The following is a 288358-nucleotide window of genomic DNA, read 5'->3' on the forward strand; positions in this document are numbered from 1 at the left end:
TGCTTTCTTCCTTGTAAATTGCCTTTCCTTCTATCCTTAATAGAATTTATGTCTGCACTTCTCTGATCTACTGATAGCTGGTGGCAGTCCCAGAATTTCTATTCAAGGGGAGCATAGGGACAATGATCTGAATGGGGGACCAGAAGACTTTTTTCTGTAAGCTCTATTTGCATAGCAAATATACTGTTTTTTACTGACATTGCATATTTATTTTGGAGGGTGTTCTTGGATATAAGAGGGTGCTAAGGACTCCCAATCCACCCCACTGCTGAGAGTACATCTATTTTTAGCGTGGAGGCATTTGAAGTAAAGGAATAGGAAGACTTGATAAGAGAGGTTTGACTAGGTCTCTTTTCTATTGCTATTTATATGTGTAAAGCTATGCAGGTGAGAATTAACCAATATATTCTCACAAAAAAAAAATTGAAAGTTTGAAAAAGCAGAGTCAGTCAGGCATGGGAATAAGCACTAGACTTTATTTATTAGGTCTGGGGCCCAAAGAGATCAATATAGTCATAAGGAAAAGGGCAGCTTGACCAAAGAAGAGTCAGACTTGAGGCAACCAGTTTATCACACAACTATGTATTTATTTCAGCTACGGACAGAATATAAGATATGACCTCAAGGAACTTGCAACCTAATTGGGAAGACGAGAGAATGCCTACCAGATGATCATTTAAGCAGACTTGTGAAACTACTCTTGAGTGTTCACTGTTCCTGCTGGTTAGTCTCTTCACCTAATTAAGTAAGGAAAACAGAATGAAGGAAAAATGGATGGGTAGGAAAGGGGATGTGGTAAAAATATGAAGACTCTTAAGGCACGTGCTCCAAATTTAAAGTAATACATTCAGGTTTAAAGCTGGAGCCTGGGGCTAACATCTAACTGGGCCCTCTTATTTTGCGGAGGAGAAAACTGTAGCCTGTCTAGCAAAGTACCCCAACTGATAAGTGGCAGGACTAAACAGGAGCCAGGTCTCTGATTCCCAGTGTCCTTTCCGTCACAGTGCAGTGCCTTCGAAGGTGAGGTAGAGTGACTGGAGTCATGTTATGCCTGGGTCCATCCTGAAGTCTTACTTTACTCTTTAATGTTTAGATGATTTTTAGAATTATGTGATCACCTACAACAGTAATTTTGTTAGCACGACAGTTTTCATCAATCGCAATTTCTCGGTTACCAAAATAGACTCCATCAGTGCTGAAATTCCGAGTTCTCACCACAGGGAAAATTCAATGATTTAAACAACAGGCTAGAGAGTTGTGTGTTTAGCTTATGTTCCCCCATCCCTCCGCTTTCATATCTTCAACTGGCTGATGACTTACAATTGTATTTCTCTCATGTCCTCTTTTCCGAATCTCTGTTTCATATTTCAACCGCTGCATCTCTACCTGTTTTTCCTCCCATGACCTGGAACTCAACAGGAAGCCAGCTTCTCCCCCACACATCCCTATTTCTGTCAATGACACCATCCTTCTTCCAGTCATCCAGGTCTGACACTTGGGCATCATCTCTGACTCTTTCCTTCTTCTCTTCTACCTCCCCAGTTTCTGTGGCCTCTTCCTGAAACATGGCTCTCAATTCCATTCCTCCTTTTCGGGTTCCATTTTGTACACTCTTGCTCAGGTCCTCAGAATCCTATTACCACGTTGTGACAATATTGACCTCTCATGCTGCCTCCCAGTTTTGCTCTAGCAACACATCCTACAACCATGTGGGCTGCGCGCGCGCGCGCGCGCTCTCTCTCTCTCTCTCTCTCTCTAAATCACTGTTCAGACACAAACACCTATTTTAATGATTCTAGTTCTCCACAGTTCCCCAGTACCCATGGATAATAAACCCCAAACTCAAACCCCTGGATAATGCTGCCAGTACCTTTGCCACCTCGGCTCACTTTTCCTCTACAGAATCATCCTTCCCAATCAACAATCACTTTTCTTCCCAATACCTTTTACCACCTGTTGCTCACACGTGAAAAGGATTCTAGTCTTCTCATCTGAACTCAGTTTTGTTAAAGTCACCAACCAGGGCAGCAGACCATGACCCCTCCTCACAATTCCGTAGGTATTTACTTACGGTTCCATCACGGCAGCCTTCAGCCCTATCTCCTAGAAACATCTTTCCAGGTCTGTGCCCTTCCTTCCCAACTAGATAATTAACTCCTGCAAGGCATGAAGCAGCCTCCCATCTCTTTGTACTCCCAGCGCCTCTGACACAGTAAATATTTGTGGGAAAGGACTGACTTGACCATACAAGTGGGGTCAACTTGTTAAAATGAGGTGAAGCTACCGAGAGGTCCACAGGCACGCCTCCCTCTCCCCTCCACGCGCTGCAGGGCTAGTGCGCTCCCCGCTCAGCTCCTCCATCCGGGGCTGCGGAGGCTGCCGGGGCGGACGGAGCCCTCGAGGGTGCAGGCCCGGGAGGCCCGAGCGCTTCCCCTCGCCCCGCCGGCCCGCTAGTCTGAGCAGCGGCGCGGGCAGGGAGGCCCGGCCGTTCCGCGCTCGGAGGTAGGTGGTGCTGTTGTCGCGACTGTCTTCCTCATTGGCGCGGGGCGGAGAGGCGGAATGTTCAACTCCTGACTCGGGCGGAAGCGTGGGAGCCGCGCGGGCCGCCGTCCTCTCGACCCCCGGTCGCCGTCCCTGCCCTCGCCGCGCGCGGGCCTCGGCGCCCCCGGCTGCCGCTCGCGCCCGGCCCGGAAGCCAGGTAAGGGCCAGGCCGGAGGCCGCGGAGGGCGAGGTGGGTCGGAGGCCCCTCGCGCTCGCGAGTCTCCCGGCGTCTCGGGGCCGAGGCCCTGACGACCTGCGGGGCCCCGCTGGGCACCCTCCCCGACCCAGGGCCCTCCGGGCGGCTGCGGCCGGAGCGAGCGTTCCCGCCGCCCGCGGAGTTCCGCGCCGCGGCCCAGAGGGCCCAAAGTTCGGACCGGTCCCACGCAGAAGTTGGCGCCCGGAAGGGCGGGCGCCGCGTGTGGGGCTTTCTCGGCCCTGCGCTCGGCGCCGGCGTCGGGGGCCGCCGCTTCCCCTCGCCGAGCGCCCGGCCCCCCGCCGGCCAAGCCCGCGACCCCGGGGCCCGAGCGCCGGCTTCTCAGCGGGCGAGCCGGCACCTCTGGGAGGCGAAACCGAGTCTTCCAAATCAGGGCAGGGCGCGGGCCACTTCCCAGCCGAGGGCTGTGCTTGCGAGGAGAGACCACTAACTTCTGCTTTCCACCCGGCCCGGGCGGCTTCTTCCACCTCCAGCGGCCCTCCCCGGGACAGCGTGCGGCTCGCGCCGCCCGCACCCTCCAGCGGCCCTTTCTGCCACCGGCGAGGGTAGCCCCCACCCTACCCGGGTGTCCCTCGGCGACCCCCATGGCGTCCCCCGGTCCGCGGGCCCCGCGACCTGGCCCAGGCCGGCAGGGCAGCGCTGAGGCCGCCGCCACGCCTCGCTTGCTCCTGACAGCTTGCAGACCGACTTTGATACAGACCCGGCGAGATGGCTTCGAATTGCCTAAAAAACGGGGCAGCCCATTGTTAAGATTGCTGCAAATGTGCGTTTCTGATGCGCCTCGAGATCTCTCATAAGCACTGTTTATGGAGGACTTAATTAGTATTTTTGTTAATAACGAAAGCAACATCGTTTAGTGGCCCGCTCTGGATGATACTACAATAAGCAGCTCTCGATTAATAATGGTGTATTAGAATCGCCTCAGATGGTTGCTGAAGTATATTCCTGTTTTATCCCCGAACCTGTTTTACCGGGAGCCTTCTTGCTTTCCTGACCTCAGTTGAAGTGAGCAGTCAGGATTCAGTGGATCCCAACCCACAGTCACTTTTAAAGACAAAAATAAACAGGTGATTCAAGACAGTTAATGATTTCTTTGTAGTAGGCCTACATCTCCACAGTGAAATTTCATGTCGTTTTTCGATTTTCAAAAAAAAAGTATGTGACAGCTACATTTTAATTATGGTTTTGGCCTTTGTTTAAAGTTCCGGCTACAGTAGTGAGAGATTTGGGAGATTGCAAATGAACGTGAATTTGGTTTGTTTGGAAACAGTGAATTAAGGTAGAGGAAAAGGGTCTTCTAAAGCAACGTGTACTCTTAGTATTTCACAGCATAATTCCTACTATAACTTTTCTCGAGTTTTTTTTTTTTAACCTGGAAGATATTATTTAAATCAAAAGTCATAATGGTAATAATTCCATAGTAAATGACCACGGTGCAATGACAAGGGCCCTTGTCTAGGAAAGGAAAGATGATGGATCTCTTCTTACTCTTTTAGGGGACACGTAAGACACATTAAAGAGAGACAGAGAGAGAAATATCCAAATATTAAGTGGGAGGATTTGGATCTAAAAATGGATGGTCAAAGATCTTGGGAACTGAGGGACCTTCTTGCCAAATAAGGAAACTTGGCAAGCTGCTCTGTGTATTTTAAGTTAGCACAAGAGTGAGTGTTATTGGCAATATATTGGCTGAGTGCCTATCTGAAATGAGCAGTGAAACTGACTTTGACAGGGCTACCAAACTATAAACAGGAGTTATGAGGGGCGTGGAGTAAATAATCTAGTCAGAGAAAACATTGGCGAAATTACAATGACGTTTCATGAAAAGAGGTCAGACATAGAGTGAAGCTATTAGTGTGGAGTAAAAGAGAAAAATGGACAGTTTTTAGAAATTGTTAGATTCAAAGAAAAGAGAGGAGAGAATCAATGATTTTTTTCTTTTTAAGCCAGAAAAAGGTGTTTTGTGGTGATATAGTACCTCTTGGAATAAGATAGCCTTATATCTGGATCCAGAGATACTGAAAATAAAAATCAATTTGGATCATTTGTTTTCCATTTTATTCTACCCAGGACAGATTGACAGGGAGGGTGTCTTGTCTATCTAAATGTAATAGGAACAGCTAAGGCACCTTTTGGTCTTACTGCAGGGAAGATTTAGGCTACTTCTTTCGTGGCTATTAACCTTGCCCCACTACACACAAATAAGCAGAGTTCCAGCTGTGACCAGAAAACTGTACCTGTTAAGGAAAGAGAGCTATAAATGCTAGAGCTTAGATTGGTCTGACTGATACATGGGTGCTTTTGTGTCAGACCCTCCTACGGACAGCTGAAGCATCGATTATGCCCTAATAGCAGTTAAATAATCCCAACACTGTAGAAGGTTCTCTGAGAACAAAGCAGCCATGCTCTGCCACCCTAACCCCACATCACAATTGCTAATAGGAAATTAAAGCCTCAAATGGAACTTCAGGTGGATGACAAGCAATCTAGTGATTATTGTAATAAGCAAAGTGTTTAAAGAAAACAGATTAGAAGGAAGAGGCAGAATGATACAGTGAGAAAAAAAGACATATGGTAAAAAAAAAAAAAAAAAGATATGACTCTGAAGTCAGACCTGAGTTTGAATCCTAGTCATGTCGCTTGTAAGTTCAGCACTTGGCTTGGGCAACTTTCATACCCATCCTCAGTTTTGTCATGTGTACATTGGGCACAGTAATGCCTTCTTGCTGCACAGGCTTATGAGCACGTGGTAATGCTTGAACCAGAGCTTAAAACTTCAGCCACCATAACTGAATAGTAAGGAGTGTTTTCCACATTCTCAAATCAGACACAGAGCAGGCTGCTTGTCTCACCTATACCCAGGTAAGGCTTGCTCTTGGTAGCTGGCCCTGTTCCCAAATCATACTTCATGTGTATATGCAGGGCTGGGAGGTTTTCATAGATACTCCCCTGCTTTGAGTATAAGGATTTGAAAAGCAGCTTTGTGTACCTCTGTGTTTATGTATAACTTTGAGATTTTTTTATGAAAGAATCTGAAAGTTAATGCATTTAAATATCTATATGAAGAATTTGAAGAACTCGGGAGTTGTGTGACTAGGGGAAGGTTATGACCTAGAAAAGCTAAACCAAAATTACTTGGAACCATTCTTAAAGCTGGCTTTGAGCACAGTTTATCTTCAGGGACTAACCTCCTTCTGTCTGGACTTTGTATAGGAAAACCAAAAAGAGAAGGCAAGAATCATTATCTAAAAGGTCATGGAAAAAGTCTGCTTATGAGACTTTTTTTTTTTTTAACCAAAGTATCCTATTGTGGAGAAGAATGTATTTCTTCAGGGACCCGTAAATATCCCCGTAAATAAAACAAAGACTCCCATATAAGCAACCACTTTCTTAAAAATCTTGTATTTAATCTTAAAAACTCGTGTGAATTTTGCATTCTCTTCTGTACTTTTTGACTTTACTGAACAAACCAGTACAGGCATGTATAGTCCCTTAGATCTTAAGGTAAAATTGACTTGTAGGAACTGGATTTATTCATACACCTTCTGCACAGTGCTGGGTGCTCCATGTATGGGGGAGCGTGAGCCTGGTTCTGATAAATGAATGTGCGCCATTAAGCTCTGCAGCCCAGCCCACTGCATGGGGTAATGCAATTTCATTTTGCTGAGAAAAGAATAATAGTATATCATCATCCAAAGATTTTTTATTTTCTGTGGTTATACTGTGGCTTTCAGCATGAACAAAGCTTTTTGCCTTTGGAAGTGGAGGAGAGGGGAAAGAATAGTGGAAGGATAGAAATCTGGAATATGATGCTCACCTTTTCAACCTGTTTGGGAGGAGAAATTGAGGAGTATGGCCCAGTCATCTCCATTATTTCCATTACTGATGCTGATCACTGTTCCTTTACTTTGCCAGGGACTCTTAGGTTCATGACTGTATCCCTGAGAAAGAACACCATCCATACTTTGTAGTAGGTTGATTAGTCATAGCATACTCATAGGGTTGGAGTAGGTCTTAAAAACCATTCATGCTGTTCTAGCTGTTGCAAGAATCTCCTATTCCACATGGCCACCTCCCATTGAATACTCTCAGCGATAGGCAGCTCACTACTAGACAGAGTGGCATATTTTCTTATTAGGTAATTCTAATAACCAGGAATTCTCTCTGTAGTTTTTAGCTTTGTCTCTGGATCGATACATAATATAGGGTCTTCCATGGTCTTCTCTGGTTTTAGCAGTCCCCATTTGCTGTCATCTTATGTCGAGGTTACTAGGTTTTAACTGTCATATTTACCCTTCTCAGGGAACATTTGTTCCAGGTAATTAGTCCAAGATGGTACCTGTTTGTTAGCAGCTAGGGTAGTCAGATGCTTTCTATTTGACAGAAAATGGTGCAGCACAAGAAGCAGCACATTTGGGGATGGGTGAGCCTGCTGACTGAAGTAAGCCTGGTTTATTCTTGTTTTCTCCGCCACCTCCCCAAACATCTGTGAATTCCTCTTCCTGCCAACCCATGGAAATGTGCTGTCTCAATGCTCCTTTACTTCAGAGACTCTGGTCCAGCTTTCTTCTATGCCTCCAGTCGCTCAACACAACAAGCACCTCTGCCATGACCCATGTTATGGATTGTACCTACTCCACGTTGCCTAGTTGGGCTTCTATTTGAGCACAGACACATTTCCACACAGTATTTCTGTGCCATAAGTGCCCCTGTCTCCTACATTCCTGTTCCTCCAGTGTTTTGCCTCAAGTAACGACATTTCTGGCAAGGAAGTATGTCATGGAAGTCTATTTTCATTAATTGAAATATTAAAGTACAAGTAAGAATGTTTCATTTAACTAGCTCGTTTTTATTTTAACCTTTGCTCTAATTAGAGGGGTTTGTTACTTGTATGATGAAACATAGAGAAAAAAAATGAAACAATAGCTTTTGGATTCTTAAAGTCTGCTTCTTTCTGATATCCATGACTAAAGATCCTATTCACTGAATTCAACCAGTTCTTTACAGGATATGCTGTTTTCCAGTAGAAGCCTTGGAGGAAGGAAGGGATATCTATGGCAGACACAAGTACTAGTTGGTTCTATTTGCAACCTAGTCTCCTCCAGCGAGTCTTACAGATCTTTTTTGAGTGGTTTAAAAACAACAGTAGAACAGCAGTCCTGTTCAAGAATAGAATCTTAGAATCTTTGACCTTGCTCTTATGAACAAATACGCCAAACTCCAGCTTTCCCCATGCTTTGAAGATAAGACGTGTAGGAAAGAAATAGTTGTAGAACCATAATCCAAGTGGTATTGTTTTAATACACATGATGAAAAGCATATTTTTATTATTGTATTCACTAATCTGTGTTAAGGAGGCTGAAATAATACTAGCATAAATAAATATTAGAGCAACAAGGTTGGCAAAATAATTTGTCGAGAGCTGTTTTATAAAAGGGTTTTTTTTTCTGGTCAGATTTAGGTCATAATAAAATAGTTTTGTTTTTTTTTTTCTATACTGCGTCAAAAATAAACTTTTGTGAAGAAGGGAAAAAGGAAAATGTAAATTATGGATAGAAAAAGAGGAAGAATCTGAATTCAGAAATCACAGGTCCATATAAACCTAAAAGAAAAATCCAGAAAAAGTCCAAAGACCTATTTTCTAGTAAAGTTATTAGTCCTTTTATAAGGTGGGTTTAATTTTAAAAGAAGTTATGATTTGCAGGTATTTAATGAAGCTGGTTGTAGTTTCTTGAATCCATTTGACATGTAGTAGATAAGATTTAAAGGAAGACAGTGGCCACCATGGAAGTAGGTATACTCTAGAAATGTACCAAGTGAATGCTATCATTGAATTAATAGGTCCTAAAAACTCTGGTATCTTAAAAAGTGCCACACACACACACAAACAAAACAAAAAAACAAAAAACAAAAAAAACCCTATCATCTTTTAATAACTTAGTCTCATTATGAAAAAATAATTTAAAAGAAAATTATAATTACTTAATAAGATCTTGCAAAAATAGCCAAAACCAAAAGCAGCAAACAGAGCAGTGAGAAAGCATTAAAACATATGCAGATAAGAAGGATTCATGGACCAATAGTACATTTATCTATTAATCATTGCTCTGCAAAACTAATGAAGATGCAAAACAATTCTGAAAACACAGGGAGGAAAACTGAGGAAAGCATACCCAATGGTGAAAGCTGAAGGAGTAGATGACTAAATATTAAATATGGTAACAAGACTTATAAAGATAACTTGAGAACCATCATTTCCATGTATTGAGTATTGTGTACTAGGTGCTGGGCACTATGCCAGGCACTTTCATGGCATCTCTTACTCCCCAGCAACTATGCAGGATGGGTATTATTTCCAGTGAGAAAATGGAGGTCAGAGAGGTACAATGCCTGGGCCAAGGTCTAACAGCTAATAAGCTCAGATTCACTAATGGATCTAATTGGGGTGCTTCCCCTGGACCATGCTGCTTTTGTGTTGGAATAGTGGTATTTGGAAGTAAGACTCATTAAAGAAGTCAGGTAATACTCTGCAAACTTCATAATTTTGAGCTAGCAACTTGAAGACATTTGGTAACAGAACGGAAGAGATTTCAGATTTTTTATTTATTGGGTTGGAAATGTCATGGTCAGAAAATGTGATTGGTTCAAGGTTACCAAGAGCTAGAGGCAGAATTCAAACTCCTATCTATTTAATTCTAAATCTTGTTTTTTTAATGTTAGAACGTTAGTCTTTTTTGTTTTATTTTATTGTTTTTAATTCAGGACCAAAGTCCATTTTTTTTGGACTTGAAAGCTGAAAACTTTAAAGTCAAATAATACTCCACTTAAGGTTTTCTGCCTCCATATAGTTTCACTTTTAATAGTTCATTGATGGTGACACACACACACACACACACACACACATACACACATGTGTATATGTTTGCTTTCAGCGATTTAGTAGTTAAAAATCTTTTTTAAATTTCAATTTTTTTTGTTTTTTTTATTTTTTTATTTTTTTTTTTCATTTTTTTTTCAACCTTTTTTTTTTTAAATTTATTTTTGGGACAGAGAGAGACAGAGCATGAACGGGGGAGGGGCAGAGAGAGAGGGAGACACAGAATCGGAAACAGGCTCCAGGCTCTGAGCCATCAGCCCAGAGCCTGACGCGGGGCTCGAACTCACAGACCGCGAGATCGTGACCTGGCTGAAGTCGGATGCTTAACCGACTGCACCACTCAGGCGCCCCTTAAATTTCAATTTTAAGAAAATTTTTAAAAATTGAAAAGGTTTGTCTTACTATTCAAGTACTCAAACGATTGGACTCAACCATCACATTAGTGATTTTCAACATTTTCAGTACTATGACACCCTGTTATGCTCTGAGTTTTGTGCTGTCCCTGCTCTAACTTACCCATCAGTGCTGTGTGGTAGATACTTACTAATATTTAAAGCAGCTGTGAGAGTTTAGGAAACAAGTTAAAATGCTACCAAATTAGGACTGGGTATTGTTGTATGGAGAAAAATTGCCTTTCTTGTGTAAAAGCAATTATTTTAACATGGCGGGATATAAACCTTTGATTGGGTATACCATGTAAATACATTTATATAGATGACTCTTATTATTAAATTTATCTGTATTCACTGGAGAACACATCTGAAAAATTAGAATGTGATTTGATCAGGTAACAGTCTTCCCCAAGATGCTGTAAGTATGATTAATCAGCAACTCACATTTGCCATTCTTCTGATCATACGTTGATCCTCTTAGAATAATGATTTTAAATTAAAGGGAGTTAGCTCAAGGGGAAAAATAAATATACAGGTATCTTCTGCTTTTTGAAAATTTGCATTATACCACTTTGCTTTATGGAAGACCTATATTAGTACCTGTTTTTGCTAACAGAAAGAAATCTGAAGAGGATTTTCACTTTTAGGGAAAAAATGTGAAAAGGGAAAATTGCATTCAGCATTTGTTTTGCAGTGAGCTCTTGTAGAGGCAGCATGTACCCTGAGCTTCTCTCCCTGGAACCATGCTCAGCATCAAGCCGTCATAGCTTTGAACTGTGTTTGAGAGCATCTGTACTTTATTTTATCTTGATTTATTTTGTGCATCCATTAACAAGATGTGTCCTGAGGTATCAGAAAAGCCTTAAGAGGGGTTACTTTTTGGGTCTGGAAATGTTAAAAAATTTTCCACGTAAATTAATGGCAGTTTCTTTTTTGCTTTACAGCATTTTGGCTAACGAAAGATTTCATGGGAAGGCTGTACTTTTAGATAGCTGGGGAAACCTATACGTGGTCTGATACTCATATAGACGGCAATGGGAATCCCAATTAGGTTTTTCATCTCAGTCCATGATGTTTGCCAAGCTCGCTGGAATTAAAACCTGTGCTCCTATACCCCAGAATTGTTAGTCTCTTCCATAATAAGATGGGACTTAATTTTTTAGGGTCTCAGTAAAACATTCAAATAATTACATAGTCCCATTCATACAAAGCTCTTTTCCAAATGGCAGGATGTATCACAAAGTGAGTAACAGTGATTCTGGGGAAGAATATGATTAATTGCCTCATCTTGAGGAGTGAAGGTCCTGGAGAACTCTACTTCTCCTAGATCAACTTCCTCTGGCACTTTTAGATCAGTGTCAAATGTAACTGATCCTACCTCCGTTCATCCATATTCCCTGGACTTGCTCTGTACCTGAGGTTTAGATTTATTCATATTGATCTCATCCTGGTTCAGATCTCTAGGTTTGTTTTGAAAAGAATTTCCTTCCTTCTTTCTCCTCTTCTTTCTCCTTTGGACTCCTAGACACCTTATTCTGAAGTTCAAACATTTTATCCTCAGTTTCCCAAGCATCCCAGGCAGTAGTTTCCAAATTAGGATTTGCCTCATAATCCTCTGGGGGAACTTGTAAAAGCAACAGTTCTCAGATTTTAGTCTGATTGGAACCTTTCTAGCTGCAAAAGATAACAGAAGAATAGCCGGAAACTATTTATTCATTCATTTGTTCATTCAGCAATTTTTGAATAGAAAAAATTCAGTGCAATGTGCCTGGCTGTGTACTAGGTGCTTAAGAAGATCCAGATGTAAATGGAAATGGGTTTTGCCTTTAAGGGATTTATGGTCCCTTAAAGGTGGGAAGTAAGTGGGAAAGATGAATAGGTAAAGAAAGGTGCTAAGGCACAGAGGGAGAATTTAATTCTGCTCACGAGACTTGAAACAGATAGTTAGGGACAGGAATTTCCTGAGAAGAGAAAGACATTCAAAGCAGAAATCCCTTATGCAAAGGAATGGAGATGTGAGAGGGGTAGGAGTACCATGTAACTGCAAGGAGTTCCTCATGTGTGTAGTGAGAATGAGAAAACAAGAAGCAAAAGTAGCTATAAGTGGTAAAGGAATGACACAAGAAAATTTCCCAGAATTAAAAGACGAGAGTTCGCTGGGAGTACAGGCTGAGAGAGTTCACCGAATGTCCTACCAATGAATGAAAAAGATCCATTCCTAAATATGCCCTATTAATCTCGGGCATCCAGAAATGAATACAGGGTCCTAAAAGCTTCCAGAGAGAAGGTAATAGTGTGAAAAGGATTAGTTTACAGCCACATTAGAAATTAGAAGGCTGCGAAGTAATACTTTTAAAATTATAAGGAAAAGTATTTCCTACCTAAAATTGTAAACTCAGCCAGACTGCCAATGAAGACATTTTAAGACACACAGATTCTCAAAAAATTACATTCTGGGTACTCTATTAGGTTGCTAATGGGAGATACACACTGTCAAAACAGAGAAACCAGGGAATTCTAGGACAGGGGTTCTCACAGAGGAGAAGGTAAAGGAAATTTTAGGATGATCATGAAAGGAAGTCCCAGTCCAAGTCAGGCCTAGAGAACAACCATTCCAGCCAGATTGAATTGAGATGAAGAGTATAGGAGGAATGTCTTTAAGAAAAAAATAGAACAACCTCCCCCAAATTTACCTGATATTTTTATTTTATTGAGAGGAGTTTTGCCATTCTTGGGAGAGTTTAATGAGGTGAATAAGTGCTAAGTATATAAAAAGCTAAGCAAATAACAAAAACAGAGCAACTGATAACTCTAGGAGAAACAAAAAGTTGTCCAAGAAAGGAAAAGTCATTGAATCCTACAGAGCATTCCTAGGAATATTTACTTTGTCAGCCTACTATTGACTTAACTAGATGTTACAATATAGGTGGAAGCTGGGACGATTGGGCAAGTGTGACATATTTCTATGCAAAGAGGTGAAAGGGGTATATGAGAACTAAGTCCTTTTTTCCACAAGGAGAAGTTAATAGATAACATCTGAAATGGAACAATCAAGAAATAGCAATATGATCACACTTTTTAGAAATACAGAGGTAAATAGCAGAAGAAAATGCTAAAAGAGTTGAAATTAGTTCCCTCTGGAGAGAGAATAAGGTGTGGGGAGGGGTGGAGCGGGAGAGTTCTATTTTTTTATTACAAGCTTTGTAGTCCTATTTTATTTTTATACTTTGATAAAAATAAAAGCAATTAATAACAACATAGATGGACATAGCATCTGTAACGTGGAGGGAATCTTGCAAGTGGTGCTTTGCCTTTTATTGAACAAACTTCTTAGCTTGCATATTCTATGTACCTACCTTTGGCACATTCCTAAATTTTTTCCAAACTTTCTTCTTTTCTATGATTAACTGAATGTGAACTGAAACAAAAGTTAGTAAGGTGAATTGTTGACTTACATATGTATAGATTAAAGCTGGATGCTATGGGCTTCCCCCCAACCCACCCCTGTATTTTTGTGTAGACAGTAAGCTTTTAAACTTTAGGATAAATAAACAGTCCTCTCTCTTGCCTTCTCCCCAAAGTAGAGCAGAGTTTGACGTTATGTAAGAAATCAGCACTCTTGAGGTGTCTGGCTGGCTCAGTAGGTAGAGCATGTGACTCTTGATCTTGGGGTCGTGAGTTCAAGCACCACGTTGGGCTTAAAAAAAAAATCAGCATTCTTCAGTGACATGATGTTCCTAAAATGGGATTGCTAGTCAGCTGCACATTAAGATCTCTGAGCCGACTGTGGACATCACTCAGCAAAGCTTCAAGTTGTTTATGAAGAAATTTTGTCAATTTTATAGATACAAACTGTCCCCTCCACCTTTTTATTTTGAAAATAATCAACCCCCACAGAAAAATGGAAAGAATAGTGAAACACTCATATAACTTTTGCCTAGAATCACTAGTTCTTAACATTTTGTTACATTTGCTTCCTCTCTATGCTGGTGCCCTGTTTTTAGAGATTAAGGAGCAGGGGTTTGAACCATTTTAAATTAAGTTGTAGGTATAATGCTTAAATATGTCTCCCAGTAGATCTCCCAATAACAAGGACATCCTCCTACTGAACCAGAATACTATTATTATCCATGGATAAGATAATAATACCTAATATATAGTTAGTGTTCAATTTTCTCTAAAATCCCAATAATACTTTCTGTAGATTTTTTTTTATTCCAGAGTCCAGTGTTCATTCATTGCATTTAGTCATCATATGCTAGAAGTTTTCCTGCTTTTTTTTTTTAAGTCTCTCATGACTTTGACAGTTATGAAGATCCCAGACCAGTTGTTTCGTGTACATATGCATTTGTCTTTCTGCACCCTCACTGTGAGATTCTGGTAAGAATCTGTATACAAACTTTTGTTCTCCACCTGCTTTTTATGCAGGTTCAACATTTTAGTGCTTTATTTTCTTGTTTTCTTGTTTTGTTTGTATGTTTTTGTTTTGTTTTTCCTGGGAATCTGTGGTTTGGCATGTGGTGTAAAGAATGACCACTTACCCAGAGAATAGTAAAACTCCTTAGACTGCAGAAAATATCACCGTAATAATCTCTGGGAGAGGTAATCTGTTCCTCTGGAAACAACATAATATTTTTTTTTTTTTACACTCTTGGCAGAGGTTTTTGGATGACTTAATATTGTAATCAAGGGCAAATTTTCTTCTCTTTAATTAAGTCCTGCTACAGTATACAGTCCAGGGAGCCACTTGTGGAAAACACTTGGCCAGCTTTGCTATCCCCGAGCTGAACGCTTGCTTTTGGAATCTAAACACTGTATGTGTGTTCCCTCCACGGCATTTGGGCTCTCCTTGGGGGCAGGATGCTCCGTTGCGTAGGTGATGTATATTTCGTGTGAAGTGAGCACACCGTGGGAGAGCCGGCATACCTCACATGCCGGGAGAGCTATGCAAGTTTGCTGTGGAAAGCATGCTTCCTGTGTGTCAGGGCTCCCTCATAGACCTGGTGACACAGTAGCCTTTAGGCAGAGCTCCTCGGGATGTGCAGGAAGTGCTGCTACAGGTTTTGTCGGGGGAGAAATCTGAGCCATTGCTCTGTGAACAGCTGTGTTTCAGAGCCTGGACAAGTTGCTGTCAACTTTTGCATGGGCTGCCGGGGTAAGTGTTTTCATTTTGATTTGTTTATAGCCTTGTTGTCCTTGCTCCTGAGTCCTCAGGGTTCTTTCTGGAAGTTTCACAGTGCTTGTTACACATTACCTACAGCAGCATTCAGAGGATTTGTTCTAATATGTTTATAATCCAACTTTTCTTTGTCTCTGCAGGTTTTGTGGAAGTCTAATACTTCGTCATTATGAGATGTCGTCTCTCGGTACCTCCTTTGTGCAAATCAAATTTGATGACTTGCAGTTTTTTGAAAACTGCGGTGGAGGAAGTTTTGGGAGTGTATATCGAGCCAGATGGATATCCCAGGACAAGGAGGTGGCTGTAAAGAAGCTGCTCAAAATAGAGAAAGAGGTAAGGCCTTTCCCTGCTCTCAGAACTGGTGGCGATTGCGCTTATGTAAGCTTTTCCACCGAGTCAGAGGTCACAGGCTGCCGGGGACCTAGCGAGCGAGGCCTTTGGGGCCGATCCACGAGGCTGTTTCCCAGTTTCCATTCTGGGAGCCCCATAAATAGAAATCACGGCCGCATGTGCTTTAGGGTTGAGTTCTAGGGGTCATCTGCACGGAGAGTGTTTCCTTCCATGGCATGAAAGACCGAATGTTCTCTGAGCTCTCTTCGAGGGGAAGGTGAGGTTTCAGACCTTCCTTGGCTTCAGGCTTTTCTTTTCCCTAGGTCAGCCGAGAGGGGTCAGTAAAGAGTAATGTGTGAACATTTTATTCCCTTTTTATTTTGGGTTTCGTAAATCTGTGGTTATCAGGAGTTGTCTTTTAAAAACTAAAAAGCATTATTTTTCGACTGAAATATAAACAATACCAGCTTCTTGGATTTCACCTCTACTTGAAGCCAACAGTGATGGTTTTTGTTTAATGAAGAATTAACAGATGCTGGACAGAGAGATGTCTTCTTTGTAAAACCAGAAAAGGGTCTTGGCTTCCAGAGTCTGGGGCTTAACACTGGTCCTAGTGGGCCCTTCATCTTCCTTAGGAATATGACACAGCTTGGTCCCCATGTTCAGTTTGGTACCTGGAGGATGAAGCTAATTGTGGAGCTGACCTGCAGGCATGGCGTTGATAGCTTTTAACAGCTACCCTCTGGAGCTTGTTTTGGTCATTTCTATTTATGTCCTGTTTCGGTTAATTATTGTTTTTTTTTTTCAATGTCTTTTTTTAAAGTGAACTTTTCTATAAATACATTTTAATTTCCCCTGAATGATTTCTTTTTTTTTTTTTTCATTAACTGCTGTCAGTGAACCGTAGCAATTGATTAGAGAAGGAAACCCAAATGGCAGCACTTTGTGGCGTTTCCTCCCAGCAGTGCTGTGTGACTGTGTGATCGCCAGCTGAGTTTCCAATTGTTGAAGCCAGGTCAGAAGGACTAAGCTATTTCTGCCTTGGGGTACCTATAGGTTGTGGAAAGCATTAAGGAGCCCATATGTGCACAAAACGGGAGCATGCTTTGTGTAGAAAGTTTCCTCCCCCTCATTTCTTGATCAACACATTTTTCGTAGTAGCCAAATAGTAAAACCATGTCTTACTCTGGATGGAACCTAGCTTCGTTTATCTAGTGAACTCTTTAGTCCTTTATAGGTAAACATTATTGTACCCATTTTATAGCTGGAGAAATAGAGGTTTGAAAAACATAGTAAGCTTCCTCAGGAGGGGCAAATGAATTCCAGGAAATCAGACCCCCTGTTCTGTAGTTCTCAATTCCGAAACCTGTAGGTGACCAGGTTAGATGGAAAATAAACCAATTCCATCAAATTCATATTCAAAAAAGTATATAAGCATGCTAATATTTGTAAGCATTAGGTCATGCATGCTTAAGTGCAACAAGCATGTTCTTAAATGATTGTTGGATGCGACACTTTTTGAGTTATAGAACAGATTTTGACAGGAAAACAGTAATTGCTGTGTTCACTCCACACCTCCCCCCAACCCCATACATAGTGCCTTTGTTTTGTTTTGTTTTCTAATCTTTAAGAAAGCTAATAGAATGACCTAGGAAAGCACAGGGGTGAAAGCAGGAATTGGAAAATGCCAAGTCCTGCTCTCATGTAGGTATTTAACCTAAATGGTTATTCAGAAATTGAGTGGATTGTAGTAAATGGTAGGAGCATAACTCATAAATTTTAGGAAAAACACAAACTCAGTTTCAGCTTTGGGGCTTGGTTTAGCCAGTGATTGTCAGTGATAAAGAGACATGGTAAATTATTGCAAAGCATCCCTCCTTCTTGAATCAACAGGAGTTTAAGATGTAAAAAATTTTGGCTAGGGGTTGGGAGGTATTGGAAAGGAAGTATGCATTTCTTAGTTTGATTTTTGTTCTACTTTGTGAACTATGTATTGGCTTGCTGGCTGGGTGTTTTCTAAGTAAGATAAAAGCAATAAGCTCTAGATTTTTTTCCAATGTGTAGATTCAGTCTTCTGTTTCTTGGTCACCTTTTTGCCAAGAAGCAATGGGACATTTAATAATATGTTTGCAGCTCATTCACGTACCTCTTTAAGGTGACTTGATATCTGATGAAATATGTTATATGAACTTAGTGAAAGGTGGAGAAAATATTTATCAGACTCCCTTAACTTTGTTTATGTGAGGGGATAGAAGACCTTTGTTTTTGCTTTTTTTTGTAGACCTCTGATTTAGTGAGTATGTATTACTTTTATCTGCTTTAGTGAGTACATATTACTTTTTTAATTTAGAAGAAAAGAAAGAAAAATGGAATTTACTTAAAATCTAGGTAGTTCTTTAAAACTTAATTAAAAAAAAAACTTTTACACCTAGGGAAAAACTCCAAGAATAGTACCGTGAACTCTAGCTTATCCTTTCCCTAGAATCACCATTAATTAACATTTTTCAGCATTTGCTTTCTTTTTATACATCAAGTTGTATGTATTCCTATTTTATTGAACCATGAGAGTAAATTGTAGATGCCGTGTATATAACATCTGTATTTCAGCATCTCCCAAGAATGCAACCATAATACAACTATCAAATCAGAAAATTTAACATTGATGCAATAATATTACTTACCTCACAGTCTATATTCAGATTTTGTCAGTTGTCCCAGTAAGGGCTTTTTATGGCAATTTTTCAACCCAGGATCCAATCAGGATCACATATTGTGTTTAATTTGTATATCTGTTTAATTGAACAGTTTCTCTGCCTTCGTCTTTTAAACTTTGACATTTTTGAAGAGTATGGGATTGCTGGGTAGAATGGCCCTCATTTTGGGTTTATCTGATTTTCCCTTCCTTTTGCCTAGTTTAAGATAATGTAGTTTTGGTAGAAATATTTCATAGGTCATATGCCCTTGGCATATCTTAATGGGAGACTATGATGTCAGTTTGTCTTGTTATTGGTGATACTAATACTTTTGAACCTTTGATTAAGAAGGGTTTACCCAATTTCTCCATAGTAAAAATACCCTTTTCCGAAAACTCTTTGTAATTAATCATTAAGCTGTTGGAAGATACTCTGAGGCTATGTAAACATCTTCTTTCAACAAGTGTTACCCAATGCTTTTAGCATCTGTTGGCAATTCTTGTTTGAACCAGATGTTATTATGACAGTTACTATGTAGAAAGAAAAGTTCTAGCATAAATGAGAGCCTTCCTTTCTTTACTTATTCACCCATTCATTTGTTTATCGTTTCATTGTGGACTTACGGATTCTTTTTCAAATTGAAAATGTACCATTATATTACTATTGTTACTTTCAAGCTTAAATTGTCCCAATTGAGCAAGTAAGAGTCCCTTCAAGTTAGCTCCTTTGCCCTTTGGTATGTCTCCATCACTTTTTAGCATTTTTTTTTACTTCCTGGCACAAGATTTTCCAGGCTCATCTAGTTCCTACCTCATTCCTGGAATCATCCCTTTCTTCAAGAATCCCTGATCCAGGGTACCAGCATTGGGACTGTGATATTTAGAAACCAAGATTTGGATGCTGGTTTTGCATATTGTAGACTTTCTTTTAAAAAAGAGCCTTTATGGGGTGCCTGGATGGCTCTGTGGGTTAAGCCTCCGACTTCGGTTCAGGTCATGATCTCACGGTTTGTGAGTTCGAGCCCCGGGTAAGGCTCTGTGCTGACAGCTCAGAGCCTGGAGCCTGCTTCAGATTCTGTGTCTCCTTCTCTCTCTGCCCCTTTCCAGCTTGTGCTCTGTCTCTCTATATCTCTCAAAAAATAAATAAATGTAAAAAAAAAAAAGAGCCTTTGTTCTTTGGGAAAAAGAAGAGTTATAAACTTTACTTATGGAAGCATTTAATTCAAACGTTAGCCATGAGCTGTGATACACTCCTGTTAGGAGTGTAAATTGGTAAGCTTCTTGGAAAGAGATTAGCAAAATGCATCAAAATTTTTAAAATATTAACTTTCTTTGAGCCAGAAGTTTTACTTCTATGACTTCATCCTAAGGAGGTAGTCAGAGATATGCAGAGAGATGGCTACAATAGCTGCTCATCTCAGATGATTAATGGTGAAGAACTGGAAACAACCCAAGTGTTCTTTAACAGATTATCTTTTAAATTACGCTACATCTCTCACACACACACAAAGGCAAATATGGAAGGTGATGGATGTGTTACCTCCATTGTGTGAATCTTTTCACTGTGTGTACGTATAGTAAAATCATCATGTTTTATACTTTTAAAATATTACAATTTGTTGAGTATACCTCAATAAAGCTGAAAAAAGTATTCTACCTCTGTATAATAGAATTCCATTGCATTTGAGAGAATATTTAAAGAGCTGGGGAAATGCTCATTATATATTGCTAAGTGGTGAAAGCAAACTACAAAACATATATAGTAAGATCTTGGGTGTCTGCTTGGTGTCTGTATGGTGTTTTTATTTTACTTCCTTTGTTTTCCATATTTTTCAAAGATCTCACATTTTTCCCCAACATTTTATTATAAAAAATTCAAACATAAAGAAGGGTTGAAAGAATTTTCTAGTGAACATCTACATATCTACCATCTAGGGTCTCTGTCATTAATACAAATATTTTGTCACATGTATATTCAGCTGTGTATCTTTCTATCCATCAATCCATTTTGATGCATTTCAAAATAAGTTGTATGCATCAGTATCTTTCCCCTTAAATACTTTAGCATGCATATTATTACCAGAGTTCAGTATGTGTTTACTGTTTTGTTTTCTTTTAAGGTAAAATTTACATACAATGAAGTGCACAGATCACTCAGTTTTGACAAATGTGAACACCCTGTGAACCATATGTTTACTTTTATAATTGGAAAACACTCAAGAAAAAAATTCTAGCTCAGTTAATCTATGTCACTTTCTCAGGACGTTCAGGTGAATTGAGTTTTATAAAACTCTTCAGTATGTCACGGATTACTAATTTTCCAGCCTCAGTATGTGCCTCTGAAATGTTGAATGTTTACTTTTCCGTCACTTTTCTGTAGCAATGCCAAATAATTTTCCAATGGTAATTTAGCTTGTTTATGTTAGTTGCAGATTTACTTATTTTTGTTAAAAACGAGTTTTCAACAGGAAAAAGGTAATATCTTAGGGACATATACCAAAGGTAAGAAGAGATGCCTTTAGTGTATCTTTTTGGTAAATTCCATATGAGTTGAGATCAAACCATACTGCTTAGGCAGAAATCGAAGCAAGGAGTGGAGAGGGCAAGGAAAGACGTGGGTCAGTGTCCTCTTTCCAGCCACTGACCTCACACAGCAGGAGTTCATCAGCCTCCCAGTCCTCATAGAAAGGCTTAATCACAACAGCTTCATTTTGCTCTTGCAATGTATTTAATGATATGTTGAACCAGACATGTCTGCACATGGTATGTTTTTCTGTCTGAGAGATGGAAACCTGCAAGCGTTTGTGTTCCCTTGACATGTGTGGGTATCCAACTGATAGGAAGAAACCAGACTTCAGTATGAGATAGGGAACATGATTCCTCTTTGTTTCTGCAGAAGAATTGAAAGGAAGCAGAGTGCTCAAGAGCTAAAATATGAGGATTCACTTGCCTTGCCTTTTGCAAGGCACCACTCCCTTTATTTGAAAAAGAAAATATCCTACCAGATTTGTTAGAAATATTGAAAGCCAGGTAAATTCGAGTTTCAAAACTGTCTCACACTGTAAGTCTTTATAAATAAAGAGAGAAGATCAAAATGTCAAAATGGAGGGCAGAATTTGCTTGGGATTCTGCCCCTCCCCTGCTGGCAATCTCTGTCTCTCTCTCAAAATAAACACACCTGAAAAAAAAGGGAGGGGGGTCACAAGAACAGGAAATACCAATAAGCTTTTGTATAAAGGGGGAAATACCTACGTGAAATAGAAAATACAATCTTAAAATTGGCACAGAACTCAACGAAGAATAAAAGCTTTTATTATACAGACTTTATCAACGTGACAGCGTTTAGTGTTTCATGGAAGGCTAGCAAATATTATTATCACTTTATTAGCTCATGGGAGACCCTTTTTCCTCCTTGCAGTTCTATAGGTTTTTACTAACGAATTATTGGCATTTACTTTAACTGTAGGAATGTTGTTTTAGTATTACCCCCGTCTCTGAACACAATAGAGAGGAATAAAACTGCGTTTATTTTCTTTGTAAATCCTCTCATTATTTAAATACACTTATAGGACCAATGTAAGCAAGAATAGCTTGCATACGTGATACCTGCCGTTCAGTACTGGCATAGTTTCTTCAATGATTTGTCCACAATGGTGTTCAAGAACGGCGATACGGTATTTTTAAGTGTCAGGAGGGCAGACTTCACTATATTAGAGCTAACGTTCTAAGTTGCTACTTTCCAGTGCCCACACTCTCAGTGCCTAGCCTGTTTGTTATAGCATGTCGCCACTTCCCTAGTCTCCTCTGCTTCGCTCAGGAGGCCTGTCATGGCTCCGACTCACGACCCTAAAAGTTAAGACCTGAGCTGAGATCAAGAGTCAGACGCTTAGCTCCCTGAGCCACCCAGGCGCCCCATGTTTTCTTTAAATTTTTTTTCAATGTTTATTTATTTTTGACGAGAGAGAGAGAGAGAGAGAGAGAGAGAGAGAGAGAGAATGAGCGGGGGAGGGGCAGAGAGAGAGGGAGACACAGAATCTGAAGCAGGCTCCAGGCTCTGAGCTGTCAGCACAGAGCCCGACCCGGGGCTCGAACTCACAGACCGCGAGATCATGACCTGAGCCAAAGTCGGACGCTCAACCGACTGAACCACCCAGGCACCCCCCATGTCTTCTTTAAGACAACCCCGTGTACGGTTTTTTCTGTCACCAGTCAGAATTTACCGATTCTGGATTCTGTTCTTTTAGGCCAGTGGTTCTCAAGGTCTTGCCTTTGGACTAGAAGCATTAAGCATCACCTGGGAATTTGTTAGAAATGTAACTTCTTATGGGCCTCATGAGAGGGCTCATGTCCATCTTCTGAGTCAGAAACTCTGGTTTGTGGGGCCTGGCAGTCTGCTCTAACAAGCTTTTCAAATATTCCTGCCGCCCTCCAGAATCTGAGAACCATTGCTTGAGGTCATATCTAGCCAATCATATGTCACATGAGTTTGGTCAGTGTGTCAATTTTGGTTTGAAATTTTAGGTACCTTAACTGGTAGTGGTTGTTAGAGGCTTTTTAGACCCTTACATTTACCACGTTTGGGTGACCATGTGGGCACAGGCCCTGCTTGGCAGTGTCACTGAGCATCATGAGCTAAAGGCTGACTTGGGGAATGGCTCACATCTGTGAAACCTCAGGCATATGCCTTCAGACTCCAAATCTTCCCCCGCTCAGGTCCTCACCTGACTTTCCAGCCATGTCTTTCATGTTCTGACCTCGACTCCTGTCGCCTTTTTCCATTTTCTGTGACCGTGGTCCCTCTTTCCTTCAGCCGTAACACCTTTGTCCTCTCTGGCCGGGCAGATCCTGCCCATCCTTCAGATATAATTGCTTCCTTCTCTGTGAGACACTCTCAGGTCTTACAAGCATAATTTTTCTTTTTATTCTGAATTTATTAGTCAACACTGATACCATCGATTTGACTTGCGATGGTTATTGCCTTGTGTGTGACTTTGGTACACTGTAAACTATCGCCACGTAACTTCTCATGCCCGCGGGCCTCGTCTCCTCTTCTGAAAAGTGGAGCTAACAGCGGTACCTACATCACAGGCTTGTCAGGAAGAGTAATTGAGAGGACACATGTAAAATGTCCGGGAGAGGGCCTGGCACACAGGAAGACCCGGGTAACCGGCAACTATCAGGTGTATGTTTACAGTCATACTCTGAAGTCAGGATGGCAAATCGGCATCCTGTTTAGTGAAAACTCCAGTTTGTTAGTTCCTAGAACCTTATGTGGGAAAGGGGTCAGAGCCACGTTTTCAGTCTGCAGGAAAGAGCCACGGCAGGGCTCAGTGTGCACGTAGAAGGGCAAGGATGTGTGAGGTGTATTCCACATCCCTGTCGTGAGCTCTCTAAGGGCAAGGGCTGGCTTTACCTTTGTCGCCAATGCTGCCACCTTCCTGGCTGTCTTCATTGTACCAAGCACATCACCTCTGTGAACTAATCACTCGGTTAGGGGGCTTTCCATTACTGCCCTCCTCTTCTTCACACTCCCGTTATGCGATTATAACGTCCATTTGATAGGTCAGAAATTAAGGCTCAGAGAGGTTAAGTAACCTGGCTAATATAAACAGCACCCTTCCTTGCCTGCCTCACGACTCCCAGCCCTGCGGCTTGCTCACAGTAGTGTTTGGTTGGTAGTGTTGATGTTTGGTATCCTGATGCAGTAGACTTTCGTGTCATTCTCCTCCAGGAGGGATCTCCTGTATCAGTGCACCTGCAGTTTGTTCATTTACTCTCTTTGAGCTGTGAGAGAGGATGGAGCGGGCCTGTCTTTACTTACTGCTGATTGTGAGTTCACTTGGCTACATAGTGACAGAACTGTCCTTTTCTTCAGGGTAACTAATGTTTGATTTTTACAGGTACCCTTGCTTGTCTACCTGTTAGACTGGCATGCCATTTCCGCTTAAGAAATTTTAAACAATTCAGTGTGCCGTACTTTTACTTTGTGCTAGATCTAGAAATCATCACTTAGAGAATAAGCAGTTCACCTCATTTTATCTGATAATTAACGTAACCGCCATCATCCAGAAGTACGCACTGAGCAGCTCTCCGTTGCAGAGCTCCTTTCCTCGGGGCGGTTCTCTTCCTGGGAGCTTGTAATTTAAGATACCCCAAAGTGAATGGCTATAGAGAGACTTAAGAAATTAGGCACATATTGAACAAATGTATCAATGAAATGAGTAAGCATGTATCACTATACTTCTGAAGGCAATACAAATCTTATAGGAGAGGTAACCACAGGAATGGCTTCTCCTAGAACCAGGAGTTTAGAAAATCACCTGAATGATGAATAATGTTCTTATCATGGTATGTGACATGCGGTTACATTAAGACAAATATCACTCTTTGCTATTTTTCAGATTAACAATATGACCATAGAAATGTTTTGTTTGCAAGAGAAAGCCCTTATCCTTTTATTTTAGTTAAACAAATTTTAAATCCTTTCAAAACTTTGTTAGATTACATGTTTACTTGCACTTAGAAGTTATTTTTGTTTTGCCATGTGAGGAACATTATTGCAACTGTTATTTCAGCTTTTCATTAAAGTACTGATCTCAGTATATTAAGCAATAAACATTTCAGTTAGTTAATAATCAGTTAATTGATATCCAGCCATGTTCTAAATATTGTGCTGAAATCAAACCAATGAATGTATTCCAATAAAAATGTTATATCCTGACTGGTGTTATACAAAGCTAGGCTCTTGCTTCATAAAAATAGTTTGAAGCACAAACTGAATTTCTGAGAAATTCAAAGCTTAATACAAAGAGAAAAACTGAAAGATTGAAGGAGAGGAAGAGCTATCCATAAGTATTCCGGATAGTTTCAAAAGAGATATGATTGGCTGTCAGTCTTCAGAATAGAAGTATCTCACTTGGGTATTAAAAAGGTACCTAGATTTTTCTTCTCTGCTTTCCAGTGAAGACAGGAAGTCACATGAAATTATCCAAGATAGAGACCATTTTCTTAATTTTTCTCCCCCCTACTCAGGCTTAATTCCTGCTCCTAGTTAGGACATCCAGTTTCTGTTTGAATACTGCCTTTGGTGACATATGAGATGCAGGCTGTTCAATTTTGGAGCAGTTTAATTCTTAGAAAGTTCTTTATAATGTAACTTAAAGGCATTGCTGTTGGACTCTGGCTCTCAGAACAAATCTTACCCTCTTCTGTATGTCAGCTTCTTGATGAGCACAAGTTCTATATCGTATTGATGTTTATATTTCCTGAGCTTGCTATAAGCAATCAATAAGTGTATAGGGCATAAATAAACAGTAAACATGGTGATCACGCTTCAACTTTCTTCTTTTGTAAGATTTACAGAAAGGTTCTGCTATTCCTGAATCCACAGAAAAGAACACAGTTTGCCATTCCTAGTCTACTACATAGCCTTTCTTTCTTCATGTTTGGCTGACTTTTTGAGTTCTTAATAAATTCGTTTGTCTTTCAATGAAAGGTTCTGTTCTGTAACAGCTAGGAAGGATTTTCCTGGCCATGTTCTTACTTTTTTTTTTTTTTTTACATGTTTCCAAAAAAGGAATCCAAGATCCTTTTTCTTAGCTCTGCTAATATCAGATGTTCACTGATTGATGACCTGAGAAAAATTAAGGTGTCCTACATGAAATGAGACTGCCAGAATCTTAATGACTTGAAAATATGACTTTTATCCCTGTTGCTGTTCTTCAGAAAATAGTGCTTGGTAAAATTAGCTACTTAGAGCAGCTACACTGATAAGGAAGAAAATGTCTGGTGAGTGTTTGTGCAGGCTCTGTTAAAGAATGAGAGGACTCTATGCCTGCTCTGCTTTTAAAGAGAGGTAGTAAGCGATTAATGAATATAATCAGTTTAAATCACTAGGCTAAAAAAATTTTTTTAACATTTATTTTTGAGAGAGAACAGGAGCAGGAGAGGGGCAGAGACAGAGGGACACACAGAATCCGAAGCAGGCTCCAGGCTTTGAGCTGTCAGCACAGAGCCCGACGTGGGGCTCGAACTCACAGACCGCAAGATCGTGACCTGAGCCGAAGTCAGACGCTTAACTGACTGAGCCGCCTGGGTGCCCTTAACTCACTACATTTTTAAAACATGTAGAACTGTGCTTCCTTTAGTAGGAAACTGAATTGCCTTTGTTATTAGAACTATAGTTGTAGAGTCTATCTTAAGCAGTGGGTATTCATTTTTATATCATTGGATGGGTATTTTAAAAGACAGTACAAAGTTTAGTTGGCATCTAAACTGACTTTTCCTGAACTAATTCAACTGTGGACAAATCTTTAACGTTGTGAAAATGGATAGCTTCTTCCCTTCAAAAATCTCAGGACAATTTCATAACCACGAGTTAAGGCCCCTGTGTGTAATCTGCATTCTTCCTTGGGAAAAAGTTTATCCTCAGAAGAACCTGGGAACTGTCACTAAGGCCAGAGTACATGTCTCAGAACAAGAGGACATGTGGGAAACCCTGGTTCTAGATAGACTCACCTCAAGTACTGATCACCCCAAGAGCAGAATTTAGTAAGAGATCAAGAAATTAATATTAACTGGATATGGGGGTGTGGAATGTTAAAAAAATATATACTCTGCCTTGTGTTGAAAACAATTTAAGATTGTTAGGTAGAATAAGTATATTTTTCAGGTTCCAGGGATGACCCTATGAGCCCCCCAAATCTCCCTTTCCTAAATGTACAGTAAAGAAATAGAAGAAAATTGACATTTCTTGAGTTCCTGTTAATGTATGGCTGCTATTCTAAGCAGTTGGCATATTCTATTTAATCCTATTGCTAATGCCTCAAGTTTTAGTATTGCAATTTCACTCTTTAAGATAGTTTCCCTTAATAAAAATGCAAACAACACTGAGAAGGGTAACTCAACATGTTAGTAATACCTCAGAGTGAGTGACATATGTGTTGTTGGTGTTGTTGTTTTTCCCCTGAGCACATGGTTTTCTAGGTGAGGGATGTATAATTGTTGTTGTAAGAGACTGTGACCTGAACAGATTACTGGGAAATCTCCTTTTTGATATTCTGTCATCCAACAAATATTATTACATGCTAGGCACTATTTTAGATACTGGAGCCTTCTCAGTAATAAAATAGACAAAAATTCATGTCCTTTTAGAGCTTACCTTCAAATGTGGAAATAAAAAAAAATTAAATTGTATGTTAAAACATAAAGACACTCACCCCTTTTAAATATGGGCTGAATTTAGTGACTCACTTGCAAAGGCTGGAGTATAGGAAAGGGAAAACTAGTAACTTTAGGCTTTAGTAACTTTACAGTGGACGCCTGGCAGATACCATCTTAACCAAGCGATCTGGGTTGGCATCGCTAGCGATAAGCCACATCAGCACATGCACTCCCTGTGTGGTGTGATGAGAAAAGCACCTCATCTCTGCAGTCTTCTTCCCCAAAACCTGTAATCCCAGTCTAGTCATGAGGAATACCCCAGATAAGCCCAAGCTAATAGACATTCTACAAAATACTTGGCCCCTGCCTCTCAAGGCTATTAACAGAAAGTGTTGCAATCCAGAAGAGATTAAGGAGGCCTGGTCAGCAAACATGTGGTATCCTGAATTGGATTCTAGAACAGGGGGGAAAAAAAAAAGGCATTGGTAGAGAAAATGGTGAAATCCAAATAAAATCTGGAGTTGAGTTAAGCAATCATGTACCAGTGATGGTTTCTTGGCTTTGACAAATCTAAGTGGGCAGCATGTTAAAATTAGGGGAAACGAGGTGAGAGGAACGATCTGCATTGTCTGTTCAACTTCTCTGTAAAGCTGACATTATTCCAAAATTAATACTTTATATAAAAATACAAGGAACACCACAGAACAGAGTAAGGGAAATCAGGAGTGCCAGCGTGGGGTCAGTGTTGCAAATTAGGTTAGGCAGGGGAGGCCTCGTTGAGAAGGTGATACTGGGCAAAAACTTGAAGGAAGTGAAAACGGAGCCCCGTACTTATATGCAGGTGAGACTTTCAGCAGAGATGACAGGTGGGAGCATAGTTGCTGCATTGGAGACATAACAAGAAGGCCATTGTGGCTGGAGTGGTGTGGATGAGGGGAAGAGAAACAGGAAATGGGGCCAGAGAGGTAACAAGGCCAAATGGTATAGGGCCTGGTACGCAATTCTAAGAGCTTCTAATTTAAATTGGGAGGAAATGGTGAGCAATTGAATGCTTTGGGTTTGTGCAGTGAGATTATTTGATTTATGTTTTAATATGGCCACTCTGGATACTCTGTAAGAAAAGACCATAAGGGCAGAGGCGGGGGCAGAAAGACCAGAAAGGACTATAATCCAAATGAGAGGTTTTTGTGTCTGGGGCCAGGAAGGTTACAGTGCAGGCAGTAAGAAGTGGTTGCATTTGGGGTATATTTTAAAGATAGAGCTAACCAGACTTGCTCACCTATTGGACATGCTGTGTGAATGTGGAGTCCTGGGGATCTCAAAGGCTTTGCTCTTAGGAGATGGAGGGTGCGTTTGCCATCTTGTGAGATGGGGAACATCATGCATGGAACAGGTTTGTGAGAGTAGATTGGGAGTTCTTTTGTGGGGGGGGTGGGTCCAGAGAGAGAGTGTGTGTAGGCAAGGGGCAAAGGGGGAGAGAGAGTGACTGAGACTGAGACCGAAGCAGACTCCATGCCCAGTGTGGAGCCTGATGCAGGGCTTGAGATCATGACCATGAGATCGTGACCTGAGCCAAAATCAACAGTCAGATGCCTAACTGGGCCACCCAGGCACCCCAGGAGCTCATTTTTGATATAAGCAATGAAAAATTGGAATTAATCTAAAAAATACCATTTATAGTACAACAAAAATATGAAATAGTTGGAAACAACCCAAATATCCATCAACAGATGAATGGATAAACAAAATATTGTATATGGGTACAGTGGAATAGCATTCATCCCTTTAAAAAAGGAAGGAGATTCTGGAACACTTTACAACATGGATGAATCTTGAAAGCAGTATGCTAAGCAAAGGAAGCCAAATACAAAAAGACAAATATTGTATGATTTTGCTTCTGCGAGGTACCTAGAATAGGCCAATTCAGATGCAGAAAGTAGAATAGTGGTTACCAGGTGCCACGGGGAATAGGGAGTTTCATTGGTACAGAGTTTCTATTTGGGGTGTTGAACACATTCTGGAAATGAATAGTGATGGTTGTGCAACATGTGAATGCATTTAATGTCTCATACACTTAAAATGATATTTTATGGGGTGCCTGGGTGGCTGAGTCAGTTAAGTGTCTGGCTCTTGGTTTTGGCTCAGGTCATGATCTCACAGTGTGTGAGATTGAGCCCCATGTTGGGCTCTGGGCTGACAGTACGAAGCCTGCTTGGGATATTCTCTCTCTCTCTCTCTCTCTCTCTCTCTCTCTCTCTCTCTCTGCCTCTCCCCTGCTTGCATGTGTGCTCTCTCTCTCTCTCCCTCTATCTCTACAATAAATAAATTTTTAAAAAAATGATATTTTATGTACCACAACTAAAATATAGAGTTCTGTTTCTAAAGAACAATAAGAAATATTAAAGGATAAATTTAACAAAAGCACTGTGCAGGATCTTTACATTGAAAACTATAAAACACTGCTGAGAGAAATAAAAGAAGGCATTAGTAAGTGGAGAGATCTACTCTGTTCATAGATCAGATATATGCTATTAAGATGTCCATCCATTCTCCTGAAACTGATTTGTAGCTTCAATACAATCCCAATTATAACATCAGCCAATTTTTGGTAAAAATTAATCAGCAGACTGTAAAATCTATATGGAAATGAAAAGGATCTGGAGTAACCAAAACAGTTTTGAAAAAGAATGATGTTGGAGGACTTACATAATATACTACCTTATTTTGTTACTTACTGTAAAGTTACAGTTACCAAGATTGTGTGGTATTCCTGTTATAGATGGACCAGTGGAACAGAACACAGTCCAGAAATAGATCCATATTTGGTCAATAGAATTTTGATAAAGGTACCAGGACAGTTCAGTGAGGAAAGGATAATCTTGTCAACAAATGGTGCTGAATCAGTTAGTGTCCATATGCCAAAAACTGAGAGCCACTGGACTAAGGAAATGTAACAGGGCTATGAGCATTGATAATGGTGTGTGTTTTCATCAGCCATAGTCAGCTCAACAGGTACAGGAGTGGAGTAGACAGAGAATTGGGTTTTTTTCAGGGTTGTGGTTTTCCTGAGTATAATGAAGTGAAAGCACAAGAAGGGAGTTGAGGATGGATGCAAAGGAAGGGTTCTGTGATTTGCAAAGGAAATTTAAGTTAGGAAGGAAGGGAAGACCTCTGGGAAGGAAGTGGCACTGAAAAGGTGTAGGAACGGGTGACTATAGGTCACGGGACCATTGGAGCCCAGGTACTTAAACAGAGGAGCTGGAAATCTAGGAAGTGGGATGGATGGGTTTGGATTGTGGAGGGGTGCAGTTTAATGGTAATGCAGGGTCTAGGGTGTGACCAAAGGAATGTGTGGATGAGGTGTGGTGAAGGATTAGGTTATTGCAGGGGAGTTCAAGGACTTGAGAGGACAAGTGCCAGAGGCTCATTTATGTGCATGTGAACATTCCCACACTATGAGACAAGAATAGTAATTGGAGAAAATGACAGTGAGCCAGGAGCTAAAATCATCAAGAAATGAAGGGGAGCTGTTTGGAATTGTTGGTATATGTTGGCAACAATGAAGGATGATGGATGATGTGATCTAGTGACCTAAGGTCCAGCATTTAGGGCGGGGGAGAGCTGTCTGGAACTGATAATGAGGAGAGCATAAGGAGGTGAGCAAGGAGAACACTTTGCTCACCTCCAGACCTACTGGAGCAAATGCTTTGAGAGGGATTGGCTGCCATTGAGAGGCCCACAGAGAAGAGCCCAGGGTCTGTCAGAGAAAAGAAGGAAAGTTTAAGGAAGGGGTTCAGGATAGAGGGGGTCTGGCTGCTGGTGGGGCATGAGGGCACCGTGGAAGGGTTTTGGGAGCGGGAGAAAACTGGAAAATAGGGTCTAGCCGGAATATGTGCAGTCATATAGGGATTGGCACTTGGGAGATGGGGGATGGGCACCTGGGGCTTGGGTCGTCTTGTGGCAAAGACATAATCAGGGATCATGGGCACAGTGAGGTGAGTCCTGAAGTTCGTAGGTCGGAAAGTGGTGGCCAGGCTGTGGAGGTAGGAGGGAGTAGATGTTAGGGCTCCCCTGGCCTTCGGAATTGGGCATGAGAGACCTGGGAAGGAGTATATTGACTATGAAAATCTGGTTAGCAACAGAAGGGATTTTCTTTAATTTCAGGTTGTGTGATATGTGTTCTCTGGAATTTGTCAGTGGCTCTCTGAGGAGATAACTGATAACAAGGCCATTCTAGAGTAACCAGGAAAAACTTCTTTCCAGCAGCATGTGCTTAATGGGGAGTCAGTCCACTGGCTGAGATAGCAGTCAAAATGTTTACGAAGACTATAGAATGAATTTTCATTGGCATGTCTTAAACCAAGTCGTCTTTTGTTGAAGATGGAGGCATTAATCCTAGGAAGCTGGATAGCTACGTGTTTTAAGAGCCTGCACTCCAGAGTCAGACAGTGGAGATTCAAATCCTGGCCGCACTCCTCATTACTTAAGCAGATCTCAGTTTTCTCTTCTGTAAAATGTAGATAATAATAGGGCCTGCTTCACAAGGTTATGACGAGGGCCAGCCGAGGTCATCCATGTTGAGCACGCCTAGCTTGCTTCCCGGCACCTGGTCCGCTTCAGCATTCGTGACTGTTGCTATTACTGTTCGTTCGGCAGCTTACAGTCAGAACATACTCAGTGTTCATACTGTCCTCTGTGGCTCGCCGAACATATTTAAGCATAGTTTTCTTTTTTAAGAGCTGTGGACAACTTAGTTACTTACATTGCCTTACAGTATAATGTTTCCCAGACTTTTAAAATCCACATCTTCTGTGATGCTTTCTCATCCTGTTGTTTTTCATTTTCTTACGAGCCAACAATATTTTATCATTTACTTGATATATATTTGTGTTATTAAGTAGAATGTTTTAACTTAAAAAAAAAAACTATACTTTTTATACTTCCGCTTTCCCTGTCCTCCAAAAGCTGGTATCTTCCTCCCCACCCCCCCCCCCCCACACTGGAGAATCATTGTCACCTAGGGTCCTTATGATGGCATCATAGAACAATTTGGAGATATCTTCCCACACACAAGACCGGTAGAAGTGAAAAGAACTGATGGCACTTAGTGCTGGTGAGGGTATGGCATAATGGGCACCCTAGTCCCTTGGTATATGTTGGCAACAGTGAAGGATGATGGATGATGCAGGCTAATGACCTAACATTCCACCCTTGGCCTTTGGGGGGCAGGGGGCGCAGAGAGCTGTCTGGAACTGGTAATGAGGAGCAAGGTGGACACCTTGCTCACCTCCAGGCCGAGTGTAGCAGATGCTGAAAGAGACCACCTAGCTGCCGTTGGGAGGCCTACAGAGGAGAGCCCAGCTCCTGTCAGAGAAGGTGAGGCAAAGTTCAGAGAAGTTTAAACTTTCTGTGGACGTCCAAAGGGGAGAGCCTTCAGAGGGCAGTTTGAGAGAGTCTCAAAAGTCTTAAAATGTCATTTGACCCATCACCCTCACTTTTAAGAATTTGTTCTAAGGGAATAGTTGGAAAAATGCACGTGCAGATATATTCAGAGCTGTGTATGGCCATGAAAAATGGGAAACAGCATGTGCTTTTATTTATTTATTTATTTTTTATTTTTTATTTTTTCTAAATTTTTTTTTTCAACGTTTATTTTATTTTTGGGACAGAGAGAGACAGAGCATGAACAGGGGAGGGGCAGAGAGAGAGGGAGACACAGAATTGGAAACAGGCTCCAGGCTCCGAGCCATCAGCCCAGAGCCCGACGCGGGGCTCGAACTCACAGACCGCGAGATCGTGACCTGGCTGAAGTCGGACGCTTAACCGACTGCGCCACCCAGGCGCCCCCAGCATGTGCTTTTATAATTAAAAAAAAAAAAAAGCTGGGGCACCTGGGTGGCTCAGTTGGTTGAGTGTCCAGCTTTGGCTCAGGTCATGATCTCACAGTCCGTGAGTTCGAGCCCCACGTCGGGCTCTGTGCTGACAGCTTGGAACCTGGAGCCTGCTTCGGATTCTGTGTCTCCCTCTGTCTCTGCCCCTCCCCTGCTCATGCTCTGTCTCTCTCTGTCTCAAAAATAAATACAAACATTAAAAAAAAAAAAAAAGCTGACCAAATGCACGGAATCTTATAGCATGGAGACAGGGGAAATATCTTTATAATTGGTCTGTTCTGTACACAGGAGGCCTCTGTGTACTAAACTAAACCTCCTGTTTAGTGTTGAATCATGCACAGTACCTTGAAAGTTTACGCATATGTTTCCTTAATCCTTTTTTTTTAATGTTCATTTATTTTTGAGAGAGCATGAGCAGGGGAGGGGCAGAGAGAGAGGGGGACAGAGGATGCGATGCAGGGCTAGAACTCACGAACCATGAGATCGTGACCTGAGCCGAAGTCGGACTCTTAGCCGACTCAGCCACCCAGGCGCCCTTCATATGTTTTGAAATATTTTCTGCTTCACCTCTCCTAGAAGAATATCATTGATGACCCAGAATTTTAATCTCCTTATTTATCTTCCTTCCCCCACCCCGTCCCCAATTTCTTTGCTGTCCTGAAGCTCTGCATACATATGGTATAAAGTAAACATGGATTCTTCTTAAGAGTTTCTCGGTCTTACTTGATAGTTGGAGAAACACTGCAGACACTTTAAGTTAAATGTAATTTGCATTTATCTGGTCACTTGGTACTAGTGACCAGGAATACAAATAGAACGTTTGGTTACTAACCAGTAAGGCTTTAGAACTTTGCCTATATTTCTAGCTTGCTCCCGATCTGGTAATTATAAAGGGGAGAAATCTGTATTTGCTCTCTGGGTGCAAATGTGTAAAGAACAAGTAGCCCAGTACTTGGGTGGTATTAGAAATATGCCTTTCCCTTTATTATGGTGGATTTTCCCCCCCTCTTTTTGTTCTAGCAAACTCATAAAGGTTCTGGAATGTTTACCCACAGCCATTTGTCAGGATGAGTTAGGAAGAAATTTTCCTTTTTAAGAACTGTATATAAACAGAGAGAAACATTTCACACCTGTTTATCTTAGCGGGGCCTGCGGAAAGGGGGAGATAGGTTCTGCCTTAACTCTTCCATTGAGAGAGGAGTTTAGAAAAGAGGCAGAGTGTCCTGTGATCTCGTGAGCTTTGGATTAGAGCACTCAGAACCAAGTGGAGGGGCCCACCATTTGTGGCTACGCATGAAAACCTTTCCTAAATTTCTTATTTCTCTGTTTGAGCCCGTCTTTCGGCTCACCTAGCTGAATTGTCTATGTTCATAAGATGCTTCTATAATACATTTTCAGACATACATTTTAGGATTCAGAATTTTTTCCTTACTGAAAACTACCTTTCAGTTTTGGTCTCCATTTGTTACAAATCTCTCTCCTAGTATTTTAGGAAATCTTGTTGGAGGGTGGGGCATGATCTGTAGTGTCTCCTCTAAAGGAATGTTTGATGATCCTCTTTTAAGATACTGTTCATTCAATTTTGTAATAAGTAAGACCTAATAATAGCTTTTTAACTTTAAAAAGAGAGTCCTTTTTTATACAACTTCGAAATCAAAATAAAGTGGTGTCATCTCTGACTGATTCAGTTCATAAGCCGTGTGAGAAAATTAGTCTGTCTTTCCATTTGCTACAACCTCTCATCGCCGAGTCTCTTTCCTTACAACCATTTAGACCATTTTCTCTTGCAGATGTTCCAACCTTACTTGGTTTCAGTGCCTACCTTGGTTAATGACTCTGCCCCGTCTTTGCCCATCATCCTGAGTGAATTTGGTACCCACTTGAAGGCCCTCTGAGTCGGCTGCCCACTTCTGTCACTACTACCACTTTGTCTTTCAGCTCCACTTCCCTGCAGCCACTTATGGGTAAAACCTTCAACATCTCAACTTAGAACTACTCCCCCTTGAAAATAGCAAGCCTTAGCTTCCCCTCTCTGCCCGCAATTCGTCTTACCCAGTCTTCCAACAACCCTGCTTTTCTTCACCCTTATCATGACCTCCAGCCTGTATGCTTCAAATTCTTCTCCCACCCCCTTTTTAAATCTGTTTTTAAATGAAGGAGAGTTGACATAGAATATTACATTAGTCTCAGGTGTCCAGCATCGTCATTTCACATTTATATACGTTACAACATGCTCACCACAGTAAGTGTAGTTACCATCTGTCACCATACAAAGTTTTACCATATTATTGACTATATTCCCCTTTTTGGATTCAGTTGCCTCCAAGCTTGCATGTTTCCCACCACGTCCTTATTTCGGTGCTCACCTCTTAATCCTATTAAATCCCTTTCGTCTCATCTCCTTGACCTTCCACTCCTTGAAGACAAAGACAGTGGCTTTGTGTATCTGTGCATCACTTTGAACAGTGTGTATTTTTTTTTTAATTTTGTTAGTGTTTATTATTTTTGAGAGAGAGAGAGACAGAGTGTGAGCAGGGGAGGGACAGAGAGAGAGACACACACACTGAATCCGAAGCAGGCTCCAGGCTCTGAGCTGTCAGCATGGAGCCCGATGCGGGGCTTGAACCCATGAACTGCAAGATCATGACCTGAGCCGAACTCCGTCGCTTAACTGACGGAGCCACCCAGGTGCCCATTATTTTCTTAATATGCAAATGAATGTTAACATATCTGTTCACAGATTCAGGTCTAACAACTTCTGGCTGTGCCAAAAATTAATACACCTACCATCAGAGGACAAATATTTACAACACCGAGGAACCCAACTAATAGAATTGCAGGGTCTGTACTTTCAGGGCTGCAAACTCCAGAGTCCTCATACAGTAATCTAAGGGTGTGAGGTCGGCCAGACATCACACGGTGGGAGGTGCGGGAGCTGGGGAAGCGGAGAGGGTGGCCTCTGCGCTGTGTAGCTGCGTGCTAGTCTCTCAGGGTTGTCATTCAGAACATGGTCCAGATTGGTAGCTCATGGGGGCATCTGTCCTGCAGGTATGTTGTGTTTGGTCCGCACAGAAGTCTAATTTTTCAAAACTCATCATGAACGTGTAAAACTTAGATGATTTTACATGAAAATCCAGATTTCTGGCTTCCTTGAAAAAGAAGCAAACTGGATCTATGTTGTTGAGTGGTGACACTGTTGTTGACTTCAATGATGAGGGCAAGGCTCGTTTGGAAGTATCAGTTCTAAAAGATTAGTGAATTTCAGTACTATAATTTTATAACTGAATCATAATGAGATGCAATTTTCATTAGCATTTAATAATGCAACCAATAAAATAAAAGAATTGGTCTTTTAAAACTATCTGTGAAGGATAGCTGAAAGACTAAGGACTGTTAAGCTGAATCTTTTCAGAATGCCCCCCAAAAGAGTTCCTGATATGAAGTAGGGGTATGTTCTTGTAAACTTCTAAACTTCCTCGTTCATTTTTTTTCTTAATAAAACATACTGAAATTTATTCTTGGAATTTATGGTAGCACAGAAATTTTAAGCGCCAGTGCAAAAATGCAAAATGTAAAAACCAGGAGCTGAAATGTATGTTTCAGCAAGCAGCAGCTTTCTGCGAACTACAAACACCACGTCCACGTTTCCTGAATTCTTTCTGATGTGACAGCAGTATCTTCCTTTCACTTTATTCATTTTCCCAAACTACAGACACGGTGATTATTTTTATGTGGTAAAGGGTTAATGCAATGACTCTTTGTTCCAGGTCTATTGTGGTAATAAAAGAATGAGACAAATACCAAGAACAGTGATAATGAAAAATCACTCTTTTCCATTTTATTTTTCCACATAAAGCTCTCTCTTCTGTCCTCTGTTATCTCTGTGAAGAAAGCTACTCTAAAAAAGGAAATCTTTCTTTGAAAATTCTGGAATGATCAGACTGGGCATATTCCTCTTATTGATTTATTTTTACTGATTTTGCATCTATGATAGCAAAAGAAATAAAACACATAATGCTTTTTATACATAGAAGAATATTAACAGACATTTCCATTCCATTTAAAGGCTTCTCCTAACCACACATCCCTTTTAGAGTTTTCTTCAAAAATATAAGGAATGTTAAATGCACTGGTATATTTAATGTTTTGCTTAATCGAAGAGTTTTTTAAAAATGATGAAATTTGTAATAATAAAAAGATGAAATTTTATATGACTTGGTTGCTTGATGATTTACCCTTACATGAAAATAATACCAAGGCCTTTGAATCATCTATTTTGCTATTTATTTTCTTAATAAAATTTCACTTTTTAGATTATAACCTTAATACCCTTAATTATACAGAAAAATTGGTTAGTAATTTGCAAGATTATACAGTACAGAACAAATATTAGGATTAGTCTAGAGGAGTGCTCATCTAGGAAATGCATCCGAATGAGGCAAACTGACATAAATCATTTTAGACTACAGAAATTTTTATTAATCTCTTGTGGCATTTAATACTGAGACATTGTCCTCTTTTCCCCCTAAGGTATGTTAGAAAAACACCTAAGTTATATAAAGGTCTTCCCTGTTTAGCTAGAGCGATATACCTGCTGTTCGTCAAGGTAAAGACAGGGGAAGAGATGGCAGGTGCTTGGGAGAGTGGTAAATGGAGAGCTGTGACAAGAATACAGATCTAAGTCTCTGCAATGGCAGGGGACTTGTCTTAAGGGGTTTTCTGTTCTTACGCAATTATAATCAGAACATTTTGGACCTGAAAGCATATTATCTGAGGCCAGCTATTTTTGCTTCCATTGCTTTACAAATGGAGATACCTAGCCATTTAGTAGACCTTCAGATTAATTATGTTCCATCTCTTTTCTCTTTATAAGTCCACTTTCCTTGAAGTCAGAATATTTCTTAGTTTATTGTATTGTTTACATTTAAGGAGATAAAAATATTTCCTTAAATAGATGTACCTGAAAGAGTGAGATCTGAAGTTAGTAACCTAATGATCTAGTTGGGGGAGCAAGAACTAATCACACAGTTTTATGGACCTCTCAGTTTTTTGAAATGACTTCCAAATTCTTGGGTTTGTGGTGGGGAGAAAATTTAGACAAGCAGCAAGTAAAAGATGTAACATGTGAATATTTCATGTGTTGGTTACTGGGGTTGCCTATGCATCTAAATTTGATCCTTGTGGCCATGAACACTGAGGAGCCACAAGCATATGTGTATATACACAAACACACCCACACACTTCCCCCTAAGATTTTTACAAGACTCTGTTCTGGATCCAGCGATTTCATAGTGTAAAGTAGGGAATGGAGAATATATTTGACAAAGAGACTTGCTAGATTCCTTGAAGGAGAGAGAGCCCTTAATGGAAAGGCATGACTTAGAAGTTGGTAGTCATTATGCCAGTTCATCTCCATTGTTCGCATCTACATCATCATGGAATATGGGACTTGATTTCAAACTATCTTCTTTGATTCCAGAAATTACAACTTCCTGTCATTTAGTTGAAAACATTATCAAAATAGCGGTTTTAGAAGTAGTTGTAGAAGTGTGTAAGTTTTAAAAGTGTGCAGTTTGTACAGTTAGTAAATCCAGCCCAGTGGGGAATACCATGATAGAGGAGATGCGTCAGTACAGAACAGGACATTCTATCAGTCAGGATCCAGTAAAGAGACAGAAACCACACCTGTAATTTGAACAGTGAAAACTTAATACTAAAATTACTAACTAGCAAAAAGTCAACCACTATTAACTAGTAAAAGCCTCTAAAGAACACAGGAATAGTAAATACAGGGGTAGCTACCAGCTCTTAGGGGGAATACCCAAAGGAAGGAACAGCCTTAGAAGAGTCCTTCCCACCCCCACCCCGGGCTGAAACGTATACCTCATTGGAGAGCAGGTAGGTGTAGCCTATTGGATGATGGAGGGGCTTGCTGTGGTGTCACAGGCTGGAGCTGGGTGACAAGTAGCCATCTGCTGCAATTCTGAAATTCTCAGGGGTGCCATACGCTGGTGCTGTGTGTGTGGGAAGCCATCTGCTGGGGACCTGGTAGGCTGAAGGTGGCCCACAAGAATCTTAAAGCCGAGGTACTAATAAAACACTTGAGGGTGAGTAACATTGGATCTCACACTTACCACTGGCTACCACAACTACTGGGGAAAAAATCACACAGGAATCAGGAAGAGAAGTCTCCTCCTCTGCTGTGCCTTGCAGTGTCCCTTCAGTGTCCTTTATTGACACAGCCTAACGTTGCACCAGCTGGGAAAGGGAAAATGTTTGTAGGGTGTAGCTCTAGTATCACAAGGCAGAACAAAAAGCAATAGATATGGTGCTGAGAGGCAGCAGATTATCAGCTGGCACAATTCATGCCTTTGGCTACTCAGCTGCTATGTATGCCCTTTATACACACTTGAACTTCCATATAATTATGAAGCAACTATGCTTTTACCAGACAAGATCAGCTGTCCTTCGTATAAGTGAAGTTCTTACCATTCCCCAAAATAAGGAGACACAGGGTCCCAATGGTCATTGTATCCATTGCGTGCTTCATTAGTTTCTCCTCAAATTCCATCGTAGTGCCACTGAATACTTTATTACCTAAAATCGCAATCATAAAGTTAACCTCAAACACCTTGTCCATAAAATATGGAGGAAATAGTCATTTTTTCCAAAGAAGACATACAAATAAAAGATACATTTGTAAAAATACAAATACAGAAAATATGGTTTGTAAGGTACAAACTTTCAGTTGTAAGATAAATCCTTGAGACCGAATATACAACATGGCGATGATAGTTAATACTAATGTGAAATTTATTAAGAGTAGATCTCGAGACCTCTCATCACACATATGCAAAAGGTAACTATGTGAGGTGACAACTGTGTTAATTTGCATGATTGTGATAATTTCACAATGTGTATGTATAGCGAACCATCATGTTGTATATCTTAAATATATGCAATTTTTGTCAATCATACTTCAGTAAAGCTAAGAAAAAGATAAAATAAGGGGAAGAAAAAGAAGTAGTTGATATACACAAATAAGTGTATATATATTTATTTTTTTAGAGAGAGCATGCGAGTGGGGGAGAGAGGCAAAGGGAGAGAGAGAATCTTAAGCAGGTTCCAGGCTCCGGGTGGAGCCAGAGTTGGGGCTTGATCCCATGACCTTGGAATCGTGACCTGTGCCAAAATCAAGAGTTAGATGTTCAACTGACGGAGCCACCCAGGCACCCCATATATTTAGATATAGATATACAGATATCAGGCAAAGGGAAAATATGCAAATCTACTACCATTCTTATTTATAGTCCTCATTTCTGTAATTAGTCATTATCTCTGGCTTCCTTCTAACACTGCTCATTTTATATTTTATTTTCCCTGCAGCCAAAACCTCAGCTGGCTGGGAGTCTTTCCCTGCTGGAGTGACCTGAACTTTCATTCCGGAAGGTTCCAAATCTTCACTAGTCCTGCTTATTATTGGTTGTCCTAGTGTTTCATTAACTTTTATTCTTGGGCATAAAAGTACTAGGAATCACCGCATAGAATCTCCTGAGTTTCAGACATAGACTTCCTTGCCACCACTGTTTGGCAACAATCCAATTTTTCTTTGGTAATTAGGATCCATCTCTTTGGTCAATAGAGGAACCTCTTTTTTTTTTTTTTTTTTTTTTGCTTGTTGGTCCAGTGGCATACAAAGTGAAAATAGCCAAGTGATAGTATTGTATTTCAATTCACTGGAATCATTATTGTGTCCTCTGGTGGAAAAATTCCATCAGTGGGGGCTAAGACCTTCCAAACCAGCAGAGCTCAAAGTTGTTGGGATGGGGAGCAAATAATAATGACAGGAACCCATTGATTCCCAGATCCAGTGGCCTCTGATTCAAAGCATACATTTCATCCTCTAAATCAGAAATGCTTTTAGGATGTTGTCTCCCAACTCGACGATGTACCTGAGACGACCTAAGTGATTCCACCTTTCTGTTAGGCTAGCTGCTTCTGAATGAATGGGTATAAGGTGAGGCCAGTTAATCCTATGGGTTTGAGCCCATTGCTACACTTCCTTTGCCATGAAATGGTTTCTTCCATCAGAAACGATGGAATGTACTGAATGGAATAATGGTGAAGAAGGAATGCCATGGGGCAGCTGAGGAAGATTCTGTCAGAAACATTCCAGGTATTACTGCTGCTCAGCTCTGCTGAGGGAAGTCCGTGTATATGGGCCCACACGTGGGCTCCACTGCCGTCATCATGGCCACTTGAGCCAGCATTGTGGTGGCTGGGAAAGAGTCTGAATGACACCTATGGAAGAGAGAGAATTTTGTTCATGTGATTATTGAGTACCCCCTCTGCAGTGGATGCCCATTGATGAGCATTCATATGGGACAGTCTGTGCCCCATCTGAGAGGTCCATCCACATATTTCTTCCCCCAAATTCTTTGTCATCAGTCTTGCAGTCTTATTCCTTTCACGTCCCTGATTGTCCAGCCAAACTGTACACAGTCATCCATGAATTAGTGTAAATCCACACTTCTGGGCAGCTCTCATTCCAGATAGAGTGGGTCACTGAATGTACTGCCCAAGTTCTGCCTCCTGAGAGGATTTTCCTTAAAAGCTGTTCTTTGGGGATCACCCCTGACTGGGGCTGCAGACATCTAGTTTTAGTCAGTACTACCAATGTATGACACAGAACCATTTATAAATTGAGCTCATGTTTTTTCTTTCTCAGTCAACTTGTTATTGGGAACTTAGGATCAATTCAGAGCTAGTGTTTAGTCATCCCTGAAACCACTGGGTATTTCTTTTTCCCCAGTGTACTGTCCAGCTAGTAAATGGCGGCAGGTCCCTTTGATGGATTCTTGGAGGAAGACTTTCTTTTTTTTTTTTTTTTAATTTTTTTAACCTTTATTTTTTGAGAGACAGAAAGAGACAGAGAACGAGTGGGGGAGAGGCAGAGAGAGAGGGAGACACAGAATCTGAAGCAGGCTCCAGGCTCCGAGCTGTCAGCACAGAGCCCAACATGGGGCTCGAACTCACAAACTGTGAGACCATGACCTGAGCCAACGTCGGATGCTTAACCGACTGAGTCACCCAGGCGCCCCTAGGACTTTCTATACTTGTGGCCGAACTGCAGGGTTTTTCCTTAAGGAAACCTGGCCTTCCCTTCATCAAAGGGTTCTGGGTCTATAAACTGTCCTAGGCCTGGAAACTGGATATGGAGGTGGGACTCTGCCTGGTGGTGATTTAATGGCTACCAGATCTAGAATTTTCTTCTGTTTTATAGATCACATAATATTTTAATAGGTTCCATGCCGATTTCATTCCTAGGGATACCAAGATAAATTACTACCAGAGATTTCTCTGGGAAAAGCATTCTGACTATCAGTATGTCCCTGCTGCCTTTTGTGATAAATGCACCTTTATCAAGGTGCATTTAAATCTTGTCTTTGGCATTAAGTGCTGCCACTTGGGCTCTCTGCCACTCCTGTAATCCCTTCATCCCCTAGGAAACCAGAAAACCTTTCTCAGTGGCAGCATCTCCTATGGTCATACCTGGTCTACAAATGAGAATGGCACAGAGTTTTTCAGAGATGCTGTATTTCTTACTGATTTGTTTTTCAGTGTCTTAGTGGAAGGAGAATCTCTGGTCCTTCTCAGGAGATGTGGTTGGGATAGGTGGGTGGATATGCAGTTATAGGTGATAAATCCACTCCAACTTTCCTTTCTTCCTAAGGCTTTAGTTTCCTTTCTCCATATCATGCCAGGGAAGGTCTGGCATCCCAGCCTTATTACATGTAAGTAATAAGACTATCCCTGTGCTCAAGTTTCTGTCAACCAACTAAGTAAGCTTTTAAGACACTTGCGGCTTCATGAGCTAATACATTAATCTGGAATCTCTAAAAAAATGCATCCATGTCCATGAAATCAGCCTGATCTGTATATTCCCACCCTCTTCTAACACTTTTGGTATTTACTCCCCCACTCATTCCCTGGGCTTTTCTAATATGTATTAACAAAATCTTGCAGTTATTTTGGCTAAGTTATTTTCTTATTTTCTGTGTACCTGACCCCCTGGAGCATGTTAAGATTTGAGAATATGTGGTTATGGCAGATCTTGAGGGGAACGAGTGTCCCTTTGCAAAGTGTCCACTTCAGGTGAGGCTTTCCAGCAAAAGAAAGCTAGTCTCTTGAGACACAGGAGGGTAAGCTACTCCCAGAGGCAAGGGAGCCCCAGAAAGACTTTGAGGTTTGGAATTATCAGTTTCATCTTGAATCCAGGCAGATGTTTCCCTTTCCAAGTGTCTGGTTCCATTCTTCCCCAATCAGTATGCTAACTAACGTTCATGTGAGGAACTTGGTGAGGTTGTGAATTCAGCTCACGTTGTAATTCAGGAACACACACAATAAGTTTTGTTTTTGATTTCTGGAAATATTAGCCCTGCGGCTACAGTTAAAAAAGATTCTTTCAGGGGCACCTGCGTGGCTTAGTCAGTTAAGTGTCCGACTTAGGCTCAGGTCATGATCTCATGGCTCATGAGGTCAATCCCCACATCGGCCTCCGTGCTGACAACTCAGAGCCTGGAGCCTGCTTTGAGTTCTGTGTCTCCCTCTCTCTCTGGCCCTCCCCCACTCGCACTCTGTCTCGCTCTCAAAAATAAATAAACATTAAAAAATTAAAAAAATTCTTCTAGATTGGCTATGGAAGTTTTTGTGGTTCTTAGACCATGACTTGGGCTGAGGATTAAAGGACCTGAGTTTGTCATTTTCTTTTGGTAAAAATACCTCCTTGATCTCAAAAGAATCCGTCCCTCCCTACAATCCTTCTGTTCATCATTACTGCCATAATGGTCAAGGACAGCAGCAACCTTGACTTTCAGGCCTGGTTTCAGTTGGAATTTTCATGCACTGAATCATAGATGATAGCATGATTGATTTTGATGCCACTTTAGGCTGTGGATTACTAACCTCCCATTTCCCACTGACAGGAACCTGTGTCCTTCATTCTGGTGCAAACTCATGACCAAAATAATCCTAAAATCCTGTTTTTGAGGGTCCATAGCCTGGAACCACACCCAGTACCAATTCTATATTAGTCAGGAAAATTAGTATAGAGAATTATTAACTAGTAAAAGATGGCTAACTACTAAATGGGGTAAAAGAGACTCAGGAACACGGGAATAACGAATGCTCCTGCTCCCTGGAGTTGAGGGAGAGTGTTCAAGGAACAAACACACTTGGAAGAGTGTGCATCGCCCAGGCTGTGACTGAGACCCGTTGGACGGCCTGTATCTGTGAAAGGATGATGGCAGAGTTTACTGCCGCTCCGTGGGCTGGAATCGGTTTCCGAGAAGCTGCCTGTTGGGGTGCTGGGTTAAGTTTGATGTAGTACCATAGGTTCGAGTTGTTCCACAAGCAGCCACTCTCTGGGTTACCTGTGGGCCAGAGCTGGTGAACGTGGAGCCACCTACTTGGGTGCCAGTGGCCAGAGCTGACAGGCAGGAAGCTGCCCGCCAGGGTGTAACGTGCCAGAGCTCGTTCTCAAGAATCTTGCTGCTGGGGAGCCAGAGAAAACTGCTGCGGGCTGAGCACCCCTGGGTCTCCTGCACAGTGCTGTCAGCCATGCTGTCAGAGTGAGCACCCAGGAGCAGGAAAGAGAAGCGCCTTCCTCTGATTTGCCTTGCAGTGACCCTCCAGTGCCTGCATTAACAAAGCCTAAAATTACACCCGCTGACTCAGGAGAAACGTTTACAGGGGTTAGCTCTGGTGTTACAAAGGAAGGCAAAGTGTAGGTGCAGAACTGAGAGGGAGTCAGTTCATACCTGGCACATATTTATAAAGTACAGGATCATTTTGAGAAGAAATGGATAATACAGTTTTTTCTTCCTACGTTGAAAATCAATGGCCTAGTCATTGGATTATATATATTGTGTGGAAGTTGTGCGTGTTTCGTTCATGTTTAAATAGATCCCTTATAGAATCTCATATATGTTACCTCTTAAAAGAAAGCACTTTCTCAATAAATTCTTACCCATGTATTTCAGGCTTCAGATCATTAATATACTCATTAGTTCTGGGACTATAACTAAAGAACACACATTGTTTTATGGCTTTTTAGCTGGGTGAGAGCTCTCATCACAGTAAAACAAAGTTCTCAGATTGCTTTTGTAGTAGCCTCTGTTAGTTATGTTTTTCTGCCTAGAAGCCTCCACCTCACAGTTTGAAAATAGAAAAGAAAGTTAAATTTCAGAAATGTTAATTGAAAATAGAACCTTACATTATTGAATACACTCCTGTTTTTCGGTCTAAGACTAAAAATATCAGTGCACTGGAGAACAGAAGATGCATTTCACAGAGAGGGGTTTTCTCAAAAGGCTTTCTTTATTTCCTTTTAATTTTCTAAGTCGAGGGATGTATATTTTCAATTCCATTTCACAGTATGTTCTACAGTACCATGTATATATTATGTAATGCAGTGTACGTTATAAATGAGCTGAAAATTATACCACTAGAATGATTAAAAACACATGATTAAAGCAATATAATCAAGTTTCTTTATGGAACTTTAATATGTTTAATCTAAAGAATGAGACGTTGTCTCTACATGTATTCTAAAAGCGCTTTGTGTGACGTATTTGCCTCTGGCACTTCCATAGGATTTGTAGAAATGAGAGTATAGGGTTTTGGGTTTTGTACTATCTGGCTGGGGAAGGGAAAGAATGACCTGTAGGACAAGATAGAGATGATGCTCCGGGGTTCCAGTGGTGCCCAAAGTGACAGAGCCTGCTTCCTTACGAAGAGAGTATTCATTTCCTGTTTCTGCTGTCCAGAAGGAGAGTGAGCACCCCAATGGCAGAGTGCTCTCACAGACTCTACCTCGGACAGTGTGGGGGTTTATATTCAGATAGACAGCATTCACACGTTTAACTCTGATGCTGGCCACTACGGTGAGTAGGAGATTGGCGTTTTCTGGATTTTAGAAAATGAAATGGAGCCTGCAAGTAGCGTTCACTTATGTGACAGCCATGTGGTTTTGAAAGGGACATTTATTTTCTTGCCAAACCGCAATCCTATCTGGGTTGGTTTTGTGGTCCGCTCCGCCTCCCCCCCCCCCCCACCCCAACCAGCCCAGGAACAGGAAGTAGGGACTAGCATTGTGATCACTCCATAAACACCAGGATTTTGATTGCAAAACGAATAAAACAAGGAGTAAGAAAGCAAATTTCCATTGCAGAGGACCACCCAGTGGTCATTTCCCTCGGATTACATCAGTGAGCCTAAGAAAGAACGGAAAGGTGGATGGGTGGACATATGCTGATTCTAAACTCTCATTCTTGCATTCCATTTCTAACCTCATTTAAACATTCTATTCATAGTTAAATAATTTAATCATTTACTACTCTCTCACCCTTTCTTTCTTTTTTTCTTTCTTTCTTTCTTTCTGTTAAGTTTGTTTGTTATTTTTATTTTTTTAAGTAATCTCTGCACCCACTGTGGGGCTTCAACTCATGACCCGGAAATCAAGAGTTCAACACTCCACTCACCAGCCTAGTGCCCCACTCTTTTTTTTTTTAAGACTTGCTCTGCTGTTCAAAATGGGGGGGAGAAAAGAAAAATACTTTTGTAAACAATTTGTTTAGAAGTAGAAATTTTACTTTTCTGAGGATTCCATTAAAAAGGTGACCTTTAGAATTAGCATCTTTCAAATTTAGGACCCCAGCTGAAAATAAGCATGTTTATGTTTTGAAGAGTTTTTGATGGGGAAGAAAAATGATAAAAATTGATAGAAATAGGAGAAAAAGCTAAAATGTACACTTTCAGTAAACAAACCAGACCCTCTTTCTTGGGAAGCTTTTTAAAAAATTGCCTAATTCCTAAAAGAGATGGGGATGGGGAGGAAGGTTCTGACCCCAGAAATGTATATATTGATTAGGAATACAATGTTCATAAAATTTATCCTAAATTAGGGCAAAAGAAATAAGAGATGAAGTCAGAAGCCCCATAATTTGCACATAACAACTAGTATTCATACTTTCAATTCTTGATTAAGCGTTTCCCGTATGCCAGCGCTCTGTGTGCATGGTAAACCCCTAGTAAGTTAGGTGTTGTTAGCAATATGCAGGTAAAGAAGCAGAGAGAAGCGAACTTACATGCCCAGAGACACATAGTGAGGGGTAAATCTGTAATTTGAACCCGGACCGTCGTGGCCCCCGTATTCAACTGTACCTCTGTTAGCTGAAGCCTTCCCACACTTAGTTATACATTTATTTTTGACTCTAACAAGACAGGTACAATGAATTTTGTGGTGAAAAATTCATGAAAATTATTGACAGAACAAGAGAAAGTTTCCCCTGTAATACTAGGTTTGTCTCCCACTCCTGCTTGATGCCCTCCCCAGTATTTCTCCTGCTGGTTTTCTACTGGTAATTCTGGAGAAGCAGCCATGTGGGTTTGTGCATCTGCAAAAGATCTTGTGACAGAACAGCAGATGGAAAACATTGTGGTTACGTTGACTTTAATTGAAAGTTCCCACACTGTTCTTTGCATTATTTCTTCCCATAGTTATTTGGAAACCTTGTTTGAGATCATGATTTTAGAATATTATTGAGCTGATTCTTTCCTAAAAGTGCAAAATAATAGATGAATTCCTGCTCAAATAGAACTTCCTGTAACTTGCACTAAACTAGCATTTGTTTTATCTGTAATAATTTTAAAAGGAAAGATGGTCAACTGTTTGGACAATAAAATATGATTCAAGGAACTAAAAGACATTCTTCAGCTCAATTTTAGAAGTCTTAAACATTAAAAACAAAATTCTGGAAACACGTAACACTATGTCAATTACTGGTAATATTCCTGGAGTGTTTATGAGGCTAGGCTCATAGATGCCACGTTTCATGTCGTTCTGATCACAACCCTGTGAGGCTGGTCCTACCCTATCTCATCAAATCTAAGATGTTTCTGGTTGAAAATGAGCCATTATTAATTATATGCACCACCACAAAAGAAAAAAGGCTGGCCATGAAGGTTGTAAGGGGCTGCTTGTTGTAATACAACCTTAATGCTAGTGATCCCTGGAAAAATAAAGGTACATGTTAGAGTAAATGAAATCTAACGTTATTCCTAGTTTTACACATGACGAAACTGAGACACAGAGGATGAAATAAATTGTCTCAGATCACTAGGTGATGGGTGATGGTGCTGGGATTGGATCCCAGGTCTCTGACTGTGGGTTTATGTTCGTAACCATTACCATCGTGCTTTCACAGATGCTTTCATTAAAGGATTTGGAAGTATTTTGAGGTGAAAACGATGATCCCGATCCATATATATTGACACGGAAAAATGTCCATAGGATACCCCCCCCCTTTTTTTAAGAAAGCAGCCTATAGACAATATACAGTTGCTTAATAAAGAACTGTTTTGAGATGATATCCACTTAATTTCTGTCACTATGACACAAAAAAAGCACAAAAAAGTCATGAGACTACCTTAGTATTTCTGTGCTGTCATGGAGAAAGTGGCATTCACATTTTTATCCTAGATTCTGATAGGAGTCCCTTTACCATTCTGGTTCCCTGCTCTGTAAAATGATAGGGTTAAAAAATGGAATGGTGAGAATGATGAGAGTCTTTCCAGTTGCAAAATTTAAATACACCTGCTTGAGAGAGCAGAATTCCATATGACAGGAGAATATGCTGGATCCCATCCAAAGTGTGCTGGTTGGCCGAGAGGTGCCTGGTCAGGGTGTGATGGGGCTGGGATGGGTGGTGGGCACCTAGCTAGGAAAGTGCTCTGTGGGATGTGGGCTTTGCCCGTCCCAAACGGTCTTGTAGATGAAATGAGATTAGCGATGAGAGAGACGGGTAGTCAGGCTGATGATTGTTACTGCTACTGGAGTATCATTATAGCAGTAGAAAACAAAAACTTTTAACTGTACCAGAATTCAGAGTTTGACAAGATTTTAGAACCTACCAAAATTCTGTTGAAATGTGGCAATGACTAAAACAAAATGCTTTCACAGATTTTGACTGACTTTTTTTTTTTAAATTTTTTTAATGTTTTTATTTATTTTTGAGACAGAGAGAGATAATGAGCAGGGGAGGGGCAGAGAGAGGGGGAGACACAGAATCTGAAGCGGGCTCCAGGCTTGAGCTGTCAGCACAGCTCCCAACGTGGGGCTCGAACTCACAGAGTGTGAGATCATGACCTGAGCTGAAGTCGGATGCTCAACCGACTGAGCCACCCAGGCGCCCCAGATTTTGACTTTCTGTCAGCACCTTTGAAAACAGCGTGCATACAGTTTCTTGGGAATTATAATTACTTCACATGGTAGTGGCATTTGTGCAGAGTTTTTGTCTGCCTGGATGAAACCCTTGGCTGTGTCTTCTAACTTGCTGAAAATAGCAGAACCAGTGGCAGCCCAAAGATCTTAAATCATCCTTGTGCATACACTCATTTTGTTTTTTCTGCTCTGGCTTTTACTCGCTAGAGAGGATAATGCATTGTCTCCAGAGAATTCAGAGACTATCCTATTTGCCTTACAGAATATAAAGGAGATTAAGTAATACACACACATATAAAGTTACAAGTATAGTAATTGACATTAGGTGCTCCATTAAACAATGAAATGCCACAGTGTACCAGTTCTCCAGGACATGTTGCCATGGATACCCAGTGTGATGGAGATGGGGAAAGAGTTGCTTAGGAATTCAACAATTTCATTTTGAAGTGGAGTGAAAAATAAACCATCCAGAGATGGGAACCATTAAACCAGTCACATATACAAATAGCTGTTTTTAAAATTGTCAATGAAAAGGAAAACATGTTTCAAAATGAGTATCAATTAATGACCATAGCCAGGTAGCATTCATCATTTCAGCTAGGAAATGATGTGGCATTTAGATATTCTTAACAGAAGAAATGATTTTTAAATGTTTATTTATTTATTTAGAGAGAAATCATGTGCACACGAGTAGGGGAGGGGTAGAGAGAGAGAGAGAGAGAGAGAGAGAGAGAGAGAGCAACCCAAGAAGGCTCCATGCTGTCAGCACAGAGCCCCACATGGGGCTTGATCCCATGAACCACGAGATCATGACCTGAGCCAAAATCAACAGAGGCATAACTGAGCTCCCAGGTGCCCCAATAGAAGATATATTAATCAAAGATAAATAAAATTAAAAACTCAAGTGTAGAAGTGCAGAATGATGGCCGTAGGCCAGGAGGAGGCAAGTCCATCCGAGGGTCTGCTCCAACACGCTCAGTATTGTGGACCCTCTGGTTAACCTCTGGATTTATTGCAAAGCAACCATTTGGGAAAGAAGCAGGTTTTAATAATGAATAAGACTATGGAAGCAGTAGTAAGGGCGGCAGCTAACTGGTTTGGTGTAATTTCATGTCTTCCTCCGTGTCTGAGAGTAGTTTGCAACCAAGATTGTTTCTAATTCCTCTGTTTCCTGGAGATGGCCCAAGCTCACTCCCAACCAGTGGAGTTCACATCTCTAATCAAATGGGTTCCAAAACAGTCCTGAGGAAATGTTTCTGTTTTGTTGACAACAGAAAGATGTTTTTTTTTTTTTGGAATTGGTCCTCCCTTATCTCCATCTCTGCTTCTTTTAACTCATGTCATTATTATCTCTCCTTCCAGCATCTGGCTATTTTCCCTTTCTGATCCATCTTCCATATGGGCACCAAATTAAAAAAAGAGAGAGAGAGAGAGAGAGAGAGAAACAGATCTTGTCATTTCAGCTTCTTTCCCATTACCCATAGAATAAATTCTAACTCCTTAATGTGACATTAGGCCCTCTAAAAAAATTGAAACCCTCTCCTGCTACCTTCCCTTCCTTCAGGCTGTGTTTCAGCTTCAAGAGAGGACAGAACGTTCCTCGGATGAGCAGTGTGCCTTCCTGCCTCCAGCCACAGTGTTTCTCTACCGCTCCTAGGCTGTCAGGAGCCTGATGTCCTTAAAATACTCATCCTTAAAAGCTCTTCTGGCCCTCTTTCCTCCCCCCACAGTGGAGTTCAGTGTGCCCTCTGTGTTTTCATAGAACTCTGTTTACACCTCTACCATGGAGCCCTAGTCTTAGGTTGCTTTTCTAAGACGTTCCCCTTCCCTTGTCAGGATGTGGAGTGGAGTGGTTAGAAGTACCTACTCTGCATAGTGCAGCGGCTGGAAATACAGGCTTGGAAGTGGTTGCCCTGGATTTGAGTCTATCTGCTGTTCCACCTGCCGGCTTAGTGACCCAGGGCAAGTTACTTAACCACTAAGTCTCACTTTCTTCCTTTGCAAGCTGTAGAGAACATCAGTAGCTCTCACAGGCTTGTTAAAGGAGTTGAAAGAGAATGCACAGGGAGCATTTAGCACAGTGTCTAGCACATAGTAAGCATTAAACAAATGTTAGGAATATGCACTGTGTGTAACTTTTTCTCTCTTCCATTACCCAGCTCCCAGTGGCACTTTACATATAGTAGGCACTCAAAAACATTTATTGATTAAAAACTATGGCTCATTTCTATAGAGTCCTCAGTAAGTTTTTAGTAGGCAGGTAATGATACTATGTAAAATTTAGGGAACATTATTTTTGAATGCCTTGCCTAAATATTTGTGTATTTTAAGAGGGGAGAAGTATGGTGAAGAATACATATTTTATGTATTCTTATGTAACTTCTAAATTTCATTTTTAAAACATTTTAATGTTTGTTTATTTTGAGACAGAGTGAGTGGAGGGAGGATCAGAGAGAGTGGTGAGGGAGGACACACAGAATCCCAAGCAGGCTTTGCGCTCTCTGACGCAGGGCTCGATCCCACAGTTCATGAGAATTTTAGAAGACAGTATAATAGCAAAGCAATGTATACTTTTAGGAGTCCTTTGCGCATAGAGCTGATGTCATTGTTTTTATCCATGGTCATAAAAGTGGTATGACCCGAAAACAGATTGGGTAACATGTAGAAATATGGCATGCAATTGGGAAACTCCAAGTGGACGCTAACTTCCTGGAAGAAGCTCACTCATAATAACTGTAACAGAAGGGGCAAAGTGAAAGGGGAGGTGAGGCCAGAGTTTGATGTAGAGAATGAGGGTCAGTCAGGGACCGTATGTCTGTGATACTTGAGAAGTTTAAATATGATAATGATAAAGTAAAGAGACAAGTGAAAGCACATCTTCATAAAATTATAGAAGCTTAAAAGTTGAAAGGAGCCTCACAAGTCCAGTCTTCCTACTTTTGACTGCATATCACGGTGACCTGGTGGGCTTGTTAACATACACATAGCTTGGTCCTACTTCTGGGGGTTCAGGTTTCGCAATTCCGCAATAGAGCCAAGGCACCTGTGTGTGTGCGTGCATGTGTTTAAGAAACATTTACCCCTGATGTAGCAGGTCCATGGACTGGTGTTTAGGAACCACTGGTCTACTCTAACCAGAGATTCTAAGTATGGGGTTATTTTCTCCATCATCTGGTCATCCAGACGCTTGAAATACTGCTGATTATAGGAACCTTATAGTAAGACACCTTTTTTTTTTCTTTTGTATTGCTCTCTTTTAAAAACCTTAGTTGGTTTTAGTTAGAATTTGCTACCCTTTAACCCTGTCCATTGATTCCAGTGCTATCTGCTAGAGCCACATAAATTGGGTCTGATACATCCTCCTTCTGGCAGCCCTCAGGTATTTGGAGACTGCTATGATGCCCATTTGAAACCTTCTTTTATTTAGGCTGTAGTGCCCTCTCCATCCTTATTGTGTTGTGATTTCAACTTAGAGGCCATTTATTAAGGACTTAATATATACCAGAACTGTGCTGGGTTTTGGAGGACACACAGGTCCATCTTGCAATAGAACCGGGAGAGAGAAACTTACAGACAAACACTTTCCATACAGCGGCAGTGGATTGAAATGTGAGTTCTGGAGTCAGACCCGTGTTGGAATCCCTAGCTCAGCCACTTGACTAGCATAGTCTTTGTGCCCTATTTCCTCATATCTAAAGGAAGTAAGGGACACTAACAGGACCTACCTCAGAGAACCTGGTGTGGGGGGGGGGGTAGAATTAGACGTTTTCAATGCAATGCTTGGAATACGTTAAGCGCTCAATACGTTTTGGCTAAAAAATATGCTAAGGGTTTTAATAGTGATAGGAACAAGAAGGTGGATTACTATGTGGATGGCAAAGTTTATCTGGTACTGAAATAAAAATGAGATAAAGTTTCCATGCACAAATTAGGTGAATGTGTACACACTCTTACAAGTACTTAAAGAACACTTAATCCTTGTGGAATTAAATAATTTTACCCATGCCCTATTCAACACTTAATAATTTAGGTAGCACCTGACTCACTTAACATGATAGTGGGAAACATACTGACATGCTAAAAGGCACAATTAAGATCAAGAGCAGGAGACGAGTTCACATTACAGCAGTGAGCCAGTAGATGGGAATGAAACCACATAGACTCTGGAAGGCTGAGTGTGAGTAGATGATGAGGAAGATACGGCTTAACAGAAAGACATTTTGTATGTGGCTTATTATGAGTTAAAGCATGATATATTTGCCAGAGAAGCTAATGTGATTTTCAGACTGTGATAGGCGAAATGGAGGGTCCTGAGGAGTGGAGACTGTGCCCTGTTCTTCCCGTTTAAAGTTCTAGAGCTGCTTCTACTTGGGGCTCACACTGACCTGGACGTAGGGGGCAAGTCAGCTCACTTTCTAGAACTTAGTTTCTTCATCTCTAAAATGGGGGTAATTCCTGCTTAGTTATATTTCCCTTGAATTGTAAAGATCAAGTATAATGAATGCAAGTGGTGGTTTTGCCGCTTTAGAGAATTCTGTCACGTTTTATTCAAAACCCTTTATCTTTGATATGACTGACATCCCTAGTTTTTATTAACCATCCAGAATTGTAATTAACTGAAATTTAAATTAACTAAAATCTTAGAGATTATAGCACATACATTATTGTTCATCTTGCTTCACATTCAGTAGAAATATGGGCATCAGTGATTGGTAGATGGTGAATTATATTTTTGCCTCTTTTAGTTTGTATATTCACTGACAAACCTGACCAAGGTGCTTTCAAATAGGTTGAACTAAATACCTAACAGCATCAGTGCTAAGATGAGCTATAGCAAAAGCAGCATGAAACACCTCACTGAATAAGCCTGTGTTCTCCTTTTGGGAGAAAAGGATACTCCGGGAATATAGGAAAAGAACAGGATGGTAGTTTCTCTTACACTCTTTGCTGCTGGTGACTTGTGCTTTTTATTGGGGGTGGGGGGGGGGAGTGGAGGGAAAGGGTTCCTTTTTCCAGTTTTCTCTCTGTGTCCCTGTCTCTGTTTGTCTCTCTTTCTCTCTTATTCCACTGTTACAACAACAAAAATTCATAATATGGAGATAAAGATCCTGCAGATTACAGTTCTTTCTAATTATGTTTTAAACCCAAACATGAAAATCAGAATCCTTCTGCACGCAATATGACCGTTTTCCATCAGCCTTAAATTGGCATTTTGGATTGTGTCCTGTGTAACTACTGAAGAGCCTCAGTGGAGAAGGAAAAAGAGGGTGAGAAAGAAAGGAAGATTCTAAATGACAGTCTTTTGACTAGTGTAAGTTCAATCCCTAAAACAAAAAGCAAGATCTTTTTTTCCCCTAAATAATGTGCTCTCCAACTTCACCTCTTATCCTGAGAAACATGAAAGAGAAAGTAAAAGAGGTGACCCAAATCACAGAGTGCCTTTGATAGGAGAAATTCAGCTGTTTTGAACACTTACAATCAAAGGAAGTGGTTTCCCTAATTACATGAACTATGTGAAATCTCTCAGAATAGCTCTTCCACCCCAGGATTCCTTGCACTTTAGAAGTTTGCATAAAAGCTCACATGGAGAATCAGATGCAAAGTGTTTGATTCAGATTTTATTAGGCAGAAGAGTGCCCACATCCATCCTGCGGTTTGCCAGCTGCTTAGGCTAGGACCACTGTACCTGGTTTTGATGTGGATATCTTTCAGACCTGCAACATTAAGATCTTTGTTCTCTCCTCTTCTCGCAAGAGGCACCACTTTTCAGGAGCAGTAGCTATGAAAATATTCGGAAAATTGGTCTTCCCAATGTCTCTCTCATCCTAAAAAGGACCCATGGCTGTGTTTGTGCACTTTGCATGGGAAAATATGATTTCCTGTGTTTGTTGCTAGGGAGTATTAAACTGCCAGATTTTATTAAGCTCTTCATTACGTTTTTTAATATTTTATTTTATTTTATTTTTTTAAACGTTTATTTATTTTTGAGACAGAGAGAGACAGAGCATGAACGGGGGAGGGGCAGAGAGAGAGGGAGACACAGAATTGGAAGCAGGCTCCAGGCTCTGAGCCATCAGCCCAGAGCCCGATGCGGGGCTCGAACTCACGGACCGCGAGATCGTGACCTGAGCCGAAGTCGGACGCTTAACCGACTGAGCCACCCTGGTGCCCCCATTTTTTAATATTTTAAATGTAATTATGATTTACCATAAAATTCATGTGCAGAATTCCCCATTTACTATCAGAATCTAGAGTAGGAATCTGCCAAAACACTTGGCCTAAAGAATAATAGTGATTATGACGATATTAAATCTTTTGTATTTTGATAGTCACCTTGTTATTGAGGCACACAGTTTGGTGCAGGTGTATAAAGAAGAGAATTATAAATATCCTAAGTTCTCTGTTTGGGGAGACAGGCACAAGAAGACAGAAGCATCCATTTTAATTAAAATGTCAACTTGTGAAGATCTTTTTCTGGGTGACTAATTTCATGTGTAAGGGAGATTGTCTAGTAATCATATATAGCAGTAAGAAAGAATTGTGTGTGGGTTTTTTTTTTGTCTCTTTTCAGCGAACAAGTATGTTGCTATTACTGTATTTTATATTCTGTTGAAATTTTGTGGGTCCTAAGAAACTAACAGGAGTCCATGAGCAGAAACAGAAGGAAATTTTATTTTGTCTAGTGTTTAAAGTACAGTGGTGACTTAAATTGTAACCCACACAAAATTTTCTAATACTAGGACTGTTGGCTCTTGGGCAGCAAAGATTATGTAAAAATAAAGTGCTCTTCAATCAACCTACAAAAATTTTTTTAAACAATTACCCAGCCGTTTCTTTCTACTTTAACAGTCCTCATTTATTCCAGGTAAATTAATAAATATTTGTAATTTTAGAATATTTAAAATCTAAAAGTGTTCATGATTGAACTGTGAGACTTTTTCCTCTTCTGTGTGTTGTGAACTGATTATGGATGGGTCAAGATTTGGCTATTTTGTGTATAGTCATATCAATATAATAAGAGAAAGGGAATTTGAAAGGTGATGAAGGGTTGATACTGTGGTGGGTTTGCACCTACTTGTGAAAAGGTCTGTTATCTTAGAAATCTAATACAATACTCACACTGAAATTTTAATGGCTATTTTAGTTCAACAATCCCAAACTGCCATTTTAAAAATCAGTGATTTGAAGTGCAGCACGGTTATGTTGGGTAACAATAAATTCAGTTGCAGGGCCCAGGTCTTTGGTTTGCCAGTTTGGAGCTTTTGTCAGGAGCACGCTGTCAGGTTCCTACTGTGTATGTTAGATTTTAAATGACATTCAACTGCCTACTCTATGCTTGTCATAAGAAAGAAGGTTAAATATGCTTGAATGACAGGCATTTGATAACACTTTAGCATTAGCAGTAAAAGGTCATTTTGTTTTTCTTCTTCACAGTGTTTCCAGCAGTTAGGGAAATAGTACCACATAAATCAGAATGCAGCTTCTTGTTCTAGATCAAGATTGTATCTAAATCATCACAGATATTGAATTATATATCTCTTGTCAAAATTCTATAATCTCTCTAGAAAAATGAGTTCTATAGTCCTTACCTTAATGACTGGCTTAGATAACTCGTGTTAAGGTTTTAACCCAGTATCCCTTGCATTATCCTCAAATGATAATAGTATTCAGCTAGTGCCTTTACTATTTACAAAGCACTGCTACTTTTATCATTTCCTTTATAACTGATGGAACGGGATTAGTATGATTCCCAGATTATACTGGAGAAAACAGGACTTCATCTTGGGTTATCTGGCTCTGGACCCACAGCTTTTACCCTTGATGGAATCTTAGCTTTGGGAAAGACCTTTATCGACCATATTTCTGATGCCTGAATCTCCTGTGCAACATTTCTGCTACAAGGAAGCATTTAGCTTCTATTTGAATTCTGATTACTAATGATGGAGAACTCGTTAACCTCCTGGGACAATCCATTTCGTCTTTGGAAAACTGACTATCAGAACCCTCTTCTCCAGATTATTCTGAGTCTATACCATGTGCCAACAGTACATCTTTGGCCAAGCATGAAAGGAATAATGTAATACTGTAATGTGATTTTTAAAAAGAACGTTAAGATTATACTCAGGAAACTCTTACCAAGTGACATTTATTAAGTGTCTAATCATCCCCTAATTCTTACCTTATCGATAAGTACTATAACTCCACTTATTGTGGCTTTTTAGTTTTCCGTGAAATTTTTCAGGGTTTTTTTTTTTTCTTTTCAGAATCTCTTCCTAGTATTAAAAGTGACCAGGTCTTATGTAGAGGACTGTAATTTGGATATAGTATACTAATAATAGAAAAATAGATTCCTAAATATTATATGTTATTTGATACACTTCAGTATCATGCTTCTTTTTTAAATTTCCATTTTTATCTATTTGTTCACTGTTATCCTTACAACCAGATATTTCCACGTTATATTTTCCAAATTTTATTTTTATATTAAAAAATGAGCATGTTCATTCTAAAATAAAATCAAGCATTAGAGCAGTCCATAACATAAAGAAGTAAAACTTTTCTCCTCCTGGCAATCCTCTACTCTAAAACTTACCAGTTTATGAACAACTTTCCAGGTTGATATTTTTCTTTGCATTTATAACTATAATAATATTCCCCCCCTCATAAAATGGATCATATGAAAAGGGTAGCATGAGGGAAATATGTGATGGAACTGTCTGTATCTTGACTGTGGTGGTGATCACTTGAATATATGTATGTTAAAATCATCTAGAACTAAACACAAACACAAGTGCATATAAAACTGGTGAAATCTGAATAAGGTGTGTGGATTATATCAATGTCAGTTTCCTGATTATGATATTGTACTGCAGTTATGCAAGATACAAACTGGGTAAAGAATACATGGGATTTTACAGCTACATGTGAATCTATAGTTATCTCAAAAGGTTAAAAACTTGATCATGCCGTTATATGTATATACTGTTCTGAAACTTGGGTTTTTAAGTTAGTATGTTGAGGTACTATGTGAGTATAAATAGAGCTATCTCATTTCTTTTAATAGCATTTGTATTTTGTGTTTAATATTTATTTACCCTTACTTATTATAGTAAATTATATTTTTGACCAATGTATAATAAAAAATTACTAGACATGTGCAGAAATATGAATATGTTTCACTGGAAACTGTGAGATGACCTAGATGTTGTAATTAGCAGACAAAGACTTTAAGAAGCTTTTATTAACATGTTCAAGAACTTAAAGGAGAACATGGCTGTAAATAAAGAACAGAATGGGAAATTGAGCAGAAAGATGGAAACTAAAAATTCTAGACATGGAAAACTGCAGTCTTTGAAATGTAAATTTTATTAGATGGGGCTTAACAGCAGATTGAGGGAGGTAAAAGGAAGAATCAATATATAGGAAGACAGATTATTAGAATTTATCAAATCTGAAGAACACAAGAGAAAAAAGACTTAAAAAATTGAACACTCAGTAATATGAGGCAATATCAATCAGTCTAATACATATAATTGGAGTTCCAGAAGGAAAGGAGAGAGAGGATGGACAGAAAAAAAAATTGAAGAAATAATGACTTAAAATTTCCCAACTTTGATGTAAAACATATAGGTCCAAAAAGTTCATCAGATCCTAAGCAGGATAAATCATTTTGCCTACTTTCACCATTTGTGTTCAGTGTTGTACTGGACGTGTTAGAGCAGTAAGACAAGAAAAGCAAAAGGCTGTAAAGATTGGAAAGGAAGAAATAAATCTGCCTTTATTTGCAGATGAAACCATTATTTACATAAAAATCTTAAGTGTTCAAAACAACTATTAGAAGTGATGGATTAATTTAGTAAAGTACAGGAAACAAGTTGATTATATTTCTATGTACTTGGAGCAAGTAATTCAAAAGACAAAATTTAGAGAACAGTTATATTTACAAGCATCAATTTAAAAATACTGAAAGTAAATTTAATGGAAGGTAAGAAAAACTTCCATGCTAAAAACTACAAAACATTGCTGAGAAAAAGTTTACCTAAATAATGGAGAGAGAGATCATGCCCATGGATTGTAAGACACACTGTTGTTCAGATGGCACTTTTCCCTAAAAATTGGTTTGTACAAGAAGAACATCGTTGGAGGATTCACACTTCTTGATTTCAAGACTTACTGCAGAGGCCCAGTAATTGAGACAGTGCAGTATTGGTGCAGTCAGAAACGTAGATCAGTGCAGCAGAAGAATTTCAGATTCAGCCCCCCACATATTAAAGTCAGTTGAATTTTAATAAACATGCCAATGCAATTAAATGCAGAAAGGAAACTATTTTTAATAAATATTTCTGGAGTAGTAGGTATACATATTTAACAAACTTAACCATAACTCCTACTTTACACCATACACAAAAATTATTTCAAGATCCATTTGAAACCAAAATATAAAAGTTAAAACCCTAAAGCTTATATAAGAGAACAAGGAATATTTTACAGTCTTATGGTAGCCAAATATTTCTTAGATAAACCACAAAAAATGCTAATAATAAAAGTAAAAATTGATGACTAGAGCTTCATCAAATTTAAAATTTCTGTTCATAAAAACAACAGTTTAAAAAATAAAGAAGGCCACAGACTGGGAAAAATATTTATAATAGGTGTATCTCACAAAGGACTTACTTGTGTCCAGAATATTTTAAAACTCCTACAAATCAGTATTAAGAAGTTAAATAAGAAAATTTTTTTTTAACTCTTTTTTTTTTTTTTTTTTAATTTTTGGGACAGAGAGAGACAGAGCATGAACGGGGGAGGGGCAGAGAGAGAGGGAGACACAGAATCGGAAACAGGCTCCAGGCTCCGAGCCATCAGCCCAGAGCCTGACGTGGGGCTCGAACTCACGGACCGCGAGATCGTGACCTGGCTGATGTCGGACGCTTAACCGACTGCGCCACCCAGGCGCCCCAAATAAGAAAATTTTAAAATAGAAGATTTTAACAGTCATTCCACAGAAGATACACAGTTGACTCTTGAACAATAGGGGTCTGAATGCAGGCCCACTAATATGTGGATTTTTTTTTTTTTTTAATAAATTCAGTGCAGTACTGTAAATGTATTTTCTTTTATGATTTTCTCAGTAACATTTTCTTTTCTCTAGCTTTATTATAAGAATATAGTATATAATATACAAAATACGTGTTAATTGACAGGTTATGTCATCAGTAAGGCCTCCGGTCAACAGTAGGCTATTGGCAGTTAAGTTTTGGGAGGAATCAAAAGATTTTTGACTGCACAGGGGGTCAGTTTCCTGACCCCGGTGCTGTTCAAGGGTCGGCCATATGTGGATAATCAGCAAGTGCGTGTGAAAGTGCTCAGTAGTATTAGTCATTAGGGAAATGCAATGAAAACCACAGTGAGATCCATTTCACACCCACTAGAATAGCTGAATTTTTAAAACCAGCAACAACAATGTTGGTCAGAATGTGGATTAGCACCTTGTCATATTGTTGTTTAGGGGAGTGTCAAATGGTATCACCACTTTGGGGTGTTTTTTGCCTGTTTCTTCAAAAATTACCTACCCAAACGGGAACCCTCTTGCACTCTTGGTGGGAATGCAAACTGGTGCAACCACTCTGGAAAACAGTGTGGAGGTTCCTCAAAAAATTAAAAATAGACCTACCCTATGACCCAGCAATGGCACTGCTAGGAATTTACCCAAGCACCAATTTACCCAGCACCAAGGGGCACTTGTACCCCAATGTTTATAGCAGCACTTTCAACAATAGCCAAATTATGGAAAGAGCCTAAATGTCCATCAACTGATGAATGGATAAAGCAATTGTGGTTTGTATACACAATGGAGTACTACGTGGCAATGAGAAAGAATGAAATATGGCCTTTTGTAGCAACGTGGATGAAACTGGAGAGTGTTATGCTAAGTGAAATAAGTCATACAGAGAAAGACAGATACCATATGTTTTCAATCTTATGTGGATCCTGAGAAACTTAACAGAAGACCATGGGGGAGGGGAAAGAAAAAAAAAAGCTAGAGAGGGAGGGAGCCAAACCATAAGAGACTCTTAAAAACAGAATGAACTGAGGGTTGATGGGGGGGTGAGAGGGAGGGGAAAGTGGGTGATGGGCATTGAGGAGGGCATCTGTTGGGATGAGCACTGGGTGTTATATGGAAACCAATTTGACAATAAATTTCATTAAAAAAAATTAAATACCTACCCTATGATCTGGTAGTTCAACTTAGAGGTATTTACCCAAGTGGAATGAAAACATATGTTCAAAAAGACTAGTGTAAGAATATTTATAGTATCTTTATTCATAATAGCTCAAAATTGGGAATAACCCAAATGCTCATTAATAGGAAAATGGGTAAGCAATATTATATTGATAAAATAGAATTATAATTAGCAATAAAAAGAATGAACTACTGATAAATGCAACAACGTAGATGAATCTCAAAAACATAATGTTCAGTAAAAAATCATATATATGGTATGATTCCGTTGATGTGAATTTCAAGAAAAGGCAAAACTAATCTATGGTGCTAGAAAGCAGAACAGTGCCTATGAGGATGGTATTGATAAGACGGTACATGGAAAGATAGAAATAGTCTATTTCCTGATTGGGATGAAACACAAATGCCTACCTATATCAAAACTCTTTACATTATTCATTTAGGATCTGTTTATTTTATGATACATAAATTTTACCTTAGTTAAAAAATGAAGTTCAGTTTTTTTTTTTAAAAAGGAAAAGGAACAAGCCAACCAAATCTGTTGCCTTTTAAAGGGCTTCTCCCAAAGCATCAGTCGATAATTTCATATAAATAAATATGTGCATGTATATTCATATATGTAAAATTGAATATGAAATTAAATGTAATTCACATACCATATAATCCATGCATTTAAAGTGTACAATTAAATGGTTTTTAGTACTTTCACAGTGATGCATTCATCACCACAATCATTTATGAAGTATTTGCATCACCCCCAAAGGAAATCCATATCCCCTCGACTCCCCCACAACCCAGCCCTAAGCAACCACTAATCTTTCTTTTTCTATAGATTTGCCTTTTCTGGATATTTCATATGAATAGAATTATATAATTCTATTGTGACTGGCTTCTTTGATTTAGCATGTTTTTAGGGCTTATCCATATTACAGCATGTATCTACTTAAGTGGGTTCCTGGACCCAATTCCAGTGTAGGGAGGGTTTTTTCCCCCCACACACAACAAGCAATTCTTGGACACCAGTAGGGTATCCTACAGTTCAACTCAATTCTGAAATCAATCTACTTGGAGATAAGCATCAGCTAACACAGGTTAAGCCCAGGTTGTTACGGGTACTTCTGACTAACTGGCTGCAAGTTAGAAGTTTCCATGACCCCCTTCTTGGGTTCAGTTAGTTTGCTAGAACATCTAATAGAACTCAGAAAAACAGTTTTACTTACTGAATCATCTATTCATTATAGAAGGATATAATTCAGGAACAGCCAGATGGAAGAGATGCTTAAGGCAAGGCTGTGGGGAAGGGGTATGTCTTCCCTGCCCTCCTCAGGCGTGGGCTCTCCCAGCACCTTGATGTGTTCCCCAACCTGGAAGCTCTCGGAACCCTGTCCTTCTGTGTTTTTGTGGAGGCTTCATTACATAGGCATAATTGGTTAAATCATTGGCTACGGGGCGATTGAATCCCCCTCCAGCCCCTCTCCCCTCCCTGGGGGTCAGGGGGATGGGAGGGAAAGTTGTAACCCACTGATCAGTCACTTGGTCGGTTGTCCAGGCAACCAGCCCCCAGCCTTAGGTGCCTTCCAAAAGTCGCCTCATTAACATAACAAAAGACCACTTTTCTCCCTCATCAGTTAGGAAATTCCAAGGGTTTTAAGAGCACTATGCCAGAAATGGGGACAAAGACAAAACATATAGTTATTATAAATCATAGTATCACATACTTTATCCCTTTTTATTACTAAATAATATTCCATTGTATGGATATACCACATTTTATTTATCTGTTCATCAGATGATAGACATTTGAATTGTTTCTGCTTTCTGGCTATTAGGAATAATGCTCATTAATATGAACATTTATATACAGACATGTTTTTAATTTTCTTGCCATTATTCCTGGAGTAGAATTGGCTGAGTCACATGGTAACTCTGTTTATTGTTTGGGTAATTGTCAGACTGTTTTCCCAAGTGGCTGTACTGTTCTACATTCCTACTAGAAGGGTATAAAGCTCTAATTTCTGGAGAAATCTTTACCAACACTTGTTATTCTCACTGCTTTTTGTTATTATAGCCATCCTAGTGGATATGAAATGGAATTACATTGTGGTTTTGATTTGTGTTTTCCAGTAAATAATGGTGACGAGCATCTTTTCTTGTGCTTATTGGTCATTTGTATATCTTTTTTTGTTTACTGCTATTCAGATTCTTTACTTATTTTTAATTGGGTTATTTGTCTTTTTATTATTGAGTTGTGATAATTGTTTATATTCTAAATACATAAATACATAATATTCTATTCTAATATTTTAAATACATAAAGAATTTTTATATATTCTAAATACAAGTCCCTTATCAAATGTATAATTTACACATGTATTCTTTTTTTCTTTTAACGTTTATTTATTTTTGAGAGAGAGAGAGAAAGAGAGACAAAATGTGAGCAATGGAGGGGCAGAGAGAGAGGAGACACGGAATCTGAAGCAGGCTCCAGGCTCTGAGCTGTCAGCATCAAGCCCCACGAGGGGCTAACACTCATGAACCGTGAGATCATGACCTGAGCTAACGTCAGACGCTAAACTGACTGAGCCACCCAGGTGCCCCCACATGTATTCTTTCATCCTGTGAGGTTTCTTTTTTCATTTTCTTTGTGATATCTGTTGAAGCACCAATGTTTTTAATTTTTATAAAGTTCAATATATCCTTTCTTTTGTTGCTTGTGTTTTCAGTGTCATATCTTAGAAGGCTTTGCCTAACCCAGGGTCACAAAGATTTGCTCCTATATTTTCTTCTAAATGTTTTATAGTTTTAGCTCATTGTTTATGTTTATGATCCATTTTGAGTTAATTTTTGTGTATGGTTATGAGGAAGGGAGTCCAACTTTATTTTTTGTACATGAATCGTAACTTCTTATGTCTTTTAGCTAGAATTGCACTATATGGTCATGTTTAGTTACAAGCGGGTTGGGAGGTGACACTTTGGTTGGGGGCATTGCTACCTTAAACAAAATAAAATGCAAGCAGCAGATGCCACAGCATATGCTGTTTTTGCTTTTGACTCAAAATAGTATACCACCAAACTTCATGAGGCTCTGAAATATGAATTTGATCAAGAAGCATTCTATAACTGGCTTCAAAAAAGATATGAAGAAAAGTTTCTGGGGGCACCTGGGTAACTCAGTTGGTTAAGCTTTGGACTCTTGATTTTGGCTCAGCTCATGATCTCATGTTTCCTGATATCGAGCCCCATCTCAGGCTCTGTGCTGATAGCATGGAGCCTGCTTGGGGTTCTCTCTGTCTCCCTCTCTCTCTCTGCCTGTCCCCTGCTCATGCTCACTCACTCACTTGCTTGCTCTCTCTCTCAAAAAATATTAAAAAAAAAATGTTCTCTGAATTTTATTTGTTAATATGGTTTTCCTGAAGGTAATGCTGAAAGCTGAAAAGGATTGCTGTTTATTACAACCAAACAATTTACTTTACTCTTTCTTACACCTCCACTCAGCTATTTGTCCACCATACCTATCTCAGCCTTTCTCCCTTTTTTCTCTCTCTCCCCTCCCCTCCACCCACACATTGGAGTGTTTGTTTGCTAACGTTACATTATATTTAATGGGTTTGACATGCATACTGTTAAGTGAACGTGCTGGCCTCTGCACTAAAAAACAACCCAGTATTCTCCCTGTATGTTGGGTCATAGAAGCTTCTGAACACTTCTTGGTAAAATGGTATGCGGTGAGAGGCAAGATGTTTAGTCTCCTTCAGTACCAGCTCTGCTCTGCTCTAGAGCTTTTCCTTCCTTTTATTTTTCTAAAACAACTTGGAATTTATTCACAGTTTCCTGGTATCAGTAGGATGAGTTGTATGAGGAGCTTTCTCCCGGGCAAGTTTAACAAGTTCGGTGTGCTGAGGATGAAGGAAAGTATCACTTCCCTGCCTCCCGTTCACCATGGGTCATCATCTCTTACTTCCTAATGGTGTTTGGAAGCTGTGTGTAGACTGTTTAACAGGAAATGAGTAAGCATTTGTAACCTTGCTGGTTTCTATGGAATGGTGAAATGTCCCCTCTTGAATTTCATAGCTTCTTTGGTTGTGTTTCTCTGGGGTGCATGACTGATGTTTGATGATGAAACGAAGCCCAAGTGACTTCTGAGGTTCCGCCCATGCCTCTGCATTCACTCTGTCTCTTCTTGCCTGTCCTGCTCTTCTAGATTGAGCTGCTTGTGCTAACTCAGTTGGTTAGAGCGAGAGGTTTTTGAAGATTTGGTCAAGGGCTAACTCTATAAAGCTGACTTCCTAGAAAATAAAATCTGAAACGGTCGAGGAATTCTGAACCCTAAGCACCTGTTGAAGATGTGGAATTGATCACAGGGTAGATGGATAGGTCTAAATGTCTACCATGATAATGCTCATAACCAAGATTTGGAGATCAATACATTCCAGGCAGTTTTCTTGGTGCTTTACATGCATGGATTCATTTAATGCGTAACAGTAATAAATTATATTCTAATGCTCCTCCTCTTCATTTTACAAAGGGTTTTCACATGTATTTGATTCTTATTGAAACCCTGTGGTGTGCGGCCAGAAGAGAGTAGGGAGACATAACAACTGAATGTGAGGTGGCACCCTGGACTGGATCCCAGAACGCATGGAGGACATTGATGGAGAACCTGGTGAAGTCCAGACAAAGTCTGCTTAGTTAGTGGTAATGTACTATTACTAGTAACAGAAGGCGTCAAGTGAGGGAGGACTATCCATGGAGTCTCTTTTTCTCTTAATCGGAACCCAATCTAAAACACAGCTTTTCTCTGAATCTAAAAATCACTCCAGAATCCAAAGCTTATTAAAAAAAAAATTTTTTTTTAAGTTTTCATCAACCCCTATACCACAGATTTCTGCTGTTTGAAAGGCTGGGTAACTTGATGTGCTAGACATGGGGAAGTGGGGAAACCGGGCCCTGGAACCCCTGGCTTATATCCCCAGCTCAGTGCCTGTATTCATTGCTGCCTCAGTAAGAATATACTGCTTCCCATGTCATCCTCCCCGCAGATGATATCCTCATTTTACAACTGATAGATCATTACGATCTGTTCACTACTGGAGAAATAACTCAAAAATATGTCTGCCTTTGACTTCGAGCCAGGGGCCCTTCCATGTTTGAATGGAGAATGTAGTACATATTTTGGGGTTCATTATTAAACCAATACAACAGAAACCTCACTGGGATGAAGGGTGACAGGTGTTTGGGAAAAGAATGATGGTATCGTGTGGTCTTCTGTGACCTCTGACACAGAAACCTGAGGAGGGGCAGAAAATAGAAACACAAGCACTGCCCCATCAGATTCAGATTCAGGTTCATTCTGTAGGTGGAGCTAGTGAGGCTAGTGATGCCATCTAAGCCTCATTCCTTACCCTGGGAGTGGCAAAGAGAAGTGATGTTCCGTTTCTTTCAGCTCGGCACTTTATTTTTTAAAATAGTAGGGGACTGGGGCGCCTGGGTGGCTCAGTCGGTTAGGCGGCCGACTTCGGCTCAGGTCATGGTCTTGCGGTCCGTGAGTTCGAGCCCCGCGTCGGGCTCTTTGCTGACAGCTCAGAGCCTGGAGCCTGTTTCAGATTCTGTGTCTCCCTCTCTCTGACCCTCCCCCGTTCATGCTCTGTCTCTGTCTCAAAAATAAATAAGCGTTAAAAAAAATTTTTTTTTTTTAAAATAATAGGGAACTGTAAGAGTTTTGCCTTGAAGCTCTAACACCTTTGGTCGTCTTTCTATATTTTGGTCTTTGAAACAGAGGTTCTTCTACCAGGTGTGGTATGACTTGACGATGCAGGATGACATGTACCTTAACTCTTTTCCTGTGCTGTATTCACTGGACTCTCTGGTTCGTGCTCAGTGTCTTGCCCGGACCTGTGTTTTGGCCTCTTTCTTTTATTAGCTTCACTGTGCCGTTGCTGTCAGTCTTTGGATCTATTTGCCAGCAGTTCGTAGTTCCAGCTGGTGTTGTATATATCTGAGTTCAGTTCTGTGTATCCTTAAAAAAAAATTTTTTTTTTTTTTTTTTTTTTTGCTCACTCTAGGTACAATTCCTAGCGGCTAACATTTATTGAGGAAAACCGTGTGCCTAGCTTGTACTTTCCATGTAACTTGGGTCCTCACAGCCATTTTAAGTGGCTTCATTTTAATTTTACAGCTGAAGATCAAGCTCAGGGACATGGAGAGACTTGAAGGGCTGCACATACATGATACATGTATGTATAAATACATGCTCATACATGATAGAACTGGTATTCAGTCCCAGAGTTTTCTGACTCCAGAGTAACCAGGCTACCATTCAGCTTGCCCCAGAACCACCCTCTAGGTCAGAGGGTCTAAATCCTGGCTGCCTGTTAGACTCACCTCAGCTTCTAAGAAGCACCTATGCCTGGGCCCTACCCCATACCAATGAAATCAGATTTAAGTCAGAATGTTAGAGGTGAAAGGACTTTAGATCATTCATTTCTGTGCTTTTTACCTCCACATTTTGACATTTTATCAGTAGGTAAACTGAGACCCCTACTTGCACAGCTATCGGGTGTCAGAACCAAGACTAAAATGCCGATCTCGTGATTTGATTCTAGAGTTCTCTCCATACTCAGGTCAAATAAATATGTTAGAGTATTTACTGTGTACAAAGTCAGAGGCACAAGTGTAGTCATAGGTGAGTTTATTTATCCACATGTACTATCTAGAAATGTGTGTGCATGTTCATCTGTATACATGTGTAGGCGTGTACATCTATGTGATTTTGAGAATTAATATTCATTTGTAAGAGAGGCAGTATTGCATCATGGTTGAAATCATAGTCTTTCCAGCCAGACTGCCCGGTTTGAATCTTGGCTTAACTGCTTCTTAGCTATGTGCCCGTGGGCAGGTTACCCAAACTCTCTTCTTTGGTTTCTTAGAGATAAACTGGAGATAGCAATAGTACTTACTTCATGGATTAAATGAGTCAGTGGATCTAATGTGATGAGACGGTGTTGATACACAGGAAGCTTTCCATAAGTATTCGGTAGAGTAATGTATGTTTAAGGGTGTATTCAGCTTACAGCTTCTGGAACTCCATAGTTTTTGCATTCATTGACTAGAGAAGAATTATAATGGTGATAGTACTTATGTGATGTGGTTCATCTGTATGAAATCCCTTTCTCTCAGCCTTAAAGATGTTTGTGTAGCTTCCTGGATGCCCTTATCAGGGTCTACACACTCATGCTTTATAGTTCACGGTCTTCTGTCTTATGAAAAACATGCTGCTGTTCTAAAATATTTTCTTCTTTATCTCTGGGCCCACTATTAACATCTCAGCCATGTTTAGCTACGACTTTCTGTGTTTTGCTAAATGCCTCGGGCTGCCAGAAATGTTGCTCTGATGCAGGTTGGAATTGGCATCAGTCACCTCCAAGTTTATATTTATTTACATGCAAAACAATTCTTGTTTCTTGAGAATCATAAGTAGTTGATAAATAGTATTATAAAGAAAATCTTGAATTATTTTCTCTGGGACTTTTCATGATGAAGTCTTTTACATGAGAAAAGTTCCACCTAGAGAACTCAAAATATAAACTGACGCCTGTCCCTGATCCGTTGCACAACGCTGTCAACTGGCATAGAAGAATGGATCCATTTACAGTGTCCTTAAGTACCATTTATCAAATGCTTTTAGTGGAACTCTTTTTCTTCCTTTCTGCTCAGAAGTATTAAGGTATTAAGTAGAGTCACAGTCAGATTAAGGACAACAACTGATTCTTCAAGCAAAGAGAAAAATCAGAATTTGGAGTGAAGTGGTGTTTGGAAAGGAGATAAAAATCTGAGCTGCAATGGATATAGCAAGCCAGTTCAGTTCAGGAACACAGGAAGTTACATAAGTCAGCTCTAGTAATTTGAAATGATTAGAATGGGCGATCATGAAAAGTAGTTTCCTGCTAGAGGAGATCTTACGGCTCCCAAGGATATAGTGAAGGTACCTCCTGGGCACAGCTGCCCAAATAGACCCCTACTAAGGTAGCTTTTGTTTTATGTGTTCAGAAATTTCATCTTAAGAGTTCAGAGTGTAGTGGACTCAGGACGCTAAATCACTCTCACATATTTGACTGTGACTGAAGAATAAAATCAACTTGCTGATTTAAAAACTTTTCTATTTGTAGGTGAGTTATGTGGGAAACAAACTCACAAAGACCTTGCTTTGTGAGTATGGATTTAGAGCAGGAGGAGTTAGTAATGGGAATTGAATATATTCTAATACTACTACATTCTGCTGATAATCTGATTTATCTACCCTTCAACAGGAGGACCCTTCTCACTGGGGAAGTTATTATTCCTTAACCCCTTCCCTACATCTCTTCTCCCTGCCAGTGCTTATTATCTCTCTGTTTTCTGGGCCATTATGGCTGACCGTGTCTCACTATCACCAAATACACACGTGCATGTGCACATACACACACAGTACTCTATAAAATATCTTAATACTTTCAATGAAGTTATTTCCTGTCTTCCTGACCTAGAATGATCTTTCATTTTAGGGTCACTCGGCCTGTCACCAGTGTCACCCATTTAGATCAATCATTTCTCAGTTCCTAACAAAGCATCACCTGGTGTTAACCTGTCATTGGGAGCGATCAATCACAGGTGGGGTGACTATTTCTTGGAATATACCTCAAGGGATAACTTTATGAAGAGAACAGTTGGAACAGGTGACCTTTAAGTTCCACATGGTAGGAAATGAATAACTCTTTCACCTCTGTACACCTCACTGATTCTGAAAGGTCTCTTTGAGGTAACTAATATGTTTTTGTTCTGTTTTGTTTTGTTTTTGTTTTTACTTTATAAGAGTTGCTTCTAGTGAAATGCGACCTGAAAATCAGCTTGGCATATTGTCCTGTTGCTGTTAGCAATTCCATTACCTACTTCTCTTCTCCTGCGTATCTTGCACATTCCCAACCAAACAGAGGTGCTACTGCTGTTCCTCAGACTTGCTGCCCCATGCTGCCTCTCCACCAAATCTCTTGCTATGTCTTCTGCTTGGAAGGACAAGCCTTTCCTAGCTATTAATCCAAATCTAAACCATTATTCATGGTCTAGTTGAAGCTTTCTAGTACCCCTCACCTTCACCAAGTGTCCCCATGGATCCTCCATTGCACTTTATTCTTCTGGTGGTTGTGTTTCATCTTGTTATTATACACTTTTATTTTCCCTTTGATGTTGTGTAAGCCCTTGACAGTAGTGGCTTATTTATTTTCATTTGACTTACAATGCCTGTCCCATCCTTGTTTTCATTCGTACCCGGATATAGCACAAGTATAGAAACTAAAGATAATATCAGAATGTTAAGGGGAAGCATGGTTATATTGAACTTGAAAACTCAGAATAGAAACTGTGTAGGATATTTAAAAGAAAAGATCAGAATTCAGATATTAGGGAAATTTTAACAATAGAATAAAAATCCAGCCAAATATAATGGGATTTAAGGGGTGAATAGAAAGTGAAGAAAGAGAATTTAGGGTGAAGTATTATTTCAAGAAGTTTTGATGTTTAGGAATGTAGTCTGAGAAGAAGATGAGAGTCAAGGAAGATTGTTTCTTGGAGAGGTGAAACTCAAGCATTTTTTAAAACCTAGATGATCACTTAGAAAGAGATGAAAGATTCCAGAAAGGACATAATTGATGGTGCAGAATATCCTGAGGGAAGAAAGGGAGACATAAAGAACACAGGTGTCAGGGTAAGGTCTAGGGGAAAGGAAGGGTATCTTTTTCTCTGAGACAGAAAGGAAGACAGTAAGTGTAATGTAGGAAAGCGGAAGACAGCTCTGCCTGTTTCCCCAGTGTAAGAGTATTCCTAGTAATCTGAGGATGACAAGGGTTAGAACAGCAAAAGGATGTTAGACTTGGCTCAGGAATATTATTTATTTCTCAATATCGACATTGTCTATCTTCCCCCAGTAGACTGTAAACTCCATGAAGTCAAGGGTTTTGCTATCTTGTTCATCACTATTCTCAGCACCAAGAAATTGTACCTGGCACATAGACAATATGTGTTGGACGAATGGAGGATTAAAAGGGGAGTCAGTTGAAGATACTCAAAATCATTGCTGTCATCTTTTAGCTTTCAGTAAGTGTACAGACTGTAAATACACCATGTTAATTCTCTCAGGACATTTCTGTCATAAGAGCTTGTCTAAAAGCACTGAGAAGTATAGAAAGATAATTATTGGATTTCTCCATACTTAGAAATGGTAGGATGAGAATTAGAGCTCTATAGAGTGTGGGCAGTATTTGACCAAGGGGTGTAAAGTTGTGTGTAGTATCCTGAAGATCCTTTTATTAGACAGAATCTTGATCACAAATAGCATGGTACATACAGCATTGACTATTAGTTGTTTACCCAATATATATTCTCCTTGTCTTCCTTAGGATTCATGTGTTGTTAGATGTGCTCCTGCAGCATAAAACTATATTCTCCATCTTTCCTGAAAGTAAGATGAGATTTCTGAGAAAGCTCTTTATTTATTTTTTTTTATTAAAAAAAAAATTTTTTTTTCAACGTTTATTTATTTTTGGGGACAGAGAGAGACAGAGCATGAACGGGGGAGGGGCAGAGAGAGAGGGAGACACAGAATCAGAAACAGGCTCCAGGCTCTGAGCCATCAGCCCAGAGCCTGACATGGGGCTCGAACTCCCGGACCGCGAGATCGTGACCTGGCTGAAGTCAGACGCTTAACCGACTGTGCCACCCAGGTGCCCCTGAGAAAGCTCTTTAAAGGAGGCTGATGTAGGAGGAAACTCTTACGTGCTTCCCTCCCTCCTGCTTCCTGGAACATGAATGTAATGGCTTGGAACCCCAGTTTTATATTGTAACTATTAGGTGACCTTGAGGATGCAAGCCAGTGCTAATGATGGTAGAAGAGTATAGTTGTGCAGCAACCATATTGAGCTTCCTGCGGCCTTCTTATTTTGAGACAATATAAACTATCTTGTTTAAACTGTTATTTTGGATCTCCGTTTCTTTCAGGAGACCTCAGTTGGTTAGAAAGGAAAACGAAAGGAATTAAGGAAAAAGAGACCTCAATGGGTCAACGAAAAAGCAGATATTGGGAATCAGGATAAGATGTTGAGGTCAGAGAGGGGTTTCTAAGTTTGAGATGGGTGGGCAATGAAAAAGTCTAAGGGATGGTCATAGGTTGCTAAAGTAGAATGCTATTGAAGTCTCCTAGAGAAGAGAAAGTCAAAGAAACCGTTATTTCTATATGTAGATCGGTCAACAAGAGTTTGCCCTTCAATTAGACCAGTGTTTCTTTGAATTTGATTTCATGGGCCACCAAGGATCTATCTGTAGATCTGGAATCTTAAGGACTCTAATTTGAGATGCACTACTGAATATTATTATATGGCTTTCTTGCCAAAATTATTTAAAGCAACTAATAAAGATACAAATTGTGGGGCACCTGGTGGCTCAGTCAGTGGAGCGTGTCCCTCTTGATCTTGGGGCTGTGGGTTCGGGCCCCTAAGTGGGTGTAGAGATTACTTAAAAATAAGGTTTTAAAAAAATAAAGATACAAATTATAAGATTAAAAAATTTAAAAATATGAAAATGAGGGAGAGAACAAATATGGTGAGAAACAAAATTGAAGTGGGAAGGAAGCTAACACAAAAACACCCCCATGAGGTTCTCTGTATTGTTAGATGTGGGCAGCAAATTTGGATATAAGCTTTTCTAGCAGTCAGCTTGAAAAACGTAACATGACAGGTTGTTACAAAATCACAGGAGCAGTGGGATAAAAACAAGTCAGTTCAGGAAAATTAGAAATATTTCTTTTATTAAGCCTATTTTGCTTGAATTATAACTTTGCATGATTGGATTAAATAATAACATCAAATATTTTCTTTCAAACGGGAGGAGAATATAAAGACAGTTTTCGGGAGAGCCACAATAAACAAGTTGACACTATACCCCAACATCAGGGTAAAAAGTGAGTATGTTCAGTTGGGTGGCTCTGCCCAATGCCAATTATCTGTGTTTTCAGCATGACTGTCTTTGCATAGATATAGGTAAATAACCAAAAGACTGGAAAATAGGACACGTCAAGAAAATTGGTAAGAATTAGAATTGTTAGGCTTAGGGGAAACGATAATGTAAAAGATTAGCCTTCGGATGTTATCTTTCACTGCCTCTCCTGAGCACAAATCACTTAGATTTCAGCAAGAAGATTAGTAAAAAGAAAGGTTATCGTGGTTGGTGGTGATGGTTATTAGGAACGGGAGGCTCTTTTCATCAAACCTTGAGAGGAGAATGATCTTTTGCCTTTAATAGTGGAATTGCTTCAAGGTGGGGCTTGTAGTTGGGTACAGTGAAAGAAAAGACTGGAACACTGCAGATCCCTTCCATTCTTCAGAGTCTGAATCCAGATTATTTTTACTCTATATTTGTTAGGGTTTGATATTTTAAAAAAATCATCTGGCAGGTGTCACATACATGCCTTTGTCATTAAGTTGTTTTGAGTGTGCTGACAGAACCCAGAAATAGTCAAATCATTAATTTAGCTGAAGAATCCAGGTATTCAAGATACTGTCTAAGTGGAGTCTAAGGTATTAAAGGACTTTTCAGACCATTTTAAAATTAAATTTGTCTGAATTCTTCTAAATGATTTTGCAGATTTCCATAATAAATGTGGCAAACATTTCTCTTATGGGATGTAAATAATCAAACTCTGTTGCACTGTAGAGTAATATTATAAAGCACTTAACTAATCAGATTGTGAGAGTCGCTCAAAATTTCTAACCATGTAATTTTTGCATAGAGAGAGGGTACTTCATGCTGTGCAATTAACTGGTTTTATTAGCTATAAATTTGGTTGTTGCTAGCTGGCCTGACGGGCTAGTGCCTGTGGAGAATTGGATCTTGGTTTTTGACGTGTTACTGCATGGTCAAGTGTCAGGAAGGCATGGAAATTTGTAGTGGGGGCAGAGGCCCTAAGAGGGAGTCAGTGAAGAATTGTTTCTCACACCTCTGTAACTAAAGAGAGCTTTGAAATTGTCTAGGCCTGTTGTCGTTTTTGGATGTTCTATAAACTAACATTCCATTCTGTATTCAAATAAGGTTTATAAAGCAAAATGGGATGGTTTAGTGATTGTAAGTAGGGCTTTGATGTCAAACTACCTGTGTTAAAAAACCTGGCTTTGCCATTTATTGTGCCCTTGGGCAAATTTTAAAATTTCCTTGTGCCTAGATTTCTTCCCCTGTGTAAGGGCAATAGTAGTAGGCCCCAGGCTCATGATGTGCTGTGAGGATTTGAAGGTTCAGTCAACGTGACCTGCTTGGCCTGGCTCATAGTAGGCACTCAATAAATGGTAGCTCTTATTGTGGAGCTTATTTGTGTCTGCAAATTGGAATGTCTTTGAGAAAGGGCAGCTTACAATAAAAGATGTTTAGATGGGGGCACCTGGCTGGCTCATTTGGAAGACCATGCAACTCTTGATCTTGGGGTTGTGAGTTGGAGCCACATGTTGGGTATAGAGATTACTTAAATAAATAGATAAGTAAACTTAAAAAAAATATTTAGGTGAAAGGACTCCTATTTTTATTGGACTGCATTTTTTTTTTGGAGAGAGGGAGGAAATACATAAAAATATGTAAAATATATTAATTAAAAATATAAAAAATATATAGAGGTGTAAGATATCTAGATTCAAATTTTATTAGACTTTGACCCGGCTCCTGAAGTGAGCTTACACAAATCAAAGACCCAGTTTTCTTCACTCTTAAACACAATAAAATAGCAAACTTATTTGTGAGGGTCAAATAAGAAAAGAGTTTTGAAAATGTTAAAGTACTGTATTTAGGTAAAAACATGGAAATATTCTTACCTAAACATGGAAAATCACATATAATAAAATAAATGAAGCTAATTAAAACAAGCAGAATATGACAGGAGGATCACTGCTGGAAGAGATTTGAATTTGCTCAGAAGGTTGACTTGAGTCTGAGGATGAATTGATTATCAAGAAAGGGGATGTCAGAGAAAGGAATTAGCATTGGTTGGACACCTGGCATTTGCTGTGCACTGAGATAGGATTACTGTCCCCATCTTACCAATGAGGAGACTGAGGCCCAGACGGGTTAAATAACTTCCTCGTTTATAAGTGGCAGAGCCACTATTCATACTGAAGCCTGTTGGTCTCTAGAGGATGTCCTAATATGCTGTGGTTAATTCAGTTTATCAAATATTTATTGAGTACCCACTCTGTATAAAGCACTATTAATAATACATCAGGTTTTTTTTTTATAGAAATGGATAGAAATTTAAAGCATAAAGGAATTTGAAAGATAATTTTGTCGAGCAAAGTCATTTTCTAGGAAGAGAACAAGGCCCATGGTGACCAAGGCAGCTTTAGGGTCATCCATTTTGGAATTAGAATTTAAATTCCACTCACCTGTCCTGTGTTTGATGAGATTATATTGCTACTCAGTCTTTTAAAAGCCTAATCCTTCATTAGTTCATACTTCAAGGCTTATTCAAGGGCTTTCTTTGGAGGCAGGATGGGCGGGAGGAGGCTCTATGTAATTTTAGCACCAAGTGGTCTCTGTGACCGAGTTACACGGGGTGTTTTGTGGAAAGCAGGGTGCTTGTAAGTAGTTTTGTCACCCAAACCGAATGCAGATTGCTTACAATGTATTGGGCTTTTTCATGCCATCACAGTGACATTCTCTTGTGAGCATGAAGAATGTAAAATCTCTTAGCCGTTTTATGATTTGGGAAGATCTCTTAAATCCCTGCTCTTGAATCTTCATTATTTGTCTCATTCAGTTTTAGCTGCCTTTCCATCCTGCCAGGTTAGCCTGCCCTTAGTTGGGAATGTGTCCTTAGCTAGAGAGCCGCCTGATCCCTGGATAGGAGCCCAGGCTGCTGTCTTGAATGGTTGCACGTGGAGGCTGCTGCAACCTACTGGGAAAACCACCGGCTTCCCAGCACTGGTGATGTTTGTAATAAATCCCACATGGCTCCATCTTGGGGCCATGGCCAGTGGGTAGAATGATTCGCTTATTTTTTCTTCTTAGTGTTTCTATCCATGTTCCTTCCAGAGAGAAGTCTTTCTGATGTCAACATCATTAGAAATATAGGCTGTATGATATTATGGAACCTGAATTCATTTATCCTTTTTTATTTCCCTGAATACCTAATGGGCAGCGTTTGAACGAGAACCCACAGAACTGTGAGGGTTGCTGCTTGTCATGTGACTGTGTTATTGAATGGGACTCATTAAGCCTAAAGTGAGTCAGAGAGCTTGACCTGTGGGTGACACTCTGGCGATGAAGTATGGGATTGAAAATCATCTGAGCCTACTTTGTAAGTTGTTCTTGTGGCATAGCATTTTTAGGAGCAGAGGGGCTGGTTTTCCATCTTGCCAAACATAAAAGAAATCAAGCTTTTCTTTTAGGAAAATGCGCCTAGCCATGATACTCTTGGGGAAAAAATGCAATTAATTAAACAGCATTTTCTTGTTTTTGACCCTGGTTTTTGTGGTCTGATGCATGGAAATCCTTTGATTACTGAGATTGAGCGCTCTGCCTCCATTATCTTTATAATCAGAGCCTAAAGTAGAAGGGAAGTTCTTTCCACCTGTGTCTTGCCTGTAAGAGCTAGGTGTTTTGACCTTATAGACTTGTAAATACTGTTTTAGGACATTTTAACTCAAAAACTTTACTTTGTCCCTTACCTTCTGCTGCTAATAAGTACAATGGTTATGGGCCCTGCAGTGCTAAAGAAAAGAGTTATGCTGTACTGACTGGTGGCCGAGTCAAATCCATCCTGTTCATTAAGAGACCTGGCTGAATTGCTGTGGACTTTTATGACACTGGCCCAAGCTGGCTGCTTTAACGGATCACTAAAGACAGGGTGACTTATAAATAGCAAGCATTGATTTCTCATAGTTCTGGAGGCTAGGAAATCTGAAATCAAGATGTGTTAGCAGATTTGACTTCTGGTGAGTACCTGCTTCCTGGTTCATAGATGGCCATCTTGCTGTGTTCTCACATGGTGGAAGGGGAGAGGGCACTCTCTGGGTTCTCTTTTATAAGGGCACAGTCCCTTTCATGAGGGCTCTACCCTTATAACCTAATCATCTCCCAGAGGCCCCACCTTCAAATACCATGACACTGGGAATTAGACTTCAGCATATGAATTTCTGGGGGATACAAACATTCGGTCTATAGCAGGGAGCGTCTATACCACAGTGTTCAGGGAGAATAGTAGGTACGGAAAATGTGTGGACTTGACAAAAGGCTGGCTTACTTTCAGAGGTGATTTTGGAAATAGAGTCGATCCTTGAACATTTGGGGGTTAGAGATGCCAATCACCTTCCTCCCCAAGCACAGTCAGAAATCAGTGTATAGCTTTTGGCTCCCCCAAAGCTTACCTACTAAAAGCCTACTGTTCTCTGGAAATCTTACCAATAATGTCAACAGTTGACTTACACATATTTTGTATATGTATTATATATCATATTCTTACAATAAAGTAAGCTAGAGAAAAGAAAATGTTATTAAGAAAATCATAAAGAAGAGAAAATACATTTAGAGTCCTGGACTGTATTTATATATGTAAAAAAAATCTACCTATAAGTGGACCCGTACAGTTTAAAACTGGTCAACTGTATATGGTAAATGTATTGGGTATAATACGAGAAATGGAAGATTTAAGACTCAGCAAGGCTTTACATTCTCATTCTGAAAAAGTGCAATGTCAAAGCAAGGGCATGCATAGGGAATAACAAAGCAGGAAAGGACTCTCAAGGAAGTGTGTTCATGGGATTGCACTGGACTGCAGAACCTGCAAGAGGCTACGTACAAGCCTTCATTTTGAAAGTTTAAATCAACAATGAACTAGTGAGCATAAGTTTCAGATGGGGCTTTTGCTGTGGTTCTGTAACTGATTGTCATTCCTATGAAATAGTAGCCTTAGTAATAGCCCTTGTACATGTGAGAAAACAGTGCATCCTGAAGCAGATCTGCACCCTCTGGCATCTTACTCTTCCACGTTGCGGCTCAGAGTAAACATTTACTAATGTAGACTCTCCACAGCAGTCATTTCAACGCACCAAGTATCATTATTATCAGATACTATATGTTCTTCAGGTAAAATTGAATGCTGCTTATATATATAAACTATTCGACCTTTCTCATATGGTGTTATGCCAGACATTGTAGAGGATGAGCAATGTAGGAAAGGCTTCCCTAAGGGGCCACAGAAGCAGATGTAAACTGTGCGAGGAGATCATTTAATAAAAGTGCAGATACTGAGTAGGTTGAAATCAATCTAGATTTAGGTTTTCAGTACATACATCTGTGATCTCATGGCCTCTCTGAATCTGTGGCCTTTTTCAAGAATACCCTAGGTGAGGGGCGCCTGGGTGGCTCAGTGGGTTAAGCGTCTGACTTCGGCTCAGGTCATGACCTCACAGTTCGTGAATTCGAGTTCAAGCCCTGCGTCAGGCTCTGTGCTGACAGCTCGGAGCCTAGAGCCTGCTTTGGATTCTGCTCATGTTCTCTTTCTCTCTCTCAAAAATAAATAAACATTAAAAAATAAATTAAAGGGGCACCTGGGTGGCTCAGTCATTTAAGCATCTGACTTCAGCTCAGGTCATGATCTCAGGGTTCAAGCCCTGTATCGGGCTCTGGGCTGAAGAGCTCAGAGCCTGGAGCCTGCTTCGGATTCTGTGTGCCCCTCTCTCTCTGCCCCTCCCCCACTTGCATTTTGTCTTTCAAAAATAAATAAACATTTTAAAAAAATTAAAAAAAAAGTGAACACTGATTTGTTCCAGACCCATGTCAGGAGACATTCACAGCTTACAGGCTAACTACCTATTTTTTATATGTCTAGGGTAGTTCTAGGAAAGTAGGGAAAGAGTTTTACTTCTTCCTGATCCAGTCCTAGAGAAAATAAAAATTTCCATGCAAATAAATATTTTTATTTTATATTTTCTGGTCATATATATATTACACGCATATATTGCTTTTTTGTGATTAAAAAATTATATGAGCTCATTGTAAAAATTTTACAAATACCTAAAAAGTTAAAATTATTTATGAGTCTTTTTGCTACCTAGATATAACCATAATCAATATTTCATTTCTTCTCAGTCTCTCATATATATACAATTTCTGTTTTTATTTATTAAAAAATTTTTTTTTATGTTTATTTCTGAGACAGAGAGAGACAGAGCATGAGTGGGGGAGGGGCATAGAGAGAGGGAGACACAGAATCGGAAGCAGGCTCCAGGCTCTGAGCTGTCAGCACAGAACCCGACGCGGGGCTCAAACTCACAAACTGTGAGATCATGACCTGAGCCAAAGTCGGACGCTCAACCGACTGAGCCACCCAGGCACCCCAACAATTTCTGTTTTTAAAGAGCGTGGGATCATTTCCTATCTTCTTGAACTTTGAGGGAATATACTGATCCTGGATCATATTGGTGCTCTGGAGACAAAGCAGTCTTTGGAGAAAGTCTTTTGACTTTGATTTCTATAGCATTGATTTCTGCTCTAATCTTTATTATTTCCCATCTTCTCTTTGGGGTTTTATTTGCTGTTCTTTTTCCAGCTCTTTAAGGTATAAGGTTAGGTTGTATATCTGAGACCTTTCTTCCTTCTTTTTTTTTTAAATTTTTTAAAATATATTTTTTTTTTATTTTTGAGAGAGAAAGCACAAGTTGGGGAGGGGCAGAGAGAGAAGGAGACACGGAATCTGAACCAGGTTCCAGGCTCTGAGCTGTCAGCACAGAGCCCAATGCTGGGCTTGAACCCACAAACCACAAGATCATGACCTGAACCGAAGTTGGATGCTCAACTGACTGAGCCACCCAGGTGCTCTGACCTTTCTTCCTTCTTTAAGAAGGCCTGGATTACTATATACTTCCCTCTTATGGGGAGTATATAGCACTTTTGTTGCGTTCCAGAGGTTTTGCGCTGTGGTGTTGTCATTTTCATTGGCTTCCATGTACTTTTTAATTTCCTCTTTAACTTCTTGGTTAGCCCATTCATTCTTTAGTAGAATGTTCTTTTGTCTCCAAATATTTGTTATCTTTCCAAATTTTTTCTTGTGATTAATTTTGAATTTCATAGTGTGGTGGCTTGAAAATATGCACAGTATGATCTCAATCTTTTTGTACTTATTGAGGGCTGATTTATGTCTCCGTATGTGATCTATTCTGCAGAATGTTGCGTGTGCACTCCAGAAGAATGTGTATTCTGCTGCTTTAGGCTGAAATGTTCGGAATATATCTGTTAAGCCCATTTGATCCAATGTGTCATTCAAAGCCATTATTTCCGTGTTGATTTTCTGTTTAGATGATCTATTGCTGTAAATGGAGTGTTGAAGTCTCCACTATTACAGTATTTTTATCAATGAGTTTCTGTATGTTTGTGATTAATTGATTTATGTATTTAGGTGCTTTCACGTTTGGAGCATTAATGTTTATAGTTGTTAAATATTCTTGGTGGATAGACCCCTTAATTATGATATAATGCCCTTCTTCATCTCTTGTTACATCTTTATTTTTTTAGATTTTTTTTAATGTTTATTTTTTTTTTGAGAGAGACAGAGACAGAATGTGAGTGGGTTGTGGCAGAGAGAGAGGGAGACACAGAAGCAGAAGCAGGCTCTAGGCTCTGAGCTGTCAGCACAGAGCCCGACACGGGGCTCAAACTCACAAGCTGTGAGATCATGACCTGAGCCGAAGTTGGATGCTCAACTGATTGAGCCACCCAGGAGCCCCTACATCTTTATTTTAAAATCTAGATTTTCTGATATAAGTATGGCTACTCTGGCTTTCTTTTGGTGGCGATCAGCATGATAGGTTGTTCTTCATCCCCTACTTTCAATCTGAAGGTGTCTTTAGGTCTAAAATGAGTCTCTTGTAAACAGCATATAGATGGATCTTGTTTCCTTATCCATTCTGTTACCATATATCTTTTGATTGGAGTGTTTAGTACATGGACATTTAGAGTGAGTACTGAAAGATATGAACTTATTGCCATTGTGTGGCCTGTAGAGTTGGAGTTTCTGGTGATGGTCTCTGGTCCTTCTTAGTCTTTGTTGCTTTAGTCTTTTTTTTTCTTTCTTTCATCTTTTCTCCCCTCAGAGAGTACCCCTTAAAATTTCTTGCAGGGGTGGTTTAGTGGTCATGAACTCCTTTAGTTTTTGTTTGTCTGGGAAACTCTGTATCTTTCCTTCTATTTTGAATAACAGCCTTGCTGAATAAAGAATTCTCAGCTGCATATTTTTCTGATTCAGCATGTTGAATATATCCTGTCACTCCTTTCTGGCCTGCCAAGTTTCTGTGGATAGGTCTGCTGTGAACCTGATCTGTCTTCCCTTGTAAGTTAAGGACTTTTTTTCTCTTGCTGCTTTCATGATTCTTTCCTTGCCTGAGTATTTTGTGAATTTGACTATGATATGCCTTGTTGATGGTCGGTTTTTGTTGAATCTAATGGGAGTTCTCTGTGCTTCCTGGATTTTGATGTCTGTGCCTTTCTCCAGGTTAGGTAAGTTTTCTGCTATGAATTGCTCACATAAACCTTTTACCCCTTTTTCTCTCTCTTCATCTTCTGGGACTCCTCTCATTTGGATGTTATTCCTTTTTAATGAGTCACTGAGTGCTCTAATTCTTACATCGTGCTCTTTTGCCTTAATCTCCCTCTTTTTTCCTGCTTCATTGTTCTCCATAAGTTTGTTCTCTATATCGCTGATTCGCTGCTCTGCTTCATCTGTCCTTGCCGCCGTGGCATCCATTCTAGATTGCAGCTCAGTTATAGCATTTTTTATTTCATCCTGACTAGCTTTTACTTCTTTTATTTCTGCAGAAAGGGATTCTAATCTATTTTCAACCCCAGCTAGTATTCTTATTATCGTAATTCTAAATTCTGGTTCAGACATCTTGCTTGTATCTATGTTGATTAAGTCACTGGCTGTCATTTCTTCCTGTTCTTTCTTTTGGGGTGAATTCCTTCATTTCATCATTTTGGGGGAAGAAAATTAAAAAATTAAAACCAACACAAAAAAATCAAATAAAAGATGCTAGATTCTAGGTGTGTTTTGGTCTGGCTGTTGAAAGAAGCTTGGTAGAGAAAAAAAGGGAAAGAAAAGAAAAGGAAAATGTTTGAAAATTAAGAAAAAATGAATACAATAAAATAGACTAAAATGAAATGATTAAAGTAGAATAGAATTAAAAATTTACAAAAAATAAATATAGTAGAAAAAAACAATCTTTTTTAGAAGAACAGAAATAAAAATACTTTTTTTTCTCTTTTGGTATTCAAAAATAAAAAGAAAAAAAAAATGAATAGATGGACCAGTGAACAGAATGAAATACACATGAAATTACATCCAGTTTCCCCTAGAAGTTAAACTATGAAGCACTTTATAGTCTGTAAACTAAGTAAGCAGAGAGACATGTAGTGTTCCTCTAGAGCACAGTTGGATGGGGCTTGGTGTAACAGCTCCGTTCTCCATTAGATGGCGCTGCTTAGCTCACTGGGGTGGATTGTTGTGGTACATGTATGCCTGTATGCCTATGTTTGGGAGAGGTGAAAATGGTGTCACCCAGCTACCTGGTCTCTAGCATCAGAACTCTGTGCTCTCGGGGCACCTGGGTGGCTTGGTAGGTTAAGCATCTGAATTCAGCTCAGGTCATGATTTCACAGTTTGTGAGTTCAAGCCCCACACTGGGCTCTGTGCTGACAGCTCAGAGCCTGGAGCAAGCTTCTGATTCTGTGTCTCCTTCTCTCTCTCTCTGCCTCTCCACCACTCACACTCTGTCTCTCTCTCAAAAATAAATAAACATTTAAAAATTAAAAAAAAAAAGAACTCTGTGCTCTCACCAACCAGCAATCAAGCACCCCTCCTCTGTCTCAAGCTTTCATCCACTCCCCACTTATATGCTGTCTGCAACCAAGCTGTCAGCCTGCCAGGCAGTACCTCCCTCCTGAGTTTTATCTCAGATGGGGCTGTGTTTCCAAACCCCTCACTTCTGAGGGCCCTGTAGCTTTGACCTGCTCTCACCCTTTGAGAGGGTCTTGCGGAGCAATGGCTGGTGCCAGCCCACCCCCATGAACATTTGTGTGACTGCACTGCTGCAGATGTCCAGAGACTGCCAGCCTGCCCCAGAAAGTTTGTGGGATCGTGTAGCAGCAGCGTTTCAGGGATTGTGGTAAATCACTACACACATCTGGCACCAGGCTTCACTGCTCCCTAATGTTCTTATTCCAACACCAGAAAACGTGTTTGTTCTTTGGGGTCTTCTGGGACCTCTGCCTGTAGGAAAGCCACACAGCCTCTACCAAATGACTTCCCAGGGTAACCATCTCTCCCTGTGTGGCCCGAGGACCCCTTGGACCTCACTGTCTGCTCCTGAGGATTCACCCTTCCCATCAGAGCTCTGCCGGGTATCCAGCTGCAGAGTTTCAGACTCTGCACTCCCTTGTTTATAGAATCCTAATGGTATTTAAACCCTGCCCTTTCTCCTTTCTCCCTTTCTTGTTCAGTCCCTTATGGGTGTTTCCACTGTTTCTCTCCAGCTGCTTTTAGGAGGAATGCTTTTCCCATATTCTCCCTCTGTCTCCATCCTCTCTCTGCAAGCAAAGATAGCTCCCTGCCCTCTGAAGCTTCTCTCTTCCCCAGTTCATCTCTCCGTGCCATGTTCCTGCTGAGTTCTGTGACTCAAGTTATGCAGATTGTCATGTTAATCCTCAGATCAATTTTCTAGGTGTGCAAGATGGTTTGGTACTGATCTAGCTGCATTTCAAGGATGAGAGAAGCAGACAACTTCCATGCTGCTCCACCTTGTTGGCCCCACCTCCGAAAGCCTTTGACTTTGAATGCACAGTGTGAAGGACACTGCTTCCTTTGAATGATTGAATGAGCTACTTTGCTTTTTTTTTTTACTATCATACTTTGATGGATTCTCTGGAATCTTGGAATAGGTGAGGACCTCCGAGATCAGGTCCCTGGAATGTTTTAAATGTCACATGCACCAGAGGGCAAGAAGGAGCAGTTGACACGGACAGTAGACATATACCTTGGACTTTTTTATACCTACTGTCTTTGTTGTCAGTGTCACATCACAGGCAGAGAGAGGGACCCTGTGTGACACAGTCCTGCTGTTACATGGGGGGGTCATAGCTGTTGATAGCCAGGGAGAAAAACCTGTTCCTAAGGTGTAAATGGAGCCTGCCAGCCTACTGATGTGGGTCTTCATCAACTATTTCTTTCATTAGAGAGTGTTGTTTGTATAGATCAATAGAGTGGTGTCAGTATCTTTACTTTCTTTCAAAAAGGAAGTGAACTGACTTTTATTAATAACATGTCACATAAATACATAGAGACTGTATCAGTGGAATGTAAAAAATGTAAAACAGGCTTTAAAAACAGAATCTTTAAAGGTTTTATGACAGCTCTCAAATATTAAACATATTTAAATTTGGGATTAGGTTGAAAAACTTTTAGTTATAAGCCATGGGGATATAAAATACAGCATGGTGACTGCAGTTAATAATACTGTGTTGTATATTTGAAAGTTGCTAATGGAGTAGGTCTTAAGAGTTCTTATCACAAGAAAAAAGAACTTGTCACTGTGCTGGTGATGGATGTTAGACTTACTGTGACTAGTTTGCAGTGCATATAAATATTGAATCTTCATGTTTTATATCTGAAACTAATGTTATATGTCAATCATAACTCAATTTTTTTCAAGAAGGCAATTTTGCCAAAATAAAAATACGTTTTGAATCAAGGGAAAGGGATTGCTCTGAAGATGAAGCTATTAATTTAAAATGTTCTTTTAAGACTGTTAAAAGTACTTTAAAGGAAGAAAATTAAAACTTAAATTCCCTTAAATGTATTTAAATTATGATATTTAGCTAAATTTAATTTAAATTATGATACTTTACTTCTCTTAATCTCTCTGAATCAGCCATTTGGACCCTGTGTGTTAGTCAACTTCCGAAACCATGGCAGACTGAGCTAATGGCTGACTCATCTCCCCATATAAAGATATAGAAAGGCCAGTTAAATTAAAACTAACAGAATACCTCCTCCCCAGCTCTGTTAACAAACTACAACTCCTCTGTAACCCTTCCCATAAAGGAAGAAGAAGAAGGGAAGGGGCAAAGGAGGAAAGGGGGGAGGTAGAGGAAGAAATCAGCCAGCTGGAAACAGTAGGAACAGTCACATAGCTTACTGTAAGCGCAGATGGGTTCGGACATTTTTGTACTCCCATAAAGACGTTTTTATGGACAGACTGTGGCTACCTCACTTCTGTATCAGATTGGGACTCTTTGTTTTATGGAGTGTCTTTGAGCCAGAGGTAAAATTGTCTGTCACAGAGTTTCCTTACTTCCTTAAATCCTAATCTGGAAAACTGCTTCTTTACCTAAGGATATCTAGACCTTGAGCTGTGTAACTTTGAGATGATTACTCTGTGTGTGTACGTGTATGGGGGTACATATATGCATATAAATAGAAGATCATCATCTCTGCGGAAGTCTAGAATAGAATTATTCTAAACTTTTTTTTTATTGTGGTAAAATATACATAGCATGAAATTTGCTATTTTAGCCATATTTAAGTGTACAGTTCAGTGGCATTAGTTACATTCACAGTGTCGTACAAACATCACTACTGTCTGTTTCCAAATCTTTTCTTAACTCCAAGCAGAAACTCTACACATTAAACAGCATTAGTGTAACCTCTAACCTTCTTTCCTTATCTCTGAATTTTCCAATTCAAGATAGGTCATAAAAGCAGGATCATGCGATATTTGTTGTTTTATGTCTGGCAGATTCACTTAGCAGGATGTGTTCAAGGTTCATCTGTGTTGTAACATACATCAGAACTTAATCCCTTTTTATGGTTAAATTAATATTCCATTGTATTTATAAATCATGTTTTATTTATTCATCAGTTGATTGTATTTGGGTTGCTTCTACCTTTTGATTATTGTGAGTAATGCTGCAGTGAGCTTTGGCATACACATATTTGAGTTCCTAGAATGGCATTTTGCAAACTGAGAAATACATAGATTCTGTATGTAGAAATATTAGGTCATCTGTATTTCCAACATTGATTAAAATTATTATTTCAGGGTAACTTAAGTATACACAGAATAGGGGTGCCTGGGTGGCTCAGTCGGCTGAGCGTCTGACTTCAGCTCAGGTCATGATCTCACAGATCATGAGTTCAAGCCCCACATCAGGCTCTGTGCTGACAGCTCAGAGCCTGAAGCCTGCTTTGAGTTCTGTGTCTCCCTCTCTCTCTGCCCCTTTCCTGTTCATACACTTTCTCTCTCTCAAAAATAAATAAACATTAAAAAAATTTAAAAAAATATACATAAAATAACACTAAGAACTACTTGTGCTTTTTTAAAAAAAAAAAAAGTTTTTATTTTTAAGTAATCTCTATTCCCAACATGGGACTCAGACTCAAAACCCCAATGTCAAGAGTCACATGCTCTACTGACTGAGCCAGCCAGACACCCCAGAACTCCTTACACTTACAGCTCTTATAAAATCAAACCAATTTTCCAGTTAAGTAAAAATAAAACTATAAAATCAGTATAGCTAAAGTGAACAATTTTCATCAATTACATTTACTGAAAATAAATGGGTTTTGCTGATGTTGATAGTATAAAAAGATAAATTTTTTGGCACAATGGAACATTATTTTAGCCATCGTTATTATGTTTCCTTTATAACAGTGAGCTTGTTTTAGACCACTAATCCATTATTTTGATGGGCAGTCTATTTGCTAGAGTATTCCAGAATATAAATCTGGAAAACAACAATTTAAGGAGAAGTTTTTTTGTTACTACAACAGTTTCACCAATGAATGGTTGGCAAGCAGGTTCTTGTAAAGACAAATCCACAGAATACATCCACTTGATATCAGATACTGACTGCTACAGCACAGGTTTTATTTGGCTAATCCCACAGTTATTTCTGTTGGAACTTGCTTGAATTGGTAACTTCATATTACTTGACCTTCCTTTATTGTAAATACCACTTATTTATGTAGTCTGTGTTGATTATAAATAAATTCATTATCATAGAACTAGTATAGCACTCTAAAGTAGTAAAGTTGTTTTCATGATGTTAAATCAAATTCTTAGTTTATTAAATTAGAACCTAAGTCTTATAATGTGAAAATGTCTTTTACTTACTAATTATACCACAAGAATTTAGTTTTTGTTAACTAAAAAAAATTTAAATGAACATGATAGTGGCACACAAGATGGTCGTTAGTTGAACATTAGCATATCTTACCAGCACTTGATAAATTCTATTTCTCCAAGGCATCACTTGGCAATATCTTAAATGTAAACTTGAAAATTAGCTGGAACATTGAAAATGCCATGTAGTGCTGAATTATAAAATGATCATCCATGGATTTAGAATATACTTTTTTTTTTTAAGTAGGCTCTGCACCCAACATAGAGCTTGAACTCATGACCCTGAGATCAAGAGATCTTGAGATCGGTAATCAAATGCTTTAATGACTGAGCCAGCCAGGCACCCCTTAGAATATTCTTGTATTTATTCTTTCTTAATACAAACATTTTTGTAAAGATTTTATTTTTTTAAGTAAGCTCTACACTCAATGTGGGGCTCTACTTACAACCCCAAGATCAAGAGTCACATGCTCTAGCCACTGATCTAGCCAGGTATAAACATTTTTGATGGTCACAGAACTTAGATAGCCAAGAATATACCAAAACATACCAAAGGATAAACACTCCCGTATTTTGACAAATACTAGTCCAGACGTTAATGCTTTACTCACATTGAATTCTAATGCTTCACTTGGAAAGAGTTGATCTGCCTTAAAAATAGTGGGGGCTTAGGGGCACCTGAGTGGTTCAGTTGGTTGAGTGACTCTTGGTTTCAGCTCAGGTCTTGATCTCACAGTTCTGTGAGGTCAGGCCCCACATGGTTCTTTGTGCTGAGCACAGAGCCTGCTTAGGATTCTCTCCCTCTCTCTTCCTCTCTCTTCCTCTCTCTCCCTCCCTCTTTCCCTCCCTCTCTCCCTCTGTCTCTATTCCTCCCCTGTGCATGTGCTCTCTCTCTCAAAATAAATAAATAAACTTAAAAAAAAACATAAAGGGGCTTATGTTTTCCAAACTTCACATGAACTCTGTTTAATAACAAAGTTCATTTATTGTTTCTTTCTTTTTTAAAATGTTTATTTTTGAGAGAGAGAGAGAGAAACAGAGTGTGAGCAGGGGGAGGGGCAGAGAGAGAGGGAGACACAGAATCCGAAGCAGGCTCCAGGCTCTGAGCTGTCCACACAGAGCCCGACTCGGGGCTTGAACTCACAAACCGTGAGATCATGACCTGAGCTGAAGTTGGACACTTAACTGACTGAGCCACCCAGGAGCCCCTCATTTATTGTTTCTTAATAAGAAATAGGATTGCCATATAGATGAATAATTATCTTGCCCAATTAATGAATTTTCCTTCTATTTGGAAAACTAAACTATGAGAAGCAGGTTATTTGATGAACACAGAACCTCTGCACACAGTAGGCACTCAGTGTGAGAGAAATGCTTTGATAGCCCCCTTCAGCACCTGTATCACTGAAAGAAAAACATTGTCAAAGAAACCTTGATAAATGTCTCAACCAGTTGATAATAATTTTCCCTTCTCTTGATTCCATATTGACCTCATGGCAGCCCTTAAATTTCTCTTTTGTGCCTAGTTCTGATTTTAATGAAATCTCAATTCTTATCCTATGACAGAAATTTATAACAAGTAACACTAACTTACATTGTGCAGATTCCCAAAGGGGAGTCCTCTTTCTAGCCAACCCTTGTCCATTTTTCCTTAATTGCTTACGTTCTTTTTTATTTTTTTTAATGTTTGTTTTTCAAGAGAGTGAGACTGTGAGCAGGGAAGGGGCAGGGAGAGAGAGGGAGACACAGAATCCAAAGCAGGCTCTAGGCTCTGAGCTGTCAGCACAGAGCCCGATGTGGGGCTCAAACTCACAGACCATGAGATCATGACCTAAGCTGAAGCCAAATCGACTGCGCCACCCAGGTGCCCCAATTGATTGCTTACATTCTTGATGATACCCTTTCTGGAATGGGGAATTATAAATCTCCTATTTACTTACTGCCAATAACATGCTTTTCATTTAAAAATATTAAATGTTTTCGTACTTAAGTGATTTTATATCTAACTGTATTATAATTCCTGATTAGCAATATTTTATCTCCATAAAACTGGTAACTCCATGTGATTTAGTTAATTTAGAAAATGTTCTTCTACAGACATTAGCAGAAGTAGCTCTGTTTTTCATTAAGTTTAATAAATAAAATTTATTTTTTATGATGTCACTCTGCAGTACAGTTTGCTAATATTTAATACATTTCAAATGTAAAGTATGGCTTCCCTATCAAATCACTGCTGAAGGTCAGGAATCCACCCTTACATCCTTTACAGCACCTTGCTGCATATAGCAAAGAGCGATAGTACATTTGAACGATTAGATAATATAAATGGCTATTACTTGAATCTATTTCAGTAATAGTTAAGAAATCCTCCCTTAATTTTGTCATGATTCTTCACCCAGGCAATAGAAGTTCAGTCTTGAGTCTCTCAGAAGACGTGATGCAGAAAACACCCATTCAACTCTTAGGAAGAGGGCTTTCTGTAAATAAATATGGTATTTCGCCCCTTTGTCCTCCTCCTCCACTATCAGTCATGCTGGCCTGCTAGGGAGCAGTTCTGTTGTTGCCACTTCAACCCCATTTCCTTTTTACATTTTTAGGAAGTTTCAATAGAAATTCTTAAACTTGGGCACCTGGGTGGCTCAGTCGGTTAGGCGTCCAACTTAGGCTCAGGTCATGATCTCACGGTTCATGGGTTCGAGCTCCACGTCGGGCTCTGTGCTGACAACTCAGAGCCTAGAGCCTGCTTCAGATTCTGTCTCCCTCTTTCTCTGCCCCTCCCTCGCTCACACTCTGCGTGTGTGTGTGTGTGTGTGTGTGTGTTGTGTCTCTCTCACAAATAAAATAAACATTAAAACAAACTTTTTTTAAATCCTTAAACTTTCAAGACAACTGCTAAGACAGAGTTCTATCAGCATCCCATACTTGTTGAGCACACATATATCTTTGTAAATGTATGTTAAAGGAAATTGAATAGGAAACCTATTTTATGAGACTTTTATAAAGGTGAAATTTTATGTAACTTTGTATTTGATTTTTGTACAGGCAGAAATACTCAGTGTCCTCAGTCACAGAAACATCATCCAGTTTTATGGAGTAATTCTTGAACCTCCCAACTATGGTATCGTCACAGGTAGGCACGAATCATTTGACTTTTCTTTCCCCAATTACCTAGCTTTAGATTCCTTAATATGCTAAAATGCTTAATATTAGGTTCAGTCATGAATTGTGTGCTACTGTCAGATGTCACTTCTGTTGCTATAAAGCATTAATAAAACTGATTATATCAATATAATTAAGAATGGTGTTTCCACTTCTACCCATGTTTAATTGTGCTAATTATATCTGCGTAAATGCTATTTAAATGCACTCGCAGCTGCAATACCAATATTTAAAGGTGCCGTTTAACTAAAATTTCATTTAATTAGCTGAAATGAGCAATGTTTTTTGTAACTCCGTGACCTTTTACAAATTAAGATTTCTTGAGCTGTTCATGTTGTAATTCTTTGCAAGGTATTTTAATCCCTTTAGAGCATTCTTTCCTCAAGGTCTCTGACGTGAGAATAATATTTTTCAGGTTTGGTCATCTGGGTTGGTAATGACCTTGATCTAAATTATCACATTTGGAGCAGCAGTTTATAACTGATGGGAATACCCTTTCCAGAAAGGAGCACACAGAAAATGTTGCCATATAAAAACAAAGACCCATGTTTTTAATACTTTGTGCTCATATGTGTACAATCCAATAAGCAGCTTTAGGTCTATAATAAGTATAACATTCAATTTTATAATAAATGACTTTGGTCACGTTCTTTATCATGGCTGTTCTTTGATTAAAACAAAACCAACAAGAAACCTTAAAAGATTAACCCTGTCTTCTTCTGCTATAGTGGTAACACCTATAATTTTCTTTACAGAAAGTAATAACCAAAATAACCCTCAATAAAAAGGTTTGGATTCAGTACTTTCTTATAAACGCTCTCATCTAACACTTACAGTAACCCCACAAGATAGGTAAAGTAATTTCTATTTCATAAATTAGAAACTAAAACTCTAACTGAAGTACCTTTCCCAAGGTCATCCAGCTAGTGGTAGATCCACTAAATTTCTCAGATTGACCTTCTACAGAAGCGCCTCTTCTTAAATGCAGCCTGGGCTCTAGACGGCTCAGGGCACCAGTTCTTCCCATCCAAGGGATATGGTTCTGTAACTTCTGTCTTTGAGTAGCAAGCAGTTTAACAGGCTCTTACTCTGATAAATAGCATTTTTACCTAAGTTCTTACATGGAGGGAATTTTATCCCTATTTAGCTATATGTATTTAGGTCTATGCCTAAAATGGGGTAATGTGGCAGTTTCTGCTCTTTCCTATTAACCTGCATACCCAAGAATGAGTTACAGTGTTCGGGTGTAAACCACATTTAACTTACGTCATATTTCTGACTAAAGTTAAACCTCGTCCTGTCCCAGGTACCATATTGTTCCCCGCTCCCTAGTCCATCATATTTACTTTTAACTAGTTGGGTTTACCTTTAAAATCTGAATCCAGTTTTCTGTTCCTCGTTTGTGACTTAAATTATTCTTACCTAGCAGATGAAAGCATGGCGCTCCAAAGAGATTAGATTAGATACTATGCTAATACTATACTATTAGATACTATTAGATTAGAGATAGATTAGATACTGTGCTTCTTGTCTTGTACCCTTGACGTTTAATACTTTTGAGTGGAAGACATTAGCTTTAATGAACTCAGTGGACTATTTATGAAGTTTCGTAGCTTCTCGGGGTGAGGATGAGGAATAGAAAAAGGGACTTGAGTCATGGTGTGAATTCCTTTTTCCAAGAGTTTATTCTGAGTCCCAAGGAGGATGTGAAACACATTCATTGTTAGCCAGCATACTCACCTCGGGTCCTCTCATCCAAAAGAGGAAGAAAGGATCCAAGGAGTTGGATGAGTAAGTTTGATTTTATTTAGTTTTGTTTTTTTTTTAATGGACTAGCTGGTCCTTTATTTCATGCACCCCTCTAGCATCCCGTGCTCATACCTAGACCTGCCCCACATCTTTGGTTATAATTGATTAGCTCTTTTTAGGGGCGCCTGGGTGGCGCAGTCGGTTAAGTGTCCGACTTCAGCCAGGTCACGATCTCGCCGTCCGTGATTTCGAGCCCCGCGTCAGGCTCTGGGCTGATGGCTCAGAGCCTGGAGCCTGTTTCCGATTCTGTGTCTCCCTCTCTCTCTGCCCCTCCCCCGTTCATGCTCTGTCTCTCTCTGTCCCCAAAAAAATAAATAAACGTTGAAAAAAAAAATAATTGATTAGCTCTTTTTAGATCCATGTCTGTTTCTCTGTGGAGCCAGTAATAAGCAACTGTTAACATTAAACATTTCTTTAAAACCACACAAATTTCACAATTGTCAGGTAATAGTAAATTGTGTATTTGTGGCTCTTTTATTGACCTGTGAGGTTGATTATTAAAGACACTTCTTAGCCAAGTTTTGGTGTTTTAAAGTGTATTAATTTGATAAGATTATTTTTGTTTCTAGAAATACTAATTTTGCTTGTTTACAGGTATCCACCAAATAAATGTGAACTTCTCAAATGACCTGTAGCTTAAAGATCAAGCCATGTTCTGTGCGTGGGTAGCGGTCTATTTGCCAACTGAGCCTAGTTGGGGAGATCAGATGGGTTGGGGATGATAACAGCTATTCTGCCTCTTGAAATGAGCACAAATAAGTCTTAATATGGGGAGGTGAAGAGAGAACAGAGAGACAAACAGGCACATAGACCTTGATCATCCAGCTTAGCTGGCTCCCCCTCTTTTGAACTCTGTCAGATTTCTCAGATGTTGGGGTTCTGAGAGGGGAAACTTGAATCCATTCCACTTGAGTTTGTTAACAGAAAAGGTTGTTGCAGCAAGCAGCTGTTGTCACTCATACGGAGGACTTGAAAGAATGATTTGTCAGAGTGTTGGAATAGAATGGACACTGGTATTGGAATTGGGAGATGTGAGGTCTTGTCATGATTCTGCCAAAGCTGCATTGATGGATCTCTGATGATCTACGTCTCAGTTTTCTCCCATGTGAATGAAGGGACTAGAATAGATGATTTCTTGGTGGGAGTGTGTGTGTGTGTGTGTGTGTGTGTGTGTGTGTGTGTGTGTCCTGAAACTTTTCATCACAGACATAAAAAACCTGCTTATAGGGGGACGCGAGGAAGAATTCTAGAGGCAACTCCCACTTTATTTCCCTTGGAGGGGAAGTGGGCCTCTTTCCCCCAGACCTACAAAGAAATGGAGTGACTAAAACTCAGACTACAAAGTCAAAAGAAAAGATACAGTAATGGGTCACCTTTTCTTTGATCTTTGGAAACCTCTTAATTCTGTACTACTCCCATTCTTTTATTTTTGTTTTCTTGATAGGTATTTACACACATGCTTGATGATTCAGAGTGTAATGGTGAGATCACCCCTGGGGAGGAAGGTGGGATTGTTAGATACTAGGTCATGTAGTTCTTTTGTAGCCACATTGGAGAGGAAGCTGCACAAAGTACCTGGAGGCAGACTGGGTCCCAGGGCTCCAGGGGAAGGTGGTTGAGGGTTTCAGAGGCCTAGGGAATTAAATCTTTGTGTCTAGGGCTGCTGTCACCCCTTAAGTTTGTTACCGATTCTACATGAGCTCTTTTACTACTCGAAGAGAGGAGAGAGGAGGATACTAGTTCTACATGATTCTTCAACAGGCCCAAATTCTCATTAAACTCAACCATGGAAAACATATTAATTTTTTAGTGCCTGAGCTCACTTCCTTGAACTTGAACTTGATCTTGATTTATTTTAGGCACAGACACATCTAATTTGCATGCTTTGATATTGTGTTGGTCTCTTCTCATTAGCCAATTAGAAACAAATGTCATGTCTTGTTATAACAAATTCCAGACATTTACCTAAATTCGTTTGTTCTATTATAATCCAAACTAAGCTTGGTCTTGGTAATATTTTACTACAAAGAGATTTTGAGGTAATGGTGTTTGTTTTAACAAGACTGACTATATGTTTACATTTTTCAGAACCAGCTATCATTGCCATTAAAACTAAAAGGGAAAAATTACCTTAGAAATCAAAAGGAGGAGCTCTTGGGTGCCTTAGTTGGTTAAACGGCTGACTCTTGGTTTCTGCTCAGGTCATGATCCCAGAATCGTGGGATCAAGCCCCACATTAGGCTCCACACTGAGCGTGGAGACTGCTTGAGATTCTCTCTCTCTTTCCTTTTGCCCCTCTCCCCTGCTTGCATGCGTGCACTCTCTCAAATTAAAAAAAGAAAAAAAAATAAATAAAAAAGGAGATGTTTGCTTAATATGGTTCTTAATGATCTTTTTAAAAAAAAAGAATTAAAACAAATACTTTATACCAAAGTCTAATAAACTGTGTTCTAGGGAGAAGTGAAGTGGTTTATAAAGCATATAATCACATGTGTATTGGCGAGCCCTTAATTTCTAATGAGAAGACCAAAAGGATGAAAGAACTATGTCTTCTTACCCACATATTTAAAGATCACATTTTATATGAAATAATAGTGCTGCCTTTCTTGCACCCTCACATTCATGAAACAATTTCAATTATGTATCTTCTACATCCATGTTTGTTTCATTATCTGAATCCATTTTTCAAGTATCTTAGCCTGGTTTTCAGCGTACATCCCATTGGAGATGAAAATGCCTTTCTGTATGTCCCCTCCGCTCCCAGTTACTATACTTCACAGCAAGAGATTCTGCGTCACCAGCTGGGTATTCCACACTTTAACTCCATTCTAACATGATCTACCTGGAGATAGCGTCAGATACCACAGGTTAGGGTCAATCCCACAAGAGTGCCTTCCCTCCACAACAGATGCCATTTTCAAATTCAGGTTGTCACCTGTATTTCTGACCTCTGGCTATAAATAGGAGGTTCCTACTATGCCCTCCTTGGATTTGATTAAATACTGGAACTCAGGAAAAAAAGTTTACTTACTAGATTACTGATTTATTACAAAGGATATTAAAGGGTAAGAATGAAAAGTCAGATGAAGAGATACATAGAGTGAAGTCCAGAAGGGTTCTGAGTACAGGAGTTTCTGTCCCTTTGGAGTTTGGGGTGAGTCTTCCCAGAATGTGGATATGTTCCTCTCCACCCATCTGGAAGCTCTCTCAACCCCATCTTATTGGATTTTTATATAAGTTTTATTACACAGGCATGGTTGATTAAAGCACTGGCATTGGGGATGTTCAACCTCCAGCCCTGTCCCCTCTGCAGAGGTACATGTGTACTGGGGGGGGGGGGGGGGGAGGGATGGATTCTAGTCTCTTGGTTGGTTCTCCTGGCAAATAGCCTTTATCCTTAGGGGCTTTCCAAAAGTCACTTCATTAACATAAACTCAGATGTGGTGAAAAGGGGTTTGTTATGAATAACGAGACACTCTTTTTTTTTTTTAATTTTTTTGTTTTTTTGTTTTTTCAACGTTTATTTATTTTTGGGACAGAGAGAGACAGAGCATGAACAGGGGAGGGGCAGAGAGAGAGGGAGACACAGAATCGGAAACAGGCTCCAGGCTCTGAGCCATCAGCCCAGAGCCCGACGCGGGGCTCGAACTCCCGGACCGCGAGATCGTGACCTGGCTGAAGTCGGACGCTTAACCGACTGCGCCACCCAGGCGCCCCACGAGACACTCTTTTTACCTGGATGGCTCTGGAGCTATTTGAGGAACCAAGGACAAAGACCAAATATAACAAAAGATACTCCCATTACTCTTATTGCTTAGAAAATTCCATGGGTTTTTGGAGCTGTGTTTCAGAAACAGGAAGACGACAAATACATATATTTTTTTAACGGCTTTTTTTTTTAATGTTTATTTTTGAGAGAGAGAGAGCGCGCACGCAAGCGAATGCGCACAAGCACACAAGGGGGGGAGGGACAGAGAGAGAGGGAGACATAGAATCCAAAGCAGGCTCCAGGCTCTGAACTGTCAGCACAGAGCCCAACGTGGGGCTCGAACTTGTGAACCACGAGATCATGACCTGAGCCAAAATCGGATGCTTAACTGACTGAGCCACCCAGGCGCCCCAAGGAATAATTTTTTATGATAACATATATTTACTTGTGTGAATTAACTTTAGTTTCAAAGTATTGTTCCTACCTTATATCTTCACAAATTTTAAAAAGCCATTTGTTGATATTCTAGACGCTATCATTATGATATTGATACTTATTATAAATCATTAAAGTTGGAATGGGATAATTCTCAGCCTCCCAAAATAAGGCCCAGCCTTTCTCCAAATTGGCCTTTAATATAAAGTGGAATTTTCTGGGAGAGACTGCCAGCTACAAATGAATTAGGAAGTTAGCAAATCCTCTCCCCAAAAGCATCTGTGAATCTGGACAAAATTTTTGGCGCTCTGGAAATTGACCAAATTGACAACAATCTCAGAAGTGTTTATATTTGAAAAATTGCTGAATTTGGGACAATAATAGTGGGAATCAGTAGTACTCTAGCCTACAGTTGTTCTCGTTCTTCTTATCCCACCCCCACACCAGCACAAAGGGCACACAAAGGGCCGGCCATGAGGATTGGCAGCTTTTTTTTGCCACGGTGGAAGTGTGCTCACTAGATTGGAACATGGGTAATGCCTCCATCCCAGCAGCATTGTCAGTGATGGTCCTGGTGGCACATGAACAGGGAGGGCCCACAGCCCTACTAGCCTGAATAGAAGGTTGTGATTGGAGCAAATATATTCCTGAGTGAGGCCATACATATGCAGAAAAGAGACTGGGGAGGGCCCATGCTATATACATACTCCTAATGGGCTCTGAGCCTATGAAAATACAAAGAGGAGACAAAAAAGGTCTCGTGTACAGTAAAAGCTACAGTGAATTTTGAATGTCCTCCTACTTCTTACATACAGATCCATCAGCCCAAGGTATTTAAGCGTAATTTCTGTATAACCATCGTCTGATCATTAACCTGTGGAGATATATGACATTCCCTGTAAAAGGCCAAACTTAGAAATAAAAACAAGATAAAAAAAACAAAACCAACAAATAAGCATAGACATCACCAGAGGGCATACTGTAGGAAAGAAAGCTATCATAAATTTAACCCAAGCAAGTTAATAAACAAACATCAATAACAACTTTTAAGGGGGAAGTCAGAATCCAGAGTTGCTCCAGTACATCATCTAAACTGTCCAAATTTTAAGAAAAGTAACTAGACTTATAAAGAGACAGAAATATTTGATCTATATTCAGGAAGAAAGGCCATGAATGGAAGTAGTTTCTAAGTATCCTAAGATTTCGGATTTAACATACAAAGATTTCAAAGGATCAGTATGTTCAGAGAACTAAAGGAAACTATTTAAAGAATTAAAATTAAAACAGTGAATGAAACAACAAAGAATCTCATTAAGTAAATAGAATTTTTTTTAATAGGACCCCATGGAAAGTCTGGATTGAAAAGGACCATAATTAAAATGAAAAATAATGTAGAGTGACTGACTAGCACATTTGAGATAGCAAAGAAAAAAAATCAGTGAACTTAAAACTGGGCCAATAGAAACTGTCCAGTATGAAAAAGAGAAAAAATTTGTGTAAGGATGAACAGAACCTCAGAGACCTATGGACGACATCAGGTGGACTAATGTGTAATAGTAGCAGAAAGAGAAGAGGAGTAGAAAATGGAAAAAAACAGAAAAATAGTTGAAGAAATAATGGCCAGAAAAACTGAATTTGATAAAACACATTCACCTATGTACTGGAGAAGCTCAGTGAACTCTAAGTAGGATAGATTCAAAAGAACCCATACCTAACACAAACTAGATTGTTAAAGACAAAGTGAAACCCTTGGAAGTAGTAAATAAAAACAACTTCTCACCTCTGAGGGAATAACAATAAGATTAATGGCAACTTCTCATCTACAACAATAAAGGCCAGAAACAGTAGACATTTAAAATGCTGAAAGAAAAAATTACATCCAGCAAAAATTATCCTTTAAAAATGAAAACAAAGATGGGGCACCTGGGTGGCTCAGTCAGTTGAGTGTCCAACTTTGGCTCAGTTCATGATCTCATGGTTCGTGAGTTCGAGCCTCGCATCAGGCTCTGTGCTAACAGCTCAGAGCCTGGAGCCTACTTCTGCTTCTGTGTCTTCCTCTCTCTCTGCCCCTCCCCTGCTCACACTGTCTCTCTCTATCTCAAAAATAAATAAACATTTTAAAAAATAAGTAAAAAATAAAAATGAAAACAAAGCAAAGATGTGCTTGAATAAAGGATGAGAGAATTTGTTATTAGTTCTGCCGTACAAGAAATACTAAAAGAAGTCCTTCAGGCTAAAAGAAAATGACAACAGATAGTAATTCAAGGAGAAATAAAGGGCACTGGAAATGATAAATATGTGGGTTACTCTAAAACACTCCATGTGTGTATTTGTTCTTATTTCTTCTTGTAACATCCTTAAACACATAAAGTTGCATGAAGCAATAATTAAAAAATTATTTTTTTGCTGTTTTGCTTACTTAAAAAATATAGATATATTTTACAGTAATAGCATAAAAATGAGGGAGGGAATGGAGCTGTATTAGAGAACAGTTTATTTTACTAGAATTTAGTGTTGAAATAGGTTGTGCTAAATTAAGATGTATTTTATATTCCCTTTAGCTACCATGAAGAAAGTCCACTCGTGAAATATAGGAAAAAAATCAACTGAGGAATTAAATTATAAATAAAAAATATTAACATAGAAGAGGGCAGTAAAGGAAGAGAAGATGAGAAGGATGGGAGACATGTAAAAAAACAATATGGCAAAATCAAATCCAGCCATATCAATAATTACATTAAGTGTGAATGGTCTAAACTTTCTAGTCAAAAGACAGAGATTGTCAGACTGGATTTAAAAGAGCAAGATCCAACAATATGCTGTCTATAAGAGACACATTTTATTTTATTTTTTAATGTTTATTTGAAAGAGAGAGAAAGCATGAGCAGGGGTTGGTGCAGAGAGAGAGGGAGAGAGAAAATCCCAAGCAGGTTCTGCACTCAGCATGGGTCCCAATGCAGGGCTTGATCTCATGACCATGAGATCACAACCTGTGCCAAAATTGAGAGCTGGATGTTTGACTGAGCCACTCAGGCACCTCTACAAGAGACACATTTTAGATTCAAAGACACAGAAACGTTGAAAGTAAATGGATGGAAAAAGACCTATCATGCAAACACTAACCATGAGAGAATTGGAGTAACTACATTAATTTCAAACAAAATAGACTTAAGAGAAGAAATAGAGATGAATAGGGTCATTTCATAATGATAAAAGGATCATCCCACTAGAAAGATAGAGCACCTGAAATATACACACACCTAACAACAGGTCCACAAAGTACAAGAAGCAAAAACTGACAAAATGTAAAGGATAAATAGGCAATTCAGCAATATTTGATTTCACTACCCTACTCTCCGTAATTTATAGGACAGCTAGACGGAAAATAGCAAGGATCTAGAAGACTTGACAAACACTCTCCATCAATTCTATCTAAGTCACCATACATAGAACACACCACTTAACAAAAAATACACATTCTTTTTAAGTACATGTGGAACATTCTCCAGGATACAGCATAAGTGACGCTATGAAATAAATCTCGATACATCTAAAAGGATTGTAATAATGCAATTTATGTTCTCCACTACAGTAGAATTAAGTTAGAAATCAACACAAGAAAGAAATCTGAAAAAACCCCAAATATTTGGAAACTAAACAACACACTTCTAAATACTCAGTGAGTCAAAGAGGAAATCACAATGGACTTTAAGATATTTTGGACAGAGTAAATGAAAAATGCAACATAACAAAATCATAGGAGGCAGGTAAAGTAATACTTAGAGGGAAATTTATAGCTTTAAACACCTAAGTCAAAAAAAGCCCAAAATTGATCATCTAAATTTCAATCTTAAGAAACCACAAAAAAGAACCAAATAAACCCAAAATAAGCCAAAGAAAGGAAGTAATAAAGATGAGAGCAGAACATGATAAAATAGAAAACAGAAAAATAATAGAGTAGAATCAATGAAACTACAAATTTGGTCTTTGAAAAGATCAGTGAAACTGACAAACCAGTAGCTACATTGACCAAGAGAAAAGGGAGAATGTACATATTAGCAAAATCAGAAATGAAGGAGAGGATAGTACTATGGCCTCGACAGAAACTTGAAGTTGACCAACTTTATGTCAACAAATTTGGTAATTTATATATAATAAACAAATTCCTATAAAGATACAAGTTATGAAAATGGACTCAAGAGGAAACAGAAAATCTAAACAGACCTATAACAAAGAAATTAGAATTAGTAATTTAAAATGTTTCCATAAGGAAAAGCCCAAACCCAAATGATTTTAATGGTGTATTCTATCAAATGTTTATATAAAAAATAACACCAATCCTTCCCATACTGTTTCAGAAAATAGAGGAAGAAGGAACACTTACTAACTCATTCCGTAATGCCAGTATTATCCCAATACCAAAGCCAGACAAAAACACAATAAGAAAACTACAGATCAGTATCCCTCATGGACATAGATGCAAAAATTCTTTTATTTTTATTTTTATTTTTAAAACAAAATTTTTTTTTTCCAACGTTTTTTTTAATTTATTTTTGGGACAGAGAGAGACAGAGCATGAACGGGGGAGGGGCAGAGAGAGAGGGAGACACAGAATCGGAAACAGGCTCCAGGCTCCGAGCCATCAGCCCAGAGCCTGACGCGGGGCTCAAACTCACGGACCGCGAGATCGTGACCTGGCTGAAGTCGGACGCTCAACCGACTGCGCCACCCAGGCGCCCCTAAAAATTCTTAACTGCGTACAGAAGGTCCCCAACTTACAATGGTTCAAAGTTACAATTTTTTGACTTTACAGTGGTACAAAAGCAATATGTATTCAGCAGAAACAGTACTTCAGATTTTGAATTTTGATCTTTTCTTGAGCCAGTGGTATGTGGTACGGTACTCGGTTGTGATGCTGGGCAACAGTGGCAGTGAACCAGAGCTCAGATACACGATCACAAGGGTGAACAACCACTACACCTACAAGCATTCTTTGCCCATAAAACCATTCTGCATTTCACTTTCAGTACAGTATTCAATAAATTACATGAGATATTCAACTCTTTATTATAAAATAGGCTCTGCGTTAGATAATTTTGGCCAGCTATAGGGTAATCTAAGTGTTCTGAGCATGTTTAAGGTGAGCTAGGCTAAGCATTGATGTTTGGTAGGTTAGGTGTACTAAATGCATTTTCAGCTTAACCGTATTTTCAGTTTATGATGGGCTTATTGAGATGTAACCCCATTGTAAGTCAAGGAAGATCTGTATTAGCAAACTGAATCCAGCCACCTATAAAAAGAATTATATACCATTATATACCAAATGGAATTTATCCCCAAAATTCACAGTTGGTTTAACATGTGAAATCAATTAATGTAATTAATGCACAGTTTAACATCTGAAATCAATTAATATAAGGCAATTACGAAATTGAATGCTCTTTTCGTAAGACTGGGGACAGGGTAGTGAGGTTCCACTCTTGCCACATCTATTCAGCATTATACTGGAGGTTCTAGCCAGTACAATTAGATAAGAAAAATAAAAGGAGTCTATACTGGAAAAGAAGAAGTAAAAGTGTCTCATATGACATGATCCTGTGTGTAGAAAATCCCAAGGAATCCACAAAATCTACCAAAGCTCATAAGCAAGGTCACAAGGATCCAAGATTAATGTAAAAAAATCAGTTGTATTTCTATATATCGAGAATGAACAGTTTAAAAATGAAATTAAGAAACAATTTAATTCAGGGTGCCTGGCTGGCTCAGTTGGTTACAGCATACAACTCTTGATCTTGGGGTTGTAAGTTTGACCCCTATGTTGGGTGTAGAGATTGCTTAAAAATAAAATCTTAAAAAGAAAAAAGAAATAATTTCATTCACAGTATCAAAAAGAATAAAATAGTTGAGGATAAATTTAGTAAAGAAGTATAAGATTTTTACCATGAAAAGTATAAAATATTGCTGAGAGAAACTATAGATCTCAATAATATGGAGAAGAAATATTACATGTTCATAGTTTGGAAGACTCATTATTGTCAAGATGGCAATTCTCCCCCAAATTGATTTATTATGAAAAAATTTTTTTAATGTTTATTAATTTTTGAGAGAGAGAGCGTGAGCAGGGGAGGGGCAGAGAGAGAGGGAGACACAGAATCTGAAGCAGGCTCCAGGCTCTGAGCTGTCAGCACAGAGCCTGGCTAGAACTCAAGAACTGTGAGATCATGAGCTGAACCCAAAGTTGGACACTTAACCAACTGAGCCACCCACGTGCCCCCCAAATTGATTTTATGAATCCAAAAATGATTCATATCTAAATCCCAGCAATTTTTTTTAAATAAGACATTACAAGGTGATTCTAAAATTCACATAAGAAATGCAAAAGACCTAGAGTTTTAAAGAACTAAGGTTGAAGACTTAGACTATGTCATATCAATACTTACTATAAGTCTGTAGTAATCAGCAATATAGCACAAGAATAGGTGTAGTATCAGCACAAGGATAGGCATATAGCCAATACAAAATTAAGAATTTAGGGGAAAAAATCTTACATTGATTGTTAATTTATTTTCAACAAAGGTGCCAAGACAATGGGTAAAAGATAGTCTCTTCAGGACGCCTGGGTGGCTCAGTTGGTTAAGCGTCTGACTTCACCTCAGGTCATGATCTTGCGGTTTGTAAGTTCGAGCCCCACGTCGGACTCTGCTGACAGCTCAGAGCCTGGAGCCTGCTTTGGATTCTGTGTCTCCCTCTCTCTCTCTGCCCCTCCCTGCTCACGCTCTGTATCTCTCTCCTTCAAAAATAAACAAACATAAAAAAAAAAATTAAAGGTAGTCTTTTCAACAAATTGTGCCAGGACAGTTAGAAGTCCACATGCAAAAAAAATTATCTTAAATCCTCCCCTTAAACCACACACAAAAATGAACCCAAAATGGGTCATAGACCTAAGTGGAAGAGCTAAAACTGTAGAACTCTCAGAAGAAAAGCAGGAGAAAATCTATATACTTTTGGGTTAGGCAGAGTTCTGTGATATGAGACCAAAAGCACAATCCATAAAAGAGAAAAATGATATATTTGTCTTCATCAAAATTAAGAACTTTTGGTCTTTGAAAGATTTTGTTAAGGGAATGAAAAGACAAGTTACAGACTCAGAGAAGATGTTTAAAATCATAAATCTGATAAAGGACTTGCTTCCAGAATAAACAAGGGGCTCCTAAAATTCAATATTAATACACCTAATTTTAAAGCGGGAAAACTATTCAAATAGACATTTTGCCTAAGAACAAATACTAGGGGCTAATAGGCACTTGAAAAGACGTTCAGCTTTATTAGTCACTAGGAAGATGCAGTTAACAATATGAGATGCCACTGGAATTATATACTAAAATGGCTATAATTAAAAACACAGACAATACCAAGTGTTGACAAGGATGTGGAGAAACTGAAACCCTCATAGAGTGCTAGTGGGAGTATAAAATGATACAGCCTCTTTGGAAAGCAGTTTGATAGTTTCTTAAAAAGTTGAACATAAACTTACTATATACCCCAGCAATTCCTCTTCTAGGAATCTACCCAAGAGAAATGAAAACATATTTCCTTACAAAGGCATGTACACAAATGTTGATAGGACACTATTCATAATAGCCAAAAATCAGGAATAGCCCAAATATCTATTAACTGGTGAATGAATAAAAATAATTGTGGTAGATCCACTCAATGGATTGTTATTATTCAACAATAAAAAGGAATAGAGTACAGCATGAATGAGCCTCAGAATCATGTTAAGAGAAAAAAGTCAGACACAAAAGGCCACATGTTGTATGGTTCCATTTACATGAAATGTGCAGAAAGGGTATATTTGTAGAGCAAGAAATCAGACCGTATGTAGGGCTGGGGCCGAGAGCGGAGCTTAACTGCAAAGGGGCACAAGGGAGCCCCTTGGAATGGTGGAAAGGTTCTAACATTGGATTGGGTGGTGGTTGCCCAGCTCTGTCAATTTACCGAAAATCACCCAATTGTACACATACAGTAGGCGAACTTCATGGTAGGTAATTTATATCTCAAAGCCATTTTTATATCTCAAAGGTTTTTGTGTGTGTGCTTAAATTTTGAGGGCTCTTCTAAATCCTGATGCAACAGGGATTGATTTGTTTACCTTGTCACACAGATGCTCTTATGAATTTAATCTTCCTCTCTCTCTCTCTCATAAGAATGACAGTTGTTAAAAGAAATACCTACGTACACGCCTGCCTTTGTTTCAGATCCATTCTTCCGACACCTCTTTGTGTTTCTCAGCTCCATCCAAGTGGCGTTTGATTTCGGCCTCAGTTGAAGTTCTAGTATTCGTTCTGTCAGTGGTCTTGTCTTTGACAAATTTCTTTTCAGGATGGTATTAACTTTAAGAAACCTCAGCATGGAACGGTCCTTATGTGCTTTTAATGTCCTTTGTTAAATCCTTTCATGGGTACACAGTCTTATTTCTGAAATGCACCTGGATTTTAATTATATGCTTGTCTTTCCTTTGAAACTAGAATATGCTTCTCTGGGATCACTCTATGATTACATTAATAGTAACAGAAGTGAAGAGATGGACATGGATCACATTATGACCTGGGCCACTGATGTAGCCAAAGGTAATAAAGCTTCCTGTGTTCTCACAGAATTGGTGGGGCACGTTTTCCCATCTTGATGTGGTGACTTAAGGCAGAAGATTTGTTCTTCTGTGTCTTTAGATGTTGCTTTTTCAGACTAAAAGTACCAGGAGTTCTGCAACTTTCTGTACAGATATTTTCATTGTATTTCATATTTTAATTCAAGTGTAGTTATTTAACATACAGTGTTACATTCACTTCAGGTGTACAATATAGTGATTCAACAATTCTCTACATTACTCAGTGCTCATCAGGACAAGTGCACTCCTTAATCCTCTTCACCTGTTTCACCCATCATCCCCACCCCCCCAGCAGCCATCTTTTTGTTCTCTATAGTTAACAGTCAGGATTTTTGGTTTGTGTGTGTGTCTCTCTCTCCCTCCCTCCCTCCCTCCCTCCCTCTCCCTCCCTCTCTCCCTACCCCCCCCTCTTTTGTATAGATATTTTAAGTCCCTGCCTTTCCACTCCTGCATTCTTTTTCTCTCTTTACTTTATTTCTTTCCCTAAAACCAAGTCCTAACAAAATCCGTGGCTCCAGGGCAGCCATTTTTGCCACATTTTGTGACATTGTAATTGACCAGCTTGCTTGATCAACACATTAAATGGAAAGATCATAATTCTGTTGTTCTGCAAGACTCCACTCAGACTTAGTATCCAGAAAACGTGATTTATTGTGGGATTAGTTCTACTCATTTTGTGTACATAATAATATGCTAAAAATAGTAACCACTTTCAAAAAAAAAGTTTTATTTGTCCTGCCATGTGAAAGCAATTCAGATTTTATTTTATATTAATGTAAACTTGGAAGTCATCCTTGGAAATGAAATATTTTTAATACCCAAAACCCCTAAACAAGGTGCCCAGTTCTTTTTCCCTCATAAATTCCTGCATAGACTAATGCTTTCTAAAGCAATTTAAATTCCGTTTATTTTTATCTTTTCTTTTCCATTTTCCTAACTGAAGGTCTCTGAGTTTTATTTATAACTGTCAAAGTTGCTTTGGAAACAACTTAATCTAAATAATGAATGCTGATAGTTACACTTGTATTCTAGCAACCCCTAGAAAGTAAGGGTGTCCAGATTTTACCCAGGCACTTCACTTCTTTGCATCTCGCTAGTCTAAGCTCTATAAGCATCTCTTTACAAAGCAAATAAAAGGATATTTAGCACTCAGTAAGGAGAGCAACTCATACTTTGCTTTCACTGGGAAGTCACACAGTGACTTCCAAAAGTAATAGTCTTTCCTTTGGGGAATTATCTTGTCAGTTTTAAGTTTCATCAACACCTGCCAAATTCTTCAAATAGGGAAAGTGAAAAAAAAAAGTTTTTTTTTTAATTTCATGCAAAATGCTGCTGCTGAACCATACTTCATTACCTTATAAGAATAACAAGCTCTGTGTTTAGGATGGTGTGCCTAAGGCTTTGGCTATGTTAATTAACTTAATTGTGTATTCACGCATCAGGCATTTCAAAATCAGCCTTAAATTTTGGCATTCTTAAAGACATTTTCCTGTAACATCATAGTCACTCCTGTATGTGTCACTAGTACACGGGAACCGCCTGTTTGTAAGCAGGGTGGTGTGCTATTTCGGAGAACCACCGGAAGCATTGTGGAAACACGCTCACATAAATGTAAACGCATATACAGGCAGTCTCTGGCTTAAAGCACTTCACCTTACAGACATTTGCGTTTAGGGTGCTCAGCCAATTACACCCATGTTATTACTTAATGGCACTTAGGATGGATAGACAGCAAACAAATCAACTGACATCAGTCACTCCGCTTCCTGCTGTGCACGTGCCACTTAAGCTTCCCTGGCCCTCAGCCTGTGAACCTCTTCCCTCCGGCCCTTTCCCTGCACAGTCCTTGTCTGAGGGGCAAGTCCCTTGGCTCCAGATCAGCTCAGTCATCGCTGGGGTTTCTCAAGACGGCTGGCACTGGGTGTCAGAAGGACAAAGAAGAGAAAGAGCAGGGCTAATTAAGTAGTAGACTGGGACTCCAGGGACAGAGTAGGGATGGAGGGAATGAGTAGACGGGGACTGCATGCCAGACTGCAGAGTAATGACATCACGCTTTCATGGCTGGCGAATTGCTCTAAAAGGCAAGTTCTAACGTGTTTGGCCTCAGGTGAGAAGAATGAGGCAGAGAAGAAACTTGTTTATTTATAGTCCCAAGTAATGCTTAATATTTAAAATGGCCTATAAAAGGAAGAAGAAATCAGTGCTTTCAGAATGACTTCAGCTCTGTCTGGTAAAGCTCTGCACAGAACTTGGAGAGTGAAAGGAACCTTGATTTTTATTGATTCCGTTTCAAATCCAGCCATGTATCTTTCAGTTTGACCACGATCGAAGACATCGAAGCAACAAGATGTTGAGAAATCAAAGAATGAATAATTCTATTCAAATAAGAGTTGATTCATGCATTTTGAAGTAGGCATTGCTTAACATTACTGCTGACAGAATACCTCCTCAAAGCCAAAAAGCAAAAAAAAAAAAAAAAAAAAAAAAAAAAAAAAAAAAGCCTCTCTTCTCTCTGAGTGGGAAGGGAAATGGAGGGCGGACCAGCAAGTAGGTCTGAACTGCTGTAGGTCACTCACCAGTGTGTCAAGGGAACGATTAAAACAGGTGAACCTGGATCCAGTCTGGTAATGGTCCTCCCTGATTCCAAATCTCCCCCAGATGACACCAGTCACTTCTTTGGGAACCCAAGTCTTAAAACAGATGATGGCGTTTTTCAGCCTTCTTCATTGTCTGTCATAAAAATAAGGCAGAAGTATGGATGGCTCTGTAAAAACAAATTAAAGAGAATTTTATATGATTGTGATTACTGCTATGTTTATACACACTGAGTATCCTGTAAATGTATGTTATACATTATACACAAACAACTTATAATATTTTTTCTCAAAATATCTGCCATAAGGAAGAAAAGGCCTATATTTAAAGCTTTTGTGTTGTGTTTTGAAATCATTACTTGTCAGCAGGTATAAAAACTATCTAGCCCTGCCTCTAATTGTAATTAAACAGATTCTACCTGAATTTGGTTCTTGAAGCAAGACAGAGGTATGACATCCAGTCCTAAAAATGATTAAAAGTTATCCAAATGGTAGCTATTGAATTTTTAGTTTGTAATATGTAGAATGTCATGTTAGAAGAACACTCTCCTGTATTCTAGCTCTGTCTTGTGTGAGATCGCTTAAATTACTGAGACTTCTGTCACCCTGACTCCTTTCAGTAATATCTGTATAATGCAGGAGTCTAAATTTTTAAATTTTCTTTGTTCTTGCATGACTCTTCAATATTTAACAATCAGAATGATAGAAAAATAATAGATTACTTTAAAAATTAGCCTTAATAAAATTGAAATTTTCTATATACTCAGAACCAAAGCCTACTTATTATATGTAAATGGATAATTCATTAACAAAAGGAGCTTGTTTGATTGTGGTGGTGGGGAAGCTGTTTCATCCATTACTCAGAAGACAATTTGTGAAGAAAAGGGAAAGGAAATACTATATTTCAATAGAAAATGTTATCCTTTATTCTAAGAAGGTAGATAGTACATAAATACAGAAAAAGAGTCACTACCAAGAGGATAACTGTGAAGTATATATCTTTTAAAGTCTGATTTAAAACAGTAATGTATAATTTTTTATTCAAAATAGTAAAACTATACTTTTTATATATACATTCAGTTTACTGAAGTAACTTGATTTACATTCTAAATATGTTGGAGAGAATTTTGGAGTGCATTTAAATATAGATTATCCTGAAGATTCATCCTTGTAAAAAGAATAAAATATTTTGCAACTCCTGTAAGTTTCTGTATCTGAGGATCATAAAATCTTTTATCAACCACAACTAATGAATCAAACCAGTTCTCCCCACCCGTACCCCACCAGCACTCCCAGGGGCTTATTAGAGTGAGTACTGAGAAAATACATCAAGCTGCAGAAATCCAGATGAAAACTGAAAACCTGGGTCAGAACTTTGGCTGATTTAGAAGGCAACTGGTAGTGGAATACCTTAGTCATTGGAACGCTTCTTCCGGTTGTAACTGTGCTATTTTTGTGCAGACTCCAGAAAATTAAGGTTTCCTTATTAGGTATTGTAAGAAGCTGGCTTTACCCACAATCAAACTCCCGCTTCCAAGAGACTAAAGCACATAAACTTTCCTTAGCATACAAATTTTCCTAATGTAGATATACCCTGTCTCTATCAATCATGTAAGAACAGAACACATGAATTTAGTTTCTGCTGTTGAATCCTCTGCAAAAATATGACATACTGATGTTTGAAAATAGCTAATACTGATGCAGTGTTGAAAAATATTAATGGGCCTTTCTTCTTGTATGAAAAGGAATGCACTATTTACATATGGAGGCTCCTGTCAAAGTGATTCACAGAGATCTCAAGTCAAGAAATGGTAATGTAGCCATATGTTTTTATTTACCTATTTTATTATGAAATCCATGCACCTTGCTATAGAGATAGGCTCATGCTTTTCAGATCTTTTGTACCCTGATGTTTTAACCCGTCACTGATACCATGAAAATCTTTCCAGTGTTTGTAAATTTATTTTCTTTATTTTATTTTAAGAAGCTGCATAGTATTCCATTGTATGAATAGCACAGAATGTGGACATTTGGGGTTGTTTACATTTTTTTCTATGATAGAAAATGTTGAGCTTGATACTTCTCAGCAAAAATTTTCAACACATCCTTAATTATTTCCCTAGAATAATTTTCTAAAAGAGATGTTGCTGGAACAAAGCATGTAGTCATACACTTCTAGTCTTCTATTTTTAGATGGTTCTCTGTACTAGCAGTTTTGAGTTTTGTTCTTGTTACTTCTGAATTATTTGGTGTAAACTTTTGATGTTCGTCATATTACCTGGAGTAGTGCCCAAAAATGATCAACACATTTCAGAGTTTGGAAAGCAAAGGCTTTCTTTTTCTTCTTTTCTTCTGTACTCTTCAAAGGTTATTTATGATCCTATATTTTATAATTTAGAAAGTGAGTAGGGGTACCTGGATGGTTCAGCCGGTTGAGCATCAGACTCTTGATTTCAGCTGAGGTCATGATCCCAGGGTTGTGGGATGGAGCCCCATGTCGGGCTTTACATTCAATAAGGAGCTGCTTGAGATTCTCTCTCCCTCTGCCCCTCCCCGACTCTCTTTGAAAAATAAAAAAATAAATATAAAAAAAGAGAAAGTGAGCATTTAAAAATGACTGGCAGGATTAGACATTATTACCTTTAAGTAACAGAATGCTTCTTCTGTTACATCACTTGGAAGCTAATGGATAAAGGCAGGGAGTGGGATTATTCAGCTGGCCCACACCAGCTGAAGTAAACATTAGAGCTTGTTACTAAAAAGAAAAAATCTTGCTATCAATCCATTTGCATGCCTTAATTATTTACATGCTTTCCAAATGATTCTTCTAAGTAGGGAGAACTATTTAATTTTTTAAAATCTTTAAATCACTGTAGTTAAAATGGGTATATGCTACAAGGGCGATCCTTGCAATGGGTAGTTGGAGGAAGAGACAGACGCAGGGGATGGGCCAGATGCCCTTGTTGGGACTCCAGGACCGTGAGGGTTGTTGCGGTGGAAAAAGGGAAGTTCTTGGCAGCTGCCACTCAGCAGTAGTCCGGGTTGAACCCCAGGCTTGACCCTGACTGTTCTTTCCTTTGTCTAGGTCATCTCTTATCCTCTTATCCTTTGGCTCCTCACAGACAAACTTCCTAGAGCCAGGCACTTTTGAGAGGAGTTGGCTAACAGGAAGTTGTTAGGAAATCATTTCAATCCAGTAGGACATATCAGAGTCTTACACCCGTAGATTTTTAGTTCATGCTCAGAATTTCATGCTAACAAGTTATTTGACTTCTATTTTTTTTTTAAATCTGCTTTATCAGTATATCCTGAACGTATCATGAGATGACAGTGATTAAATTTTGGATTTGAAACTAATAACGGAGACTGTCCTGATTTTCACCAGTCACAATTTTTGCAGTCACTTGATGGGAAAACAACATACACATTGCAACAATATTGACCTAAGTTTTAGCAATTTTTTTCTGAAACAGGGAATAACAAGACTCTTTTATCTTCTATGTTATACCTTTTTATAATTTTGTTTTTTTTTTAATTAAGCACTTGCTAATCTTATGAGAAAAAAGTAATAGAGGTATTTTAAAGAGTAACTGAATGTGGCATTTAACTATATATATATGTATGTATATGTATATATATATGTATATGTATATGTGTGTATATATATATTTTTTAAACTTATAGCTTGTATATGATACCACATTTATCCTTAGGCTATCTCATGCAAAGAGTATTTTTCCCACTTATCAAGGTCATTAGTAACAGCTAGTAAGCATTGATCAGATACCATGTTGAGGGCTCTGTGTGGCTGACAAAAGAAATACCAGAACAGTTCTTCAAGGTCTGCCTTGGGCCTCCTTGCCTCTTATGCTCTTATTCACCCACTGCCATAAAAGTCCCATCTGTGTATTAATGCTCTTAACAGACCTCAGCCTCAGAATCACATGTCTGTCTGCTTTTTGGGAGTGGCTGCACAGATATGCGTATGACTCGAACATGTATTGTGTTCACGTTGATCTTTTCATCCCTCTACCCACTAAAAACTTATTCCCGCATTCCCTTTCTCTGTGAATGGCAGTACCAATTGCCTAACCTAGAAATGAGATAAAAAGGGACAGTTTGAGTGCAGAGCTCCTGTTGTAACCATTGTACTGTATTGCCTCTTTATTTGATTTCATCCTTGAGTCCTCCCTCCCCGCCCTGCGTCTCATCATGTAAGCCCAGCTGATTCTGCCTCCTAAATGTGCCTTGACTCGGTCCACGTCTCTCCTGTGGTATGCCGCAGCCTTTGTACAGGCATCCTACAACCGCTTGTGTGCGCAGTGATCTCCTTGCCTCCAGTTCTGTTCTCTCATATGCTCTCCCCTCTGCACATTTGACCATTTCAGTTCTCTGATTAAAATTGTTCAGTGGCCTTCCACGTCTCACAAAGACTCTTCCAGACCAGGCCCCTGCCTTCCAAAGCTGCGTGCCTTTCCCTCTGCTCCTGACCTTCTGCAAGGCTCTTTTTTCTAAGAATGTGCTTTCCCCCTGCGGCGCTCCTCTGTCTGCTTAATCCCAACTTGTTCTGCAGGTCTTCGTGTAAGCACCATTTCTTCCAAAAACTTCTCTCCGACTTCCTTAGACGTAGATACCCCTGCTCTTTGGTTCTGAGGCAATCTCTGTGTATCTCTCATCATAGAATTTATCCCACTTAATTATATACATTTTAAATTAAACATTTTAACTCCAGCATGATTAACATATGGTATTATATTAGTTTCAGGTGTCATCCCACTTGATTATAGATCATGGTTTCAGGGTCTCTCCCATTAGAGTTGTAAGCTCCACAGAAGCAGAGACAAGCCAGTCTTGCTCATCTTCCTCTTCCAGAACATAGTACGTGGCCTTGCCCATAGTAGGTGCTCGGCAAATATTTGTTAAGTGAATGAATGTGTGAAAGAGTGAATGAATGAATTTTGTCCCTGCCTATAAGAAAATTACTCTTCAGTTGAGAGCAAAAACTATATACCATGAAGTGATAGTGCTGATGCCTTCCTCAGTATCATGCTGGCAGTCTAGTGGCAGAACCCAAGTAAAAAGTTTGGTTCGCTCTACAACTATTAATGCATGCCCTGTTTACTGGACAGTATGACATTTGGTTTAAAGAAATGTTTTGAAAACCTTTAATCAGCAGCTCAAGGAATTCGTTTTTTGGTTTTGTTTTAATGTCAGCTTTTTGCAAAATCTTCAATGTAGTAAATACTTCAGTTTTACCTTTCACATGCCATATGGAAGATAGAAGTTTATGGCAGTTTTTTCTTTCAGTATAAGATGACTCAAATTAGATGATTATCATAATTTTTCTTTCTTTTTTTTTAGTTGTTATAGCTGCTGATGGGGTATTGAAGGTAGGACTGTTTCTTTTAATTTTCTTCAAAAGTATTTCTAAACTTCAGATGTAGGTTTTTGTGACTGATAATTCTTTTATTCATCAGTAGTAGAAGGTTGATACTTGTTTCTCTCTTCTCAGATATGCGATTTTGGTGCCTCTCGGTTCCATAACCATACAACACACATGTCCTTGGTTGGAACTTTCCCATGGATGGCCCCAGAAGTTATCCAGAGTCTCCCTGTGTCTGAAACTTGTGACACATATTCCTATGGTGTGGTGAGTTCATTTCTCATCTTCTGTTGCCCAAGGAAATACAAAAAGCAAACACCTACAGAGGGGGATACAGCAATTTAACACAGCTTTACGGCAGTGATGCTGTTTCCTGGTGGGATGCCTAGAGCAGTGGCCGATCCAGTCGTGGGGACGTTTCCTGTGATCACTTTTATTGTGTCCTGTGTTGAGAAGAAACCAGTGCTGCTTCCAAACAGCGAATTGGATGGACCCTGAAGTCACATCGGGCCTGACGCACTCCTGGGAAGAGTGCTGTCCTGGGCTGGACATGTGACTGTGCAATGTCTGTGTAAGTCAGTGGGAACGTGGGTCATTTGGAACGGGACTTCATTGTAATAAGTTACTCAGAACACACCAATAGATCTGCCACGTGATTTCATTAACAGGAGATGTTTGAATGTCAACTTTAAGCTGACTGGTGAGTTTCTGGAGAGTACAGAAGGAAAAGTATAGCTTTTAGCACATGGCCTTGCCCATGTCTGCTGTGAGTCTTATAAAGTAGCGTGAGTCTCTGAAACACGAATCGAAGGTATCGTGTAAAAGTCACAACTTAGCAGCACAGTTACGAGAATAGAATGTGGGGGTAGGGGATGCTCAGGGAATGGAGACCACAGGAAAGGATCCCTTAAGGAGCAGAAGCTTTTGGAGGAGGAGTTTTGAGGTGGATCATTCTTGAGGAATAAGCAGAGAGAAAGAAGTAAGTGCAATAGGGAGACCGGTGGGATGGGAGGCGAAGATGAGCAAGGTGATTCTTTGGTAGTAGAAGGAATTCATTTGTTGCTTGTTTTTGTTTTGTTTTGTTTTTAATTAATTTTATTTTGAGAGAGAAAGAGAGTGAGAGGGGCAGAGAGAGAAGGAGAAAGAGAATCCCAAGCAGACTCTGCGCTGTCAGCACAGAGCCCTACGTGGAGCTCAAACCCATGAACCGTGAGATCATGACCTGAGCCGAAGTTGGTCTCTCAACCAACTGTGCCACCCAGGCACACTCCTGTTGCCCCTTTTTAAAGAGAAGCTGTTTTTTAATCCCTAACAATACTGTGTATCTCTTAAAAAGTCTAAAATAGTATTTGTAACTCCTTCTCTTTGGGTCTCACCCCTAATTGTAGTGCCTTTATATTTATATTATTACTCTTAAAAGGACATTTTCATAATAAGAAAAGCAGCAGACTAATTTTGGCCCAAATCAACGTGGCTCTTCTTCCCAAACTTCTATGATTTCAATTGCGAGTGACAGCTGATGGCCCAGGAGGAGACCAGCATTGTCGAATGTATTCCTTTCGAGGCCACCAGTCTTTCGAGAGTCTTTCGAGGCCATCAGTCTCTAAATATTTACTGCTGGCTTCAGTACTTAAGTTTTGGGCTTGTTTTCATTGGTAAGCTTTTTCTAAATTATAATACATCTTATGTACACCACATTTATTTAATATAATAGAAATTAATTTTGTTGGCTATTGGAAAAAGTCTTTACAAGAATGAAATACATGTTTTTGGCAAAAGGCTAGAATTTTAAAGGCTGGAAGACAACAGTTGCTTCAGGCTAAATATCTCATTTCCTATAATTCTGGGTGTTTTTAAGGATGAAGGCTATAGGGGCCGCCTGGGTGGCTTAGTCAATGAGGCGTCTGACTTTGGCTCAGATCATGATCTCATGGCTCATGGGTTCAGGGCCCTGCATTGGCCTCTGTGCTGACAGAGTAGAACCTGGAGCCTGCTTTGGATTCTGTGTCTCCCTCTCTCTCTGCCCCACCCGTGCGTTTGCTTGTGCGCGCGCTCTCTCTCTCTCTCTCTCAAAAAGAAACATTAAAAGAAAAAAAACTAAAAAAAAAGGATGAAGGCTATAAACTATTATAGACAGTGACCAAATAAGTCTCACTGAAAGATGAGGAAAAAAACATAAGTTCCTAAAGACACTAGATTCTAAAACTGGTTCCCTGTGTCAAAAATTATTACATTCTGACCATCCTCCAAATCATCTGCTGGGGAGTCTGAAAATGAGGGAATTGGTTGCAATTTCAGACTTTTTGTGACCTCATTTTCTCTTAGGAAGTTCTGTTCCTTTGTTTTTAAGCAATAATGTATTTTTTTGGTGCGTCAGGCACTGTGCTAGGCACTAACATCGGGTAGTTTAAATTGTATTTCGCCAGTCTGTTGCTCATCTTGTGGAACAGGAGCCAGCAAACTTTTCCTGTAAAGCACCTGATAGTAAATATTTTAGACTTTAAGGGCCACTAATAATCTCTACTGTGTATACTTTTGGTTTTTTACAGCCTTTGACAAATGTTAAAAGCACTCTATGTTGTGCAGCAGGCCATGGTTCATTCACAGACTCCTCTGTGGAGCAGGAGGGAGGGGAAGGGGAGCACCACGGCTGGGATGGTTCGTAGAGAGTCATGTGTATACAGACATACACACACGTTTATGTGGTTATAGTTTTTAAATTCTTTTTGCACATTTATATGAACTGGAAGACTTTTGAGGCTCATTTTAACACTCCCCAAGCTCTTGTACAGCACTTTTACTTTTAAAATTCTCCCAAGTCTGGGACTTTCCCTATCTCAGAAATGTTTGCTCTGAAAGACAACTCTGAGTTACCTACAGAATGAATTTTTGGTTTCAGTATTATGAAACATTTATGAAAACAAATCTCACACCACCTCCCTCCAAAACCTTACAGTTGCCAGGGGCTTTTGTGTGAAATGCACCCACTGCGTTTCCTGAGCTGAGACAGAATCTCCGTTCCAGTAACCAAGAATCTGTTCATTTTCACACGCAAACTATCAACGATGGTGGTGACTTCTGTTTGCCGTGCTTAGGATTTTTTCCTGCATCTTTTTAAATCCCTTTCACTCATTCCTCATTGACCCCCTCATGTTACCCATAGTTTGAATCAACCTTTCTGAGTCTGCAAATGTTGTTTACTTTATTAAAAAGCTTTTCCTTCAGGTGATTGCTCACTGCTTTCTTAGTAGGTGGCCCTGAACATTTCTCTTGGCGAATAAGGGTTTCTGTGTACTTGTTTACAGATCCTTCCTTTGTTTTGTTCTGAGGAACTTAACAAATTGCTTAACAGATCATTCTATCAAGTAATTTATAGCATGCCTGATAGCCAGTCGCTGAACATTTCCAGTGTTGCTCTATATTTACACACCAGATGCTTCACCTTAGAACCCATGTGCCTCAGTCACATGCTGCTGAATATCCACTCTGCGTTCATGATAGAGACTTCTTTTGACTGGTGGAAACTAAAACAGTATCTTAGAGAGGTTTACTTGGAACTCTGGTTATCCTTACCCATAGCTTTATCAACAAAATTCCATTCAGAAAATTGCACATACACTAACTTAAGTATAAATGAGAATTCAAGATTTTATTTAATTCCAACCTATTCCCATTCTGTTCTTGATAAACACCATTTAGCGAAAGAAATAGTACAAGGCATGCTCTTCAGAGTTGTTTGCTTAAGCAATCATAGCATTTTTAAAAAATGAAGAAAACATTACATGGTCAAAGTAGGTATTACCTAAAAGAGCAGTAGCGAATGGTTGGTAAGGTAGGGGCATGTTGGTTTTAGAAGTTTGTAATGCATAGACTTTGAAAGAGAGACCTACCTAGGAAAGCAAGGTGGTTGGTTATTTAGAACTTTGGATCTCCTTTCAAAAATGAGTGAGTAGCTAGAACCACTTGTCATTGAAGTATCTCTTTGCATAGAACAGAATTCCCATAGCTCATTGAAAATCCATCCTGGTCATTGAGCCCCGACACACATACATACATAGCAGTCACATACAGATGAGTAAGACCATAATAAAAGAGTTGTCCTTTTTTGAAATCCACCTCAAAAAAAAACACAACTAATATGTTTTTGCTTTTCATGTTTCTATTTTTTTCAGACTTGCTATAATAACAGTCCCCAGTATCGTCCAAGTCCCTGGCCCTCCGCAGCTTGATAAACCTGTGTGGCTTCTTAGCACATGGCAACACTAACAGCCTGGTACAGCCTTAAAAATAAATGTGACACAAATCCCCGAAATGGATCTTGTGGTCCTTGCTTCTAAGCTGACAGACTCTGCTAGGCAGGCGATTGTTTCTCTCTCCATTTTACAAGAAAGGAGATTGTGCTACCCCCTTAGGGTGATTTCTCTTGAAGGACCAAACCAGAGGAGTGTGTAGTATGTTATCCACAAAAAAGAAAAGCCTGGAGGAAACCAAAAATCATTGAAAGAATAGCCTTCTGAGAACACAAGGCCTCGCCACTCTTTAGAAACAAAGCTCTCCTAATGACAATGCAGACAGGATTAGCTTCTCAGAAGCTTCTGAGCCAGAACCACTATTTGAAAATAGAGTGGCTTAAGAGGGAGCATCACTGCCTCACTTGTCTATGAGCCCCGTTCCAGAACCAACCTGGCTCAGGTAATGGCTTTCCATTGTTTGTAAAAGAAAAGGCAGGAAAAGTACACAGCCTTGTCCAAGTTTCTCTGCAAGCTGAAAATAGAAAATTTTCCTTGTGAGCACAATTTAAACGTGAGCACGTCTCAGTATAGAATGAGTTGGAAAGTATTTTTAAGGGGAAAGATCACAATAATGTTTGGCCTGCATCCCCATCACTGGTATTTTCAGGCATAGTTTAATATATTTTTAGACCTCCAAATGACTTCCTCCACAAAGGACTTTTTTGTGCCAAACGTCATTGTGTTTCATGTAGAAACAGCTGTTGTCCTATATCATACCACCTATGTTTTGATACACGCCTACACCTGGTGAATTAGTAACGGCATCGCGGCAGGTGCTGGTGCTGGACTTCACCTAAAGCGCCCAGCGGCTCCCGGTGCCCTGTCCAGATCCCACACGTGTGTGGCTGTCACAGGGACCCTCAGCTGCAGGAGCATGTCTGAGATACAGAGAGGGACTAAAATGAAACTCTTATGTTTCCAGTGTTAGAACTCTTGGAGAAATAGAACTCAGATCTTTGTAGATTTTGGCTATTTTCCAACTGAATATTTTGGAACAGAGAATGACAGAAATCTTTTCCTGTATTACTCCCAAGCTCTTGGTTTTGCATTTTACTTCATACAATGCAGTCAGCCTTCACGTGTGCGCCTGTGCAATGGGTTGTGCGTGCAGGCCACACTCAGAAAACGGGATGCAAGGCCACTTACCTCGACATTTGGGGTCTGGACCATTTGATTTATTTGAAGTCGATTCACTGTACTCTTTCTCCTGAAGAAGGGCCAAATCCTTCCATTTGCTTGCTGTTCATATCCCTTCCCCTCCACAACCCTAGCATCAGGGGAGTGGTAATTGCACTGAATGGAGGGGCTTCATTTCCTGCTCGTCTCCCTCCCCTGTGCAGGCGGGGTCCCAGGGGTGATTGCATACCTGTTCTGGTCTTCCTCAGCTTCCTTTACTTATAGTGCTTACTAGAATCATCCCCTTCCGGGATGCCCCTTACCTTTTCCTAATCACTTCTGTGACTCAAATAGAATTATTCAGCAGCTCTTCTAAAGAAGCACCTTACACACTTGATTAAAAGCCGAAAGAGGCTGCAGCGAATTTTTTTTCTCCCGCTTGAGCAGCATCTGCCGATTTCCCTGATTTTCCTGCTAATTATCTTCGTATTAGCCGGAGTTCATTTAACACGTTCTGATTCAAATATGACCGAGCGCTGGCTGAGGGAGCAGTGGATATAGAGGTAAAGGTTTGTAGGACCTGCTTGAATAGATGTCCTCAGTCAACGTTCTTATTTAGAAATGGCTTTTGTTTTGTTTTTAGGACAAGAGAAATCTAAATCAAAACCGAATTCATTTGCTTCTCACCTCTGCCATGGCTCCACACCTGCACTATGGCTCGTCACATTCTCTCTCATACTGCAGCCTTCTCTTCTCTAGAGTTATGTCAGGTTAAGAGCTTGACCTTTAGGGCAAGGCAGCAAGTGCCACTTGATAGCAGAGTGTCTTTGAGCAAGTTTAATTTAACTTTCTTAGGCCTTAGTTTCCTCATCTGTAAAATGAGGATAATATCTGTTCGATGGGGTTGATATTAATCACAGTAACATGTGTAAAGGGTTCAACAGACCATCTGGAACATAATCACTCAATAAGTGATAGTGGTGGTTGTGGTGATTTACGGGTAAAATTGTAATTGTGTTTGCACTTCACCAAATGTTGATAGACTGATTTTGATGCTCATTGGTATAGAGAAAGTCACCTGAATATAAAAATCTCCATTACTTAGTATTTTAAATGAAACCCAAAATATTGGCAGTTTTCAGCATTCCCAGCTTCAGTTTGCTTTCTTTGGGCATTCCAGTGCAGATTTATTAGTCATGCTGATCTCAAGGATTGTGGAGAGACGAACATACACATAAATTCACACACACACACACACACACACACACACACACACACTCAGCCTATACTTATGAACATAAAGTATTTATTACATTTTAGAATATATAATAAATGATGTTATAGGGGGAAGAAAATTAATACCTTAGACTGACTGACTTTGAGAGCGCTTTCTCCAAAAACACAAAATTTAAATGTTAGAGTTTTTGCAAGTACCTACTATTATGGGGTGAAGGGTTTAGCCAGTGATTCGGATTTAGAGCTCAATTTTTCTTTTATCAGACCATTACTGAACCTTTAAAACTACAGTTGAATTCCCAGTTATTATCTTACGGAGAAATTTATCGGCAATTGAAGGTGGAAAGAGTTTGACCAACAAAATGTAAAATCTAATTTGTGGGAATCTGTGAGAATTCTCATAACTTACAAGATAAATTATGTAGGCCCATTGGTTTCATAAAATTTTAAGTCTGGCTCTAAATGTTCTGATTTCTAGTTTTTTTTTTCTTTATAAAAATGAACAAAAAATGTATGTATATGTTTATATGTATATGTATATATACATATACACAAAATTGTGTGTGTATATATATATGTGTGTGTGTATATATATATATATATATGAATATATACATTTTGCACAAGTTTCTACAGGTGGGGTTGGTTTTTGTCTGGTAATTGGATACAGTTAAATGTTAGATAAAGTTTCAGTAAAACACCAAAAATATAAAGTACAAGAATAAAAATTCCATTTTCTTTTTGTTCCAGGTTCTCTGGGAGATGCTAACAAGGGAGGTCCCCTTTAAAGGTTTGGAAGGATTACAAGTAGCTTGGCTTGTAGTGGAAAAAAACGAGGTAAGACTACGATTCTCCATTCAGGTACATAGATCAGAAAACAGTATTGGGGTTTTGCAAAAGACTTTTTCATCTTCTTCAAATTGAAAGTAAGTTCACGCTTATGGAAAGATTAGCAGTAGGAGCTAACACAAAGGGTCAAAGTGATGTTATTCCTCATGAATGGACCCTTTACATCTAATTGTTGCAGCTTCACGTCGTGATGCTGTAGATCAAAAATTGTACAAGTACTGTACTAGTTTCTCAGTCTCAATTGTAAAACCTAGGGGTTTGTTCTTAGTGATGAAAGAAGCCATTGCGTCCAAGGTAGGGGAACAGTTTAACTCCATCTCCTGCGTTTAGGACATCTTTTTTACTGGCCGGGAGTTGATATATCTGTAAGAGACCTTCAGCTACTTCAACTTACCTCTCCCAGCAGGAGTCACTATAGTACAAGAAACTGTCGCTTAGATGAGAATTTCAAAAATAAAAGAAGAAAAAATAGTTTCAAAAAAGGGAAAAATTACAGTTTTGCCACCTACGTTGAACACTACATTGAAGATGAGCTCCTCACTGGAATTGGCGAGGCAGTGGCATAACTGTTCCCTTCTTCATGCAGAGCCTTTCCATTTCAAAAGAACTTCAGTGGCGTAAACACCGTTTGTGCTGTGTCCCCAGCCTCGCTTTTCTTCTTCCCACAAATTGAGGCTTTCAGTTAGTTGGACCTATGAGCCTACATCAGAGAACGTGGTACATTCATATCAAAGAGAGCAACTACATTTTGAAAGGTTTAAAATTGTGACTGAAATGCACAGGCATGGAAATCCTCAGCATAAGGATGAAGCATCCAATATCAAGGTACTAGGAGAACTTAGATCAAGTAATGGAAGCATGCAGTTGTCTTTGCAATGCAAAACAACCTTATTTCACAAACCTTCATTTCCAGACCTTATCTGTGCCCTCCACAGAAGGTAAGAGTGTAACCTTAGCATAAAATAATTTGCAAAAAGGTTGACTGTATAGAGATATTCCTTTTTTCATGCTTTAAAAGAATTGGATTGATTTGCTCCCCATGTGAGTGCAGGAACAGACTAGATTAACCAAAAAGCTGCTATTGACTAAGAGAAACCATGTTTCCATAGTTTAGATCACATAATCCAGCTACCTTATTAATTTGTCCTCCTGAGCTATTGAGAGCGGATGAAATGTTCATGATAGCTGAACTTGATGGGAGAGAGCTGCCAATTTAAGAAAAAGGAAAAGGAGTTATATTCAAGAACGTGTCTTGCTCAGTGTTTCACAGGAGCTGTTCTGTTTTAATTAAATGTCATGGTTATTCCTGGTGTGCTATTAAATCAGACCTGGTACATAGAATAACTGATATTTTCATGATAGGAGAACCCACTTGTTTCTGTTCAGTTTCTTTTGCCAGTGAGGTGATTAGATGTTTGGTTCTGGGGTTACAAATAAGAGGGAAGAAAATTATTGACCCAATGTTGACTTTGGAGCAGAACACTCCATGTAATTTATTTCCCTCTATGTTGTTCCAAGATAAGCTAGAGGAAAGTTTTTTAAAAGCCAACTGGGCCCTCCAAATATGTCTAAGAAAAACGAATTAATATTTAAAAATAGTACTTCATCTAAAGGATGGCAGAAGAGGTGTGAATCTGAAGCACTTTCAAAACATTGGAGTATCTCTCAAGGATTATTAAAGCTGTTGAGAAAAATGAATTTAGAAACTGCCTTTGGATAGCAGGCTTGAGGGCTGGGAATCACCCATAATCTTCAGAACCTCCCCACCCTGTACAGCAAAGAGGCTATCTCCCCCCTTTCCCTGAAGGATTCCCTAGAGTAGGTTGTACTGTTTTATCCATGGTGTACATGATGGCCAGCTAATAACTGACGGAGACTACTCAGATCCCTCCCATTCTGGACATAGAATAGCAAATTGAAAGACCCCCCCCCCCCATGGTGACACAAGTTTTCCCAACTTTCCACTGAACTTGAGGAAATTTGGGTATTATGAGGATATTTCTCTCTCTACTCTCATTCTACGTATTTATTTGTCAAAAATATGGCAGTTTAGCTGTAAATTCCATTGTCATCATTCGGGAAGGAGTCTTCATTTCATCTCATAAACGTAGACACTTATTACCAAAACAAATTCTACTGACATAACATTAAAATAATTGCCAAGTCTCAACTGGCAGTTTGTAGAGAACAAACTGAGGGTTGCTGGAGGAGGGGATGGGTTACACGGGTGATGGGTATTAAGGAGGGCGCTTGTTGTGATGAGCTCCAGGTGTTATGACGTAAGTGTTGAATCGCTAAATCCTATACCTGAAACTAATAGTACACTGTATGTTAACTACCTGGGACTTGACTTAAAGCTTGAAAAAAATTTGCCAAGGATTTATTTAATTTCATAATAAAATCGAGACTTTGATTTAAATGTAATTTCCAAAATCCTTTCAACTTCTAATTATTTTAATTCACTTATTTTTACTTTGGAATATCTTGGGTTCTTGAGTTGAAAAGAGCAAGCTGTATTTTTTTTCTTTAACAGGCCTCATTTAAGTAAAGAATGATGTGTTTAAACTTAGCGAGACACTTTAAATGTAAGCTACTCACGCTAGAATGCACCTATATTCAAATATTAGAATTGTCTTTTCTTTTTAACTTTTATTTTGAAATAATCATAGACTCACAGTAAGTTGCAAAAATATTAGAAGGGATTCTGTGTATCCTTCACCCAGCTTCTGCCACTGGTGAGATACAGGTGTAGGCCAATACCAAAACCAAAAAGTTGACATTGATACATTACTCTCAACTAGACTCTAGACCTTACTTAGTTTCACCATTTGGGACTGCTTTTTGGATCTGTAGGAAGATCAATACTTTCTAAAAATATCTGAAGGTCTTTGCTTCTAAGTGCTTAATAATGAAATAAGGCCTTCAAACAATTTTTCCTAATATTAAATCCTATTAAAACTAGATACATAAAGCACTGTTAAAGCAAACAGTGAATCCTTACAGAAGTCCTGAAAGTAGGAGGGTATTGCTAGTAAATTTCATAATTCTTCCAGACATGTATGTTTGCCTTTGTTATTTCCATAAAACTGAATTAGTGGTCATTCAGAATATTCTAGCAGGGTAATTTCTATCTTTACAAGTACTTAGATTCTTGTAAAATGTGTTTTGTTCTTAGTAGCAAAGCTACTATTCTTAATAGAAATCCTCAAAAAGCTTAATCCATTGTTGACTACACTTTAGAAAAAGATAAATTATTAAGAGTAATTTTTTTGCATCTTATGTAGAAAATGGTGCAAAAAGGAGTATGACCTTTAAAAAATGTCATGCATTTTGGGGTTATTTTAATTTAAATAGTGTTTGGGAAATATTTTAATTTAAATTTGAAACTTTTAAAATCTTACCGTTTTGAAGTGTTGCAAATCTATTGCTAATATTCTGGCCATTTCAGGATGTTTTAATGCAGTAGGAATACCCACAATTAGGTAATCAGGACTTAAATGCTTTGGGTTCCCTTTTAAAGTACTTTATATTTTTATTTTTTAAAGTACTTTTTAATGCACCAAAATAATCCCTTACATTAGCGCGTGAGTTTAGATTTAGTTGATATTTGACCATATCAGATAACTTAAAATAATTATATCTTATTTCATAATGTCTCAAGATTCAGTAGCTAAAAAGTTTTTCAGTGAGAAAAGATGACAGAAAATTAACATCCATATTCGTCCAGGTCACATTTCAGTTCTTAGAAAAAATGTGAGAAAGTTATATTGAAAATGTTACCTTTTATGAGAAATTTTTTTGCCATGGAGTGGATTCAGCTGAATAGTTGCAATCACTTCGTTTTTCTTAGTTGCTACTCCCAACCAGCCATCATATGTATGTGTGTGTATGTGTATGTGTATGTGTATGTGTATGTGTGTGTGTGTGTGTGTGTGTGTGTGTTTAAGTAAACACCCGATTTTCCTTTTGATTTTCATCAAAAGGTTTCCAGTAAAATAGGAGTACGGTTTACCATGTATTACAGTAAAATAAGAGTGCAGGTTACTACATCTCCTCTGTTCTATGTAATCAATTAAAAAGATGTTTAGCATACCTTTAACTTGGAGAGGGTTGTTTTGTTTAAAACTTGGTTATAAGGTTTTATTTTGGTTTATTTTGATTTTAAGGTTATCTGTAATTCTAAATATAGATCATCTGTTTTCCTGCCAGAATAACTCTTTTTCTAGTTTTATACACAACCTCCCCCAAATCCAAATAAATTCAGTTTAAGCTTTTTATTTACAAAACTTCTTCAGTAAACAATACTGTGAAATAAATCTCAGTACTTCTCAGTGCAGCAGTTCTCAACTCACACCCAGCGCTCTTTTGATAACAACCCTGTTAATGGTCCCTCTACTTCCCTGAAATGAAATTCAGAGGTAGTGCAACCTACCCATTATACACATTATATTTTAAAGTTAACATAATGCTCTAACTGTAATAAAGAAGAAATCGATGAAAAAGGTATTGCAGTGTATAAATGCACAGGCATGGCCACAAGAGAGGAGAGTTTGGAACAATTTTAGATGCTTGTCCCTGCGGGTAAATAGGATTCAAGAGCTACACATGCAGAGTCGAGCTGAATTCTATCAGTGATTCCAGCAGCATGAGCAATGCCGTTGCAGGTGATGTTTTCCAAACATCTCGGTAAGGTTATGAGTACTGCAAAGATCAATCTGCCCTTGATTTATCTTATTTAGTAGTTGCATTCTTAATTCATTGTATTTTAAAACTGCTCAAAAAAATGTGTTTATAAATCCAAGAGAGAGTCTGGGGTCAGAAAATGATAAACCTTGTTGTTTGCACCCAGAGCATCTGGAGTTTAGTGGAGTATGAGGGAGTACTTAATCAGGGATTTACAACACAGTGAAGGATGTCTAGTACTCTTGACCCATGCCAGGTGCAGCCCTCCAGTCTTTAAAACAAACAAAAAATGCCTCTGCAGATCTCTAGAGAGCCTCCAGGGACATCGCAAGTTCTAGAGAACCACTTGTATAAAATGTTGGAACGGGACTGATCCTCACATTATAATCTCTGTTGTGTCCAGTCCCTGCGGTTTACCCATAAGGGGTCATACATTCAGAATATCCTCTTTGGGGGCGCCTGGGTGGCTCAGTTGGTTGAGCGTCCGACTTCAGCTCAGGTCATGATCTCGCAGTCCGTGAGTTCGAGCCCCGCGTCGGGCTCTCTGCTGACAGCTCAGAGCCTGGAGCCTGTTTCGGATTCTGTGTCTCCCTCTCTCTGACCCTCCCCCGTTCATGGTGTGTCTCTCTCTGTCTCAAAAATAAATAAACGTTAAAAAAAAAAAAAGAAAAAGAAAAAACAGAATATCCTCTTTGCTGATGAGAAAAGGCACACTTCTTTAAAATTCTCTCTTTGATGGTCTCTGCAGAAGACGCTTTCAGAATTGTACACCTCCTGCCAGAGCCAAGCTGGTTGCCTGGCTGCCCGACCTGTCTGCAGATTTCGTAGTTGTCTATGAAAGAATGGTGATAGGTTTGTGGTTTTACAGTGTGTATTTCTGTTCCCCCTTGCCCCTGTCCTACTGTAGTTTCTTTTAGACTTGTGTCTAGGTTTTTTTGGATTTGTTGTGCTGAATCCAACTTCTCCATCCACTTGGATACCGTTTTGGAAGAAAAGTAGCATCAGTGTCTTTAGAGATTAGATATTATGAATCTAAACATAAATTCTTACTTGCCATGTATCAATCAATGGAAGTTTTAAAGTTAATGACTTATTTATGCTCTTAAATTAACTTTTATGACCTTTCAGTATTTGCTTACCTTAATGAGTCAATCCTTGTGTTGTTTTTCCTTTCTCTCTGGTAGAGATTAACCATTCCAAGCAGTTGCCCCAGAAGTTTTGCTGAGCTGTTACGTCAGTGTTGGGAAGCTGATGCCAAGGTACATAAATAAATATTCTTTTGGTCGTTGTTCAGAATTCTGAAATTTCACGTGTTTTCTTGGTTTTGAGTTTCTAAAACTTGGAGTAATAAGATTCATTACAAAGCAAGCTGAGTTGCTGCTTCTGTGAGTCCCGGATGGACTGTAAAGGCTTTCTGTTGATATCTGTTCATCTTGATCCTTAGAAACTCATTACTGGCTTTCTTACAGCATTCTGGCACTCTTGACTCAATGGAAAGAATTGCATTCCTTTGTTTTTAATCTCTAATAATAAGTATTGCACTTTCGTGTTATAAAAATGGCTAGCACACAGTGCTCATTATATGCCAGGCACTGCTCCAAGCACTTTATGCACATTTGCTCATTTGTTCCTTAGAATACCTCTATGAAATAGGTTGTGTTATGACACTCATTTTACAGATGAAGGGTCAAGGCACACAGAAGGTAAGTAATGCTCAAGGCCACAGGTTAGTACACGGTGAGACTGGAGAAGGAACCCAAGCAGTCTGAACCAAAGACCAGGCAAAAGTAGCACTTCTAGAGAAACTAGATTCGTGATGTTTTTTAAGCTATCACAATAGAGTTGGAGACATTCCAGAATGTAGACTTTCATGTGGTTATCACATTTGAGCATGAAGGCCCATTTCCTTTCCCTGCAAAGATCATTTTAAAAGACTCTCACATACATACGGAAATATTTATAGATAAAATGATAGGCGAGTCTTGGAGTTGCTTCAAAATAAAGTGAAAGGAAATAGATGGTGGTGTAGATTAAACAAGATTGGCCATAGATAATTTTTGAAGCCACGTGATAGGTATATGGAGGCTTGTTACGTTGTTCTGCGTTTGTGTATGTTTGTAATTTTTCATATTAAAAAGTTAGAAAGTAAAACAACGTCACAGAAGAGAAAGACTCAAGAGAGGAACTAATCTTATAGTTCGAATTTGCCCACTCTGTCACTGAAATCTATTGCGAACTGACTTTTTTAAACAGATCTAAGACTTAAGAATGGAATTTCTTCCTTAATTTAAACTCCGTTCCAATCTGGCCCAGGAAGAATGCATGATGGTAACACAGTCTGTTCTATAGCATGTGTTTCTCTAGCGGGAATAATGCATAAACCACCGGTAAGTCTGAGAAACATGTTCGTGTAACACAGAATTCATGCTGAGTCATACCTGTTACCTAGCACGTCATCCCACACCATCAAGTGAGAACAGCTCAACACCCCAAGTACAGTTTGCAGATCAGCAAGGGACACAGATCTGTGAGGCACCTCCGCCCACGTGCTCCCTCGTGGCTGGGTGGCCGTGCTTTGTCTTGGAGGAGTTTGTGGCTGGGTCTTCCCTGACTTGTACATGTCCCCTTGGCCCTGGTAACCAGCAACCTCAATCTTCGTTTTCACTCCTGTTCATCAAACTATCTTCATCCTTTTTAAAAGGAGAATCTTTTATTGACTTCATAATGTTTTTTATTAATGAATTTAGGGGTGCCTGAGTGGCTCAGTTGGTTGAGCGTCCAGCTTCGGCTCAGGTCATGATCTCATGGTTTGTGAGTTCGAGCCCCGTGTCAGGCTCTGTGCTGACAGCTCAGAGCCCGGAGCCTGCTTCGGATTCTGTCTCCTTCTCTCTCTGCCCCTCCCCAATTGTGCTCTCTCTGTCTCTCAAAAATAAAAAATGTAAAACCAAAAAAAAAAAAAAAAATTAAAAAAAAAGAATTTAACATTTTAAAAATTCTGTTAGTATTTTTATTTACTATGATTGTTTTTATTAGTATTCTGTGACAAAGCTGTATAGGTTTGGAATGGTCTGCCCCGCCTCTGTTCACAGAATATGGGGTTTTGAAGCACTAAGAGAAATGTCTGCACTTTGCAGCTAATCCAGTAGAAAATATAAGCAGCTATTTGCAAGTTTGCTCTAGAACATATATATATATTTAATGCTATCATACCACCTTTTCCATACGCTACCAGTTACATGTCCATTATGGCATATCTAGTCATTTTGGTGGTATTTTTCTGATACTTAAAAATTTTACCTGAAATTATTTGCATTGAATTCGATTAACACAACTAAATCTCTGTAACTGCAATTATATCTCAGTATGCAAAGCAGGTTTTGAATTTCTTAATCGGAAGCTCCGTACTTCAGTAATTAAAATTCTAAGAATATACAGTTTGGTGCGTTAATGAAATGGTAGTGTAAATACCTAACACAGGAAGGACATCAGGCCTGGTGAAGCCATCAAGTTGGCATGTCTTTAACATGTAGCCAGCTTACCCTTCTTTGGCACGAGAGGAGTCTTGTATTCTAGCCAGGTGGAGTATAAAGTTTAAGACTGATTTTTATTTCCTACATTCAAGGCATTTTATTCTGATACAACTAATACATTCCTTCTGTATTTCATTGTACATCCAGCTGCGGCCCATGCTTCCAGCTCTCATGGTTGATCTCCAGCCATACCTTCCACACGTCCCTTCCCTGGGCGTGCCCTCCTGTTTTCTTTCTTCCTTTGATTACTTCAACATCAAGCCCTCCCTGACTATTCTGTTTACTGCAGCCCATACTTGGTACTCCTGTTCCTAAACCACAATCTGGGCTAAGGCCTTACCTTTTGCTGTTGTGTTTTTTAAAATCTCTTTTCTGTCTAAATGGACTGCTGTCTCTTTGAGGGCACGGTGCTACCTTTGGCACCTTCCACACATTTAGTAAGTGGGTGCCCAACGTGTTAACTCAAGTAGCCAGACCAAGGCACATTTTAGTTCTCTGGCTAGAAGTCTGTAGCAATTCAGCCAGAAGTTGATGCCACTCCTGTGCACATATATAGAGCCATGACTGGTTACAAATCTTTCCTTTTTTTCCCAGCCTTTATGCTTTAAAGACATAGATAAAAAAAATATTCAGCTCACCTGTAGAAAAATGTTCTTTTGCAATGAGGAGGCGAAAGAGAATACAAGAGAAAGCTATTTGGTAAATGTCAAGTCATGCCAATGGCTTACACCAGGTGCTCAAAGTAGTTTATCAAAGAAAAAAAGAAGTAAAGGTGGGTAGTTTCCAGTTCTAAACTGGCATTTCTAAATAAGAAAAGAATAAAGCCCGGAGTTTGATAGGAATATCTTACTCTCGTGTGATAAAACATATCGAAAGGTTTAAGAGCCTTGCCCCTGATTTAGTAACTTGCTTCCCGTGTGACACTGGGCAATCCATATTCTTCTGAGATTTTCCTTATCTACAAAATGGAGATAATAAATAATGTATATAAATGCTTAATAAATGGCCCTAGGTGTAATTTTTTTAATGTAAGCAAAACCTACGTGAATACTAAAGGGAACGTAGGCCTGGGCCAAATACTGTATTCTGCAATCAGAATATCTATAAACCATCATCACCACAAAATTCTATATTGTTGTTGTTTTTCAAACGTTCACTTTGATAATTTCCATCTAATTGTGTATTCTACCTATAAAATTAAGGTTTTTCTAGGGGTACTTGTCACCTAATTACAAAAGAGTTTTACTTTATTTCAAGAATGATTAAATGTAGGGAAAAATATTCTTAGCCTCTCACTGCTTTTCCATGCAAAATGAAAATCCTGTATTATATAATTAGTTCCTGTGCAAACAATTAAAACATTTTTCCTTTTACAGCCTGACACGTGGTAGGAGAAATTAAAATAGGAATAAAGTTAAGACCGTATTTTTCAAATTTCCTACTTAAGGCATTTTCTTCTTTGCTTATTACAAGGCTTACTGTGTATCAGCAACACTTAGCTACTTAGGCCCTCTTCTTACACACACACATACAGGCACACACGCCCTTAGAAGAATACAATGAAGGCAGAATTCAGAATGAATAGCCCAGTTTTATATTCCTGAGAAGTGGAAAAATGGTCTTTCTTAAGGTAGGAAGCACTCAAGTCCTAAGAGCAAGCCACCTCAACGTTGTTCCTTCTTGTTTTTGTGCTCCTAAATTAAAATGCATGTTTTAATTGCTGCAACTGTAATTTGCTCAGAAATGGTATAATTATGAGGCATGATGAAGACAGAATGTGCATCATCCTTTTGTTATCTTTCTCCATTTTTGTTTTAACCTTTTGTCTCAGCCTTGGCTAGAGTCTAAGGCAACAGACAAGTGTGGTTACCGCTAAAGAAATGCGCCGAACCGCCACTTTTTCAATTCCTAGTAAACTGTGCGTTAGAGCTTCCCGCTTCCCAAACTAGTTATGATGTGGAGTCAACACTGCAGACAATGAAGTCATAATGACTTTAAAATGGGGGACTTCTTCTATCAGCAAGTGGTTGAGGAAATTTTAGTATTCTAACAGAGGAAGTAGATTCTCCCCCAACATTGTAAGAATGTTCAAACATACAGAAAAGTTGATTGAGTTTTATGGCGAACACTGGTAGACCCAGACTCCACCATTACCTTTTCCTAAACTTGCTGTATCACAAAGATTTTTAAAGGATTTAACTTTTCCCTTTTAGGACTCCTTCATCCTACCCAAAAGAGAATTCGTACTTTCCGTACCTGGAGAAAAACTGTAATTATTCCAGCCTTAGGCCACATGATAGAAAAATGACGAGACTATTCTTATAATTTATTGAAAATAAGGAATATGGTTCCCTTAAACCTGAGTAGTCAGACAGTCGTAATAACTAAGTCAGGACATGGCATGCTATTTTATTTTGTTATGGTATGTCAAGCTTATTGTTTTGCTTGTGGATTTTCTCTTAAAGACCTACTTTTTTAAGTCCCAACAAGTTTATTATTTTCTCTTTTTCAGAAACGGCCATCTTTCAAGCAAATCATTTCAATTCTGGAGTCCATGTCAAATGATACTAGCCTTCCTGACCAGTGTAACTCATTCCTGCACAACAAGGCAGAGTGGAGGTAGGTAAGCCTTGCACCAAGTCATGGCCTCTGGCTTTAAAAGATGGGCCTCTGGCTTTAAAAGATCGGGTCCAGCTCCACTGAAGAAGAAAACCAGTGAACTTGATGACACTCTAGAGTTTTGTTTCTTATGTTAAAATTTTTGGGAGATCTAGTAAGTCCTCCATTGCATACGTCTAAGTATTTGGAAAGACTATTAAAATCATATCTCCTGAGACCGAAGACAGTTACCAGACATTTCTCTGTACCATACACTCTGTATTAGGAAGTCTTGGCATCTGTCCAGTGAGAAATAAAAATATTATTTGCCTAGGAGTTTGCAGAGTACTGGATCTGTTGATGGAGGAGGTAGGGAGACTATAAAAACACTTTTAAAAGAAAACTATTGATGTTATGAATCCTACTAAATTTTGTCAAGTGGAAAGCAAACTTAATAATGAGAGAATTGTAATGTGTGAGTGGAAGGAGCAAGCCCAGGATGAGACAGTTGAGCCAGGTCACGTGCTGCAGTTATATAAATAGCATGTTTGGGAGCTGACATTATTCCTCCCTGACTCAGCAGAGATTTAAGTAACTTGTCTCTGCTCCTGATAGCCTTGGCGGTAACGTGACGCCTTACGCCACCTGCTGATGCCCAATGAATACTGCATGCACCTTGGAAACATCGAGTTGTTCACTCCTGTTCTTAGACGTTTCCTTGGGCTTTCTGTATGATTGTTTTACAGTAACCTTGTTGGTTTTTATTCTTTTGAAATCTCTATCTGAGGCCAGTGAGTTAAATCAGTTTTTATTTAGGGAAACAAAAGTCATACTCTCTGCTCGAATGTAGGTATGAGGGGGTTTCGTTCTGGACTTAAATAATTAACAAAACATGTTAAGTTAATACTTGTTTCCTACAGTAAGAGACCAGCACAAATTAATCAGATCACTCTTGTTTCAAATCCGTGTAAGGGATTACTCTAGTATAAAGGTCAACGCTGCACAAGACTCAGGAGACCCTTTGCACTCTGACCTCAGCAGCCTTACCATAAGAGCATAGTTCTGCCTCTTAACTTCTGGCTTTTAGTCCCTCAGTAGATGCATACTTCTTCCTTGTTCAGAGTCCTTGCAAATGCAGTTTCTTCTATATAAAACTCGTCCCTTTCGGCAGCATACCACCCTTGACACCCACATCCAGCTTGGCTCCTAGTCATCATTTAGATAGCAGCTGAAATAACGTGTATTTAAGGAAGTGTTTCTGACCCTAGATCAGATGAGGTTCTACTTTATGTGCCCTGAGAGCATCTCCTTTAGAACCTCTACTGCTATTGGAATTAATAAGTAATTCTGTAGTTTGCTGTTTTATCTGTACCTCTCTGGCTGAAATGTGAAAGGATCAGATAATCTCTTTTGTTCATTACTATACCTACAGCACCTAGAATGGGACTTGAACACAGCAGTTGCTCGATAAATATTTGGGGAGGGAAACACCATGGTGGTAGCAACAGTAAAAGACATTATGATATCATACAAGAGAATATAAATACGTAAGCTGATTTATTGACAGGTGTGTTTCTTACACTCACTCATTCACATACTCCAGAACCTCTGCCGAGGCAAGGCGCTCTTGTGTTGTGCCATGGTGATGAGCAGAACAGCCCTAGTGCATATGGAGTAGGGGGTCTAGCGTTGAACTACTGACTATAGATGCACAAGCAACTTATTACTACTTTGATAAGAATTATGACAGAGAATTACTGGACATCTGAGAGTATGCAAGCATGAAATCTAGTCTGACGAAATAATAAAAGGATTTCCTGAGGAGATGCTGTTTGATCTGTTATCCAAAAGACTAGTAGGATTTTGAAATTAGTGTATTATAATAGCCTTGAGATACGATACTAAAACTATGCCAACAACATCAGAAAATAGGGGGACAGTTGGTAAATTTTCTATAGAAAAATGTAAAAACCTCCTTTTGGCAAAAGCAGTGCCCACCGTAAACTTCCAGGACAAATGCCACACTGCCGTAACTTCTTTCCCCCTAGATGGTAGCTTGGCAGTTCTGGAAGTTTTTGGTCTCAGGACTCCATTACACTCTGAAAAATTATTGAGGACTACAAAGAGCTTCAGTTGCAGGGAGTTAGATCTGTCAGTATTTACCACATTCAGAATTAGAACTGAGAAAAAATTTATGTAGCTCTTGATTCATTTAAGTAACAATAAATCCTGTCTCTGCGCTCAGCCTGCGGCACTGGCACATATCGTGAAGCCTCTGGAAGGGTCTGTGCACTTGTGAGAGAATGAGAAAAGGCACGTCATGTCTTAATGTTGTTCTGAAAACCACTTTAATCTCTTCGATCCTTTGAAAAGCTCCCACGGGCCCCCAGATCACACTTGGAAGACTACGGTGGTAGACAGAGTTACTGCCTTTAAAATAACATTTTAATTATATCATTCTAAAGGACATGAAAGGCATGTCACAAAAGGAGAACTCAAATGGCCAATAAACATATGAAAATATTTAACCTCACGTACAATCAAGCAACTATAAGGGAACATAATTCATTTGCCAGATTGGCAAAAATCTACATCATGAAAATATCCAGCGTAATAAACTTTCTAGTACATTGCTGGTGAAACTACTACCTTTTTGGAGGACAGTCTGGCAGTATAGATCGGCTGCCTCCACCACTACCACTCCATTCCTGAGGAAATGAAAGGCTATACAAGAATGTACAGATACACACTTATCACAGCGTCATTTAGAATTGTAAATTAGAAAGGGCATAAGGTGCAATAGATTTTTGGTTTTTGTGATTTTTATGGTTTTAACAACTGATGCTATCTCCATATACAGAATAGATGGAGCCATTTATGATAATACAGATCTGATAAATGACTTACAAATAGAGGCTAGGGTCCAGTATGATTAGAATGATTGCATTTTTTGTACTATAAACATTTATGTTTAGATGGTACGTGTACCTAAAAGTATCAAAAGGTCAGTGACACCAGTGGATAATTAAATTTGGGGAGAGTGTTTTCTATTTGGATAGCTTTATTTTCTACAAACCTGGATGGTTGAATAATAAATTTTTTTAAATGTCTGAAGATGAAAAGATGAGGGAAATAACATTGGTAATACATTAATGTGTTTTAGTAAAAAGCAAGCAGTTGCTTAGCTGGCTTCCTCCCTGGCTCTCTTTGAGAAACCAGTTGATTCTGAGAGCTGGTGAGAGAATATGTTTCTTTACCTGAACCCTTAAACCAGTCTAAGAAGTAGCAGGGCTGTTTTATCTGAACGTGGCAATTGGTTAAAACCAGAGGGTATAATACTAGAGTAACAACACACACAACTGCCATTTATTATATTCTCACCAGATGCTCGTACTTTATCTGGATTATCTTTTTTAATCCATACGGCAATCCCGACTTCTGTCACAGAGCAAAATGAGATGGATGGACATGTTAGGTCACCTGCCCAAGATTACACTAAGAGCCAGTACCAGAACCCACGTGGTCTGGTCCCACAGGCCTGCTGTGGTACACGCTCTGCGCAGTGCTGCTCCCGGACCGTGGCCGGCGCCATACCATCCGGTCATGACCATGCAGAGTTCGCTTGATTCCTTTGAGCAAAGAGAAATACGAGAGCGTGATTGTTCTAGGTTATGATCAAGGCAAAAACATCCCACTCTGTCCCACATACCAAAAAGAATCAAATGCTTTGTCACATCATCTGGATATTTCAAAGGGCAACACATTCAGACTGTCCTCTTTCTCCTCACTTTTGTCTTGTGTCTGAAACCACATGACTGCTGTTGAAAGCATGTGTAGGACATCTTGTGTTTCTGGGAAATGCTTGTTTTGTGGTAGAGCTTCCTTACACATAGACCAGATGAAACATTCTGTTTTAGAAAATTAAATGATTTTTATTACAATTCTAAATTTTATATTTATTTTTTAGTTTTGTTTTTTGAGAGAGAGAGAGAGACTAGGGGAGGGGCAGACAGAGAGGGAGAGAGAGACAGAGAGGGAGAGAGAGAATCTTAGGCAGGCTGTACACCCAGCACGGAGACTGATGCAGGACTCTATCTCACAACCATGAGATCATGACCTGAGCCGAAATCAGGAGCTGAACACTAAACCGAATGAGCTGTCCAGTTGCCCCTTAAAATTCTTTTTAAAGCTAGGTTATTTAAAACCATATAAACTATGTTCTTTCCAGGGTGCCTGGGTGGCTCAGTCGGTTAAGCATATGACCCTGGCGCAGGTCATGATCTCGCAATTTGTGGGTTTGAGCCACACGTCGGGCTCTGTGCGGACAACTCAGAGCCTGGAGCCTGCTTCAGATTCTGTGTCTCCCTCTCTGTCTCTCTAAACATTAAAAAAAAATTTTTAAGTGAACTATGTTCTTTCTTTTGATCTAATAGATGATAGGAAAGAAATCTACAGTCAGATATTTCCTTGTTCGTATCTTCAGCTTGTTTCTCCTACTATTGATTTATTAGCAATAACAGCCATGATCATTAAGAACAGGAAATGTGTCACCCTGTTGCTCATGTTTGCAATTTTCATTGCCCCACATAACTGCCTTGTAATCGGCACTGAGTGAGCTGTGTGGCGCTGTGAGGCATGTTCAGATCTGTGTCTCTTGGCGGAATACTTTGCTGATTGTATTCCTCCCTTGTGATTAGAATACCCCTCCGTGGCACACCTTGTTAAAAACAAGAAACGGGTATCTGGGTTGGTTAAGCGTCTGACTTCAGCTCAGGTCATGATCTCAAGGTTTGTGAATTCGAGCCCCACGTTGGGCTCTGTGCTGATAGCTCTGAGCCTGGAGCCTGCTTTGGATTCTGTGTCTCCCTCTCTCTCTGCCCCTTCCTCGCTCGCTCTCTCAAAAATAAACATTAAAATAAATAAAAACAAAAAACAGGGGCACCTGGGTGGCTCAGTGGGTTAGGCATCTGAGAATTTCAGCTCAGGTCATGATCTCACAGTTCATGGGTTTGAGCCCCAATGGGGCTCCGTGCTAACAGTGTGGAGCCTCCTTAGGATTCTCTGTCTCCTCCCTCTCTGCTCCGGCCCTGTTAGCACTCTCTCAAAAATACATAAACACATTAAAAACAATAAAACCAAAAAACAGATAAGGAAATTTAATCTTTGCAAAGATGATGAGCCATGTCATCATCTGGATATTAGCACAAATCCTTTAATATATAACACTAATATTCATATTATTTACTTACCATCATATATATAATATAGCTATTTTTACAAATTGACCTTGAAAAGATAATTACATTTCACTGCCTATTTTTGGCATGTGAAAAATTGATACTAGTGGAAGTCAACCTTAATTGGATTTGGGTTAAGAGAAAAACCATCATTTTCATCAACTAAAACACTTAAACTTTTAAAAACACCTATGTTTATAGAATAAGAAGGTTATATACATACATCAACAGATGCACTCAATGCAAAAGAATCCATTAACAACACGGGGAGCGGGGTCGTTGCGTCCCTCATGGTACATAACTTCCCACACTCCCTGCAGAAGCGGGGCGCCTGGGGCAGGGAGTAGTGTTGGGAAGTGCTGAGCCTGAGGAGCCGGGTTGAGGAAGCAGATTTTACTCAGTGTTTGTTTTTCTGTGTCACAGCTTCCAGCTTACTTAACCATTGGTCTGTTTTCCAGAAGGTCTCAAACTCACAGTTGGCTCCCAGAGCTGAAACTTGAGATGAACCCTTGCCTAAATTACAAGTGAAATTGAACGTGCTGGCCGCTTACCCCTGACCAGAGTATCCGTGCGATCATTCTCTCGGGCAGGGGTGTGGTGTGGCCTGCTGGAGGCACTGCACAGACAGAAGCCCAGCTCCCCCCACCACCTGCCACAGAGTGCCCCCCTCTCGGCTGCCTCCTCTCCTCACCCTCTGACCCCTTCAGTTCCCCAAGATGGCTCACTTTCACTTTCTTTGTTATAAAAGTTTAACCTAAGGTTTCCCACATTGATTTTTTTCCCTCAAATCTCCATTTGAAAAATAAACACACACTTATTTATGAATGGGCATAATCTTTTTGTCAGAAACATCAGGGATAAAATGTGGACTTGATGATAGTGATAATTCTGAAAGATTGCTGATTTTGGTGCCTTTCTTCAGGTAGTGTGACTGTTCTTATGTTCTATAATTTTCAAATGACACCAATAAGAGGAATGGAGTGTCGACGGCAGGTGCTTTTACACTAACTTGCTAACTCCCTGGCTCTGAGGTTCTTTTCAGACAACCAGAGAAGTCCAGTGTTGGACCCAAATCCAGACCCACCTCAGTAGCTGTTCCCTGTCTTAGATGTTGCCAAATAATACCTAGGACTTTTTTTTTTTTTTAATGTTTGTTTATTTATTTTGAAGAGAGAGAGAGAGAGAGAGAGAGAGAATGAATCCCAACCAGACTCCATGCTGTGGCAGCACTTACCAGCTAATAACCAGTCAGCTGTCTCCAGGCCTTTCAGAAACTCAAGGGAAGGAACTTCCAGCTCTCAGAGCACAGTGACAGGCCTGAAGGAAGAAAACGGCTTGTACTGAGCCATGTCATCAACAGTTCATTTTCTACAAAGGTTTCTATAACTGGACATATTCTAAGTAGTGAGGTTGATTGGCCTATAGAGACTAAGGAGGGAACTTTAAAAAAAATTATTAGACTTCAAAAGAATCCTAGAGTTCATCTGATCCACACTTGTCGGATTATAAAAATTACCTGGGTTTTGAAAAAAATTTTTTAATGTTTATTTAGTTTTGAGAGAGAGAGAGACAGAACGTGAGTGGGGGAGGAGCAGAGAGAGAGGGAGACACAGAATCCAAAGCAGGGTCCAGGCTCTGAGCTGTCAGCACAGAGCCCAACGCGGGGCTAGAACCCGCGAACTGTGAGACCATGACCTGAGCCGAAGTTGGACGCTTAACCGACTGAGCCACCCAGGAGCCCCGGGTCTTTTATTAAATAATGGAAATTCCTAGTCCCTACCCAGCCCTACTGAATCATAAGCTCTGAGGAAGGGTCCTAGGAATCTGTATTTTGTTGTGTATTTATTTGTTTTTTAAAAAGCTGCCCAGGTAGTTATTAGGATCAGGCAGTCTGGGGAACCCTGGTATAAGATAATCATCACCCCCTACAACTGAGAAAACTAGGTCAGATTAATCAACTGATTGAGTTACCCAGTCAGGGAATTAGGCTAACCTGAATTCACCAGGGACAGGATGTTGATCACCCAACCTGAACATCATTTTCCCCGTCTCTATATATGGGATTAGTACCGGTTTCTTGGGGCTGTTATGAGAATAAGATGAGACATTGTGTAATAGTGCTTTCTAAACTATAAAGGGCTAGTTTAATGTCAGCATTCATTAAACAGCTAAACCAGGACACCAGCTCCATAGCTTAGGCTCTACTCTCGTGGGTCTTCAGTACTTTGTTAGGAAGTATTTTGAGCTGATTTTTCCAGACTAGAAACTACCTATAGATTTTTAAGGATGTGACAGATTTCTTATTCTCTGATAGTTTCCTGTTTGGTTTAGAAGCACAAGTTTTGCCAGACTCACAGAAATAAAGGATCAGATTTATGGTTACCAGAGTTGGTGGTGGGGGCAAATAGGAGGAAGGTGACCAAAAGGTATAAACTTATACTGGGTGCCTCCGTCCGTTAAAGGTCCGACTCTTGGTTTCCACTCAGGTCATACCTTACAAGTTCCTCAGTTCTTGGGATTCTCTCTCTCCCTCTCTCTCTGCCCCTCCCCCCACTTGCTTATGCACGCTCTCTCTCAAAATAAAAAAGATATAAACTTCTAGTTACAAGATAAATAAGTCCAAGGACTATAATGTGCAACATGATGACTACAGTCTAATGTATCATATGTATGAAAGTTGTTTAGAGAGTACATCTGGAGAGTTCTCATCACAAGAAAATTTTTTTTCTTTTTTTGCTTTCTCTATATGAGATGATGGATGCTAACTAAATTTATAGTGGGCATCATTTCACAGTATGTGTAAGTCAAACTATTATGCAGTACACTGTAAACTTACACAGTGATATATGTCAATGATATCTCAATAAAACTGGCAAAAATCACAGTCTTGTATTCAGCCTTTCATTTTAGCCTTTTAAGTTTATTTTTGAGACAGAGTGTGAGCAAGGGAGGGGCAGGGTAAGCGGGGTTGGGGGAGAGAACCCCAAGCAGACTCTGCACCGTCAGTGGAGAGCCCTACGTGAGGCTGGATCTCACCACCATGCGATCTTGACCTGAGCCAAAATCAAGAGTCAGAGTCTTAACGACTGTGCCACCCAGGCACCCCAGCCTTTCACTTTCATTACACATTCTGATGGGCCACTAAGCATTTAATAACTCTTGAGCAAAGCTGAGACTTAAACCAGTCATCCCTGTGCAGGTGCGAAATTGAGGCAACTCTTGAGAGGCTGAAGAAACTAGAACGGGACCTCAGCTGTAAAGAGCAAGAGCTGAAAGAGCGGGAAAGACGTCTGAGGATGTGGGAGCAAAAGCTGACGGAGCAGTCCAACACCCCGGTGAGTGCTCCCCATGGGTGACTCGGCCCCCAGCTTAGAAGAGGCAGCATGGCGGCCCTCCCCTCCCCCACGGCCACCTCCCTCACTTCCTGCCTTATGCCTGCACGGTGAAGGGCCTGCGTTTACACTCAAGTAGCGCTCGGATCTCATTTCAATTAACAAAATGCCAGAAATTTAAAAGAAAAGCTTAGCCTATTTCTGGCCCTTTCTCTAAGTACTGTTATTCTGTCAGCGTGTTTGTATATTAGAATTACAAAAATAAAATGCAGTGTATTTTCGCACCATCTGTTAGATCCCCAGAACACGTGCCTAACGGCTGATTAACTCCATAGAGCCCATCAGGAATTAATAAGCGGAACGCCGAGGCAGCTCGCTGTCCAAGAGTCTCCATGTGGCAGAACTTAAGCAAGTTTTCCTTCTAAAAGAGAACAAACTTGGTGACATATCAACGACCAGCATTAATATTCCTTGCTCCATTTAGTGTTACAATCACTGCAGCAAAAGATTGGAAAAAGATGTCCCTTGTGACAAGCCTCTAATATTTACTACTTAAGAACTACCTTGTTTTTTTCCCAAGCTTTTTATTTAGAGGAAGATAAAAATTCTTCATAAGGATTTCACTATTTCTGTATTTAGCTTATACTTATATATTGACATGATATATTAAAGTCTAACCAAATTTCAGGATTCTTCCCTATTTTGAATGGTTTATCATTTCAGGAATTTAGTAGATCATTGGCTTTTTTGGTTTTTTTAATGGGTAAAATTTGTCCACTTTATATATTTTTTTCTACCGTTTATTCATTTTTTGATAGAGACAGAGAGTGAGTGGGGTGGGACAGAGAGAGAGGGAGACAGAATCTGAAGCAAGCTCCAGGCTCTGAACTAACATCACAGAGCCTGACGCAGGGCTCGAACTCATGGACCATGAGATCATGACCTGAGCTGAAGTCGGACGCTTAACCGACTGAGCCACCCACGTGCCCCAATATTTGTCCACTTTGAAAACCAAGTAATGGTAAGATTAAAAGTAAAATTATGTATTTTAAATTCATTTTTGATAGTTGCTGCAGTAATTATACCCAAAAAATACTTACATGCTCTTCACTTGGTGATCTTCAAAAAGCTTTCCTATTTTTAAAAGCCTTAATCGCCATTAAGCAGCCAGTGCCCAGTTGCAGAGTATCTTCCAATGTCTAAAGAATAACATAGTTTGCCTCCTTTTCTGGTTTATGTGGAAAAGCAACCTGATATCCAAAAAAGGGAAATACAATGAAGTTAAGTATTTATTATCAGATTTAACTTTTTCCAAAATGACTCTGGCCATCCACAGACTTCCAAAGCAAGAACTGAATTGCTATACATAAGACTGCCATGGGACATTAAAAAGGTACTACATTTTGTAAGTTCATTTGGCTCTCAAGAGGGAAGTCGAGTCTGGTTGAATTGGTATCAACAGGCGGACTCAGAAAGCATCACCCTAAGGGTCTGCTGGGAGCATGGCTTCTCCCAGAGCTGAGGAGAGGCAGACACATGGCTGTCTTCTGAAGGCTGAGAGGCGGGTTTTTTTTTAAAGTACATTGAAATCTTAAGCTATAAAGCACTGCATGGCTTGACTCTTTCTAAATGTAGCATTGTAAGAAAAAACTTTAAACTACCTGTTACAGTATGCTTTAGAAGCTTTCTTTGGTTTATCGGCATTAGTTTTGCTAAGAAATCATGGGCTGCCTTGCACACATTATTGCTATTAGTAACATAGTTGTGTAATAAATAATGAAACAGTAGGAGTGCTCAGTAGGTTGTATGCTTGCGTTTTAACTCCAGAAAACTTTCTGTAAAGGAACCGCTCTGAAGGCTACCATCTAACAATGGACAGCATGAAGCATGATCTCAGAGTTTCTTCTTTTTTTTTTTTTTTTACCTATGAGGGCTAAGTTTTCTTTCTTACAGTACTTGCTTTTAATGTCTCTTCTGCTTAGAGCTCATATTTCTGAAGGAAAGAAAGTTTGTGCTCAGGTATTTTCTAAGTGGGTATTTTCTTTTATCCTCACATCAGTTTCTAGTTGACTTTAAATGAGGTTTCTGAGAGAAAGATGAAATAAACCTTTTAAAAAGGAAGTGGCTGGAGGTTTAGGTTTTCTGTCTGTAGCCTCATCTTAATTATAAAAGTTTAACATTTATGTAACTTCATAAAAACTAGTATTATTGGATTTGTTTCAAGGAGGGACACCATTTACTTTCCTGAAATTAAAACATTAGTTGAAGATATTTGGGAAGAGGAATTCTCCCATACAGAAATACAGACAGTGTTTGTTTTTTAATTATTGTTGCAGCTTGATGTAAAAATTTGATTTCTCTTAAACATCAAAGCTTATTTGAGAGACATCTGTTGAGAAGGCGAGGACAAAGCTCTCTAAAGAGAATCTAACAATTGAAAACAAATTTGAGAAGCTGCAAAGTTTGGCTGCAAGGAAAATAATATCCTGTTTCCAGTGTTAAAGGATCTAACACAATTTTTTCCTTCTTTATAACTGTATTTTTTAGCTGAAGCATGTGAAGTTCTTATTGATGTAACAACTCTGGAAATCTTTTCCTAATAGAGTAAGATATTTTTTAAAAGCCCAACTCCAGGGGGCGCCTGGTTGGCTCAGTCAGTAGAGCATCTGACTCTTGATCTCAGGGTCGTGAGTTTGAGCCCCGTGTAGGGTGTAGAGATTACTTAAAAAAATAAAACTTAAAAAAAAAGAACCTCAACTCCAACTTCAGTTTAAAAATTAGGAAACTGGCCCTAAAAACCATATTTATACCCAGGATGTAAAGGTCATCCCATGTTATTTGTGCACTATTTATCATAAATTTACCCATATTTGAACACCACCAAAAATATAAGCCTTAATTTGCTTATTTGTCAAAAGAAGAGGCAGTAACACTTTTCAGATCCTGACAGACTCCTGAAATGAATAAGACCAGCATTTATGGGAATAGGTTAGTTGTTGAAAATCATGATGTAAGGTAGAAAATAGAGGTCTACCACTGTGAGAGGGGGAATTCCTAGAAAAAAGAGTTCTACTACAAGAAGGGCACTTAGAGAATAGAGCAAAAGGTAACAGTCTAAATTAGTACTAATTTTCTCTCCCCCAGATTTTCATATGTATTTATGTCCTTAAGTATTAGAGACAGATCTAGAATTTGTTCACTAAGTGAATTAATTATTTCATAAGTCAAGTAACTAGGTTTCTATCTGGTTGTAATAAATAATAAGCGGAAACTACTGAATCCTAGACTCCTTTTTAATTTAGAGTCAGATGGTAATCTAGATAGAAAGGAGATTAATGGCCCAGATTTCTGTAGAAGGGTATTGACTACTGAACTGTCTTTATGCTTCCTCTGAACTTGACCCTTTGGTACAAGGTTCCTTCATTTTTTACTTGAGATTTAATCTCTACTTAATTTCTTTTTAATTTAATATTTAACGTTTCTGTGTGAAAGTGAAATTGGAAAAAATTGAGAGAGATCCTAAAAACTGTTTTAAGCGAAATGAGGGCTTAAAACTTGCAACTTCCTTCCCATTTGAAATCTGGCCTGCTGTGGCGCTCTGCAAACTTTTGGTTGTGGTTTACTCTGTCATTTATAAATTATGGCAAGTATGCTGGAGCCAAACCTGCCATTAAATACGTTTTTACAGGATCCCCTACATTCGTTTATTTCACTAATCATTTACCTTCTGTGCAGCACCCACTAATTTTGTGGTATCTGTTTCCTTTATTTAAATTGGTCCTAATTTCTCTTTTTGCTTCTGTCCTTTCTTCCCTCACGATAGCTTCTCTTGCCTCTTGCTGCAAGAATGTCTGAGGAGTCTTACTTTGAATCTAAGACAGAGGAGTCAAACAGTGCAGAGATGTCATGTCAGATCACAGCAACAAGTAACGGGGAGGGCCATGGCATGAACCAAAGTCTGCAGGCCATGATGCTGATGGGCTTTGGGGATATCTTCTCAATGAACAAAGCAGGAGCTGTGCTGCATTCTGGGATGCAGATAAACATGCAAGCCAAGCAGAATTCTTCCAAAACCACATCTAAGAGGAGGGGGAAGAAGGTCAACATGGCCCTGGGGTTCAGTGATTTTGACTTGTCAGAAGGTGACGATGATGATGATGATGATGATGACGGTGATGAGGAGGATAATGACATGGATAATAATAGTGAATGAAAGCAGACAGCAAAGTAAGAAAATTGAAAATGTTCGGCAAACCAAAAGAAACTTGCTACTCAGTCTGTACGAAAACCAATAAGGAGGTAGAAAAGTAAGCACGGAATTTTTAAGCCAATCACATTTCTATGACAGTCATTTCTTTAATGATTTTACTTTTTTTTTTCCTGCTTACAGAAAAATGGGGGTGTGGGGGAGGGTTAAGCCAGAAAGGTATATTTAATGAGTCAGCAAATGTGGTGCCTGATTATAGAAATTTGTGACTCTATTATACAATATAGTATTTTTCACAACTAATTATATTCTGGCTTTTTTTTTTCAAGCAAATACTTTATACTTTGATTTGATTTCATTTATTTAATTGCTTAAGAAAACTTACATTTTGAAAAAGCACTCTTAACTCCTAATTCTTCTTAGACACTGATTTTCTTGTAACACACTACATTTCTTTTTCTTCTGGCAATATGCTGTGCTGTCAGAAATAATTGAGAGTGACTACAAAATCCAACAATAAAAAAATTGAGATGAAAGGCGGCGATCACAAATACTTCAGAAATACCTAAATGCCAAGAATTTTCAATACTTAATAGCACAACTACTCACAGTAAAACCTGAGAGATGTTCTTAATAGTATACTGGAAGAAGAAATACTCTAATTTGAAACCAACAGCAGATGTTGCAGGCTTTCATGCCAGTGCTAGCCCTGGAAGCTTCTGAACAACACACGATCATCTGAGGCGTAGTTTATAAAAGAAGGGTATGGTCTTAAAGGGAAACTTACAGGCAGGGCAGCTCAAGTGCTAATACAGACCTGCTCTGCGCTGCCGGTAAGGATATACGCATGTTCTTTTTCCACAGGGGCATGATCATTCTGGGTTCTAAATATATGCAGAGATGTTTTAAAGAGGGAACTAAATATATAAAGGGAAGAGCGAAGGTAAATTATATCTACTGAGACAGACGTGGAGGATGAAGGGTCCTTTTTAATTCAGATCCAGCCTCCCAGAGTGTTTTGGGTTTTTTTTTTTTTTTTTTGACCTGGATTGAGCCACACTGGTGATAAATGGAAGTGAAAACCTGGTTCTCCAGAGAGAGGTTCTCAGGATGTTATCACATTTGTCAAAGCTATAAAACACTGTTTGAAAAAAACAAAACAAACTACAAAACATTTGTAGTCCTTATATATACAAGAAAGGCAAAAGAATAAAAACTTTTTTCAGCCTATTTTGGAAAGAAGGGCCATTCATTTGACTATTAAACTAAAACACTTTTGGTAGTTCTTTTTATGGGGAATTTAAGAAAGGATATCATCATAGATATTATCTAATACTATTTCCAAGTATACTCAGTCAGGAAAAGTCTCTGGAAATTTGAAGCATGACAGGCTTCTAATCCCTATTAACAGCTGAAAAATACCACAAAATGATCAGTACACTGTGCCAGCTTTATTTGGAGAAAAATAACTATTAAAATGTCCTGGGGTGTGAAATGCAGAACAGTCTATATGCCATGGTGATAAAGAGAAGGATCTGTAGTCAAATTATGATTCAAAACTGCCGTGTAATCTGTTAGAAATTATTTAACCTGCGTATCTGTCTGCTCATTTTTGCCATGGGAATGGTAACAGTACCCACTTCGAAGGATTGCTGAAGGGATTAAATGAAATAATACATGTAAAGCACTTAACACAGAACCAGGCCCATGGGAAGTGGTCAGTTAACTTTAGCAAGTCTTCATTATGCCAGTGAAAAATAAGTGGTTACAGTAACCTGGAAAACTAAACTATCAACTTCAAGTAATACTTATTGAGTAGTAGGCGATGAAAGTTAAAGTAAACAGCTTTCGGGAAAGATGAAGAAAGCATTCTTAGAACATAAACTATATAAACAAATTTAACCTGGTGTTCTTTGAAGACTACGTACCTGAGGGGTTTGCAGGCCCTGCTACCACCCATAGACTAAGTAAAAACAGAACAAATAGGTAAGTCTTTCCCCTGGGAGATGGGTTCCCTCCATACCCAATCCAGTACACCTTCTGTCTATGCAGCCATTCACAGATGCACACTACACCGTGCTGCCGGCAAACAGGCACAAACCTCAACAGGTGTCCTGTCCGTGCGCAGACGTAAGAGGAGCACTCCTTGACTCAAGCTGAGCCCCTCAAGCTGAACATCTGGGAGCCAAGCAGAGGGGTGGTTTTCAACTCTTGACTTCCCAGCATGCCCTGGGGGCACTGTAGTCCAGCAACCTGGAGGAGAGAATCAAGGAGAGAGTAGTTAAAATTTTTTTTTAATGTTTATTTATTTTTGAGAGAGAGAGAGACAGAATGCGAGTAGGTTGGGGGAGAGAGAGAGAGGGAGACACAGAATCCGAAGCAGGCTCCAGACTCCGAGCTGTCAGCACAGAGCCCGACGTGGGACTCGAACTCACAAGCTGTGAGATCATGACCTGAGCTGAAGTCGGACGCTCAACCGACTGAGCCACCCAGGTGCCCCAAGTAGGAAGTAGTTTAAAAGCCTCTTGCACATCTTTCTAGAGAAAGATAAAGTCATTCATTCCACAGATATTCATTGAGCCCCTTCTCTGTGCCAGGGACTGTTCCAGGGACCAGCTAGAGGGAGACCCTGGTGCTCATGGAGCACACCTGCTAGTGAGCAGAGATCCTGACAGTAAACAAAACAAGTGGGTTCTATAGTACGTAAACACTTGTTAAGTGCATGCTGAAAAACGGAGCAGGGAAAGAAGATGACACACGCGGAGGAATGTTGTGGGTTTTCAAGTGTGGTCGGACAAGGCCTCGCTGATCAGGGAATGTCTGTGGGCTAATTTTGAGATCTGCGCACTTTATGTAAGAATGTAAACCCTGCCTCTCATTCAAGAATCCTCATCAACAAATTTAGAACATATAAACAGAACGAAACTGACATTTTTTTCTTAATTTACATATAAATCTATCGTAATTATACATAAAGTTTCGGTGCACTAATAGAAGCAGCCAAACAGGGCTAGAAGAGAAAGGTAATAGGACTCTACTCAGACCTAGGGGTTACCGTTAATTAGGGAATATCTCCCTGATCTCTCCACTGCTGTCATCTTCCTCACCAGTATTCAGGGATTTAGGGTACAGCAGAATTGAAAACTTCAGTGATAAGCTTGAAATTGTTCTCCACCTGGAATTGTATTTTATTATAGGTAATTATCATACAGCATTACTTTATGTTTCAGATAAGTCCCTTTCTAGGGTTTTGAACATCCCTAAAGTCTAAATCCTATAAACAAAATTTTAAAGTGGTCTCACTCTATCTGTGAAGATTATTTAGAAGACTTTAGACTCTTATTACTTTTCAAAGGAACTGTTTATTATGCACATTTCCTAATGATGTTAATTGTACAGCTTCTAATTCACTTTTCAAATCAGTTTTTCAAATGGCAAATTGTTGATGTTGGATTTATTTCCAATTACTTGACTTACAAAAGTGTATACTTATAAAGAAACACTAAGAAATTTAAAGATTCACAATAATAATTGAAACTCTAAATTGTCATAATTTTCAGTCCTACAACTGAAAATATAATTACTCTTTTTCATCTCTTTTTCTATATTCATAAAGTTGACGATCTAGAATTTGATGACTCTCTACCAGCCATTCTCGTCTTGGGCACCTAATGATGTTTGGGGGGGGGGGGGGCTGGAGATTATTTTTGGTTGTCACAGTGACTGGGGTGTATTTAATGCCCAGTGCCAAAAATGGTAACATCCTGCATGCCAGGGACAGTCCCACCCAATAAAGAATTCCATTTACCAATAGCATTGTCCCTTTCCCCTTTAAGAAACTTGCTAAACCTGGCAGTTTTACAGTTCTGTATCAAATTTTTCTCCCTCAAACAAAATTGCTCAAGTCAAAAGATGCATTTCCAAAATTACAACTACTATACAATCTATAGTTTATAGGTTTGTGGCATTTATCTTAAATCCTCCCTTGTGGAAATGGTTTCTTTCCCCTTAAGAATGCTGGTGGAAACTTTATCTGGGGTGGGGGTTGGTGTCACTCTGTTACACTAATTCCAAAATAAGTAAAAAAGGAAAACATCACTGAGGGAGCTATAGTTCTTCAAAGCAGCCAGGTTAATTTAAAAGGGCTGTGTGTGTGTGTGTGTGTGTGTGTTAAGTAAAATCACATTTTAATATTTTACATTAATAACCAATGGGAAGAGTTGAAGGCACATAGGACACTTGTTTTGGATCCTCTGGAAATGTTGAGGGCCAGTTTTTAGCCAGTGATGTTTAACATGCAGCAAATCTGTTCGATTTTAACACCAGCTGAGTTAATTCAAAATTGATTCCCATTAAAATCAAGGAATCAGACGTAAGATTTGGGAGAGATCCAGAATGACTTCTCCTAGAACTATGATGTACATAACTATTTTTCAGAGTTTTCATTGGAGTAGTAAGAATTTCATGAAAGATCATTTTAAAAGCTATTCTGAGTTAAATATTGAGACTTTTTTGGTTTTTGACACGCTAGACTTGTTGCAGCATTTGAAAACTAGCACATTCTCACTCTACCACATATGAGAGAGCATAATTTTTCTATAATCAGGCACCTTTTGCTGCTTTTGAGTAAGACTGTTTTCCTGTTTAGACTTTAAGCGTTGCCAGAAAGAACAATCTGTTCTGTTCTTTCGATTGTGGCCCAGCCTGATAGCTGTAGCATTTCTGTGATGAAAAAGGAGCGTGTACCAGGAAATCTGAAGGGCTAGCTAGCCATGTTCGTTTATGCTTCAACTATCAGTTGCACACTGTTGCCTATGAGGAGCTTTCTGGCATGTGATTAGTGACTTTAAAACTAGTGTTTCAAGCACCTACATTAATTATTTTATGTTGTGTGCAGAACAGTTTAACTTTTAATGTCAGATACAATACACTGCACATATTGCTTTTGCACTTTTAGAAATTTTGTACTAAATAATAGGAAATATTTATATTCTTTGAGTGTGAGCTTTGAATAGATGGCATTATCACTTTTTTTTTTAACAAAACCTTTTTCTCAACTATTCTGTTGCAATGTTATTCTGAGCAAATCCTATGCCAAATATCTTGTATAATGTTTGTATGGGAGATTACATATCACTCGTGTGTGGTAAGACTACTCAGTTATTGATTTCATAGTTGGAATTTGATATTCCAGCACAAGTCCACAATGTATTCAGAAATCCAAGTTGGTGTCATACATTTCATTTTGATGTGAACTTTTCTTTGCTTTTTTCTTTGTTTTAAGACTCCATTTTGCAATAAACGTTTTGACAGTAAATCCCTTTGTTATGTGTTGCTGTGTATATCAGATCTTTGTTAGACGGGATTTCCCAACATCCTTGGAAGGAATCACGGTCACACGCATGCACATGAATGTGAGCTTTTCTCTCCTGAAATCAGTTGAGTGTAAATAATGAATTTGTAAAGTGATGGGGCAGTCACGAGGTGGATTTTTTCTTATCCTCAAAAGAACAAAAGGCTTAGAACTCATGCTACAACAGATACACTGACATGCTAAGAAGGTACAGAAAGCATAAAGGAAATGGTAAACCACTATGTGGCTAGCGATCATTAACTCTTACCCCCATCTTGCCAAATTCAAACCGTCTTGAAGCAGTGTCTGGCTCCAGCCTTCCTATCACTGATCTCTGCAAGCCTTGTGCAAGAATCCTGCCAGAGTGATTATCAAACTGAATCTATGCCTTTCCCTTGGCGTCCTCTTGACGAGCCACTCTAGGAGGGCAAGAGAACTCTTCCCCTCTCCTTTTGACCTTAAAACCAAATATGATGGGTTTTGATTAGTTGTTTCATTTACAACCTTTATTCAAGAAATACTTAACGATTTTGCTTAGCACATTTGGGAATTGTATAAAAATCAAACCACCACATATCCCCCCACTCCCTATAGAGGCCAACCTTGATGCAGGGAGAGAGTTCTGTAAAGTCAGTCTGTTGTTCCTTGAACTCATCAAAAAAGTTCCTTATTTCACATTTGTTTCCGTGATGGGAAAAGGGAATGACATGTTCCTGCAGCTGTATTCAGCTGCCCCATGAACAAATAAAATGTCATGTATATTCTTTGGTCAAATTCAGTTTTAGATTTTTCTTCCTCAAGTCATTTTCCTTTCTGCATTACTGAAGCAGGTGAGTGCATGTGAAGATTCCTACCTATATCCAGTATCTCAGAGGAGGAGAGGGGCAATCCTGAGGGAACTGGGGTACATGGGGGGTAGCAGAGTATATACAGACCGGTCGTGATTTATGCCCTTACAACTCAGCTAGAACACTCAAACTGTACACAATCAAATATATTGTAACTTGTGGGTTTACAACAAAAATTCTGATTGGCTCCCTAGAGATTTTTAATCCTTGCCAGAGAGAATTTAGGCATTTTAAGCAAAGATGTTAAGCATTTCCCCTTTATCCTCCAATATACACACGCTGCATCCAGTGCTCCAGTAAGGCAAACATGCCATGCCCCCCTTCCCTACTGTCCCCAACACCAGTGCCAGTGTCTGGCCTTCCTGCTTCTCCTCAGGTAGAATCACATCTCTGTTCTTTGTGCCCTAGAGTACACAGCTCAAGCCACCATGACTTCCATCCCCATCTTGGTCTATGAAACCCTCCCTTTTCCCTGGTATACCTGCACACATTGAATTCTCTATCAGAGGATTCAGCATTTTAGTAAATGTACCTTGCAGCTGTGTTCATTCAACAAAATGGTTCAACAAAGATTTACCAAGTATTGCACGCCAGGCACTCTGCTAGGCACTGAGTGAGCCAACATGAAGGTAGCCCTAAACTCCTTCATCTATAATCTGTATCTGTTTCACCCCCAATTAAATTAAAAGCTCCTTAAAGGGAGGAGCATACCTTTCCTAGTATGGTTTTGAGCATGTGAGTTCAAAATATTTGCAGATTAGAAACTCACCCACCTTCCGATTTTTACACTAATAGTAAAAGCAACCAGATTCAACTTTGTTTTTCAATTCATTCACAAAAAAAAAAAAAAAAAATGTTATTTGTAACAAAGGTTGAAAGGCACTGCCATGTTACCTTACAAGCAATCCCACCATGCTGGCAAGTTAAGTTAGTTAAAGCTAAAGGGTATGGCAAACTCTAATTCAAGACACAGGACACAATTTTTTTTTCAAATTATGTAGGCGTTTATCATTTAGTCTATTGCCATGGGCATATACTGAAGCAAGTAGCTCTTTGGCTTTGAAAATGATGCAGGCCAAAGTCCTTTTGCAAAGTCTTTCATGTCTACATCTGAAAAGGAGAGAGGTTAGTGGTTTTCATTAGAGCAAACTCTGCAATGTGGGTTTCTTGGGACGACAGTTCCAGTTTCACCCTTCCTTCTTCATCCACGGATCCTAATATTTCCTTTTAAAAATATAATGCAAGTGAGTCATTTGGCTAACCACTTAGAAATTCTCCTGTAAGCAGCAGCATATATGGATGCCTGGCTGGCTCAGTTCGTAAAGCAGGCAATTCCTAATCTTGGGATTTTGAATTCAAGCCCCACATTGGGTGTAGATATTACTTTAAAAAAATAAAGTCTTTTCATCTTGGTAAACTACCCCAACAGTGTGAAGTTAGAATTCCATCAGGGTGATGCCAGGTTCCATTTGAAATTTATTTGCAACCTGCTTGGGCACAGAAGCCATTGTCTCCACAAACACTGGTGTGGTTGAACTGACAGTTAATGTGTTGTGACCTGGAGTTCACCGTTAAAAGGGTCACCCAAGCAAAGTCCTGGAGTTTATTTGGTTATTAATATGATTGTTGGCACATCCTATGCAATATATCTAAATTGAATTATGGTATCAGATAAAATTATAGATGGGATTAAAGCTTGTGTATCGTCCATTATCATGTGTAATCAATAAACGATTTAATATTCTCTTGAAAAAAATTTAAAAAATAAAAAAAAAAAGTAGCAGCAGCAGCATAAAGGTCATCTGATTACCAAAGTGTTGCTTCAGAATTTTCATGAACAATCCGATGATCCTCATGCTGAGTGGGAATTCCAAGGGAGGCTCTGGTATCTGGCAAATGTCAGAAGCTCCTGGACTGTCAAACCCTATTGTGGGAGGGAAGTCCACTCTTGGTGTGCCAAGTACCGAGAGAGGACAGTCTCAAGATCTACAGCCCCTGCTGCAACAGCTCACCAAGTGCAATGAATTGTTACTGACAAGCTGGTGCCTGGGATTGGCTTCTGTGGGTAAACGCTTGGAGCGATGAGAAATTCCCCTCAAGGTCAGGAGAACTGCTTGCCATTCAACCTAACCTGCCAAGGAAGAAACCAAGCCAGAGCAGCGGCCGAAAGCTAAAATAGGGGAGACAAGAGATGAGCCAAAAAGACAATGATAATATTACTTTTGTTTTTCACTGCATTCGTATTTCCCATGCAGCTGCTGCCTTCCTTTGAGATTGGCTCATGGACTGAAGATGACGTGGTAAGCGGCTTCTGTTAATGCCTCCTTTGACCTGGGCAGGTATTTCAGACATTGGTCCACAAGTTACAGATGCAGCTGGAGGGGTCGGGGCCTTAAGAAAATCTAACTAGGAGAAGTTGACAAATTCCTTGTTTTTCTATTTTTAATGCAGTAATGATTTAAAATAAGGCCTCAAGAGCAAGGCAAGTATCTCTTCAAATCTTACAAGAGGATTCCACCTCCCTATTTGCTCTGAAAGGTATTCCAGAATACTATAATGAATACCAATGGCAAAGTTAAAGGAGTGATCCAGGATACCAAATGAACAAACGTGAAAACAGTTTGATCTTAAGTTTTCCTAAAACACCAGGGATGGACTGGAACCACAGTGGAGAAAGATCTGGGAAAGGCAGCTCTAGACTGGGATTCCGCTGAACTGGGTTTCCTTCCTACCTTAGGCCTGTTTGAAAGTGACAGGTGCATCTGTCCTCTGGCCTTTCCCAGGAAGAATGGATGCAAGCTCCCAGACATCCTCTGCAGCTGCAGCCAGAGGAGGAGGACAGATTACTTAAGTCCAGAGGAAGTTCTATACCTTACACTTGGGTAGAGACCCTAAGGAACAATCCTTCTTAGCCTGTTGCGTCTCTGTATTTGCTTCTTTAGTGCAAAGTCTGGAGAATTCTTGATCAGAGACCTCAGGGGCTTATACTTGTCCAGGTCCATTTTATAGGCTCAAGTCCCATTAAATGAAAAAGAAAAACAGCTGTAATGCCAGCCTTAGCAAGCCCTCACCCCAGAGAACAGACCAGATGCCACAGTGTACAAATTCACTGCTAGAAACTCTTAGGAAGGTCTGTTTACCTACCTCAACCTGGTTTCTGGACTGGGGCATTTTCCTCCCTGCCCACCATGCTCTGGTGAAGTAAAATTGCTTTCAACATTAGCTAACCTCTTTGGCTTCTATAGGGTGAGGAAACTTGGCACCACTTGCCTCTACTTCTTCCCATTCACTGGGCCTCGTTGTTGGTAAAGTTCCCACCAGCCCGGATTGTTAACAAGGAAAAAGAACTTAGGATCTATTCATGGGTCTGGATATAATCCCTTTATCCCCAGCTGGAAAGTTGGCCCATCTCATTTGAGAAGAAATTTTTTAAAAAGCACTGAGCTCTAACAGTTATTTTTAGTCTTTGCTCTGAGGTCGAGTGGTTTTCAAGCCATGTAAATAAAATCCCAGGGTCAAGGGCCCCCCAGAGAATTGCTGGGACTGGGTCTGGCCTCCCTTCTATGTGAGAGGCTACCAGTAAACACGTGCCAAGTGATATTCAAGGACGGAGGGTCACTGGGTCCAACTTCATTCTATACAGGAAGCTCTGTGCTTTAACTTGTCTTGGGCCACAGAGCTACTTCCTGACCAGGCCTAAGACATAGCATATTCTGCCCACTTCTCTGTCCACTGCCGTGTGGTCCCTGCTCCCCATACAATTCCTGGGTAAACCAGTACCCCTCAGTAGCTCCGGGGATGACCAGCACATAAAGAGAAAAGTCATTATAAGTTAAGAACCTTCTTGAAGGCTTTTTTTAAATCTCCCAAATAAAAAGCAAAACCCACATTTCCTCAAGTATCCCAAGATGTCCACAGGGAGGGGTATCTCCAATTTGAGAGCTTGATGTTTTAAATCCATAAAGAGAATGTCTTTCATTTTACCTTGGTGGTTGAGCCAAAACTTACATTGCAAAACTACAGATATTTTAATCTATCGAAAAGTGTGTTTTACTGTGAAGTCAGGCCACTGACCGTGTGTGAATCTTCAAATCCATATGTGTCCTCTCTTTCACAGTATTTTTGGGTTCAGCAGCTCGTCAGAAAAGGCAAGTAGAATAACTTACCTTCTTAATTCATGCAGTTAACTTTGCTCAGGGCATGGTTTCATCTCATTTTGTTCTGCCTTCTAATCCCTTCCTTCAGGGGACTCTTCCGAAGAGATGAGCATATATGCAAGCTTGTTTAAGGAAAACAACATTACAGGAAAGCGACTGCTTCTTCTGGAGGAAGAAGACTTGAAGGACATGGGCATTGTCTCCAAGGGGCACATCATCCACCTGAAGGTACCTCAGAGAGGGAGGACAGTTGGTTGACAATCTTTACTGAGCACCTACTATGTAGCAGACCTTGTGTCATGTCAGAGGCTGAGGATACACACGCGAGTGCAATCGGCTGTTACGGTGCTGACATACTCCCATACCAGCTGATAATTAGCCTCTGCTCCCATGGGACCCCCACTCCCTCCTCATAATCCAACCCAGCACAGCAGAAGTCACCTAGATACACTTGAATATCACTCCATGCCCTCAGGAAGTCCCCAGTTCAGTGGAGAAGACAGGGATTGATCATGCAATCGTGATAAAAAGACAGCTGTAGGAAATGCCACAAAGGAGAAGTGAGGTTGAGATGAGGAAAGTCTTTTGCAAAGAAGTTGTGAAGGAGCTGAGAGCCTAAAGACAAGCAGGTGTGAACCAGGGGAAGGGGATACAGGGGAGGAGGTGTTCTGAAAGGGAAGGCACCGCCAGTGGCAAGGCTGTGGTGTGAGAGGCAGCTTAGTGGGCCGGGAGGCCCTGGAAACGTGTTTGTCCGGTGCCTGCAGACCCGCCGTCCACCCGGGGAGACAGCTGGTGATTCCCTTAAAGGCCAGAGAGGCTGGCTGCCCATTAGGAATCCCTAAGGATGCTGGGCCTGTGCAGAGTGAAAGCTAAGCCACTGTAGTACCTAACCTCACGGGAATGTGTGTTCAGTTTGCAGGGTTTGTAATTTTGACCCGGAACGGACACACCACGTGTGTATTCTAATCCTTCATTTTCTCAGGAAATCCTAACATGTCCCCCAGACTGAAGTCTTGAACACTTTAAAAGCTAAACCTGTTATTGGTGCTGTTGCTTTTCTTTTCTTTTCTTTTTTTGGTAGTTTAGCAACCAGATCTGTTTGTCTTGTTTTTTAGTTACCCAAACCAAGTAATTGCTGGCATCTGTGTGGATGCTGTTACTAGAGGCGTGTTTCAAGAGAGATTTTAGGATAAAATCAGTTTGTTCCCCGGACCTTCTCAACCCCATTGTGGGTGGATGGAGGGGTGGGCATAGGTTAGAAAGAAGAGAAGTCAAAGAAGGAAAGGTAGAAAAAGCAGTTTCCTAGCCAAACCCTATCTCACAAAGTCTCTACTAACACGTCAACTGCTTTTCCCTTTACTTCAGTTAAAGCCACCAGTGTGGCTTTTTCCTAAGGAAATCCCCTCTGAGGTCCAAAGAGAACCCATCTACTTCCGTTCGGCGAGCCCTGGGCCCATGCAAGGACTGTCCTTACAGCCCGAGCACCTGTTGGATGATGGCTTAGCCTTAACCTCACCATCTTCTCCCTCTGAGAATAGGGCAGGAAACCTCATTCATAAACATACATCTCAGAGGCTGGCAAGTAATTTAATCTCGACCTCTGGGTGTGGGCACATCCATCCTGAAAAGCTAAGCTGGCTCAGATGGGCTGCGATGGGAAAAATTATTTTCTCTAGTGCAGAGAAGTTTCAAGTTTCCAACAGAGCAATGTGGTAAATCCTGTCCTATTTGGCAGATGACAAGTAAGATGCTCCGACCTCCCTTTCCCTCTTCTGTCTTTGAAAAAGGACCAACATTCCTTAAGGAGCTGTCAGGAGGAAAGAGGGTGGCAAGCTTTAAATCACAGAGCAATAGTGATTTAAATACCCCCGAGTGGGCCTAAGAGACAGTGCCCCCTCCATGCTGGTTGGTATCATTAGGGCAAGCAACGTCCAAACTTATTATTGTTCAACAAATTCAGTGAATGCCTACTACCTGCAAGATTGGGCCTGTGCAGATACGAAGAAGAATCCTGCCCTTGAGGAGTGTACGCCCCAGAGAAGAGAAAACATGTACATACAACTTCTCATGATAAAGAGTCTTGGCAGTTGGGAGGAAAGGAACCATTCACTGCCTCTGCTTGGGAGGGGCTGTGGGCGGTGGCGGGGAGGGGGGGGGTCGGCCAGCGGGAAAACTTCATGGAGTGGGGAGGGTCCCCAAGCTGGATCTTGAAGAAGGACAGAATTTGGAATGCACACAGGCGCAGGAAAGGCAAGAACATGAATTTAGACAGAATAAGGAGTTCAGAGAGAAGGAAACAGGAGAGAACAGAAAAAAACTGGTTCACTACAAGGAACAATAGGTGGCTGTGTCTGGTGGAAGCCTCGTGCCGCAGAGGGTGGAAGGGAGGTGAGGCCAGACCCTGGACAGTTCATGCAGGTGTTTTCCTTCATGCAGGTGTTTCATGGCTTCTGTGCAGTGGCTTCAGGCCAGTTCATGGCTTCAGGCCAGCTGCAGGGAGTATTCGAAGTTTTGAGAACTGACATGTTGAAAACTTTGCTTCTGGAAGTTGTGAAGTAGATTAGAAAGGAGAGGCTAGGTTTGGAAAGACCAGTTCAGAGGTTATGATACAAAGTAAGAAGGCCTAGCTAAGTGTCACGAAAACGTGAATAGAGACGGGAAGGATTCCACAGGTAACAGATCTATTTGCAGGTTCAAGAAGGAAAACTAGTGAACACACGCCGTGACATAGCATAACCGCAAAACCATCCCGCAGAATGAAAGAAGCCAGACCCAAAGGGTCACCTAGTGTATGATTCCATTTACATGAAATATCCAGAAGATAGGTAAATCCACCTTACAGAAAATGGATTCGTGGCTGTCAGGGGCTGGGAATGTCAGGAGTGACTGCTACTAGGCACAGGGTCCCCAAATGTTTCGGAACCAGACAGAGGTACTAGCTGCACAATGCTCCGAAGGTACTAAATGCTGCTGATTCAGCACTTTAAAATGGTTAATTTCATGACAGTGAATTTCACCTCAATAAATAAATAAAAAGAAGGAAAGCACAGTGGCATGTACACGCCTGACCACAAACAGTCTTCCAGTGGGGAAGCTTTCTCTATTTGACGGACAATGGGCCTTCAAGAAGGATGCATGTGGCAAGGAGACGTCCTAGGAGCCTAGGCAGAAGGAAAAGAGGAATGCCCACCCAGGAAGTAGGAAAAGGAGGAGAGAATGGTGTTACAGAAGCCAAAGGTTAAAAAGCTTTATAAAAACAGAGTCTAATGCTGCACAGAAGCCATGAAACACCTGCATGAAGGGAAAGCCCTCACTGGAGGCAGCTGGTTGGGGTGGGGTCAGTGCAATGTCCTCTGCTCATGAAGCAGAGTATCTGCCCTGAGCTCCAAAACAGAGAGCAGACCAGTATCGGGGGGGACCCAAGACTCCCCTGAAACTCATGGATGAGAATGCATATGTGCATAAAGACAGTTCCCAGAGAGGTGAGTCTCAAAAGTCAGTCGGTCCACCTAACTGCCAAAGCCACAGCTAGGTTACTGGCCACTCACGGGAGACTCAGCCAACACGTGACACTCTTAACTCAGCCGGGTTGTGGGTATTTCTGACAAATAAGCTTGTATGATAGAGAAGGATTAAGAGAAAAGGATGATGGAGGCTTGTTCTGGGAGGTCCTGCAAACATTTGTGGGGATATGAGGACAAATAATGCTTTGAGCTGGGCCTCTGGGGATAGGACACCAGGTGAATACCTCCAGACTAAAGGAGCCTTCCTGGTACTTGTCAGGCATGTTACACACACACACACACACACACACACACACACACACACACACACAATGAGAATGTGCCCTCCATTCTCTGCTGTCACCAAGGAAAGCACAATCATCTCTGTGTACTTTCTCAAAGAGACTCTCAACCCTTAAATGGTAGGTCATGAAACTAAACAGTCTTTCTACCTACCCCTCTGCCACTTCGTTGTCCCTTTAAACCTGTCTGAGCATCCTTCTTCCCTGTGCCTGGAAGCCTTCACGTGGAGGGGCCGTGCGGAGGGAATGGGGCTGAACATCCGTAAGTGTTCATTACATTGTCAAGTGTCAACAGCTTTCATTTCACTTTGAAAAATGCATCTAATTTTTCTCACATTGGCACTTTCTTACTCTCTACGTGATACGTTCTGTTCACAGAAAAGCTGGATTATACCTGAGGAGTATAAAAAAAAATAATTTAAATGGTTGCCCTATCCTTCAAGAGTTCTTTGTGCTTCAGTGGGGGCAGGGGGAGCATTGGACACATACCCATAGTAAAGCCCTTACCATGCAATAAACCCTTAGTGAGATTTCAGCCTTAATGAAAGTCTCTGGTGATATATTCATGTTCTTTGTTGTTTTTCCCACAGTTACTCAGGGTGACAACTGCATTCTGCACACTACAACATTAACTTGTCGCCAGTATACTCTACCAGTGTTTGAAGAATGGTTTTATTTACTGTGTACTCTTAACATCTTTAAAATATCTGCCTGTTCCATTAAATAATTATGAACTGCCTAGAATACTCTGAACAGCTTTATTCTCAATAGATGTTGGATATTAACATCCCCAAGATATTTTATGGGCTACATAAAGAATGCCTTTATATGTGCACAGTAATTTAAATCCTCTCTTGGCACTATTGGATCATTAATAAAGTCATGTTTTTTTGTTTTTGTTTTTGCTTTTACAGTCAGCCATTGAGAAATTAACTCATGATTACCTAAACTTATTTCACTTCCCACCACTGATTAAGGTAAGTAAGGTGTTTTTCTCACCGAGAATGGGCTACTTTATTGATGTATGCACCTGCTACATCCACACCTAAATTTGCCAATGTCGGGAATTGTTGTTTGAAGCAAACTTTAATTATTGTCTAACAAAAGGCCCTTTGAGTGAAGCTTAGGATGTGCATAAATTCAACATGCTTGATTCCTACAAGTTGAAATATTAACAGTGTATTCATGATAAGAACAACACATGTCACCTTAGTGACTCAGGGATGTTAAATACTAGCATTGTAGATTAGTACAATGGCCTCCCACCTGTCTCCAGAAACCTTTGTCCAGCACATAAGTCCCTAAAGGAATTCACATAGTAGGGCTCTGGATTATCTATCACTTGCATTGGGTGCAGGGGGTAGGAGATGTCTTGTTTGAATAACGTATTATATTTGACTTATTATTTTGAATCCAGTCTACAAGTATATGGCACATGTTTTTATACAGTATGTGTTTGCAATTAATACACAGAGCTCTTCTCATTCACTAACTATGGTTTTCCACCTCTAAACTCCAGAAGGTTCATTTTGTTTCTTTTCTTGGCCCTTCACCTTCATCTGTTCTAGCAAGTACACAGTTCTTCTTTGGGAATTGCTTGCAAATATCTTGAGTGTTAAGAACTCTCAGAGTAAAGTCTCATAGTGCATCTCCAGGTGCTAAGTGCATTGCTAGAGTAAAACTGTACAATGCAAGATGCATTGTGAAACATGTAAGACAGTGACATTCAATTTGTAGTGCATGAGATAAGTCATGTGGATGTTCTCAAAGGCTTAAGATGTCATTTCTCTTGCTTTAAAGAATTGTCATTTGTAGCTTGATCCAAATTATCAAACATTAAACAATAGGTTAGCATGGAAACACTAGTACTGAGAAATCATCTCTTCTATATGAAATTAAAAAAAAGACACTACATACTATTTAGAGTAAATAGTGCTTGGTTTTCTGTTTTAGGACTCAGTAGATGAACCTAAAGAAAATGAGGAAAAAATCGTGAACCTTGAACTTGTTTTTGGTTTTCACTTGAAACCAGGAACTGGCCCACAGGTAAATCACATATTAAGTCTTTTGGATAAATTTCGATCTAATTTACTATTTTTCTCTCTTGGAACTCTGTGATTTCATACACCTCCCCCCCCCCCCATCCCCAACCAGCAGGTAACTCAATTATAAGTAAAGTATATGGGCTTTAAAAAATAGAATTTACTTGAAAGGCTGCCAGGGGCACCTGGGTGGCTCAGTCAGTTAAACGTTCATGGGGCGCCCGGGTGGCGCAGTCGGTTAAGCGTCCGACTTCAGCCAGGTCACGATCTCGCAGTCTGTGAGTTCGAGCCCCGCGTCAGGCTCTGGGCTGATGGCTCAGAGCCTGGAGCCTGTTTCCGATTCTGTGTCTCCCTCTCTCTCTGCCCCTCCCCCGTTCATGCTCTGTCTCTCTCTGTCCCAAAAATAAATAAACGTTGAAAAAAAAAAAAAAAACGTTCCAACTTCAGGTCAGGGCATGATCTCACAGTTCGTGAGTTTGAGCCCCACATCAACTCACTTGCTGTCAGCACAGAGCCCACTTCCAGTCTTCTGTCCCCCTCTCTGCCCCTCCCCCACTCTTTCTCTCCCTTTCCCTCTCTCTCAAAACTAAACATTAAAAAAAATAAAAAGAAAAAAAGAAAGAAACAAAAAGAAAGGCTGCCAGCCACCTATGTAATCCAGTCTTGGAATCTTACTCTCTTGTTCAGCTGAAGAGTCCTGTGTGAGACTACCCAAACCCTCAGGGAAACTCACAGCAAAGCATTGGGGGGCGGTGGGGAGGATGCCAAAGTGACAGTTGATGCTGTTGGGCCTCGAGCATCTCATCTTCTTGTTTCTGTTTTGTAACACTGAGAGTAAAACAACACCGAGAGTAGAACTGTAGGCAATATGGAAACCCAAAGTATCAGCTCTAAATAGGGCAGAAGGGCATTTGACCAACACTTATTCAATCAGGCTTTCGCTATATGTTAATTTTAGAGTGTGGCAAAATTACTTGACCCAGGGGGCATATGAACTGGAATCACAACAAGTTTGTGTTACTTTGGATTACCATAGATAGGCAGTAATGATAACTTATATTAATGGAACACATATTGTGTTCCAGGCACACAGTACTGAGACATAAATGCTACTTCCCCCTATTTTACAAGTGAGGAAACTGGGGCTCTGAAAAGGTTAACTAACTTACCCAAGGGTTACCTGACTAGCAAGCAGAGAGATGAGGCTTTGAATGCAGGCCTCTCTGATCCCAGAATGAAGCTCTTACTTACGGCACCGTTTGTACCTTTCTTTGGAGGCAGCAGCTAAGAGACCTTGTGAATATAGCTCCTTACAACCCATAGCCAGTTGCTCTGGGAGTGCTAGCCTAGGCTCAGCTAGCCCACTGGCCTGTCCCTAATTATGCTGTGCATACCCCAGGCCAGTCCTGAAACCAGTGTTTGGGAGTGACTGGAAATGGTTTTGAGGGGGTAAACACTTCAAAAGATACACTTTCTGGACTCCTGACAGTGTCCTGCCTGCACCACTACAGCTGTATCGGTGCTTTTGCTGAATGGAAATCTTTATCTCCCTGGTTTTGCCATAGAAGCTGGTTGAGTTAAAAAAAAAAAAAAAAAAAAAAAAAAAAAAAAAGCAGCAGCAGCAGCAGCAGCTGGTTGAGTGAAAGGTTTCTCATATACGAGCACTTTCCCTTCTTCCTGTGATGGGTCATGGTCTAGTCATTCCTGTTGTTAGAAGCAGCTACAGAAAGTGGGGCAGCAAGATCCTCTCTACAACAACAACCAGGCACCCTTCTAGCCCTGGGATTCTGTGGCCGTGGGCACTCCCAAGTCCATGTGATGGTAAACAAATCACATGTTTTAATTTGCTCTCTTTGATGTCCTCGACTCCATGGCACTTAGTACTCTTTGTTTAAACCATCGTATGGCTTGTAGGTGGTGAAAGAAGAGGGAAGAATGTTTTTTGAGAGAGACTTGTCAAATTTAGTCTCAACCAAGAAAATAACTTGCAACTAACAAAGAAATGACTTGTTAATATGGAAAACTAAAAAATATCTTCTGTAAACATTTGCAAGGTATAAAGGATACTGGAGACCAAATACAGTGGTTTCGTTTTGTCCACGGTTGTGTAGCCTTCTCAAGCCGTAGGTTTTCACGAGGCCTAAAGTCACTGCAGCTTTTGACAGCCTATTGATCCTTGATCATGCCTACAGCCATAATTTCAATACATTTACACCATGCATTCAGCAGACGTTTACTGAGGACCTGGCTCTCTGCTAGAAGGTCAGAATACAAAATCAAAAAGTACAGTCCCTGGCTTGCAAGGAACCCATTGCTGATTGGAAGAAATAGACAAGATCAGTGAATGGTTTTAGTACAGAATGACTCCTTTTTTTTTTTTAACAACATCAAGCACATCATTCAATGGAAGCACACTGGCTGCACATTGAAAGCAGATGCATAGAGGGGTCAGAGAGGATCTTAAGGTCTTTTTGGTAGAAGTGATGCTTCAACTAAAAATTTAAAACCATTAGGAATTATTAGGCAGGGAGAAGACATGAAAGGCAAAAGGCATAGCTAGCATCTGCAAAAGATGTATGAAGTATGAAGCCAGGAAGACACAGGGAGCTCTTCTTTAGGCTAATTTCTGTGGGACTGCACAACTCACTTTAAGCATCACTGCCTCTGGGACTTAGCACGAAGCAGGGGGACGAGTGTGGTGAGAGTTAGGCCATAATAGTGGCTGGTGACCAGAAAAAGAACGATGTTAGGTGCTAAACTAAGGAGTTTGAAAAGTTTTAAGCAGGGAGTAGATAGGATCAGATTTATGTTTTTAAAAGATCTCTCAGGGGCACCTGGCTGGCTCAGTTAGAGCATGCGACTCTTGATCTTGGAGTTGTGAGTCCAAGCCTCATGTTGTGTGTAGAGATTACCTAAAAATAAAATATAAAAAAAATTTTTTTAAAAAAAAAAATTTTTTTTTCAACGTTTATTTATTTTTGGGACAGAGAGAGACAGAGCATGAACGGGGGAGGGGCAGAGAGAGAGGGAGACACAGAATCGGAAACAGGCTCCAGGCTCTGAGCCACCAGCCCAGAGCCTGACGCGGGGCTCGAACTCACAGACTGCGAGATCATGACCTGGTTGAAGTCGGACGCTTAACCGACTGCGCCACCCAGGCGCCCCTAAAAAAAATTTTTTTAAGTAAATAAATAAAATATCTCTAAAAAGCACAGGGGAGGGTCAACCGGAAAGAGACCAGGCTAAAGTGAGAAAGACCCATTAGCGGGCAATGCAGACAACCAGGTTAAAGGGAACAAGGAGAGGAGGCTATGGCAGTGCCATGGAAGCGCCAGGAGTCCAAGGACCTCGAGACGGAACTGCTCAGACTGGGTCACCAGCTGGAAATGGTGTAGGGATGGGAGAGGAGCCAGGATATTGCCAGGTTTCTAGTGTGGGCAGCTGGGCAGATGATGTTATAACATAACAGATGAAAAAGTGAAATGTACAATGTGGATGTCATGCCATGGTGCTAAAAGTATAAAGAAGTGACTGGCAGGCTCCGTGCTGAGTGTGGAGCCTGCTTAAGATTCTCTCTCTGTCCCTCTACCCCTCTCTCCAGCTCAGGTGCTCTCTCTCTCTCTAAAATTAAAAAAAAAATTTTTTTTAATTAAAAAAAGGACTGGAATGGATGAGGTTAACCAGGAAAAGCTTTTTTGGAAGGGGTGAGTTTTAAAGCAAGGTTTGAAGAGGTCCATGGTCATTTGCAAATAACTTCCTGAATATAATGTTTAAAGCTTCTACTTAGTACTTTGTTCTAAAGAGCTAAGTTATTTCATAAATGTCATCTCATTTATCCCCTTGGCATTTCTGTGAGATGCTTAAGGTATAATATTGTCATCACTGATCAGGAAACAGAGAGCAAGAGGAAGTGTGTGACCAGCCTTAGATGGGGCGAGGACAGAGCTGAGACTGGAAATTCCATCTTTATCATTACCTTCTTATTAAACATGTGCCAGCTCACATACCTGTCCCAGGAGATTTAAGCCATCTGTAAATTTTCATAAAATAATCCTAGAATAAATCACTGTCCAGTTCTAAACTACCCAGTTATGCCAGCCTATACCCTAGCATTATGAAACATTTCCCCCAAATATTTGAAATTCCAATTCCCCACATGAAAACTGACCTTGACCTTGACCTTATTGCCTTAACCTTTAAAGGTGGAACCCAAGAAAAAAGGACATCCTCAAAATCCCAACTGAGTTCTCATAAACCCATCATCACAGAAACGGTGAAGCCTTTCCGTGACTAGAATAAGTTCCTAGAGGACACTGATGCTCTGCAAGTTGTCTCCAAACCGGGCTTTGCATATCAGGGAGATCTGCTTGACCATTTCACCTTTCCTTTTACAAACAAAATGAAAGATGTGTTCTAATTACAATTACAACCTCCGGGAATAATACAGGACAGTGACCTTATGATGAAATAGCAGCTCCCTTTTCCCATCACATCTGAAAGGGACCACCAGTTCCACAACCACTTAAAATTAGTACGTTGCTTCAGTACCTGCCCTGCCAGGAGAAAACGGTGAAAATATGACCTTATCCACAAGTAACAAATACATGTAGAGGAAAAGCCTTTCATCGTAAGACCGGTCAACCTTTTGTTTTAAGAATTCAGATGCAATGCTGGTTTTTAGCCTCATTTTACAACCAGATGGATTCTGGCACAAAAGTGAGGTTGACTTGCTCAACTGAGGAAAGCCATTCACGTCTGAGCGCCTATATGCCTGCTATTGTGGCCAGGGGCCACTGCATGACGCCTTGCTGTGATGTGTCTTTACTGCCTCGCCCTCTGGATAAGCAGGACCTCAGCAGACCAAAGCCCCATGCACATTTACAGGATTCTCACACAAATGAAGTATGCTTTTCTTCTTTCCTTTTCGAGGCAAACTGGCAGGGAAGATAGGATTGGACCAAAGGCTTCGCTGGCCATTTAAATTAACAAAATCTGAGAATGGGGTTTACCCATGTATTTTACCTGCTTCTAACAAGTAAATTATTAAATAATGCTATATATTGAGGCAAACTTGAACTTGAAATTATGACAGTAGAATTGGCAGAAATTGGGTCTTTCTCAGCTCAAAGTTTTCCTGTGCTCAGATTTGAAATGCTTGTAATAATTATTTCATACCTTTGCCAGACACTGTGGTAAGTGCTCTGCAAACATTCTCCTCACATAATTGTTATAAGCCACCATCACAGTGAGCACTATCCCTGTATCATCTCCAAGAGAAACTGAGGAAGGAAGAGGTAAAGTTCCTTACCCAGAATCCCCACCTATTTAGGGGCAGATCTAGTCCAAGGACTCAACCACTGTGTCATACTGCCCCTTTCTAGAAAGTACCATCATCCCTAAAATACATATATTGGTAATAAAAAGATAATTTGGGGGGGGTCACTTAATAGTAAATTACCATCTTTTGTTTTGTGTGGGAAATGCCTTGTTTTGTAATCTTAAGGCCTTCCACTTGGCACAAAAGGAAAAAGGTTTCTGGAATCTCAGATAGCTTCATGCACCGCCCCCCCCCCCCCCACCCAGGGTGGCAACCACCCTTTCTTTCACTAAAATATTCAGCTCCATAGAGTTTATTATTATATCTCATATAAACTTGCCAGTCAGGAATATTGATTCTCAAATTGCCAAGGAATAAACTATCAAATCACCCAGCAGTTTTCTCACCAAGAAACTTTCTGAGACTGTGTCATAAAAATTTAAAATCAGGGTTATGAAGGAATTATCTGGGGAGCCCATGCTTTCCTTGCGTGTACTGGACAGTCACAGACGTGGTCCCTGGAGTCCCTACCCCCACCCCCTCCCCTCCACATGGAAACCTGTGGGTCTAAGTTGATGACCCACAGCACTCAGGGGAGAAGCCCGGGAAACACCACCCTGTCTCTGCCAGCACCCTGGCTACGCGGACCCCAAAATAGACACAGGCTTCTGGCCTCCTGTACCTCCTACATCTGATTTCCTTTTGAGCAGTATTCTGATGGAGCAAGTGAATAAGGAAGACAAAATAAAGAGGAACACAATTTTGAAGGTCTAGACGCAGAGTAACAGCCCCCATCAGAGTCCAAGGCTTCTTCCGTTCACCCTGCCCCCGCCCCTTCTTGCGTGCGTCACGGGTAACACGGGGACCCCTTCTTCCACACCTTACCAGAAGCAATTCAGTCAAGAGTTCTGCTTCTCTGTTCATCCTCTCTAGGTTAGAAACACTGCTTGTTACAAATACTTCCCACCTACTATTGTGCTGTTAGGTCTTTATTATTGGATCACTTATAAAATGTTGCATTTAATAAACAATTGAATCTCCAGGCCCTTTCTCAGAGCATTGTAAATATCAAAAACTGTCAAATGGGGCTTTTTTTCCTATTGTGTAATTTTTATAAATGGATAAATAAAGTAACAGAGCACAAAGAAAAGGATTTTGTAAGGAAGAAAAAAAAAACCCCAACACTTTTTGTAAATTTCAGAACAGCTAAAAGCAATGCTTTACTTTGATATATCTTGCATTTATTAAAAATGCAGTGTAAAGAAGCTTATTTCCTATGATCAACTCTTTCTTAGGGGATAAACATATGCACACACACATGTCCGTGTGCCTAAGTATATGGGCTTGTAGTGGCAGGGTTCTGTAAGAAATACAACTTTTAATTGACAGCCAGGGAGCAAATGCAGCTTAGAATATGACTGCATGAACTTGCTGCATATTTCTAATCACAGTGGGGCTACACTTCATCACACAGGTCAAGCAGCTGCTTACAGGCCCAGAGCAGAGCTGCTAAGCACATACTTGCTGATAGATGGATAATCACATGTAGAAACGGCACACCAGAAAATGTCTAACAATGGGAGAAAATGGCCCTGACTTGTAGTGTTTGTGGATCTCCATGGTATAAATATTTTCACCACGGCCAATTACCGATCTGATGTCTCTGAACTTGAAGTTGGGAAGAGGTGTGAGCAACCAGCTTGTGAGGGCGGCTCCAGCACACCACTGGATCCCTCGTGGCCTTCTTCATCAAGACCCTGAATTCCTTTTAAGATAGTGAATGGCAAGGAAGTACACGTGATAAAACATAGGTATGACTGCACGACAAATACATATAGCTGGTTTCCAGCTATAATAATATGTGTAGTTAGCTCACAGAGAGCTCTAGTTTCCCACCGAATCCATAGATGGCTCAGATCTCCTTGGGTTGCCATTGGCTCATACAGATACACTGACTCTATTATAGGACTTCAAAAATTAGGATTTGAGTTTGTAGAGAGTAGGAATATACTACTTATGGAAACAGAAACAAAATTTAAATTTGTGATGGTCTTTTAAAAATATTTGAATAGCCACAGTTGTTGACTCCATTGATGACAGGACATCTTTGCTTTCGAAGGTTTTCCAAAGCCACTGAAAGAAGGAAGACTGTGATAACTCAAAATGACTTGTGTTTTCTGAACAAAAAACTAGGTCTTGAGAATAATCAATTATAATAGGGACTGATTATTTGAAATGAAATTAAAAGCACTGCATTGGAAAAGCAAAGATGTACGACAACCATCTCAATCCCGTACGTCAGGATCTGGGCTGAGAACAGCTCAAATGGTAAACAATGCCTACCAACCAGGTCAGTGGTTTTTCTTCAAAGGTCATTAATTTTTGGCATCATCTCTGAAGTCACGGCAAGGGAGGGGAATTTAGTAGTCAGAAGAGCTGTTTTTATATTTTGAGTGTCCTGGGTAAAAGTCAATTTGCAGCCCATTTGTTAGCGTTTAAAAAAGCTTATAAGCAGTAATTAGGTAAGCTAGAACACCTTCTATGTTGTTCAAGAAATTCAGTCTTGAGAATAGATTCTGAGTTATTCAAAATCAATAGCAAGACTTACTCTTTTTTTTCCAAGGTGAATACCCAGCACCTTCCAATTTTAAAAAGAGTTTAAAAAAAATGAAAAAGTCCTTTCCAAACATGTCAACTAACATCTGAACCATTTCAGGTAGTGTGTAATGCATCATATGAGAGTACGTCTCACTTGATTTCTTTTACTTTATTTTAACTTCATCCCTAAAGTCCTTTTTTCATACATAACTGGAATAACAGCCCCCCAAAAGGCAATATAACAACCTTATCTCTACTGGTGTCTAGCTGGCACCAATCTGCCCTGACCTTAGACACAAGCCATTGTTAAGGGTATAACGCATTTACATATTTTGCAATAAAACATCAGTTATTTGCATTACTGTGTCAAGTTTTATTTGATTCTTTCACCTAAAAATGACTCATTTTCCTTTCTTGTATTTTAAAAACCAACTACTCTAAGCTTGTTTGAGAATAATCAAAAATTGCCCATTTAGCTAGAAGTCATTTTCTTTTCAAAAGGCAAATGTTATTTAATCTTTCAGCTGTTCATTGTGCCATCATAAATACTTTCTTTTCAGCACAGTTGTGGGGACTGAAATGAGCCCACTAATTGCCTCCCATTTCGACTGACATGTGGTGGTTTAGTGGAAAGAGAACACAGCAGGGAGAAGGAAATAGGAGGCTGAGAAAATGAGAGCTAATTATTTTCACTGCCTCATGTCAGGCTCTGTGTCAGCCTTGTTTTTACAAACTGGAAGGTTTAGCACTAAATAAAACAAACTGGCGTCATGTTTTTATATACTGGCAGTGTCATGGAAGCAGCTGCACATCTCAAAGACAATATAATGCCTGCGTTCGCATGGACACCATCTGACAGACACTGTGAGCCACGGCTAATGAGGACATCACAGTGGTGCCAAGTGAAAGGTGCTGAATTATGTATGATTCTTCATCAGTACAGCAATAGTCCTGTACATCATTATGAGACATTGTTTTGCTGAAGAGATTAAAACATTCTTAGTTCCAGACCCTGCAACCTATACGCGCTGAAAGAGGTTATTAATGGAATTTTTAGGGAGAGTTTCTTGTGGATTTCTTTTTGGTTGAAAAACAAATCTCGCGGGACAAAGCCGTGATGGGTCATGACACCGTATAGATAAAGAAGAGAAGCAAATTAACCATACTTGCATTATCTTCTTTTTAAAGGCAGCATAATAAAATAGAGAGTAGCGGGGTTATACATAATGATAAATAACCCAGGTGCTATCATGGGATGTTCCACTCTCCTGCCTTTAAAACAGCAGGTTTCAGCAGCTGAGCTAGATAATAGCAACGCATGTAAAGAAGCCTTCGGAGGCCTAAATCATCAACATCTTACTACTTTTAATACCAGCATGACCAACATTTCTACCGCATTTTTATTTCATCTTGCATTACTTCTTACATTTTCCAACAGGCACCTGCTAAGAGACTGTTTCCCTTCCCCCCCCCCGCCCCTCCCTTCTTGAATCTTAAAAAGTTTATTTCAACCTCTGTTTTATATTTTAAAACGTTTCCTCAGTACAGGCCTTTTTAAGGTGGAGAGGCCTCTTTGCTAGAATCCTGAGCAATCGCTGGTGGTTTCACTTTTTCTCCTCCCTGGGGGAAGGGGGTAAGACGGAGACGGGATTTTAAAACTCAGTGTCTTTACCATTAGACGGGGCATGCCCAGGAACTAAATTGTGGCCCCGGCGCAGCTAAGTGCACTTGCCGCAAATCGCTACATTTTCTGAGTCTCAGTCTACCCGTCTGTAAAGTGGAGACATGGCTGTCAACAACAGGGTAAGGCTGGAAGGGTTAAATAACACGGACAAATCTCAACAACATTATACCAAGTGAAAGAAGCCAAACATAGACAAGTACATAGTGTAAAGTTCCAATTTTGCCAGGTTCTAGAGCAGGCAAAATTAATCTATGGTGAGAGAAATGAGAAGAGTGCACACCTCCCCTTGTGTCCCTGCCAGGCAGGGACAGGAGACTTTCTAGGGTTGTGGGAATATCTGGCTTGTGGGGGTGGTTACACTGGTATGTACACAGGTCAAAATTCACTGAACTGTGCACTTAAAAATCGGTTCATTTTACTGTTTGCAACGTATATATTTCAATTAAAAAAAAAAATCTACCAAAAATGTTTTTATCTGTAACCTTCAGGTAGAAGTGATCTGTAGAAGGCTGAAAGCCTAATGTGGGGTCTGTTTCCTTCCGAAATGTCCTGAATAATCTTGTTCCTAGAGTCTCTCTGACTTACCTACACTGTTCACATTTGCAATAATATTTGAGTGGGGGGGGGGGAGGGAGGGAGGGAGGGAGGGAGAGAGGGAGAGAGGGAAATACCGTTGTCTCTGAACTGCCCAGAACTTGAAACAATATTTAAAGTTAATTTCTGTGCTATCTTCAATCCCTTTTTCTACTCGTAAAATTTACCTCTATATGGATCATTTCTTTGTACTCCCTCCCTCCCATCTTTTTTTTTTTTTTTTTTTTTTTTTGGTGGGAGGGAGAAGGGATGTCTATGTTTGGAATCACTTGTTCTAGCTTGGAACTCCAAAGAATTTTAAACAGCTTGCAAAGAATGTAATAGTGATTTCTCACAAAGAGATACTTAATCTAGCATTAACTGAGTGTTGTTTGGGGTTTTATCTTCACAGTGTTAAGAGTTTCTGTTTTACTTGGCCAGTAATCTTAATTCAGAAAATTTTTTAACATAATTGGCAATACAGAAGCAGTTCAGATGGAATGCTTTCTCCTCCTCCATTAACCACACACTTGATTCTAAAATTATCCAGGTATTTCAGCAGCTGCCCAGATAAATAGTACATATCCTGGGCACCCAACGGAGCTGTCTTTTCATCAGTTTCCAATGCAAAAACTCCCCTCTTCCCAACAAAATTCCATTCATTTCTTGTAGATTTGCATGGAGAGGCAGATGATCCAATTAGTGGAAAGGTTTGGATTACCATTTTTTGTTATTCAAAGCCAAGAACATCCCAGGGCCCAGTACTGCTCCTGTGCCAGTGCCTTTTTCCTACTGGTTAGTAAGAGCATTCCCTAGAAATGTGCATCAAGATACAAATTTGAAGAGTGAGACTGTGGGAATCTGGTCATGGAACAGAAATCCACAGTAGTCAGGACCGGTCCCCATGATCTGCTTGTGCAACTAGATGGGAGCGGGTTTTTTCTGGTTTGAAAAGTGGAAGTCATGCCGGGCCACAAAGCCTAAGCCAGGGCTGGCGGAAAGTGTTTGTGATTCCAAATACTGGCCAGAGAAATCAAGAAGAGGAGCATAAAGACAGTGGACTGGCACCATATGCACTTTTAACAAGGATCTTTGTCAATAATGGAGGGAACATAGGCTATGCTGGACTTATTAGAGACTCCGTATTTCAGTTTCTGCCATGGAGACTTATAAAGAAATTCACCAACATAATCTTGACTGTTTGTTGACTCTGGAAGATGGAACTCCCCTGCACTGTAATTCTTACTTCTGTTTAACCCACAACAAGGAAAAGTTCCAGATTCAGAAAAGACTGAGGATTTGGAGACCTGCTCCTCATAGCACCAAGAGACTACCTTAGATCAGTTCCGAACTCCATCTCCTTCTGTCTGTGAGATCTTGGTCAGATTTCCCCATCTCTCTATGCTTCAGTTTCCTCATCAAGATAAGGCTCTCAGGCTGTCAATCCCATTTCATAGCCACCGTCCTCCAGACATCCGATGGTTCCTATTGGTAGGGTCGCATTAGGACCTGCTGAAGCAGGAAGGGGCAGAATTGGTGTTCTATAATCCATCTATGTGAGAAGATACAAGTTTATTCCTTCTGTTTATTTCATAAGACCAGTCATTGTTACGGTGCCACTGTCTACATCTTTTTTTTTTTTTCCCCAACACTGATACCAGACTTTGGTGCCCTCTGGGTGCCCAAGTAAGATGCTCTGACCGCACCTGCCTACTCTGGCCAGAGCCCTTGTCTAAACACTCTGTACTTTCTCGCTTGTCAAAGCTTACTCAACTTCTGGCCCATTCCCTTAGATCGCTGCTAGATGGTGGGGTGGCTAGTCTAATAAACTAATTGGAGCTGTGTTGGTGACTAATGTTGGTAATGATAATTACAATTGCTCCTTTCCAAGCTCCTTATTTGGCTCTGGCACTGTGCTGGGCACTTTATTTACATTATCTCATTTAATCCTCATTCAACATACTTGTGAATAGAAACACCAAGGTCCAAACAGGTTATATAAGTTGGCTAAGGTTGGGGGGAAAGTGACAGAAATGGAATTCAAGCTCCGGGAGCTGGACTTTCAGCTGTCATCTTTCATCTCATTCCCTGCTACTCCCCCAGTCATGGCTTAATGTATACTCTTTTTCTATATTATTTCTATCTTAATCATCACCATCAACCCTTTAAACCAAATGAGTAACAGTGCCATTTCAGACTGCCAGGGGTGAAATGGTTTTGGGAAAGAAGTCCTTTCGGGCCCCCAAAGGCTCTCAGAATACAGAGCTGTCTGCTTTTGATTTCTGCCTGTCAGGACTGCGAGTTGTTCACAAGACGTCCAAAGTGACTCTTGAATGTTTCCGATTCATAAATCAATACCCACATTTCTGTCACTAACATCAAGCCCAAATCAATAGTTCACCCTGGTAAAAGTGAATGGCTTTTACATCTGAGCCCACATTCCCACTACCTGGTCCCTACCACTACCAAGAAACTGAAAAGGCAGCAATTTTGCACGTAAGATCCTATATTAGGCTCATAAATATGTTGTTACTTTTAGCGATGTTCTTGATGATTTAATTCATGTTACTGCTATGAAAACCTTTTCAGTGATCGATTGGTCAAGAACTCATCACATGGCATCCTGTCTTTGTTGGGTCCTGTAGAATTCAATACTTTGTTTAAATCCTGGTAGTTGCGAGCAATGCAATTCATTGACAACTTAATGACTCGCTGTGTAGCAAAAATGCAGAGAATACCTGCGGGTAATAGGAAACTGAGCAGAATTTAAAGAATTCCATGACTTGATTTGAGGGTTACTTTTCTTAACTAGGCAACAGTGAAATCACAGATGCCCCCCCCCCCAAAAAAAAACCTAGAATTATGTCAGGGCACTGACAGATTAAGTTAATAATTGAAGTGAACACTGCATATTTTCTTTCCCACCCAGGTTTGTAATTTAATGACATGGATAATGCCCCCCTTGTCTTACAGTGCCTTTGAGTATAGTTTTATTGCTTCTGTCTCTATCTTTTATGGTTCAGGCAAAAGCCTTTCTTTCAGATAAGAGAAAGAATTTGAAAAGTAAAAAGGTCTATAACCCTATTATGGGGACCCTTGTTTTTCCAAGTTGGACTCTGGGGAACAGGGAAGCAGTTGCTGCAGGAGAGGACCTGCGGCCACTTGCTTTTTCAGTTGTATTAGCAAAATCTTCCCTGGTCCTGCCCCCACTTGCCTGTTGTCAATAGCTGGTCCCATTGTGGAGCTCTGAGAACCGCCCAGTGAGTACATCCTGCCACCTCTCCCAATTGCCCTTCCCTATTGGCAGCTTCTCCAACTCTGGAGCCAGGTGGCCTTGTGCTATTATAATCCCACCTCTACCACTTAATGGCCAGGAGACCCTAGGAAAATTCCTTTATTTACCTGAGCCTCATTTTTCTCACCTAATGGGAAAATAAACCTAACTTGCAGGGTTACTGTGGATCTCAAACAAAAATAGCACAAAGTACCCAGCAGCATGCCTGGAGCAGATTAAGCACACCAACAATGTGAGTTCCCACCTGTCAGCAACCCCTTCTCAACAGAGAGCTCCTCTGAGCGCGTGCACAGGCCGGTCTATGGCAGGCCTGAGGTCAAGGAGAGTTCTCAGGCTGTGAGGTGGGAGAGCCGAGGGCCTCGGGCATTTACACAGCCTGAGGTCTTTCACCTGTGATTTGGCTAACTTCGTTCCAAAACTGGACAGGCAAAAGAAACAGAACTAAGTCACCTCATCTTTCCTAAGGCTTTTTATTCCAGCCACTGCTTGAGGAGGCTCTTGCCATGTCAGAGAAGTGCAGTCATGACTTCAAATAGTCATTATGCTGCCCAGTTACCTCAGGGCTCCCGCTGCCCAGGGAGCAGCCCCAAAACGGAGAAATACTGAGAGATCTGTCCATTCTGAGTGACTGATCTGACTTCTGTTAACCGAAAACTGGGTTTTCACATTACTGAATAGACCTTTTCCTTCACTAATTGGCTCTCCATCTTGTGAATGTGGTTCGGCAAAGAGGGTGACTCCCCTCAGGCACGTGCCCTGCTTGGTTGTGCAATTTATCTAGAAGTTTTCCTAAAACAAAGGGCTCCCCCAGCTTTCTGCTGAAGCCAACAGGTTTTCAACAGCCTCTTTGTTAGTGCTTTTCCATAATAATTTTGTCTGAGCTTGCTCAGGAGACATTCCAGGTCTACTCCTATGAGAGCATTTTCTAGTTTCAGCATGTAAGGTGCTCACTACATTATCCTTAACCTCTCAGAATCCTTCATTCTTCAAGTAACGTAAAAGAGAAGGTGAATTTATGGTTCAGGGGTCAAATTTGGTGCAAAGACATGGCGTATTTCTCCTTTTCATTGCACACACAGTGTTTATCTGCCAACATTTTTATTATTATTCATACAGCCAAGTTAAAAAAAATATTTATAATGAATCCTCCCCTACCCGCTAAATGCAACCATTAGCATTTTATTCTACTTGCCTTATCACATAGATGTCCATCTATCACTGTAGCCATATACCAATCTTCATTTTTTTGATGCAAGTCAAAGTTATTTGCAGACACCAATACACTTCCTCTTAAATATCTCAGTACGCTAGAGTTCAAGAAGAAATGCACACATCTTAAGTATACATTCGCTGAATTTTGACAAATGCATATGCCTATATGACTCAAACCCCTGTGAACAGCGTATTAGCCCCCCATAAAGTCTCACCATGCCCCTTACCAGTCAATCCCCATCTGCAGAACCAACCTTTTCTGAAATTTTTCCACTGCAGATTGGTTTTATCTGTTCTAGAATGTCACATAAACGGAATCCTTAGTATGTTTTTTTTTTTTTTGTATAAGACTTCTTTCACTCACTGTAATGGTTCTGAGATTTTATCCATCTTGTTGCATGTGTCAATGATCTGCTCCTTTTGTGTTGCTGAGTATCATTCCATTCTGCGAATATATGACACTTAACTCATTCTCCTAATGAACACTTGGCCTATTTCTAGGGAGCTTTTAGTTTTGTTTTTTTGGGTTTTTTGTTTTTTGGCTATTATGATAAAGCTACTCAGAGCAACACTGTACAAGTCTTTTTTCATTTCTCTCGGGTAAATACCTAGGAGTTGAATTTCTGAGTCATCAAATAGATGTATGTTTATACATATGGATATATGTTTATAATAAATTGCCAAACCCTTCCCCAGAGCGACTGTACCATTTACACTTCCACCAGCAATCCAGTAGCTCAAAATCCTGGCCAACATTGGATGTTATCCATCTTAGCCATTTGGTGGGCATATAGTGGTATCTCATTGTGGGGACATTTTAATTTACATCCCTGGTGACTAATGATATAGAGCCCTTTTTCATTACATGGTGGTTTTACTGAAAATTTAATTAACGTGACATCATTTTTAAAAATCGAGAGGTTTCACATAAGAATCCAGATATCCAGCTTTTTGGGAAACATTAAAGGACCTAGCAAGACTGAGGTCATATTCCCACATGGGGACAAGCAACAGAAGCTGAGTAATGGCTGTCCCTTTAGGGCAGCTGCCCTTTAGACCCCCAGAGTCCTAACCCTCCTGTAACTCCCCAACACATGAGCCAGTTATCAGTTGCCATACATCACATTTGCAGGGTTCCCTCTGTTAAGAGGAAAGTGAGCTATTTCTTGAGCCCATATTATTATCAACACTGGCAAAGTGAAAGTTAAATCAAAAGGGCCTTGTATTTCAAAATGGGAAGTCCACATTTCTTTGTACGAATAAAAAAATATTCCTACAACGTTTAATATGTAAATTAAATGGGTCTATTTTGAAAGATGACAATTTAGGGCTCTATAATGAAACTGCCTGGCTTTACTCATTTTCATTATTAAATGCCTGGTCCCTTTAGGATTTTGAGTTTGCAACTCCTATAACAATAGAACATTTACATTGATAAATTATGTCTCAAGACTGCACTAACTGGGGGTTGTTTAAATATATAAAGAGATCTAATTTCATGTCCTTTTTTCAAAAAAGGAAAAAAAATTACCTCAATATTTCATTCAGGAAACTTCATGTGTTATAAAACATTGGGACTAGAAAAATTGTTTCACTCTCTGAAATTCTATAATTTTGCTTTTAATTCTAGGATTGTAAGTGGAAAATGTATATGGAGATGGATGGGGATGAAATTGCAATAACCTACATCAAAGATGTGACATTCAACACTAACCTACCTGATGCAGAGATTTTAAAGATGACAAAGGTAGGGTTCTATTTACGGCTTAAAAGCTTTCTTGAATTCACAGATATCAAACAAAGACATTAAAATCCCCCAGCAGTGTGCTTTTGTGCTTGTAGATGTTCACGTCAGCTCAGCCTCAAGCTGCCTGTTGAAAGGCACATTTTATTTAGCCGATTGAGATCATAATAGTTTTTTGTTAAAATTCCACTTAGGCTGTGTGAACTAAAAAGTACTACAAGAAAGTGTCGTTTAAATTTTTTTTGTATTTTCTTCTCTATTTCTTTATGCTTACTCTGTCATTTGTTAAAGGAAAGAAAATGCCAATGGTGAAAATATTTACCTCAAATTTGAGGTCATTTTTTAAACTTTGAAAAACTTGTGCGGAGGAAGGCTTTCTTGGAGGACTGAGGTGAGGTTATTCAGGAGGCACCTGCTGATGTCTTCATAGCTTCCTTGAGTTCACACCTCCGGCCAGAGAACACCTCACTACTTCAGGGTCAGTGGTAGAAGCATACCCTTTACAACACAAAAGACAGATGGAGAGAAATGCTTAGCTTCTCCTCAAAATGGAAAAAAATTCAGTTCTGTCCCAATAAATCTGAAAAAATACATTTGAGACTTCAACAGGAGCAAGTCAACAACTTGGGTGAATAACCATGCTATCCATCAGACCATCACTTGAAACTTCACATAAGCCACTCTTTAGTACGTGATGAACTGTGTATTTGGTTACAGTGAAGAAAGTGGGGTGGGTAGCAGAGAAGAACCTGGGTACAAACACAAGTGGGGAAGCGAAGAGTCTTCAAAGTCACAGCATTAGACTTGCAAATGTGTTCCCTTCCCAGGCATAAGATTGCTAAACATCCAAGTCCTTTTAATTTACAAGTGTATTCATCAAGTCGATTGATTTGATATTCATTGTTGGAATCTTCTGAGTAACTGGGAGTCATTTCAATGGTGTTATTTATCTGTAAAGGTTATGATCTGGTTTTAACTTTCCTTTATTTTGTTGGGACATGATGTTTTGATGTCTTAAAGGCTGGACAGATCCTTGCTCCTTCCCCCCAACCTATGCCATTTAGAAGCAAGATCCAAGTCCTTGTCTGCTAACAGAAGGAAGCCACTCACAGCAAAAATGACAGGGTACAGGTCTAAAGCCAAATACAGGTGTTTCTGGTATAATGCCACATATGCACTCCCAAAGAACCACATCTTGTACAAAATCACACACAACATTAACTGGGGGCTATAGGAAAAACAGGATTGGGGGAGACCATTCAAAATCTGTAGAACTTTTAACATCAACAGAATCATAACAATACTAATTAAAAAAAGAGAAAAGGAAAAAAAAAACCTAGTTAAATCTCTACCACATGTGCTTTGTACTCATCTCAAGGCCAGTCATTTGTAGCCTTAAGTATAGAATGAAGGGGTGGAGGGTGGTTAAAAGAGTGGAGATTCACTTATAATAAAAACCATTTTCATCAAAATTAAAATGGGATCCAAGGTGTCAGGGTGAAAAAGTTTCCCTCTGCCCTTCTAAGTTCTTGGGCTGGTCTAATAATTAAATTAACATAAGACAGATTAACAGGAGAAGAATTTAATTTTGTACATACAGGAGCCCCAAAGATGTGAGACTTACGGGCAAGTCAGGAAGCTGAGGCTAATATATGCTGTCCTCAGCTAAGGAATGAGCCAGGGGCCTGGGGCTTCAAAGACGGGAAGGCAATTCACAGGAAGATAACAAGAGCAGATGTTTGGTAGTTAGAAGCTTGCCCTGCCATGCAGATAGGTCTTTCAGATAAAAAAAAAAAAAAAAAGTATCTCTGATAAAAGCTCTCTTTCTGGGCCAGGTGCCCTATCTAAATTCTTTCAGGCAGTTATGGGAGAGGTAAAAGTTTTTCTTGAGTCTTCTGGGTTTTGATGGTCTTCAGCTAAAAATACAATACACCTGCCAAAGTGCTATGTTTTGGGGTGACATAGTCTCCTGGTGAAAGGCATAGGCTTCTTCATTAATCCTTTCATTTAATACTGTGGGGAAATGTTGCCACAAAGCAGCCTTTGCATGCACAGCCTTGCTGGATAGCCTGATACAGTGAAAAGCAGAGTAGTTGTTGAAACTACTAACCCAGCCATTGCTTGCATTCAAAGAAGGCACTTCTGAGTCTGTATCGTTAAGTCTTTCTCTTAATTATCAGAAAGCTTTCTACTGATGCTTCAAAATATTAGCATGAATAATGAATGACCTAATGATAGGGTTGAGTAGTATATCAGAAAAGAGAAGATCGTGGGACTAAGACTAGATGTTCACAATTACAGAAAAAGAGGTCTTATGAAAACTAACATCCAAGACATTAGCACGTTGTGAGTAATCACACGGGAACCAACACCATGACTTTCATGATAATCTGACATTATACCCTATTTGCCAATTGCATATGGCACAGCTGGCCTCAAAGATCCATGCCATAGTAGGGCAGGCACTAGACCATCCTAACTTTTGTTTTTCAGCCCCCCTTTGTAATGGAGAAGTGGAATGTAGGAATAATGGAAAATCAGACTGTAGAATGCACTGTCACATATGAGGTAAGCTTGGGGTTGGGCAAGGGCGGGATGCTGGTGGCTTTACCATCAGTTTCTTAGTAGGAATTTATTAGTTCCCTCAACAGTGCTTAAAATTGGAGGAGAAATTATTTAACCAACATGAATATGGGAAGATTAACATAATTACTCTAACAAAATGTTGGTAAGGAAAGAGAACAGGATATTCTTGCCTAGGTAAAGATTGAGACAGTAATATATCCATTCATCAGCTAATGACTGAACATCTACATGCTGTGTAACATGTTAGGTACTGGGGTTATACCAAACAGTGACCAAACCAAAGCTCTGCCTTCTTAGTGCTTAGAGTTTAGGGGTAGATCAGCGATTCTTCACAAGGACAGAGAACAACTTCTACTGTCACCTGGTGGGGAGAGAGGTCTATTCTCAAAAACAGATTCCATATATTTTATATATGGATAAATAGAAAAACTGACACTTTAAAAAATATGCTACTAAGATTAAAATTCACATATTTAGCAAATACCTGACAGTTACTCTTCTATGATTAGGGCAGACTAAATCTATACTCTCTCTTGAGGTTCCAATGAGAGGAGATCGATAATAAATAGGTAAGCAATAAGCAGAGAGTGATAAGTGGTAACCAGAAAATAGTGAGACTTGGGCCATGAGACTGGGTGGTTAGTTAGGGAAGGCCTCTCCTCTGAGGAGGAGGCAGCAAGAAAGAGCACAGGAGAGTCAAGGCCAAGCTCCTGAGGCACAGAGGACAATGACAAAGCTCCCGAAAGGGGCAGGCTGGATCACAGAGGTTCGTGGGGCCACAGTGAGGAGTTTGGATTTACTATAAACACAATTGGAAGCCAATGGGGTGTTTTAAGCAGTCTATTGCTTAAAATAATCTAATTATGTTTTTAAAATCAACAATATCTTCGGGTGCCTGGGTAGCTTAGTCGGTTAAGCGGCCAACTTTGGCTCAGGTCATGATCTCATGCTCTGTAGGTTCAAGCCTGCATCGGGCTCTGTGATGATGTCTCAGAGCCTGGAGCTGCTTTGGATTCTGTGTCTCCCTCTCTCTCTGCCCTAACCCCACTCACACTCTGTCTCTTGGTCAAAAATTAATAAGCATTTAAGTCTTTTTTTAAAAAATCAGCAATATCCACATGGCTGGTGGAACATAATGCTTTACAAGGTAGAGAAACCCTGCAGGAACAGGGGGGAGGGGAAGAAGTAGACCCCAGAGTCTCATGACACATGGAGATATTATATTAATATGCATCTGCCATCAAAAGGACATGCATTTCATTCATTCATTTTATTATTCATTCAGGAAACATTTGGTAAGGATCCACCAAGACCCAGGCACTATAACAGGAGTTTACACCTGTTTTATCCCATTAACGTTGTATAAATACTGAGAGATAGGCAGCATTAACTTTCATAGGGAAAACAGGCTCAGAGAGATAGAACGAGGTCCCGAGGTCTGGGGTGGTCGGTGGAGTCACACCCAGGCTCTCAGACTATAAACAGTTTCCACTATTCCTCAGCTGTCCTACCTGTTCCCTTACCAGCAGTAAGATGAGGGAAGTCAGCCTGTAAATGGACTCCATGCACTGCTGCATTGTGATGGTCTTCTGAGCCACCAGATTGGCTCTGATTCAGCATTGGAAATCCATACCCTGGCTAGTCCACTTATCCAGGGTGATCTGATGCCGGAAGCCAATGAGTATTACAATAGTTCCTTATCCTCACCAGCCAGGGAGCACAGCTTGTCAGGGATGAGGTGCCTGAGAAATAGCATTAACTGTCAAAGTGCTGCTGGTAGGACATAAAACCTAAATAAGAACAGTTGATTGGTCCTGAGAAACATGGAATCTAGACTGTTGTGGAACCTGTTGACCAGCCCCCACTATGCAGGAGAGCCTTCTTTTTAGTAACTTTTCTTCTCCTCTCTCCTTCCTCTTCCTCCTTCTCCTTATACTCTGTGATGATGTGCTACTTGTGTCTGTAATTGTCACTGCAGGGTTTTTTAAACATATTTTCATAACCATATCAAAGTCTGAGAGGCTCCTGAACCTGATTTGTGACACCCGGTGATGAAGGGTTTCAGGATGAGAAGGTGGTGTGTCTTGATCTGGTATCTTCTCCTTTTTCTAGTCCTTATTTTTACCTCCCTACCCAGTCTCACTTTTCTATCTGTTACCCTGCACCCTCCATGGGGATAATTATCCACCAGACTGCCCACACCCACTCAGTTACCCTGCTGATCAAAGGCAGTCGTGGGCAAAACAGGGGTCAGATTTTTATGTATTCAAATCTGTCTTCAAGTACTCTAAACAGAAGAAATTGTTTTTCAGTCCTTAGTAAGCAAAAAGGTAAGTTGAGATTCGCCAGATAGAATAAATTCTGGGAGATGACAACGACATTTTGAACTACTATAATCCACTAAGGAATAAAGTGGTCAGAACTTTCCTTTTAGGAGCCCCTGGGTTGGCTCAGTTAAGCACCTGACTCTTGATTTCGGTTCAGGTTATGATCTCTGGGTTGTAGGATCAAGCCCCACATTGGGCTCTGGGCTGAGACAATGGAGCCTACTTGAGATTCTCTCTCTCCTCTCTCTCTGCCTGTCCCCTGCTCTTGTGCATGCACACGTGTGCTCTCTCAAAATAAATTAAAAACAAACAAAACACTTTCCTTTTAATCAGATTACCATATTTAGGCAGGCTGTTATTTCACCTAATGCATTATGATAATAGTGTTCTCAGGAGTTAAATGGGAGTGACATAATAACTTGAGTTCTTTTCTTCCTGTTTTATAACCACCAGCATGTCGTTGTTTCTCTCTCTCTCTCTTTTTTTTTTTTTTTTTACAGAGTGATGTTAGAGCTCCAAAGAGCACTAAACATGTCCACTCAATTCAGTGGAGTAGAATGAAACCTCAGGATGAAGTGAAAGCCGTTCAGCTTGCCATTCAGACACTACTCCCCAACTTAGAGGGCAGCTCTAGAAGCAGGTCTGACTCAAGTAAGTTAGAGATGTGTGCTAGACTAGATTCCAAAACCTTAAATATCAATTTCTCATACCAGGGATAAGTGCCAGTCTGGTAACAGACAATATAAGACTTCCTTCTTCTATTTTTAGAATATTGGTCTTATACACATACTATATGAACAGTAGTGTTTATGGGCTTATAAATATTAGCATATTACAATAAATTTCAGTATTTGGATAACTATGATAAAGACGAAAATTAATAATTCTGTTATACTGGTAAATAAGTATATGTCTATTTATACACTGACATATTTCGTTTCCCAAATCATAGACAGATATTAATCTTCCGTGTCCCGCAAACATTCCTATGAAACCAATGCGATTACTGGGGCAATTTCTTGTGTCCTGAACACCACCGATACATCAAAGCATAAGAATGACAGGGGAAGGGTAGGAGGAAGGGAGGAAGAGAGGGGAATAATAAAGGTAAGGGAGGACAGAGAAAGAGAAAACATGAAATGCATATAACGGACAGTAGTGACAGTAATTACAGATGCTACACTGAAACAATTTAGAAATTACACAGGGGAAGCCTGGCTGCCTTGCTGTTAAATTGGTCATTATTTGGTAGATTCAGGGAAGAGGTCCTGACCTTCACCTTCACAGATGTCTAGAAATTCTAATACAACCCAGAGTTAGGCTCTGGGGGACTGCAACAAGCTAACAGATGCATGGAAGTTGGGTGCATAAACCCCCATGCAATTCACTTTTTACCAGGAGAAATATACCTGCCCAGCGAACCAGAAATACATGTTTCCTGATCAGTGCATTATTTTTCCTGGTAAGAAAACATACCTGAAAAGCCATATCAGAAGGTTCTTTGATGGCATGGAAATAAAGTACCCCGATGACTGCTGTCACTGAGTTACGAGAACCTAGCTAACCGTCCTCTACTCTCAGGACTAGCTTACCAACTGGACCAGATCTTTCCATACGTCGGCCAGCTGGGGGGGGGGGGGGGGGGGCAGTTGGTTTGGTTTTTTTCTTTCACAATGAATCATGACAAGACATTCTGGCCACCATGACTGAACTGGAGTGTTCACGAAGCCTTCTCGGCTACACACATATTTTCAAACCTCTCTTAGGTCAAGCTGTTTCTACACACCACTAACCCAGGTAATGGGTGTTGATTCTCACTAGTGGCCCCTACCTGGAGCATGGCATTTCTAAGTTCTTTTATTTGGTAATCCAACAATCTCTTCTTGCATGCCTACTATCACTTTTAAAAGGACTTCTTACTATAATAATTTTCCCCTCCCAAATAATTAATATTTACTGGCCACATTTTACTTCTATAAGGGCTTTCATTGCTACGATTCTATTTGATCCCTACAACACTCCTGTGCAATCTGTGGGCGTCTTCTCTCTCCACTTCTGCTATATTTTTCCCTTTTACTAAAAGCTGGTTTTCTGTTTCCCCAGCCACAGGACTCATAATAGCTGCCAACTACCTCCAAGTTTTACATGGTTCAAATCCCACCACTTTGAGAATCACCAAATACTTCAACAGTCCCAATTCTAGATTTCCTGGAGGAAGACTGTTGCTGTTTTTTCCAAGCATTCTCTTCTGGACCAATTAACTCTATCAGCAGGAGGAGGTGGTGGTGGGTAGCATAGCCCAGTGGGGGACGCAGGTGGTGAGGACATCCTGTGCAGTGAACTGTAGCCATATGGGTGGAAACAGGGGAGAGACATTCCCCAAAGAGGACAATAAGCAGATGTCTGACAAGTGTCCTGTACCTCTCTGATATCTAAATCTTTTGGGAGAAAGCAAATTATTTCTCTAAGAGAGTTAGGAAACGTCAATACCCTTCAATCTCCCAGTAGAATGGCTTTGGATAAACCTTTCCCTCTATTATTAACTGGAGAGGTTGTGGGATAAAAGCAGAGAGTGACCCCCCGCCCCCCCATGGCTCACTTCAGTTTTAGCTAGTTTGCCTCCCCTTCCTTCTTCCTTGTATTTCTTTTTCGCTTTTGCTGTGAAAACTCAGAGGACACCACCTGGACCAGTTAGGATATATTTTTTAGCTGCAAGTAACAGAAAATCCAACTTCAACTGTCTTCCTCCCAAATGGACCAAAGTGCAGTCCCAGGAACAGTAGCCTCAGGATCAATGGGAACTTGTTAGAAATGCAAATTCTCAAGCCCAACCCCAGACCTGATGAATCAAAAACTGGGAGGAGGGACCAGCAACCTTGGCATGCAAAAGCTCTGAAACACGGGTTTCGGCTGTAATAAAACAGTTATCTTCTGGACTGAAGAATTCCAGAAGGCAGCTGGGCTCAGGTCCAGTGAGAGAAGCTGGCTCACTCATGTTGAGGACCAGGAACAAACCTCTCCTTCCTTCCGCTCTGCCATCTTAGTATGTGCCTTTGCCTACCGCCTAGCTCTGCCACATTTACTGTCGCTACACAAAGATACGGCAACGTGCAGAGGCCACAAAAGGCCGATGCCTTCCCTGCTCTCCTGTCCAGGGGTGAGAAAGACCTGCCTACACGCTGCCAGCAGACCACCTCTCAAGTTGCCTCGGCCAGAACTGAGCAACTTGTCCAGTCCTAAACATGATATCACTGCATCTGGCTCAGGCCAATCAAAGTCTGCCACTAGAGCCAGAATGTGGTCAGCGTCCCCCACTGTGCATGGCTCCAGCAGGGGGTTGGATGCAGGACAAAATGAGGGCTCTGTCAGAAGCTAAAATTTCAGAGAAATCAAGGGGAAGGCAAGAAGGCACTGCGGTTGCGTGAAGCTGTGAGGAGTGTCTGGACACAGCAGGTCAACCCGTGCAGGGCAGTGAGGGAGGCTGCTTGCTGGGAGTCAGGAGTGAGCGGGCTTCTATTCCTCTCCAGAACTCATGGCAAGAACAGCCCAGGGAGGACTACAGGGAACTCAAGAATGTGGGCAATATGGTTCAGGCCCTGGGGGAGGCAGAAAAGACCCAAGGAGGGAGGCACTTACTTATTCACTGAAATAGAGCTTACCAAATGGTTCCTGTTAATTCACCATTTTCTTTTACCTTAACTTCTCTTCCTGTTTGCTGTGAGGCTTCATTTTTCATGGATTAAAAACAAAAACAAAAAAACCATTTCTTATTCCTGGGCCTCAGAATCTCTCCTCTGGAGATGTGAACAGTCTTTCTTCCAAGCAATCCCTAGCTGTCTCAACTGGCTGGAACCCAATTTCTTTTGTCTGCACTGAGGGTTCTTGAGGATTTAAAAGTGCCTGGTGGCAAAAAGCCTTTCATTTACTGAACATGCCCTTACCATCCAAAACACACCAAGAGCAATCTCTAGAAGTGACAACATGGCTAAGTGGGAAAAAGATGGGTTTTAGATGCAGAAAGACCTGGATTAGCTGAGTGACCTTGGGCAAGTTACCTAGCCTCCCAAGCTGCAGTCTCCTTGTTTACAGAATAAGATTATTAGTACTTACCTGAGAAGATTATTGAGAGGATTAAATAAGGTCATGTAATTAAAGCCTATGGAACAATGCCAAGCATATAACATATACTCAGTAAGTACAATCACCCTTATTTTTTAAAAAGTGTTTCTAATAATAAAGGAATGTCCTTATACCTAGCCTAGAACTTCTCTGAATGGTAAAGATTGAAGCATCCAAACAGGCTTGAATTATCTCAAGGCAGTCTTATGAATCAGACCTGCAGCTTACAGTGGCTTAAAAGATGCTCACTTCCATTTCCTCTGCAGGTGCTGATCGCCAGTGGCTGGATACTCTGAGGATGCGGCAGATTGCATCCGATACTTCTTTACAACGTTCTCAGAGCAATCCTATTCTGGGGTCACAGTTCTTCCCATATTTCAATGACCAGGATTCCTATGCTGCTGCCGTAAGGCGGACCCAGGTGCCCATTAAGTATCAACAGATTACACCTATAAACCAATCCAGAAGCTCCTCTCCTACTCAGTATGGACTGACCAAAAACTTCTCTTCTCTGCATCTCAACTCCAGGGACAGTGGCTTTTCCAGTCTTCCAAGTGACAACTCTTTAGAGAGGGGTCGGTACTCAGAGAGAAGCAAAAACAAATATGATCGTGGTAGTGCATCACTCAATTCTTCTCCTAGGGGAAGGTACAGTGGGAAAAGTCAGCATTCCACTCCTTCAAGAGAAAGATATTCTGGAAAATTCTACGGGGTTTCTCAGTCAGCACTCAATACTCACCAGTCGCCTGACTTTAAGAGAAGTCCAAATGACTGCCACCGGTCCAGGACCATACCGGGGATGCCTCTGCACACAGAAACAGACTCAAGAGCCAGTGAAGAGGAGAGCAGAGTCAGCGAAGGAGGATGGACAAAAGTGGAATACCGAAAGAAACCTCACAGGCCCTCTCCTGCCAAGACTAACAGGGAAAGAGCCAGAGGAAACTACCGGGGAAGGAGAAACTTTTGATGAACTGAACTAGAGAAGTTTTCTTAAGCAGGTTTTTTTTTTCCTTTTCTTTTTTTCTTTTTTAAGATGTAATGGATTTTGATAATACCTTCAGACAGAATTAACAAAAAGACAACTTTTCCAATTTTGGATTTAGGAAATGCCTTCTAATTGAGACTACAGCCAAACCACAGCTAAAATGATGGATGTTGGCTGCCAAGGATGATAACTAGACTTCAACATAACTATACATACCTGCATCCCCACACCCCAAATTAACATTTTGACAGGAGGGGATATGCCACCTCATTTCCCTAACCACCGCCATTCTGGTTAGCAGGGCCTGGGCTAGGGTGAGGTTCAGTGGGGCATTTGTCTTGGGTGCAAAAGGGGGTACCAGGAAGCTTGGTAATCAAGATACATAACATTCTAATGCAATATTTAAATAAATGAAAATTAATGCAAAAATTCTGTGATAAACAAATCAAAATTCTACATAAATATAGGATCAGTATTACTGATTTTCCCTCTTGTCTTAGACCCCGGTATGGCTTGGTAAGGCACTGTTACTGTAGATCCTATTTTAAAACTTTGATATTTTGTTCATCATGAATTTTTGCATTAATTTAAAAAATACTGCATTAAAATATCATTTACCTTGATTACTGAGATGTTGGGAGTTTTTGGTTGTTTTTCTTGAGGCCTCCTTAAATTTTGTGCCCTAGGGAAGGGCCTCACTTGCCTTACCCGCATCCTGACACTGCTGGTTCGTATTTATTTTAGTAAGGTATTTGGATTCTTATCCTGGTCAGAGCTGAAGTAATTTGGCTTGTCATTTTTAGACAATAAAAGAGGTTATTGAACTTAATCTTGATTATGATGCATATCTCCTTCATTAAGACTCATCTGAAACCAAAGATCTAAACTGCCTAGGAGATTTGTGGTTACTGCTTTTCCAAAGCTCCCAGGGACTGCTTTTGAATATTATTTTCTACATTTTACTAAAGGAGAAGCAAAGAGGGAAAAAAAAGTCCATAAAGACCCCCTGGAATGTCAGAAATCTAAAATCTGAAAGAAAACAGACACAGAGTGGGATAATAACGTCACAAGCCACAAGCCAAAGAAATTTAAAATTACCAACATCTTTAACACAAGCCAGTAAATGCCATCCTTGCAGCAAGAAAGCTCTAAGCAGCTGGGGGAAAAGAGGTAACCGGTACAGGTGGGAGGAAACTGCCTGCCGTTTAGGACAGGAATCGTGAGATCCAACTTAGGAAATTCTTCATTGTTTACAATTCAGAAAGTCAGGAGGAAATAAACTTTTATGTCAAATAAATAAATGTTACATTCCAATACATTCTGAGATTCTGTTCAACATTCACTAACCCTGAATATCCAGTGTCCTTTGCCTGCACAGGATTCTCAGTGCTCTGTAGAAATTCAAATGCCACACTGGTACTTCTATGGGGTTGAGTTCTCTCTTAATAGAAACCAGTCATCAAGTACATGCTTATATTCCCAGAGAAGCGGATCTGCTCTAACACAGTGCCTGGGGCCTGGTGGAGGAAACCATTTTTGGGAGGCAATAAAGTCAAGGTTATAGGAAATGACCTTTATTTACAAGGGAAGCTGTGACCTAAACGCTGATGCAACAATTCAATTTTGTAAGTTGTATTGTTTGCCACCTGCATTTATAAGCAAAAGCAATGGAGAATGGTAAAATCAGAGAGCAAGGTGTTCTTTTCCATCATGGATAACCAACATCTCTAAGGTTGTAAGCTCCACTGTGATCTTTTCTCACAAATCTGATAGCTACTACAGTCTGTTTTCAATTATTTTCCCCAGGCCCTTGAGTTTAAATTTAAAGAAAAATGGACTAATAGAAAGTATGCTACCTTAATGGCATGCTGCTTCCAAATAAGCAATAAATTTCTCTGATGAGAATTTTTGGGTAAGTGGCTAAACACAGAACAGAGTCTTAACTAAGTCAGTCTGAAAGGAACACAAAGTATGGCTTTAATTACTAACCAAAATGGGCATTTTGAAGAATTATTTAAGACTCTAGTTTAAAAAGTGTTACACAAATGATTGCTTGTTACAGTCTATTTTCTCTACTTCTTGCTTTCCTGGGCTATGGGTTAGAGAATCCAGGCTGGTAGTGAAATGACTTAATGACCTCAGCCCTATTTAGTGTAGTAGCCGATTGCAAATTGGTTATTCCAAGAGCACACAAAACTGACCACTTTGTAATACCTCTTGGAAAAAATACTTGTTAGCATCAATGCTCCCAGTCAAAACGAAAACAAGAATATCTAGAATCTGATTCTTGGTTGTAAAGAAATAATAAGAGTTGGATGTTCTTTCTTTCTTTTCTTTCTTTCTTTCTTTTTTTTCTAATGATGCTTATTCACCAAGAGTTGCTTGCCAGGTTGAAAGATGAAATAAGAACAGAGCAAGGATTAATAGAATTTTTTTTCCATCCAACTAAATCAGTTGCCAACAATGAGAAATTATAGAACTTACAAGAAGCTGAATTTAAAAAAAAAAAAAAGGATATTTTAAGAGAAAAAATTCCAGTAGAAACAAATTAAGAAAATACATCTTGAGTTGGGCATCTCTAAATGTGGCGATTTAGTGGTCATTAAGGAGGCTTTTGACAGGATCTGGAACTGCTGAATCTATGTCGGTTGCTACCATACAGGTAGTCATTATTCTAGGCTCGGCCCAAACAAAGCAAGATATTTTGCTCTCTGCAAAGTCACTGAATTAGCAATTCTATAGAAATAGTCTGAATAATCAAATAATCCCAAATCTGTAAAGGAAAACTGGAGATTATTTATCAGGGACTAACTTTAGAAATAAATATAAACTAACAATTGTTTTCAACCAATTAATAATGAATATAGTTCATAAGAATAATAACAATTAAACTGCAGTATTTAAAACTATTCACAGTGAAATTGAGAATGGTAAAATCTAACCTGGGAAGATTAGATTAAGAAACAATTGCCACAAAAGAATACCCACAGTGGCACAAGTGATAACTGGTAAAACTTCAACAAAACAACTTTTGATATATAAAACCTTCAATGTAAAATTTAAATTGAAAAGAACCGATCCCGTGGGTAAAAACTGATACAACAAAAAATTTAATATAAAAATGAGAGGCGGGGCACCTGGGTGGGTCAGTCGGTTAAGCGTCCGGGAATGATCTCGTTATTCCCGAGTTCGAGCCCTGTATCAGGCTCTGCGCTGACAGCTCAAAGCCTGGAGCCTATTCCAGATTTTGTGTCTCCCTCTCTCTCTCTCTGCCCCTCCCCTCCTTGCACTCTCTCTCTCTCTCTCTCTCTCTCTCTCTCAAAAATAAAAAAAAAAGGGGGCAATTTTATTATGTTGGATAGAAAATCAGGAAATTAAATTGACAATGACCTTCACTTCATGCAATTCTTTCTTGAAAAAAAAATCTTAATAATAATATAGTTTTGATAAAAATATTTCATCCATATAGAGTCAGATGTCCTAGGGAAATCAAAATGTCCAGTAGTACAAAGTAGCAGAGCCAGAACATCCTGGACACAGCTCTGGGCATTCTGACTTCACGGAGATTTTTCCATTAGAGAAGTACCAGCTACTTTATAAGTACATTCTCCATAATCTATCAATTTGCCTCAACAAGCTGGTACAGACACGGCATGCTTCCAAAATTTTGGCTCTCAGAAACTGCTCAGTTATAGGATGTCACGATTTGGTTGTGCCAACTTGTTCAGGACATAGCATTACTGAAATTTTAAATTATAGACACTGTACTCAGGAGGCTTATAAAATCTCTTGCCACCACCGGATCTGAGAGGCTCTAGGTAGGCCAGGATGCCCTGGGGAAGTCAGAGCATAAGCCCTGGGCTTACCTCTATTTGCTATTACTGAAACTGGTTTCTAAGATTCCAGAGGTGGAAGAAATGCCAGATCCACGGTCAAACTTGTCCAGACTTCAGCGGAGCCGGCACCAGTGACTTTTTACTCAATTGCCCTTTTCCTTTGACGAATGAGCTTACCAAATAATGCATGGCCAAATCAAGAGGGTTAAAGAATGAAGAAGACTCATGCCCTCATAGTTCATTCATGCAAAACCAAAATCAAGATGAACTCTCCAGAACTAACGATCCATATCCTCAACAGTCCCCCAGGCGTCCAGATCCTTCCCTTACCACTAGAGAAATCCCACTCAGGCCTCAAGATCCAGGGGACATCCTGCTTCTCCCTCCACATTTCCAACAATTTTCCCCATTCGGTACTCCTCTTGCAGGCCTTTCATCACTCACTCCCTAGCACCACTACTCAACCCTTCAAACCCACTTCCCCAAAGGTCCTCCGTGAGAACAGTGCAGGGATGCCCAAGAATGTGTCAACAGGAAAGCAAGACTAACCTCTGAGATGTCATCAGTGGAATGGCCACAAATGCTGCAATATCTCCCAGATCTGAAGAACATGTTTGCAAATCAGACTGGAAGTATGAGGCAATCCAAAGACAGCATGAACCTTTTAGAGGTGGAGGGAGGGTCAGGGTATAGGTTTGGAGACAAGTTTGGAGACAACCAGGGGTGGTCAATCTTGGAAACCCAAGATGAGGTGACCCACAAAGTAAAAGGTTAGCCATACTATCCACGCCAGGCCTTCATGCTGGGCACAATCTGTGCAGTCATGCACGGAGACCCCTTAAGGAGGACAATACTGTCCAGCAGAACCCCTTCCAAACAGACATGAGAATCCACTCAGTTGGGGAAATATGAACCTGCTGTGGAGACGGCCATATGGTCCCGTTCTTCTGTATCCCCATTTGCCTCTCCCCACGGCAATCAAACACCATGCTCTAACCACACTGAATTGCTGCCGTGTTCCTTCTGGTCTTCAAAACTGGTAATCCCTCCATCCAGCTTCCTTGGCACTGTGTGGCTAGGTCATCCTTCGGCTCTCTGCTAAGACATCACTGCCTCCAGGACACCTTCCAAGATCCCCAGGCCTGGGTAAGGCCTTCCTTCCCTCATGAGAACCTTTTGGTTACTCAATCATATGTATTCCCCATTGTTATAATTGTCCCCAAATTTGGTTATAGAGTTGGTTGTCCTACTAGGCTATCAGATCTCTGAAGGCAAGGGACCGTGCCTATCTTGATGACCAGTGTATCCCACAATAGTTGGTACTCAGTCTATTTGCTGAATGAATACATTAATTAATGAGCCTAGCAAACCAAAAAATCATCTAAATTCTTGCTCTAAGCTTCTCATTAAGTGACCTTACCAAGAGTCTCCAATCCACTTTAGAGTTGCATTTCTAGTGTTAAAATACTTGCCATTCTGACTTTATACATCAGCCTTTTGTGAGCTTTGCCAATGGGAGCTGGCCCCTGAGAACTCAGAGGCACTGATTAAATTTGGGGCTTATCACTGACAGCAAATTGTGGCTAAGTCAAGTCCCCCAGGGAAAAGTCAGACCATTTTTCCCAAGAAACAGCTCTTTGTATCATAGTGAACTGTATGATTTTCCACTTTGAATCTCTAGAGTATAGCACTGTAAACACAGGCTCTCAATAAATGCTTGTCACAGGAATAAAAGAGAATAGAAATACTATGTGTGTTCAAGACATTCACATATAGACATTGTCTTTTTAGACACTTATAGTCTCACTATAAGGCTTTCCTTTCCAGAAGCCCAAAGTTCTTTTTAATGACTAGCAACTGTTTCTAATCCTAGTGCCCTCCCCAGTGCAGCTGTGACTGCTCCTAAAAGTACATAAAGCTTTACTGAAAGTCTGACCTGGCAGTTTTCCTTTCTCATACCCAAAGGTACCAGGCACATTCCTGAGCCAGATGATTCCTGCTCTGGCTGAGCCTGGGGGAGGCTTGACGTTGGTGCAGGGACAATTCAAGATCTGTCAGCTGGTTGTGGCTGATTATCAAGATGTCCAAACTGGCTCCTTGCTATGTGTAAGCAATTTAATTTTGTGCCTAATTTTAATCTGCAGTGTACTGTATGTCTACATCTGCTGTGTTAAAGCATTCATTAGCATTTAAAGGGGGAGCTGATGGTATTGATCACTCCTATTAAAACCAAAAACTGTCATTTGGCAGTAACTGATGAGCATTCTCTTCAACCACTGAAGTCACAGCCGAAGTTGATGTACTCAAAACACTGGCAGAAATGGAAAATGCAATACTAAAGCAGGGATACCAAAGTGGCATCTGTTATAAGCATCTATGGTTTGCCACCACCCACCCAGTCCCCAGCTTCCCAGATTATGAGCTGCTCCACGACAGGAAACTGCATTTTTTCCTGAATTTCACCACCTGGTACAGTGCCTGGCACACAATAGGTTCTCAATAAAGTTTTTAATGAGTGAATAAATTAAGGAATGATGGTGAAATAACCAGTGCATGTTATAAAAACATTCTATATCAACAACTATATTGTTCACACAGGCATTGCAACAGCTATGTATTGCTATGGAGTAAATCATCACAAAACATTTAGTGGCTTAAAATAAGAATAAACATTTGTTATCTCACATAGTTTCTGTAGTTCAGGAATTCAAGAATGGTTTAGCTGGCTGATTCTGGCTTGGGTTTCTGATGAAGTGTTAGTCAAGATGTTCACTGGGGCTACCTTCATCTGAAGGCTTGACTGGGGCTGGAGGGTCTGCTGCCCAGACGGTTCTCTCAGGTGGTGCTGAATGCTGGCAGGAGGCCTCAGTCCCTTCTCGTGTGTATATTTTCACATATGCAAGTATCCTCGTGACATGGTGGCTAGATTCCCCCAGAGAAACAGAATCAAGAAAGTGAAAACCACAATGTCTTTTGTGACAGCCTCAGAAATCACACACGGTCACTTCCCATCCTATCTTACTGTTCACACAGGGTAGCCCTATCAGTATGGGAGGGGACAACCCAAGGGTGTGAATACCAGGTAAGAGTCTCTGAGTCACCTCGTAGCTGGCTCCCACAGGCACTAGAAAAATCACTGTACTCCCCAATTGTGGTTTGCCACCTCCTCTGAGCTTTGCCTTTTCTGCCTCTTTTACATTTTCCCACAATCTAAATTTCAAACCCGAGCTACTTCAACTGAGTGTTAGAGCAGGAAGGCATCATTAAGACCGTCTCCAGAAGTTCAGTACCCTCACTTTACAGATGAAGAAATCAAAGCCCATAGGAGTGACGCACCTGCTCAGCACCTCGGCCTGCTACAGGCCAAGGCGGAGCTCAAGGCCACCCCATTGCAGCTCTCCTTTACACTGTCCTCATGGAAGCCCGTGCTTCGCAAAATGTTTAATCATACGTAAAACTGGTGTTGCTGAGGTCTGGCAGCTAGAGGTTAACACTTATTTTATTTTGGTACAGTTGGGCTTTCTTAAGTCTCCATAGAAACCGGGAGAGTCTTTGTGGATTAGTAGCTATGACTAAATGCTTCTTAAAAACATCAAGGCAATTACATTTCCTCTGTCATCAGGCCTTGTGTTGGTTTCCTCTGGTGCTTTAGAGGGAGCATTTGTTTTCTGGAACAAGTATTTTTAATAAAGTCTGCAGAGTACATTTTAATGCTCAATTTGGTCAAGCAAACATTTGCTGAGGTCCCACTGTATGTCAGGCATTGGCCCTCCCTTCTCTGTGAGTTCCATTATAAATTCAGAAACACATCTCAGAGGTAGGGGGAATTTCCTACAGACTAAATAAGAAACTTGGAAAGAAAAAGATGGAAGTATAAAATGGAAAAGAGATCATTTATCCTGCAGGACAGGAATAATTCCCCACTTTGCCAGTTCTTTCACCCCACGGCCTCCCCTTTCTCTGACTCTCCACATTTTATCTTTGCCTGGGGCACCTGCGCCTCTGAATTTTTGAGTTCTCAGGACTTAGCTTACCTAATTATTCTTTGTCTTTTTCTTTAAAAAAAAAAAATCTAAAAAATCACTAGTTCTGCATTTAATATAAAACACTCAATAATGACCTATCCTTAAATTTGAGCCATCTTATTTTATCAAAGAATCAAAATGAGTTTACTAAAATGAGAGCTCCCGTGCCAGATGGCCAATTTTCAGAAATCCCATACTTCTGACCAACACAGATGAAGTTCCAGGCAAACTCAAAGGAAAATAACACCATCTCCTTGTTTTACTGAGGTCTCGTTATAAGAAACAGAGTCACATTCTAGCTAGACACAATTAAATTTATTTTCATGTAATATAAAATATATCACAGAAGAAATAATTATGATTAGACTTAACGTTTATTGACTAATCACTATGTGCCCAGGCTGGTACTAAGCCCTCCCTCATTAATCTTCCTAATCAAGCCTAGGAGGTAGAGTCTATCATGATCTCCATTTTACAGTTGAGGAAACTGAGGCATAGAGAGGTTAGCTATTTGCCAAAGGTAATTCAAGAAGTGGCATTGCAACAGGGTAAGACCCCACAAAGATTGGTGCTGGAGGAGGGCTGCTCAGAATTCAAGGTGTCTCTAAGGGCCTGTGGTCACTGGAACCTTGCCCCGACACTCTACAATTAATGTGACTCAGCTTCAGCTACCCCCACTTGGCTGCTGCTTTCCATGCCACCAACATCTGATGTTTGCTGCTCTCCTGTATTTCAGTCTGCACCAACAAGCTTCCCATTGCTGATGCCCCCTCATGAACTTTCAGCTATAGTTCCTAACTTTAACTGGTAAATTCCATCCATATTCCTTGTTTCAAAGTCCCCAGAAGAGAGAGAACAGCTTGGCCCAGCTCATGTTTTTGAGACAGACGAAAGAAGTCACTGGTTGCTCTGCTCAGCAGACCCCAGGTTGCCTGGGTGCCCTCCCTGGTCCTGTGGCCTACGAACAAGGCCATCCAGGATGTAAGGTCTATAACCATAATAACTTCTCTTAGAACAGGGTATAGGCATACTTTCCAGCACACTTTTATCCTCTACTATCTAATCTATACAGTGTACTAGAAGGGCATATTCCAACTAATTGGCTGAATTTAATAAGTATTTTTATGTGGCATTTATAAACTATACCAAGAAAACTGCAAATAAAAATTTCTGCTTTGTAAACAAGGCTGGACTGTGAGTAGGAAAAATACACTCCTCTCTCCTTTACTCTCCCATGACTACTGCACTCATAAAACTTCTGACACTAGATACGTGGGGCTTTTTGCCCATACTGAACAATTCTGCAAATCCAGCTGGGTGTCCTACAATTTAACTCAATTCTGACACTATCTCCCTGCAGATCCCACAGGTTAAGGGCTCAGCCCACAAAATTGCTTCCTCCACTTCGGATGCCAATCACAAGTCCACATTGTCACCTGTGCTTCTGACCAGCTATAAATCAGAGGTTCCCAGGCTGCATCCTTGGGTTCAGTAATTTGCGAGAGCAACCACTGAACACAGGAAAACAGCTTTACTTATTATTCACCAGCTTATTAAAAAAGGATATGATAAAGAATACAGATGAACATCCAAATAGAAGAGATGTGTAGAACAAGGTATGTGGGAAGGGGCACCCAGCTTCCATGCCCTCTTTGGGTGCACCACCCTCCCAGCACATCCATCTGTTCACCAACCCACCAAGTTCTCCAAACCCCATACCATTAGGATTTTTATGGAGGCTTGATTATGCAGGCGTGCGTGATCAATTACTAGCTCCATTTCCAGCCCTTTTCTCCTCTCTGGAAAATGAGTGATGGGGCTGAAAATTCCAAGTTCTAATCAAGACGTGGTCTTTCTTGTGACCAGCCCCCCATCCAGGAGCCCACCAAGAGTCTCCTCATTAGAACAGACATTCCTATTACCCAGTAAATTGCAAGGGATTTAGGAGCCTAGTGTCAGGAACCAGAGTCAAAACAAAATATTAGAACAAAAGATGCTCCTATGTGCTCTTCTCACTTAGGAAATTACAAGGGTTTTAGGAGCTCTGTTCCAGCAATCAGGGTCAGACACCAATATATATTTTCTATTATTTCACAGATTGGATAACTTTATATACCAAAGTGTAATCAATTCAAACCAATATTTAATTGAGCATGTACTAAAAGTAACATCAAGGACAAACTTCCTAAGAGTAGGAATAGAGTTTTAGGATTTGAGGGGTAGGAAAGACAACACATGTCCCCCAAACTGGGGTCAGATATATTGTAAAGGACACACGTTCTTTAAGAAATCCTAACTTTTGTGTTTTTAGTCTAATAATAATCTAAGAAATATAGGAGCAGATTTGGGATCATCTGCACAGACTCCTCAAATCTATGTACTGTCATGCAATTTTGGTGTTTGGGTCTGTGTTTTTCTTAATGCCAAACAGCATCAACATTCATTTTGGTGAGCAAACCATAAAGGGAAACCTAATGACACACATGAGCCACATTTATGCCAAAATGCACTGTATGCAGCAGTTTGATTTCCCGGTGGTTTGAACAGAGAAAAATGGAGACAGGATTGAGGTACTGAAGGCACTACATTCATGACGGAACCAGCAACTTTACTTCAAAAACTATCATTCTTTATACCCAGTTAATGGTGTCAAGTTTGATTTTTAGCTTATAAATTAGATTGCGTTGTACAGCTGAATGACAATTACTGAATAATGCAAGGAGTTTATGCTTTCTCAGGTGGTGGTGTTATTTAAGTACCATTATCACCAAAATAATTTATTAAATTTAATAATTCTTCTTTTCCTTTTAATAATTTAATAGTAATTTAGTTTTTAGAATTTCATTAATTCTTTTCTTTTTTAAAAATGTTTATTTATTTATTCATTTAAGTAATCTCTACACCCAACGTGGGGCTGGAATTCACGGCCCTGAGATCAAGAGTAGCATGCTCTTCCAACTGAGCCAGCTAGGCCCCCTAATTCTTTTTTTTTTTTTTTTAATGTTTATTTCTGAGAGAGAGAGACAGACAGAGAGTGTGACTGGGGGGACGGCAGAAAGAGAGGGAGACACGGAATCCAAAGCAGGCAGGGCTTGAACTCACATACTGTAAGATCATGACCTGAGCTGAAATCAGATGCTTAACTGTCTGAGCAAGCCAGGTGCACCCCCCCCCCCAAATTCTTTTACTTTTAAAAGAAGACCATATATTTCCTAAAGTCTGAGGAACACTGATTTAGGTTAACTAATTTTCAGATGAAAGGCACAGGCACAAGGCCCTGAAATATAAAGAAACCTGTGAGCTACTTAAGATAGGGACTGTGACTTACTCATCCCAAGAGCCCAGAACTTAGATCCTCCATACACTGTTACTAAACTCGAGTGCCCAGGACCACAGCAAGATGGTGACAGAGGCAAGGCTAGCTTCTTACACCTATCTTCTTTCCTAGACTCCACCCCCTCCTTCCTTCCCTCCCCTGGCCCCAGGAGGCTTGTCAGTCCTTGCCTAGCTGGGTCACCTAAGTGTGACTTTTTAAAAACTGTAAATATATTTGACGCTAATGATGAGGGAGCATGGGGCAAGCTGAGGGCAAAGTACAGGCTAACAGCACTCCCCACCTCCCCCAGGCGGGATATGTGTGATATTCCTCGGACACTCCTGGCTGTCCAAGATCAGGGGAAAGGAAAGAAAGCAAATGGTTGGCTGATAGAGATCACAGCCATGCAGGACAGGAGTCTCCTTCAGTTTATGGATAACTTAGTAAACTGCAAGAGAAAGGCAATTTTACCCATAGCCTAATCTCCAGAAACCTACAGACGCTGTTTCCTGGAGCCCTAAATATCACCCTCATCAAGATGGAAAGGGGTTTAAACGCTTGCCATGGTGGCATGGGAAACTAAGGCAAATGAAAAATTAAATGCCCTTATTGCCGACAGCCCATTGACGAGTCCTTGAAACAGGCAGAGTAACCTCCTTCCAGGAGCTCAGCTGAAAGATGGTGACACTTTGCTAGGGGCAAAAAGGAATCTTGGACTAACATTATCCTACCCTCCTAGGACCCTGTAAGACTACTTTAACATATAAAAATTCCTTTGGAAACTTCCTTTATCTCAATTCCCCCAACATATATGCTGGCAATTACACTCCAAGATTATGGCCCCCTGATACACATCTGAAGGGTCTCATGACTGAGGTTTTAACTAAGTGGTAATAAATGGTGTTTTCCTAACAACAGCTAGCCCCTGAAAGTCCTAGAAACCTTGCTTCCAAAATACCTCAAAGACTTACTCTATCCCTAAGCCCCTCCCAACCTCAGGGTATATAACGAGTTACTCATCACAACCCCAGTGCAGCTCTTTCTCCCCACGAGTCCTGGCCCCGTGTTTTAATCAAATCACCTTGGGGCGCCTGGGTGGGGAAGTCGGTTAAGCGTCCGACTTCAGCCAGGTCACGATCTCGCGGTCCGGGAGTTCGAGCCCCGCGTCGGGCTCTGGACTGATGGCTCAGAGCTTGGAGCCTGTTTCCGATTCTGTGTCTCCCTCTCTCTCTGCCCCTCCCCCGTTCATGCTCTGTCTCTGTCCCAAAAATAAATAAACGTTGAAAAAAAAATTTAAAAAAAAATCACCTTTTTGCACCAAAGATGTTCTTTTTTTTTTTTTCCACCTTTTTGCACCAAAGAATTCTTTCTTGGCCGTCAGCTCCGGACCACGCCACCATCACCCCCTAAAACTCATCAATACTGTCTTCCATTAGTTTTCCAATGTCCTTTTCCGGCCTTTTTTCTCTCTCCCATTCTCAGTAGTTGCAATAATTGAAACTACAATTCAACTATAGCTTACTCTGTGCCCAGTGCCTTGCAAACATTACCTAGTTTAACATTTAATTAGACTTCTCAAATCTTAAATTGTCTTCAGTTTTACCTTTTTTGTTTGTTTGTTTTAGCTTAGCAGCTTTTCAAGATGAATGGTTACTGAGTGTTCTTAAAGGCTGGCACTTTGAACCTGAATCAGGCTACTGTGTCTACTGAATTAATGATACTTGTCTATTGAATTAATGATACTTGCCCAGTCATTATCTTAAGAGGTTTTTGTTGTCTTTAAAGAGGGATGATTCATTTTGCTTGGGACAGAATGGTGCTCAATAAAAGGCAGTTCACATGCAAGCGGAAACCTCGGTATGTTATGTGTTCTGCTGTGAGCTGCTTTCCTTAGCCAGGTTTCCTGAAAGAAAACACCCCTCCTCTTCTTCTCTCAATCCATCATTTTTCATAGACAGGGTTCCCAAACAAGACAGGAAAAGTACCAAATGTAACACTGTTCTTCCTTTACGCAGTGCTTTACAGCTACCCCACACACGGCAGGCTCCATAGCCAGGGATACCACTGTGTTGAAAACCCTTATCTCGGGGCGCCTGGGTGGCGCAGTCGGTTAAGCGTCCGACTTCAGCCAGGTCACGATCTCGCGGCCCGTGAGTTCGAGCCCCGGGTCGGGCTCTGGGCTGATGGCTCGGAGCCTGGAGCCTGTTTCTGATTCTGTGTCTCTCTCTCTCTCTGCCCCTCCCCCGTTCATGCTCTGTCTCTCTCTGTCCCAAAAATAAATAAACGTTGAAAAAAAAAAATTAAAAAAAAAAAAAAAAGAAAACCCTTATCTCTGTTCTACAGATGTGGAAAGATTTTCCTGGGGGTATTAAAAATATCTAGAGTGTTATCCAAATTGGAAGAAGAACTTAAGTTTAGTCTTTAATTCAAATCATTGTGGTCCCATTTACAACACTGTCATTACAAGACTGAGTCCAGTGATAGCTACAGAAAAAAAACCAGAATGAACGCTGTAAGGGAGGAAAAAGTTTTCCTCCTCCCTCTTATGGTCTCTGGTTGGGTCTGCAAGTTAAACCGACAAAAACGGATTAATAGGAGAAAAGTGTACAATTTATGATAACAGAAAAATTTCCCCCTTTAACTTTGTATCTTAAAGAGAATTTCTCAGGAGATAGCTATTCCCATCCCCACTGTGAATCTGTTACATGGGACTGATATCTCAAACTTTGTTAACAAGTTCTTTTTGTTAACAAATTATACTAAAGTCTAGACATATCTGACAGATTTCTTCTGCAGTTCCTGTAGGGGAGAAACTCTTTTCTTCCCTTCTAGTTTCTTTGGCTAGTCTAATAATTAAATTCACATTAGCCAGGTTGACAAGAGAAAAAAATTTAACTTCGTATGTACAAGAATCCCAAAGACATGAGGCTCCCAGGCAGGCAATCAAGGTTGATTTCCCATTCTGAGCTAAGGAAGAGGGGATAGGGGTCTAGGACTTCAAAGGGAAAGAAGACAATTCACAGGAAGAAGGGAAGAGCAGATATTGGGTAAACAAATGTTCCAGGTGTAGATCAGTCTTTCTAATGTAAAAAGTCATCCCTGGTAATAACTTCTGCTGGTTAAGTCCCCCTATCTAAATTCTCATAGGTAGTTAAGGGAGAGGGAAAAGAAACAAAACAAAACAAAACAAAACAAAACAAAAAGCCACCCTTTCCTGAGTCTGTTAGGTCTTGATTGTCTCCAGCTCAAAATAATCCACAGGGCAAAACAGCACATTTTGGGGTCACGTATCCTGCTCCCTCTCATTCCCTAGTATTGATGATATCAAGATTGAAAAGAATGACTTACCATTGATTCTGGTTTAAAAACAAATTATCAAGAACACAATTGCCTACAAAATAAGGCAATGCTTATCAACACACACTCCTGAGTTTGCTGATTGCGGCATGTGAAAAACAACAGGAGGCTGTTAACAGGCAAGGGAAGGAATGAATCCCAGCACTTCAGCACTTTACAGGCTTGACCTTTAACACGGGGCAAATCTGTGAATTTGCCAAAGTCAAGCTGGGTTGAGGGTAAGAAGGTTGTAGGACCCACTACTGGAAGTACTGGCTCATTTACCAAAGCAAACAGAACTGAAAAGACCAACGCCAAACAAAATGAAGCTCTCTGGCTTTTTTTAAAGATCATTCCAAATATATATTTTTTCTCCTTACTGAAGGGTAGCCCAATGTGCCATTGCAAAACAAGCTTCTTTAGTGTAAAGATGATTTTGAGCTAATTATTTTTTAGAAACTGCAAATGCAGGAGAAGCTCCTTTTGTAAAGGGTATCTACATTTATAAAGGAAATTTACATTAGAAAGGGGGCCTCTACCTGGAAGAGAGCTATTACCACAGAACTTTTTCACCTGAGGGACTTAACCTGCCTGGCAGGACAATCTTTGTTTACAAAACATCCCTCTTCTCATCTTCCCCCCAATTGCTTCTCCCTTTGAAGCCTCAGCCCCTAAACTTGTGTTTAGCTCAATTGCTGGTCACCTTTTGAAACTCATATTTTCATAGAACATTCCAGATTGAATGTTATCATTCTCCTGTTAATCTGTCTTGTATTACTGGCGGGGGGGTGGGGGGGTGGGGGGGTGGACAGGGAATCTTGACCAAGAACTCAGAAGGGTAAAGAGAAAATTATTTTTCCTTCCCAATTCACCTTGGAAGCAAAGCTCTTAGCCCTTGTTTTAAGATAACTACAAAATAAGAATAGATAAGCATCTGTAATAAAGATCTTTAAAAGATAAAAGGGTATAATGTAAAGTGTTCAATTCACACCTGGCTCCCACCATGGGCTCAATAAATTAGAGCTATAATCATTGTTGTTGTTAGTATTTTCTTACATCTTAAAACTCAAATTAAAATGGTCAGGCCTGGGGTGCCTGGGTGGCTCAGTCCACGAAGTGCTCAACTCTTGACTTCAGCTCAGGTCAGGATCTCATGACTAATGGCATCAAGCCCCTAGATGGCTCCACACTGACAGCACCAAGCCTGCTTGGGATTCTCTCTCTTTCTCTCTGCCCCCCCCCCAACCCCACTCTTGATCTCACATGCTCTTTCTCTCAAGATAAATAAATAAACTTTAAACAAAGGGTCAGGGGCAGCTGGGTGGCTCAGATGGTTGAGTGTCTGACTTCGGCTCAGGTCATGATCTCGTGGTTCCTGAGTTGGAGCCCCACACAGGGCTCTCTGCTGACAGCCTGTGAGCACAGAGCCCACTTGAATCCTCTGTCCCCCTCTCTCAGCCCCTCCCCCACTTGCACTCTCTCAAAAAAAGAAATGGCCAGGCCTGAGATAAAAACAGTAACATTCTACTCCAGCTATTGCCCAGGTGAGCACCGACACACCTATTTTAGTCTGTTAATCTTTGCTTAAACCATTGTCACCAGCCCTTTGTTTTGTTTTGATATCACTTTAAGGATGCTGGTTAGTGGTGAATCAAATTTTAAACTCCTTAAAATTTTACAATCCAGTCGCCTTTTCCCCCAGAAGAAATATACCTGTTGCCTCCAAGCTTTGGCTGTTTCAAGGATTGTACATCAGGAGCTTGTTTGTACAAGTTTTATATTCCTAAACACTTAATACCATGGCAGCTTGGTAAATCGCAAAATTCTATGTTTTTTTTTTAACGTTTGTTTTTTTCAATATATGAAATTTATTGTCAAATTGGTTTCCATACAACATCCAGCGCTCATCCCAAAAGGTGCCCTCCTCAATACCCATCACCCACCCTCCTCTCCCTCCCACCCCCCATCAACCCTCAGTTTGTTCTCAGTTTTTTTTTTTATTAAAAAAAATTTTTTTTTTCAACATTTATTTATTTTTGGGACAGAGAGAGACAGAGCATGAACGGGGGAGGGGCAGAGAGAGAGGGAGACACAGAATCGGAAACAGGCTCCAGGCTCTGAGCCATCAGCCCAGAGCCTGATGCGGGGCTCGAACTCACGGGCCGCGAGATCGTGACCTGGCTGAAGTCGGCCGCTTAACCGACTGCGCCACCCAGGCGCCCCTGTTCTCAGTTTTTTAAGAGTCTCTTATGCTTTGGCTCTCTCCCACTCTAACCTCTTTTTTTTTTTTTCCTTCCCCTCCCCCATGGGTTTCTGTTAAGTTTTTCAGGATCCACATAAGAGTGAAAACATGATATCTGTCTTTCTCTGTATGGCTTATTTCACTTAGCATAACACTCTCCAGTTCCATCCATGTTGCTACAAAGGGCCATATTTCATTCTTTCTCATTGCCATGTCATAGTACTCCATTGTGTATATAAACCACAATTTCTTTATCCATTCATCAGTTGATGGACATTCAGGCTCTTTCCATAATTTGGTTATTGTTGAGAGTGCTGCTATAAACATTGGGGTACAAGTGCCCCTATGCATCAGTACTCCTGTATCCCTTGGGTAAATTCCTAGCAGTGCTATTGCTGGGTCATAGGGTAGGTCTATACGTTTATTTATTTTTGAGAAACAGAGAGAGACAGAGAACGAGCAGGGGAGGAACAGAGAGAGAGGGAGACACAGAATCCGAAGCAGGCTCCAGGCTCCGAGCTGTCAGCACAGAGCCTGACGCGGGGCTCGAACCCATGAACCATGAGATCATGACCTGAGCCGAAGTCAGTTGCCTAACCGACTGAGCCACCCAGGTGCCCCGCAAAATTCTGTATGTTTTTACTGGCCCCCAAGATTCCAATCTGGTATTATTGCACAAAAAAGTCAAATTTCTTTTTTTTTTTTAATGTTTATTTATTTTGAGAGAGAGTGAGTGAGAGAGAGCGTGGGAGAGGCAGAAAGGGAAAGAGAGAGAATCTCGAGTAGGCTCCATGCTGTCAGCACAGAGCTTAATGCAGGGCTCAAACTCAGGAATCATGAGATCATGACCTGAGCTGAAATCAAGAGTCAGATACTCGACCAACTAAGCCACCCAGGCACCCCAAAAAGTCAAGTTTAAAAGTGTGTGTGTGTGTGTGTGTGTGTGTGTGTGTGTGTGTGTGTGGCAGGGGGGGAGGGGGAGGGAGAGAGAGGAAAGAGAGAAAACAAAGTCTGGAAAGACAGAAGATAAAATATTTCTCTCTCAGTGGTGGGATAGCAGGTACTTTGTACTTTCACCCTGTTTTGCTTATTTTCTTAGTACTTCAAAAATGAGGGTGAATTACTTGTATCTTTATTAGTTAAAAATGTACTTATATAAACACTGTAATTGAATATATTTTTTAAAAAATTTTTAATGTTTATTTTTGTGAGAGAGAGAGAGAGAGAGAGAGAGAGAGAGAGAGAGAGGCAGATTGCAAGTGGGTAAGGGGCAGAGAGAGAGGGAGACATAGAATCTGAAGCAGGCTCCAGGCTGTGAGCTGTCAGCACAGAGCCCCACGTGGGGCTTGAACCCATGAACTGTGAGATCATGACCTGAGCTAAAGTTGGTCACTTAACCAACTGAGCCACTCAGGTGCCCCTGTAATTGAATATCTTTAGATAACCCTACTAGGGAGAGCTTTCTATCTCCTCAGCCCAATGGGTCCTTTTTGTATCTCACTAGGCTCTGAAGGAGTCATACCAGTTATCCATGGTATGCTTAGTTTGCTGCCTATACCCCCAATTCCAGCCAGACATTTTCAAAAGGTAACCAACGAACAGTACAAATCAATACTATTGCTACTGAAAAGATCGAGTTCTTGCTCTATCGGATGTGAGCTAACAACTTCATCTTTGGGATTGAGACAGCCCTAAATTTTAATCTGTCATTTAGGAGCTTTATCATTTTGGACACATGTTCCCAATCCAGAAAATGGGTACATGAATCCTGACTTCACAGGAGAGTTTTGAATATTAGGGATGAGTATACAACCCCAAAGTGCCTGGCAAAAGCCAGCCTTCAAAATACAGTAGCTATGCTTATGATTCTTCTCCGTAGGTATGACAGCAAGTGGTCCTTTCTGTTTCCACCTCCCACCCCCGCTAAGTATGAACATCTCCAAAGGCAGGACCTCCAACACAGGTTTGCCAGCGAAAGGGAACCAGCCTGCACTCATTTGCTGTTGAAGTGATGAAGACGCATATACCTCTTCAGACAATACTATTTTATTTATCTATATGTGTTACATATAGATATCCAAAATCTGTATTTAGGTCGGCTGTTTATACTGATCTAGCAGCTGATTAAGTGACTACCAGATCGTATATGTTACTGCTAATCCAGAACAATGAAGCTTTTGTCCTGCTTACCCTTCTAATTTATTAACCACCTGTATTCTTAAAGACCTTCTTCTTCTTCTCTAAATAATTAAGTTGATAAAATGCTTTGTGGACAGGGTTCATTTTCAGATTCAGTGTCTCTGAATCTCTTTTTAATTTTTCTTTTTTTTTTTTTAAGTTTATTTATTTGTTTTGAGAGAGAGAGAGCAGGGGAGGGTCAGAGAGAGACAGAGAGAGACAATCTCAAGCAGGTTCTGCTATGTCAGCTCAGAGCCCAATTCGGGGCTTGATCTAATGAACCAAGAGATCATGACCTGATGAAAATCAAGAGTCAGATGCTTAACTGACTGAGCCACCCTTGCAAGGTGGCCCCTTTTAATCCTTTTGAGAATTATCTTCTAAGTCTGTGTCTCTAAAATTGTCAAGGCTACAGCCGGAAGTCTCAGACTGCCCCAGCTCAGATTCCAACTCTCCATTTCAAACCATGTGATAAATTACTTATCCCCACTGTGTTTCAGATTCCTCCACAGTATAAGATAATCATAGCACCTATTCTGTCTCATAAGGTAACGTGCTTAGAACAGGGAGAGCCCAGCATACAGTAAGTAGCAATTATTATATGTGATCAATATTATAAAGGTGAAATCTACTCCATGAATATCTGCAACTCCATCAGAATGGCAAACTGCCTACCTGCAGGATTCTCTTTCAAATGATAACCATTGTTGGAAAACCATTAAATGTGCATACAATTGTCATAGCAAAGAGAAAATGACACACATAGTCTCTAAAGTAATTTCTGCATGATGGATGTTACTGGAAGTTGAGTGGCAGAACATTATTCACTCCCATGGAGAAACCTGGTTTGGGGGTTTCCAATAAACTACAGTAATAACTAGTTGGCTCTGCCCCCAGTCAAGTTCAGTCATCTCAGATGTGTTTGAATGCTGAGTCGCTTATTGTTTGTTTAATCCTCGGTTTCCTCTTCTTTATTCCGGCCTCCCCCAGCAGATGTCCCCACGCATATGGGAGTGCTTGGGGAAGACCAGCAGCAGCATACCCCACAAGGGGACACATCAAAACTATCCCCAGACCATTATCCAGAAACTTGCTGAGCTGATTGAAGGGCACAAAGTTTCTCAGGCATTCTTTGTTCCTTCCTCCCCACTGTGTGCAATCACTCAAAACAAGGATCTCTGTGAGCGCCAGCACCAGCAACGATTCTGTCACCGGTTTAAGCAATTCTGCAGAGGATCAAATCTCTGCCTTTTAAGCCTGTGTTTTCCACAAACCCAATTCCCAAAGATGGTGAAGATGTGCTTCAAAGATATTCATTTGAATTTTTACTTCCATGGTGAAATGCCCTCTGATTTAATTACTATTATTACTCTGAGCCAGAAAAGACACATTATTTGGCAATTGAGAGGGAAAAACCTGAGCCAGAAAGACCTCCTGACATTTTATATCAATAAATTAGAAAGAAATAACCAGGCTCTCCTGAAAAAGATGGAGATCAGCAGAAATATTTTGTGATGGGCTTCATGTGACGTGGAAGTAGTTCTAATTCTTTATTCTAATAAACTTCCAGAGCTCCAGGAATCACATTGTTGGGTGTGACAGGTTGGAGGTCATGTAGGAGTTTATACATGTCTACAGTTAATAACAGTCTGTGGAGATTATATTTAACCACATGTAAACAGCTGGTGTGGAATCGGCCCACTGTTCGACCCAGCTGGAAAGCACCAGAGTGGTTAAGCTAAAGACTGCAGGGGCAGCACAATATCCACCAGCTCTCTGCTAGAGGAGATTACCAGGGCAGGTAATACCTCCCAAGTGATTTTCTGGCCTTCCATGAGTATCCAGGCTCACAAAGAGTTTGATTCTCCTTTCTCAAAATTCCTATACTACTTGCAGTCTGATGTTCACACTCTATCACTTGATTTTAATAGAGACTAGGCAATAAAGAGTTAAAATAGTCTAATTGTTTCTGTAGATTGGTCTTTTCTCACTACAAAGCTCTCCTCATCAGGGTCACAGATAATATCCTTTGAACATCCAACAACTCCGCAACAATCACCTAGCACAGACTAGGTGATCCTCTCAACTCAACTGGATAAAAACACCACTGTTCAAATGTCACACGAGCTCAGCCTACGCCTTCTTCCCACGGCAAACAAAACACGTGCTTCATAAAACAAAATACGTTTTAAAAAATCACGTTTTACTTTTTTTTTAATGTTTATTTATTTTTGAAAGAGCACATGAGCAGGGGAGGGGCAGAGAGAGAGGGAGATACAGAATCCTAAACAGGCTTCAGGCTCTGAGCTGTCAGCACAGAGTCCAACAGAGAGCTTGAACTCCCAGATCATGAGAGCCCAAGTCAGAAGCGTAACTCACTGAACCACCCAGGCACCCCTAAAATTTTTTTTTAGTAATCTCTACACCCAATGTGGGGCTTGAACTCATGACCCCAAGATTAAGAGTAAGGAGCTCTATCAACAGAGCCAGCCAGATGCCCCAAAACAAAATACATTAAAATACTTAGGTATAATGGTAGAAAGATTTATTAGCCAGGTCATATGGTTTACAACACCAGCGCTGCAAACTATGTGATCTTGGGCAAACCACTTACCCTCTCTGTGCTATAATCATTAATCCAATTAGTCACTTGATAGGTCTTTAATTATCATTTGATTTGTGTAGAATGTTGTGCTAGAAAGGGATACAAAGGTAAATAAGGCTTCCTCAAGTCTATCTTCTGACACTTATATTAAAGTTTTCATTTCTGTGATATTTTATTTTGAAAGCTCTCTCTTCTTAGTCTCTGAGTATTCCCTCTTTACAGCACTCTGTCCTAATATCTTCTCATCCCTTTGAGAATATTAGTGTAATCTTTTTCTTTTAATGTTTATTTTTCCATGTAGAGTCTCTGTTTTCGCCAAGTTTCCTCTATTTTTTGTTAGATTTCTGTCTGTATCATATCATGTGCTTTCCTCCAAAGTCATCTTTTAGAGTGAGGATGAAAAGCTGACAGGAAGCTCTGAACACTTTTCAGTGTAGCCTATAAACTGTGTTCTCACTATAGGGCAGTGGCTTTCTGAATATTTTGACCAGATTCCCAGACTGCTGGGAAGATGATGGAGTAGGAGGACCTTAAGCTCACTTCGTCCCATGGACACTACTAGATAACACTCACATCAGTGTACATAACCCAGGCAACGATCCAAAGATGGGCAGAAAAACTCCACAAGCAAATGGAAAGAAGAGGCTACATGAAAACGGTAGGAAGGGCAAACACATGGTGGGGAGCTGAAAGATAGCAAGGCTGTCCATGGGAGGGAGGAACTGTGGGTAGGGAGAGAGGAGAGAAATAGATGATCACACCAGGAAAGATGAATCCCCATAATATTTGGCATTAAAGACCAGAAGGGCCAAATTTTGTGAGTTCTTACAACCATGAGATGTAAACCTGGAATTTTATTATTTTTTTTAATGTTTGTTTATTTTTGAGAGAGAGAAAGAGAGTATGAGTGGGGGAGGGGCAGAGAGAGAGAGAGAGGGAGACAGAATCCGAAGCAGGCTCCAGGATCCAAGCTGTCAGCACAGAGCCCGACATGGGGCTCGAACTCACAAACCGTGAAATCATGACCCGAGCTGAAGTCGGACACTTAACCGACTGAGCCACCCAGGTGCCTCGTAAACCTGGAATTTTAAAAATCAGTGGGCTCAGCTCTGGGAGAGCTGGGAAGGCAAGAGGGAATTGGGTCCCCACCCTTACAGAGAGCACAACAGTCCAAAAAGATATAGCATACAAGATGGAGTTAGAAAAATGCCTGGGATATATGGTAGGGAGAGTTATTTACTAATCTCAGAGCATGTGGAGGGACTGAGATGTATGAGGAAGATAGGAGCTGGGAGGCACCACTTCCCTCCCACACACCCAAGCATAAAAACATGGCCATCTGTGCGAGCCAGTGCTGTGCCTACATACAATACCTAACATCCTTACATCAAGCCCTGCCCTTGGGCATCATGGATCTACGCTTTCCAGTCAGGCTTGTCTCAGTCCCATTGCTGTGGGTCTCCTTCCCAGAAGACCATGGCAAGCCTTGCTAACACATCACCTCCAGACCCAGGGGCTTTGTGGGGCCTTGGTCCTGACAGCAGCAGGTCCCCTCTCGCAAAGGATTGGTGCACAAACCTTACTAAAACTGCCTGCTCCACCCCCACGTGTTTCTTGTATACGCCCCCTCCAATACTCTCTTGGATGAAGCCCATTCAAAACGAGGACACAAGTCTGGCAGTGTGCAAGCAACCCAGACAGGGGCCAGCACCACTCCAAAGTGACTCTTGCCCCGGGAAGAGGGAAAAATAACCACACATACCACTCATACTGCAAGCCCAGCACTGGGCTGGAGGCACAGATCTAGTTTGATTGCAGGGCCTGCCCACCAATGAAAGTTTCTTAGGAGACAACACAGGAAAAGCACCCTGCAGTTTGGTGGTACTGCACCTGACAAACACCAAGTCAGACTCAACTCAAGCCCAAGACAGCCTCAGACTTGTCCAGGAACACCACAGGGACAAAACCCTGCCTACATCAGGCAAAGAGAGTGTCTGTACACAACTGGACTGAAGGAAAAAGCAGCTCAGCCACAACAGCAAGGTGTATGCAACACACAAGAGACACCACTGAAGCATGCAGTGCTGGTAAATAGGGGACACTGCACTGTAGGGCACTACAGGACCTCTTCTTCATGTAAGAGACATAGCTGACGTTCCTAACACACAGAAACAGATACAGACAGACAAAATGAGGAGACCGAGGAATATATTCCAAATGAAAAAAGAGGAAAAAACCACAGCAAGTGACCTAAGCAAAACAGAAGTAATATATGCCTGATTGATAGACAATTTAAAGTAATGATCATAAAGATATTCACTGAATTTGAGAAAAGAGTAGAGGACATCAGTGAGACCTTTAAAAAAGAGATATGGAAAAAAACAGAGATTAAGAACACAATAAGTGAAAATAAAAATACACCAGGTGGAATAAGTAGCAGACTAGAGCAAGCCAAAGAACAAATCAGTGACCCAGATGATGAAATAATACAATCAAGCTGAGCAGTGAGATAAAAAATTATGCAAAGTGGGAATAGACTTAGGGAATTCAGTGGCACTATCAAGTGTAATAACATTCACATTATAGGGATCCCAGAAGGAAAAGAGAAAGAATGGGAGATAGAAAATTTATTTGAAGAAATAACTGAAAACTTGACAAATCTGAAGAAAGGAAGAGAAATTCAGATCCAGGGGGCACAGAGATCCCCCAACAAAATCAACTGAGGAGGTCCACACCAAGACACATAGTAATTAGAATAGCAAAAAGTAGTGATAAAGAGAAAATATTTAAAGCAGCAAAAGAAAACAATTACATACAAAGGAAACCTCATAAGGCTATCAACTGAGTTTTCAACAGAAACTTTAGAGGCCAGAAGGGAGTGGCATGATATTTTCAAAGTTCTGAAAGGAAAAATCTATCTTTAAGAATACTTTATCCAGCAAGGCTACCATTCAGGGAAAAAGAGGAGAGATAAAAAGTTTCCCAAACAAAGGCTAAAGGAATTCATGACCACTAACCAGCCTTATAAGAAATGTTACAGGGGATTCTTTGAGTGGAAAGGAGGGGCCATAAGTAAGTGCAATAAAAGAAGCACAAAAGCTGTAAAATTAAGTCTATTTTTAAAAATCAGTCAAGGGACTCACAAAATAAAAGAATGTAAAGTATGACACCAAATCTCTAAAATGGGGTGTAAAGAATGGGTTCAAGCTTAAGAACCCATCAACTTAATATAGACTGCTATATGCAGATGTTATATACAATCCTAGTAATTAGCAGAAACCAAAAACCAGTAACAGATATGAAAAAAAGAGAGAAAGAGAGAGGAAGGAATCCAATTATCTCACTAAAGAAAGCCAAGTTATCTTAAGGGAGCAAGGGAAGAAACAGAAGAACTACAAATACAACCATAAAAGAAGTAACATTTAAAATAATAAAATACATAAAATAATAAATACATAATAAATAATAAATAAATAAATACATATCTATCAATAATTATTTTGAATGTAAATGTACTAAATGCTCCCATCAAAAGACACATGATGACAGAATGGATAAAAAAAACCAAGACCCATTTATATGCTACCTACAAGAGACTCATTTCAGACCTAAAGACACATGCAGAAAGTAAGTAAAGGGATGGAGAATATTTATCATGCAAATGGGTGTGAAAAGAAAGCTAGGGTAGCAATACTTATATGAGACAAAACAGACTTTAAAACAAGACTGTAAAAGACTTAAAAACAAGAGACAAAAAAGGATACCATATAATCATAATGGGGACAATCCAACAGGAAGATATAACAATTGTAAATATTTACGCATTCAATGCAAGATGACCCAAAAGCATAAAGCAGCTAATAATAAACATAAAGAAATTAATTGATGGTAATACAATAATAGTAGGGGACCTTAATAGCCCACTTACATCAATGGGCATATCATCCAAACAGAAAACCCAAAAGGAAACACTGGCTTTGAATGACATATTGGACCAGATGGATTTAAAAGATATATTCAGAACATTCCATCTGAAAACAACAGAATACACATTCTTTGCAAGTGCACATGAAACATTCTCCAGAACAGATCACATATTAGGCCAAAAAACAAATTTCAACAAATTCAAAAAGATCAAAGTCACATCATACATCTTTTCTGACCACAATGGTATGAAACTAGAAATGACTAACAAGAAAAAATCTGAAGAGATGACAACTACATGGAAGTTAAATAACATGCTACTAAACAATGAATGATTCAACCAAGAAATCAAAGAAAAAAATCAATACATGAAGACATATAAAAATGAAAACACAACAGTCCAAAATCTTTGGCATGCAGCAAAAGCGATTTTAAGAAAGCAATTTATAGCAACACAGTCCTAGCTCAAGATCCAAGACAAATCACAAATAAAGAATTAAACGTACACCTAGAGGAACCAGAAAAAAGAAGAATAAAAACTCAAACCAGCAATAAAAAGGAAATAATAATAAAGACTAGACCAGAAATAAGCGATATGTAAACTAAAACAAAACAAAACCAGAACAGATAAATGAAACCATGAACTGGTCCTTTGAAAAGATCACACTAAAAATAATAATAAATCACCATGACTCATAAACCTCTAGCTAGACTCATCAAAAAAAGAAAGAAAAGAAAAAAAAGGAGCAAGGACTCAAATAAACAAAATCACAAATTAAAGATGAGAAAGAACCACAGAAATACAACCATCAGAGAATATTATGAAAAACTATATGCTAATAAGTTGGACACCTAGAAGAAATGGATAATTCCTAGACACATATATCTTCCCCCAAAACTGAAGAAACAGAAAATTTGAACAGACTGATTACCAGCAATGAAACTGAATCAGTAATCAAAAAATGCCTCACAGGGGCACCTGGGTACCTCAGTTGGTTAAGTGTCTTGACTTCAGCTCAGGTCATGATCTTACCGTTCATGAGTTTGAGCCCTGTGTCGGGCTCTGTGCTGACAGCTCAGAGCCTGGAGCCTGCTTTGGGTACTGTGTCTCTCTGTCTCTCTGTCACTCCCCTGTCTGTGCTCACTCGCTCTCAAAAAACAAATAAACAAAAAAAAATTTTTATAATGCCCCACAAAGTCCAGGACCAAATGACTACACAGGTGAATTCTGAAAAACACTTATAGAAGAGTTCATACCTAATCTTCTCAAACTATTCCAAAAAGAAGATGAAGAGGAAGGAAAGCTTCCAAATTCATTCTATGGGGCCAGCATTACCATGGTAATAAAACCAGATAAAGACACTATAAAATAAGAGAACTACAGGCCAATATCTCTGATGAACATAGATGCAAAAATCCTAAACAAAATATTAGCAAAGCAACATAAAAAAAATTAATTCCCCATGATCCAGTGGGATTTATTTTCAGGTTGCAAGGGTGGGTCAATATTTGAATTCAATCACCATGATACATCATATCAATAAGACAAAGGATAAAAACCATATGATTATGTCAATAGACGCAGAAAAAGCATTTGACAAAGTACAACATCCATCCATGACAAAAACTCACAACAAAGTAGGCTCAGAGACAACATACCTTATCATAATAAAAGCCATATATGAAAAATCCACAGCTAGCATTACAGACAGTGGGGAGAAACTGAGAGCTTTTCCCCTAAAGTCAGGAACAAGACAAGGACATCCACTCTCAACAATTTATTCAACAAAGTACTAGAAGTCTTAGCCACAGCAATCAGACAAGAAAAAGGAATAAAAGGCATCCAAATCAGTAAGAAAGAAATTAAACTTTCACTATGTGCAGATGACAGGATACTATATAGAGAAAACCTGAAAGACTCCACCAAAAAGCTACTAGAACTGATGAATGAAAAAAAAAAGGAACAAAAAAAGAACTGATGATTGGATTCAGTAAGAAGAAATCTATTATACTTCTATACCCTAATAATGAAGCAGCAGAAAGAGAAATTAAGAAAGCAGTCCCATTTACCATTGCACCAAAAATAATAAAACACCTAGGAATAAACTCAACCAAGGAGGTGAATGGCCTGTCCTCAAAACTATAAAACACTGACGAAAGAAACTGAAGATGGCACAAACAAATGGAATGACATTCCATGCTCACGGATGGCAAGGACAAAGGTTGTTGGAATGTCCATATCATCCAAAGCAATCTACAGATTTAATGCAATCCCTATCAAAATACCAACAGCATTTTTCACAGAACTAGAACAAACAAACCTAAAATTTGTATGGAACTACAAAAGCATAAATAGCCAAACCAAAAAAGAAAAACAGAGCTGGAGGTATCACAGTTCCAGATTTTGAGATATACTGTATCTAAACTGTAGTAATCAAAACTATAGTAATCAAAACACTATGGTACTGGCACCAAAAAAGACACATAGATTGATGGAATAGAAAGCCTAGAAATAAACCTAAGATTGTATGGTCAATTTATCTTCAACAAAGGAGGCAGGAATATGCAATGGGAAAAAGACAGTGTCTTCAACAAATGGTGCTGGGAAAACTGGACAGCTCCATGCAAAAGAATGAACCTGGACCACTTTCTTACACCATATATAAAAATAAACCTAAAATGAATTAGAGACCTAAATGTGAGACCTGAAACCATAAGAATCCTACAGGAGAAGACAGGCAGTAACTTCTCGGATGTCGGCCATAGCAACCTTTCTAGATAGGTCTCTGAGGCAGGGGAAACAAAAGTAAAAATAAACTATTGGGACTACATTAAAATAAAAAGCTTCTGCACAATGAAGGAAACCACAAAGTTAAAAGAAAACCTACTGAGTGGGAGAAGATATTTGCAAATGACATATCTGATAAAGGGCTGGCATCCAAAATATATAAAGAACTCATACGACTCAACAGCCAAAACCCAATAATCCAATTAAAAAATGGGCAAAAGATACGAGCAGATATTTCTCTAAAGAAGACATATAGATGGCCAAGATGTACATGAAAAGATGCTCACCATCACTCATCATTAGGGAAATGCAAATCAAAACCACAGTGAGATATCACCTCACACCTGTCAGAATGGCTAACATCAAAAACACAAGAAACAACAAGTGCTGATGAGGATATGGAGAAAGAGGAACCCTCATAGGCTGTTGCTGGTGAAGCCAATGTATAAAGTTTTTTTAAGGAGGTTCCTTAAAAAATTAAAAATAGAAGTGCCATATGATCCAGTAATCACATTACTGAATATTTACCCAAAGAATACAAAAATCATAATTTGAAGGGTTATATATACATCCTGTGTTTATTGGAGCATTATTTACAATAGCCAAATTATGGAACCAGCCCCAGTGTCCATGGATAGATGAATGAATAAAGAAGATATGGGGGGTGTGTGTGTGTGTACACATATATATAACAGAACATTATTGAGCCATAAAAAAGAATGAAATCTTGCCATCTGCAACACCATGGATGGATATGGAAAATAGAATGCTAACTAAAATAAGTCAGTGAGAGAAAGGCAAATACCATGATTTCACTCATGTGTGGAATTTAAAAAACAAAACAAACAATGGAATTAAAATAAGAGACAAACCAAAAATCAGACTCTTAGCTATGGAAAACAAAGAGATGGTTACCAGAGGGGAGGTGGGGATGGGTGAAATAGGAGAAGGGGATTAAGAGTACACTTATCTTGATGGGCACTAAGTAACATGAAATTGTTGAATCGCTATATCGTACATTTGAAACTAATATAACACTGTATGTTAAGTATACTGGAATTAAAAGAAATTAAATTCTTAAAAAAGTATGTTGACCGAGTAAACAGTAAGAAATGCAGTCTACATAATAACTCTGTGTATGTGCATGTGTGTGTCTTAAAGAAAATTTTCATAATCCATTTTCACAATACTTTATTAATACTTTCTTTTATTGCATGTGATATGTTCTCATATTTTTTCTAATTTATAAACACAGCCAACTGAATTGATTTCATGATATAGTAATGCATCCCCATAATTGAAAAGCACTTGTAGAGGTGATCTTACTGGGCTGTTTTTGGGGGGAATCTTTGGTCAGACCTTCTGTCTTAGACCTGCCAGGTAAGTACCCAGAAGATACTTTTCCTTTTTCCTAGGGAAAAAGAGCTTTCATGGAAAGTTCAGAGGTGGCCAGATGTCTAGGAGCAAATAGGGGTAGAAGATGGGGGCCTCCATCTTCGAGATGTGAACTATCAATAATCACCTGTTTGTAGGTGTAGAGTTCCCCTCATTTCAGATGCCTTTTATGTTTACCCTTTAGAGACAAGAAATACCCAGTCTTGGGGCAGTACCTGGGGCTCTACATTCTCCTTACATCGAATTTTAGCCATTCCTCCCCTTTGTGGTTCACCTGTACCTTTTTTTTTTTCCACCTGTACCCTTATTTAGAAGGATATACAATATTGCCAATTCCTGACTATTGGGAATTCTATCCCAGAAATGGCATTCCTATTTCTTGGTATTCCTCACTGCTGGTTAAGGAACCCATTTTCTCAAGTTGGTTACCATTCTACCCTCTCTTTTCCACCTTCTAAAATATTGTTTCTTTCATCTATTCTCCTAACCTCTTTGATCTTGTGGTTTTCTGTTTTAAAAACAACCAACAAAGGACACCCCTGTTACTGTGGGTTTAGTGGGGTATGGGAGGGAGCATAGCTAATTGTTAGTATTAAAATCAACATTTTAAGCCAGGCTTCATTACAACATATTTCCTTAAAATTTTTTAAAATATAAGAATCATTTCCCTATGATTAAAAACTTAGTATCATTTTAATATTCCTTTGTCCTTTCTTAACAATTTTCCCATCACGGACAATGAGCTTGTTTCCAAATTATAAATAATACTTCCCAATTATAACAATATTTCCCAATTATAAATAATACTGTAATGAACATCTTTGTATATAAAACAATGTTCTCATTTTAGATTATTTCCTTGAAGTAAATTCCCACAAGGGGAAGTATTATGTGAAAAATAAGAGAATGCTGATAGATGAAAAAACAAGCAAATACTCTGAAGAGGTCTAAACCCATGGTCCTCAAACTCTACTTGCCTTAGAGTAGCCTGGAGGACATGACAGCCTGCTGGGCCCATCCCTAGAGTGAACGATTCAGTAGGTCTGGGGTGGGCTGATGATACATGCATTTTTAATAAGTTCCAAGACCTGTGCTAAAGCTATAGTCACACCAGGGGAACACTGATCTAAACCACAGAGAAAAATAGTCTTGAACAACAGGAGGGAAATTAAGACTAAATGAGACTACAGCAGTGTTTGTTAGGCAGAACCCAGTCAAGAGATTGCATCTTTATTTTCAACTGAAACAGGAGGTAGAATTCTAAGCCAAAAAAGGAGGTAAGTGTAGTGTGAGTAAGTGTGATGAAAGGGATGAATGGTTTGGGTTAGCCTCAGTGGATTTTAATGAAGGAACTGATATGGAGCCCTATAGAGCATTAACCAGCGGCACTAAGAATCCATCTTAAACTAGACATCATAAATTCAGGACACTACTAGTCCTCCCATCAAATGAGGTTTTACAACAGTGCTCAGCTGTTAATGCTCAGTGCTCAGACAAGGCCTATAGGGTGGGTAGGGAAGGAGCTGACACTAGTGGTGAGCGAGAAACTGAAGCAATGGGCCATGAGGTCTAGGCTTGAGAGGAAAGGTCTAAGCATGCAGACCACCATGCCAGAAGGCAAGAAAAGGAAAAGCTATCAAAGGGATGGCCATTTTGGTAAAATACAAAGAAGGCCTTGGGCAAGTAAACACATAAGCAAGCAAGAGAAGGAATAGGAGATAGTTCTTGAGTCATGCCATTAGGTTGACCATTCTACAAATGGAGCTGTTCTGAGGTGTGAGAAGAATCTGAGGGACCATTAGAGTCAGATCGAGGGTCTAGAGGTAAGTTGATGATAGATGGGTCATTTGCATGGCACTAAAGTTCCTGAGGATAACAACAAATCCTGGGTTACCCAGAGGTTGGTAAATGAGAGCTGTGGAAATGAATAGTGGAATTAAAGGCAGGGGTGGTGGGAACCTCAAAAGTCTTTGGCATCAAAGCTGGAAACTAGTAAACTGAAATCAGCCATCAAGAGCTAGGAGAATTCGTATACGATTTTCTTGTTCATGGTAGGTGAAGGATGGGAAGCTAATGGATGTCATCTGGAGCCCTGGAAATGGCCAGTGAGGGGCCAAACCTGTCAGAAGTTACAGGTGCTGAGTGTGGCACTAAGATTCATTTCTATAAGAGCTAGAGGGTAATGAGAGTTCTCATAGAAAAGCCTGAGACCCACAGGGTTGTTTTTGGTACACAAGAAACCTAGACATCTCTCAACCAGGATCAAGGCTCACAAGGACAATGTTGATGCATTTTGTGACCATTAATTCTTTCTTTCATATCAAGCCAGAGTTGAGTGGTTACTGTTCTCCCCTACTTCCCCAGGATGTTACAGGCAATCACTACCAATCCATTAGTTTGTACTAAAAAGTGAAGCTCCCTTGCCATCCTTGTTGTAGACAACGGGAATACTAAGTCCTTATTCTCAAGGATCTCAGTGACTGGGGTAAGGACAGTCTAGGATATGAAATGGTCTTGATGGGAGCTCAAAAAAGGGAGCATGTTGGGGCACCTGGGTGGCTGGGTCAGTTAAGCATCCAAATCTTGGTTTTGGCTCAGGTCATGATCTCACATTTTCCTGAGTTCAAGCCCAGCATCGGGCTCCGTGCAGGTAGTGCGAAGCCTGCCTGGGATCCTCTCTCCCCCTCTCTCTTGCCCTTTCCCCACTCAAACTGTCTCTGTATCTCTAAAAATATATAAATTAAAAAAAAAAAATAGTACTCCTATGTACTGTATCATAAGAAAGAAAGAAAGAAAGAAAGAAAGAAAGAAAGAAAGAAAGAAAGAAAGAAAGAAAGGAAGGAAGGAACACCTAAGTTTAAAAAGATAGAAAATGGGGTGCCTGGGTGGCGCAGTCGGTTAAGCGTCCGACTTCAGCCAGGTCACAATCTCACGGTCCGGGAGTTCGAGCCCCGCGTCAGGCTCTGGGCTGATGGCTCAGAGCCTGGAGCCTGTTTCTGATTCTGTGTCTCCCTCTCTCTCTGCCCCTCCCCCATTCATGCTCTGTCTCTCTCTGTCCCAAAAATAAATAAACGTTGAAAAAAAAAATTAAAAAAAAAAAGATAGAAAATGACTAAATGACTATTCTTTTATGAGGCAAATTCTTTGAGACAGGTATTTCCTAGGAAGTCAGTCCTCAAAATTCAAATAAACCACTTAAGACAAAGTAAAGCTATTTCTCATTGGCTACTATTTCTGGCCTACTTTCTAGGAAAAAGGGAGTTACCCTTAAAGGGAGTTAGGCCAAGTGAAGGGAGGAGGGGGCCAAGGGGAGGTATTCCATGCTGGGCTCTAGTCTATTACATCACAAAGACTGGAGCCTTTGCAAATTCCAGGGCAGCCCAGCTGGTAAGGAGAGAGGGTATAAACAAATATACTGCTCTTGGGTTTCATTCATCCTCACTCGGCCTCTGGAATTATCAGCCTTTTATTTTTTTCTACAAAAAAATTTTTTTAATGTTTATTTACTTTTGAGACAGAGAGAGCATGTGCATGCAAGTTGGGGAGGGGGAGAGAACAGAACGGGAGACAAAGGATTCAAGGTAGGCTCCATGCTGACAGCAAAGAGCCTCATATGAGGCTCAAACTCCTGAACCGTGATATCACCACCTGAGCCGAAGTCCGATGCTCAACGGCCTGAAGTCAGTTACGCCTCTGACTTCCGCTCAGGTCATGATCTCACAATCTGAGCTCAAGCCCCATGTGGGGCTATGTACGGACAACTCAGAGCCCGGAGCCTGCTTTGGATCCTGTGTCTTCCTCCCTCTCTGCCCCTCCCCCGCTCACACTGTCTTTCTCTTTCAAAAATAAATAAAACTTAAAAAAACTTTTTTTAAATAAAGAAAAAGACACCATATCTCGAAAGACTTGGCCCAAAAAGGGGTGAGTAGGGAAACAATAAAAGAGGCAGGAATACCGTATATGATCGACCCCCAGAGTGTGTGTAGACAGAGCACAGGAGAGCACCTAGACCAAAACCCTCAAGAACATTTTTAGGGTGGACGGAGTTAGTGAAACCTGCTGAGGAAACAGGAAGGTTACCTATAGAGGTGGGCCTGCATGGGTTCCTGGGGAAATATGACTCATCCCATAGCCAGTGCTGGGAAAAGCAAAACAGACCACCAAGTGATAGAACAGATGGTGGATGGTGAGGTTTTAAGAAGAAATAGGGAACATCTGAGTCACTGGAGAGACCAGAGAAATAAAGACCAATAAGTAACAAGGCTGGATTGAAATTACTGATTTTTTTGTCAGGAGAGCCATTGAGGAATTGCAAATTGGGGAGCTCTATGGTTGTGTGTGTATAAAGAACAGTAGCTGGCCAAGACGAAGCTAGGTGGATGGGTGGGGGTGGGATAGGAGGCAGGGAGATGATTCAGTCTCTCCACATAGGTCCTTCATTCTTTGTCTATCATTTTCTCTATTCCTCTACCTCTAGGAAGGCCTAGGCCAGAGACTTACTTTTCTTCCTAGGCTGTGGGGGTTGATTCCTCCTTTTTACAGTGGTGAGAAATCAAAGTGACAAGCCTAGCCTCATTCACACTAAGAGAAAAGAAGCCTTGCTAGATTTTAACCAAAAGGAGACTAGGAATGTTGGAAGTACTATAACCAAGAAACTCTCCACTGGCTTTCCTGGCATCTGCAGGATTGATTCATTGAATCAATTGATTCATTGAACATTTACTATATGCCAGTGTAGTGGGGAGGAAATTTCCCTCTACCTTTGTAATTCCTTGGTTGAGACTACCTGGTCATAAAAAGATTAATGGGGGGAAAAAAACTAAGTTAATTACATCCATACTTACAGGAGCCCCACAAAGATATGAGACAGAAAAAAGTGACCACATTTGTAAAGAATTGACAAGACAAAAGGGTTTAGGCTAGGGGTAGTAAAATGGTGAAGAAACAACAAGGTTTGTTTATACAGCATCTTGGCCCTAAATTCCCCGAGGAAGTCTTCTACTCTCCTAGTACAGGGAGGGCACCTTTCACATGGGAGATTTATCTCCTGCTTTCAGGGGGCCAAAGGAGGTTCAGAGTGTCCTCCTTGCACCAGCTGATTCTCAAATGACTTTAATACACCAAGATGGCATATTTGGGGTAACATATTCTGAATCTCTTCACCATCCATGGTACTAAGATGAGAGCCATGAACAAGACAGGGTCTTTGCTCTCCTATAGTTACATTCTAGGCAGGGTGTGTGTGTGTTTTGGGAGTAGAGGGTGAAACAAGACTATAATCAAATAACCACGAAAACTTCAGATTTTGAGAGGAGCTGCAAGGAAAAGAAATAGGGATAATAAAATAAATAGGGTCCTATCATAGTACTGAATAGGGCTGGGGCACCTGTGTGGCTCAGTTGGTTAAGCATCCAACTCCTGATTTCGGCTCAGGTCATGATCTCACAGTTTGTGAGTTTAAGACCTGAGACTGGGCTCTGTGCTATCAGAGCTTGGGATTTTCTCCCCCTCTACCTGTCCATACCTGCCCCCTCCTCACACATGCTCACTCTCGCTCTCCCTCAAAATAAACTTTAAAAAAAGAAAAGGGCTTAGGGGAGGCCTCCCTGAATGTAAAAGAAGTCCTGGGAAGGTGACATTTGAAGATACTTGGAGGAATCAGAGTACAAAGATCATTTCACAGTCAGAATAGCATGTGCAAAAGCCTTGAGGTGGTTATGAGTCTGAGGTTCTTGTGGGAGAATCACACAGAGCAAGGCAGTTGGTCACTAGTATAGGATAAGGTGGAGGAGGCAGAGGCTAGAGCATGTAAGATCTGGAGCAGTAGAAAGCTAATGAAGGACTTTTTATACAGAAAAATGACATAATCCAAGTCACTTTTCTAAAACAAAAAACAAAACAAAAAACAGCTGTGGCTCCTGTGTAGATATAATTTAGGAAGTCACAGGAGTATCCAGAAAGATAATGGTGGTTTAGACTAGAATGATGGCAGTGGAGATGGAGAATGGTGGATAGATGGGGGATAGATTTGTGGAAGTAGAATCTACAGTGTTTGGTGAGATTCAATGTGAGAAATAAGGGGTAGAGAGGAATCAAGAATAATGCTTGGATTCTATTCTAGCTAGAGCAACTAGGTAGATGATAATGGCATTTACTGAGGTGGAAAAATCTGGAGATGAATGGATTTTGAGGAGGGAACCAAGGGATCCATTCTCATGTTTTTTATATTCAAAATGACATCAAACAGCTAATTTCATATAGGAGTGTGGAGATCAGATGAAAAGTCTTTGCTGGAGATATGGTATCAGGAGTTATAGGACATAATGACTCCATTGCTCATGGGTTGAGATAATTTGTTCCTCAAAACAACCTAATCAAGTCACAGCTTTGCTAAATTTAAGAGCATGTCATCCCTCATGACATCTTTCGGTTAATCCTCACATTCCAAAGGCAATCACTGTTCTGATTTCTACTGCCCATTTCATTTTGGCTGTTCTAGTATTCTACTTTCATTATAATTCAATTCAAAATATTTTTCCCTTCTGATTTGACTCATGGATAATACTTAGATGTGTGCTGTTTAATTTCTGAATATTTGAGGCTTCCTGGATAACATTAATGTCTAATGTAATTCTCTTGTGGTCAGCAAACATACTACGTATAATTGCGATTTCTTTAAAAATTTAGGTGGGTATAAAGATGACTTCAGGGGCGCCTGGGTGGCGCAGTCAGTTAAGTGTCTGACTTCAGCCAGGTCGCGATCTCGCAGTCCGTGAGTTCGAGCCCCGCGTCAGGCTCTGGGCTGATGGCTCAGAGCCTGGAGCCTGTTTCCGATTCTGTGTCTCCCTCTCTCTCTGCCCCTCCCCCGTTCATGCTCTGTCTCTGTCCCAAAAATAAATAAACGTTGAAAAAAAAAATTAAAAAAAAAATTTAGATACTATTTCATGATCTAGAATAAGATCTATCTTGATGAATGTTCCATTTGCACTTGAAAAGAATATGTATTCTGCTACTCTACAGTTGCTGGATGAAATATTTTATGTCAATTAAATAATTAAGTTGCTTAATGGTGTTTTTCAAATTCTTCATATCCTGGGTGTGTGTGTGTGTGTGTGTGTGTGTGTGTGTGTTGGGCCTAATTCTGTCAATTTTTTGAAATTTATTTTGAGAAAGAATGTGAATGGGAGAGGTGCAGAGAGAAAAGAGGGAGAGAAAGAATCCCAAGCAGGCTCCCTGCTGTTAGCGCAGAGCCTGATGCAGAGCTTGATCTTATGAACGGTGAGATTGTGACCTGAGCTGAAATCAAAAGTTGGGTGCGTAACCTATTGAGCCACCCAGGCACCCCAATTCTGTCCATTTTTGAGGTACGGAAGTTAAAATATCCTATAGGATTATGAATTTCTTTAGTTTTCTCTAAGTTTTGTCAATTTTTTTTTTTTTTGAAGTTTGTTATTAGGTTTGTATACATTTAGTGTTGATAGGTCTTCCTGGTGAAATAATCCCTTTATCATTATAAAATATTCTTATTTCTGGTAAAACATTTTGTTGTGAAGTCTCATTTGCCTCATAATAGCCATTCTTCAAGTATGTCTTCTTTTTTTAGTGTTTATTTTAAAACTTCAGGCCTACTCTTTCCTTTTTTCTTTTCTTAAGTTTATTTATTTTAGGGAGAGCGTGCACACGCACAAGCACCCCAGGGAGGGACACACAGAGGGGGAGAGAATCCCAAGCAGGCTCCAAATGGGGGCTCGATCAGCACAGAGCCCAAATGGGGGCTCGATCACACAAACCATGAGATCATGACCTGGGCCAAAATCAAGAGTTGGACACTTAACTGACTGAGCCATCCAGGCCCCACAAGTGAGTCTCTTTTAGATAGCACACAGTTAGATATTCTTTTTAAAATTCAGTCTGGCAATCCCAGCCTCTTAATTGGTGTGTTAGGTTCATTCACATTTGATGTAATTATTGATATGTTTAATTCAGTTCTATTTTGCTGTTTGTTTTCTATCTGTCTGAACTATTTTTTATTTTTCTATTTCTCCTTTCCATTCTTCTGTTTGGTAAATCAATATGTTTTTTTAGTACTCAATGTCTTAGTTCCTCTATTAGCTTTTTAGATCTGACACCTCAAGCCAGTAAAGACTGTAGATCTCTGTTTGAATTCTAGTAGCCCTGTGCTGCACAGACATGGAAATATCTGAATAAATGTAGATTTCCTCTACTGTTTGTAGTGCCCTTCTTTTAGGTCTTGAAGGTCCCCCTTCAGTTTCTGCCTGCTTTGAGGCCCTCTCTAGAGTCTTCAAATATTGTTTGGTTATGCTTTGTCCAGAGTTTATACTTGTGATCTCTGGGAAAGTTATTTTCATACTAGCTATTCTGCCATTATCAACACCAGAACTCGCAGGTCTCTCCCTTTGTTTTTTTAAACTACTCTACTTTCGAGTCAGGCTCTGGGCTGATGGCTCGGAGCCTGGAGCCTGTTTCAGATTCTGTGTCTCCCTCTCTCTCTGCCCCTCCCCCGTTCATGCTCTGTCTCTCTCTGTCCCAAAAATAAATAAATGTTGAAAAAAAAAGAATAAACTACTCTACTTTTTATTTTTTTAAGTTTATTTTGAGAGACAGAGAAAGTGAGTGGGGGAGGGAGAGAGAGAGGAAGAAAGAGGGAGAGGGGGAATCCCAAGCAGACTCTGTGCTGTCAGCATGGAGCCTGCAGCAGGGTTCAAATCAAGAGTTGAAGGGAGGGACGCCTGGGTTGCTCAGTTGGTTAAGCATCCAACTTTGGCTTAGGTCATAATCTCACAGTTCATGAGTTCGAGCCCCACATCAGGCTCTCTGCTATCAGCTCAGAGCCCACGTTGTATCCTCTCTTTCTCTGCCCATCCCCCTCGAGTGTGTTCTCTCTCAAAAAATAAACAAACATAAAAAAAAAAAAAAGAGTTGGACACTTAACCCACTGAGCCACCCAGGTGCCCTCAATTCTGTTAATCCTTTAAAAATCCTTATTATATAAAGGAGATAGCCTTTGGTTTTATCCAAAATAGAACATGTCTCAGGCTTTAGAGGACAATAACATCTAATTAGAATTTAATAATCATGTTTTGTATGTTATCTATCATTTTACTGATGGATAATTATACTGTTTTTGCAATTGTAGCTATGATTTCAAGTTTTATACAAGCGAAAATGTGAGTCGATGTACAGAAAACTAAAAAAAACTAACAGTATCAGGGTTACACAGTTATGGCAAAACGTGAAGACAACAGTGCTGGAATGACTGAAGTAAGGAAAATACTGTTCACTAACATACTTCCTCTGACCATGAGACAGTGGTGAATGACAGTTACAGTTAGGAAGAAAAGTCAGGACCGGAAACAGAGATTAGAGAATTCAAAGGCTTAAGGCCCTCAGTCCAGTGCCATTGTTAAAATCAGGTTTTATAGCTTTACTGTAAAAGGTTGTTGAGAATACAGCCATTCAAGAGGCTCTATCTTTGGTTCCCTGAGATGTTTTTATCCTTATAGGTTGTTAAATTTTGTAAGAATCAGTATAACATGTTCAATTCCACTTCTGACTTATGTGTTTTTTATTTGATTTTTGCTTTCTATTTCCAACCATTGTCGAGGTAGCTTTAAAATATCTTTATAAGTTCATTTGTTTGAATGTCTCTGATGAAACTTCAATTTCAGAAATATCTATTGTTGCCTTTCTTTTTTTTCTACATTGATCTTGATCCTGAGGAGAGTTATAAAATTTTCTTTTAAGTCATATGATTCTAGTCCTGGATCAGGTCAATATCACCTGAAAAGTAACACTTTTGTTATCCAAAGAATATAAAGAAAATAAACCCCTAGGGAGATGGCATTGACTAGAGATTAGAAGAGGCTGTCAGGATGATAATCCAATTTAATCAGCTATCCTCTTTCTAAACTCTGCTACCAGTACTTTCTACTTTGGCTTTTCAGGGGTTAGTATGACAACTTGGTGCTAATATTTATTTATATAATGAAGGCACAGTTTTGTTTTCTTAAGAAAGTAGGTTTTCATCAGTCCACTATGTAGTAGCTGGTTCTTTCATCTATTTTGGATGATGGGACTAAAGAAAAAATTTCCAACAATTCTGTTAAGGGCCTAGCATCATGAACATGTGTCCTACCATTTTTTCTTGCTGGTAGTATGCTAAAGTTGAATTACTCTAAGACACAGATTTTAGAATACTTAAATACTTTTGATGAGAAGCCAGTGGTCATTTGTATTGTATTCTCATGTATGTATTTGTAAAAACTGTTTTTAAGATTTTTCTCTTTATCATTGGTCTTCAGAAAATTTACTAAAGATATCACAGATGTGGCTTTCTTTGTATTCATCCTATTGGGATTCGTTGAGCTTCTTGAATCTGTAAATTTGGGAAAGTCTCAGCTATTATTATTCCTTCAAATGTTTTTCTGTATCATTCTCTCTCTGCTTTCCTTCTAGGACTCCAATTAACTCATATATTAGGATTTTTTACATTGCCTGTACATCACTAAGTCCCTGTTCCAATCTTTTCCTTTATTCTCTCTATTTTTTTTCTGTTCTTCAAACTGAATAATTCCTAATCATCTATCTTCATGTGCACTTATTCTTACATCATCTCTAATCTTCTGTTAAGTCCATCCATTAGACACTTTATTCAGGTTATTTTCCAGCTCTAGAATTTCCATCTGGGTTTCTTTTTTAAATATTTTCGATTTCTCTGTTGATATCTCTTATTTATTGATTACAAGATATCTTCCTTTATGTCTCCGAGCATAGTTAGAATAGCTGTTTTACAATCTTTGCTAACTTCAAAATCTGGGAAATCTTGAAGTCAGTCTGCACTGAATACTTGAGTTATGTTTTCTTTCTTTTTTTCCCTATATCTAGTTAATTTTGGATTTTACTCAAGACATTATTAATAATCACTGTAGAAACTCTGGATTCTATTCTATTCTTTCAAAGAGTCCTGATTGTTTAACAGAAAGTTAACTAGGCCTGCTTCAAACTTCAAATTCAAACTCCTCTGCAGCAGGCAGCAACAGAAATCTGTTTAGTTCTTTTAGCCATGGACATACTTCTTGGATCTGTCTCACACATGTATGTATGGTTTGGGAATCAGGAAAGATTTGGGCAGAATTTATGTGCAGATTTTGAGATTATCCCTTTATGATTCCCTTCTTTCTGAGATTCTCACTCAGTTTCCAGCTGCTGTGGCCACTTTAAACTCTGGTTCTTCAAGCCAGTAACATTGCAGTTTTCTATTGGCTTTTTAGCCTACTTGTCTGGTGCCAACTACGGACTACCTTCGGGTGAAAAGTCATAAAAATGGGAAATTCACACTAAGGTAGTCCCTTCTTCCAACTCTTTAGTTCCTGACTGCTTTTGGTCACTCTCTCTTGTGTCTTCAGGCAACTCATTTTTATATTTTATCCAAGAGTGTTGGTGTTATAGGAGTTTCTACACCATTATTGGAGTAAAACTTAATACTTTTCTTAAGATATCTGTCTCTCAAAAAAAATTAATTGCACTGCCTTAGGGACAGTACCTTTAGACTTTTACTTTATAGATAGATAATTGTTCAGTATACTTTATGCTTATCAGCTTTAAGTTTCTTTATTTTGAGAGAGAGCAAGAGAATGAGTGACCGGTGGGGAGAGGCAGAGAGTCAGGACAGAGAGAATCCCAAGCACTCTGTGCACAGAGCCTGCCACAGGGCTTGATCTCACAACTGTGAGATCATGACCTGAGCCGAAATCAAGAGTTGAACACTTAACCAACTGATCCACCCAGGTGCCCCTAACAGCTTTATTTTTAAATCAAATTTCTGACTTTTGAGATAACTGTAGATTCAAACACAGTTATAAAAAATAAGAGACCCCATGTACCCATTATCCAGCATCCCCCACAATGGTAACTTCTTAAAAACTATAGTACAATATAACAACCAGGATAAAATCAAGATTCAGAACATTTCTATCACCACAAAGATTCCTCATGTTGCCTTTTTATAGCCATGCTTACTTCTCTTTTGCCCTCATCCTCTCCTTAATCCCTGGCAAACACTAATCTGTTCTCCATTTCTATGGTTTTGTCACTTCAAGAATGTATATAAATCAGAGACCTGGCTGGCTCATTTGGCAGAGCATGCAACTCTTGATCTTGGGGTCATGAGTTTGAGCCCCACGTTGGGGGTAGATATTGTTTTAAAAAAATGTATAAAAACGGAATCATTCAGCAGGTAATCTTTTGGGATTTTTTTCCCAGTTTTTCACTAACTATTATGAATAAAGTTGCTATGGAAATTTATGTAGGTTTTCATGTGAACATAAATTTTCGTTTCTTTGGAATAAATGCCCAGGAGTGCAAATGCTGGAACATATGATACTTGCATATTTTGTTTAAGAGACTGCCAAATTGTTTTCCAGACTGGCTGGGTCCCTTTAGATCCCCTCTAGCAACATATGAGTGATCCAGTTTCTCTCCCTCTTCACCATCATTTGGTGGGATCACTGTTTTTTATTTTAACCATTCTGGTAGGTGTATAGTGATAATGTGGTTTTAATTTGCATTTCCCTAATAACTAATGATATCAAACATCATTTCATGTGCTTAATTATCATATATATACTGGTTTTCTGTGGAATGTCTCTTTGTGTGTTTTGTGTACATTAAGTTGGATTATTTTATTGCTGAGTGTTGAAAGTTCCTTATATATTTCAGATACTAATTCTTTCTCAGTTATGCAGTTTATAAATATTTTCTCCCAAATTATCTTAATTAAGCTTATCTTAATTCTTTATTTTTTAATTTTTTTAATGTTTACTTATTTTTGAGACAGAGAGACAGAGCATGAGCAGGAAAGGGGCAGAGAGAGAGCGAGACACAGAATCTGAAACAGGCTCCAGGCTCTGAGCTGTCAGCACAGAGCCCAACCTGGGGCTTGAACTCACGAACCATGAGATCATGACCTGAGCCAAAGTCGAATGCCATGCAAATGCCCCTTATCTTAACTCTTTAAATGTTTGCTAGAATCTCTTTGGGGCCTGGATATGTCTTTTCTGAGAATTTTAAAATTACACATTCCATTTCATTAACAGTTATAGGATATTCAAATGATCTATTCCACATTGGGTGAACAACAGTTTATTCGGCCTTAAAAATAATGAAATTTTGATTCAAGTTTCATTCACGTAGTATGTAAGTATTCTGTTAAGTGTTATATAAGCCAGACACAAAGGACAAATACTGTAGGATTCCACATGTATGAAGTAGCTAGAATAGGCAAATTCATAGAGACAGAAAGTAGAACAGAGGTGGCTGGGGTAAGGAACTATTATTTAATGGTTGGAGCAAGGAGGAGAACCATATTTCCACCCCACTCTCTCCTAGATTTCCAGAGGAGAAGAAATTACTGTTGTAAATATGAGTTATAAATAGTTCACAAAGTCATAATTCACAGCTCCCTTTTGCTATAACAGTGTTTAAAAATAATTTTTAAATAAAAATAAATTTTACTAACAATGGCACATAATCTTTTTTTTTTTTTTCAACGTTTATTTATTTTTGGGACAGAGAGAGACAGAGCATGAACGGGGGAGGGGCAGAGAGAGAGGGAGACACAGAATCGGAAACAGGCTCCAGGCTCTGAGCCATCAGCCCAGAGCCCGACGCGGGGCTCAAACTCCCGGACCGCGAGATCATGACCTGGCTGAAGTCGGACGCTTAACCGACTGCGCCACCCAGGCGCCCCTGGCACATAATCTTTATACCCACAAACCTATACTCATTTCATGGGCCATCAAAAAGAAATTAAAAAGAAAACATCCAGAATTGTCAACCTGGCCTAGGTATACAGAAACCCAGCAATGGGAGAAATGGTATCCCCATTCCTTGGTGAGTGTTACTTAGTGTAAAAGGAAATGACTCTAACAGAACATGCAGGCTAAGTCAGGTATCTCCTGGAACACTTACGGAGTTTTGGTACAAACAAATATTTTGGAATGGCACACAAATTCCACTCTAATGGTCTATAGATGGTTCTGGTAAAACTCATCTCTCCTGGGTTGTAACTCAGAATGGCCTACTCCCTTCGGAATTTAATGAAAGAACTGTAAAAACTGGAAGAAGGCTTTTGTTGTTTCAAAAAGATCAACATCTGCAACCACATGCATCACCAAATATCTGCATTAGTGATTGAAGAGATGATGGGGCAATGTGAGTTGCAACAGCAAGGTACTTTGCTGATTAGGACCACCAGGCAATGGAGTAGAAAAGAGCACTGAGGGTGCAACAGGGGTGATTTAATGGCAACCAAGAATATCATAGGAGCCTTATGGGCTAGGATTTAATGAAAAGCTTAAGTTTGGATTGTATCCTGAAGGCAATGGGGTTTTGAGCAAAGGAACAATATAACAAAAATGCATTTCAGAAAAATCACTCTGGCAGTAGGATGAAGAATTTACAAGAAGGGGGGCAAAGAAGTTGGATGTTGAAAAAAACAGGAACCTATTCTAGCCATCTAGACAAGAAATAATGAGGGGCTAAGTTAATATTGTTCAGGTAGAATTGGAGGGGTAAGCATAAAACTGGATATAAAAGATATTTAGGAGAGCATAGAAAGCAAGAATATAAGCAGTGAAGACTATAAAATGACAGAATTGATAAAGAGATTTAGAGTGCTATCATTAAAGAAAGAGACTATCATAGTGTCAAAAATAAGACAATGAACTACATTCATAAGTATATAAGTTTGTACATACATTTGAAAAACTGGAAACTAAAAACTAAAACTAAAAACCATGATTCCAAGAACAGATATCATAAATAAAAGTACACTGGTCTCCAGTTGGAATTATATAATTATTATAGGGATAACAAAGTTTAAGGAAGACTTCACATATGGAGCACCTGGGTGGCTCAGTTAGTTAAGCATCAAACTCTTGATTTTGGTTCAGGTCATGATCTTACGGTCATGAGACTGAGCCCTGCATCAGGCTCTGTGCTGACAACACAGAGCCTGCTTAGGATTCTCTCTCCCTTTCTCTCTGTTCCTCCTCTACTTGCACACATGCTCTCTTCTCTCTCTCAAAATGAATAAGATTTGTAAAAAGACCTCACATACAAAACAACCATAAAACAACAAAATGACACAAAGTGTATGCCCATCAGTAATTACGTTTCTTACCAATAATTATTTTGAATGCAAATGGACTAAATGCTCCAATCAAAAGAAATAGGGTGACAGAATGGATAAAAGTAACTCTCATCTATATGCTTTCTACAAGAGACTCACTTCAGACCAAAGACACATGCAAACAAAGTGAAGGGATGGAGAAGCATTTATCGTGCAAATGGATGTGAGAAGAAATTCTGGGTAACAATACTTACATCAGACAAAATAGATTTTAAAACAAAGACTATGACAAGACAAAGAAGGACACAATATAATCATAAAGGGAAAAATACAAGAAGATATAACAATTGGAAATATTTATACGTCCAACACAGAACCACCCAAATACACAATGCAGTTAATAGTAAACATAAAGGAAGTATTCGATAGTAATACAATAAGTAGATGACTCTAACATCAATGAACATATCATCATCCAAATATAAAATCAACAAGGAAACAGTGGCTTCGAATGACACACTGAACCAGATACAGCAAACAGATATATTCAAAAGGTTCCACCCTAAAACAGCAAAACACACATTCTTTTCTGAAAGTGTACATGGAATATTCTCCAGAAGAGATCACATATTAAGCCAGAAAACAAGTCTCAACAAATTAAAAAAGATAAAAGCCATACAATGAACTTTTTAAAATGTTATTTATTTTTGAGAGAGCAAGTGAGTGGGGGACAAAGGATCCAAAATGGGCTCTGTGTTGACAGCAGAGTGCCCAATGCAGGGCTCGAACTCACAAATCCATGAGATCATGTGAGATGAAATCAAGAGTTGGAGGCTTAACAGACTTAGCCACCCAGGTACCCCACAATGCATCTTTTCTGACCACAACTCTATGAAACTAGAAATAACCACAAGGAAAACTCTGGAAAGAGCTCAAACAACTGGAGGTTAAATAACATGCTACTGAACAATGAATCGGTAAACCAAGAAACCAAAGAGAAAATCGAAAAATATATCGACACATGGGAGTGCCTTGCTGGCTCAGTTGGTAAAGCATGTGGCTCTTGATATCAGAGTCATGAGTTCAAACCCCATGTTGGGTATAGAGGTTGCTTAAAAATATATAGAGAGAGAAAAATGAAAATGAAAGCACAGCAGTCCAAAATTTTTGGGATGTAGCAAAAGCAATCCTAAGAGGGAAGTTTATAGCAATACAGGCCTACCTCAAGAAGCAAGAAAAAATATTAACCTAGCCTTACACCTAAAGCAGTTAGAAAAGAATAAACAAAACCCAAACCAGTAGAAGAAAGGAAATAAGATTAGAGCAGAAATAAACAACACAGAAATTAAAAAAATAATACAACAGATCAATGAAACCAGGAACTGGTTCCCTGAAAAGATCACGAAAGTTGATAAGCTTCTAGCTAGACTCATGAGAGAGAGAGAGAGAGAGAGAGAAGAGATTCAAACAAAATCAGAAATTAAAGAGGAGAAATAACTAATGTTACAGACATACAAATGATTGCAAGAGAATATTATGAAAAATTATATTCCAACAAACTGGAAACCTACAAGAAATGAATAAGTTCCTAGAAACATATATCCTCCCAAAACTGAAGAAACAGAAAATTTGAACAGACTGATTACCAGCAATGAATCTGAATCAGTAATCAAAAACCTCCTAACAAACAGAAGTCCAGAAACTGATGGCTTCACAGATGAATTCTACCAAACATTTAAAGAAAAGTTAATACCTATTCTTTTCAAACTACTGCAAAAAAATAGAAGAGGAAGGAAGGCTTCCAAATTCATTCTATATGAGGCCAACATTACCCTGGTACCAAAACCAGATAAAGACACTACAAAAAAAGAATTTTAGGTCAATATCTCTGATGAACATAGATGCAAAAATCCTAAACAAAATATTAGCAAAGCAAAGCAAATCAAACAAGACATTAAAAAAATAATTCGCCATGATCCAGTGGGATTTATTTTCAGGTTGCAAGGGTGGGTCAATATTTGAATTCAATCACCATGATACATCATATCAATAAGACAAAGGATAAAAACCATATGGTTATGTCAATAGATGCAGAAAAAGCATTTGACAAAGTACAACATCCATCCATGACAAAAACTCACAACAAAGTAGGCTCAGAGACAACATACCTTATCATAATAAAAGCCATATATGAAAAATCCACAGCTAACATCACAGACAGTGGGGAGAAACTGAGAGCTTTTCCCCTAAAGTCAGGAACAAGACAAGGACATCCACTCTCAACAATTTATTCAACAAAGTACTAGAAGTCTTAGCCACAGCAATCAGACAAGAAAAAGGAATAAAAGGCATCCAAATCAGTAAGGAAGAAATTAAACTTTCACTATGTGCAGATGACAGGATACTATATACAGAAAACCTGAAAGACTCCACCAAAAAGCTACTAGAACTGATGAATGGATTCAGTAAGGTCACAGGATACATAATCAATGTACAGAAATCTATTATACTTCTATACCCTAATAATGAAGAAGCAGAAAGAGAAATTAAGAAAGCAGTCCCATTTACCATTGCACCAAAAATAATAAAACACCTAGGAATAAACTCAACCAAGGAGGTGAATGGCCTGTCCTCAAAACTATAAAACACTGACGAAAGAAACTGAAGATGGCACAAATGGAATGACATTCCATGCTCATGGATGGCAAGGTCAAAGGTTGTTGGAATGTCCATACCACCCAAAGCAGTCTACAGATTTAATGCAATCCCTATCAAAATACCAACAGCATTTTTCACAGAACTAGAACAAACAATCCTAAAATTTGTACAGAACCACAAAAGCACAAATAGCCAAACCAAAAAAGAAAAACAAAGCTGGAGGTATCACAGTTCCAGATTTCGAGATATACTGCAAAGCTGTAGTAATCAAAACACTATGGTACTGGCACCAAAAAAGACACATAGATCAATGGACTAGAAAGCCTAGAAATAAACCTAAGATTGTATGGTCAATTAATCTTCGACAAAGGAGGCAGGAATATGCAATGGGAAAAAGACAGTGTCTTCAACAAATGGTGCTGGGAAAACTGGACAGCTCCATGCAAAAGAATGAACCTGGACCACTTTCTTACACCATATACAAAAATAAACCCAAAATGAATTAGAGACCTAAATGTGAGACCTGAAACCATAAGAATCCTACAGGAGAAGACAGGCAGTAACTTCTCGGATGTCAGCCATAGCAACATCTTTCTAGATAGGTCTCCTGAGGCAGGGGAAACAAAAGTAAAAATAAACTATTGGGACTACATTAAAATAAAAAGCTTCAGCACAATGAAGGAAACCACAAAGCTAAAAGAAAACCTACTGAGTGGGAGAAGATATTTGCAGATGACATATCTGATAAAGGGCTGGCATCCAAAATATATAAAGAACTCATACGACTCAACAGCCAAAACCCAATAATCCAGCTAAAAAATGGGCAAAAGATACGAGCAGATATTTCTCTAAAGACATATAGATGGCCAAGATGTACATGAAAAGATGCTCACCATCACTCATCATTAGGGAAATGCAAATCAAAACCACAGTGAGATATCACCTCACACCTGTCAGAATGGCTAACATCAAAAACACAAGAAACAACAAGTGCTGATGAGGATGTGGAGAAAGAGGAACGCTTGTGCACTGCTGGTGGGAATGCAAACTGGTACAACCACTGTGGAAGACAGTACAGAGGTCCCCCCACTCCCTTAATTAAAAATAGAAACATCATATGAGCCAGTAATCACACTACTGGATATTTACCCAAAGAATTCAAAAACAGTAATTCAAAGGGATATTTGCATTGTTGTGTTTATAGCATTATATAAAATAGCTAAATTATGCAAGTAGACTAAGTGTCCTTCAATAGGTGAGTGGATAAAGATGTGGTTAAAAAAAAAAAAGATGTGGTGTATATATTATTCAGCCATAAGAAAGAATGAAATCTTGGTGCACCTGGATGGCTCGGTCAGTTAAGCATCCGACTTCGGCTCAGGTCATGATCTCATGGTTAGTGGGTTCAAGCCCCACATCGGGCTCTGTACTGACAGCTCAGAGCCTGGAGCCTACTTCAGATACTGTCTCTGTCTCTGTCTCTCTCTCTCTGCCCCTCCCCCGCTCGTGCTCTCTGTCTCTCAAAAAGAATAAACATTTAAAAAAATTTAAAGAAGAATGAAATCTTGCCATCTGTACCAACACAGATATAACTGAAGAGTATAAAGTTACGTGAAATAGGGAGAGAAAGAGAAATACCATATGACTTCACTCATATGTGGAATTTAGAGAAATAAATCAATGAGAAAAAAAGAGAGACAAGCCAAAAAACAGAATCTTAGCTACAGAAAATAAAGAGATGGTTACCAGAGGCATGGAGATGGTGGGATGGGTGAAATAGGTGAAGGGGTTACAAGTACACTTATCATGATGAGCACTAATAATATATAGAACTGTTGAATCACCGTATTGTACACTTGAAACTAATGTAATGCTTTATGTTAAAGATACTGGAATTAAAATTAAAAAAATAATTAGTCTGTGAGTGATTTGAAAGTACAGGGTGGACTGTGGCCTGTTGGTTTGATAGGATTTCAAATCCACTTATTTGTGGCAAAGACAAAAAAGTCATTTTTCGCAGTAAAGTTGTTTTGATATAAGAATGCAAAAAAGGGGCACCTAGTTGGCTCAGTTGGTAGAGCATGCAACTCTTGATCTTGCAGTTGTTAAGTCTGAGCCCCATGTTGGGTGTAGAGATTACTTAAAAAATCTTCACAGTACCTGGCTCAGTCGGCACAGAAAGTAACTCTTGATCTCTGGGTTGTGAGTTCGAGCTCCACATTAGATATAGAGATTCCTTAAAAATAAAATCTTACAACAACAACAAAAAAGGCAATGCAAAAAAAAAAAAAAAAAAAAGATGAAGACCTCACATTAGTGTACTTCGTCCAGACAGCCACCATGTGCCTTGTGCTATATTAACATATGCATATACACACATATATGTACACACTTACTAACATAAGGCAGGAAAACAGGATCTGGCCTTCCTGCAGCAAGGTTCATATGAAACTGAGCTCATCCCTATAATTACTTTAATTCTTAGAAGCTTATTTTAAATGTCTGCATTTAATAGATACTTACATAAAATATATTTAAATACTTTCATATACTTTAACATGTTTAATATTATATGAGTATTTAAATACTATGTCAGCAATGTTGATGATGGTTAAAGCTACCACTTACTCATTCATAGGTTGTAAAAACAGCAAGAAGGGATTGTAGCAGAACTGGAAATGGGATGGAAAGTGCAAGAAGGCTGTGAATGCGACTGAGAAGTACCTTTAATATTGCCCCATGAGATCTTCTGTAGATACAGTAGCTGGATATGATTTTAGGAACTTTTTTTTTTAAAGGAAAAATAGGAATGTGAGCTTGTGATTAGTAAAGTGAGATATGAATCATGTTACTTGAAGGCATCTTTGGAACCACAAAATGGGAAAAGTCATGGGTTTACCAGTCTCACTACTAACAGTTTGAACTTGTAATGGAAACCCTTGTAGCCTGTGATAAGTATGATAATGTAATACCTATAGCAAACATTATTAACGATATACAAAGAGACCCACTAAAAAATATCTTAAATAAATCAAGATGGAATTTTTTTTAAATGTTCAAGTAACCCACAGGAAAGCAGAAAAAATAAAAGAGAAACAAATAAACAGGAGAAAAAACAGCAAATAAAATATTAAATGGCAACCTTACAACCTAATAATAGCTAAAATGTATTGAACACTGACTGTATGCCAGATATATAGTTATTTAATCCTCATGCCAACCCTGTGAGGTAGACTTGGATTATTATCTCCATTTTGTAGATCAGATAATAACACTGAGATAGATCAAGATTACCTTACCCAAGATCATAAAGCATGTGGTGGGTGGCAGAGCCCACACTCTTCGCTATCATACTGTGCCAGGCAGCATCTGAATACCCAGACCTAACTGCTTACGCATCACATTTGATACCACGTGATAATGTAACCCTGCTCCCAGATAGCACAGGTTGGACGCTTGCCATAGAGGCCACTGATCATGTTACCTCAAGCGGCCCCATATACACATACACAAGATGAACTTAAGCCAATCATTTTCTTTCTCTTGGTTTAATTTCGTCAGTACCAAGAGATAATGTGGGCTAATGGTAATACTGAAGGCAAAATGATGCTGAGTCCAAGGTAGACCAAAGCTTGCTCTAAGTCGGTGTCATGAGTGAGAAGAGACCAAATGGGCAGTAAAGAAAGCTGGGTTGCTTAGGAGAGTATTAAGGAGAAGTATTTAAAACTTGGAAAAATTAGAAACTGTAGAAACTGGGTTGTTCAGACTACTGTTAACAAACAACGTAACATAGGCTGCGTGGCTTAAACAACAAACATTCGTTTCTCAGAGTTCTGGAGGATGGGAAGTTCATGATCAAGGTGCCAGCAGATCCAGTGTCTGGTAAGGGCCCTTTTCCTGGTTTGCAGATAGCTGTCTTCCTTATAACCTCACAGAGTGGAGAGCAGGGAGAAAGGAAGCAAACTTTCTTTCATATTTCTTTCTCTAAGGGCACTAATCCCACTCATGATGGCTCTGTCCTCATGACCTGATTACCTCCAAAGGACTCACCTCTAAATACCATCTCAAGAGAGATTAGACATCCACATACGAATGGGGCAGGGGCAGGCATACAAACATTCAGTCCATAGCACTGGCTCCATCAGTCATGAACACTAGCTGAAAACTGGGAAAGCCTGGTTATCCTAGTTGTCTTTTAGAGTGAGAGTTTTAAAGATCTAATCTAGTTTGTCCCCAGAGTTGTGATGGCAATGCCATCTCCAGCATGAAAGCCTGGTCAAACTGGTCCTGTTTGGACTCATCTTTTTCAGATTAGAGACTGGAAGCCAATGGGGTCATATTAATTTCCTGTGGCTGCCATAAAAAATTACCACGGGGGACAGGGTGCGCCAGGGTGGCTCAGTCAGTTAAGTGTCCGATTATTGATTTCCACTCAGGTCATGATCTCATGGTTCATGGAACTGAGTCCCTTGTCTGGTTCTGTGCTAACAGTGTAGAGCCTGCTTGGAATTCTCCCTCACTCCCTTTCTGCCCCTCCCCTGTTTGCACGTGCTCTCTCTCAAAAGAAATAAACAAACTTGTTTTGTTGTTGTTGTTTTTTTTTTAATCACAACAAGGGTGCCCGGGTGGCTCAGTCGAGTGTCACTCTTGATTTTGGCTCAGGTCATAATCTCATGGTTCATGAGATCCAGCACGGAGCCTGCTTGAGATTCTCTCTTCTTTCTCTGCCACTACCCCCCCCCCCCCGCCTCTTTCTCCCCAAATAAACATAAATATATCACAAACTTGGTGGCTTAAAACAACAGAAATGTATTCTCCCATAGTTCTGGAGACCAGAAGTCTGAAATCAAGGTATGGGCAGGACTGTGCTCCTCCAGAAACTTAAGGAGAGATTCTGTTACTTGCCTCTTCCAGCTTCTGGAGGCTGTCCTCATTCCTTGGCTTGTGGCTGCTCACTCCAATCTCCACCTCCATCTTCAAATGACCTTCTTTATGTCTCTGACTTCTCTTTCTTATAAGGACACTTATCATTGGGTTTAGGAACTACTTTAGGACCTATTTTTGAGACAGAGAGAGACAGAGTACAAGCAGGGGAGGGGCAGAGACAGAAGGAGACACAGAATCTGAAGCAGGCTCCAGACTCCGAGCTGTCAGCACAGAGCCTGAGCCAGGGCTCGAACCCACTAACCGCGAGATCATGACCTGAGCCAAAGTCACTTACTCGACTGAGCCACCCAGGCGCCCCTGCAAAGACCCTTTTTCTAAGTAAGGTAACATTTTACAGTCTGGGTATTAGAACAAGGACATGTATTTTGAGGGACCACCATTCAATCCACTACAGGTGTCCTGGGTGTGGTACCAGCTGTTTTTCTGAAAGCCTAAGAAAAGGTAAAGCAGAATAATAAGCTTTCAGCTTTCTGTCAGTGTTTCTTTTGCATAATGAATTCTGTGGGTTGGAATGCATGAAATTCCAGACTGACTGGTAGAGAAAGTATCAGCCCATAGCAGTTTGTATGCTTTATATTTGAAGACGGAGGAAAGCCGTTTTGAAAAACAATTAGATTGAGATGAGCCATGACAAGGTTACCTTTGAGGACTCCAAAAGAGATAAAAAGCTGAAATTCTGTCTGCTGACCAGCAGAAATGATGGATCATCTGGTATCTATTTTTAACTTTTTAAGGACTGCTGGTAGACTGGTTTTAATTCTATACATCAATGTGAAGATGAGACTCTTCCCTGGTTCCCACACCATGTTGAATTTTGTTCACTCCAGAAATTAGCCAATTTACAGAGAATCCCTAAGTCTCTTTCTAGCTAATAGTTAAACATCCTCTCTCTGTAACAGTTCTGTTTCCACAAAGAGCTGCCTAAAAGGAACAGATCTGAAGAATTCTATGACCTGGAAAATTCACAACTACGATAGTTTAGAAGAAGTTGCCTATGCGATGAACAAAGTTCTCACACCTGAAAAACAGAGATTTTTTTGCACCCCAGTTGTTTCCAGAAGGGGAAATGATCAAATTAAAAACAAGCAAAAAGTTCTTGAGTAAAAACAAAAGTCTTTGCTAGGTGTCTGTGGGTTAGAAGCTGCCCAGCAGGACTTTGCTAGCATATTCCAGAAGGTGGAGCAGGTGCAGTCAGAGCTCCCAGGATAACTGAGGAGCGCATCATAGCCGCTGCCCCACAAACTGTCTCTCACTTTCCCAGACTCCATTCTCCCCTCACAAGCCCACCCAGATAACCCTAACTGCCTCAGCCCCTCTTCCTTTGCATGGTTTGTTTCTGTGATTTTAAGGACAGGGAGCTACTCTTCTATTCTCTTCCTGCAGTTTTCAAAGTCACTTGAGCTCATTCTAGACAATTTGGAAAGAACAAGAAATAGAAAAGAGACAAAAGAAAAATCTCCACTAGCTCCCTCATCTCAGAAGAGATCTCTGCTAACATTCTGCCATATAGTTTTCTGGTCTTTTTTCCTCCCTTCATGGTGTTTTCTAAAGTTACCATTACATCAGAAAGATAAGAGATAACAAGTTTTGGCATGGATGTGGAAAAAAGGAAACACCTCGATATACAAATTGGTGCAGCTATTATGGAAAACAGTATGCTGGTTCCTTTAAAAAAAAAAAGCTACAAATAGAAAATACCATATGACCCACTAATTCCACTTCTGGGTATATACCTAAGGGAAATGAAATCACCATCTTCAAGAGATCTTTGCACCCCTATACAAAAATTTTGCCAGGGGCAAATTTAAAAAGTTATAGAAGAACAACTTTGAGGGGTGTTGTGGCTGGTAAAATGCAGGCAGTTAGGTTATAGTTCAGCTTCCATAATGTTGGAACTGATTCAGTAATTAAAACATGACTTTATCTCATCCAGTGTTTACTGATGCTTTAACACTCTACGCAGTGAAATATTTTTTTTAATGTTAATTTTTGAGAGAGAGACTGAGACAGAGCACAAGCAGCAGAGGGGCAGAGAGAGAGAGGGAGACAGAGTACCTGAAGTACGCTCCAGGCTCCAAGCTGTCAGCACAGAGCCCAACACGGGGCTCGAACCCGTGAGATCATGACCTGAGTCAAAGTCAGATGCTTAACCTACTGAGTCACCCAGGTGCCCCTACACAGTGAAATATTTCAAAATGAACAATGCCTATCCATGAAAAAACAAGTATTTCCTCTTGCTACAGATGACCAGCTTTGCATTCATGTTTCTATGTTCCTTTCTCTAATCAGGGATCAGTTGTCTGCAAAACGATCTGCTTAACAGTGCTGACATGTAATCAAAAGCAACATACCAACAGAGTTTGGAGTGGTAAGATTTGTGGACTAAACTGAACCAGGTTGGTAATGGGCTAGGCCCTCCCCCAGAGTGGCTTCTGGCAACAGAAGGGTAACTTTAGGCCTTTTAGGTTTCTTGCCTTTGTACATCCTGAAAGCAGACACTGGGGAGGTAAACCTATAATTAGGGGGTTATTTAGAATAGAGATTTGTGACAGACTGCAACCTGTCTGTATTCTCAAACACAGTGAAACCCTTTTCCAGCCCTTTGTCTCTTGGGTGTGTGCGGTCTATTGGAAGGTCTCTAGTTTACTGAACAACTTGGGTTCACATTACATTTCCTGAGAGAAGGAAGGGCATATGGGACCGAGAACAGCATGTCTACTGGGACATCAGCTTTGCTTTGAAATCGCATCTAAAAATGATACATCTCAGGGCACCTGGGGAGCTCAGTCAGTTAAATGTCTGACTTTGGTTCATGTCACGATCTCATGGTTCATGAGTTCGAGCCCCGGGGTGGAGCTCTGTGCTGACAGCTCAGAGCCTAGAGCCTGCTTGCATTCTGTGTCTCCCTCTCTCTGCCCCTCCCCTGCTTGCTCACTCTCTCTTTCAAAAATAAATAAACATTAAGAAAAACAAAAAAAAATAAAAATGATACATCTCATTAATTCTTGCATTCTTTGTCCTAAAATCAATCATCTTGAGTTCAAGTTTGACTTTAGCTCACTTCATTATATAAGTGCTGAGTGCTCAGAACCTCAGGATCAAATTTCAAACTTAGTAATAGGAAATGGAATTCTTTGTGCATGGTGAATAAAAGCTATAGGACAACACACACCAATCCTTAAAGATAAAGCTCTTCAACAAGAGACTGGTATTTTAGAACGTTTTAGATTTAAAATTCCATGTATAATCATTTTAGTTGGTAGTAAATATTTTCTAGGTACCTATTGTATTTACAGCCCTCATACCAGATACTGTCTGTAGATGTCAGGTATGTGCTTATGAAATGTCATTCCCTGTTACCTGTTGCTGTGGCCTGGGCCCTCATCAATCTCTGCACTGAATTTCCATTCTTACTCATTTTGTGTCTTTCACTTAAAATGAACATATTTACCAGTATATGGTAACACAGTGACTTAAGACCTTTATGAGGTACCTAAAATTGCAAGATGAACTTGCATTCCCATTTATAGGACGCTGTAAAGGGACTGAATATTTAACACTACAAATATTCATCTTGATTGACAGGACAAATGTTTCAAAATTTAAAAAATTTTTCTTATAAAAAGTTTCAGATCCAAAAGAATATAAAAACCCACAGAAAGTAAAAACATAAAAGACACTCATATACCCACCACTCACATTTAACACTTTGCCATATTTGCTTCACACGGTTTAGTTTTAAAGAAAGAATCAATGAATGATAGAGCGGGCGGAAGCCTGCATCTCCTCTTTTTTCTTCCCTCCTTGAGTTTACCTCTATCATATTTTGTTTGTGCATGTTTTTATACTTTCACAACTTAAATTATGTTTCTAAAATTTGCATAAGGGGTACAATTTGCAGAAATGTTTGCAATTTGCTTTTTCATTCAACATTAAGATTTATCTGTATTGAGGTAAGTAAGCTAGGTCATTCATTTGAACTACTGTTCAAATGCCATTGTATGAATATGCCACTGTTTATACATCCATTTCCCTTCTGAGGGGCATTTAGTTTATTTGGAATATTTTTACTATGATACACAATGCTAGTATGAATGAACCATCCATCCCTCCAGTGCCATTAGCTCTATCTTCAAAATAACATATCTTAAATCTGAGCACTTCTTCCCACTCCAAAACTACTCTAGTCCAAGCCATCATTTTCTCCTCCAGGGGCTCCTAAGTGACTTGAGCTTTCAATTCTGCTCCCTTTCAATCCATAGTTCACAAAGCTCATGGGGTCAGATTGGGTCTGTCCTTCATCAAAATCCTTCCCATTGTACCTACGATGAAATCCAAAGCTCTTCCCAAGGTCAGGAAGACCCCACATGATCTGGCCCCTCTCCCTTTCCTTCCCTAGCTCTCTCTAGTCAAGAATACTTGGCTTCTGGGGCACCTGGGTGGCTCAGGTTACCACTCATGGTTTGTGAGTTCAAGCCCCACATCAACTGGCTGCCATCATCAGCCTGTTAGCATAGAGCCTGCTTCAGATCGTCTGTTCCGCCCCCTCCACCCTTCCCCCACTTGTGCTCTCCCCAATTAAAAAAATAACAAATAAACATTAAAAAAAAAAAAAAAAGGAATATTTGGCTTCTGCTGCTAGCTGTCTTACAGAGCCTTTGAATCAGCTGTTCATTCTGCCTGAAGTCAGCACTTCCCTCATTTGTGTATGGCTTGGTCTCTTGCTTTATTCAGGCTCCTGATCAGATAACTCCTCAGAGAAGCCTTTCCTGTTTTTTCTTATCTGAATACCTCTTTCATTTCGTTTCTCCTTATCCTGCTTTTTTCTTCTCAGAAGTTATCACACCTGAAATTATCTTGTTTACTTCTGTTCCTCCACTAGAATGTAAAGTCCCTGGCCTTCGTGTCCCCAGTTCTCAGAATAGTGTCTAGTGTAACAGGCATCGTCCATACTTAACCTGAACGAATGAGACAGCACCAGTACAAGACTCAACATGCACATTCTCCAGGACACGATCTTAAAACTTTTGTTGATGGTGAAGCACAATATGAAATACACATTTATACAAAGCACACACCCAAAGTGACACAAAGTTGCAGAAAACAACACTCACACTTACTACTCCTAAATTTTTTTTACCCAATTTCAAAAAGAGAAAATGTGCTAGCTGTAATCCAGTAAATTGATTTCACAATTCACCTGCAGTGTGAAAAACTCTGTTTACAACTGGAAGTGGTTTTGCTGGGTTTTACTAAAGATTTCTGAACTGCCCTCCAAAGTAAAATAAAATCACACTACTAACATCATTGCAGCAATTTCCTCATTTCCTTACCAATACCTGGTCTTATCAGGCTTTTCCATTTTCGCCAGTCTGAGTGGAACTCTATTGCTTTGTTTTAACTTGCATCTTCCTACTTACTAAAAAGACTGACAGCTTAACCTTAAAAAAAAAAAATTGTGTAAACTAAATTACTTTCTAGTGCCCCAAGAGATCTAAGAATTTTCCTATCAGAACTTTTCAGAGTTCAAGTGGCTTAATCTTCCCTTACTTTATGCATTTCACAATTCCAAATTCTCACATACTTAAATTGTAGTGTCACAAAACTGTATCCCCAAGGACACAGCACTGACCACAATTTTAGTTCTTTCACCATTTATATGGTTATTTACTCAACACTTATTGACACCCCCCCCCATCCCCAACACTGCCAAGAATTTCCCCAGGCAAACCGCCTCCCCTGGCGCCTACCTTCGAGACCATGAGTTCTTTGTCCCTTGCACTGTCACAGAATGACCATGGCCAAGGCGTTAGTTTTAGAAAGGCTCTTAGACTCCGACCAAGACCCTCCCAATTCTTCCAATCCATTGTTCTCTAGCATTACTTGCTCCCAAGTTTTTGTATTCAATACATCCAGAGAGGAACGCGGTGGATTCACGCATGCTCTCTCACTGCAAAGGAATTCTTCCCCCAGAGAAAAGTTTTTTAAGGGCGAAAATTCGAATATTTTCATTTCAAGCACTTGTTTTAAATGAGAGATTATAATTAGGGTTTTTTAAAGCAACCCAAATTATTTTGCTTTTTCTTCTGAAAGCTACTTTATTTCTGCTCTCTACAAAATATGCTTAAAAAGTCACACCTTACTGCGTCGGAATGTCAGGTTTGATTAAAAAGGCAAATGAAAAACATCTCACATTCATTCCAATTTCGGTAATTATAAATTCTGACAAAAGATATGATCGCCAAACCACATTAATAGCCTTTAGGTTCTATCCCGACAGATAAATTCTAAAGGCTTTAGAATCCCGCAGTTAAGTCTTAACTAATAGCAACCCCTTTTTTTCTAATTTCAAAATCACAAGGCTTATGTAAAACTGCAACACAGCTTCGGGTGCTTTCTGGAATGAAACGTCAGGAGTTACCCCATTTAATCGCTTCAGATAACGATGTGGTTACCAAATACGAGGTGCCTCACTCAGGACAGCGACTGGGCTAATAAAGATTGTAGTTCGTGCTTAATTCTTTGATTTTTATATCTAATGATGTAAACCGCACGTCGCAATTAAAGTGCTAAATGCCAAGATCCCCAAGACTCCCGCGCTGCTCTCCATTACCCCGTATCTGCACTTTTCCTCTCTCAGCCCGGAATTCATGCAAATCAGCCTGGTAACCCCGAGGCAATACGAACCTCTTTCGCGCCATTCGCTCAGGACCGTGCAGCGACGTAAAGAGAGTGGTCCTGGAGCCCTAAAAGGGTCGGTTTTCTACGGTGGCTTTTGGAGATTCCTAGGTTGGTGCTCGAGGTCATAATATTTGGGAGGCGGCTTTTTCCCCCCGGCGCCGAGTACGTCTCGCTCCTGGACACGCGGTTACCACAGCTTGCAGGACCTGCGCCCCAACGCGGGAAACCCGGCCGGAGCCCCGCCCCTCTGGGCCCGGGTCTGCGCGCCCCGCCCGCCTGCCGCATCTCCTACTCCTTCGGCTCACTGGGACCGCTGCTCGCGCGGTGCTTCGCTCTCCCAGCTCTGAGCGCCGGCCTGGGCACCCGCCACCGGCATGGACGCTCGCCGCGTGCGGGTGAGCGCTAGGCGGACTAACCCGAGGGGCGGGTGCGGTGGGTGCTGGGCGCGGAACGACTCCCTCCAACTACCGCGGACGGAGTTAACTGGTGGCCGTCTTGGGCGGCATCCGTTTAGGCAAACCCCAGGTTTTGTGCATTTTGGGTAATTCGGCGCGCGGGGTCGGCCCCGTCTCGTGCGCAGGCTGTTCGGAGATGTGAGCAGTTTGCAGGGCTGGCCGCGCCGGAGAACCTGAGGCCACGTGCGCTCTAAGTGCACGTGCGCCCGGGGCCAGACAGTAGCCGGGGCTGGCGGGTTCCCCATTGTGTCTGCCGGCCTGAGCCCGGACGGAGAGGAGCGCCACCCTCCCCGCTCCCTGCGGTTTGCCGTGCAGCCGCCCAGCCCTTTCCAGCGTGCAGCCATGGGCGGGCGGGTGGCTCGCTGTGGCTTGACTCGTGCACAGTGGGGCGGGGGGGAGGGGGACCTTGGACGCGGTCCCCACGGGATTTTGCGGCTGCCACAGCGGCATCCGCTTCTAACTGCCGGGGGTCGGTGGGTTTGAAGTTTAAAGGTGTTGCAAAAACGGTCTCTTTAGAATTTGTGTTGCACACGTGGGGGGGAGGCGTCTCTAGTTCAGGGCGGTGGTTAAGAGCACTTAAAAGATCTGGTGGTCCAAACTGTTCGCCCACCATTTGCTCGTTTTCCATTCATCAACCTTACTCACAGCTGCAGGACGTTGCCCTGAATGGAACGTTACTTTTTGCTCTAACGGAAACCGGAACGTAGGGTCTGCCCCAGGAGAGGTTAGAAGATGGGGGCTGGGTGAAAAGGAAGAAAGTGACATGCTCAAAATAAATAAAGATTAACACAAGTGGGGAAGCTGGGGTTTTCGTTGGGGGGGGTGGGGAGTGGACGTGTTGGGGGCGTGGTTTCAAAGACAGCTCTGCCGGGTGTAACCGGGTGTAGCTTTCAGGTAGAAGAAAGCCTTGGGCAAATTGGGCTTGGAATCTGACGTACCTGGGTTCAAATGTGGGCCATCCTGTGACTTGAGTAACCTACTTCACGTCTCGTGCCTCAGCTTTCCCGTCTGTTAAATGGGAAGAATGACAGCACCTTTGTTACAAGGAATTCATGTGAAAACATGCTTAGTGCCTGGCAGGAAAATAAAAACACCTACTAAATGGTATAGTTACCGGCCTGCCGGAAAAGTTCGACTTAGCCATAACCATTTGCCTTTTTCTATGTCTTTTCCTCCACCGGTTAACTGAGTCTTGGCATGTGCTGACTTGTTAAAGCCCAGCATTAGTGCTGTCGGCTTCCAGTAGACTGCCTGCCTTGAGGCTGTCTTGGGCCTTTGACTGCTTGCAGGTAGATTGATGAGTAAATGGTGATAATTGCTGCAGCAGTGCAAGGTGCGCTGCTGTTTTAGGAGATTGCAGAATTGGGTTCTCCTGCCAACTGTGTCAGCTTGGGCGCTCTATTTCACCTCCCTGGAGCCTTGAATTTCCTCACCTGGAAAATAGGGTGTTTCTGAGAACCCTTCTAATGGGTAGTAGTTCTGCGTATCATCACATTTTCTTCCCTTTCTAAAAGGACAAAAGACGTCATTTTATTTGCAAGAGATTGAAATGAAATGCAGAATGTTAGGTGTACAAAGAAGGTCAAGAGTGTTCTTTCCATGGGGCGCCTGGGTGGCTCATTCGGATTCTTGGTTTCTGCTCAGGTCATGATCTTATGGTTAATGAGTTGGAGCCTCCAAGCTCCCCTCCCCTCTACGGGCTCTGCGCTGCTTGGGACTCTCTCTCTGCCCCTCCCCTCCCAAATAAATAAATAAAACTTAAAAAAAAGGAAAAAGAATGTTCATTTCACCTGACACCGCACATCTTGGCATTATTTTGTGGGACCCATAGCAGAGCTTGCCTTCCAAAGTTTTCATTGTGAGGAATCACTTTTGTTGCGTGGCCATATTTAAGAAAATTAAAATACAGGATCTAATACTGCTGTTTTAACAGGAGATAGACACCAATTTCATTTTTTTGTGAGCAATGCCAGGTTGTTCGGTGTTTAACAAGTAATCTACAAGTAATTTGTGACTTAACAGAAGGACTTCTAAAAATTTAAGACTTGTACAGCAAGGAGACAGGAGAACTGAATATCAGGCCAGGCTAGTGGAGCGCTGAAGTGGGATCAGGCATTCTACCTGGGTTTGGAGTGCTGTTTGACCTTTAACTTGGCTCCTTGTATGTTTGTTCACTGAGTTGATGTACTTGATTTATAAGGACTTGTGCTGAAATCACTATACCCTTCCTGGTTGGAACAGGGCCTGTTTGAAAGCCTGCCATCTTGAAATAGAGGTGCTGCCCAGTTTTTGTAGTTTGGGAAATTAGCATCACAGTACAGAGCCCAAAGCTTATATAAAAAGACCTCATTAGGTTGATTTTGGCCGAGGAACTCTACCATTTTGTACTTTTGAAAATTTCCTTTTAGAAGTGCAATCTAATGTTTTTTATTAACAGGCAGATTTTAGGAGGCCAGCATGAAACCCCTTGGGAACTCAGTATACTCTCAGCTTGGTGGGAAGAAAGGTGCACAGTGAGGTAGCCCTATAGATGTTTCATTATTTTGATAAATGTCCTTAACAATATCCCTTCAAAGGGATCCCCTTCCTTTTATGGTTTTACCAGGTTTTGAAAATATTTTTGTAGCATTTGCAAATCCTCCTTTTTCTGTATAGGACATAAGAAATGGTAATGTTGACTCTGCACTGTTTCAACCTACTAAACTCAAAAATGATGTCTTTAGTTAGTGTAGTAAGTGTCCCACTTAATAGTATTGCCATTTTCCTTTGCAGCAAAAGGGTCACGGAGTAAAGAAGAACTTAAAGAAATTTAGATACGTGAAGTTGATTTCCATGGAAACCTCGTCATCCTCTGATGACAGTTGTGACAGCTTTGCTTCTGATAATTTTGCAAACACGGTAAGTGCTGCCTGAGAATAAACAGAATTGAGTCTGCAGTGCTCAAAATGCCCCCAAATGCTTTGTGCGTGATTAAAACTGCTTGCTTTTTGCCTGCATTTCTACACAGCCGCTAGGAAAATACAGTATGCATTGTAATTTCATTTCATTTTTTGCTGTGGTTCTAGGTAGTAATTGTTGGAGGTAGATTAGCTACTTATTCTATCCTTTTGAAATGTCGCCTAACCTAACATGCTTGATGATTTGCCATAACAACTCAGAAATCATTTGTAAACCTCTGAACCATTTTTCTTTGTAACAAAAGCTGTTCTCTTGTAGTGCACTTGTAAATGTGATTTGCTCTCTGCACGGTTTATGGAAAATTGGTTCTTGAAAAAGGGGGAAAATGCACAACCACATTTATTTATTTATTTTACAGAAACCTAAATTCAGGTCAGATATCAGTGAAGAACTGGCAAATGTTTTTTATGAGGACTCTGATAATGAATCTTTCTGCGGCTTTTCAGAAAGTGAGGTGCAAGATGTGTTAGACCATTGTGGATTTTTACAGAAACCAAGGCCAGATGTCACTAAAGAACTGGCCAGTATTTTTCATGCCGACTCTGACGATGAATCATTTTGCGGTTTCTCAGAGAGTGAGATACAAGATGGAATGGTGAGTTTGAGAACCAATATCAAGAAGTAAGGTACATTTACAGGCATGACACGCTTGTTTTAAAAAAGTTTTTTTTCTTGTAATTTTCATTTTAGTCATGCCAGGAAATTTTGTTGACCTTTTTAAAATTTTGAGTTCTTTTCTTCATGTCTTACAGCAGTTTTTACTGATGTAGTCCTACTTGTAAAGCTTGAATATTTTGTAGGCTCTGAAAATCTTGGAAACTGGTAAGATAAAATTGACAGACCTCCAGATTTCTGTTGCCACAAAAATCTACCCTGATGATCAGAAGCACGCATGTCCTCCAGATCAGCCACATTCACATTGAAGTTCAAGTGCCCAGCCCAGTACCGGCCTGGCATGGGGCAGGCCTTTGGTAAATGTTGGTTCCCGTGGTGGATCTTACATACATCTGCATCCAGAAAACCTGTGATAACTCATGTGCAGGAGTTCGAGTGCAGATAATGACAATTAGGACCCTTCATGCTTTGACTTTGGCTCCTTGGCTGGCTTTTCTTGTGCACGCTGCCTTGCCCATAACCTCTGTCATTCTGCTCAGGCCACTGCTGCTGCTGCACGTCAGTCCCACTCTCCCTGAGCATACTGTTTAGTTCTGCAGACTCTTGTGAACAAGACTGTCTGAACAAAGGAAGCAGTGTGTTGATTTATAGTCAGGTGCGTGCTCTTCAGCTCATGGTGGTCTGATGTGGGGCCACTCCCGGGGACCACACTGATCCTGACTTAAAAGGACACCTGGCCACGGAGTGTTTATCACTATCTAACTTTGTGGTAATGTAACATTTCCCCTAAGAAGTGACGGTGGTCCAAATCAGTGCATATCAGGAGTTATTACTGGTCTGCAAATACTGGATGTGACCCAAACGTTGTCTACAGCCTGAGTCATTTCTGGACAATGTTTCCATTCTTTGTGGTTGCTGTTTGTTTCGATTGATAACATGCCAATCAATTAAAAGTCTTAAGAACTCATAAAAGTTTGTCATTTTCTCCTAATCATGCATACTAAAAGTACATGAAGAATACTAAAAGCTGTTTGGATTTCAGAAATGTTTGAATGTTAAAAAAAAAAATGGCTCTTCCATTTCTGGAAGTTTTATGAGTGGTATTTTTTCCTTTCTCATTTTTTTTCAACCATCACCACAGTCGATTTAGAATGTTTTGATCACCTCCCGCAAAACCCTGTTCCCATGAACGTCCTTTCCCAATATCCTCAATCGGCAACCACCAGTCTATCTTCTACTGTTAGAGGTTTTTATATTTTGGACAGCGTATAAATGAATGCAGTCTTTTGTGACTGGCTTCTTTCACTTCACGAAATGTTTTCAAGGTTCTTCCATGTTGTGGTAGGTGCTAGTACTTGATAACTTTTTTACTGCTGAATGATATTTTCTGAAAATGCTACATTGTATTTATCCTATTCACCAGTTGGTGGATTTTTGGATTGATTGTACCTTTTGGCTATTGTGAATAGTACTTCTTTGAACATTCATGATCAAGTTTTTGTGTGGACATATATTCTTGGAGTATATATATGATTGGATTATATAGTAACTCTGGCCTTTTAATGAACTGACACGCTGTTTTCCTAAGTAGCTGCACCATTTTACATTCCTACCTGTAGTGTAGGCGGGTTCCAGTTTCTCTATATCCTTCTCATACATTCTTGTTACTGATTCAGTTCTACTAGTAGGTAATGAAGCAGTATCTTGTGATTCTGATTTGTCTTTCCCTAATGGATAATTTTAATGCATCTTTAATGGTGGAAACTTACTTTTGGAATCTCCTTTTTTTCTCTTCCTCTAATTTTTAAATGTTCAATAAGATGATTAGAGAGCTATCTAGAGTAGTCAAATTCGTAGCGACAGAAAGTAGAATGGTGGTTGCCAGAAGCCAGGGGTGGAATGGGGAGTTAGTATTTCATGGGTACGGTTTCAGTTTGGGAAGATGAAAAAGTTTTGGAGATGGATTGTGGTGATGGTTACACAACAGTGTGAATGTATTCAATGCCACTGAACTATACACTTAAAAATAGTTAAAATGGTGGGGCACCTGCACGGCTCGGTCAGTTAATGGTTCAACTTTTGATCTCAGCTCAGGTCTTGATATCAGGGTCAGGAGTTTAAGGCCCGTGTTGGGTTCCACGCTGGGTGTGAGGCCTACTTAAAAATAAAAACGAAAAGTTTAAAATGGTATATTTTTATGTCACATATATTTACTGTGAATTTTTTAAAAAGTAGATTAGAGAACAAAGATCCCTTTAATATAGTTTAATGCCATAACCATTGAAACCATGTTTATGGGAGAGCACAATTGTAGGAATTCTTGTAATAAACCAAAGGTCTATTTTTTTTTAAAGAAATTAAAAAAGGAGCTAGGAATTTCACATTTCAAAAAAATGACTCAAAACCACTGGCCTAAGGGCTATGATAATGACTTGTAATGATGTGTCTCAGATAGGCTATGTGAGTTAACACTCAGATTGTTGTAATTCCTGATTTTGTTACCCAGAGCTATCAATTACAATTGACAGTTAAAGTATTCAGTTAAAATTTATTTGATGCCATTGTCTCTTGTCCAAAAGGAATTTGGTAGTCATACTGGTGCAGCCTGTGGGACAATCAGCAAGTCATTAACGATTCTATTGTTCCCACCCAATTAACTAGAGACTGCAGTCAGACCACACTGGCTGCAGGACCCGAAGCCAGTGCAGAAGATCCGGACCCCTCCGCGTGGCCATGAAGTTTCCAACCCAGAACACCAGGGGAGCCGCCAACAAGAGAGCAGCACCCCCAGAACCCTCTGAGAATTCTGTGACCGATTCCAGTTCTGATTCAGAAGATGAAAATGGCATGAATTTTTTGGAGAAAAGAGCTTTAAATATAAAGCAAAACAAAGCAATGGTAGGTGTCTGACTTTGTGCTAAAACTCTTCCTGGCCTTTCTCTAAGCCGCTTGTTGCTTATATCTGTCCTAAGAATTATTTTCAGTGTAGCTGTGAAGTCTTCATAAAATATGCTTTAAGACGTGCTTCTTTTTCCTAAATTCCTAAAAAATTTCCTTAAAAAATCTTTTTTAATCATTAAAGTCTCGGTAAATGTATAAGTTAAATCAAACTCGAGATGTGCACTGTAATTTCATTTTTGGCAAGTAACCTAAACTAATAGTTTCTGTTGAATTTCTTCCCTTTTTAGCTTGCAAAACTAATGTCAGAATTAGAAAGTTTCCCTGGCTCATTCCCTGGAAGGCGTTCCCTACCAGGCCCCAGTTCGGTAAGTGTGATCCTTATTTGTATAATAGTATTATGGACAGGTCTAATGTAGATTTGTTATTTTAAAATCCAATTTCCTTATTTTGTGTAGTCCTACAGACAAAGAGGAAGTAGAGAAAACCTTCTAACCGATCTCTGGGACCTCTTCTGTACATCCCAGGGCAGGTGGGGCCTCCCCAAGCCATGCTTCTGCAGTGCTTAAACTAACCCTTCGGATTGGTTCTTTCTCTCCTTCCCAACTCAGCTAAGTCCCTCAAGCACAGGGAGTAAATACTGGAAAAAAAATTTTTTTTTCTTAACATTAGTATATTCCTTCTACATAATAGATGCATAATAATAGGTTTTTAATAACTGAGAATGAGAAAAAAGAAGGAAAAAACAATTTTGTTTAAATGTTTGTTTAGTTTTGACAGAGAGTGCATGCAGGGGAGGGGCAGAGAAAGGACAGAGGATCCAGAGCAGGCTCTGTGCTGACAGCAGCAAGCCCAACCCAGGCTGGAACTCCCAACCCATGAGATCATGACCTGAGCCAAGTCAAACGCTCAACTGACTTATTAAGTGGAAGGATAAGTAGATGATCTCTCAGTTTGAGAGGAAACAGCTTGGTATTAGAAAAGCAGAATTACGGCGCGCCTGGGTGGCTCAGCCGGTTGAGTGTCAGACCTCGGCTCGGGTCATGATCTCACAGTGTGAGTTCAGGCCCCGCATTGGGCTCTGTGCCTATAGCTCGGAGCTTGGAGCCTGCTTCAGATTCTGTGTCTTCTCTCTCTCTGCCCCTCCCCTGCGTACACGTGTGCTCTCTCTCTCTCTCTCTCTCTCTTTTTCTCTCTCTCAAAAATAAAGAAACATTTAAAAATTTTAAGAAAAAAAAGCAGAATTACAATAGCTCTATCATTTGGGGGCTCATTTTCTCATGAATTCTAGAAAGAACAAAGAATTAGGAAATGGAGCTCTCCTTTTACTTTTACAAAAACATACTTAAAGAGAAGGTGCCACAGAACCTTCATTCTGGAATAAATGGGTTCCATCATATGTGTTTTGTTTAGCAGTCAAAGACAACCCGGAGGCGTACATTCCCAGGTGTTGCTTCCAGAAGAAACCCTGAACGGAGAGCTCGTCCTCTCACCAGGTCAAGGTCCCGGATCCTTGGGTCCCTTAGTGCTCTGCCCCCAGAAGAGGAGGAGGAAGAGGAGGAAGATAAGTTCATGTTGGTGAGAAAGAGGAAGACCATGGACAACTACATGAATGTGAGTTCTCCACATTTGTGCTCGCCCTTCCGTTTATCGTCTTCCACAGGCCCAGCGTCCGATACACAGCACAGGGACACACGCAGCCTCAACGCCAGATGACCCGTGGTAAACATGCTTCTCAAACCGTTTAAAATTGTTAATGCCACATATGCTATCAAATAGATGGGCTTTGTTATTAGATGAGCAGGTCAAAGGTTTCTTCACCTTTTCTTAATGTCGGAATCATTTCCATGATGTTGTCCCGAATATCCTTAGTAAACTTAACAACTTGCATCTTCTCCATAAGCTCTAAAACAGATTTCTAGGTTGAATTCTTTGTGGAGAAATTACAAATCCTGTATCCGAGATTCAGAACTGGGGAGCACCAGTAAGAGCGCTATTCCATGATTTTTGTCATGCAGGAAGATGACGTGCCCAGAAATCGTCGTGCCGGATCCATGACCCTCCCACATATAATTCGCCCTGTGGAAGAAATTACAGAGGAAGAGCTGGAGAACATCTGTAACAACTCTCGAGAGAAGATCTATAACCGTTCATTGGTACAAGCCTCTAAATTGTTATCTGTGAACGTGAATGTCTGTGAGAGAAAGGATAGCTTCTATCCTTAGAGTTTTGCTAATGTTAAAGGTCTCACCATGTGGGATATGTGCCTGTGTGGTTTGTTTTTTTTTTTTTTTTTTTTTTTTTTTTTCTTTTCTTTTCTTTTCATAGAAGAAAAGAGAGTTTTTAGCATCTTTGGAATATAGACCTCTTGGTCTGCAATAGTAGTATTTGCTTAGTAAGCCTTTGGTAGCAGTTGATCTTTTCTCAATTTAGAAATTGATTCAGCATATATCTACTATATACACAGTTGCTGGGTGTATGGTGGTATACAAAAGATAAAAAAGGATTTGGGTGGGGTTGATCATATTAACTATAGCATGTGCCAATTGAATGAAATCAGTATGCCTGATATACTTTTCATGTCCTTAGCATATACCCATGTATGTAGATCTGAAATAGGATTCAAAGACGAATTGTCAGACTCCATCCACAAAGAAGGACATTCTTTATGCTATTTCTCTATACAAAAAGCAGTATTTTGTTCTTTTTTCCCCCTATTTGCCTCTTTGTAGGGATCTACTTGCCACCAATGCCGCCAGAAAACTATCGATACCAAAACAAACTGCAGAAACCCGGAGTGCTGGGGTGTTCGTGGCCAGTTCTGTGGCCCCTGCCTTCGAAACCGTTATGGTGAAGAAGTCAAGGATGCTCTGCTGGATCCAGTAGGTTCCTCGAAGGGGTGGTGCTGTGGGCTTGAAGGGCCACGAGTTGAAAGGGCCCAAAGGAGGGCATCCATGAGAGGACTGAGCCCTTATTGTTGTGGGGCATACATATTTCAGGGGAGGCCGATGAATTCATAGTGTTGGTGCTAGGTTAAGTGTGAGCCCCTTTCCAGAGTTTGTGGGACCAGGCCGTTCAGGGGATGCCGATTCTGTTTACCCCTGCTATTGCTATGTAACTTCCTCTGCTGCATTTCCTAAGAAAATAATCCTTCGAATGTAGGAAATGACTAATGGAAATTAATCCTATTAAAAAACCTATGAAAGGTTTTTCTATTCATTTAAAAAAAAAAGATTTAAATGCAATTGATGATACCTACCTTAGATTAAAGAGAAATGGATAAGTAAGAGGAGGAAGGGCAGATGTGATTTAACTGTGCCTTTTCACAATTCTCCTTCAGAACTGGTATTGTCCGCCTTGCCGCCGAATCTGCAACTGCAGTTTCTGTCGGCAGCGAGATGGGCGGTGTGCGACTGGGGTCCTTGTGTATTTAGCCAAATACCATGGCTTTGGGAACGTGCATGCTTACTTGAAAAGGTAATTGGCTGGCTTTTCTCTCCTCCACACCCAAATCTTAACATTCATTTATGTATCTTAGTAAGAAGGTGATAGAAGTCAGAATAGGGGTTATCTCCAGGTGGTGGGAACCGCATGTTTTGACTGGAAACAGGCACATTGGGAGTCTTTTTGAATGTTAGAGACATTTTATATCTTCATCTGGGTGGTGGGGACATGTACGTGTGAGTGTGTAAAAATTCAAGTTGTACATTTCAGATGTATGCACTTGACTATTTTACAACTCAGTAAAGACATTTTTAAATAATTTTTCTTGAAGTTTACTTATTTTGAGAGAGGTAGACAATGTGAGTCGGGGAGGAGCAGAGAGGGGGAGAAAATCCCAAGCAGGCTCCACACAGTCAGTGGAGAACCTGATGCAGGGCTCGAACTTACAAACCTTGAGATCATGACCTGAGCCAAAATCAAGAGTCAGACACTTAAACCGACTGAGCCACCCAGGCACCCCTCAATGAAAACATTTTTTAAAACAGTGAATTAAACTTTCGAAAGAAAATTCTTAGGTCGAAAACCATATCCTGACATGTTCCTTTCTCTCTTTCAGTCTGAAACAGGAATTCGAAATGCAAGCATAGCATTTAGAAGATCCAGTACCCGTCTTCCACTGTGCAAATCTTCCAAGTTCAGGTTTTCAATTTTGTCATGTGATTGGAACCTGAGTTACAAATTTTGATGATCAGTCTGTTCTGTAGGAAACGCAAATCAAGTTCCTCTCACTAACAAACGTGTTTCTGAGCATCACAGAGGTATATCTCTAGCTATATACTGTGCCCTCCTGCTGTTTCTTTGCTTTTTTCCCCACCCCTCACCTCATTCCATCCCCCTCTATTTCCAGTGGTTCCCTCCCACCATTTTGTTTCTGAATTCTTTTTGAATAGCAATTTTATGAAAGCATGTTTGATTTAATTGGCGTTGAAACTGCCCTGGAATCTGCCCATAAAACCAAGCACTTAGAAACAGTAGTAACATTAACTAACTACATCTATTGAATTCCAGAGAACAGCCCTCTAACTTGTTTACGGGAAAGCAGTGAGCACAATTTATGATTTATTGTTCATACTAGTTAACCTTTTCTAACAGAATCAAGGCACACAAGTCTTAAAACCATGTGGAAAAATTGGGTAATTGTTGGGAAATGGAGTATTATTTTGGATGCCTCTCGTGAGAATATTCCATGTATTGTGCAATTGTAGTTTGCCAAGTTTATTTCTGTTCCTACGTAAGATGTTTCAAATTCCTGATCATTTTGCATGGAAAATTGATATTAGTACTAGTCTACGACTAGTCTTTGCAGTTTTTACTTTCTTGAAGTTATAAACTAGGCACAGAGTTCATGTTCAGGTTTTAAGCACTTTTATAACAATGAGAAGTGCCTTTTTGGAGTTGGGTGACTTTCAACAGTTTAACTTGACATCTCTGTCCTTTTAATTTCTGGGCAGAATTCATGTGTCGCCCCTACCCCCTACCCGACCCCTTTTTGCATTAGATCGTTTTGTAGAGGTGGAATCAAAGTGTCTTTGTCCATTTTCTTTGCATGTGTAGCCTATTGCTATGGCCATTCAGTGTTTGATGCCTAATTGGACATTGAATCAATAAATGTAAATAGAGCTTTTGGTCTGTAATGCTTTTATACAAAGTTTTTTATTTTAATAATAAAATGTTATATTGTAGCTTGTCTGTTTTCTTTTTTATTCTTTAATAATCTTAACTGCACTGAATCCTAATTGTCTTCTCATATTTAAACAAAAGACCATTTCTACCTTTTATAGAGTCTGCCTTTTGGCTTAAGTTTCTGAAGGTTGAGGGCCAGCTCTTTTGAACAGGACCTAGCTTGGTGATATAACCAGTTGCTGTGATCAGAAAATCAGCGGAGACAACTATAGATAGAAAATAATACATGCTCATGAAGTTTTACAACTTTGTTTTCCTTTCACCATTTGCCAACCCAAGAACTAACACCAATTTCAAAATACCTGGCTTGATTTTATCAGCCATTTGAATATTTTTTAAGTTAGAAAAAAAGTTTTTTAAGTTTATTTTGAGAGAGAAAGCGAGCAAGTGGGGGAGGGGCAGAGAGAGGGAGGGGGAGAGAGAGAGCCTAATTTGGGGCTCTAACTCATGAATCATGAGATGCCCTGAGCCCAAGTCAGACACTTGGCAGACCGAGCCACCCAGGTGCCTGTATTTATTTTTTAATTTTTATACTTTAGGCTCCACGCCCAGTGTGGGGTTCAGACTCACAACTCTGAGATCAAGAGTCACATGTTCCATGGAACCATTCGAGTATTTAGGCCATGCTATATCTTTTTTTTTTTTTTAATTTTTTTTTTTTCAACGTTTATTTATTTTTTGGGACAGAGAGAGACAGAGCATGAATGGGGGAGGGGCAGAGAGAGAGGGAGACACAGAATTGGAAACAGGCTCCAGGCTCTGAGCCATCAGCCCAGAGCCTGACGTGGGGCTCGAACTCCCGGACCGCGAGATCGTGACCTGGCTGAAGTCGGACGCTTAACCAACTGCGCCACCCAGGCGCCCCTAGGCCATGCTATATCTTGAGGCCTGCTCTAGAACTGAGAGAAGCCAAAGACAAGGCACAGTCTGAAAGCTCTCATAATCCAGTTTAGACCAGAGTTGACAAATTACAGCCTGTGGGCCAGATCCTACTGTAGCCTATATTCATATGGCAGTTGCACTAAGTATGTTCTTTACTTTTTTAGAGGGTTGTAAAAAAAGCACGTGACACAGTGGTTTACAAAGCCTAAAATGTTTACAGTCTGCCACTTAACTATAGGTTTGCTGACTTAATCTCTAGACTTCTCTTGGAAATCCTGTATACCCCTATGTACTCATTTGGGGAGAAAATGATCAAGCTATGGGAGGTTATACAACTGGTATTCTAGATGGATCCAAAAGAAATGGGTATTTTTATAAACTTGGGACTCTTAACCCAAATTGTAATCTAACTCCCCCTTTTAGGTATGTGATTAGGAAGGTTAAATTCAGGGGAGTTTGTAAAATTGGTCGCTGTCTGGGATATTTTTGTTGTTACCATGTTTTAATATGAAATGGAACTATTGTTTTTCACTCAAGAATAGTGACTAGTAACAGCTGATTCCGAGACTTAAACGATTTACGGTCTAGTGGAGGAACATAGAGAAAAACCTAAAAATGGAATTCTGAGTAGGAATGAACACAGGAAGAGGCATTTTATAGCACTGATGGGCCCATGGGTTTTGTAATGACTTCCATCTTACAGAAAAGATACAGATCAGTGGCTTTATTTGGGGAGAACGAGTGGGGGAGGGGCAGAGAGGAGGATCGAAGATCCAAAGCGGCCTCTGCGCTGACAGGCTGACAGCACATGTGGGGCTGGAACTCATGAACTGCGAGATCATGTTCTCAGCTGAAAGGCACTCAACAGACTGAGCCACCCAGGTGCCCCAAGATGTGTGTTTTAAGAGAAGTATGTGCCTTTATTGGCCAAGCAACTTAAAGAGGAATGGAGTGGAGGTAGTGGGTGGCCCGATGCCAGACTGGCCCAGCTTCACTGGCTTGCAGGTGATGGAGAACTCGCCCAGGTACTGGCCAATCTTCTCTGGCAGGGCGATCCTACTCCCCTAGTGAGCCTTAACCTCCTGGGGCCCCTCCCTGGGCGCCCCCCCTCCCCCAAACACGGGCCTTGCGCAGGCGCCTCAGCAGCCATTACCTCGCCCGCAGCAGGCCCGCGTTGCTACCCCCGCAGCTGCGCACTAAGCCAGTGCATGAGCTGCTGGAGGGACAAGTCCAGCCGGTGGTCAAGGCCCACGCGGTGGTAGGTGAACTTGCAAAAAGGTGCACTGCTGCTTCTCCTTTACTTCCGCCATCTTTTTGGCTCTTCAGCGAAGGTGAGAGAACTTAAGTTTTGACAATTAGGTGTGAAGAGTAAAGAGTAGTTTATGGCATTTATGCTCCAGGAATTGTCTTTACGTTGGTCTCTCCAGCCTGGGTTCCTGAGGTTCCAGAGGCTCTCCACCTTTATCTACATCAACTGAGGGGTTGAGGAATGAAAAAGAGACTGTAATAGACTCAGTAGTTTAATAACGAAGAGGGGCAAAAGCAGTTAGGGGGTGCTGCCGCGGGGCATAGTTGTGTTTTATTTTGCTTTTAAAAATGAGAGGGAGCTCCTGATGGCTCAAGATCAGGTAGAAAATTGGGTTATTTGCATACCAGGGGAATGGAGTAAGAAAGTTAAGTGCTTTGAAGTGTGCCTGCAAAGTATTAGGTTCTGAGTGAAGAGTGATAGCAAGTCCTAAAGGGAATGAAAGGTGAACAAATGTTATTTTACCTTAATGTTAGTGACACATTTGTGGGGTAGTATCTTAAGGATGAGGAAGTAAATCCAGAGAAGTTGAGAAAAATGCCTAATGCCACATAGCTGAAATGGCAGAGCTAGACCATTGTTCCAGGGAAGAGGCCTGTGTCTCCTTTTTTGTTTTTTCTTTTAAAACTAAGCTGAGCTTGCCTGCCTTAGAAAAGCAGAAGGTGCTCATCAGATTCTGTCCATGAGAACAAGGTATACTGGGTGCTGAGGCAAGCTTGGCTGAGGTGACTTTCGCAGAAACCCTGTTGAATAGGGAGAGAAGGCCGGGAGGGAGCTGAGGGCTTCCTGTGGTCATGGATAGTGGGGAAACTCAAATACTGGATCATACCGCAAGGATGCTGTCAACCCCTGAGGCTTTTAACCACAGGGCATTAAAGCCCTGTGTGTGGAAGATGACCTTTTAAATAACTACAAGGTTGAGGAAGGCTGAAGATAAGAGGGGCCAAGAACTTCCCAAGGAGATGTTGCTGAGACAGTGGAGGATGGACTAAAGCCTGGAGTGGCAGAAGGAAGCTGGGGAATCTGCTTGGAGATGTGTAAGAAATCAACTTCGGGTTGCGGAGAAATTGGCATGTTCCAGGTAGAGGCCTCCATCCATTTTAATATCCAAGTGATGAAAGACTTGTTTGAAGGAGCAAGAAGCAAAGGAGACACCATTTAAGGCTAAAAGTCACTAACATTTTGGTTGTTGTCAATCTCCCTTGCATTTTGTTTTATATGGTAGTATTTATTACTATATGTACAACTTTTTTAGCATTAAGAATGTCAAAACTTTTTTTAATATTTATTTTTGGGAGAGAGAGAGCACGAGTGGGGAAGGGGTAGAGAGAGAGGGAGACAGAGAATCCAAAGCAGGCTCCACGTTGTCAGCGCAAAGCCCCACATGGGGCTTGAACCCAGGAACCGTGAGATCAATACCTGAGCCAAAGTTGGATGCTCAACCAACTCAGCCAACTAAGCCACCTAGGTGTCCCATGAATGTCAAGTATTTTATATATTTTTACATTAATTTACTTATTTTGAAAGAGAGAGAGATGGGGTGCCTGGGTGGCTCAGTCGGTTGAGCGTCCGACTTCGGCTCAGGTCATGATCTCACAGTCCGTGAGTTCGAGCCCCGCGTCGGGCTCTGTGCTGACAGCTCAGAGCCTGGAGCCTGCTTCAGATTCTGTGTCTCCCTCTCTCTCTGACCCTCCCCTGTTCATGCTCTGTCTCTCTCTGTCTCAAAAATAAATTAAAAAAAAAAAAACATTAAAAAAAAAAGAGAGAGAGAGAGAGAGAGAGAGAGAGAGCATGTTCAAGCAGGGGAGGGGCAGAGAGAAGGAGAGAGAAAATCCAAAGCAGACTCTGCATTGTCAGCACAGATCCTGGTATGGGGCTCAAACTCCTGAACAGTGAGATCATGACCCTAGCCAAAGTTGGATGCTTAACCAACTGAGCCACCTGGACACCCCAATGTCAAAACATTTTAAATGGCTATACAGTGTTTATATGGATGGTCCATGTTTTACTTAAACGGTTTCCAATCTTGGGGTGTCTGGATTGTTAATCTTTTGCTATTATGAGTAATGCTGTAGTTAGTATTGTTAAGGCTAAATCTTGGGTTAAAATAGAGGTTGAAAGTAAAGTAATCCTTTAATTACAGAGATGAAGGAAGATAGTAGATTAGGAATTTGGGAGAGTGTGTGGCTGTTCTGGAGACCTAAGCTGCCAAGGGTTGGAAATAAACGTGGGTGCAGCCCACAGGTGGGAGGAGAGGAGGTAAGCTATTTCACTAGACACCAAAATAAGAGGCATGGTTGACCATAGGGAAACTCAACCTGTACATAGCTGGCCAAAGAAGAAACATTGTTTTATATAATCCTGTGCCTTGAATTAAGGAAGTTTATTGAAAGTGTTCATTGTCAGATGAAAGTACCTGCTGGTAATGCATGATTGCGTCAGTGCAACATTACAAATATTTGCCAAAGGAAGAAATGTTTGCCAAAGGAATAAAACTATAGTTATGCACCTCCTAGGTGCAACGCACAGTGCTCAATGCAGTATCTGTGTTAGCTTTTCATAACAGGTATTTTAGAGTTTAGGAGACTCGACAAGGTTAAGTAACTTCTGAAGACTGAAGAGCCCATGCTTGTTCCCCTAGCCTGAAAAAGGAGGTATTAGACCAAACACCCTTGTGAAGACTTCTGATAAACCTGGTTATATACCTTGATCATAACAGATAATACCTGCCACTCATAGTTACATGTTTATTTTAGTTTTTCCCTTTACAAGACGGTGAAGTTCTTGAGAGCAAGACCATCTTTGATCCAAATACCCTTATCATGTAGTAGGTACTCAGTAAATGTTTATCAAAGGATTCATTGAGTGTCCCAGGCAGGATATTTCCTTAGATTTGGGTAGAAAGAACTAAAATTATGGTGAAGGAGAAATAATGAGTAGATCCCAACATTGAAAGCATTAACTCCTATGAGGCATAACCTTTCTTTATGATATAATACTTAGCTTGCCGTGAAACTGCCATAGTCAATTCATTTGAATTTATGCATTTCTAATTATGTATTTTTCTATGGGAAATATAATTTACTTCATCATACTAACTTTGAAGAAATACTTCTACTGGATAAAATATTTGTATTATTGAGCTACAAATAAGCTACAAATTGAGCTACAAAAAGATATTTTTCTTTTTAAGTAATCTCTACACCCAACTTCAGGGCTCAGATTTATAACCCTAAGATCAAGAGTCACATGTTCTACCAACTGAGCCAAACAGACACCCCTACAAAGATAATATTAGATACAGTAGCTCCGAGTGTTACCATGTGTTGAGGGGAGAACTTTCGGTGGCAAATATTGAGTGCATAGAACTTTTTTTTTAAGAGAAAAGAGAGCCTCTCCCCACTTCCATCACTAACTTCACCAATGATAAACTGATGGTACATCCTGCTTCATGTGTATTTCCTTACTCCCCCCCCCAACCCACTGAATTATTTTCAAGAAGATACGAGACATTGGGGTGACTGGCTGGCTCAGTTGGGAAGAGCAGGAGACTCTTGATCTCAGGGTTGTGAGTTTGAACCCCACATTTGGATGTAGAAATTAGGTAAATGAAAAGAAAATTAAAAAGTAAAACACCCAGGGGTGCCTGGGTGTCTCGGTTGATTGTCTGACTCTTCTTGATTTCGGCTCAGATCATGATCCCAGGGTCCTGAGATTGAGCTCCGCTTTGGGCTCCTCACTGAACATAAAGCCTGCTGGCTCTCGCTCTCGCTTGCTCGCGCTCTCTCTCTCTCTCTGTCTCTCCCTCCCCCCCACTTGTCTGCTCTCTCTCTCTCTAAAAAAAAAAAAAAAAAAAAAAAGAAAACACCAGACATTATATGTCATTCATAAAGGCTTCAATATTTTTAAAAGGTAATGACTCTTTTTAAGCAAAAATAATAAAAATGATATACCTGCATAAAATTAGCAAGGGTTTCTAAATATCAAATATATCAAATACCCCCTCACTCTTTTTATGTAGTTGTTTTCATTTGAATTCAGGGGTCTTAACTCTTATTTATTTCTTTAAAGTCTCTTTTAATTAATAGGTTTCCTCTCCCTCCCCCCCCCTTGCAGTTTATTTGTTAAAAAAAAAAAAAAATTTCCTGTAGAATTTTCCAGTTTACTCATTTCCACATTTTACTAATTGAACCCTGGGTGTCCTTTAACATGTTCCTCTGTCTTCTCTGTTAGATCCAGAAAGTTGATCTGATTCAGCTGCAACAATACTTTATAGCTAATGTTGTGTGCTGACATCAGAGAACTCTTACTATCCTGTTGTATCCCTTTTTATATTTTTCATGGCAACTGATAAACATTTCCTGTAAATTCTCTCTTTCCTTCTTCATTAATCAACTGGAAACATTCCCTTGTGGGGGATTTAATTATCCCAGGTAGCGTTTGTACAGAAAAGGTATATTAAGGACTTGATTTTTTTTTTTTTTTTTTTTTACCCATTTTTAGAATCAAAAATTAGGTTTTTAGTTTCCTCCAGTGGTGCCTAACAAGGTTTTTTGGGATTTTTATTGTTGTTTGTTGTTTGTTTGTTTTTGTTTAAGTATCACATGACCTCCTAAATTTTTCAGATATTTCATGTGTTCAGTCCATTGCACTTCTTCTTATTATTTTTTTTTTAATTTTTTTTTCAACGTTTTTTATTTATTTTTGGGACAGAGAGAGACAGAGCATGAACGGGGGAGGGGCAGAGAGAGAGGGAGACACAGAATGGGAAACAGGCTCCAGGCTCCGAGCCATCAACCCAGAGCCTGACGCGGGGCTCGAACTCACGGGCCGCGAGATCGTGACCTGGCTGAAGTCGGACGCTTAACCGACTGCGCCACCCAGGCGCCCCAGCACTTCTCATTATTGATGCCCAATTTTGACCCAGTGGGAGGGAGCCTCTTCACATAGACCCCTGAATCCTTCTAGTATGACCCCAATGGTTTTTGATAGTTTCTTTTGTTTTCTAATAAAACAAAATGTTCCGGGCTTACCTTACACGTTTTCTGCCCCTAACCTAGAATCAGCCATTTCTCCAAAGTGTTTTGTTTTCAAAACGCATTTCTTTCACGTATATCTACTATTTATCTGTATATGTATGCATATGTACACAATTATGTAAACGTGCTTATATATAAGCAACTATATGCTTTATTGTTTTTATATTTGTTGTATTAGTAATATCACTATATACACACATATATATGATTTCAGAATAGTACCAATATTATTACTAAAATATAACTACTATTACTGAAAACAGTTTAATGTTTTTTTGGTTTGGTCCTTAGAGTGAGTCTTTTGGTACGCATTACTGTTTTTGAAATCATTTCGAACAGTTCCTCTTTATGTGGTTAAGTCACCAACTCGATGCATTGTGAGGTCTATTTGTTTTGTTTTATTTTTATTTTTATTAAGACTGCTTTTTAAAAAATTAGGATTTAATTCAGTTTTATAATGTTAAACAGTTACATATTTTCAAAGTCAAGCTTACAAAAATAAGGTGTTTTTAGAGAATCTAGGTGATATTTCTGTTCTCTCACCCAGATCCTCTCTCTACAGATAGGTAAACATTTAAAAGAATTTGTGACTTATACTTTGATTTTCAAAAATGTAAGCAAATATGTATAAATATTTGTACCCTTCTCTTGCCATCTCAGATAAATGGCAGGATATTACTCACTACCTACTTTTTTCTATCTTGCCTCTTTTATTTAACTATATACATATGTATGTATATATATATATGCATGTATATATATATATATACACATACATGCATATATATATGTGAGGAGGAAACATAACTAATTTTATTATACATAGAATATTGTACAAAGAATTCTGAAATATACTTACACATATGAACACTGAACTAAGCTTTAAAGTTTTAGAGACAAAAATATGGTGGAGAGTGGTTTTCTGTCCTATTCAAACACCCAAGGACAAACTGTTCTGTGAGCTTATGCTAGGGAAGTCTTCTTGCATACTTAGTAGGCGAACCATTTCAGCAGGAACTAGTATTTTGCCTTATTTTTATTTGATTACATGTTCTTTAATAGACTTATCTTCAAATTTGTCTTCTAAATTGAATAGCTGTAAATGTTTCTGGATACTCCTTGAAGACCATACGGTATGGCTTTTAAAAAGGTAATAATCACCGCAGGAGCTTGCCTGAATCTCCAAGACGTGACCATTTTGAGTATCCTAGTGCTTAAGGAGGAAAAATATGTAAATAAAATTCCTTTATGCAAATGTTTCCTGCAATTCTCATTGCCATCCAAATTCTTGTAAATCATGATAAACAGATGCTACTGAACTAAATGACTAAGTAAAATTATGGAGATAGATTCTATTTATCTTATTTTTCAGTGTTGGGGAGGGAGAGAAGGATATTAACTAAATTTTATCTGTCTGCATGATGATTAGGGCAGACACCAAGAACTCTATTAATTGAGTTCAGCAAGGCGAGATGTGGGACTCTTAAAAACTGGAGAGCTGCCCTGGGTAAGGGAGAGGTTCTACTGCAACTTAGTTTGCTTTATCAGAGAACTGGGTTTGAAACAATTCAGTATCCAGCTTGCTGGGTCTTTGCCTACTGTTTAAATTCTTGTTACTTTTGTTCTTAAGAAAACTGAAGTAAAATTTACTTAACATAAAATTTACCATTTAAAAAAAATGTGCAATTTGGTAGCTTCCAGTACATTCACAATGTCGTGCAACCACTGCCACTGTGTAACTCCCGAACATTTTCATCATTCCCATAGGAAGCTGGGTACTCATTAAGTAGTCACTCCCCCTTTTCCCTCTCCTCTTCAGCCCATGGCAACCCATCTGCTTTCTGTCTTTATGGATTTGTCTGTTCTAGACATCTGGGAACATACAATATGTGGCTTTTTGCAACTGGCTTCTTTCACTTAGCATTATGTTTGCAAGATTCATCCTTGTAGTAGGCATCGGTACTTAATTCCTTTTTATGACCAAGTAATATTACATTGTATAGACGTATCACAATCTATTCATTAATCAGTTGATGGATATTTTGGCTGTTTTCACCTTTTGGCTATTGTGAGCAATGCTGTTATGAACATTTGTGTGTGTGTGTGTGTGTGTGTGTGTGTGTGTGTGTGTGTGTGTGTGTGTTAAGTTTATTTATTTTGAAAGATAGAGCTCAAGCTGGGGAGAGGCAGAGAGGGAAGGGACAGAGGATCTGAAGCAGGCTCTGTGCTGATGGCAGAGAGCCCTATGAGGGGATCAAACCCATGAACTGTGAGATTGTGACCTGAGCCGAAGTTGGATACTTAACCAGCTGAGCCACCCAGGTGCCCCCATGTTATGAACATTTGTTCACAACATTTTGTTTGAATACCTGATTTCAATTCTCTTGGGTATATACCTAATAGTGGAATTGTTGGGTCATATAAGAACTATTTTTAATTGTTTGAGTAACTGCCAGACTGTCTTTTTCAGTTTGATTATGCTCTTTTATGCACAGTTTTCATTGTAATAGAATCCAATTTATCTAGTTTTTCTTTTGTTGTTTGTGCTTTTGGTGTTGTATCTAAGAATCCATTGCCACATCCAACACCATGAAGATATGTGCCTATTTTTTCTTCTACATTTAGGTCTTTTGAGTTCATTTTGTATATGGTGTGAGGCAAGGGTTCAACTTACCCGTTGTCCTAGCACCATTTGTGAAAAGACTTTTTTTTTTCCCCATTGAATGCTTGGTACCCTTATTGAAAATCAGTAAACCATAGATATATGGATTTATTTCTGGACACTCAATCTTATCCCATTGGTCTGTAGTTTTATGTAGGTTGTTAAATTGGGAAGTGTGAGCCCTACACCTTTCTTCTTTTTCAAGATTTTTATTTTTTTAATGTTTATTTTTGAAAGAGATAGAGACCAAGTGCAAGCAAGGGAGGGGCAGAGAGAGAGACACACACAGAATCCAAAGCAGGCTCCAGGCTCCGAACTGTCAGCACAGAGCCTGAACGGGGCTCAAGTTCACGAACCATGAGATCATGACCTGAGCTGAAGTCAGATGCTCAACCGACTGAGCCACCCAGACGCCCCTCAAGATGTTTTGATTATTCAAGATGCTTTGCAACTTTTATATTAGTTTTAAGATCAGCTTATCTGTTTCTTCAAAAAAAAAAAAAGAAGTTGGAGTTTTGATAAGAATTATATTCAATCTGTAGTTCAATTTAGGGAGTATTGCCATATTAACAATATGAAGTCTTCCGGCCCATGAACAGAGGATATCTTTCCATTTATTAGGTTTTTCTATAGTTTCTTTCAATAGTATTTTGTAGTTTCCAGTGTACAAGTCCTGCATCTCCCTGGAATTTATTCCCAAGGATTTTATTCTTTGTGATGCTATTATAGCTGAAATTACTTTCTCAATTTCATTTTTAGATCATTTATTGCTTGTATATAAAAATACAACTCATTTTTGTATGTTGAAGTTACTATTATTATTAAGGGAACTGTTTTCCCACCAGTGAGTTCATCCTTGAGAATTTTTGCTGCTTCTTTTGGTTTAATAGTCACTCTCTGACCCTCAGTCTTTCTAAATGCTAAAGGATATTGCCACCCTCCTTAGTCTTAGTCTCACTCATCTTGACCTGAGCATTTCAACACTGCTTTGTTAACAAGAAGTTAACGCTTTTAAATTAGCCATAGGTAATACTTTATTTGAAAATGCTGACTGAAATGTTGGGGAGGAGAAAAGAGAGAGATCTGAGAAATAAGCTTATATTCTTCTTTTCTTTTTTTTTTTTTAAATTTTTTTTAATGTTTATTCATTTTTTGATAGAGACAGAGCGTGAGTGGGGGAGTGGCAGAGAGAGAGGGAGACACAGAATCCGAAGCAGGCTCCAGGCTCCGAACTGACAGCACAGAGCCCGACGCGGGGCTCGAACTCACGGACCATGAGATCGTGACCTGAGCCGAAGTCAGACACCCAACCGATGGAGCCACCCAGGTACCCTTTATATTCTTATTTTCAAATGCATTCTTATTTTTTTTTTCAGTATATTTGGATGGTTATAAAAATATCTTTTGCTTAACTATTATATAAAATTGGAGTTTCATGATTAAAATCACCCATAATTTTACCACTCATAGATAACTACAGTTAATATTTGGGTTACTCATGGATTGAATGCTGAACATTGAGTATTGTTAACATTGCTAAGATTATACTCTGCATATAATTTTTAGCCTTCCTTTTTTTTTTTTTTAACATCAAATTGTGTAATAATGCCTCACTGTTAGGAAACGTTAATTTAAATACACTATAAAAACAAGAAGTAATAGTGATTTTTTTGATATTTATTTGGGACAGCCATTTTTGGTGTGTCTTTTTCACAGGTCCTTTTTCTTAAAGCAATGCATGCATTTGGTTAAAACAATGAAATAGTTCTGAAGGATTCAAAATGAAAAGCAATGATTGGGGGCACCTGGGTGGTTCAGTCAGTTAAGCATCTGTCTCTTGACTTCAGCTCAGGTCATGAGCTCACAATTCATGAATTAGAGCCCTGTGTCAGGCTCTGTACTGACAGCGTGCAGCCTGCTTCAGATTCTCTCTCTCCCTCTCCCTCCCTCTCTCTCTCTCTCTCTCTCTCTCTCTCTCTCTCTCTCTCTCTCTCTCTCTCTCTCCCCCCCCCTCTCCCTCCCTCTCCCTCTCCCCCCCCCCCCGCACCTCCTCCACTCACACATTCTCTTTTTCTCTCAAAATAAATAAATAAAGAAAAAGCAATAATGCATTTCCTCACTTTTCCAGAACCCACTCCTCCTCTCCAGGAGGCAACCACTTTTAATTCCAACTTTGTAACTTTTGAGGGATAACCGCCATATCTCAAATAATGTTTCTCTCCAGATATTTCTTTATCAACTTTAAACATTAGCCATTGACTTCCTGACCTCTTTCCCCTCCTTCCTCATCAACCTTTAAGGCCTGACCAGATATTAAGGGACACTGGCCCTAGATCTTACGAGCAACTAGAATTTCCTAAGCACTTATTATGTGTCAGGCACCCTGCTCTAAAGTTGCCGTTTTAATCATAACAACCAGATGATTCCATCTACATTATGCTAGTTTAAAGATGAGGAAAGAGAGATTCAAGGAAGCAAAGAAACTAGTCTGAGGGTGGCAGATCATGTTTTCCAAAAAATGGCCACAACAATATTTCTTGTCCCACCTGCTTTTCCCAAACACTGCCATTTTCTCTTGCCTTGGAATCTACTTTCTCTCTTTTTGAACCTGAGCAAGCCTTTGTAATTGAGCTGATGAATAGAACACTCTGGAAATACTGCTGCTTCATGACTTATGAGGCTGGGTTTACAACAGTGGAATAGCTTCTGTCTCCCAGAGAGGATTCTCAACCGTGGAATCCAATCACCATGTTGTGAGGTTCCACGAAGAGGCACATGTAGGTTTTCTGGCTAACCGTGGCAACGTGGTCCCAGCCAACAGCTGGCATCAGCCACCAGACATGTGAGAAAACAGGTCTTGAGATGATGCTAGACTCCAGCTGTGGGGTCATTCTCATCTTCCCAGTCTCCCAGCTGAGACCCCAAACATTGTAGAACAAAAAACAAATTGCCCCCATTATGCCCTGTCCAAATTCCTGACCCACAGAATCTATGAGTGTGACAAGGGTGTTTTATGCCACTGAGTTTTGAAGTAATTTGACACACACAGATAGGTAACCAGAACATCAAGGCACATAAATCTGGTAAGTGACAGCCCTGGGGTTTGCACCTGGCTCTGTCTATCTCCAGAATCAACTCTCTTAGCCAGTAGGCTCCATAAATGTGCAGACTACTATTTTAGTTTGCTTCGGCTGCCAGAACAAATTACCACACACTAGGTGGTTTAAGTGTATTTCCTCACGATTCTGGAGACTAGAAGTCTGAGATCAAGATGTGGGCAGGGTTGGTTTCTTCTAAAGCCTGTCTTCTTGACTTGCAGATAGCCGTCTCCTCCCTGTACCTTCACTTGATCTTCCCTTTGTGCTTGTCTGTGTCCTATCTCCTCCTCGTATCAGGACACCAGTTATATTGGATTACAACCCACTCACATGACCTCATTTTACCCTGATTACCTCTTGAAAGGCCCTATTTCCAAATACGGTCACATTTCTAAGGTACCGGAATTTAAAACTTTAACATATGGATTTGGGAAGCACAGAATTCAGCCCATAAAAACCACCCACAGGGCATTCTGGTGGTCTTGGGCCTGGAGCTCTCTGGCTTGTGTCTGTCTCATTTATCTGCCTCCCAGGGCAGTGGTTTTAGACCCTGGCCACCCATTGGTATAATCCGGTGAGTTCCAAAAAGAAGAGTTACAGCTAGGCCCTACCCCAGACCAATTAAATCACAATCTTTGGGGCAGGCAGGCCTGTTTTAAAAGTTCCTCCGGGATTCTAATGTGCAACCAGGGTTGAGGATGACCTCTCCAGAGTGGAGAAGAGGTCTGATGAGAGCAGTAAGTGAGCCAGCCAACAAAACTGAGGGTCACTTGGGGCAGCAAAATTGCTGCTTTGGTTAGAGGAGGAGAAATAAAAATCACAGAAGATCCTTTCATGTTTCATAGTAGCTTAAGTATGAGGAAGATGGGGCAGTAAGTGGAATAAAAAACAGAAGATGTGAGGAAGTATCCAGCCCACTAGTTAAGATGTGAAATTTTATTACAGGACATTAGAAACCAAAAAAAAAAAAAAAAGGGGAAAGCAAGAAAGCACAAGATAATTGATAATGGAAATGAAACGCAAATGAATAACCAGGGTTTAGTAATGAGTCTCCTCTCTTAAAGCCTCGTCTTCATGATTTACTTTGGAAATTTGTAACTGAGCAGAATTTATTGACTCTATTTTATAAAATGCAAAAATCAACCGCTGGCGTTATCGTTCAGCGTGGGAGCTCATTACCCACATGCCAGGAATCTCGAGTTTGATCTCCGCTCACAATCGGAAGTCAGAGCAGCCCCAGCCAGTCCCTACCTAGCCTTGTCTCGGCTACAGCCATTCAGCAGACCTCTATTCCGGACAGATTTTTCTTTCCTCCTGACTCCCAGCCTTTCCCTTCAGCTGTTTTCTGGGGCTGTATGTTGCTTGCAAATCGACACGGGGGATGCTGCCTATTCCTGAAGTCATTTTTATTGGTATTACTACAGTAAATTCTTTATGAAATAAAAATCAATAGTCACCGACATCCTGAGTAGTGAGGAAAATAATTGTTTATGGCACTCAGCTTAAGCTGTTCTGGTAATCACGTTGAAAAATACAATATTTATTCATTAGATCAAATTTAATGAGGCCTCCTGGCAGTAATTATAAAAATTACTGTAGCAGTAAATTACTAATGAGTTGTGATGTGCTTCCTACCTGTGAAGAAGGACTGGGGGTTGAAAAAGCCTGCTACCCAGATGATGATGTGAGGGAGGGAGCCCCCACAGGCCCGGCGCTGCTCTCTCACCCAGGCAAGAAAGGATCAGTGTACCCAGACCACAAAAGCAAACAAGAAAAAAAGACCAAGGACACACAACTGGAAGGGGGAGGGGGGGAGGTTCTTGCAGCTTCGAACGGGATCAAGATTAGAGCGTTCTTTTCCCCAAAGGTGAGCATCCTCTCAGCAACTTGGAGTTGCCAGCGTGCTGGGGTCACAGAGGAGCACTAATCTGATGCCTGGGAAGGCCGGAGCTTCTTATTAAGGCTGGGGAATGATTCCAGACACACGCCGCCCTTCAAGTCTGAGGGCTTGACTCTGACCGCCAAGGTCCAGGTCCTGCTCAGCGTTTTCAAAAACAGCCGCTAAGCGTGGCGCCTGCTCTAATGCAACCACAGTTGATGGATTTTACAAGCTCCTGGGGGCTTCTTCCTCTTCTGAAGGCTCAGAGCTAGCTAGAATTTTTGCTTTTCTATTTATAGCATGGAGCTAAATTGTGTGTGTGTATGTGTGTGTGTGTGTGTTTTGAAAGGACATGAGTAATTAATTTGAGAGCCTATATGTAAAAAAGCCAAAAAAAAAAAAATTACATTGATCTGAGGGCAGGCACAGTTAAAAAAAAACAACAAAAACTTTAACAGAGTTGAACGGGAACATTATATCTTCACAAGGGATGGTTCAACATATCTTTGCACTATAGTCTACTAGCCTAACAGACTACTGTGTCCATTCACAACAGTAGCCTTTGTTCCCTAGATGCAGAACTGCAGCCTGCGGGTGAGGGACCAGCCACACCAGGTGAGGGCCTTCCGGCCTCCAGCAGCTGGAGCGTGGTAACCAGCAGAAACGCCCACTGAGGCCTCCGCACAGCGTCCCCCTCAAAAGCATCCGTCTCTGAATAGCAGGCAGGCTGTCGTCTGGAGTGACAGGTATCTATTCAGGTAGTGGCTGCTATTGTCTTCTCCCTTGGAGCACCAAGAGGAATTTTGTTTCACTTTAAGGATTCTGACAGCATTTCAGAATGTCGTACTCCAAGCGGGTTCAATCCCTCCTCTCATGGGGAGGACGCAATGACATTAGAGTGTACATTTTTTTTCTTTAAATTGCAGATGCCTTAAAATGAGATTGTCGGGTTTGTTGGCTTGTCAGACTAAAGTATCAAGATTGTCACAGTGTATTATATCACTATAATATGATCATTGTACACGGAACTAATGAGTAATATTGTACTTAGTGGTGGGACTGAGTCACATTAACATTAGAAACGGTGAAAGCCTTGCATTTTACCAGAATCTAGGAAAGATGCTAGCTTGTGGGAGGTGAGGCCGGGATTTCATCATCCAGAGAAGGTCAGGAAGCCGTCTTTAAAGAGAGGCAGGTGTGGTAGTGGTGACAAGCCGAGGGCTGCGCTGGGGAGACCAGGGCAACATGGAGTGGGGGTGCTCCTTGGGGAGGCTGATTGAAGCACCTGATAGGTACTCAGCAGTGGTTTTCAAAGGAAGGAGTGAATGTCCATTGTGAGTTTTCTTCCCAATTAAAATCACATGCAGCTATACTAGAAGCAATTTGGAGAGGAGTGTTATTTTACGTTTATTTATTTTGAGAGAGAAAGGGGCAGAGAGCAGGGGAGAGAGAGAGAGAGAGAGAGAGAGAGAATCCCAGACAGACTGTGCACTGTCAGCACAGAGTCCAATGTGGGGCTTGAACCCATGAACCATGAGATCACGACCTGAGCAAAGTCGGACGGTCAACCGACTTGAGCCACCCAGGTGCCCCAGAAGGAGTGTTATTTTAGTATCTGCCTTGCCCTCCTTGGCTATTTATTCACCCATTTGTTCATCCATCCATCCATGCATCCATTCATCCATTATCCATTAGGTGTTAATAAGCCCTACCATGTGCCAGGCATTAGGCACCCACTGGTATGGGTAATAGGCACAGGCCTGCCTGGCAGGCTTGAAGTGCAGGAGTACAGGTGTTGACCGAGTGCAAGTATAAACTAACGCCTGGTGTCCAAGTGAGGTAAGCACTGGAGACGCCTAATGTATTTGGAGGAAGTAATGGTGAAGCTGGGAACTCCGAGGAGGAGGAGGAGGAGGAGGAGGAGGAGGGGAGGGGTGGTTAGGATGGGAGAGGTTGGGGAGGAGCTTCGGAGGTACAGGAAGCTTCATGCCTGGAACAGAGAGTGCTTAGCACCCGTGGGGACTGATGGAAGGTCAGAGGGACTGGAGAGAAGCACTGGCCTCTGGGGTCAGACAGACACGAGTTGGACGGGGGGATCACTTGACCTCTCTTAGTTGTAAAGGACTTAATAACAGTCCGTAAAGCCCTCAGCACAGGCCCTGGCACAGAGTAGAAATTCAGTGCATGGAAACAACCAGTATTGTTATGTACTGCTATGTGGCAGGGTGAAGGCACCCAACTACCTGTTCTGTGGTAGATGGACCTTGTGGGCAGGGGTTGGATAGACAAAGGGAAAGGCGTGTGCAAGCATGATACCACAGGTATACCTGAATTCGGATGCAGAAGAGAACAGAAGAGTAAGTGCTTAACATTGATTCGGGATAACAGTAACCTAAACTAAACATTCATCGGCTTTGTTAGTGGTAAGCAACGCCTTCACGTGTGGTACGTTAGCTTGTACCTTATAGTTTGAGTGGTACCTCCTAGATTTGTTCAGGATACAAACTGCACAATCATACTCAAAATCCCTGAATCCAATACACTGTTCTTGGCGTGCCTACAAAGTGGTAAATTTGAAGTCTGTTCTTTTTTTCCAAGGCAGACTACTCTTGCGCCTACTGCTGTTGAATGTTTCCTAAAACTGATAGGATTTAGAGGGATTATCGTTTCCAAAAGATGCGCGTAGCTTCCTCTCACTAATGTTACAGCAAACTGCATTCAGACTTGCAGAAGAAATATTTCCCATAAGGACTGCTAGAAAAGTTAAAAATGTGTACCCAGAACCCTTCTAGAAGTCAAAGATACCAGTGTTTAGAGTATGCACACTTGGTTCTTTGACATCCTGGGCCCCATTTCCCCATACTCAAGAGGGGCATGCTAAGATGAAGTGCCAAAGAACATCGTCGTCGATCCAGCATGTTAAAACATGGTTGAGATAATTTTGCATGGGTGAGGTGTGAACATATTTGTAAAGGACTAACCTGGGCCTGGTATTCCAGGAAAACGATTTGGCTAAATGCGTATTTTATTCCACTTGTTTCCTTCATTGGTATCTCCCCCTCGTTATTCTTGATACTAGTCTTTGTTGAGGGTAAACAAAGGGTACCCAATGAGGGTAAAACGCACTTCATTAGTATGCTTCTAGGTGAGACGTAGCTTTTTCCAGCCTGTACTTCCAGAAGATTATAAAGCTCTTATTTGCTGTGAATTTTTGTCTAGAGGAAAAGCATTCACTGATGGGTTGACTGAGCTTTGTAACCAAAATGGCTGAACAAATGAGATGTGGGGATTCTATGCCGGCTTATCACTTCGGAATGCATAAAGCGGGGAGTTCTGGGGAGGGGAGAATGGGGAAGAAGCAGGAGGAGAGCAGAAACAGGCTGGAGACTCACCAGTCCTGCCAGGCACGGCTTTGTTTGGCCCGGACTGTCTGTGGTAGGCGAGGGCACACGCGTATTCTCACGCGGCTCCACTCTCCCTTGCCTGCAAGCCCGCTGCCCCTGACTCTTTTTAGAGTGCCAGGTCCAAGTGTGGCTGAAAGAGCCGTCTGCAGAGCCTGCCACGTGCACATGGTCAGCTTTTTGTGGAAGCTGCTTATTGGGGGTACTTTAGAACTCGGCCTCTTTGTCCCACAAACAGCATACTTCTGTTGGTTTTTTCCCCCTAAATTGAACCACTCCTGTCCCTAATTGTGTCACTCCTGCTGTCACCTCCTAGCCATCAGAGCCCGTGGCATGGTTCTGATTGTGTTGCAATGCGTCCTTGAAGCATTCTTTTTGTTGTGTTCAATGGCTCTCCTTCAGCTCATAACACAGTGGTCGCACTGGATTCCTAGGGTCACCCATTCTCTGCTGAGGACCAGCCCAGAAAAGCTCAGTCGTAATGAACGGGGCTTCAGACGGACAGACGCACACACAGGCTTGAGAGCCCTCCTGGCTTCGGCCACTCTAACAAGATTTTGTCATTTGTGGCTTTTGCACATTGGAAAAAACTTTCATCTCTGAGTTTCTATGGGCTATAAATACTTGGTAGGTTAAAAAGGAATCATTCAGAACATGAAATAAACATAACCTGGCACGTACACAGCAACACACCTCAACGGAGCCCTTCAACTTGTAGGCCAGAGCTGCAGGAATCCGAGACAGGGTTTCCTTCATCTCCTCTCTCATTCACTTCCCTCCCGGGCTGGACACTGCTCTGGTTTATGACCTCTTTTGGTTGGATATTTTCCTAATGAGGCAGGAGGATTAGGTCTCCATGTTACTTACACCTTTTAGCCACGAAGTGAAAACTGTTGATTTAGTTGGGATTGGGGAAAATTTTCACAATGTCTAGAAAAAATGCTGTGGGTAAATAATATGCATCTACCACAAGTTGAGAAACGGGTCTGGCAGTGGGACATTCTGTCTTGATTCTGAAACATCGCCGCAATCCTGGTCTTTAGGACCGTGCTTGTTTTCTAAAGTAGCTGCTTTCTTCTTATTTTTTCAGATTGTAAAAGAAACATGTGGTTCTTGTAAAAAAATTTAATAGAGAAAGAGACTGTGAAAGGTAAAAATCAGCCATATTTTCCGAAAATGTTATCATTACTATCTTGGTCCTACGCTTTTCTTAATGTTGAGATATAAAATATACGTAGAAAAGTGCACAAATCCTAAGTGCACCTCTGAACGTTTAAAAGATCTTTAAAAATAGTGCATATCCACATCACCACCATCTAGATCGAAACATATCTTGTACCATAACAAACCCTATGGTGCCCTCTCCTAGTCAATACCGTCCCCGTGGTCTCTCTTCCAACATGTATAATATACAAATCACATCTTTATACTTGGTTCTCTCTAGATTATACCATTTGCACCTTGTTTTATGTATATCAGACATTGTTACAAAAACGGATCAAGTTCTTTATGGAATATTGCAGTCAGATCTCACTTTAGTATAATGTGAATTTTAAATTATGTAGTATTTATATGATAAAATATATAATATTACCATATATAATATCAATGAAATCACCCATATGCATTATGTGCAAATATATGATTTATATAATTATTGCTTTCTATGGTGTCTTTCTATGTCAGTAAACATAAAACATCGTTTGTAAAGGCTGCATCCCATTCTTAGGTATGCCGTCATTTGTAAACTACTTCCCCACGGTTAGACATTTGGCACCATTCTCTTGTGATTATATTTAAAAATTGCCATTCGGGTAACATCTGTGAGCAAACTTATTCCAAAAGCTTTGTAATCCTATTTTCCTGTTACTAAGTAGGACGATTGTGAAATACTTCTACATTTCTGTGTCGTGCATCTCTTTTGTTCTCTCCCTAGCAAGCAGTCACCTCATAGCGCGGCTAAAGGACAGCGTGTGCTTGTGCGCGCGCGCGTGTTCTGTTTCCCTGTTATTCCGCAGTCCCAATCCAGGCCAGTCTTGGAGCAGGAGACAGGAAGTATGTTTGGGTCCACACGCCATCCATGTCAGGAGGCTTTAAAATTCATTTACAAATTCTCATCAGGTTGCATTTCGTTTCTTCACACATCATTCTGGGTCTTTCAATTCACAGGAGCAAAAAAAGTATCTGGTTCACGTCCTCCGTGCAGTCAAGTTGTTGTAATGTCACCCCTTCCACTTGACTGGAAAGCACCTCCATGAGTACACACGGTACATTTTTTTTTTTCTTCCTACTTTAATCCTTGAATATCACTACCCTGTTTCTCAACCCCAGCCCCCAGGCTTTTGGTACAATACTTCTTGTTTTTTGTTGGGAGTTAGAGTCTCTCATACAAAACTCCAGTGCTGTGGCTTGGCACATTTGCTGAATTTTAAAATGAGGGGTTCATTTAAAATTTTTTTTATTTTTTAAAGACATCTTTTATTTTCAGTCAAAAAGACAAGTAAAAATAATTCTCAGAGATATGTGTTTAAAGTAAAAGGGTTTTTATTAGGATGTTTGTTTATATTGACTCTACAGAATTCTTTTTAGTGTAGAAGCCACAGGGATTATTATTTCTTTGTCTTGGAATCCCTAGATCTTTGTGGGAGGCCTAGAAGAACCAGTTTCTCTTCCATTTAAACAAATCCAATTCAATTCACTTGCATTGGCAGAGCACAGGAAAATCTTAATTTTCTCAGCCAAGGAGAGCAAAGTCTGCCTGGGAGTTTTTTAAACATGGATTTTTTTTTTATCCTATTTTTTTTTTCTTTTGGCCCAGAGATATAGATAGATAGATCCACTGACCGACCCTCTTCTCCAAAGCAACGAAAACATACGAATTTTCTCTCCTAAAACCGTTCTTGTCCCAGGAGATTATGTATGAATGAAAGAAGGAAAGTAAAATTTTCTTGTTGGCTTAAAGGAAACAGCCAAGCAAATAAATACTTGTTTTAAAAAATTCAAACAAACAGCTGAAAAGTAAAAAAATAAAATTTGATCTCCCATGGTCCTGTTACCTTACTCAGGGTTAATCATTATTAAGAGCCAGTGTTTGTATCCTGCATTAGAAATAAAATATGAGATTGCGCTATTCATATCATGACACAAAAAGCAGTTTTCGGGGCGCCTGGGTGGTGCAGTCGGTTGGGCGTCCGACTTCAGCCAGGTCACGATCTCGCGGTCCGTGAGTTCGAGCCCCGCGTCGGGCTCTGGGCTGATGGCTCAGAGCCTGGAGCCTGTTTCCGATTCTGTGTCTGCCTCTCTCTCTGCCCCTCCCCCGTTCATGCTCTGTCTCTCTCTGTCCCAAAAATAAATTAAAAACGTTGAAAAAAAAAAAAAAGCAGTTTTCATTCCACACTATGTTGGATACTGTTCTGTGGCAGTGAAGGGGAATAGAATATGTCACCCCAAAATATGCCACTTTGACATGTGGATTATATTCAGCTAAACATCATCAAGACCCAGTAGACTCAGGAACAACTTTTACCCTTCCCATAACTGCCTAAAAGAATTTAGATAGGAGGGCTGGTGCAGAAAGAGAGCTATTACCAGAGATAACTTTTTATCTGAAAGACCTATCTGCGTGGCAGGGCAAGCTTCTAACTACCAAACATCTGCTCTTGTTATCTTCCTGTGAATTGCCTTCCCCTCTTTGAAGCCCCAGGCCCCTGGCTCATTCCTTAGCTGAGGAAGGCATATATTAGCCTCAGCTTCCTGACTTGCCCGTAAGTCTCACATCTTTGGGGCTCCTGTATGTACAAAATTAAGCTTTTCTCCTATTAATCTGTCTTATGTCAACTTAAGTACCGGACCAACCAAAGAACCTAGAAGGGAAGAAGGGGCAAAAAAAATTCCACTCCTGTATCAGAGCAGCAAGATCTACCTTGTTCTTGAATGGTAACAGAGAATTCCATAGTATGAACCCCTATAATTAATCATTTTCTATTAGTGGGCGTTTAGATTTTCTACCGATTTTTCTATTTAAAAGCCTAGGTAATGATTCTAAATGTCTCACAGGGCCAATTACAGTTCTAGCCTCAGGTCATAGGCAGGCTCAGGGATCGTCACAATTGGCGGTTTGTATTTTTTTGTTTTTGTTTTTGGGTTTTTGTTGTTGTCTGTTTGTTTTTATCCATTTCTGTTCCCAGAAAGAAAGGAATGAGGCAATCTACAACCAATTCTTGGCCCGCCTACCCAGTACAAAATTATAAATACAAAATCTCCTTCCCTCTTCCATCCCAGCCTCCCCAGTTTCTTCCTCACACCTGCCTTTCCCTTTCCCCCCACCCATCAGATGGGAAGAAAAGGTTCCAAGAGAAAGTTTGGAGCTTGAACTAATTGAACTAATTGAACTAAGCATTTCTAATTCTAACAAGGTGTTCTTAAGCCAAAGGTATGGCATTTCGAATCCTGTGTTTGTGTTCCCCTTCCTTCGTGGTCAGTAAGCTAGAGGAAAATGGTACAAAGAGGTCAGTCTTCACACTTGCATGTTAAAATGGCAGAGTTCTGTGTGTTGTAGTTATACTGTCAGCCCATGAAAAACAGACAAGATTTAGGAAATAGGAAGGCTATTTATGAGAACAAAATACACGATAGTTCACATCCCATATTTTCTTGATGGACACAAAGTGACATCCATACTGATTGACTGTCGGCATGTGCCTCTCCCCTGAGCCAGGCTCTGTGATGGATCAGCCAGGCTCAGGCAAGTGTCAGAAAGATGATCAAAAGAAAGAGCTGTCTGTAGTTGTTCCATTTCTGAAGAGATTGACAACTCACCCTAACAAAAGGAAACATTAGTGTGCTATTTGCGTCTCCAAAAGAGACTGTGATAAGATGACGTGATAAATGGTGGGGTGGGGTGGGAGGGAGGTTGCCATAAAAACACATAAGGTAGCTAAGTCGTGAAGTGCAAAGAAACCTCAGCTCGCACAATTGATGAGGCTTGTTTATTTTAAGAAGCCGAGCTGATCTGAACCGTGAGAGAGCCTGCAGATATCTCAGATGATAGCCTAAGTTCTCATACCAGTGTTGCCCACAGCTTCAAGAGAAATCTTAAATACTACGTGCCTTCCCCTCTTCGTATCTCTTCCCCCAATTGCTTTACTATGACCACTGATTGCTTGCGCAAGAAGACACTGTGTACCATGGAGCAAGAAGGAATTGGGCAAAACCACTGGGGTCTGGGTCTGGCCCAGCCCCAGCAGCAGGAGTTTGTATATTGGATTCAAAGAGTGTGTTTATTGTGATTCTGAAACAAACTGGATGAACTTGAGTGTATTCATATAAGAAATTGTCCCCTCGAAGATTATAGAGATGGCACCAATCTCAAGCATTTTCAGGTCATCTTGGAAGGCTCGCTTCCAGAACGTGTGGGAGTTGATGTGCGGAGGTTGCGTTTGGAGGTGAGAATGCTTTGACAGATGGCTCAAGTCCACATAGCACCTGGAGCAGCTGTTTTTCTCCTTGTTGAGCCTGCATTCCCAGCTCCTACAGTGCTGCTGGAGGTTCTCTTGCCCATGGCAAATCGGACCATGTCTAGCAGGTGGTAGGGCTCCTCCAGCCTGGGCAGAGGTGGTTCTGGATCTCAACCACCTGCTGCAGGAGCTCACCCGTGGGTCAGGCTGTTTCCGATCAGTGTCCTTGGGGTCTAGGCTTGAAGTGGGTCCCCAAGAAATGCTTGCTGAACTTGGCTGGTTCAGAGGAGCTGAGGGCTCTGGAGTGCTTTATTTAGCATGGATCTCAAGATAGGCTTCTGACTGAGCTGTGTCTCATTCTCTGCCCCAGAGATCCAAGGATCTCTGCCACTCCTTCCCACATGCACAAACTAACTTTGGCTTTTGGAGTTTAAGGTGGAGACTACCTAGTGAATCAAGACAGGTTCTTATATATGCAACTCTCAGAGTGGAGAAGAGTCTTGTGAGCTTTGTGTAATGTCAGTAATGTAAGCACCGACTAGGTGGGGAATAACTTTATGCTCGCAATTTCTTGGTAGAAAATATGGTCAGCATCAAATGCCAATGATAGCAATGGGGGAAAGTGGTTTTCTTTTTTTTTTTTTTTTAATTTTTTTTTTCAACACTTTTTATTTATTTTTGGGACAGAGAGAGACAGAGCATGAACAGGGGAGGGGCAGAGAGAGAGGGAGACACAGAATCGGAAACAGGCTCCAGGCTCTGGGCCATCAGCCCAGAGCCTGACGCGGGGCTCGAACTCACGGACCGCGAGATCGTGACCTGGCTGAAGTCGGACGCTTAACCGACTGCGCCACCCAGGCGCCCCGGAAAGTGGTTTTCTGACTTCTGAGAAACTGTTTCTTCCTGCTCTGTGGGTGCTGGCCTCTACTATTACATCCTATTCGATGACCTACTTCACTATATTTCTTAAATGCCATACTTTCTCCTGAGACTTAAATTGGTTTAATCTTGGTGTGATTAATCTTGGTGTGTGTAAGCCCTGGGTGGCTTACATTTCACTTAAAGCTGTTCGGTTAAAGACAACTGGATGGGAGGTTGTGGTGAGCCTTTTACTCATGGTGCTGGGAGGGCTACAGTGAACAATAAGTCAAGCTCCATTAGTGTGTTTTTGCTGGTCAGTGGGAATGACATGATCAGGTTGTGCCAGCCACTAATTTGGTGACTTCAAAGTCCCTGGGAAGCCCTCACCCTGCTCACAGAGGAGGCCAAACACAGATCTGGGTCTTTCCACATTTAGGTGACCTCTGGGAGAGAAATGGACTCTTTTTCTCTGGGGCCAGTCTTTATATATTGAAGCCTTCTTGGACCTGTCTGAGCCCCTAGAGAAGCCACATCACAATTGTACCTTCTTGTCTTCTCTTGATCTTTGTCTTCATGACCATGAAAAACCACATTCTGCAAATAACACCCAACTCTACCTTTTCTACCCCGGGTAGCCTGATTCCGTTACAGGTTATGAGACCCTCTAATCCCTAGAGTACTGAGGCAAACCGGCAAGTTTTCATGAGGGTCTAAATTTAAAGTGATTTCAAAACAAGTAATTGAAGGAAATGGTGAATCAGCAGAAAGCCCGAGAAGGAAACTCTTGCAAGGATGGGGAGAAGAAAGGAGGCAAACAAACAAGCTTCAAAGAGGAATCAGGGATACTGGAGGGGGGAGGAAGAGGGCGGAGAGAGAGAGAGGACAATAAGAAGGCCAAAGAGAAATCAAATTACTTGAGTGAAAAAGAAAACAAAACAAAATTGGCAAAAACTAAACTCAAACAACAATAACATCCACTCCCAGAGTCTTCCCCAAATTTCCTCAGATTAGGAACACCCACCAGGTGATCGGACAGTGACGCCAGGTGACTGATGAGGCCACACAGAGGAATTAGCCTAAATTATTTTATGATAGTAAACCAAACTTTGTTTTATAAACCAGCCCTCAGATTAGAACAGAATTGTAAGAAACCTAGAAATCATGTAATTGGACTTGATGTACTCATTTTACAGCCTGAGGACACTGGGTCCTCACATTTGCAAAACCGACCAACCGACCAGCCAAAAAACAAATACAATCCAGGACTGCAGACATAGCACTTCCTTTTAACCAACTCCATGACTACAGCTTTTGTGGCTATTAACTTTAAAATATAAAAGCTACCTTTTGGTAAATAAGGGGCAACTAATAACACAAACGTAAATTGTAATGATCTGGGTATTATATTTGATCAATTTAGATGCACACAGGAGATTACTGTATAACGTTAATCATCACAAACATATATGCAGTACCTGTTGAAGTATAATAGATTATTGGAGAGAGAAAAATTTGTCCAGCATTGTTTTATATTCTGGTAAGTTACAGAGAGCTATCTGTTATTCTGGGAGTAATGTCAGATACCGACCATGTGCTTCTGGTAGTTTTTAAATAATGTTATGCAGGAGAATCATCAAATGTAAGAGAAAATGGAGAAATTCTAAATATTTTTGGTGTTTTATATAGTGAATTAGAATACAGGGGTCTGTTTGTCCTAGTTATGTATGAATATGGTTTCATTTAAATTATGCACCAAATGAAGCATTTGGATGGCAAAAAAAAAAAAAAAAGCCATGTTCAGTATTAGAATATGAATCAGCAAGTACTAAGCACGCAGAATATCACTCCGGACTTTTATAAAGCAATTTGACTCTTGGAAGAAAAAACTTCTTATAGGGAGGAAAAGGAAGAAATGAAAATATTTAAGCAAGTTACAACTGATAATGGCATATTGAGAACTGGTTCTCTAACTTAAACAAAATTTCTTACATGCCCAAGTCTTATACGTTATTGAAAGTAAAGGAAAAATCTTTATGATTTCAAAGAGTGGTTTATGTAGTTTGATTTGTTTTATTGGCTATTTTTTTTTAAGCTGTAAAGCCAATTCCTGCTTTGCTTTTGTCAAATTAAAGGGAAAAGAAAAATCAAACAAGAAAATAGCTATGTTAAATGAAATCAATGACCGTACTGAAGAACACACTTGCTTTATCACTTTTGTGAACTATTTCCTATCCCTTTGTGTTTGCAAGTCTTTCTCTCTGAGCATCTCTGTGTATTTAGCAACTGCCAGTGATGTCCCCTCACCAGTGATGAGGCTGTCGATCAGGCTACCAAACATCCCTGTCGGGAGGTCAGTCTCTACCTTAGGGTACAGGACACACAGGGTCGTGCCCTCGTGGGGCACTCTTTCATTCCTACACATGAGCTCTGGAAATCCCTTGAAGAAGCCACCACACAATAGGGTGGGGAGGGCGAGAAACCACCGCCTTATCCACTTTGCCCAGTGAAACCCCAGTTATGTTCAACACTGCCCTGATCAGATAGATGCACAAGCCAGTGATTCTGTTGGAGCAATCATGTTGATAATGATCCAACATTTATAATGTGTCTGTGCAAGCCTAAGTGAGTCTATATCATTAAAACGACATGCACAGAACACAATTATGGACTTTTCATTGACACACATTCCCACTTGGGCTGCTGCTAGTTCTCTGAACTGTCTTTTAGCTGACTTGTTATTAAATACAAACATGGCCCCCTTTTTTTCAGAGGGGACACATCTCTCATTTTTGAAGCGCTATCTCATTGCAAAACATTATTATTCCATTTGTTCCAAATTAAACAATTTAATATTTTAGAAAAATACTTTCCCTTATTTAAATGAAAACAATCAATGTAGTTTGCAAAGTAAAAGGCAGGGTTTCATCTTTGAGACAAAAAAAAAAAATTAAAACAGAGAGAATAAGAAAGACATGTATTGTCTATTTGACAATCAAAACACTCCAATAAAATAAAATAAAATCGTGGTATCATAATAATGAGTTCTCTTTCAAATGGTTTGCTCTGAACTAAATGGTGTTCTTTATGGAACAGAATGTCAAACGGTTTAATTCAGTATCAAATATTCATGAGCTCTGAATGTGCTGCATCACCAAAACGGGTGCAAAATCATAAATACTGTAGCGTGAAGAGGGATGGAAGCTAACAGAAGTGGACATCTGCATTGGTTTTTAACGTTATTGTGACTTTAAGAAAGAGAGGAGTGAGTGCTGCTGTGGGGAGAAAAAAAGGGTGCGAACAGAACCTGGGTAGAGATTTTCATAGCTGCTTTTCAAATCAAAAAGCTACAAGTAGATCAGGGATTGGGCTGTAATGTGACAGAGATTTTTAGACATTTCAGAATGGATCGGGGTAGTGTTTCTTTATTAGAAAAGATAGTGTGTAAACTGAGGTTTTGTTTTTTTCCTTTACGATTAGAATGATTACCATTACCAAATTACATATTCAAATTACCATTTGAATCTAAATTTAAAAATGAAGTGGATTGTGACCATTCAGGCAGCTAGATGAGAGATCAGCTTACGTATCGTCTCTTTGACTGTATTGTTTGCTCCTTCTGTGGCAGGACTTTGTGGGAAGACGTGTCTGTGGAAATACTGGAAATTACAACTAGAAAAACCAGCTCTGTTCTGCAAGCTCTGAGGTCTTCTTAGACCTCCCTGGAACACACGGATTAATTTGGAGTAACAGATTTCTTCCTTTAGCCTCAGCCATGCTGTCTCAATGCCACACAGGTCTGTCTGTCTGTCTCTCATCTGACAGTGTTTGCCTCAGAGCAATGGAGGGACAACAAACAGTTCAGAAGGAGAAGGGAGTGTGTTAGTTGTCAGGGATAATATGCAGATTCCCTTTGCCTCACATGGGGCCATGTTCCACCATTTCCCAGCTGCCGTGTTTGCACTTTTCTAGAACTCACAAGTTCAGGAAAGGTTGACCTCCACCCAGTGTGTGAGGCAATCTATTAGAGGAGTTCTGTTTCCATCCCTGTAAGCATTCATTTGGAGTTGCCTAAGAAATCTTCTAAGAACTCTTACAAAACTGAAATCAACTCTCCCAAATGGCATGAAGAGTTTTTGGTTATTAACTCTACCGTCTCCTGTTAGCTAAGCTCATTTGTTTTCCCTCCGGAGAGAAGAGCTCTTGCATCTAATCATACCTAATCTTTCTGCAAAGATGTTTTCCTTAAAAAAAAAAAAAAAAAAAAGTGTAAATCAAGTTTTTCTAAATCTAATCATATGTTTTATGCATCAGGGGAACTTGGAATGTAAAGGAATCCCATGGTGCATCCTTCTGTAAAATGAAGATTTGCTCCCTTATTATTCATTTTTGTAAATCTGAATAATTATTCATTGGGTTGAAGGAGGTATGCCTTTATTTAGGTTTTTGCATTTGGTGCCTTTCCATTTCTTATTTTCCATGAGCTCCCAAATGGGCACACATTCTACTTTTTAGAGAAAAGGAAACATAGCAAACATACTCTCTGATTCTGAGGTCTTAAGGAGCCTCCAAATTATGTGCCAGTGGATGATGATGAGTCATCGTCTGATCGAAAAAATAAACCTGCAGAAAACCTTGCTTCTATCTTGCTCCATAAAGCCAGATATCCATTTCAGACTGTCTTGGTTCTATTCCTTCTTTCTTTCCCTTCATCTTCCCTTTTAGAAAATAAAAAGATTCACAGCGTTCTTTCTCAATTTAAAATAAGATGGTGTCTATTAAAGCTTTATCTAGCAGGAATTCCCCAAATCGAGGGTCATGAAATTATGCAACCACCAGGGATTCCGGAGAGTCTGGTCTCTGAAGATGAAGTTAGAAATGAGGGAAGGTTTATTGTTCATTCAACTCGGCAGAAGCCACAGGGTCCTATAGCAAGGAAAGGCTTAGCAATCAGAGCAGGGTGAGACCAGATTCCCAACATTTGTGTTATAGACCTTACTCCAAAGGGAAACTTTCTTGAGGTATTTTTCTACCCTGCATCTACTGGATCCCAATTAAAGGAAACTTT

The 288358-nt window shown here is 40.2% G+C and overlaps 2 protein-coding genes and 2 long non-coding RNA genes across 13 annotated transcripts; 2 read left to right on the forward strand and 2 right to left on the reverse strand.

Moving 5' to 3' along the window:
- The first annotated feature begins 2309 nt into the window (after nucleotides 1–2309).
- MAP3K20 (mitogen-activated protein kinase kinase kinase 20) lies at nucleotides 2310–188832 on the forward strand. Of its 8 annotated transcripts, none has more exons than XM_043577065.1 (20): nucleotides 2332–2502; nucleotides 15344–15536; nucleotides 91075–91162; nucleotides 105673–105774; nucleotides 110152–110217; nucleotides 113768–113796; nucleotides 113919–114056; nucleotides 121184–121270; nucleotides 127150–127224; nucleotides 132008–132114; nucleotides 140530–140665; nucleotides 153326–153370; nucleotides 155188–155218; nucleotides 155316–155455; nucleotides 159947–160009; nucleotides 160986–161078; nucleotides 177384–177500; nucleotides 179991–180065; nucleotides 182911–183061; nucleotides 186796–188832. In XM_043577065.1, the coding sequence occupies exons 2-20, from the start codon at nucleotides 15378–15380 to the stop codon at nucleotides 187494–187496; spliced, it is 2403 nt and encodes an 800-aa protein (XP_043433000.1). In that variant the 5' UTR covers nucleotides 2332–2502; nucleotides 15344–15377; the 3' UTR covers nucleotides 187497–188832. The 8 variants fall into 8 exon arrangements, with proteins under 8 accessions (XP_043433005.1, XP_043433000.1, XP_043433004.1 ...); XM_043577063.1 differs by lacking the exon at nucleotides 2332–2502 and adding an exon at nucleotides 2594–2698; XM_043577064.1 differs by lacking the exon at nucleotides 2332–2502 and adding an exon at nucleotides 14786–15179.
- Nucleotides 128521–145349, reverse strand: LOC122481466. 2 transcript variants are annotated; one of them, XR_006296858.1, is made up of 4 exons: nucleotides 145255–145349; nucleotides 141763–141912; nucleotides 138565–138647; nucleotides 128521–128655 (listed from the first exon to the last, which is right to left on the reverse strand). It is a non-coding gene; the product is annotated as an uncharacterized LOC122481466 (long non-coding RNA). The 2 variants fall into 2 exon arrangements; XR_006296859.1 differs by lacking the exon at nucleotides 128521–128655 and adding an exon at nucleotides 135618–135722.
- Nucleotides 175490–181861, reverse strand: LOC122481467. Its single transcript, XR_006296860.1, has 3 exons — nucleotides 181607–181861; nucleotides 177820–177995; nucleotides 175490–175848 (listed from the first exon to the last, which is right to left on the reverse strand). It is a non-coding gene; the product is annotated as an uncharacterized LOC122481467 (long non-coding RNA).
- Nucleotides 188833–246819: 57987 nt separating the features above from the next.
- On the forward strand, nucleotides 246820–258705 carry CDCA7 (cell division cycle associated 7). Of its 2 annotated transcripts, XM_043577072.1 has the most exons (10): nucleotides 246824–246991; nucleotides 249824–249949; nucleotides 250368–250604; nucleotides 253286–253522; nucleotides 253813–253890; nucleotides 254936–255136; nucleotides 255541–255678; nucleotides 256255–256404; nucleotides 256863–256999; nucleotides 257583–258705. In XM_043577072.1, the coding sequence occupies exons 1-10, from the start codon at nucleotides 246971–246973 to the stop codon at nucleotides 257611–257613; spliced, it is 1356 nt and encodes a 451-aa protein (XP_043433007.1). In that variant the 5' UTR covers nucleotides 246824–246970; the 3' UTR covers nucleotides 257614–258705. The 2 variants fall into 2 exon arrangements, with proteins under 2 accessions (XP_043433008.1, XP_043433007.1); XM_043577073.1 differs by lacking the exon at nucleotides 250368–250604 and having other exon boundaries at nucleotides 246820–246991.
- Nucleotides 258706–288358: the final 29653 nt, after the last annotated feature.

This window comes from Prionailurus bengalensis, chromosome C1, assembly GCF_016509475.1.
Source record: "Prionailurus bengalensis isolate Pbe53 chromosome C1, Fcat_Pben_1.1_paternal_pri, whole genome shotgun sequence".
Classification (NCBI taxonomy): Eukaryota; Metazoa; Chordata; class Mammalia; order Carnivora; family Felidae; genus Prionailurus; species Prionailurus bengalensis.

Excerpts from the sequence above, each read along its gene's own strand:
- CDCA7 (XM_043577072.1), top strand. The coding sequence starts at position 246,971 with ATGGACGCTCGCCGCGTGCGG. Across the intron at positions 246,992-249,823 it reads TGGACGCTCGCCGCGTGCGG|CAAAAGGGTCACGGAGTAAA; the intron begins GTGAGCGCTAGG and ends TTTCCTTTGCAG. Across the intron at positions 255,137-255,540 it reads CCATGGACAACTACATGAAT|GAAGATGACGTGCCCAGAAA; the intron begins GTGAGTTCTCCA and ends TTTGTCATGCAG.
- MAP3K20 (XM_043577065.1), top strand. The coding sequence starts at position 15,378 with ATGTCGTCTCTCGGTACCTCCTTTGTGCAAATCAAATTTGATGACTTG. Across the intron at positions 127,225-132,007 it reads GTTGGGAAGCTGATGCCAAG|AAACGGCCATCTTTCAAGCA; the intron begins GTACATAAATAA and ends TCTCTTTTTCAG. Across the intron at positions 153,371-155,187 it reads CATGGACTGAAGATGACGTG|TATTTTTGGGTTCAGCAGCT; the intron begins GTAAGCGGCTTC and ends TCTCTTTCACAG.